The sequence below is a fragment of the Microcaecilia unicolor genome, chromosome 1, assembly GCF_901765095.1.
Source record: "Microcaecilia unicolor chromosome 1, aMicUni1.1, whole genome shotgun sequence".
NCBI lineage: Eukaryota > Metazoa > Chordata > Amphibia > Gymnophiona > Siphonopidae > Microcaecilia > Microcaecilia unicolor.
In genome coordinates, this window is record NC_044031.1 from 605,389,323 (window position 1) to 605,662,044 (window position 272,722).

The 272,722-nt window shown below is 43.7% G+C and overlaps 1 protein-coding gene across 3 annotated transcripts; it reads left to right on the plus strand.

The window, feature by feature from the left end:
* Nucleotides 1-40,543: 40,543 nt before the first annotated feature.
* On the plus strand, nt 40,544-206,784 carry SLC45A4 (solute carrier family 45 member 4). Of its 3 annotated transcripts, XM_030219634.1 has the most exons (9): nt 40,544-40,929; nt 119,339-119,503; nt 128,451-129,090; nt 182,458-182,646; nt 185,516-185,695; nt 188,664-189,736; nt 189,815-189,914; nt 192,304-192,515; nt 200,770-206,784. In XM_030219634.1, the coding sequence occupies exons 3-9, from the start codon at nt 128,859-128,861 to the stop codon at nt 201,130-201,132; spliced, it is 2,349 nt and encodes a 782-aa protein (XP_030075494.1). In that variant the 5' UTR covers nt 40,544-40,929; nt 119,339-119,503; nt 128,451-128,858; the 3' UTR covers nt 201,133-206,784. The 3 variants fall into 3 exon arrangements, with proteins under 3 accessions (XP_030075494.1, XP_030075485.1, XP_030075504.1); XM_030219625.1 differs by lacking the exon at nt 119,339-119,503; XM_030219644.1 differs by lacking the exons at nt 40,544-40,929; nt 119,339-119,503 and adding an exon at nt 42,955-43,049.
* Nucleotides 206,785-272,722: the final 65,938 nt, after the last annotated feature.

The following is a 272,722-nucleotide window of genomic DNA, read 5'->3' on the forward strand; positions in this document are numbered from 1 at the left end:
GAGACATATTTTCCTGCTCCCTCATGCCTAAAAGGAGGGATAAGCAGTGTGTTGGCCCTGTTACACCAGCGATACCTGTGGTGGGACCGATGGACCGCTTTACTGCACTTGGACGTTCCTCGGGACTGGACTCCTTGCTGTTGGAGGGAGCGGTGGGAGGTGACCCGCTCCTCCAACTTGAGGCTGAAACCTCTCGGCCATGATATTCGGAGGCCTCTGTTCGTGCCGGCGGTGGAGCTGCGACGTGACAGGAAACCCCTTGCTTTGACATCCAGGGAGTGCTTCCTGCAGCGGGGTCAGGTCACAGCATCAATCCGTCTGGCATTTCCATTCAGAAAAGCGAGGCACAGGAAAGAGTTGGTGTTCTGGCAGACTCTGAAGCTGCAGAGGAGAGACAGCCTTTGGGTGAAATGTTTCTTTTGATACTTTAAATCTTACACAAATGCTTGAAGATGATGATTTGGGCTCTAAACCCGCAACTTCAATAGTGACTTTTGTAATACAACCTGATCGAGACTGGATACTGAGACAATTTTTTCGGCATAGAGAAGAATTCTTTATGAACTGTAAGATTAGAGTATTTCCAGATATTGCTAGAGTAACTCAAAAGAGACCCCCACCTTTTCTTAAACTCTGCCCCCAGGTCATACAAATGGGTGGTTTGTTTTGGTTGAATTTCCCCTGCAAATATGTATTGAAAGTAAACTCAGTAAAATATGTTTTTTTTATGATCCTATGCATTTAATTTCCTTTTTGGACTCAAAGACTGTTGTATCTCCAACTTTGCAGCCAACAGGAATGTCTTTGTCTACTCTGTAATTAATATAATTGTCCTAGTAGTTCTCTCTCCAAGTTTAACTTTAATTAGTGATATAAATATTTCATTGAATTATACCTTGTTCTCTCTCTTTAGTTGTGGACTAGAGATCAGATAAGAATATATATTGCCTATTATATATTTATTTAGATTTTGTTCACACCTTTTTCAGTAATAGCTCAAGGTGAGTTACATTCAGGTACTCTGGATACTTCTCTGTCCCAGGAGGGCTCACAATCTAAGTTTGTACCTGAGGCAATGGTGAGTTAAGTGACTTGCCCAAGATCACAAAGAGCAGCAGTGGGATGTGAACAGGCCATCTCCGGATTGCAAGACTGGTGCTCTAACCACTAGGCCACTCCTCTACTGTGTAATATGAAGTTTTAATATTACTTATCTTTTCTGTATCAAGAATATTCTTGATTTAATTTGTGAATTGATAAAAAAATAATTAAAAAAAAAGCAGAAATCAGATACTGGGATCAACACCGTTAGAAAAATAAAATGACCAGATGACAAAGGTAGAAAAAAGATTTTTATTTTCTATTTATGGATTAGAATATATCAGTTTTTGGAATGTACATCTGCCAGAATTGGTTTTAGACATGGCTGGGGCCCATGAGAAAAGCCTCACTCATTGGCCTTAGGAGTGAGATTCATTACTGTCATGGTATGCGCAAAACTAAGTGACTCTTGTGGCTAGATAGGCTGAGTGGTAACACTTTTTGAGTTCTCCACCCAGCTTTGCTGATAGACTGTTTCTGAATAATTCCATTTGAATCTCCTGATGACATAGGAAATGCAAAACATGGCCCCGTGTTGAGATTCAATACGAATGGTGGCTTTTATAAACTTCCTCAATCACCATCAGCAACTGCAGCTCATGCTGCTCCAGAACCAGCAGCCCCAAACTCCTCCAGTATCTCACGATCTCCCCTCCATGCACCCTTTGCCCAGGCTGGGCACCTTCTGCATGTCCCCCTGGTGGCTTCTGGCCCATGGCCCATCCCCAGCTCCAGAGGCTATGCCTTATGTCACCGGATAGCTGGTGGAATGGGTAAGGGCTGCTGGGACCCTCTCTGCCTCTTTTCAGGTCTCTGGTGACCACAGGTAGATTTGCCATTCTGTGGCATGCTGGAGACTCTTGTCTATCGTTTTTTATATCGTGAACTGCAGTGCGCCATGGCACCCTCTTAATAACAGAAGCTCGTTCTGGAGGCCACTAGATGGGAGAAGCAGAGATAACCTGAAATTTTGGTCTTGCAGAGCATTAGTACTTCTGGGAACAGTGACTGATAGCTCTCTGTGCAGATAGAATATATGATGAATTTATGATGATTGATATGAGTGCATTCATTGATAGCCAGTGTTGGCTATTACAATGGATTATATTGTAGTGTATAAGTCTTTTTTTGTACTAGATTGATTATGTATGTTTGTTTGTAATCCACTTTGGATAAAGGCAGAATGTAAATTTTAATAAATGAAATGAAATTGGATTTGGATATGTCATTGAAGACTTCACTTTGGATTGATTTATGAGAACACTAATATCACAAGTGGGTGGTTTTCCAGTGATGGACTATGTGAGCCTCAGTTTTCAACAACTTGATGAACTCTGGGACAAGTCAACTGTTATTTTGATCATCTAAGATAAGTAACATCTTTTTTTATATATTGTAACTTCAAAGAACCTGCCACAGATCACGACTGATTAATTTTGAAATTTTAAAGCAGATGATGGTCATGAAACTTTTTCAGCATTATAACCCACAGACAGTGCAATGATTGGATGGTGGAGGCTCGCCCATTATTGACTAAGCTTCACGGTTATGAGCACTGCAATTATTATTGAATAGATATTAATCAATAGTAATTATTTTCAAGCTTCTTATTGTTATTGTTATACACAAAGCTAACCCATTTAGAAACATTGCCCCTAGAAAATATATTAAGAGGTGTCCAGAGTTTGAGATGGAAAGCTGGATACCATGTCTTTCAGAGGAGAGTCACAAGCACAGAGAGAAGTAAACATTCCTGTGAAGTACTGAAGAGTGGTCAGAATGTATGAGCTCTCCTGAAGAAAGGAAAGATCAGCCTGACTTCTTCACCTGATTTAGAAGAGAAGGCAACCCTTCAGGACAAATCCCTGGAGGAAAGACAGAACTGCTGTGTAAGAGAGAGAGAGGAGATAAAAATGCTGTGAAGAAGGTGAAATTTGTCCTAGCATGGGAAAGTTCAGCCCTCAGTAAATTCCATTATAGAGAAGAGGAGATCCATTCCTAGTCTTGGGAGATGACTAGTCTGTGTGACTTTCTTTAAAGCCCTTACGGAGAGGGAAATAGAGAGAAGCTGAGCTGAGCACTTTTCTTATTTTCAGTAATTTCTGCAGACTGTCTTAGAAGGAAACTGCATCAAGAATGACCTTTTATTTGTGAAGAGGAATGACTTTCTTCCTGAAATAATTTCCCTAAACTGTTGAAAACTGTTCTTGAAGTTACCTAAACAGAAGTGTTGTTTTTTTTGTAAATATGCTTCCCTGCCAGTTTCAGCAAGTGAAAGAGACTTTGTTTTTGAAACCACACCTACTCTGTCTGCTGTATCTAGATTTCTGCAAATGAACTGAAGTAGTAAATCCAGTGCCTCCCCCAACAGCAAGAGCCCTGATTATTCATAGGACAAAGAGATGGAGTAGGGCTTCTCAAACCTGTCCTGGGAACCCCACAGCCAATCTGGTATCCAGGAAAATCCACTCTGAGGAACGCTTGCACATATTTATTTTTTATGACGTTTGTATCCTGCATTATCCCAAACAGAGTTCAGCTTCAATGTGGCTTACAATCCAGTTATAAGCAGGTACTATCTCTGTCCCTAGAAAGCACAAAATCTTGGTTTTTGTATCTGAGGCAATGGAGCTGCAGTGGGAACCAAACCCAGGATGCTAGAATCAAAGTCCATTGCATGAACCATTAGGTCACTCCTCCACTCCAATGCATGCCTCCTAGTACTTGTATTTTTTTTGGACAGAGTAAACAAGTGAGTCATGTCTACCAGTTCCACTACACTCAGGATTCCATAGATCTCTATCCTATCCCCCCTCATCATTCCTTCTCCAAGCTGAGGAGCACTAGCCTCTTTAGCCTATCCTCGTTCTCGTCACCCTTCTCAGTACTGAATTTAGGGTCATCAATGTGTGAAGAATTATTCCCTGATGGTTATAGTAGATATCCTATGGGCCAGTGCTCAGAACTCTGATGCTATACTGAACAGTGCAGAAAAATACTACTACTACTATAGATCATTTCTATAGCGCTACCAGTCGTACGCAGCGCTTCACAATTTAACATGTAGAAAATACCGTCCCTGCTCAAGAGAGCTTACAATCTAATAGGACAGACAGACAAGACAAATAAGGGATAAGGGTGGGACTACTACTACTACTACTATTTAGCATTTCTATAGCGCTACAAGGCATACGCAGCACTGCACAAACATAGAAGAAAGACAGTCCCTGCTCAAAGAACTTATAATCTAATAGACAAAAAATAAATAAAGTAAGCAAATCAAATCAATTAATGTGAACGGGAAGGAAGAGAGGAGGGTAGGTGGAGGCGAGTGGTTACAAGTGGTTACGAGTCAAAAGCAATGTTAAAGAGGTGGGCTTTCAGTCTAGATTTAAAGGTGGCCAAGGATGGGACAGACAGATAGGACATATGGGAAGGGACTATTGAAGAGAGGAAGACAAGATAAAGGTTACAAGCAGGTGACAAGTTAGGAATTAAAAGCAGCATCAAACAGGTAGGCCTTTAGCCCGGATTTGAAGGCAGCCAGGGATGGAGCTTGACGTAATTCCAGGCATAAGGTGCGGCCAGATAAAAGGAATGGAGTCTGGAGTTAGCGATGGGGGGAGAAGGGTACAATTAGGAGAGATTTGCCTAGTGAACGGAGATCCTGGGAAGGAGTGTAGGGAGAGATGAGGGTGAAGAGGTAGAGAGGGGCAGCAGAGTGAATGCACTTATAGGTTAATAAGAGGAGCTTGAACTGTATACGGAAACAGATAGGGAGCCAGTGAAGTGACTTCAGAAGAGGGCTGATATGGGCATAGCGACTTTGGCGAAATATTAGCTCCCCAATGCTCAACATTAATTGAATACAAATAATATGTGTGCAGTGAGACTGAAAGTAAGGGAGATGAACGTGTCTGGAAACATGTGCACAAGAGTTTCACGGTAAATGTGGCTCTGTGCATATGTGGCAGGCAAACCTGGAAGTGAAGTATGCATTAGCACCATCCCTCTGTGTCTTTAAATATAAGCCTTTCAATTTTTTTCACTGAAGGCTTATATTGAAAACACAATTGTATGTGTCTGCTGTTTTTCAAATATTTATGACAAATTGAACTAATTTGTAATTGATTATGTGGTGCATGTATGTAGTTGTTCTTGTTGAATAATGTGAATGTTAACTTTTAAACCACCTAGTCATAGGTGGTATAGAATTTTTTTAATAATTAAATTTAAGCGAAGAAAACATATGCCAACGTGTGCTTTCATTTTTGGAATTTGTCCAAACTTTTTTTTAAATCCAGGTATGCTAACTGCTGTTACCACATCCTCCGGCAAGGAGTTCCAGAGCTTAACTATTCTTTGAGTTAAAAATATTTCCTCCTATTTGTCTTAAAAGTATTTCCATGTAATTTCATTGAGTGTCCCTGGTGAAGTTCCTGGAGGAAAAGTCCATAGTCTGCTATTGAAACAGACATGGGGAAGCAACTGCTTGCCCCAGGATTGGCAGCATGGAATCTTGCTACTATTTGGGTTTCTGCCAGGTACTTGTGACCTGGATTGGTCACTGTTGGAAGCAGGAGACTGGGCTAAATTGACCATTGGTTTGACCCAGTATGGCTATTCTCATGCTCTTATCTATGTTTCTATAAATCTTAGAAGGGAGAAAGAAAATAATATGTTGTTTGTAAATGTTTATGCTTGTATCACACATGTGCTCCAAGTGCTTTCATGTACATACCTTTGTACTGAAATGAACATAGCATCATATATAATGGAATGGGCTATTGGAGAAGACACACGATGGTTAAAATGAGAACCTGAAGGGCAGGAAGGAAATAATTACACAGCCACTCCCTAATCTAGGCATTGCATGCTGTTCATATCTTTCAAGGCATTCAGTGCTGAGTAAAGCAGTGAGTGAGTCCAAGAATGTAATTGATCATTGCATAAGGGATAATTGATAGGGAACTGTGAATTAGAATGGTCAGATCACATGGCGTGTTCCACATGGCACGGTGATGAATGGCAAAAATGTGGCACTGGTTCTTCCCATCATCAGTAATTAATGTGACAAAGTGAATTGGTGTTTCTATTGTTTTGTTTTCTCCCCTTATCTCTTTGCTGCCTTTGCTGATTGACTTCCTGCAATTCCTTTATGGATAGCAAGCACAGTCTGAGGTATAATATTTACATGATTGAACTTTTCCCTCTCATCTCCTTCTTCACCACCTCTTTCGCTCTGTGCCCAGCTCAACCATCTTTATAACTTCAGTGGTTTTATGTTGTTTGGCATCTTTCTGTCATTCCAAACTCTTGTCTCAGTCTGCACAGCTTGTACATGCGGCTTGGCTTGGGACTATGTCAACACATTCTTTTAGTCTTCATTTTGCTAAACTCTTCATCTATGGGTTCCACACGCCCAAAATTGCTGTTTTATGTGGAGCTTTGGCTCTTAAAGACATAGGGCCATTTTACTTTAGCGTGCTTACTGCATGCTAAAAGGCAGTACCGCAGGATGCACTCAGGTGTTCCACAGTAGTCCTGGGATCGGCTCGTGTGTATGGGGGCAGAAAATAGGTACACCCTGCACTAATCTGTTAGTATAGGCTGATTAGCACAGGGTTAGTGCGTGAGCACTTACCGCCTACAAAATGGGTGACGATAAGGGCTCATGTGGTAATGGCCACGTGCTAATTGGGAAATTAGCGTATGGCCATTAATGGAAAAAAAATAAATTGCAGCCATTTTACGGCCACGCTAAAAGTGGCCTCAATGTGCAGGAAACCCATGCATTAAAGAAAGAGCAGGCCATGTTTTAGCTCAGCTTTGTAAAACGGCCCCATAGTGATTTATGGTAGGGTCTGGTAGGGTCTGGCAGGGTCTGTTGAGTTTGCAGGGTCGTTTGGATGTTTTGAGTTTGGATGTTTGTTATGTTATTTCTTTCCCTATAATATCACCAAAATTCGTCCTTTTCTTTCTGAGCACAGTACCAAAACCCTTATCCACACTCTTATCACCTCTCACTTAGACTATTGCAACTTGCTTCTCACAGGTCTCCCACTAAGCCATCTCTCTCTCCTTTAATCTGTTCATAAGTACATAAGTATTGCCATACTCTTGACATCTTATGTACATTAATTGTATATTATTCTGTTCTCTCATTCCGTAAATGGTGATTGCCATTGCGGCATAATGTAAGCCACATTGAGCCTGCAAAGAGGTGGGAAAATGTGGGATACAAATGTAGCAAATAAATAAATAAATACTGGGACAGACCAAAGGTCCATCAAGCCCAGCATCCTGTTTCCAACAGTGGCCAATCCAGGTCACAAATACCTGGCAAGATCCCAAAAAAGTTCAATACATTTTATGCTGCTTATCCCAGAAATAAGCAGTGGATTTTCCCCAAGTCATTTTAATAATGGTCTATGGACTTTTCCTTTAGGAAGCTGTCCAAACCTTTTTGAAACCCTGCTAAGTTAACCTCCTTTACCACATTCTCTGGCAACAAATTCCAGAGTTTAATTACACATTGAGTGAAGAAATATTTTCTCCAATTTGTTTTAAATTTACTACTTTGTAGCTTCATTGCATGCCCCCTAGTCCTAGTATTTTTGGAAAGAGTAAACAAACGATTCAGGTCTACCCGTTTCACTCCACTCATTATTCTCCACTCATTATTTTACAGACCTCTATCATATCTCCCCTCAGCCGTCTTTTCTCTAAGATGAAGAACCCTTTACCATTTTGGTTGCCCTTCTCTGTACCTTTTCTAATTCCACTATCCAGCTTATAATCGAACGAGGAAAACGCCCAAGTTCCGACCTAAATCGGGAGATGGACGTTTATCTCACAAAAACGAATAAAGCGGTATAATCGAAAGCCGATTTTTGGGCGTTTTCAACTGCACTCCGTCGCGGATGCGGACAAAGTTTATGGGGGCGTGTCAGAGGTGTGGCGAAGGTGGAACTGGGGCGTGGTTATCTGCAGAACAAAGATGGGCGCATTTCAGCGATAATGGGAAGAAAGTATGCGTTTTTAGCTAGAATTTAGGACACTTTTCCTGGACCCTGTTTTTTCACGAATAAGGCCCCAAAAAGTGCCCTAAATGACCAGATGACCACTGGAGGGAATTGGGGATGACCTCCCCTGACTCCCCCAGTGGTACTTAACCCCCTCCCACCACAATAAAATGATGTTTCACACATTTTTATTTTCACCCTCAAATGTCATTCCCAGCTCCCTGGCAGCAGTATGCAGGTCACTGGAGGAGTTGTTAGGGGGTGCAGTGGACTTCAGGCAGGTGGACCCAGGCCCATCCCCCCCTACCTGTTACAATTGTACTGCTTAATGCTTATTAGTCGTCCAACCCCCCCAAACCCACTGTACCCACATGTAGGTGCCCCCCTTCACCCCTTAGGGCTATAGTAATGGTGTAGACTTGTGGGCAGTGGGTTTTGAGGGGGATTTGGGGGGCTCAACACACAAGGGAAGGGTGCTATGCACCTGGGAGCTCTTTGACCTTTTTTTTTGTTTTTGTAAAAGTGCCCCCTAGGGTGCCCGGTTGATGTCCTGGCATGTGAGGGGGACCAGTGCACTACGAATTCTGGCCCCTCCCACAAATAAATGACTTGGATTTATTCGTTTTTGAGCTGGGCGCTTTCATTTTCTATTATCGCTGAAAAACAAAAACGCCCAGCTCACACATTGTTGAATAAAACATGGGCGTCTATTTTTTTCGAAAATACGGTTCGGTGCGCCCCTTCACTGACCCGTTCTCGGAGATAAACGCCCATGGAGATAGGCGTTTTCGTTCAATTATGCCCCTCTATATCTTTTTTGAGATGCGATGACCAGAATTGAACACAATATTCGAGGTGTGGTCGCTCCATGGACCGATACAAAGGCATTATAACATCTTCATTTTTGTTTTCCATTCCTTTCCTAATAATGCCTAACAATCTATTTGCTTTCTTAGCCGCTGCCACAAACTGAGCAGAGGGTTTCACTGTATCATCAATGACGATGCCTAGATCCCTTGCTTGGTCAGTGACTCCTAATGTGGAACCTTGCATTATGTAGCTATAATTTGGGTTCTTCTTTCCCACTTTGCACTTGCTCACATTAAACGTCATCTGCCATTTAGATGCCCAGTCTCCCAGTCTCATAAAGTCCTCTTGTAATTTTTCACAATCTTCTTGTGATTTAACAACTTTGAATAATTTTGAGTCATCAGCAAATTTAATTACCTTACTAGTTACTCCCATCTCTAGATCATTTATAAATATGTTAAAAAGCAGCAGTCCCAACACAGACCCCTGGGGAACCCCACTATCTACCCTTCTCCACTGAGAATACTGATCATTTAACCCTACCCTCTGTTTTCTTTTAACCAGTTTTTAACCCAGAGTAGGACACTACCTCCTATTCCATGACTCTCCAATTTCCTCTGGAGTCTTTCATGAGGTACTTGGTCAAATGCCTTTTGAAAATCCAGCTACACAGTATCACCTTTATCCACATGTTTGTTCACCCCTTCAAAGAAATGTAATAGATTGGTGAGGTAAGATTTCCCTTTCCCTTCACTAAATCCATGTTGGCTTTGTCTCATTATTCCACCAGTGCTGCTATGCTCATATTAGCCCTCTCCTCAAATCACTTCATGGGCTCCCTATCCATTTTCATCTCTACCACCCTCTCAGTGAAAAAATACTTCCTGACATTATTCCTGAGTCAGGCTCCCCTTCAACCTCAATTCATGTCCTCTAGTTCTGTCACCTTCCCATCTCTGGAAAAAGTTTGTTTGTGAATTAATCTTTCAAATATTTGAACGTCTGTATGATATCACCCTGTTCCTCATTTCCTCCAGATACATGTTCAGGTCATCAAGTCTCTTCTCATATGTCTTGCTATGCAAACCCTATACCATTTTCATTGCTTACTTTGAACCGCTTCAAGTCTTTTACATCCTTATCAAGATATGACCTCCAAAACTGTACACAATATTCCAAGTGGGGCATCACCACCTCCTTTCTTCAGCTGGTTATACCCCTCTCTATCAGGTCAGTGACTCCCAATAGATTTGGATCAATTTCTGTATCTATCTGCCAAATCCCATCAACATATTTAAGAACAGTTATCTGAACTCTAGCCACTGTGTAAAGACAGACACCAGCACTGCAGACTGCTTTAATATAATCACAATTTTTTTCTTCTAGCTATAGACTGTGTAACCAGGTTCCTCTCTTGTGCAGCCAAGGATAGAACAATCTCCTCCAGCCACAGGCTCCTGGCACAATGAAGAAATAGATGTCCACCAGTAACTTCAATCTTAAGGACTTTTATTCCATGCAGGTTTCTAGTACACAGTTCAAACATCAGCATAGCACATACCAGGATTCAATACAGGCTTACAGGCTTCAGTCTGGGCTCTTTATCCAGTGCACAATAAACAGTAATTCAATTCTACTACTTAACATTTCTAAAGCGCTACTAGGGTTACGCAGCACTGTACAATTTAACATAGAAGGACAGTCCCTGCTCAAAGAGCTTACAATCTAAAGGACACGTGAACAGTCAGTCTGATAGGGGCAGTCAAATTGGGGCAGTCTGGATTTCCTGAAAGAGTTAGGTGCCGAACGCAGCATTGAAGAGGTGGGCTTTAAGCAAAGACTTGAAGATGGGCAGGGAGGGGGCTTGGCATAAGGGCTCAGGAAGGTTGTTCCAAGCTTAGGGTGAGGCGAGGCAGAATGAGTGGAGCCTGGAGTTGGCAGTGGTGGAGAAGGGTAATGAGAGGAGGGATTTGTCCTGTGAATGGAGGTTTTGGGCGGGAACGTAAGGGGCGATGAGGGTAGAGAGGTAGTGAGGGGCAGCAGACTGAGTGCATTTGTAGGTAAGAAGGAGAAGCTTGAACTGAATGCGGTATCTGATTGGAAGCCAGTGGAGTGACCTGAGGAGAGGGGTGATATGAGTATATCGGTTCTGGCAGAATATAAGACGTGCAGCAGAGTTCTGAACAGATTGAAGGGGGGATAGGTGGCTAAGTGGGAGGCCGGTGAGGAGTAAGTTGCAGTAGTCAAGGCGAGAGGTAATGAGAGCGTGGACGAGAGTTCGGGTGGTGTGTTCAGAGAGGAAAGGGCGAATTTTACTGATGTTAAAGAGGAAGAAGCGACAGGTCTTGGCTATCTGCTGGATATGCGCAGAGAAGGAGAGGGAGGAGTCAAAGATGACTCCGAGGTTGCGGGCAGATGAGACGGGGAGGATGAGGGTGTTATCAACTAAGATAGAAAGTGGAGGAAGAGGAGAAGTGAGTTTTGGTGGAAAGACGATGAGCTCGGTCTTGGACATGTTCAGTTTCAAGACAAACAGTTCTTTCAGTTCATCATCACAGTTCAGTCACCAAGTAGCATTTTCTACCTTCTATCCTCTTTACCTTCAGGAGAGTTCAATATTTTAGGGACTCCTTCTACCCAAGGGTTTTCCCCTGCATCAGTTTCACAGTGAATTCAATACTTTTGGGACTTCCTCTCACCCAAGGAATCTCAGCCTGCTTCAATACTTTAGGGACCTCCCTGCCCAAGGATTTTCAGCCTGAAAATACTTTAGGGACCTCCCTGCCCAAGGGTTTTCAGCCTGCAACTGCTTCTCTCCTTCTGCTTCTCTCTCCTGAACTGAACTGACCCCCTGGGACTCCTTCCCACCTGCCTAATCAATCCCTGGCTTCAGCTACCACAACCAATCATTCTCCTTCCCTTAGCTTCCTCACACCCCAAACCAGCTGAGTTGAGCATTAACTAATGAGACCAATGATGAGCTCCTGCACACAGGGTTTCCTAACTCTCTTTCCGCCTAGTGGCAGCCACTCTACACAACCTGCCAGCTTACACCCATGTCTTCCCTGATTGCAGCTAGGAGTCCAGTCCGGGTTCTTCATCTCCTTGCCTGCAATGCCTTCTGGGACTTGTATTTCAGACTGAAACTGCCTTAATCCAACTATCCTGGAGGTGACTTTATCACAACTGTCATGCGAAAGACACCAAACAGTCCAAATGTTGGCATCCAGTGGAATGATCAGAACTGGCCGGCTCACTGATTTGGACATTGCTTTTGATATAACATTGCTGGAAGAAACAAGAGAGATCCTAGAGGAACTGACCACCAGCTTGGAGAAGTCTTCTGGGAAAACTGGACTGAGAATCAATGATGAAAAGAACAAGATCATGCAAGCTGGTGATCAAGCCTGTACACAAATAATCAATAACCAACAACTTGCTGAAAACGTGACAACTTACCTGTCTCGGCAGCCTTGTGTCCAGTGATGATAGTGTCCAAAAGGGATGCCAATTTTAGGCTTGGTAAGGCAGCATTGATATTTGAGCAGATACGTCGAATATGGGCAATAGCAACAATAACACTATAATGAAAATTAAGCTCTATAATTAAGCTGTTGTCGTGCCAACTGTGATCTATGCCTGCAAAACTTGGAAAATTAATACTAAATTAGTATAAATTGAATGTATTCCATCAACAGTGGCTGCAAAGAACTCTTGGTGTTACCGATCATGACCACTCCCAGTGAGGAGATCCTGAGAAGGGATTCATGGAGGCTTCAAAATACTGTAGCTGAGTGAATGGTTCTGCTGGTTGGACATCCTCAAAGGCTGAATAATTATCTATACCCAAAATCAGAATGCAATGGCCACCACCAGGTGGAAAGAGAAAGAGAGGAAGGCTAAGAGCTCCTGGCACAGCACATATAAAATCTTCAGGACCTTAGTACAATTGGAAACTGATGGAGCTGATCAAATGCATAAGAGAACATTTGCTGCTCAATGTGTGCAGGTGGGTGTAAGGCTAAGTAAGTAAGATTTCATTTGTTGGCAGTTGAGGATCTTATAGATGCCTGCAATAGCTTACTGGCTGAACTGGTAGAAATGAAAATAATGGCACAATTTATTGGTTGATTTAATAGGATTTCTTTACTACCTTTTTGCAGAAATTTACCGAAAACAGTGCACAGCAAGAATAAGAGAGAGACCAGAACCAAAGGGGACAGAGAAGAGAAGTGGCAGATACTGGACTGGGGGAGGGGGGGGGGGGGGCGGTAGAGAAGAGATGGAAGAAAAAAAGAGAGAGAGAACATAGGGTAATGGGAAGAAAGGCAAAGTAATGCTGGACCTTGGGGGTGGGGGACAGATGAAAGAGTAAAAGAGAGACCTCGATCAAAAGGAACAGAGAAGAGAGGGGGAAGATGCTGGTTGGGTGGAGAACAGATAGAAGAAAGAGAGAAAGGTCTGGATCAAAGGGGAGAGAGAAGAAAGGGGGTCAGTGCTAGATGGGGGAGGGAGGGAAGAGAGAGAAAGAAACTGGACCGGGTAGAGAGGGGTAGAGACGCTGGACCAATGGAGGGAGGTAGACAGAGATGCCACACCATGGAGGGTGGGGTGTGCAGGAGGAAGGGAAGAGAGAGGAGAGAAGCAGGGACACAGAAGAAATGTTTTAAAAATTGATGGATAGCTGGTTTAGTGGCCATATTTGGCCGAGTGAAAACATGTGATCGTTGGCTGTTAAAACATAGCTGGCTAAGTCTGAATTCCAACTTAGCTGGTTATCTTTAAACCGGCCAAAATTAAACTGGATATTCAATGCTGGTCACCAGAAATGGTCCAGCATTAAATATTCAGCCTCAGCACCGACCGCAGGAGTTAGTTGGTCTAACTCCCATGGCCTGAATATCGGATCCATAGACAAATAAGACAGAGTAACAGGAATTAGAAAACAAAGGAATTAATTTAAATAAATTTGTGCATGAAGACAGAAAAGTACATGAATATGATCTCAGCTAGGGTAGGAGTGGATACGGAAGGCTTGCTACAGTATGTACAGTCGGTGTTTGTCCTTCTGTGTGTGTATGACTAGCAAGTTAGTTACTTCTAACATTAAAGGCCTGGTTGAAGAGCCAAGCATTCACCTGATTCCTGAAGTGGAGATAGTCTTGTGTTAAGTGGAGCCTTTCAGGGAGTGCATTCCAGACTGTGGAGACTACTCTGGAGAAAGCTCACTGGTGGATGTCACATCATGTGATGTCCTTTGGAAAGGATGTGGTTAAGGATACTCCTTGGGAAGACCTTAGAGGTGTGTAGAGGGAGCTCCTGTCTTCAAGTACTCTGGCCCATTTCCATTAAGGGCCTTGAAGACTAGGTATATAGTTTTAAATTTAGCTCTATATTGTACTGGTAGCCAGTGATGTTTTTGCAGAAATGGTGTGAAGTGGTCACGTCACTTACAACTTTCTATTGGTCTTGCTACAACATTCTGAATCAATTGGAGCTGGTGCAACCCTTTGTAGTCAGACCACTGTAGAGTGCATTATAGTAATCCAGTCTTGATGTTATTATGGCATAAACCACTGTGACAAGACTTCCCTTCTCAAAGTATGGAGACAGGCAGCTTAGTTGCTGTAAATGATAAATACAGCTCTTATTTAAGCATGCTTGAAACAGATACAGATAACACTGGTAAGAACAGTGGTTGGGGAGAGATAAGATGAGAGATTGGGAGCTGGGTATTGGTTTAGGCATGGAAACACATACGCTTATCTATGTAGAACATTAGAGGGACAAAAATGGATAGAAGACAATGTCAATTTGCACAGGGAGGTGGTATGGCTGCTTTGAGTTCCCAAGGAGAGGTGGTAATAGAGTAGCATGGAGCTGTGATACGATCTTGGAAAGCTTCCAGATATTATTGGCAAAGGTACTATGTTGCATAGCATGAGTAACAGGCACATGACTACATTCCCCATCTATGGATTTAGTTTACACAATTTCAGTAGTATGTCAAGAACATAAGAATATAAGTATTACCATACTGGGACAGACCAAAGGCCCATCAAGCCCAGGTCCATCAAACAAGATACTGGGCTTGATGGACCTGTTGTCTGTCCCAGTATGGCAACAGTAATGTTCTAAAGCCTAGTATCCTGTTTCCAACAGTGACGAATCCAGGTCACAAGTACCTGGCAGGATCCCAAAAAGAGTAAAACAGATTTTATGCTGCTTGTCCTAGAAATAAGCAGTGCATTTTTCCAAGTCCATCTTAATAATGTCTTATGGACTTTTCTTTTAGGAAAGTGCCAAACCTTTTTTAAACCTTGCTGAGCTAACTGCATTTACCACTTTCTCTGGCAATGAATTCTAGAGTTTTATTACATGTTGCATGAAGAAATATTTTCTCTGATTTGTTTTAAATTTATTACTTAGTAAGAGCATAAGAATAGCCATACTTGGTCAGACATATTGTCCCATTTAGCCCAGTATTCATTTCCAACAGTGGTCAATCCAGGACACAAGTACCTGGCAGAAACTCAGTAGCGTCATTGCTTGCTCCCAATTCCTTATATTTTTGGAAGGAATAAACAAGAGATTCACATCTACCCATTCCAATCCATTCAGTATTTTATAGACCTCTATCATATCTCCACTCAGCTATCTCTTCTACAACCTGAAGAGACCTAGCTTCTTTAGCTTTTTCTCATAAGAAAGTTATCCCATCCCCTTTATCATTTTCATTGCCCTTCTCTGTATCTTTTCTAAGATATATTAGATGCAGTGATCAGAATTGCACACGGTATTTAAGCAATGGAAGGGTAGGTGACTTTTCCAAGATTACCAGAAGCATCAGTGGGTTTTGAACCCTGGCTTTCTTGTTTCTCAAGCTACTGTAAGCTACTCCTCCACTGCTGTGAGCAACTTGGATAAGGAACAGTCTCATGTAGACAGCCAAGCTTGTCTAGCAGAAAACTGAGCATAACTGTTGGTGGTAAGGGCAAGATGAGTGACTACTAGAGCAAGGGTGGTACGGGATTCAGGGCCACCGAGAGGTGGGGGGGGAGGGGGCAAGATTGTAGTTCCAGTTTTGGCACAGTATATGTCATCACAAGGACAAAATATAAGAAAACCAGTGGACTGCTTTAGGGGCTTATATCCCATTTAGTTATGTTTAAACAAATGAAAGAAAATATTTATTTTTTATTATTTAGACTTATGAAAACCACTTGTCCCTGAAACATGCTCAAAACAGAATAATCCATTTGCACAAAAGAGATGAGGTGAAGATGTGATTCCATGTGAAAGGAGAGTTTATTTCCAATCTTTATAAAACCAGGCTTCCCAAGGCAGATTACAAAAATAATTAAGATGAACCATCACTGAAATTTGGCCATGTATTACTGTTTGAAGCTGTTTTAGTGATATGTTCTGCACCATATTTCCACACTATGTAGAAACTCAAGCGTATAAAAAACTATCTCCCCCAAAGACGTATTCCACACACTTGTCCAAACCATGGTCCTCGCCCATGTAGACTACTGTAATGGAATTTACACAGGATGCAAGGAACAAACATTAAAGAGACTACAAACAGCACAAAACACAGCAACTAGACTTATATTGGAAGAAAACAATTCGAAAGAGTGAGCCCACTGCTCCAAAACTTACAATGGCTACCTATCAAAGCACACATATTCTTCAAGATATGCACCCTAGTCCACAGAATAATCTTCGGCCTTGCTCCAGAATATATGGCTGGCTTGATAGATCTACCACCATGCAACGCAAACAAAAATGCAAGATCCTATCTAACTCTTCATTATCACAAATGTCAAGGCCTAAGATACAAATCTACACATACAACCAGCTTCTCATATGTCTGCACCACCACTCTCTATGGAAAGACCTAAAAGGAGCGAACAACTACCTTACAATTCAAAAACAACTGAAAGCTCATCTCTTCAGGAAATTCCTATCCAATGAAATCACTTAGCTAAGGAGATCCCGGCCATCACACCACATCACATGATCACAGACTTAACCGAACCAGGCTAGCGATGACCCTCACAACTTGATACTTGTCTACCTAAGTTAATTGTAAGCCACATTGAACTTACCACTAGGTTGGAAAATGTGGGCTACAAATGCAGAAAATAAATGAATAAATATTCAGTTTTTATTTCATGATATTTATATCTACATATGGGAAGCTTTCAAATACATTTAAAAACTGTTGAATAAGTAAAAAAAAATCTTTTGTCCTCCACCTTTTAAGGCACTGCCTATCCAGCTGGAACTGCTTTTGACTTTTTACAGATGAACTACGCAGATAGTTCTGGATGGGGGGACCCATCCACGTTTTTTTTTGCTGTCGGTCTATTTTCAGTGCTCACTTGAAAAAAATATGGCACGCAGCAGGTTGCTCCTTAGAGGGAATACTGGTCCCTGCACACAGGAGCAGGACAGTGACAGACCAAGAGAGGATCAGATGCAGGAAGGTAAGGGGCGGGGGTGCCGGCCTGAGTAGGGGGGGGGGGTGATGGTGGCTGCAGCGGCCCTGCCCCAGACCTGGCACTGTCTCTTGGTGGCCCTGGTGGGAATCAAGGCTATATGGATGGCAGTTGAGAGATCTATATTGCTAGCTAAAACAGTGTGGGGGCAGGGGCAGATTGGGTAAGCCAAATGGTCCTAATCTGCTGACATGTGCTGTATTTCTGTTACCATGTGTTTACTATTGTAATGTGAAATGTGACAGCCAAGTTGTGATGTGGAAATAATGTACCTTGAATAATACAACAGATCTGAAAAATGAAATCAAGTCTGTAAGATAAATATGATTACACTGGAGAACAAATTTCAGGAAAATATAGCTTTCTTCAACAAATTTGGGTTAATCTAAGAGAATTTATTACCCTGAATCAGAGTATAACCCTGCAATATTTCTGTCACATAGGATTTGGCTGAAATGAGTCTGGCCACTGTCCAAGTCATTTAATTCAAATTGAGTTATTAAATGAGGTTTGTTTGATTGTTTTGGCTGATAATCTAGATCATTTTCAGTGTCAAAGTCCAATGTCTCATCTGCTGCTTTGTTATCATCAATGTCTATGGTATACTTGCCTAGTGGCTTCAGGACAGGAAGACTGTCATTATGTGGCACTGGCCTCAAAGGCAATGGCAGATTAGGATATATTAAATTTTGTTTTTGGAAGAAAAGCCCAAAACATTTGTCAAATAAAAATAAGTCTGTAACATGATCTTTCTGCTCTTTCCATATCATTGAGACAGGAAATGGTATAGCTGGCCATGAATCTTTGATCCAAGCACTAAGATTAACTGCATATGGGACTAAATTATATATATGGTGCCTAAAAAATTAGCACAGAAAAAAAAATGCTTAAAGTTAGGTGCGGTTTATAGAACAGTGCTTACGCCCAGAGGTCACACAAAAATTTAGGTGCCGCCATTTGAACCAATGAAAACGTGGTGCAAATGTCTGCACCTAAATTTATGCACAGAGCCCTCATATTCTATAATTACATGCATAACTCAAAACCACACTTTGATCCACCCCCAAATGTCCAAGATCCTCCTATCTCCATACCCCCTGTTTTTTTTGGGCCGTGTTTAAAATTTAGGTACGAATCCCATACCTAAATTTATGTGCATAAGTTCTAATTAAATCTAATTAGTGCCAATGATTGCTAGTTAAAAAGCCAATTATTAGCACTAATTGGCTTGTTATTTTTAATTAAATTGTGCACGCAAATTCGGTGCATGCCCAAATTTGTGCATGCAATTTTTGTAGAATTCGGGAAATGATGTACAACAAATATGAGGAGCCCAGCTTTTGTCTTGATCACCAACTTACATCCAAAATATAGTTCATAGATCACCCTCACCAGTGGAGTCATGCATCTTCAGACAGAACTCCCTGCAAATGTAGCAGAAAATGTCAGCATGTGTAATACATTTCCATGACATTTTCAGTTCAACCATCAGGCCATAGGCATCGAAACAGGGAGAGCCATGGGCACCCCCAAAAATCTGGAGGGAGCAGGAGGCACACCAGGCTGTCCCCACTCCTGCCCAACACCTTGCTGCCATGGCCAACACTGCTGCTGCTGCTGTTTCAACAGTGGTGGCAGCATTACCAGAATCAAGAGTATCCGACATATCTTATGTCAACACATTTTTCTGGTTTATTCGGTTGAGCTGTTTTATTCAATATATATATATACTAGAAGATTCACGACTGCGGTCTTCAGTACATTTGGTTTCATCAAATCTACCATATTTTGACAGCAGAGGATCATTGTGTAGCCCCTGAAGCAGCCCTGCTGGGCGAAACACGGCCTGCCTCGAGCTGTACTGTATATAATTTTAATATCTATTAATAAATTACATTTTTCCATAACGATCTGCTTTGTTGATTTTCCGGCAAGGGGGAGAGAGGGGACAGACTCTGGATGGAACTGGGGAGATGGAAGTGAGGATAGAGAGGAGTCAGATGCTGAATGGAGAGGGGAGAAAATGAGGAGAGACTGGATGGAAGTGAGAAGGGTCAGATGCTGGGTGGAAGAGGGTGTGAGAGAGAGAGGGCAGATTGATAGAAAGGGGAACAGAGAGAGGGGCCAGACTCTGGATGGAACTGGGGAGAGAGATATGGGCCAAATTCTGGATAGAAGTGAGGAGAGAGAGGGGCCAGACTCTGGATGGAACTGGGGAGAGAGATAGGGGCCAAATTCTGGATGGAAGTGAGGAGAGGGACCAGACTCTGGATGGAGGGGGGAGAGAGAGGGGCCAGATGCTAGATGAAAAGGGGGAGAGAGAAGGGGCAGATGCTGAATGGAAATGGAGAGAGAGAGGGGACAGACTCTGGATAGAGTGGGGGGAGAGAAGGGGAGGGGGATAGACGCTGGATGGAAAGGGGGGGGGGGGGGAGAGAGAGAGGGGCCAGACTCTGGATGGAACTGGGGAGATAGAAGTGAGGTTAGAGAATAGAGAAGGGAGAAAATGAGGAGAGACTAGATGGAAGTGAGGAGAGAGAAGGGTCAGATGCTGGGTAGAAGGGGGTGTGAGAGAGGGGGCAGATGGATGGAAAGGGGAAGAGAGAGAGGGGGTAGATGTTGGATGGAAAGGGGAAGAGAGAGAGAGGGGCAAGTGCTGGATAGAAAGGGGGAGAGAGGGGGAAGCTGCTGGATGGAAGTGGGGAGAGAGAGGGTCTAGATGCTGGATGGAGGGGGAGAAAAAGAGGAGAGACTCTGGATGGAAGTGAGAAGGGTCAGATACTGGGTGGAAGGGAAAGAGAATGAGAGAGGGAGCAGATGCTGAATGGAAATGGGGAGAGAGAGAGGGGACAAATTCTGGATGGAAAGGGGGTAGAGAGAGGAGGGAAGATGCTGGATGGAAGTAGGGAGAGAGAGATGGGCTGACGCTGGATGGAAGTGGGGAAAGAGAGGGGTCAGATGCTGGATGGAGGGTGGAGATAAAAAAGAGAGTCTGGATGGAACTGAGGACAGAGAAAGGCCAGACACTGGGTGGAAAGGGGCATGAGAGAGGGGGCAGATGCTGAATGGAAGAGAGAGAGAGAGAGAGAGAGGAAAGATGCTGGATGGAAAAGAGGGAGAGAGAGGGGGTAAATGCTAGATGGGGGAGGAAGAAAGAGGATAGAGGGAGTTTCTCCTTTATATGTTGTGAAGCCCCACCCAGCGCATGCCAGGATGCACTGGGCAGGGCTGGACGTCGTCATTTTCGAGGCGGCACCGATGGAAGAGGAGAGAGGTCACCTCCCTCCTCCAACTGAAGGTAGGGGGTGGGGAAGGGCTGCTAGACCACCAGGTGGGAGGGATTGACCCGTGGCCCACTGGGTCACCAGGGACCTGAGGGAATGCTGGGGGGGGATTAGGGGGGATGGACACCCCCGGATCTCCATCCCCCCGAACTTGTGTCAGGGGGTCGGGGGACCGGAGGTACCGCCGGACCTCCAGCCCCCATTTCACTTGGCTCAGGGCGGGGGTAGTTGGGTCTGGTGGCCCCATTGACCTCCAGCCCCTGTGTTTGACAGGTCTGGGTTTTTGACAGCCCAGATCTGTCAAACAAGTGCGGGAGGATTGTCAAGTGCGGGAGGATCGTGCTTGAGTGCATGCTCAGGCACAATCCTCCCACACTTCTACCCTATGTTCAGAGAGAATAGTGTGCTTAAATTTGCGTGCAATTATCTCATCATAGGGACAGTAAAGCCCTGCACTGTTCCAGTGCTATTTTTATAGCGCTGTTTAGAACAGCGCGGGGCTTTTGATCATCTGCCCAAGAGTTAGTGAGAGACTGGAAAATAAGAGGAAGTGAAATAGGAGAGCCAGAGTGAAAGAAAGAAATGGCAAGCTGTAGGTAGACACAGTGCAAAAATAAAAATGGGGGGAAAATTGAAGACTGTACACTAGGAAGAATTAAATATAGACAGAGGCAGAAAAATAAACTAAAGAAAGCTGAAAGGAAAAGGACAAGAAAGGAGAGAAAAACAGACAGGAAATCTTGGCAAAAAAAGTTAAGAAGACAACGAGGAAAGCAGAAACAAGAGACTGGGACCAACGCAATTTGATAACATAAACGTCCAGAAAACAAAGGTAAAAATAAATAATTTTATTTTTAGTGTAGGATAAAGTAGTGTGGTAGCTGTGTTAATAAATATAGAAAATGGGACTAAGGTCATATCTTTATTGGACTAATTTTAATACATTTTTGACTAATGTTTGGAGACCAAACCCTCCATTCTCTTGTCAGAACAGAATACCATAACAGCAGTATACTGTTCTGACCTGAGGAGAGAGGTTTTGGCCTCTGAAAGCTAATTGAAATATGTATTTAGCTCAATAAAATGGTATCATTGTCATATTTTCCATTTTTTGTTTTATTTGTATTTGTTAACTTATAGTGTAGTGATTTGGAATATGTCCGTTTTGAAATTTAAGTCTGCTATCTTTATATTAGTACAGTACTACTACTACTACAAATCATACTAGGGGACATGCATCACTTTTTATCTGGAGTTACACTTCATGGGGTTCATTTTAATATTTGTCTACACGTTTTTATTTTAAATTTGTGGTTAATTATTTTATATTGCATGAGGGTCTGTCTGTGTTCTGTGTATATAAAACAGGCATGGTTTTCTGATAGCATTAACTGTGCAAGATGGATCTGTACTAATCTGGCTTCTTTAGTTTTCCAATAGGGTTTATTGATGTTCTAGTACCCATTGCAGTGTTTGTGGTGCTGTGTTTTCCTAGGTAGGTGCTTGTTGTATGACTGGTGGAAAATACGCTGCTATTATGATATGGTAGACTTGCTCTTTAAATCCTGAGTGACATTTGTAGTGTTTTGTATTACTTTATAGTATGCCTGATATTGGGATTTTGGATTTTAATTTGTATCACAGCTTTCTCACTAATAGCTCATAGCAAGTTACATTGAGGTACAGTAGGTATTTTCCTGTCCCTGGAAGGTTTGTAATTTAAGGAGTCCATTCATTGAACGGTGGGAAAAAGGGCCCTGCAGTAGCAGTGAGGGCCATTTTTCCCAAGCACAGGGCCCTTTTTCCCAAGCACCAGGGCCCTTTTTACTGCAGCGGGTAAAAAGCCCCTAAAAAATGGCCATGCAGTAAGATAAATCTTAGGGGTCTTTTACTGAAAAATGGCCTGCGCTAGTGTAGGCGCGTGTCTTGGATGTGCGCAGATCCATTTTTCAGCACGCCTGTAACAAAATACCTTTTTTTCATTTTTGCCAAAAATGGACGTGCGTCAAAATGAAAATTGGTGCACATCTATTTTGGGTCTGAGACCTTACCGCCACCCATTGACTTAATGGTAAGGTCTCACCCATTAACCGGGCGGTAATCGTCTACACATGTACAATGCCTTTTACCAACCGGTTAGTGCTGTGTGCCGGAAAATAAAAATAATTTGCCAGCGCGCGTAAAAAAATGAAATTACCACTCGGGCCACACGGTAGCCGGGCAGTAATTCCAAACTGACACATGTTGGGTGCACGTAGGCGCCTACATGGCTTGGTAAAAGGGCCCCTTCCTGCATGGCCATGCGGTGGGGACCATTTACCGCCACCCATTGAGGTGGCGGTAAGGGCTCCCACTATAACCCGGCGGTAACCAGGCAGCGCATGGTGATGCTCGATTACCGCTGGATTAACACTGCACTACAAAAAAAATCATTTTTATGGCATGCTGGAAATGGCAGACACTCGAGCCGGAATTACTGCCGGCAGCCACGTTGGGCCGGCGGTAGTTCTGGGATAGTGGGCGGTAAGCCCGCGTTGGGCTTACCGCTACTTTGTAAAAGGGCCCCTAAGTTTTGTATCTGATTCAATGAAGGGTTAAGTGACTTGTCCAAGATTTCAAGGAGCAGCAGTGGCCTCCCCATTTCTCAGCCTGCAGCTCTATTAGTACAACTAATACAGATAGCACATATTACCTATATTAGCTGTACTTAAAACTTTGATAACCCAACTGCTTACTAAAGGCTAGCTGAGCTGAAGACTGGTGGCCACTTGGCAACCTTCCAAAAACATTGATAGGTGAATTATTCTATGGCTGCCAGTAACCTCAAGATTTCTGTTACAGTGCTGCTGATCATCACGTGGCCAATGGGTGGATGGGTGAGCTAGGGCTAACAGAGAGCCAAGTATTAAAGTACCTATGTATCTTTCCAGACTATTGCAAATACTTTTCTGTTTAATATTTTGCATTGTTTGCCATGCATTATTTTGATTTTTTTGGTACATAATTCCCTGAAGTGCATTACAGTGTGCATAATACCACCAGTAATGGAGGTGGGGGGGGGGGGGGGGTGCAGCAGGTAGACAGTGAAGGGGTCCTTCCCTGCTGTGTTCAAAAGAGCTCCTATTGTCCCTTTATTTTTATTTTTTGTTAAAAGTGGGGCTGGTACAGAGGGAGCAGTGGCCCCTCTAAGCTGCACTCTACATCCACTGAGTAAAATTCAGAGTACCTATAAACATAGTTAAACTATAGGCAAACAAGGAGGGAAAGTATGCAGAGCATGGCACATGGAATTCGTTCCAGCCTCCCTGTGAGTGTTTACATATATGTGTGTTATCTGTAAGAAGTGCTCACAATGTAATGTAACAGAAAATGTTTGCTCTTGTGGAGGAGTAGCCTAGTGGTTAGTGCAGTGGACTTTGATCCTGGGGAACTGAGTTCAATTCCCACTGCAGCTCCTTGTGACTCTGGGCAAGTCACTTAACCCTCCATTGCCCCTGGTACAAAATAAGTACCTGAATATATGTAAACCGCTTTGAATGTAGTTGCAAAAACCTCAGAAAGGCTGTATATCAAGTCCCATTTCCCTTCCTCCTTTCCCTCAGTCCTTAGAGAGAACATTGCTTCTCCTTCTCTCCACCTTCCCTGCCCCCCCCCCCCCCAGCCAATGAGTTTAGTATCTTCCTCCCTTCTCCAGGGTGGCGATACTCGAAGTGGCACAGCTCGAAAAGCATTGAGGCTGGCAGGCCTTGAGCATGAAATAGGAAGTTTGGAAGGGGAGGAATGTACAAATGCTCAAGGTCTCGCACCCACCGGCCTCTTTGCTTTTGGTGCTGTGCTGGTTGGAGTATGGCCACCCCAAGGAAGGGAGGTAAGGCACAAAACATATCGCAGGTGGTGGGGAGGTGGAGAGTAGTGATGGAGACTATGGGGAAGGGGAGGAGAGAAATGCAGAGCACCATGGTGGGGGAGGGGGTTCAAAGGTAGAGAAGGATGTTGGATGCTGTGGGAGGGAGGTGACTATGGGATGGTAGGGAAGGGGAGATGCTGGAACAGGGGGCGGAACATGGGTGGGGTTGGGGCATAGCTTGGCCCCACCAAACAAAAAGGTACTCCACTGCCTCTGCATCAAGCCATGCAATAAGTAGCTATTCATCATTCTCCTAGAAGCAATACATAAAACTAAAGCTAAATGACATCAGAACATATTTAAACTGAACGACACTGATTTACTAGTGAGTCATGTTGACGTCCACATGTTGTAACAAATTTCTGGAAAACCATACTTTATAGAAAAATTTTGATGTCTTTTCTGTGATCAGCTTCCAAAAATCTATAGGAAACATCCATTCTCATTATGGAAACAAAAATCATATTGACCAGTGTTACCACTATTTTTGGCTCCAATGAGCTGCGGTGAAAGATGTCATGGCATTATTGAAATAGCACAAATGTATAATGGTCCCCTGATGAAGCCGATTGTGAAACGGGCTCCTATTGGGATCGTCTTCAGATAAGTGCTGTTTCACCCCATTTGTTCATACTGAGTGCCTGAAATATATTTTTTCATAATCTGATTGCTTTACTAAGTGGAGGTTTTTTTGACCAATGATTATGCCATAGCCCGATTGATAGCAGTGTTGAAAGTTTCTAGCATTGAACACATGAGCCACTGCCCCGGTATGAGGTTTTTCCTCCATTTAGATTATTTATTATTATTGGTCAATGACTGAGCATTAAACGTGATTATTTTTCCACTAGCACGTTGATGTTTGTTACCACTATTATAAATCCATTAATTTACTTGAGGCTGTGCTTTACCTAGTTATTAAAATAGTTCTCAAGCAACTGAATCATTGGCTGTGTCAGTATATCTGAGGCACATTCAAAGACCAGATAGAACAGTAGCTGCCATTCTTTGAAGCTTAACTCTTAATACCACACCCCTTAATCATGGGATTTCTGCACATGGTATAAAGATCAATTAGGGAAGCTGGCCTGGTATTATGTAATGAATCCTGCATCTCATGACTCTAGCCACCTCAGAAGTGTGGTGATTATTTGTTTCATACTTGATAAGCACCAAGTTATTTTTTCTCAGATTTTTCCTATGTTTTGACCAATATCTTTCCATGGGATGGTTGCATAAAAGTATTACTTAGTAGCTGGGAGTTAAAAGAAAACCTCTTGGAGCCCAATATTCAGTCCGCAAGAGCTAGCCCAGCTAACTCCCACAGTCAGCGCTGAGCCCAGATATTAAATGCCAGGCCATTTCTGGTGATCAGCATTGAATGTCAAGGTTATTTTTGGCCATTTCTAGTGACAAGCATTGAATATCTGGTTTATTATTGGCTGATATTCAGCGCTGGCCAATTAAGTTTGAACTAGCCCAGGGGTAGGCAACTCCGGTCCTCAAGAGCCGCAGGCAGGTCAAGTTTTCAGGATATCCACAATGAATATGCAGGAGATAGATTTGCATACCATGGAGGTAGTGTATGCAAATCAAGTTCATGCATATTCATTGTGGATATCCTGAAAACCTGACCTGCCTGCGGCTCTCGAGGACCGGAGTTGCCTACCCCTGAACTAGCCAAAGAAAGGCCTGGTATTGATGTGGCCAAATATGGCTGCCAAACTTACAATGGAAATCTGTAGATAGCCAGTTATATCGTGTGATATAAGTGACTAGCTGCTAGCTGCTTAGCGAGAATTTTCAGTGGGTCATGGCCAGCCATGTCCCGCTGAAAATTCAAGGATAGATGGTTATGGGATATTTAACTGACCAGGTGCCGATCCTGGCCGGTTAAATGCTTTTGAATATTGGGGGAGGGGGGGTTCTAATCCAGTGGTTCTCTATGCAGCCCACAAAATACACCCAGCCAGCTGGGTTTTCAGAATTCCTCCAATATGTACATGACACTGGGCAAGTCACTTAACCCTCCATTGCGCCAAGTTCAAAATAAATACTTGTCTATAGTATGTAAACCGTTTTGATTGTAACCACAGAAAGGCAGTATATCATGTCCCATGAAGTACATTTGCAAGCACTATGTCCAATGGCATGGATTTTCAAATCAATTTTTCCAGGCAGGAGAGGCCCCTGCCTGGTTAAATTACTTTCACTGGCTGTCACTGATATTCAGCAGCAACTTGACCAGACAGTGCTGCTGAATATTAGTTGTGACTGAGGAGGTTTGATTAAGAGGAGACAGCAGCAGCAGGGCCGGTCTTAGCAAGTGTGGGGCCCTGTGCAGACCAATTTAGTGGGGCCCGATCCTAGCCCCCCCCCCCCGTCCTAGCCCGCCCCACCCTAGCTCCACCCCATTGATAAGATTATTCAATTTTTAGAAACTTTTTTATTTATGAAATTTCAAATAAAGACAAATGAAGCTAAACTTGTACAAAAAAACTGATTGAAATAAGCACAAAATTATTCAGTTCAAGTCCACTATAATTAGTAGTTCCAATTCTCATAACAAAGAAGAATAAAGGAAAAATATGAATTAAGAAAAGATCCAGTACTTTCAAATTCCCCTATTACTCTGTAACCCATCAAACCAGAGAGGCAACACTGAGATCCCCAAGTTGCCAAAAAAGATGTAAGTAAGTGCATAGGTTCCCATTAAAGACAAAACCACAACACATTTACAGTAGCAAATTTTTCCATAAATCAGCTATATTGGAGATAGACTGACTGTCCTAAATCTAGTCCTCCTGCCCCTGGGTGTGCTGCTTTGAAATCAGCTCCCCCTGCTGCCGCGAAGCTTCCATGAAGAAGGAAGAATTGACTTTTGTATCTGAATGTAACTCGCCTTGAGCTACTGCTGAGAAAGGCGTGATCTAACATCACATGCCAAAGACTAGTACCACACATAATAAAGTGATATAAAACACAAAAAATGTCCTTAGGACCTAAAGAACAATTCTACAATACCATAATAGCACTAACTTCCAGGAATCACACAGCAAGGGCAGCAGCGTAAACAATGCAATATTAATATTGGAAAACTAAACAAGCCGGATTAGAACAGATCAGCCCTAAATAGACATTCAGTGTTAACAGAATACCTGGTCTTTCACACATACAGAACACGGATAGACCCTTACCAGGTATAGAATAAGTAACCATGAACTAAAAATAGAAATATGTAGACAAAAATGCTTATGGATTAATTTACGGCAATATAACTAGGCATACCTCAGATGTACAGTCATATGTAAAGTATTTAAATTTTCTTGAACCCATATTCTTAAAAATACACTAATATGATTTTAAGAACTTCTGAAATTAAACTAAACCCCAAGAAACTAGACTCTCCAATGAATGCAACACTAACATATATGCCAAAATGTAAAGATAGCAGATGTAAATTTTAAAATATGACATAGTCCAATCACATTACAAATTAACAAATAAAAGTAAAGCAAAAAAAATTGAAATAAGGCATTTCTTCTTTCTCCCTTCCATCTAGCGTATCCTCCTCTCCCCATTCATCCAGTGCCCCCCCACTCTCCCATTCCAACCAATATGTCTCCTCTCTCCCCCTTCCGTGTCTCCCTTTCTCTGTCTCCCCCTCCCCCTTCCATCTAGCATGTCCCCACTTCTCCCCTTTCATCCAGCATGTCCCCTCTCTCTCCTCCATTCAGCTTCTTCCCTTCTCTATCTCTACTTACATCCAGCTTTTCCCACCTCACCCATCTTCCATCCAGCATGCCCCCTCTCTCCCTCTTCCATCCAGCATGTCCTTTTTGTCTCCCCCTTTCAACTAGCATGTCCCCTCTCTCCCCTCTGTCACATGATCTTTCATCCAGTGTTTCTCTCTTTCTTCCCTCCATCCAACATCTCTCACTCCCTCCCCCTTCCATTCAGCATTTTCTCTCTCTCTTTATCCTTCAGTCTCTCCCGTCTCTCTCTCTCCTTATTCATCCTGTCCATCAGTGTCTCAGTGTCCCTGTCTTTACCCTCCCTCTATAGTCAGCATCTCTCCGCCTGCCCTATGCTCCCTTCCATGGTCTGGATTTCTTGTCTATGTTCCTGTTCCTTTCCATGTCCAGCTTTTCTCTCTTCTCTACCCTCTGTACCCCCACCCTTGGTCCAGCCTCTCTCCCTCCCTCACTCATAGTCCAGCATCTCTCCTCCTGATCCAGTCTGTCTCTTCTCTCCACCAATCCACCCAGACCAGCATTTCTCCACATCTTCCACCTCCCCTTTGCTCCAGCAGGTCTCTCTTGTTTCCTTCCCTCTGTTTCCCCTATCTCTCTCTCTTCCTTCTATACATGGTCAAAGTCACTGAGAAATTAGGACTTACCGGCTGCTGCTGCTGCTGCTGCTGCTGCTGCTGCTGCTGCTGCTACTGCTATTTTCCCTTTAGTCCACCAGACCACCAGTGCAGCAGAACCAGGCTGTGGGTGTGCCCAACTACTGGAAGTTGGAAACAGATACCTGTGAATCTGAGATGCATGCAATGGAAGAAGAGTGGTGTTCCTGAAGTGCCCTCCACTAAAACACGGCCTGCCCTTGAGGAAGAAAGTTGTGTCGCAGCGGGCTGTGTGTCGCGGGGGTGGGCAGGCCGCGTGTCATGGGGGTGGGCGGGCCATGCGCCACATCAGCGGTCAGGAGGTCATGGGGTGACAGTGCGTCATGGCGCTGGGAGTGCAGAAGTCAGGCACCAGGAGGCACAGAGCAGTCTCATCTGGCTGGGTCTGGCGGCGGCCAGTGGCGGGACTCGGAGCGCCGCAAAACTGTTGAAGGCAGCACCCGGAGGCCGGAGCAGGATGGAGGAGGCAGAGTCGAGGCACGCTGCGCGGGGCCCCCTTAAGTGTGAGGCCCTATGCGGCCGCCTCGGTTGCCTTGGCCTAAGTCCAGCCCTGAGCAGCAGTGTGCTTGGCCTATTATGTGTCCTGAAGCCGGTAGGCGGAGCTTGTTGTCATATCAATTACATTGTTTTGTGTGTACCAAGATGACGATGGCTGCATTGGGGAGAATGAAAACCTTCTTTGGTGGAGTGGCTTCAGCCTTTTGACATCACGCCATCTTCTGGTTTTTTTTTTTGTTACATTTGTACCCCGCGCTTTCCCACTCATGGCAGGCTCAGTGCGACTTAATTGGGGCAATGGAGGGTTAAGTGACTTGCCCAGAGTCACAAGGAGCTGCCTGTGCCTAAAGTGGGAATCGAACTCAGTTCCTCAGTTCCCCAGGACTGTGACCATGCACACTATCCAGTTACGTCCAGGGGCAAAGTAAGGGTAGATCAAGGGTTTACCTGGTTAACAGCGATTTTCAGTCCACTAACCGGATAAATACCCAGGTAAAGTTAGAAAAGCAAAAAAAAACCCTGTTCTAACTTTACCTGCTTAGCTATCTGGGCACCTATCTGTATACTGGCCAGCACCTGGGTAACTGCTGGACCCGAATGTTCAGCGCTGGTTTCCAGATCAGATCTGACACTGAATATCCAGGTGCAATTGAGCCCATGGTTCTCAGTGACTTTCAAACCACTAACTACATGCAAATCTAACTCATGAATATTCACTGTTGTAAGCACATTTAGCAAACTATTCCAGAAATGAAGAGCCTTTTCCTGAAACATCTCCTCTGAGCTCTTTTTGTATGGATAAAATTCACATCTGTTCCCAAAAGATTAAGAGCATGGTTTAGATGTCAAATTTCATGGAGGGTCATATGTCTGTAGTCTGTTCTATACATATAATGGACCCATATGATAATAGGATCTAAAAGCCAGACAGAGAACTTTAAACTGGATATGGGAAGCTAAGATGCATAAAGAAGAGAGAAGTAGGAAGGAAACAGTGGGAGAGAAGAATAAAAAAGGTAGAATGGTTAAAGATTAAGGAAGGGGGTAGAGTAAGTGATGAGGTCAGAAGAGAATATGGAACACTGAACTGGGCTTGAAAGGAGAAGACTGAGGACTGAAAAGGGAAAACACAAAGAGACAGGAGGAGAATAGATTATGGCAATGCTTATATACTGAAGAAACTGGAAGTATGAAAGAAGGTGATATTTATTTTTATTTTATTTATTGTTCACTTATATCCCACATTTTCCCACTCATGCAGGCACAATGTGGCTTACAAACATTAAATAAAATTACAAAATAGGAAAACTTAGAAGAGTATACAAGGAGTATGCAGGGGGAAAAGCATATAACAGGGTGAACTAGCAGGGTAGGAGCCAGGGAGGGTGCATCAAGCAGCGGTATAAAGTGAGGAGTAGGTCTTGGCAAAGAAGTAGGTCTTCAACAACTTCTTGAAGAGGGCGTGGTCCGCTTGAGTTTTAAGGAAAGTGATGGAAAATAAGACAAGGAACACTACAATGCTTCTGTACTGCTCCATGGTGCAACCTCACCTAGAGTACTGTGCTCAGTTCTGGTTGCCTATCTCTGATATAGCGGAATTAGAAATGGTTCAAAGACGAGCAACCAAAATGATAAAGGGGATGAAACTCCTCACATATGAGGAAAAGCTGAAGAGGTTACGGCTCTTCAACTTGGAAACGAGACGGCTGAGGGAAGATATGATTGAGGCCTACAAAACCCTGAGTGGTGTAGAACGAGTAAAAGTGAATCAATTTTTTACTCTTTCAGAAAGTACAATAGGAATCTAGTGGGTTGAGAGAGTAAGAGAAAGGGAAGGGATTTGGAGAAAAAAGGATGAGATAGAGGAAGAAGATATGAAAAATATGGAGAAAGATGGATAAAAGTGAACAGCTGATAACATAGAGGGGCATAATCAAAAGAGACGCCCAAGTTTTGCTGAGGACGTCCTCGCAAAACTTCCTGATGGAGGGGCGTCCATCTTTTGTTTCGATAATACGGTCGGGGATGCCCAAATCCTGAAATTTAGGTCGTCCTTAGAGATGGTCATCCCTAGACTTGGTCGTTTCTGATTTTTGGCGATAATGGAAACCAAGGACGCCCATCCCAGAAATGACCAAATGCAAGCCCTTTGGTTGTGGGAGTAGCCAGCATTCATAGTGGACTGGTCCCCCTGACATGCCAGGACACCAACCGGGCACCCTAGGGGACACTGCAGTGGACTTCAGAAATTGCTCCCAGGTACATAGCTCCCTTACCTTGTGTGCTAAGCCCCCCAAAACCCACTACTCACCACTGTACACCACTACCATAGCCCTTACAGGTGAAGGGGGCACCTAGAGGTGGGTACAGTGGGTTTGTGGTGGGTTTTGGAGGGCTCACATTTACCACCACAAGTGTGACAGGTAGGGGGGATGGGCCTGGGTCCACCTGCCTGAAGTGCACTGCACCCACTAAAACTGCTCCAGGGACCTGCTTACTGCTGTGATGGACCTGAATATGACATTTGAGGCTGGCATAGAGGCTGGCACAAAATGTTTTTAAAGATTTTTTTGAGGGTGGGAGGGGGTTAGTGACCACTGGGGGAGTAAGGGGAGGTCATCCCCGATTCTCTCTGGTGGTCATCTGGTCAGTTTGGGCACCTTTTTGTGCCTTGGTCATAAGAAAAACAGGACCAGAAAAAGTCGTCCAAGTGCTCATCATGGACACCCTTTTTTTTCCATTATGGGTTGAGGACGTCCATGTGTTAGGCACGCCCAAGTCCCGCCTTCGCTATGCCTCTGACATGCCCCCGGGAACTTTGGCCATCCCTGTGACGGAAAGCAGTTGGGGACGTCCAAAATCGGCTTTCCATTATACCGATTTGGGCAACCCTGTGAGAAAGACGCTCATCTTCCGATTTGTGTCAAAAGATGAGCGTCCTTCTCTTTCGAAAAAAAGTCTTGATAGTAACATTGTAAATTACCCAAGTAAAGTTCAGCATGGTTCATCCTGTCTGGCCAGAAACACAGCCAGGATTGTATCTGCGATTCTGTGCAGATTATCCCCCACCCCCACCCCTTTGTCTTTACAGTTGTAACCAATACCTGATACATTCTACTCCTATGTATGCTTTTTTTTCTCTTAAAGTGTGAAAGTTAAGTTTTACTTCGAGTGGAAATGATCTATATTGTTGTTCCATCTTCATGACATATAGGGAACCTCTGTGTTTATCCCACATCTTTTTAAATTCCGTCACTGTTTCCAACCCCACCATTTCTCGTGGAAGAGCAGTCCAGCCATCAGCCACCCTCTCCATGAAAAAATATTTCCTGATGTTACTTTTAAGTTCTCTTCTTGCAACTTCATTTCATATCTTCTAGTTTGATTGACTGTCCTTTTTTGGAAACAATTATTTTGTTCCTTAATATTCTTTAAGAATTTAAATGTCTGCATCATATCATATCTCCCCTGTCCCTTCTCATTTCCAGGGAGATACAAAACAAGTCTTCTTCTCATATGTCTTCTGGTTCACCACTCCATACCATTTTGGTGGCTTTTCTCTGAACAGTTTTGAATCTTTTTATGTCCCTGAGAATGTGGTAAAGGAGGTTAGCTTAGCGGTGTTTAAAAAAAGGTCTGGACAGCTTCCTAAAGGAAAAGTCCATAGACCATTATTAAATTGACTTGGGGGAAATCCATTGCTATTTCTGGATAAGCAGCATAAAATGTATTGAACTTTTTCGGGATCTTGCCAGGTATTTGTGACTTGGATTGGCCACTGATGGAAACAGGATGCTGGGATTGATGGACCTTTGGTCTGACCCAGTGTGGCAATACTTATGTACTTATATACAGCCTCCAAAACTGAACACAGAATTCTAGGTACAGTCTCACTGACTCACACAAGAACATTATTACCTCCTTTTTTGGGCTGGTTATGCCTCTCTCTATGCAGCCTAGCGTCCTTCTGACCTTTGCCACCACCTTGTCAGATTGGTTCACCATCTTAATATCCTCAGACACTATCACCCCCAGGTCTCTTTCCTGGTCTGAACACATCAAATGATGATGAAGATGGGCAGAGAAGAGAGAGAGAGAGAGAAAATTATGTGAAAGATTGTTTTCAGAGAGATAGTTTATAGTTTATTTAAAGTTACTACACCGCTAGGATTTTAAAAAATTAAGATCACAGCGGTTTACAAAACAATAAAACCAAACAGAAAAGAACTCCGATAGTTAGACAGGATAGATCCAAGCAGACAAAAAGGAAAAGGTAGAGAGGGTATTTGAGTTCTGATAGCAACCAAGCAGCAGGGGGTTAACTCACTACCTGCTTCAATACAACCTGACCCTACTGGGGTGAAGGTGGGATGTACACAGGTGGCTAGTTAGTGGATCTGCATTAGGATATTTCATAAGCACTGCACAGAAAGCAAAGTTTTGTTCACAGGGACACATTCCCTCTCTACAGTGCAATGTAACCCTCTATATAATATGTATGTAATATATTTTCTATTCCTGTTTTTCCTCAACACAGTATCTGTTTCAGAATCTGTTATTGCTACACAGTAAAGGTTACAGGTCTGGGATCACATGAACATCTGACACTCTGCACTTGCAATTGAGGAAACATAATATTAACTCATCAGGGAGGATGTTACCTATGTCCAGTGAAGGATGTGAGCATTGAAACATGCAATGACTTGTTCCAAAAAATATGTACAAGACAGATTGGGACATAGAAAAGATTTTGCATGGGTTTTGTCCCCTTCTTTTCAGGGAGAGAAAACTAACAACTTATAGCAGCAGCTTCAGAGAGCATTTTCCATCTCACAGATAGGCTGCAGAGAATACCTTCTCCTGCTTAGACTTAGCCTGGCCTCAGAATGACATCCTATAGTATATCTCCTATCAAACTGAGCTCTCTTTTTCATCAAGCACTGCCATTTCCTCCCCTCACCCTCCCCACTGACAGTTTGAACTTCGTGGGTGTGGCTTGGATCTCTTTCAGGGAGAGAAAACTAACAACTTATAGCAGCAGCTTCAGAGAGCATTTTCCATCTCACAGATAGGCTGCAGAGAATACCTTCTCCTGCTTCCACCCACCCTACCCCTCTACCCACCCACCCCTAGAGTGACATGTCTTATATAACCTCCCTATCAACCCACTCATTACTTTACCTCACCCATTTCTATTCTTCTATCACCTTCTCCCACTACTCCAACCAGAGTTACACCTAATCACACTGACCACCCTTCAACATCTTCTGTCCTTCTGTGACTGTTCTCTTGTGCTTGACTTGCTTAATATTTTAAATTTAATGCTTTACTTTTTGTCTATTAGATTGTAAGCTCTTTGAGCAGGGACTGTCTTTCTTCTGTGTTTGTACAGCGCTGCGTACACTTTGTAGCGCTCTAGAAATGTTAAATAGTAGTAGTAGTTCTTGTCCCATGTGGTGATGCATGTGAGGGAGAGAGTAACAATAGGAAGAGGGAGAGAAAGTACAGGGGAGGGGCAGGGCCACTGAGAGACAAAGCCTGGTCAGGGGGCAAAGGAAGGGGAAGGATGTCCTGTAAATCTAGCCCTTCTCTAATTGTAGACAGAATCTTGGAAAAGAAGCAAATAAGGACAATAGTCCCAAGTTTCAGATGTCTGAGAATCTTCCTTTTAAATACAGGGGTCTGTATTCAAAGCCAATTTACCCCAGTAACTGTGAGAGTAAACAGGATAAATTGTCCCCTCCAAAAATTTGAGGCCCCCTTGTACCTAGGAGTTTTACTTCCTCAAAAACCTGGATGTTAAGGGGTCCTTTTACCAAGTGGCGGTAAAAGGTGGCCCATGGTGGCGTCAGTGTGTGGGATTGCAATGCACCGAGGCCACCTTTTACTACATTGGGGAAAAGGGCATTTTCCATGTCAGGGCAGTAAATCGCCATGCACTACTTAAAAAATTGTTGTGTGGCCATTTATTGCCGGAGACCAAGGCTTTGGCTGTAATCGGGCAGCGCACGTCGCTGCCCAATTACCACCAGGCACGCCTACTCCTCGCCCACTAGTACTAGAAAATACAAACTATTTTCTACCACAGAAATGGCATGTGGTGAAACCAGAACTACACCTGTCTTCTGGGCAAGCTCAGCGATAGGGCTGATCTATAGCATGCTACCCTGGCAGTAGCCTTGCCACCTGTTGATAAAAGGGCTCCTAAGTGGACCCCCCCCCCCTTTTTTTGTGTGTGTGAAACTGTGGTTTTCTTGATTTTTTTCTTGCATGTTTTCTTTTTCTCTAATATTGTTTTGGTACATTTTCTTCTTGAATTTTCCTGCAAGAATAATCTTTCTGTATCAAATTTGTTTGAGATTGATGTAATTGGTAAAACTAATTAAAAAAAAATTAGGGGCCTCAAACTAATTAACTTATTTCTGGACAACCAGATAAAAGTAAGTAGAATCCTAAAGGCAGATGGATGGAATTGTGTTGGAATTTTATTGTTTGGGGTAGGCGGAGTTATTTTAAATATTAGTTTGTAACTTGCTTCAAACACTTTGATGGGGTATGTAATCAAATGTCATAAATAAATTAAATAAGTGCACCAAGGCAATCGTTTTTCTTTTAACCAGATGGCACTGATATTCAGCATCATCTAGTTAAAAATAACAGATTAAAGGGGGCTAGATACCAAGCTGTTGTAAAATGTCACATTACTACGGGTTAGTTTACCACCAGAGTCATTAACCTGTGGTAACTCAGTACTGCAGGTTAGTAACTCCCATGGTTTATGAATAGCGCAACTTGTGATCAGCCTTGCAAACGGTATTATTCTGCATCATAAAGGGTCAGAACTGTATTAACATCAAGGGAAGATCCCCTTCCATTCCCTCCCAGCAAACACCCCCTGAACAGAGCCCCCAACTCGCTTAAAACCTCTAATTTTAACCCCACTAGAGTGGTGGAGTAGCCTTGTGGTTAGTGCAGCAGACCTTGATCCTGGGGAAGTGGGTTTGATTCCCACTGCAGTTCCTTATGAGTCTGGGCAAGTCACTAAGCCTCCATCACCCCAGGTACAAATAACAGATTTCTCTCTTTCTTCTCCCAGGCTGAAACTGAAGCAACAGCCAGCATCTGCTAGGTAGTTTCAAACTCCAGGCCAATCAGAGCCCAGAACAGCCAAGTTTCAAATAAGAACTGGTTATATCATTATAGGCACTTCCTATTATCTGTGTGCCAACTAGAAGTCAGTCCTCTGTAAAAACTTTAAACATAAATAAGCACCTTCTGCTGGCCAAAATAGAGAAATACTCTTCTGAATAAATTTAGGTAGGAAAACATCCAATACATTTTACAGGCTTAAAACATACTGTTTCTTCACAGTAGCTCATTTTATTCCTATGGGCCCTGCTGCAGATAACTCGAGCTAAGCTTTAGTAAAAGACCCCATAAAACAGCAAGGAAAGGCTGAGAAGGAGGACTTTCCAAAGTCCCAATCAACTGCAAGGTACTTACCAAAAGAGCAGAGTTTGAGATGGGCCCAAAACCTAAGTGATGCAGGAGAATAGGAGAGATAGCATACAGCTAAAGACCAAGGGACATTAATAATGGGACGTTTGATACTTCTTGCCATCACCCTACTTTATTTTTTGTGGACTATATATCTCATTGTGTTTATTCCCCTGCTTTTTGTACATATACGGGTCGATATTCAAAGCAATTTAACTGGCCAGAAACAATTTTTGGCTGGTTAAATCGCCAGTTCAGAGCTAACTGGTCATTTTCAGTGGCTCTTAACTGGTTAGTGTCACTGAAAATGTCTGGTTAGCACCTAACTGGAAACTGGCTATTTTGGGGACATTCTGGGGGTGGAGTTGGCACTTGGCCAGTTAAATGATCCTGTTCCATGGTAGCCCTATTATTAGGTTTCAATTTGCTGTTTTCAAGTTTATCTCATTTATTGTATTTGTGTTTTGCTATTGTTATGCTATTAAGAAAACTGAAAATTTTATGTTAAACTGTACCTGCTGTACACCGCCTTGGGTGAATTTCTTCATAAAGGCGGTTAATAAATAAAAGCAAATAAATGCCAATATTCAGCAATTAAATGACCAAGGTAACTGCATAAACAGGATTGCATAAAAGTCAGCCCTATCTTTATGTGTTGCCCCATAATCGGTTAAGTGCTGAATATCATACTTAGGAGCCCTTTTATGAAAGGGTTGCCATGCGCCAACAGGCTTGCCATGCAGCAACCCAGAGCTACTGCCAGACCAATATGGCCACTGGCGGTAGTTCCGCCTCCAGTGCATGCCATTTCGGCACTGCTGGATTTTTAAAAAATATATACGGCAGGGGGTTACTGCCAGGGCAGCACGGGAGCCCTTACTGCCACCTCAGTGGGTGGCGGGAAGTGCTCTCTGCCACATGGCCATTCGGTAAGTGCAAACTTACCGCATGGCCATATGTTTTTTGGGCTTTTTACCTGCTGCGATAAAAAGGACCCTTATGTGTGGTAAAAACAGCCGCTGCCACTACCATAGGGCCCTTTTTACCACAATTTGGTAAAAGGCCCCCTTAACCAGCTGTGCTTTAGCTGGCTCTGCAAACCCAGAAATTCAGTGCTGAAGCTTGGACATGACCCAGCATTGAATTTCTGGGCCTAACACTGGTGGCAGTCAGCAAAATGCTGAGAGCTGCTTGCTGAATATTAGGTCCTTTATTTGCCTTGGGAGGGTTCAATAAAAGGCTGTTTTTATACAAATCCCTACCTGCCTTCTTTAGTATTTTTCCATGTGTGGATTGTGTGTATTTGTCCAGAGACTACTAAGCTAGCTGCCTAGGTCCCATTACCTTTGTTCTGTGTACATGGGAAGAGATTGGGGAATGACAGTGTAACATTTTGACCTGGGATTGGTAGCATGGAATATTGCTGCTAATTGGGTTTCTGCCAGGCACTTGTGACTTGCCTTGGCCACTGTTTGGAAAACAGGATACTGGGCTAGATGGACCATTGGTCCGACCTAGTATGGCTACTCTTATGTCCTTTATTGTGTGTACCCGTCTGAAGGGTTGCCCTCAGCCCCTCTAACTGGACGGACTAGCAAATGAAGTTCAATGCCGTTTTATCAATTTGAATAATAATGAGGTGCTTTGCATGTTTTACATCTCATTATTAGATAGTCTGCGGTGATTTAAAATAATGCATGATTTTGCCATTTGTTTTTTTGTCTTTCCCTGTGGAAGACGTGTGGACCTCATCTGTTCCTTTTCCATTTGGATTGTTTGCTATTTAATGCACATTAAAAGACAAACGTTGTGCAATATTCACTTAACTACCCCCCATAAATTGAAGCACATGAATAGCAGGTCTAAGTTAACTGCATCAGATAGCTAGTTAGTTTTAACCTGTGGTATTCAGTGATGCCAACTCAGGCAGTTATGTTGTCAAATATCCAGTTAAATTTAACTGCATATCTTGTCTAGTTATCTTTAACTGGATAAGGCACTGCTGACTATTGACCTCACCTCACACTGACCATATAGCTCCTTGTAAATGAAATCTGAATTACACGTATCTTGGGTGCTGAGCACCATCAATATTGAGCCTGGTCCTCCATTGTGTCCAGGGAGGCACCTAGCATTGCCAATTGACTCCAGGTTAGTCCAGCAGCGTAGATCTAGCCCCACTGCAGGCAGGGACTAGTAGTCCTGCTTTGTTTAGGGAATCCAGAATGACAATTCCCTACGGTAATACTCACTAATAATCAATTCTATAGTGCTATACATTATATTGTAGGTGCTTTCTCTCTCTCCATAGTGGGCTCACAATCTAAGTTTTTATGTCTGTGGAAATGGAGGGTTAAATGACAAGTCCAGGGTTAAAGGAGCTGTATTGGGACTTAAACCCAGTTCCCCAGGATCCCTGGCTGTGGCCATAATTATTTTCCTCAATAACCTTTAGGCTACTGCTCCACTAGACTGAATCAACTGTGTGAAGCAAATTATTATTATTATTAACATTTGTATAGCACTACCAGACGCATGCAGCGCTGAACACCTGACACAGAGAGACAGTCCCTGCTCAATAGAGCTTACAATCTAAAAAATACAGGCAGACAAGACAATTAAGGGCGAGGGAAGTACTGGGTGAGAAGGAACAAGGGCAATTGAGTAGTGGCTAGGAGTCAAAAGCAGTGGTGAAAAGGTGGGTTTTCAGCATAGATTTGAAAACAGGTAGAGATGGAGCTAGAACCAGTTGGCAACCCTGTTGTTAACTATGGCTTGGATTTCTCCTGATTAGTTGGGCCACTTGTTTTTTGTTTGCATAAGCTTGCCCCATCATAGCATGAAAATAGTGACTTAGGGGTCCTTTTACTAAGATGTGTCAAAAAATGGGCTGCGCTAGTGTAGGCGTATGTTTTGGGCATGTGCAGATCCATTTTTCAGCGCACCTGTAAAAAAGGCCTTTTTTCATTTTTGCTGAAAATGGACGTGCGACAAAATAAAAATTGGCGTGTGTCCATTTTGGGTTTGAGACCTTAGTGCCAGCCATTGACTTAGCGATAAGGTCTCACGTGTTAACCGGGCGGTAATTGTCTACGTGTGTAGAATGATGATGATTACCGCGTTATTTTCTGGCGCATGTAGCGGACGCGCGTCAAGAATGAAATGACTGCAAGGGCCACGTGGTACCGGGCAGTAACTCCAAATTGACGCACGTTGGGCGTGTGTAGGTGCCTACGCGGCTTAGTAATAGGGCCCTTATATGAGCAGTGCACGGACACCGAAGCTTAAAGTAAGGGAGAGTGAGACTGCATTGAATCACTGTGAAACACAGCTAATGAGAGAGAGACTGGCCTCGGACTCTAGCAACCTCCGAGGAGCAGTTTTTAAGAGCTTTTGCCATTCACAAGATGGCGGCTGCGGCGGACGCCCGCGGACCCCAGTCCTTGAAAAACCTGCTGCCAAGGTGATTCCGCCTCGCGCCTCCCCGGACGCCCAATCCTCTGCCCCGCAGTCGGGCAAGCTCCGCCTCCGTGGCTGTTGTATATTAATGAAGCGTACCGCCGGAAGCGTTGCTAGGAGCTCGTTCGCTCTGTCTGTCTTCGTGTCCGGCCGCGGGACACTCGGATTTCGGTTTTTTTTTTTTTCTGTAGCTTGCGTATTAGACGTTGGTGAGAGGCCGCCGGTCAAGGAGCGGGAGACTGCGAAGAGGAACCGCAGGAAGGAGCAGCGCAGACAGCTTGCGAGGCTCGCAGGGGGCGGGGGTGGGTAGCCGCGGCCGGGCATGGTGCTGGCCGCAGGGCTGTAGGAGAGAAGCGCCGGGCTGAGGAGGAGCAGTAGCGGCAGCCGTCCACGCTTTCCGCTTGGGCACTTTCCGCAGAAGGAGAGGATCCAGGTAAAGGTGGGATAGGATTGGGGAGGGGGGTGGAATGCTTCCCTTTTCTCCCGGGGCTCCTGCTCCTTATCCCCACCCCCCCTTTCTCCCTCAGCTCCTCCACTTCCTTCTTCTCGTCTCTGATCATCATTGCACCTGTCTCGGGCGCAGCGCGCCCGGGGACGGACTTGTATACTTTTCGTTTGTTTTAAACTTTTCGTTCTAGGAGGAATAACGGTAAATAATGAGGGGAGGGGGGAGGCGATAGGTTGAGAGCGTCCCGGAGCAGGTGGATCATGGGCGCCGCTGGGGAGAGAGAGAGAGAGCAGCAGACCCAGACTTGATTTCGCGGTAGCGCCGCTGAGATCTCTAGCTTCTCCTGTTCGGGTCCTCGCCACTAGGTGCTCTCTTCCCCCCACCCCTCCTCCTCCTCCTCACTGCAGCTCCCTGGTTAGGAAGGAGCCGGGGCCTCCTCTCTGAAGAAGTCGATAGCCCTGGCATAACACTCCCGTAGATCGGCCCTGGGGGTAAACCTGCAGACCGTAAATCTGGTCACTTTTTGGGGGGTCTAATAGTCGCCTATCAGCGGAGGTGATTTCGTTTGGACTCCTTTGCAGAGCCCCCAACCCCAACCCCCCTACCTTCAGCTCAAGTCGGCGCTGAGGAGTTTGTTTACGTGACTTGGGAAACTTGATGCCCTGTGTTTTTGTCCTGCTTGACAAGGGGAAAGTGGCTTACAGTGCATTGGCCGAGAGCTGGTTATGTATTTGTATTATTCCTCTGTATTCTTTATCTGTTAACAGCCGTGCCTGAACAGTTTGCATTCCTGATGTGTTTTAGCTCTTTGCGTTAGGGGTGTGCATAAGCGCATACGTATTTGGATTGTTAATGCATCTTAACTGTATGCAAAATCGATTTCATAAGCTTTAAAATAAAACATTAAAATTCATTAAAGCAATTGAAACAAACGGAATAAATACAAAAATCTTTGTTTGAAAATCAGCACAAATTCTTTATTTTTTTTTTTTTTTACTCGTTCCTACTTTGTGTGCATATAGCAAATCTCAAATATTTTCTCCCAATCAGCATTTTTTTTTTGCAGCTGTGCTAATGTTTGCAGTAAAAATTAAATGTCAGTAGGCATCCTGTAGTCTGTGATCCTGGATAAACATGGGGCCCTTTTTTTTTTTTTAAGACGCTGAGTGTAGCTCTTTCTCCCCAGCCATCAAAATCTATTTATGTGTAAATTCAAGAATATGAACAACCACCAAAATCAATGTGGGAATTCAAGAATATGAATGAAAACAATGTTAAAATACTACCCCCCCCCCCCCATTAGAAGGAGATGATTCCTCTTTAGTCTGGAGAGGTACCATTGTGGCATTTAGTAATTATATTTTATATTAAAATATATGGAAAATGAGTTAATTAAAATGTGTTGTTAAATGAGTTAATTAAGCAAGCATGAATCTTCATGCATATAGTGATTCGTATATAAATATAGTAACATCTCCAGCTGCAAGAAGAAAAAAAACCTGTGTTGTGTGTGTGTGTATATAACATTGTGTTTATTCTCGGTTTTGATATACCGTATTTCACTAAGTGGTTTACAAACTAATACATATGATTTGTGTATTAGTTTATGTTCTGTGACCTCACAGGGGGGAGGGATAGTGGTAGCTTTGCTGCTGTTGGCACATAGACTAATGCAGTGGGGAGGGAGAGAGAGAGGAAATAGTGTCTATCTTCTGCACTCCCCACCCCTTATAAATACTCAGGGAAATAAAGTGATTATATAATCTGTAACATGTAGAGTAAGCTGCAGAAGAAATTGGAAAGGAGCAAAAGCTTTTTCCACAGCTGAGAAATGAGCTCTGCGGTGTTCTGAGCTATCTGCATAGTGCTTTGGCTCCTCCCCCTCTGCAAAAGACAAGGTCCCCTTGTTCAGCAGGGTATTTAGGGTTCTCTTGCGATCCACATCGCACATCGTTTGTAACTTTTCTATCCTGGTAACCTAGGGATGTTTTTCTTTAAAGAAGAAACCAGATCTGCTGTAGCATGTAGTCCAAGGAAATGATGATATCTTGAAATTTTGTTTAATGTGATGAAGATCGACCCAGGGAAGTAGTGTGTTCTCCTTTGTAAGTATCACCTTAAGTGTTTTGCTCTAAATTTAGCTGTCTTCAGTCGTTTTCCAGAATCAATATATCCAGTTGGGACAAGGGAAGAGGCCAAAAGCTCTTGCTCTGAAAGAGGCAGAAGGGAAACAAGAAGGCTTTTTTCCAGGCTTTCTTCCTGTGCAGGTGTTCAGCATAGAGTTACATGCTTCTTATAAAGCTTGCTGTTTGCTATTTTTTGTTATGCAATCACATTGAGTTGGATGAGGAGAGATCACATCTAGTAATTTAACAGAGCTAGTCATATCACAGACTGTGTGGACTGTGTTTGAGGTGAAATGGAATTCTTTGAGCTAATTGCATGTACCTTGGAAAGGTTTATGTTACATGAGATGTTTTGCGGTATGTGTAATGTGACTTAACACTTGCAAAGCTGCTTGAGCAGCAAACATGACTTGGATTTCAGTACTTAGCCATTTAGTAGCTTCTGGGCACATGCATATTTTTTTTTGTCTCTGTTCATTTAGAAGAAGTAGGGAATTCTGCTTGCACTCTTGTCTCAGGATTGTACTTGATTACCTCAGGGGCATGCATCCAGGCTTCTCACTGCACCAGTCTGTTGCTGGTGGGGTCAGGTATGTCATATGGGTAATGAAGCTCCAGGTTTGAACAGTGAATGCATGCATATCTGGTGCCTCCTGCTGGTCAGCTGTAGAACAGTACTGATGGGTTTACCCTTGAAATTGATCTCCCTTTGGTCCTTCTGTTGGCAGAAGCAGCCTCAAGTTCCAGCCTGTTCTAAATATATAAAAGGGGGGGAGCATGAAATTGGTGGAGTGTGTGGCATCTTCTTGATTAGGTGGCACAGAAGCGTGGAAGGGGTGACAGACTGAGAATTCTCATGCTTTTTTAAGTGATCTACTTCTGCCATTCAGTATTCCATATTTACGTGTTAACTTGATTTTGCATAAGTGCTACAATTCTTGGCAAGGAACGAAAAAGTTCTTTAAAGTGTCTAACTGAAATCCCCTATTGTTATTCAGTGTGGTTGGCATGGGTGGTGGGCTCTGAATGGTTAAGGTATTTGGCTGGTGTGGATTCTGCTTTAAATTGCAGTCATTTTAAAAAGTGGGGAAAGCCTGTGGCATGTGGCTCATGGAATTCTTTCCAACCCCTCTGCATGTAAATGTGTGTTTGGGGTGGGGGTTGGGTATGTGCATATGTGTCCACTCTTGTGTCTTGTAATTAGGAGAGGAGATGGGAGGGGAAGTCATAATGTTGATAGATCTGTTATATAGTTAAGCAGCGAGTTGTTTCTCCCATAGAAATGTATTGAGGTTTTTTTTTTTTTGGAAGGGGGTTCATTTCTGTTCCATTTCCCACCACATGCAGAAACTTCTCCAGATCTACTACCTCTGCTTTCCCATGGGCTGGGTCCTACCTACAGGGCAGGCTCATGCACATGGGGGTGGGGTGGGGGGGGGGGACTACAGATAAAGGTTTTAAAACTAAAAAAAAAAAAAGGTCTGGGCATGTTACTTGTTGCTCTACTTTCTGGGCGTTTAATGTAAAATTTTGCTTATGATTCTCAACTGTCTGGCTTCAGAAGTCAAGCTATGATTATATCTTGGAGGGCACAGTGGGCTTCCCCCCCACCCCCAAAAAAAAAAAACATACTTAGCAGTACACATTACAGAATATAGGAACCCTAAGTATAATTTTGGACTGTTTTTGGATTAGTCTCTCTAGTGGGGTTTTTTCTTATGCAAAGCTTTTTTTTTTTTTTTTAAATTCTGTTACATTTTTAAATTTTTGCCTGTAGATGGAAAGAATTATACAAAAGGGTATGAAAATGTGTCCAACATCCAGTGGGTTGGAAAGAATAAAAATATACAACTCCTCTCATACCCACAGTTGTCTAAAGCGGTTTACATATTAAACCACTAAATACAATTAGAATATTTGCTGTGGTATGTTTTATTAAAACTATTCAGTCACAAATGACAGCAATATCCCTACTACTGTTTCTGTAGTGTTATTAGATATATGCAGCATTGTACACAAACATATCCCTGCTTGACAGAACTTAGAATCTATTAAAGACAAATAAGGGATTAGGGGTTTATTTATTATGGGAATGATTAAAACAAACATGGGTACTGAACAGGTGAATACTACTACTACTACTTATCACTTCTATAGCGCTACAAGGCATACGCAGCGCTGTACACCATACACGAAAAGACAGTCCCTGCTCAAAGAGCTTACAATCTAAATGAGGGGTTAAGAGTTAAAAGCAGCCTCAAAGATGGGCTTTTAGCCTAGATTTGAATACGTCCAAAGATGGATAGGATGTACTGATTCAGGAAGTCTATTTCAGGTGTTCAATGCAGCAAGATGAAGGAACAGAGTTTGGAGGAAGAAAGATACAGATAAATGACTTGAACAGAATTCCTGGGGAGGGGTATAGGGAGAAATAAAAGGAGAGATACTGAGGGGCTGTGGAAGGAGCTGAATAATTTAGTAAGTCAGTAAGAGGAGTTTGAACTGTAGATAGAAACAGGGAACCAGTGAAGTGACTTGAGGAGAGGGTTGTATGAGCATAGCAACACTGGCAGAAGTCATGAGCAGTATTTTGAATAGATTGAAGGAGAGTGAGATCGTTTAATGGGAGTCCTGTGAGAAGCAAACGCTCTGTGAGTCTTGTTTCTAGGGTTGGGTGTCAGGGCCCCCTCTAGTGGCTCATTTGGACGTGGTGAGGTTTTTGAAAGGTTCGCTATATTAGTCCCCTGGTTCGGCGTCTGTTCCTGTCTTGGAAGTTGAACGTGGTGCTGAGTTTGCTGCAGGATGCACCATTCGATCTGCTGGCTTCTGATAAAGATCTTACGCTGAAGGTAGTCTTTTAGTTGGCTATTTTTTCTGTGCGCCATGTCTCTGAGATCCAGGTGTTGTCATGTTGGGAACCATTTCTTTATAAGTGCATAAATATTGCCATACTGGGGCAGATCGAAGGTCCATGAAGCCCAGCATCCTGTTTCCAACAGTGGCCAATCCAGGTCACAAGTACCTGGCAAGATCTCAAAACAGTACAATACATGTTATGCTGCTTATTCTAGAAATGAGCAGTGGATTTTCCCCAAGTCCATTTTAATAATGGTCTATGGACTTTTCCTTTTAGGAAGCCATCCAAACCTTTTTTAAACCCCGCTAAACTAACATCTTTTACAACATTCTCTGGCAACGAATTCCAGAGTTTAATTACACGTTGAGTGAAGAAATATTTTCTCCGATTTTGTTTTAAATCAACTACTTTGTAGCTTCATTGTGTGCCCCCTAGTCCTAGTAGTTTTGGAAAGAGTAAACAAGCGATTCACGTCTACCCATTCCATTCATTTTATAGACCTGTATCATATGTTCCCTCAGCCATCTTTTCTCCAAGCTGAAGAGCCTTAGCCGCTTTAGCCTTTCCTCATAGGGAAGTCATTACATCCCCTTTATCATTTTTGTCGCCCTTCTCTTTACCTTTTCTAATTCCACTGTATCTTTTTTTTGAGATGTGGTGACTAGAATTGAATACAATATTCGAGGTGCGGTCGCACCACGTGGCGATAGGTTTCAACGTATCATCAACGATGACACCTAGATCCCTTTCCTATTCGGTAATTCCTAATGCGGAACCTTCCATTACATAAGTATAATTTGGGTTCCTCTTTCCCACATTCAACGCTTTACATTTGCTCACATTAAATTCATCTGCCATTTAGATACCCAGTCTCGTAAGGTCCTCTTGTAATTTTTCACAATCCTCTTGCGATTTAACAACTTTGAATAACTTTGTCATCAGCAAATTTAATTACCTCACTAGTTACTCCCATCTCTAGATCATTTACTTATTTTTTATAATATCTTTATTAGGTCAAAGGTAGATGGAACAATTACAAAAGCACAACGTCCACTGTTCATATGAAAAGAAATGGTAAACACCACCACCAACAGGTAATGTGCTTCCTTAAAGCAACTGGAAAGCCACCGCTGTCCACTGTTTTTCTACAAAAGTAATTGTTAAAATCATTAGCGAATAACACATGGTCCACACTCTCCCCTTGACATTTTCTCCCCTTTTTCCCCTCCCGCAAAACCCACCTCCCCGCTCACCCATCCCCTGGGTCTTCACCCGTTAAGCGCCTAATACTCTACCTCACCTGCCTTCATATACAGGCTGCAATACCTCTTCTAAACCTCTTGATAAAACCTATGTCTGCTAGACATTGAACTAGAATTTTGCAGCCAGACTCAATGCGCCATCTCCGTCAGTGAATGCCATTGAGACACCGATGGGGTAGTAGGATCTGCCCACTGCTGTAAAATAAATTTTTTCACCAACAGGATAGCTGTTAAAATAAACTGACATTGCATTTCAATAAGTCCCTCTTCCTCCAGCTGCCCATCATCACACAATAATATAGCGCTGTATGACCTCTCAAGCGCCCATTCTAATGGGTTCCCTCAGTGACCGCCAGAGACCCCTGCCACAACTGCGAAAGCAACGGGCACTCCAAAAACGAATGAATGAAGTTGCCCATAGCTGAGTGGCACTTGATACACAAATCATCATCCCATAAACCCAACCTTTTCCCCCTCTGTCTAGTTATATACACTCTATGCAAAATTTTATATTGTATGAGCTGAAGTGCCACATTCGCCGTAATCTTAGGTATCATCCCGAATACCCTCCCCAGAAATTCCCAAGATATTGTCTCACCCAGGTCTGAGCTCTAGCACGCGGCCATACCCTCCAAATAAGCTGCAGATCTATTCCTCAACAGCTGTCCCCATTGAGAAAGACTATTAGACGAAGCAGGCAAGCCTAAAAACAGGCTATCAAGTTTAGTGAATGTCACCTGAGATCCCACTGCACGCACTACAGAAGTGTAATAATCTCTAACCTGCAAAAATGGAGAAACTTGAGTTAGGCTCCACGCTCGCTTGATCTGATCAAATGAAGGCAAACTCAAGCCCCACAATTCCATCAAGTGCTCTAAATATCGACAGCCTCCCCTTTCCCACCGTTGAAAATGACCCTGCACCATCCCCGCCGGGAAATCTGAGTTGTTTAACAGAGAAAGGAACGGATAGCCCTTCCCTATGCCCCCCACTGTAATCCTCCACCATTGCCATGCCTTACTTAAAGCTAGAATAAACTGATTCCTACCTGCTATCCCTCTCTTCCGTCTCCCCCTGCTCTGGAATACATAGAATCATCCACAGGAGCACACCAACTTTGTCAAAAACCCGGCAAGGCATACCTAGCAGTCAACGTGTGTATCTCATGTATCCACCTTATTAACGACATCACATTATATAGCCTAAGGTCTGGAAGGCGTATCCCCCCCCCCCCCTCTTAGACCTGTCTAGAGTTAATTTAGCAAACACAGTACGTGGCCGTTTGGAGTGCCATATAAATGAGCTGATAATACTTCGGTAAAGTTTTTCCTCTTTCTGCCGGACCCATATGGGTACCATTTGCAGGGGATATAGCAATTTCGGGAGAAGAACCATCTTTACAAGAGCTATCTGTCCCATGAAGTTCACCGGAAGGTCATTCCACGGCGCACACAAGCAACGTACATGCTCCAACCTCTCTATGATCTTCCTATAAATCCATTCATAATCAGCACTCAAATAAACCCCCAGGTATTTTATCCCCATTCGGGCCCACACCAGAGGGAAATTAGAGCAGAATTACTACAAGGGTTACTAATAGGCAAAGCCTCTGATTTCCCGAAGTTTATTCTTAAACCCGCAAATTCTCCAAAAACTCTTATAATCCCCATAACCACAGGCAACGTAACCGTGGCATTATTTAGGAGTAGCAGCATGTCGCACCCTCTAATGCTCCTTCCTGTCGAATATTCGCTGCCAGAGATTCCAAAGAGAGCACAAACAAGAGGTGAAAGTGGGCATCCCTGCCTAGTGCCCCGGCCCAAAGAAATCTGTTCAGTAAGAACGTGATTTATGAGAAGTTGAGCAGTGGGATTACTATATAACCCCCGTACCCAGTCCAGAAAAGCTCCTGAGATCCCAAACCGGTTCAAGACCCAGAACAGATATTCCTATACTATCTTATCAAACACCTTTTCCACATCTGAACTTGCCAATATCATATCCCCTTGACGCCCTGCCCCACCCCTCGGTACTCGACAAACTTTTAAAATATTAGCGGATGCATACCGACCCGGTACAAAACCCACTTGATCAAGATGTATAAGTTGAGGAAGTAAACCCCCTAGCCTCTCCGCCAGCACCCCTGCCAGAATCTTTAAATCTTGGTTGATTAGTGAGAGAGGGTGATAGGAACTCACCAGTTCAAGGTCCTTCCCCGGCTTTGGCAACACAGTAATGTAGACATGATTAAGAGATGGGCCCATCACCTGAGAGTCTCTAATATCCTCACACATATCAATAAAAGGGGGAATAAGTAAATCCTGGAAGATTTTGTAAAACTCCATACCTAGCCCATCCGGACCAGGGGCCTTCGCTAATTTAAGCCTTTTAATAACCCTTTTGACCTCTTCCCCAGTTAATGGCGCGTTAAGTACCCCCATTTGCTCCTCTGTGAGACTTGGCAACTGCAGGTTACAAAAAAAAATCCTCTTTCACCGGGGCCCGAAGAAGAACCTTTGTTGTAAAGAGATGTATAAAAATGGGAGAATTCCCTCTATATCAAGCTGGCTGTGATGGTATTTCCCTCCAGAATCTTTTATCTTAGCAATATAACTCTTAGCTGAACGTGGCTTCACAAGGAGGCCAATAGCTTCCCTGTTCTATTGCCCCACCTATGCAATCTGTATTTATACAGCTTAATATTATACAGGGCCCGTTCATTCAGGAGGTTCTTTAACTCCTTCTTGTGCTCCATATATGCCAGCCAGCGTTGTTCTGTGTGTTGCTAGAGTAGTAGATGACACGCTCCCTTCAATGTATCTGCCCTCTCCAGTATTGCCTGCTCCCTTTTCTTATAAAGTGCTGTGGTATAAGCAATAATCCTACCCCTGAGCACAGCTTTGGCCGCTTCCCAGAAAACCCGGGGGCCCACATCCTGCACCCTATTCTTAACTAAATACTCCAACCAAGCCTTCTCAAGGTATTTTCTTAAATTCAACACTTTGGTATAGGGCTGGATTCATGTGCCATCGTGGGGACCAGGAGCCTCCCCCCCCCAAGATCCATCCACACCGGGCCATGATCGGACACTTCCGCCTGTCCAATAAGTACCTGCTCTACTAGATGCAACAAAACTCGCGATGTCCGAATATAATCCAAGTGAACGTGGACCCCATGAGGATGTGAAAAAAAGTAAAATCCTGTTCTTCTGCATGGAACAATTGCCAAACATCTAATACCGCAAGCTCTTCAATCACGTAATTAACTCCTTTCTGGGTGTGATCCCCAAGGGGTTGCCTTGGTGGCTTGCAGTCTATGGATGGATCACTAGTAATATTAGTCTCCCCCTACAATAAGAGGATAATCATCCAACTTAGCTATCCGAACCCACACCTGGGTGAAAAAGCTGTGAGTGTATATGTTAGGAGCATATAAACTACATAAAACTACCCGAGACCCTTATAACATCCCAGCTACCGCCGCATATCTGCCATTCGGGTCTTGATCAAGACTATGCAACGTTAATTCCACAGATTTTTTTTAATTAACATAGCCACTCCCCTCTGACGGCCATTGAAGGAAGCATAATAAATTTCCCCAACCCAGTCTCTACTCAATTTAGCATGTTCTATATTACTCAAATGCGTTTCCTGTAATAAGGCAACATCAGCATGCATCCGCTTTAGATACTGTAAAATCCGTGTCCTTTTAATCAGAGAATGTACCCCATCTACATTCAGGGATAGAACCCTCAGTCTATCCGAAGACACATTTATAATTATCAAACTCAACGCCAAGGGCTATGATGTTCGATAACACCCAGGGAGTCTCCCAGCTAGAGCTCCCCAAGACCCATCCTCTCCCTTCATGCCCACCCAACAGGACAAACACCTGCAGCACAGATACTGTAGAGTGGAGACCCAGGTTAAAGGCGGCCCCCCTCCCTGTCTACCAACCTCCCATCCTTCCTCTGAGTCCACTCCCCCTTTATAACCAACACACACCCATACCACAGAAACCACCAACCTTCCTCCCCTCCTCCTTCCCATTCAAAACAACCTTCCTCCCTCACTCCTATCTTTAGATAAACACATCCCCCTCCCCCCTCCCAACCTTTCTAACAGCCTTAATTGAAATAACTACAAATCAGTTGACCAAGCATATGAGAACAAATAAAACTGTCATAACTCATGCTCGAAACACAAGAGAGCACCGCAACAGAGAGTCAGGATGGTACGCCTTGCCCCCCCCTTTAGGGCTCCCAAGTACAGCACCCTCATTCTCAGCACAAAACTCCACTCGCTGTACAGTGTAGACCAAGTGCCCCCCCGACACCAAGGGCGTCACCTCGTCCAACACCAAGGACAATCAAGTAATGTAAAAAAAAAAAACCTCTTCTGCAATCATCCATCAACCATATTATTTCCGATTACAGTTTGTCTATATATGACTTAAGGTCCGATGGATCAGTGAAAAAGAAAGTGTTGTTGTTGTGAGTCACTCGGACCTTCGCTGGGTATAACAGAGCGAAATGGATACACCTGGTGAACAATGTTTTGCACAGCTGCCCCATCCGTCGCCGCTGCTCAGACACACGGGCAGAATAATCCTGAAACAAAAGAATTCAATTCCTTTTGTAATCCACAGATCGCTTTGCCCTGAATGCCTGCATCAATCGCTCTTTAACAGAGTAATTAAGAATTCAGGCGAGCACAGGCCTCGGACACTGCTCTCCATCTCGTGTAACACCCACTTGGTGTATGCGTTCCACCTGCACCGGCCCATGCAGCAGGGCAACATGCTGGTGAGCCGGAAGCCAACTCTCCAAAAATTCCCGAAGCTCCTTATCCTGTACTGCCTCCGGTAAGCCGATACTCCTGATGTTTTGCAGACTTCTATTTTCCAGATCATCTGTTAGTTGTATAAGCTGCTTAGCCTGTGCCTCCGCTGCTGCCAACTGGCCTTCTATCACATCTGCCCGATCCTCCTGCCTGCTAATGTGCTCCTCCACTGCCTGAAGCCTCGACGCCTGCCGTTCAAAATTTTCTTTTATTTCGTTGACTGAAGTTTGTAACTTTAAAAGACGGTCATCCAACACCGCGGAGAGCTGTTTTGTGAGTTCCCGTACTGCCTTCTCTTGCAGAGTGAACACCGAGGCACTACTTTGCTACGTTGCCATTTTGGGGCTTCCTGCAGTCACACGATCTCTACCAGGCCTGGGGGTTTTCACTGGCATACCCCGGCGAACAGCTCACAGTGGCTATAAAAACCTGCTCAACCAAACACAAGCGCTCTAAACAGTTCAACCCAGTCTCAACTTCCGAGGGGATCTGGGGGATCGGCAATGTGCAGATTAAAGCGCAGGTGAAGAGGAGCAGAGCTGATGAGCATCCAGTCAGCCCAACGGCATCACGTGCCCCCCCCCCCCCCACAGATAATTTATAAATATGTTTAAAAAGCAGCGGTCCCAGCACAGACCCCTGGGGAACCCCACTACCCTTCTCCATTGAGAATACTAATTATTTAACTCTACTCTCTGCTTTCTATCTAACCAGTTTTTAATCCACAATAGGACGCTACTTCCTATCCCATGACTTTCCAATTTCCTCTGGAGACTTTCATGATGTACATTGTCATATACCTTTTGAAAATCACCTTTATCCACATGTTTGTTCACAGCTTTCAAGAAATGTAAGAGAGTGGTGAGGCAAGATTTCCCTCCATTAAATCCATGTTGGCTTTGTCTCATTAATCCATGCTTATTAATATGCTCTTGAATTTTGTTCTTTATAATATTCTTTACCATTTTGCCTGGCATCGGCGTCAGGCTCCCCGGTCTATAATTTCCTGAATTACGTCTGGAACATTTTTTAACATTGGCGTTACATTGGCCACCCTCCAAGCTTCTGGAACCATGCTTGATTTTAAAGATAAATTACATATTACTAGCAATAGTTACGCAAATTTACTCTGGGATGAATACCATCCGGCCCAGGAGATTTGCTACTCTTTATCAAATTGTGCCATTACATTCTCCAGGTTTATAGAGATTTTGGTCACTTTCTCTGACTCACCAGCTTAGAGACTCACCAGCTTAGAATACCATTTCTGGCACTGGTATGTCTCCCAAATTTTCCTCGGTGAATACCTAAGCATAATCTCTCTGCTATGGCTTTGTCTTCCCTGATTGTCCTGTTAGCAGTCCAACCAATTCTTTTGCTGGCTTCTTGCTTTTAATATACCTAAAAAAAAAAGTTTCAAAATTTTTTTTTTTTTTGCCTCCAACGCAAACTTTCTTTTTTTTCCCCCAAAGTCTTTCTTTGCCTTCCTTACCAGCGCTTTGCATTTGACTTGCCGTTCCTTATGCTGTATCTTATTGTTTTCAGTTGATTCCTTCCATTTTCTGAAGGATTTTATTTTAGCTCTAATGGCTTCCTTTATGTCTCTCTTTAACCATGCTGGCTGTCGTTTTGGTCTTCCTTTATCCTTTTTTAATATATGGAATATATTTGGTCTAGGCTTCCAGAATTGTATTTTTGAACAGCATCCAAGCCTGTTGTAAATTTTGACCTTTGCAGCTGCTGCTCTATTTTTTTTTTCACCGTTCTTCTCATTTTATCATAGTCTCCTTTTTGAAAGTTAAATGCTAACGTATTGGATTTCCTCTGTGTACTTCAAAGACGATATCAAATCTGATCGTATTATGATCACTGTTACCAAGCGGCTTCAGCACCATTACCTCATGCGCTCCACTAAGGACTAGGTCTAGAATATTTCCTCTTCTTGTTGGATCTTATACCAGCTGTTCCATAAAGCAGTCCTTGATTTTGTCAAGGAATTTTACCTCTCTAGCATACTTTGATGTTACATTTATCCAATCAATATTGCGGTAATTGAAATCACCTATTATTATTGTATTCCCCAGTTTGTTAGCCTCCCTAATTTGTGATAACATTTCTAATTCATCTGTTCATCCTGGCCAGGTGGACGGTAGTACACTTGTATTACTGTCTTTTTCCCCTTTTACACATGGAATTTCAATCCATAGGCATTCCAAGATGTATTTTGTTTCCTGCAGAATTTTCAATCTGTTTGTACCTATTTACATCTTGCTCGCTGCTCTATCTCCTTTTTAAACGCCGATGCCAGCAGCCCGGTCCCAACCTGATTAAGGTGGAGCCCGTCCTTCAGGAATAGGCTCTGCCTTCTCCAGAATGTTGCCTTGTTCCTTACAAATCTAAAACCCTTCTCCCTGCACCATCGCCTCATCCAACGAATTGAGACTCCGGAGCTCTGCCTGTCTCTTGAGCCCTGCGCATGTAATGGTAGCATTTTGGAAAATGCTACCCTAGAGGCTCTGGATTTGAGCTTTCTACCTAAGAGCCTAAATTTGGCTTCCAGAACCTCTCTCCCACACTTTCCTATGTCATTGGTACCCACATGTACCAAGACAGCCGGCTCCTCCCAAGCACTATCTAAAATCCTATCTAGGTGACGCGTGATGTCTGCCACCTTTGCACCAGGCAGGCAAATGACCAGGTGATTCCTCATGTCCTCCAGCCACCCAGCTATCTACATGCCTAATAATTGAATCACCATCTACAACAGCTGTCCAAACCCTTCCCTCCTGGGCAATAGTTCCTGGAGACACATCCTCGGTGCGAGAGGTTATTGCATCCTCTGGTGTGCTGGTCTTGGCTACAGGATTACTTCCGACTGTACCAGGGTGATGCTCTTCGTTTAGAAAACCTCCCTTCTTCAAGGCAGCGCAGGGGCTGCCAGATTGGAGGTGGGACTTCTCTACAATGTCCCTATAGGCCTCCTTTATTTACCTCTCTGTCTCCCTCAGCTCCTCCAAGCCTGCTACTCTAGCCTCAAGAGAACGGACTCATTCTCGGAGAGCTAGGAGCTCTTTACATCGAGTACACACATATGACTTCTCACCAACTGGAAGATAATCATACATGTGACACTCAATGCAAAAGACTGGATAGCACCCCTCTCGCTACTGGACTGCTGTCTGCATCTTGGTATTTATAGGATTGTTTAATTAAAACTTTTTAAGGTACTAGGTATACCAGATGTATATAAACAGTCTAGATTGGTGTAATTTATTTAGTGTTTGCTTCTCTGAAACTAATTTAATTTAAACAATTAAAACGCTAAATAAAACTCCCCTCTTGTCCTAATTAATGGAGGGTGGGTGGGGTTGTGGTGACCTTGTGGACAGTACCGTCTTTTTTGGCGAAGTCGTTTGTCTTTCATTTGAGGAGGCCCTGAAAATAGAGTTCTGAGCACAGACGGAGGAACAGAACCAGAGACGGGGAATAAGATGATTAGAAAAATAAAATCACTGGACTACAAAAGTAAGAAAAATTATTTTATTTTCAGGTTAGTAACTGAAATACAAGATATCAGTTTTGAGAATTGACATCTGCAGTTTATATTTTGCACTATACTGCACTATACAGGTGAAAATGTCAGTGGGATACTTTATGCGATTAATCATTTGATTAAAAATTTTGATTGCACTATCCAAAATTAATAAAAAAACTTCATAAAATGTATAAATGGTTAGATCTTTCCTGTGTAAGAGAAAAAAAATCTGTATAATAATGATGCATCTCACCTTCTGTTGCTCTGATTCTACATTTACATTTAACAATTCTCCTTCTGATCATCACAAACCTAAAGAGTTCAATCCATCTTTGTAGTGCAAAATCTCCTTTGACATAGGACTCGTCCCCCTAGCTCTAGCTCTGTCTGAGGTGCTGACACTCCACACTGGAGCATCTTAAGATGCAGCTATCCATCCACACTGGAAGCATCCAAGATGCAGCTCATCACTGCTCCAGGCTTAAGGTTGTTTCCAAGTTGAGAGGCAGGTAAGGAAGTTTTCACCTGCCGTATCTCCCAAAGAATCTGCCTTTGGAGAAAACATTAACTGCATAGCTGTTGTGTGTGACATGCAATATCCATCATTGGAGCTACTACTTAACGTTTCTAGAGCGCTACTAGGGTTACGCAGTTCTGTACAAGTTAACAAAGAAGGACGGTCCCTGCTCAAAGGAGCTGGGGGAGGCCTAGTTCTTCACCTTTCTTTATCCCGATAGGTTCCCTCCCACCCAAAAAAAAGCCATGTACCTTCATCTTAGCTTGTCCCCTGTTTTAATTTATTTGTTTTTAAATCACCATTATAGGCTGTATTTGTATCCTATTTGTAGTCTCTTCCTTATACAGTCTCTTTGTATCAGGTGTTCAGCGCTGCGCGTGTCTGGTAGCGCTATACAAATGCTAATAATAATAATAATACAGGCCTCTGTGTAGCACTTTACACGTCAACAGTCAGTTTAACTTGCACTCTTATTTACAGGGAGCCAATGTAATCGTACTAAAGATGGGTGAAAACTCTCCTGTTTTGTGTTTGGTTGTTTTTTTTTTTTGGCACTACTCGGGCTTCTTGCTGCTGGATTCTGGATTGTTTGCAGTTTCCTTGTTGCTGGATAGTCCACTCAACCAATTAAATGAGCTTATGTAGGAGATGGATGTGCATGCAGTCTCCAATGTATACAGCTCTAGCTCATACAGTCACTGGACAGCCTGAAATGGATTTACATTTTTGTTTTGCTCCTTTTCTTTTGGATGTATATACACTGTACATCAGAGCAGGTGAAATAGTTGCTGTTTGTATTCTTGATCACTGAAAAGCTGTAATACCTGAAGTTGGATACTTTCCATATTTACCTCCATACTGTACTTCATGGTATTCTTGTACAGCAGTTATCTGCAGATGAGCAGGCTGTCTGTTTCTTGTATCCCTATAGCTGCGCTTCTGAAACCTGTCCTGGTACCCCCCACGGCCATTCTGTTCCTGGATATCTACTAGAACATGTAGTATAGGAGAAACTTCCATACCCATTGTGATGATCCAGAACATACTATGGGGTTCAAGAAGCCCTGTCCCAAAGGGTTGAAACATTGGTGCAGTGTGTAACCTGCTTAAGAGTCCTGGAAAGGAAGGCAGGTAATATCTACATTCATCTGTTTCAGAATTTTTCTTCCTTTAGCCAAAAAGACAGACCTGTTAGGCTGAAGGTACGTGTACAAAAGACATGCTGATGACATTTTGGCAGGGTCAGGGAACCTGGTTTGCAGTGTCTGTTCTGTGAGCACTTTTCTTAACATGCACACTTTTTGTCTTTGGGCAGCAGGATTAATTGTGCCTGTACTAAAAGAAACCATTCCATCTGATTTGGCTGATTTTCAGGCTTGATTGGTCATTATGAAGCCAGGCGCTGGCACAGACCTGCTGTTTCTTGGAAATGATGAAATGCTCACTTCCATTAGAAGTACACTGGAGAAGTGTATTTATCTTCTTGTGGCACCTCTCATTACCAGTGGATGTGAAAGGGGACATGAAGCCTTTAGAATATTTTGTTTCTTTACCTTTATTCTGGTCTTAGAATTACTGCATAGACATAAAGCAAGCATTCTGATTTTCAGCCATTAATGAGGGTATATGGTGGGTGTTTTATTTTTATTTCTGGGTTGTGTGTTTTATAACTGCAGTGCTTCCAACTGCCCCACCCTGTTCTATGCAACCCTTATTCTCCCTCCTGTTTTCCCCAGCACATAGTATGGAAGGAAGTAGGATGACGAGGCAATGGAGTAGGGAGAAGGGTTAGAGGACTACAAGGAAGGGAGGAAAGGGGCTGGTAAGTTCATGAATTGGGTAATTGTCCTGCATCTACTCAGTGCTGGGCCTCCTTTTGTCTGAATAGTAATGGTGAGCTTTGAAAAGCCATATGACTACTAGCTTGCTTTCATCATCATTCATCAGAGCATTTCAGAACTCATGGGTTATGCCTCTCTTTAGCAGATGGAGATGCATAAACACTTGTGAGCCCTGCTTTATGTAGGTCACTGTTGGCCACCTGCTGCTCAATATTCTGTCTCCAGCAGATGGTAGATGGACTTACTGGACAGTTCCTCTGAAGTCTGGTGGATGCAACTCCTGGGCCCAGTTGGGTAATTAGTCACCTAGTTGAGTCCAGGCAGGCATGTGGTTCTCGAGTCTGAGTGGCCCTGGAGGAATCCAGGTCCCTTCCTTCCTTCTGTTTCTATGAATTTCCTCCTTTGTCTTCTCCACCCTTGTCTTTCATGGTATTAATAGTGAAGAAAGCCTTTTGGCCATTTCACCTTTAAAATTCAAGATTACTTAAAGCAAGGAAGGTCTACCATAGTGTTGGATTTAGACAGCTGTGCCAGAACTTGGAGAGGAGTGAGACTGTGAGGCATTCCTGCTTGGTGGCAGCAGTGTAGTTTGTGTAGCGCTTGGATGGGAACAGGGTTTTCGGAGGTGCAGCTGTACGGGTGGCTATAGAATGGAAAACCAAACACTGCTCTTGCTGAGGGAGTACGGAACTTTCTAAACATGATCAGCTGTCATTGGGAGCCTGAGCCAACTCTGGAAGCAGCTTGACATGGCCAGCATTGAGAGGTACTATTCTTTCTCTTCACGGAGTTTCAGCCGCATGTGGCAATATGGGATTCCATAGCATCCCACAGATCAATCCAGAGACGAGTGGGTTTATGCCTCTCAACCAGCAGGTGGAGATAGAGAGAACTTCAGAGGTTTACTATATGTGGACATGTGCAACCATCTTAACTTCAGTATTCTCTCTATCTCAGCAGGTTAATGGACATCTGTGCAGCTCTGGTGTGGTGTCTGCTCTCTAACCTGTTCCCTCAGGCTTAGTTGAGCTGGGGGCTAGGCATGGCTGTGCTGGTCAGTTGGGGTACACCTGGTGGTGCCAGGTCCCTCCCCCCCTCACGTTCCCACCTCTGGTACCCCAGACAAAAACCAGAGCTGACCAGCAAGAGAAGGCAACCTCCTCTTTTGAGGAGAAAAACCCAGTACCCTGGAAGAGAACAGGGCCCTGTCCTCCAGCGTAGGAGCCCCCCAAAGTCTGGGTTCCGCACTCTGCTCGATACAATCACTCAGGGACCAGCAGGAGAGCCACCCCATGGGAAAAGGAGTCCTGAACAGCATCCCAGCTACCTTCCTGAAGCCACCGCCACAGTGCCAATCGGACGAAAAACCACAGCAAGAAGAAAGCCCGGCTGAGCTGGCAAGACGGAACTCGCCGCAGGAGCATAGCTCACAACCAACCCTGCTTGCCCCCCGGGTATTCCAGCTGAGAAAAGGCAGACAGGCGTAGGCAAAGCAGAAGGCTCACACTGGGACAAATTCCTGGCCAGAAAGCCAACAAAGCAAGGATGCCAGAAAACTGGCCCCCACCCCAAAGAAAACTAGGTGACTCCAGCAGAGACACCCCCAGGGGGAGGGTGAACCCCTACAGGCACCATCGGAGAGAAAGAGAAAATCCCCCATAGGGTATGGTGCTCCCAGGAAGCACCGTAGGAGGAAAAAGGGAACTCTTGAGGAGATCCTATGGAATCAAGCGCTCCAGAAGCCCTTGCGGCTGACTATAAAAACAACCAAAGCACACAGGTCTAATCTGGCCTAGACAGAGTGCCACAAGAACACTCCCAGCCTACACACCCTGCTAACTCCCCCAGGATCTACAGGGACCCATAGGAGCCAGAGCCGGGGACAATCACAAAATGGAAGGCCAAAAAGGGCTGGTGAGGAGGAAAAAACCCCAGCCGAAGAAACACCTGCAGAGTCAGCCATACTCCAGGCACACTGCATACAACGTGCCCTGGACTGGACCCCAGAGCCTGGCGCTGCCACCCTGAGAGGCCACTAGCAAGAAGGAAGTCCTGGACTTGGCATATAAACTAAGGTAGAATTGGGGAAGTCACTGTTTATCTCTAGGGGGAGATAGCATGGAATCTTGCTACTATTTAGGGTTCTCTGCCAGGTACTTGTGACCTGCATTGACCACTTGTGGTTTCTGGACTGGAGGGGAGCCTGGCTGAGGTGGGGGCCTTGGGGGGGGGGGGAAGCCCCATCGGAGATCCTGTTTTCCCTCAAACTTGTGCTTTGATGCACATGGCCTTTTTTTAATGAAGAGGCCAAAGTCTGCTCCACCCCACCAGTGGAAACCCCTGGGGGGGGGGGGGTGTCCTGTGGCCCTAGAGCCCCAGAGGGTGCGCTTGGACCCTCCCAGGGAGGTGAACCAGGTCTCTTGGTTTCGGGCCTTGTGTCAGGGGACCACATGTTGGTGGTCTCATGGTGCTGAATGGGGGGGATGACCCCATGGTGGCCTGGATTTCCGGAAAGAGGAGTTGACCTCCCTCATTACTAAGGCAGTGGAGGTTCTTAAGATCTCTGCGTTGGATCAGCCTGTATCGGAGGCAACAGTGCATCCAATGATGGCAGGGGTCAGAAACTTGGAGGACCTTTCATATTCATCTGGCCATGTGGGACATCTGGAGGCAGGGCTGCGGGTGGCTGTGACTAGGGTTATGGCCAAATGTACCCCTTGCCAGCGGCGGAGTTGGAGTCTCCTTGACTGCCTAAGGTGGCTTCCTTTATCACGGTGGTCACCAAGAAGACCACCTTGCCAGTGGAAGGCAGCACAGCTGTCAAAGATGTGCAGGACAGATGATTGGAGTCCTCCCTGAAGTTCTCCTTTGGGGTGGCTGCTTTGTTTACAGGCCACAGACTGCAGCTTCTACATGGCTCAAGCTTTCTTCAGCTGGGTGCAGGTAGTCTAGTCTCCACAGGGAGGGGGGGGGGGGTTTGGTCACTTTCTGCCTTTGTTGGAGGTGGGGCTCGCCTATCTGGCAGGCCTTCTTTTATGATCTCCTGCAGGCGTCGGCTAAAGATGTCTTTGGCTGTGATTGCAAGGAGATGGTTATGGCTCTGCCACTGGGCTGCATATCTGGCATCTAAGGCATGTTTGGTGAAACTTCCCTTCAGGGGACAGCTCCTGTTTAGGGATGATTGGCCAAAATTAAGGTGGCTTATCTTATATCTATGCAGCAATGAATATAATACTTTAGGTTCTATTAGGCCAATTAGTTGCATCAGCTTCCTTATTACTGAGAGTGTGTGTTTCTAGCAGCTACCGTATTTTTGGACTATAAGACGCACTTTTTTCCCAAAAAATTTGGGAGTAAAATGTGGGTGCGTCTTATAGTCCAAATGTAGCGCACCAGCTCGCTGGGGGGGGGGGGGGGGGCAGGGCTGGTCTTAGGCTGAGGCGAGTGTTGCGACCGCATAGGGCCTCGTGCGGCGTGCCTCAACTCCGCCCAGTGCTTTTTTTTTTTTTGTGAGGTCCAGCTCCCTTCCGATCATGCATCCGTGCTCCTGTTTTGAATCTTTAACTTACATACCCGAAGTCACGGCGAACCAGCAGTAAGTAAAAGCAGCAGGCAGGCTTGCCTTCTTGTCGCTTCCCTTCCCTCTCAGCGCGTCCTGCCTTCCTCTGATGTAACTTCCTTTCCGCGAGGGTGGGATGCGCTGAGAGGGAAGGGAAGCGACGAGAAGGTGAGCCTGCCTGCCTGCTGTTTTTACTTGCTGCTGGTTCGCCGCGACCTTCGGTATGTAAATTAAAGATTTCAAGGCAGGGAGCACGGTTGCACGAACGGAAAGTCGGGGAGCTGCGGGCGGGGGGTTGAACAAATCGCTGGACATGGGGAGGGGAGGAGAATTGCTGGACATGGAGGGGAGGGCAGGGGAGAGAGGAGAATCTTTGGACATGGATGGCAGGGGAGGCCAAATTCCACTGCAGAGCCACACAGGTTGTGCAAAACTGCTGTCCCCATACAAGAGTGTTGCACAACCTAAGCATGAAAAAGGATCTGAGGAAGCTAGAAGAATGGTCTAAGGTTTGGCAATTAAAATTCAATTAAAAGTGATGCATTTAGGGAATAGAAACCCACGAGAGACTTGTGTTAGGCGGTGAGAGTCTGATAAGTACTAAGGGGGAGAGGGATCTTGGGGTGATAGTATCCGAGGATCTGAAGGCGACGAAACAGTGTGACAAGGCGGTGGCTGTAGCGAGAAGGTTGCTAGACTGTATAGAGAGAGGTGTGATCAGCAGAAGAAAGGAAGTGTTGATGCCCCTGTACAAGTCGTTGGTGAGGCCCCACCTGGAGTATTGTGTTCAGTTTTGGAGGCCGTACCTTGCGAAGGATGTTAAAAAGAAAAGCTACGAGAATGGTATGGGATTTGCGTTCCAAGACGTATTAGCAGAGACTTGCTGACCTGAACATGTATACCCTGGAGGAAAGGAGGAACAGGGGTGATATGATACAGACGTTCAAATACTTGAAAGGTATTAATCCGCAAACAAATCTTTTCCGGAGATGGGAAGGCGGTAGAACGAGAGGATGTGAAATGAGATTGAAGGAGGGCAGACTCAAAAAAGATGTCGGGAAGTATTTTTTCATGGAGAGGGTGGTGGATGCTTGGAATGCCCTCCCGCGGGAGGTGGTGGAGATAACGGTAACGGAATTCAAACATGCGTGGGATATGCATAAAGGAATCCTGTGCAGTAGGAATTGATCCTCAGAAGCTTAGCCAAAATTGGGTGGCGGAGCAGGTGGGGGAAGAGTGGGTGGTTGGGAGGCGAGGATAGTGGAGGGCAGACTTGTACGGTCTGTGCCAGAGCCAGTGATGGGAGGCGGGAAATACTGCTGGGTAGACTTGTACGGTCTGTGCCCTGAAAAAGGCAGGTACAAATCAAGGTAAGGTATACACATACGAGTTTATCTTGTTGGGCAGACTGGATGGATCATGCAGGTCTTTTTCTGCCGTCATCTACTATGTTACTATGAGGCATATTTTCAAAGCACTTTGGGAGGCTAAGTTCCATAGGTTTCTATGGAACTTTGGGAGGCTAAGTGCTTTGAAAATATGCCTCTATGTAACCTGTGGTCCTCCAGCAGATCTCCGCCACACTTTTTTTGCTTCAGCATTTTTTTTCCTATTTTCCTCCTCTAAAACCTAGGTGCGTCTTATGGTCCGGTGCGTCTTATAGTCCAAATAATACGGTATATTAGTCCTGGAGAAAATGGTGCCCTAAGAAAACAAAACCTTGGCTGATCTACAGTGGCCATCTTAAAAGATTAAGAAAACGTGGCTGTAAAGCCACATGAACACATTTTTCATATACTTCCCAGGATAAACATTGGTTAATAGTGTTGTAAACCCAAACTATGTTGAGAATGAAGTCTGAAATATATAAATGTTAAGATAATTCTTTAAGTAGCAGGGCTGTGGAGTTGGTAAACCAAATCTTCGACCGACTCCTCTTATATTATTTTGACCTATAACTTTGCTAGCATTCAGTGGCTACTGCTCTATTCATGAGGTCAACCAAACAATGAGGGCAGAGCAAAAAATGGTCTTTGCCTGCACATACAAGTAAAACTATGGATTCCTTGTAGGGTACATACCCATTGCAATCTGAACTTGATAGCCTTTGGATTTAGATGTTTTGTGTTGGCAGATGAGTAGTTTGGATCTTTAAGCCACGTCTTTGCTCATGTGAGTCTTTTGAGCTGTTTTGTGTGCCTCAAAGGGTAGAATGAAAATTCAGAAGGGTGAGAGGTGTTGTCAGCCAAACATATTTTGCATGGCACTGTGTAAGGTTGATTAACTGGAATATCATGTCACCTGTTGGAATGTTTTAGTGAGAGCAACAGAATGTCTGAGATATGAATATACTTGAGAAAAATACAAGTTTACCTTATGTGTTCATGGTAGAAAGCCTTTAAATCTGATTGTCTGGTGATTCTTGCAGTAAGTTTGGGAACAACTGGCTTAATAGAATAGACTAGGCTTGTATCACCTTTGGGTCACAAGTTTATATCCTACTTAGGCTGATAGAAATTGACTCACTACATGCAGTGAGTTTGTGGTCTCAAGCCAGTGAGCAAGTTGCCGAAACATATTGTCAGTTTGGCATTGGCATCTTGTTGGCAACCTTGGTAGAAAGGCTAGTGATCGTACAGGGTTTTCAGTCAATCTCCCCTTTGTGGGATCTTTACAGGCTTCAGTCATGTTGGCAGAACCTGTGGGAAACCTTCAATACCATGTTATACTTTCTAATGTACATATTTTACCTGCATAAAATTGTAAAATATGCCATTTAATGAACATAAGAATTGCCATTCTGTATCAGACTGAAGGTCCACCTAGTCCAGTATCCCACTTTTGGCAGTGGCCAGACCAGGTCACAAGTACCTGGCATAAACCCAAAGTAGTAAGATAACCATGCTACCAACTCCAGGGATAAGTAGTGACTTTCCTTGAGTCTACCAGTTTATGGACTTTTCCTCCCGGGATCTTCCCGGGAGGTGGTGGAAATGAAAACGGTAACGGAATTCAAACATGCGTGGGATAAGCATAAAGGAATCCTGTGCCGAAGGAATGGATCCTCAGGAGCTTAGTCAAGATCGGGAGGCGGGGCTGGTGGTTGGGAGGCGGGGATAGGGCTGGGCAGACTTATACGGTCTGTTCCAGAGCCGGTGGTGGGAAGCGGGACTGGTGGTTGGGAGGCGGGGATAGTGCTGGACAGACTTGTACGGTCTGTGCCAGAGCCGGTGGTGGGGAGGTGAGGATAGTGCTGGGCAGACTTATACGGTCTGTGCCAGAGCCTGTGGTTGGGAGGTGGGGCTGGTGGTTGGGAGGCGGGGATAGTGCGGGGCAGACTTATATGGTCTGTGCCCTGAAGAGCACAGGTACAAATCAAAGTAGGGTATACACAAAAAGCAGCAAATATGAGGTATCTTGTTGGGCAGACTGGATGGACTGTGCAGGTCTTTTTCTGCCGTCATCTACTATGTTACTATGTTACAACCCATTTTTTTAAACACAGATACTTTAACTGCTTTTACCACATTCTCTGGCAATGAGTTCCACAGCTTAACTATTGAGTTAAATTAATATTTTCTTTTTTTGTTTTAAAAGTATTACTGTGTAACTTCATGGAGTGTTCTCTAATCATTGTACTTTGTAATAGCTTTGTACTGGTTGGATACTGGAACTGAGTACCTTTTACTGTATTCTAACGATGTTAGGTTTTGGGCACTATATTAAGATCATTAAGATCTTGCTGTATATCTTGAGGTTTGGGCTTCAGTGTTGGGTATTGTGCCCTCAGGGAAAAAAATAGGATTGACAAATATATTCTCTACAGATTGTCCAGAACTCCATGGCACGTCTCCTGTGTCTCTTGGTTTAAATGTATTGCTCCCTCTTTATAAAGTTACATTGGTTGCCTTGCTTTCAGAGTTAAATTTAAGATGTTAGTACATCAAGTAATGCGAAGAGGAATGGTACAATACCTGAAGACAGTGCTTCAGGTTTATCATTTGCACTCCGAAAATGCTTGTTTGCTTACATTCCTGTCCTGGAATCTTTCATTTGAAGACACTAGGCGTAGCATTTTTTTTTTGATTGTTGTGCCACTTTGGTAAAGAACTGTTGTTTTTACTTGGACTGTCTGAGTACTAGGCTCTCTCTATATATATCTTAGTTTGTATGTTTTGTTGTACCCCACCTTGGGTAAAGACTGGATATAAATAATAGACTACCCACTAGTATTGATACTGTGGTGTTTTGAAGTCTGCAGCATCAATTTACTAATTCTTCTGACTCCTCTTAACTTTTGCTTCCTCTATTGTATTAAATGTGAAAAACATTAAGAGTAGGACAGTAGATAAGGAGCACCAAGTCAAATATGATTGACCCCAGTTCCTTCTGTTAGAGCTAGGGATCCTCTGTTTAGCCCAGGCTTTCTTGAAGTCTTGTCTTTACCTTCACCACCTCCCCTGGATCATACTTCCATGCATTTATATTTCTTTATCTGAAGAAATATTTCTTCAGAGACTGCCTCTTATCATACAGTTTTTATGAAAAATTGTGTTCCATCATTGACTGCCTACCTTTTGCAAATCAGAACATGAGGAGTAGCCTAGTGGTTCATGTAGTAGGCTTTTGATCCTGGTGAACTGGGTTTGTTCCCACTGCAGCTCCTTCTGACTCTAGGCAATTCACCTAATCCTCCATTGTCCCAACTTCAAAATAAGTACCTTGTATATAATATGTAACCACAGAAAGGTGGTATATCGAGTCCCATCCCCTTTCCCCTTTGTTAAATACTATTTTCTGCCTCCAAAGGGTTTATTTCTCCTCCTCCCCCCCCCCTCCCAATATCTTAAGCAATAGTGGGCCAAGTGGCTTGTTCAAAATCACAAGGATGGTCAGAAAAGTGGGATTTGGGTCCTGAATTTCTCTAGTTCTGGCACACTACTGTAGCCACAAGGCTATCCTTCCATGTCAGCCAAGCCCGGTTGTATTACCAGATATGCTTTGATCTAAGAGAGCGTGAGCACCCAAGCCTCAACTAAATATTTCCTATAATCCTTACAACCCTAAATCTGTCTCTGGGAAGATCACATGTCTTCACTGAAAAACAAGGACAGCTTAATTGCAGTGCTAAGAAAGGAAAACCATAGAGCAATATACCCTGTTTCCTTGTCATGAAGCAGATGCAGCCATTACAGATGGGTTGTGTCCATCAACCAGCAGAGGGAGATAGAGAGCACACTTTTTTTCAGTGCCTCATACCAGCTTGCTCCACTGCCTCTCCTTCAGTATTCTCTATCTCCCCTAGCAGAGTGGCTGCAGCTTCTTCGAGCTCCATCTAAAATCTGCCTAGAGGTTGCTCCTGTGCTTTTGCCAGTTGTTAGCAGGGGTGTTGGAGGCTATAGCAGCTTCACTTTAAAGGCACATAGGTTCGCCCTTTCCCTGCCATACCCATACCTCCTTGGATGTGGACACATTGCTTAGCTTTCCCTGTCCTTCCCCACCAACAGTGGATGCAGGCACATAGGTTCGCCCTTTCCCTGCCTTTCCCACTCACCTGAGCCTCCGGAGTTCTATTTACCTCTGCTTTCCTCCAGCATTAAAAAAAAAAAAAACAGAGGTTTTTCCTTGCCTTTTTCTGTGGGACCGGAGCTGTGATACTCGGTCCAGTGAGGAAAGAGTGTTTTCTGACAGGCAGTGGAACAGCCCGGTGTTGGAGCTGAGCCCTTTTCAGATGTGGCTCCGCGGATGGAGTTGGCCTTGTCCTTTCTTGCTGACGCCATTTATGATATTGTCAGAGCTTCGGCTAAACACATGGCAGTAGCAGTGGCGGCTCGCCGTCTTCTTTGGCTACGGCATTGGGCGGCGGACATGGCCTCTAAGCAAAGGTTGGTGAAGTTGCCCTTTCAAGGCCTTCTCCTGTTTGGTGAGGAGTTGGAGAAAATTGTGAAGGGCCTGGGTGAGGCTAAACCCCCGCGCTTGCCCGAAGATAGGCCTCGGCCTTCCTCTAAGGGTGCGGCGGTCCACTCCTCTTACAGACCTCGCTTCCCTGAAGCTCGAAGGTACCGCCCGGGGCGTTCTGCTGGGTTCACTTCTCGTGCCCGTTTTCAGCAGAGGAACTCTTCGCTCGGACAAATGTTTCACAGCCACTGGCTCAAGGCCTGGAGTTCAGGGGCGACCCTCTCAATGATGGTGCACCGGCCCTCTCCTCGAGTCCTGTCATCGGAGGACGTCTTTCCCTCTTTGCCGAGGAGTGGGCCAACATTTCCTCAGATCAGTGGGTCTTGGACCTGATCAGAGACGGTTACAGAATAGAATTCGACGCCCCTGTAAGAGACGTGTTTGTGGAGTCCCGATGCGGATCTGCCACCAAACGGGCGGCGGTAGAGGAGACTTTACAAGGTCTGATTCAGATAGGGGCTGTGTCCCCGGTACCTCCCGCCGAACACGGCTGCGGCCGCTACTCCATCTACTTTGTGGTGCCGCGAAAAGGAGGGTCTTTTCGCCCTATTCTGGACTTAAAAGAATTAAACAAGTCCCTGAGAGTGCGGCATTTTCACATGGAAACCCTGCGCTCCGTCATTGCTGCGGTACAGCCAGGAGAGTTTCTCACGTCTCTGGACCTGAAAGAAGCTTACTTGCACATTCCAATTTGGCCCCCCGCACCAGAAGTTTCTGAGGTTTGCGGTGATGGGAAAGCATTTCCAGTTCCGGGCCTTGCCTTTTGGTTTCGCCACAGGTCCCCACACCTTTTCGAAGGTTATGGTGGTAGCAGCTGCCTTTCTAAGGCGAGAGGGTATTCGGGTTCACCCGTACCTGGACGACTGGCTCATTCGAGCAAACTCTGCTGCAGAGAGTCAGCATGTCACAGCCAGAGTGGTCTCAGTACTTCAATCTCTGGGCTGGGTCGTCAATTTGGCCAAAAGTCACCTGACCCCCTTGCAGTCTCTAGAATATTTGGGGGCCAGGTTTGACACAGCCTCGGGGTATGTGTACCTACCCGAGCAAAGGCGGTGCAAGCTTCAGAATCAGGTCCGTCTGCTCCTGAGGATGCCCCGCCCGCGAGCTTGGGACATTGTCCAGCTGCTTGAATCGATGACGGCCACCATGGAACTGGTGCCCTGGGCGAGAGCGCACCTGAGACCTCTACAGTATGCTCTACTCCAAAGATGGTCTCCAGTATCTCAGGATTACCAATGCAGACTCTCTTGGCTCCCTGCGGCCTGACTCAGCATGGAGTGGTGGCTCTCAGACAGCATGCTGCGGTGAGGAATGCCGCTGGCGCTCCCCGATTGGTGCCTAGTGGTGACAGATGCCAGTCTGAAAGGCTGGAGCGCACATTGCAAGGGGAAGCATGCCCAGGGTCTATGGACACCCGAGCAGTCGGAGTGGTCCATCAACCGCCTAGAGTTGAAAGCGGTGTTTCAGGCGCTTCTGGCCTTTCAAGTGACCCTGGAAGGATTGGCTGTCAGAGTGATGTCTGACAACATGACAGCAGTGGCCTACATAAATCGATAAGGCGGCACTCAGTGCAGAGCTCTAGCCGCGCAGGCCGAACAAATTTGCCACTGGGCCGAGCTGCATCTACAGTTTCTGTCGGCAGCTCACATTGCAGGTCAGAGCAACGTGCAAGCTGATTATCTAAGCAGGCATCAGATCGATCCAGCAGAGTGGGAACTTGCAGACAAAGTGTTCCTGCAGATATGTGCCAAGTGGGGCAAGCCTGTGATGGATCTAATGGCTCCAATGCCAAAGTCCCGTGCTTCTTCAGCAGACGGAGAGATCCTCGCGTGCCGGGGTTGGATGCCTTGGCTCAACCCTGGCCTCCGGGCCTACTATATGTGTTCCCTCCGTGGCCCTTGATAGGGCGAGTGCTCCTGCGTATTCGGCTGCATCCAGGAGAAGTGGTTCTCGTCGCCCCCGGATTGGCCCAGGAGGCCTTGGTATGCGGACCTCCGACAGATGCTCGTAGAGGATCCCCTTCAGTTACCTCTGGTTCCCAACCTGTTGTCACAGGGTCCGGTGACCATGGAGGACGCCAGCCGATTTGGTCTTATGGCCTGGCGATTGAGAGGCAGAGGCTATTCTAATAAAGTAATTACCACTCTCCTGCAAGCCCACAAGCGTTCCACTTCCGTGGCTTATGCCAGGATTTGGCGCCAGTTTGAAGTCTGGTGTGCTTCTAAAGAGATCACACCCCTGCGGGCTCCTGTCTCGCCGATTCTGGACTTTTTGCAGGATGGTGTACAAAAAGACTTTGCTTATAATTCTCTGCGGGTGCAAGTGGCAGCACTGGCCTCCCTGCGTGGCAAGGTTGAAGGCATGTCTTTAGCTGCTCATCCAGATGTGGCACGGTTTCTTGGGTGCTTCGGCTCCGTTCTCCCGTGCGTGCACCTTGTCCAGCGTGGAACCTGGGGCTAGTGCTGAAAGCCCTTCAGGGTGCTCCCTTTGAACCGCTTTGGCGTGCTTCAGAGAAAGATTTAACACTGAAGGCCGTCTTGTTAGTGGCTATTACTTCGGTGAGACGGGTGTCAGAGCTCCAGGCGCTGTCCTGTAGAGACCCTTTTCTGCAGTTTTCAGAGTCTGGGGTCACGGTTCGGACCGTGCCTTCCTTCTTGCCTAAGGTGGTTTCAGCGTTTCTCCTAAACCAACCTATTTTCTTGCCCTCCTTTGTCGAGGAGGAGTTTCCAGAATCTTTTGGGCAATTGCACCTGTTGGACGTGCGCAGGACTCTGCTGCAGTATCTGCGAGTTACTAACTCTTTCAGGACCTCTGATCATCTGTTTGTTTTACTATCAGTCCTCGCAGAAGGTCTCCAGCGTCTAAAGCCACTATTGCCCACTGGCTTAAAGAATCTACTGTATCTTTTCAGCTTATTTGCTTGCCGGCCGGCCTTCGCCTGATGCCTTTAAGGCGCATTCCACTAGAGGAGTTTCCTCTTCTTGGGCTGAAACTGGAGCACTCTCTCTTTTCAAGAGATTTGCAGTGCTGCAACATGGGCTTCTAAGCTCTCTTTCGCCCGACATTACAGGCTGGATGTGGGTGCCAGGAGGGATGCGCATTTTGGAGCACAGGTGCTAGCGCGTGGTGTGGCTTGTTCCCACCCTATTTAGGGATTGCTTTGTTACATCCCATACGTAATGGCTTCATCTGCTTGATGACAAGGAAGGGAAAATTAGGTTCTTACCGTGATAATTTCTTTCCTTTAGTCATAGCAGATGCAGCCATGATCCCTCCCTGTCTGATGCTATCTGCTGTAAATCTATTTCAGGTTCTGTTCGTGTTTCCTGGAGATTCTGTCCTTGGGAGAAAGTCTGAAAACAGTCTTCAGGATTCTTGTTCAATTAAAGGAGGATGACTTAATTCCCTCCAGTTTCATGTTTTGGAGGATGAGTTTATTCCTTCCGGGAGGATGAGTTTATTCCCTTCAGTTATGTCTCGGTGGAGGATGAGTTTATGCCCTCCGGGAGGATGTTTCATTCCCTCCATTTTGAGTTAATGTCCTTTGTTGTAGGGCCATCGTTCGCTGTGAGGAAAGCTTATGTTATTCCCATTGCGGTTTGCCATACTGCTTTGGAAGCTTCAAATACTGAAGAGAGGCAGTGGAGCAAGCTGGTATGAGGCACTGAAAAAAGTGTACTCTCTATCTCCCTCTGCTGGTTGATGGACACAACCCATCTGTAATGGCTGCATCTGCTATGACTAAAGGAAAGAAAATTATCACGGTAAGAACCTAATTTTCCCTTGCTGATCCACAAACTTTTGTCATCTTCTGATAGCCCCTCAACTCCTGCCCTGCACACACATAGAATGCTTTTTTTTTTTTTTTCCCTAGTAATGTGATTTGTTTGCTTCATTCTGGTCTGACCCCTGAGTAAGGGAGTCTGGCTCCTAAAAACTTGTCAAGAAATGTGACTTTGAGTGCTTTGGTTTCCTTGACCATGGGATGCTTTTCTAAGACCTAGTGAGCAGGGATGGTGTCCATCTATCAAGGAAGGGATGAAATGTGTTTTGTAACAGCCTGGCTAATGTACTAAAGGGGGCTTTAAAGGGGTATTAACTCTAAGAATCTAAGACATGTAATAATTTTTATAGAAATAGGGATAAAAGAGCAAATATCTGAAGAGCTTTGTATACTGGTGCCTGTAGTATGAGAAACATTTTTAGATCTAGAGGCGGTAATTGTAGAAGCCGACTTGGATTTAGTGGCAGTCACAGAGACATGTCTTACAGAGAACATGACTGGAATATAGTTATAGTTATATCTGGCTATAATCTAGTTGGTAAAGACAGAGTAGGATAAAAAGGTGGAGGAGTGGCATATGTTAGGAATAATATTGAAAGTGACAGTTGCAGGACATATGGGGTAAGAAAGAAATGCTGTGGGTTAATCTTGAAAGAGGAAATGGAATGGAAAAAAATAATTACATTGGTGTGCTACAGGCCTCCCTCTCAACTGGAAATGGACAGAGATTTAACATTCACAAGATAGCTATGAAAGGGGAAGTACTACTGATAGTGATTTTAATCCACTATGTTGGACAACAGTTTTTAGATATGTAAGTGATGGGAGGAAGTTTTGGCATTAGTGAGGCTCAAGAGTGAAGGGGAGGAATTTGTAGAAGCTGAGGATAAAGCTGAATTGCTTAACTATGTCTGTTCTGTGTTCTCAGATGAAAGGCTGGAGGGTTGGACCGCAAAAAACATATGCTAATGAAAATGGATGTTCAGTTTACCAGGACAGATTCTCAGAAGACAGTTTATGAGGAGCTAGCTAAACTAAAAATAGACAATAGTGGTTTCACTAGAGGCAGGTCTTGTCAGACAATCTGAATTTTTTTGACTGGGTGACCAAACAGTTGGATATGGGAGTGGCGCTAGATGTGGTGTACTTGGATTTTAGCAAAGCCTTCAACACAATTCTGCACAGGTGACTGATAAAGTGAGTGCTCTCGGTACGGGCGCTAAAGTGGGTTAAAAACTGGTTAAGTGGAAGGAGACGGAGGGTAGTGGTTAAATGGAGTTGCTCCAAGGAAAAGGATGTTATCAGTGGTGTACTGCAGGGATCGGTCCTTGGGCCAGCTCTTTTTAACATCTTTGTGAGTGATATTGCGGAAGGACTGTCTGATAAGGTTTGTCTCTTGTGGATGATACCAAACTTTGTAATAGGGTAGACACCCCAGAGGGTGTGGATAGCATGCGGAGGAATCTGGTGAAGCTTGAAGAATGGTCCAGCAATTGGAAACTTGGATGTAATATTAAAAAATGCAGGGTCATATACTTAGGTTGCAAAAATCCAAGGGAAAGGTATAGTACAGGGGCGAAGTACTTGTGTCTGCGAAAGAAGAGCAAGACTTGGGGGTGATTGTGTCTGATCTCAAGTTGGCCAAACAGGTAGAAAGGTGACTGTCAAAGCTAGAAGGATGCACTGGTGCATAGGGAGAGGAATGGTCAGTAGGAAAAAAGAGGTGATAGTGCCCTTATATAAGTCTCTGGTGAGGCCCCATTTAAAATACTGTGTGCAATTCTGGAGACCACACTTATGAAAGGATATAAACAGGATGGAGTCGGTCCAGAGGGCAGCTACAAAATTGGTCAGTGTCTTTCATAAAGCTTATGGGGATAGACTTAAGGTTCTCAAAATGTATACATTGGAAGAAAGGCAGGTTATGATGGAGACATTTAAATACCTCTGTGGTGGTTGTTATGTACAGGAGGTGAGCCTCTTTCAAATGAAGGCAAACTCTGGAATGAGAGGGTATAAGATGAAGTTAAGAGGTTATATGCTCAGGAGTAGGAAATGCTTTTTTAACAGAAAGGGTGGTGGGCATGTGGAATCGCCTCCTGATGGAAGTGGTGGAGACGAGGACGATCTGAATTCAAGAAAGCGTGGGACAGGCACATGCAGTCTCTTGAGGAAAGGAGGAGATGGGGGGAGGGAGGGTTGCTGTGGATGGGCAGACTGGATGGGCCTTTTGGCTCTTAACTGCTGTAATGTTTCTGTGTTTCTAAATGTAATTATATGTTTTGTCACTTATTTCCAGGCATTCAACTGGACTAGTATGGTAATCATACCACTTTATCAAAATGTCAGGTTACTTGTAACAGGCTTCTGCCAGAATACTAGTACTCCTAAACACTATACAAATCTAGTGACAGCAGAAGCAGTGAGTGGGTTTGATGATGCAAGATTAGTGAATGGTTTGGATAGCTGGGCGGGAGGTCATATATCTCCACTAACAAGTTGTCATTACCAGATTTTGGAGGGTTGTCTAATGTGGTGGGGGTGGCCTGGTAGCTTTAAGAGTCCTATCATGAAGTCATGCTGAAACATCCATCCCTCCCTTTTCTTCCAGTACAGGCATTTTAAAGAAAAACCAGGAGGGATTTTCATAATCAAGCTATAATAATAAAACCCTGTGGGACAATTAAATGTGCTAGACAAATCTCACAATGAGAACAAACTGGAACAATTCTTAAATCTCTCTACCAGTTATAAGCGCATTCTAGGATCCAGGTACTCGATGTAGTATTTCATTATACTTCTTTTAATTTGCATGTTTTGAAGGCTTCATGCTTCTAAGAACATAGTGGCCATGACAGACATATTTTTTTTTTCTGTAGAATAAGAAAATCTGGCAAAGGTTGGTCAAAGAGCATGTGATCTTCATAAGTCCTCTCACAAAGCAGTTCATCTGCAAAGCTATGGAATGTCTGACCTTTAAATGATGGGAGACTAAACATTATTTTTCATTCTTAATTTTTAATCGTAAAATCCACTTTTGTAAAAGGCAGCAGGAACCAGATTATCCAACCCCATGGAGAAAAGCCTCGCATGAAGTGTTGCTTTAAACATTCTGCTATGGTGCATGGACTAGAAATGAACTATTAGAACTGGCTTATTCCTGGCCTCTTCTGGGCAGAAAAAACAGGTTTAGCGGTATTTGATGCGGTGCCTTTTTAATCAGCTTTGTAGAATGTCCAACAAATATTTGGAAAAATGTATTAATATTTTTTGAATAGATGTGTTTATAAAAGCAAGGGTTTGTTAGGTGTAATTAGATAAACTTGACATAAGCTTCCTTGAGTTTTTTTTTTTTTTTGCCTGTAATCAGGGCTAAAACTCATTGCATATGTGTGCTGTTCATTTCTCCATCAGTAGGTGCAGTTTGTCAAGATGATTTTCCAGCTAGGCCGATCATTTAGAAGACGCCTGTTCAAATTCAAGAATAAAACAGCCATGCTACATACAGACAGGAGAAAGAGACCACTAGGCACATGTAGTCTGCTCACTGCAATGTAGTAGGCTTTTTTCCCCTTTGACTTAAGTTCACATTCCCTTGACAAGGTATATATAGTGTATACCTTTTGTTTTACATGCCTCCTTGATGCTTGATGTATTCCTTTTACTGAGAGCATATTCATTGTGTTCACATTCTTTTTTGCAGAATAAATGCTTTGCTTAGCATCTCTCCAGACTGGCCCAGAAAGACTGGTGGGTTGTGCATGCCCTCCAGCAGGTGGAGACTGAATATAAATCTTGAGAAGCGGGGAAGGGGAATGGGACTTCTTGATATACCGCCTTTCTGTGGTTTTTGCAACTACATTCAAAGCGGTTTACATAGTATATACAAATGTTTGAACAATTTTTGAAAGAGCACATACCAAGCAGAAATGCTTGTTACATATATATATTTTTTTAACTCTGGGAGTGGCTGTAATAAGTCACAAGTTGCCCCATGTTTGCTGCTTCTGAAAAAGCTTGCTCTTGGGGACATGGCTTAAACCTTTAGTGGATCCTTGTAAATCATAGATTCTGCTCACTGCAGAATGGTGCCAAAATGCATCTTTCCTTTGTAGTCTGACATTTCTGGGAACTGCCATTACTGTTGGCATGTTTTTCTTTCAGCACAGGCATGCATAAGCTGCTTGCTGCCTTCTAGAAATTGACTGGGTGTAATGTTGGACAGCAAGACATTACTACAAAATACTGCATTTCCAGGCTATTATGTGGGTTTCTCTGTGTGGATAATGTGAGGAGGGAATATTGAGTTATGCTGTTAACAGGGCTTCAGGTTACAGCTTGTCCTACTAGTTTGGCAACTGCTGTAAAATATGGTCAACTGCATCAGTCAACTGTAAAGGGCAGCGAGGGCTTGAAGATAGGCAGCCCAAGTTTGCATTGCTGTCTTTAGGGAGATCAGAGTGGTTGAAATCACAGCTTGAGATGCAAACTTTTCCCAGGTTGAAATAATGTTGCTGAATTCTATTTATAGTTAATGAAGAGCAGTGGAACTGGTCAGTTTTTGAACATAATTTAAATACAATTCAGCTTTTTTCCCCTTTAATCGCTATTTTTAATTGACTTTTTTTCCCTGCTGTTTCTTCATTCTTTACTATTTTTTTTTCACTTCTTGTCTCCATTTGTATGTTCTCGTCCATCTGTCTCTTGGTCATCTTTTCTCTCTCTTGATTTTTCTGTGCGCATCATCTTTTAAACCACACTTAAACTTTTTTTTTCTCTCCAGTTTACCAGCTAATCACCTTTTTTTCTAGAACCATCTACCACTCAACCCTCCCTTCCCTACTTTTGCACTTGGTCTCACACTTGATGGTGTATGATACATTTTCTATAGTTCTACAAGGACCTTCATTTGTCTCTGTCTGTGTAAGGGATACACAAAATAGAGGTGGTCCCTGCTAGTTAACTTTGCTTTTCCTTTTTGTCCCACTGCTAACCTTGCCTTTCCCTATATAGTCTCTTTTCAGAGTATAGCAGCAGCGGGACATGTAGCATGCTAGCAGGCCCTATTGTGGTCTGTGATACGGGAGGATGGCAATATTTATTTATTTTATTTGCTGCATTTGTACCCCACATTTTCTCACCTATTTGCTGGCTCAATGTGGCTTACATAGTACCGTAACGGCGTTTGCAGGTTCCGGTTTGAACAGATACAAGGTGATATGGTAGAGTAAGGTTCATGTATGGTAGATTCATGGGGGAACTTAGAAGAGGGGGAGTTAGGATATGTCCATTACGGTCTTTAGTTTTATGTCGCAGGTACCCAGGTTTTTTATGTTGGATCGGTGGGGTAGGCTTTTTTAAACAGGTTTGTTTTTAGTACTCTCCTGAAATTTAGGTGGTCGAGCATAGTTTTTATTACTTTTGGCAGTGCGCTCCATAGTTGGGCGCTTAGATAGGAAAAGCTGGATGTGTAAGTTGATTTGTATTTGAGTCCTTTGCTGCTTGGGTAGTGTAGATTTAGGTATGATCGTGCTGATCTTGTGGTGTTTGTTTGGCAGGTCTGTGAGGTCTATCATATATCCCAGGACTTTGCCGTAAATAATTTTATGAACTATTGTGCAGATTTTGAAAGTAATACGTTCTTTGATTTGGGAGCCAGTGCAGTTTTTCTCGGAGGGGTTTGGCACTTTCAGACCGTGTTTTTCCAAATATAAGCCTGGCTGCTGTATTTTGGGCGGTCTGAAGTTTATTTATGATTTGTTCTTTGGGACACAGCCCTGCTGGTTATGTGGGCAGGAAGGGCAAGAGACAAGTGCTCAAACTAAACCAAGAGACCTGGACTGTGCATATGAAGTGGGCACTAAGGGAATTCTTACACTTCAGCCTATGGCTACACTGAGAACTCTATGGACTAGTCACAAATGTTCACTTGTTTGGGAGATTCTGTGGCTCTTTGTAGGACGATAGCACATGTAGATTTAAAATGAGCTATTGGATCAGATGGTAACATTGTTTCCATGGCAGCACTGACTTAGTTCTTATAATGATTTACACTAATTAGACACTATTACAAGCCGTACTGAGCAGGGCCCTCTTGTTTGAGTGTGTATCTTCAAGTCCATGAGACCATTCCTCCTTTGAAAGAGTGCCAGCTGTATTTTGATACTGGAAAGGCAAGAAAAACACAACCTGAATTTTTACTGAAAAATTAAAATCTGATGGAATCTGGAAGATAGTCTATGATCAATATGAAAAGCAAGTAGAAGATGGGCAGAAAATTAAATTTGAAACAATACAGAAGACTACAGGAACTTTATGGCCAATAAGAAAAGGCAAAATATCTAGAGCTGCATGTACGCAGAGGTGATGTGAATATTTGTTTTAAAAATGGACCCTTAGAGCTAAATATGATGGAGCCTGGTGTTTGACACAGGAATAAATGCTCTCATTTGAGGGCTGCTGTAATAGTGCAGGTGGCGTACCTGTGCTCAGTGAATCTGCCTTGAGAGGCAGTTCTTTGAGCAGCGTCTGTGGCAGCCCCCTTATATGCCCCAAAATCTTTACTCTTCAGGGGTGTACAACCCAGTCCTCAGGACAGACCTAGCCAGTCAGGTTTTCAGGATACCCACAGTGAATATGCTTGAGATAGATTTGCATTTGCAGTTAGGATTTTATTTTGCAATGGTAGCACCAACAGTCTATCTGTTGGAGCATGATTTCTACCAGATATTTACATTTGGGTTCCGAGATGGCTCCATATGCCAATGAGAGTTTGGCCTCTGTTATGAACAGTGCCTTCTGACTGACTGTCCTTTTACAGTGTAGGTAAGGTGGAGTATTCAGCAGGCACACAGTTCTCAGATTTCAAATACAACTATTCAACATTTTAAAGCCTTCCAAAATACTTAAGATTAGCTAAGAGTAAAACGTGGAAATACTTATACAAATTCAAACTATAGTACAGAGGAAAGAAAGATCTATACATATTCGCACATCATGACGTAACATTTCTGAAACAGAGTTTGATACAGAATAAAGGCCATTACCTGTTTTACGGGGCACTATTTAAGTTAACACCTTCTAGCTCAATGATTGCCAAACCTGTACAGGGGGAACCCCAGCCAGCAATATGCTGTAGAATTAAACAATGTTCAGAGCATGTAAATTCCCCTGATGAAGCTTTCAAGTGACACTGGAACCCTGTAGGGATTTGAAAAGATAAGTAATGCTTTTTGATATCAACTATTGCATTGAAAATCAATTATTTATGAAGTTTTTTTTTTTTTTTTTTTTTAAGGTTTTGAAAAATGTTATAACTATCACAAAATTGTGGTTATGGAACTCTGCATATTGAATTTTGCACAAAGTTGCTGGAGTTTTTAGACTGATCGAAAGTGGGTCTGATGCAACAGTATTAAAAGATTGGTTTATGTCCACAGATGTTTTATTAGGTCTTTTTCTTCTATTTTTGCACTCTTGTTCTTCCACATTTACTGGTTGGTGTGTTGATCGCTATAATTCCTTGTCATCAACAGCAGATGAATCCATTAACTGATGGGTTATATCCGCCTATCAGCAGGTGGAGATAGAGAACACTGAAAAACCACAGTGACCTTGGACGGCTAGTCCCTTCTGCCTTCAGTATATCTCTATCTCCCAGCAGGTGTGGACGTCGCTTTAGCTGCTCCTGGATTTCTGCCTGGGGAGGCTCCTGTGCTTTGCCAGTAGAGCAGGGGTGTTGTGGCTGGTGGTGCCCACTTTGAAGGCATACTTGGTTTTGTTCCCTGTCCCTGCCTTACCCCATACCCCCATCCTCCCGGAGTCCCTCTGTTGCTGCCTGCCTCCAACTTTCCTCACAGTGTTAAAAAAAAAAAAAAAAAAGAGTTCGCTTTTACAGCGCAGCTGTTTCTGAGGCTTTATCCAGAGATTCTGGAAAGCACCTGAAGCTCAGAAACGCGACTAGCCGATGTCATGGCCACCAAAATGACTGTCTTGAGAGCCTTCAACACCAGCCCCAGGTTCCAGAATGGACACTGTGACCACACGGGAGGATGGAGCCGCAGCGCCTCTCTGAAAAATCGGACAATGTCCGGATGCGCAGCAAGGGACAAGCCAGAGACTTTCCCTCGAAAGCATGCCAATGCTGCCACTTGAACTCGCAGGGAATTGTAAGCCGTCCTGCAAAAAGTCCAGTACCGACGAGACTGTAGCCCTTGTGGGTGTGATCGCCTTTGAAACACACACCATGCCTCAAACTTGCGACAGATCCGAGCATAAGCTGTGGAGGTAGACCGCTTGCGGTCCTGCAAGAGAGTAGAGATGACCTTGTTAGAGTAGCCCTTGAGGCACATTTTCAAAGCACTTAGCCTTCCAAAGTTCCATGGAAACCTATGGAACTTTGGAAGGCTAAGTGCTTTGAAAATATGCCTCCTTGTCTCTCAACTGCGCCCTCTCAAGAGCCAGGCCTAAGAGCAAACCAGCAGGGGTCCTCCATCGTCACCCAACCCTGAACCAATAGGTTCGGCACCAGAGGCAAAGGGAGTGCAGCCTCCACCGGCATCCGACGGAGATCCGCATACCACGGACGCCTTGGCCAATCTGGAGTAACATAGTAACATAGTAGATGACGGCAGAAAAAGACCTGCACGGTCCATCCAATCTGCCCAAGAAACGTGCCACTTTTTTGTGTATACCTTACCTTGATTTGTACCTGTCTTTTTCAGGACACAGACCGTACAAGTCTGCCCAGCACTATCCCCGCCTCCCACCATCGGCTCTGGCACAGCAGACTGAGACTTGGAACATTCATTGAATGGTGATTACCACCCCCAAAAATCACGAGAGGCTGTTAGAATTGGGAGGAAACAGAGACCTGTGAGCAAGTAATAGCATCAACCCCTGCGGGTATGGGAGTTGATGGAATGGATCTTAGCAGTTGCGGGTGAAATTTCTGACCCCTTGCAACTCTTTACTGCAGACCTGAGTTGGGAAATGCAGTAAGGATGTGTTTGGAAAGTGTATCTACTGAATTTTGCTTGGGGGGGGGGGGGATTTTTCTTTAAATTTCTGTGCAGTTTTAACCAGGGTTAGTGTCTTATTTCTCAGTGTTTCTGTCCTCTGTAGAACCTTCCTGAAAAAATGAATCTCGCTATACACTCTTCTACATCTTAGTTGTGTGAACTAATCGGGCAGTGTTTGGCACAGTTCCTGTCCAGATCAGATAATTTCCACAAGCATAGCATGGAGAAATCCTTCTGGAATACAGCTTTGTATCTTTTTGCAGTCTAAGCAACAGTCTGCTCTCCATGATGCAGCAGTTTCCTACATACTTTGTTTTTCTGAGAAATGGAAAACACTGCTAGTTCCCTTCCTTCTACAGCCAAGCAATGCTGTTTTTCTGGAGGCTTCATTTAAAAGACCATCTGAACATTTATTTCCCAGTAATCAAACCTGTTTTTATATCCTTTTTTTTTTTTTTTTTAACCTGAAAACAAAGGGGCCAATATTATATTCAGCTGTCGACTGGTGAGCGATTTGCTTGCTGCATACAGCATTATTCCCTGATATTCAAAGCCGGGACCTGTGTGGGCTTCAGCTTTGAATATATAGTTATTTTTAAGTGGTTAAAACATAGCTGCTTAAGTCTATATTCATCACTTAAGCAGCCAAGGTGTTAACACATAAAAATAGGATGGATTTTTTTTATGCAGTCCCATTTATGTGGTAAACCTGGCTACTTCAGGGCTGAAAATCAGCGGCCAAGTGTTGACTTTGCTCCCAGAATGCCCCCAACTTAGTTGACTTTGAGTTTGGCGCAAACCGCAATATTCAACAGCACTTAGCAGGTTAAGTGCTGCTGAATATTAGTGGCTAGCCCTGACCAAGCAATTTTAAGCAGTCATCATTGTCGTCGATAATACACTGAAACCTTCTGCTCAGTGTGCTGCTGCGGGCTCGGTAAGCAAATAGAATGTTGGGTATTATTAGGAAAGGTATGGAAAACAGGTGTGAGGATGTTATAATGCCGTTATATCGCTCCATGGTGCGACTGCACCTTGAGTATTGTGTTCAGTTTTGGTCGCCGCATCTCAAGAAAGATATAGTGGAATTGGAAAAAGTGCAGCGAAGGGCGACTAAAATGATAGCGGGGATGGGACGACTTCCCTATGAGGAAAGGCTAAGGAGGCTAGGGCTTTTCAGCTTGGAGAAGAGACGGCTGAGGGGAGACATGATAGAGGTATATAAAATAATGAGTGGAGTGGAACAGGTGGATGTGAAGCGTCTGTTCACGCTTTCCAAAAATACTAGGACTAGGGGGCATGCGATGAAACTACAGTATATTAAATTTAAAACAAATCGGAGAAAATGTTTCTTCACCCAACGTGTAATTAAGCTCTGGAATTCATTGCCAGAGAACGTGGTGAAGGCGGTTAGCTTGGCGGAGTTTAAAAAGGGGTTAGACGATTTCCTAAATGACAAGTCCATAAACCGCTACTAAATGGACTTGGAAAGAATCCACAATTCCAGGAATAACATGTGTAGAGTGTTTGTACGTTTGGGAAGCTTGCCAGGTGCCCTTGGCCTGGATAGGCCGCTGTCGTGGGCAGGATGCTGTGCTCGATGGACCCTTGGTCTTTTCCCAGTGTGGCATTACTTATGTACCTAAATTGCTTTGAATATTGGGCCCAAAAATTACAACCAGCATTATGAAGTGTGTCCACCTCTTCTCTTCCCCCCCCCCCCCCCCCCCCCAACCTGACTGGAAGGGATCACAGCACACTTCTTAAAGTTCCCAAAACCTCCTAGGTTTATACTAGAGCTTAATTAAAGAACTGTCACTTTGTGTTCTAAGATAACAAATTGGCTCAAATGTTTCCTAGCTGAGAGGAAATGAAGATAAACCCAAAGATGTGGCTTGTTGTACTGGCAACCAACAAGAGGAAAATCCCAACTGCAAGACAAAAGCACGAACAGAGCAGAGGCAACTTGAATAGCATGTGCCAAGATGGTACAATTTGTTGAACATGCACATAAAACAAGAACAAATGGAATGTCTTATGTAAACAAACAAAAAACTTAACTGGACTTTGAATAAAATTGTTCATTGCAAAGGCAGACATGTTGCAGCACTAATTCCTGCATCAGAGGCACCTAAATTAATCTCACCATCAGTTGCAGATGCTGCTGAAGAGGAAGAACCTTGGGAGTAAACAAAACCGAAAACTTAAAAGAACCAAGAAGAAAGAATGAGAAGATACCCACATTTTAGTTCATGTAGTGAGAATTACCTTTAGGTTTGATTGATTTGATTCCTATGCCTTGTATACTTGGTATGAAAGGTCTAATTTAGAATACTGTAGTGGTGGTGTGTGAGCTCTGTGTGCTTTATTTGTTATAATGTGGAGTTGTTTTCTTATTTAATAAGTTTTTTTTTTTTTTTTTTAAATGATATATGAAATCAAGTGATAAAATGTGTGGTCAAAGCATGAAAACTCCTCAAAAAAACTAAAATATTACTTAAAAATGCTTTTCTGTGAACAAGGACTTTTTCAGTGGAGGCACAGAGAGGGATAAGGATAAAGAGGGTGTAAAGAAAAATCCTAAGTGCTCATATGAAATTTGGAACATATTTCTGAAACTGACAGAATACCTCTCCCATTATATATATATATATATATATATATATATATATACAGAGAGGGATAAGGATAAAGAGGGTGTAAAGAAAAATCCTAAGTATCCTTTTATCTTAGTCCGGAAAAAAAACCTAATTTTACAGGGTGTTTTTTTTTTTTTTTAATATGTAGCAGTCCTAATCTGGTATGTAAAAAAAAAAAAAAAAAAAAAAAAAAAAAAGTAATGCCATAAGTAAATGTGGAGAACCTTTCTCAATCATTTCCTTGGTTATGGCTGAAAGGGAATCATTTATTAGGGATGTGCAGAAAACAAAAACTTTTCATTTGACTTCTCTTCTCTGACTTTATTTTTTAGGTTTGCTTCAGGCATTCTTTTTAAGAAAAATGTTTTAAATCTGTTAACATGCACTAATAATAAGTTAAGTTCTGTGGTGGTAGGTGTTTAAATTGGTTCCTTTTCTTAGCACCGGCTCCACTGTTCTGAACCAATGGAATTATTTTGTTAGTGTATATAATGTGGCTCGTTTAGTCTGTCTGCCTTTCTCTTAAAAAGGGTGCTGTTAGCTGTGATTGCACCCAGAAATGCGATATATCAAATCCTCCCTTCCCCCCACCTTCCCTGGACCGTACTCTTCTCACTGGTACATTGTAACATATGAATCATCTTTGCCGCATAACTTTGAGCATCACCTTGAATTGTTGAAAAAGGAAGTCTTTAAATTTTATCCTGTTTTTTTGTATTGGTAACAAGTATAACGTCGTCAATCCATGGGCAATACTTTGTGTACTGTGGCAGCAAAGAAAGCAAATAGAATGTTAAATATTAGGAAAGGAATGGAAAATAAAAACGAGGATGTTATAATGCCTTTGTATCGCTCCATGGTGCGACCGCACCTTGAATATTGTGTTCAATTCTGTTCGCCGCATCTCAAAAAAGATATAATGGAATTTGAAAAAGTACAGAGAAGGGTGATGAAAATGATAAAGGTGATGGGACGACTTCCCTATAAGGAAAGGCTGAAACAGCTTGGACTCTTGAGCTTGGAGAAAAGATGGCTGAGGAGAGATATGATAAAGGTATATAAAATACTGAGTGGAATGAATAGAAGTGAATCGCTCATTAACTCTTTCCAAAAAGACTAGGAGGCACGCAATGAAGCTACAAAGTAGTAAATTTAAAATGAATCTGAGAAAATATTTCTTCACTCAGCCTGTAATTAAACTCTGGATTTCGTTAACAGAGTATGTGGTACAAGCAGTTAGCTTAGTCTGGTTTAAAAAAGGCTTGGATAGCTTCCTAAAAGAAAAGTCCATAAGCCATTATTAAAATGGAATTGGGAAAATCCACTGCTTATTTCTAGGATAAGCTGCATAAAATATATTGTACTGTTTTGGAATCTTGCCAGGTACTTGTGACCTGGATTGGCCACTATTGCAAACAGGATATTGGGCTTGATGGACCTTCAGTTTGTCCCAGTATGGCAACACTTATGACCTTGTGTAATTGATGGCCTATTAATCTAATCTTGGTAAGATACAAGGTTGGGCAAGACACTGATATACAAAGTAAAGGACTTGTTTTTAAATGCAGGTGGCATGCTCATATTGAGAGGTACACACTTGTTCCAAAAGAGAAAAAGTATATACTTTGACTGAAACAACCCTTGTCCATAAATTAGAATAAGCTTGGTATCAAGCTTACAAATTTTACATTGTACATAAGAATTGCCATACTGGGAAAGACCAAAGGTCCATCAAGCCCAGCATACTGTTTCCAACAGTGGCCAATCCAGGTCACAAATACCTGGCAAGATCCCCAAAAAGTACAAAACATTTTATACTACTTACCCCAGAAATAATGGATTTTCCCCAAGTCCATTTAATAACGGTTTATGGACTTTTCTTTTAGGAAGCCATCCAAACTTTTTTTTTTTTTTTTTACTCTGCTAAGCTAACAACCTTTACCACATTCTCTGGCAACAAATTCCAGAGTTTAATTACACGTTGAGTGAAGAAATATTTTCTCCAATTCGTTTTAAATTTACTACATTGTAGCTTCATCGCATGCCCCCTAGTCCTAGTAGTTTTGGAAAGCGTAAACAGATGCTTCACATCTACCCGTTCAACTCCACTCATTTTATACACCTCTATCATATCTCCCCTCAGCTGCCTTTTCTCCAAGCTGAAGAGACCTAGCCGCTTTAGCCTTTCCTCATTGTGTTTGTAGTGCATTCTGTTGGATACAATATTGATTGCTTTTAGGTTTTCACACATTTGGGCATGAAAGTGAGAGGCTCAATTTTTCCATCTAGCTCATTGCATTGAAGATTAAGGCCATCTTTGTCTTGCTACATCTTTGTCCTTGATCTTTCCCTTTCCATATGTAGAGTGGAGTTCATATGGCTTTCTGAAATCTCTTATGGTGGTGTCCATGCGACCAGTTTCTTAATTATCTAATTGTTGACCTGGAGACACTAGTACCTGATTTAATTTTGTCCTTACTCCAAAATGTGTGTGACTATGGAACCAGCCAAGCTATACTTGTTGGTCTGCCTTCCTATAGTCCAACTTTGAGGCAGGTGAAATTTCTGTGGATTTGTTAATAATAGTAGTAATAGTATATGTTCATGGAATGAATGGGAAGACTGGGACTTGAAAATTTTGAGCTAAAGGAGTTCGCAAATAAAAGGCTAAAGCATCCTTTTACTAAGGTGTACTAACGGATTTAGTGTGTGCTAATCATTAGCGCATCTTAGTAAAAGGACCACTAAGAGTGTAATTCACAATAAGGCAGGCTAGACTCAAATACAGAATAGATGCAGCTAAAATATATCTGTTACTTTTTAGGCTTCTTGGGAAGGTTTGCATACAGGGAGTCCTTTTTGGCTTGCTGATATGTTTACTGACATTCTTTCGCTGGAGACGTGAGCTAGTTTCAAGAGCTTTCAATGTGGTTTGTAACTGGTAAATTATCTTCTCACCACTAGCTTGGCACTTTGTTTATGCAAGCAGTGAGCCTAGTGTTTTACTTGGAATTAAAATTTTATAGGTTAAGCCTGTTCTGGTACAAAGCTTAATTAAAGCTTTTTACCACAGGCTAATATTGAATTTTGTAAGAAAATCATAACTCTCCAGTTTTCAAACTTCAACTGATTTACGATAGAAGTGTTTGAAAGTAAAAACAGCCAACTAAAGTATCTGGGTCTGGCAAGTTTTCAAATATCTGGCTCTAAAAGACAGTTAGCAAGCAAACACTTCAAGAAGAAAAAAAAAGCTTAAAACGAAACAAACTTCTTTAATACAGAGCTGCTTCAATAAAGGCCCACAGATGAGTCCCCTAACTTGCATGTATGCACAAAACTCTGGCACTATACAGAACAGAGTCAGGACAGCCCAACAGTAAAACTCCCTAATCCTCAACACTATTGGCATGCAAATATAGACATGCTGTTAGTGCTGAGCATTAGAGGGTTTTTTTTTTGGGGGGGGGGTTATTGTGTTCGGCAACCTGCATGTACCTGGACTGAGGAGGAGACAGATTCTTGTTGGTGAATGGGGCAAACTCTGAAGTGAAATCTTCACAATAAAACACCTGTAGTGCACAGAGGGGGAAATTCAAAGCAAAAAAAAAAAAAAAAGGTTTTGGGAAGGAAGTTTTTGGTGATAAATAGAAATGTGGGACTTTCCTATCTTCGGGGCTTTCACTAGCTTTATACACAGCAGCTGTTGGTCAGATCATGGGGAAAGCCTCATGGAGAAAGTTTTGATTTGGGGATAGAGATGGAACTGGGAAGTAGAATGCATGCCAGTCTCTCTTCTTTGAGACATGTGCTCTCACAGTCCTGAGCTTTGGGTCCCAGTGAGAAATCGCTTTTCAGCCACCCTAATGCCTGCTCCAAGCTGGCATTAGGTTTTTTTTGGCGGTAAGGGCATGCTTGTTGACTGTGCTGTTTGAGCATTTGGGGGTGAGGGTGGAATAAAGAAGTCCTTTGCCTACATTTGGATGCTATTTGTATTGTCTGGTGAGCTTGTTTCCCACAGTAGGGCCTTTGAGCATTGTGTTCTGTGCTAGTCCGGCACTAATGGCTTCTAGCACCTGCATTTACTTCTGAGCATAGGCATCTGAGAATTTTCAGAAACTGCTGAACAAGCTGAGAAGAGATCCCAGATGCCCGGCAGCTACCACTGTTTTAGCTTTTGTATTTGTGTTTATTTTATACCACCATTCCTTATCGTTCTGACTGCATCATCCTGACTGAGGGGTGTTATCCCTTCTTGCCAGCAGAGGGAGATAGAGAAACTGATCTCATCTAGTGACATCACAATATAAGTTGCTGGTGCTCATATTTTCAGAATTTCGGTACCTTCAGCAGAGGGTAGGTTGTTCAGGCTGGTCAGTGCAGGCTTTTAGACTCAACAGAGCTGTGTTACAAGTAGCCAGTTCCCAGGTTTTCAGATCATGGACTGGACCTGGTAGAGTGCAGAACTCGCCATCGCTGCTCCAAGTCATCTCCTGTGTGCAAGCACTGGGCAGGGCTTATGGCTCAGCCCCACAGGTTCCCGACATAGGGGGTGCAGGTCCCCAGGTCTCCTGCTGCTCTTGTGCTAATTGGGTGCTTGTCCTGGGCTCCCCTTGTAGCTCCAGGCAAACCCAGCCAATTTGTTTGCCTGGGAAAGGGAAATGGGACTTGATATACCACCTTTCTGAGGTTTTCACAACTACATTCAAAGCGGTTTACATATATTCAGGTACTTATTTTGTACCAAGGGCAATGGAGGGTTAAGTGACTTGCCCAGAGTCACAAGGAGCTGCAGTGGAAATTGAACTCAGTTCCCCAGGATCAAAGTCCACTGCACTAACCATTAGGCTACTCCTCCACTCTTGCTTTTCCCCTGCATAAGGGAGTTAAGCTGTTTAAAAAGAAAATCACAGAAGTTGCTTTTGCAGCCTCGGAGACAGTGCATGTGGCAAGCAGGGGATGACAGGAATGCCCGAGTCCTGGGTTATGGTTGGTCTGTGGAACAAGCAGGTCTCAACACACTGGCCATGTGGCTGAGCATGCAAGCTGGCCAATGCTATACAACCTGTGAGAGTCAGCAGCTCAGTACAGCTGCTGGTTCCCTGTGACAGACTCCCTCCTCAGATAATGGGACCTTCAAGTCTTGCTGCCTTTGGTGGTAAGGGTGGTTGTTTTAAGTGTAGGTGGTGGTTCTCCTGCTGCAGAGCCCCATTAGGGCTCGGAGGGTCAGGACTGATGTTTGCCACCTGTTTTCTGGGTCTGTCCTCCGGGGGGGGATAGGACAGGCCGAAGAACTTGGAGAGAGACCACACAAAGGTGGAGCAAAGAAGGGAGTAGTGAAGGTAAGCTCTTTCCAATCAGTGAGGGAGACATTTGAATGGTAAAACAGTTTATTGGGTAACATCAAAAAATGACTCTACACAGCTGTGTTTCGGTGCCAAAGTGCCTTCCTCAGGAGTCTAGTATTTTCATTTTTATATTTAATCTTGTAAACCAAACACACATATATAAAATCAATAAACTGTTTTACCATTCATACGTCTCCCTCACTGATTGGAAAGAGCCTACCTTCCCTACTTCCTCTTTGCTCCACAGGCCAAAGAACTCCATTTGACTCCATTTGACTCCATTTTTTTCTGCTTGTTAAGGAGGCTTTGCTGCAGAGGCTGGGTCCCCTCTGCTTAGGGGGGCTTCCCAGACCTCAGAGGGCTCCTCTGGGGGACACTGCCTGGGAGCCATATGACACCAGGGAGACCAGGAGGTTCCAGTGGGGCAGATGAGAGGATCCTCAGGGTTCTCTTTCCGAGTCGGATTCTCCCTCCTAACAGAGCATGCCAGAAATGGTATTCAATGCTTATGAGTCAGAGAAACTGAATCAAATCTCTGTAAACCTGGAAGATGTAGTGGGGCAATTTGACAAACTTGAAGAGTAGCAAATCACTTGGACTGGATGGTATATATCCCAGAATATTGATAGAATTGAAAAATGAAATGAACTTGCAGAGCTATTGTTAGTAATATGTAATTTATCTTTAGAATCAAGCAAGGTACCAGAAGATTGGAGGGTGGCCAAAACGCCAATTTTTTTTTTTTTTAAAGGGTTCCAGAGGTGATCTGGGAAATTATGGACTGCTGGTGAGCCTGATGTCGGTGCCAGGCAAAATGGTAGAGGCTGTTATAAAGAACACAATTACAGAGCATATACATAAGCATGGATTAATAAGACAAAGCCAACATGGATTTAGTGAAGGGAAGTCTTTCTCAGCAATCTACTACATTTCTTTGAAGGGGTGAACAAACGTGGATAAAGATGAGCCGGTCTATTATTGTGTATCTGGATTTTCAAAAGGCATTTAACAAAGTACCTCATGAAAGATTCCAGTGGAAATTGGAGAGTCATGGGATAGGAGGTGTAATGTTCTATTGTGGATTAAAAACTGGTTAAAACATAGGAGAGTACAGTTAAATGGTCAGTATTCTCAATGGCGATGGGGTTCCACAGGGGTCTGTACTGGGGCTGCTGCTTTTAACATATTTATAAATGATCTAGATGGGAATAATTAGTGAAGTAATTCAACTTGTTGACGACACAGTTACTTAAAGTTGTTAGTTTGCAAGAGGATTGTGAAAGATTACAAGATGACCTTATGAGACTGGGAGACTGGGCATCCAAATGGCAGATGACATTTAATGTGATCACCTCTAATGCAAGTCTCCTCTACTAAGGATCTCACTATTTGGGTCAAGTGACACGAGAGTGTTGGTCCCTACTGGGGCTTCTTGGTCCGTCAACTGTCTGGAGATCTCTTGCAGTATTTCCAGACCAGGCCAAACTGAGCCAAGGCTCATTTTACCAGATCCTGAACTGTTAGGCCTGCTCCTCGGCCAGTTGGTAACTGAACTCGGCTGACTAGGAGGGGTGCCTTGGATAAGTGTGGGCTTCTAGCCACTGAGGGTAGACCCAGTGTTTTGAGTCCCCCATGTGAATCTTATTCTCTGCAAAAAAAAAAAAAAAAAAAAAAAAGCTTCGCAAGGGACTTCTCTGCAATGGGGGGCATTAATCTGCAGGCAGCTGGAGGCGAGCCTCCCATTTCTGTTTCCTTGGGTCTCCTGGGTGTCATTGGTATCCCAGCCAGTCAAGTTCCTTAACAACCTCTGATCCTTCCCTGCCTGGAGGTTCCTGTGTAGGCCATTTGCTTTGCTAGCTCTGGCAGTACTGGATGAAGGCGGTAAAGCGCTGCTTGTGTTGTGGGACATGATTTGCCACATTGGGCCACATGTGTGCTGTCTATGGCTGATGAGGGAGGTTTCCGTTCTCATGGCTAGGAGGCAGAGGAGCTTTATTTGACCTTGGGCACCAGTCTTGGTCCAATGGAAGATAGCTCTCCTTGTTTTGAGGGGACCTGCAGCTCATGCTCGAAAATGGCAGCAACAGTGGCTGTTTCATTTTCCCATATTCCCCTGGGGCTGGGCAGCAGGCTGACTTTCAGGACCATGGGGGGGGGGGGAGGGGGAAGAGGATTTGAGTACAGTGCTGTTCAAATCTTGTTCTACTGGATTCTGCTTTGTGACGTCTCAACTAACATATATAAATTGTTTAGTGACTGCTATTTTGAAACTGGGTCAGAGCTGTGGCTGTTCCATGTTCGGTTGTTTGCAAGTCTTGCGGAAATCTAATCCTGAATGTTAGAAGCTTTAACCCTGTGCACCTTTCACATGGCTCCTACTACTGTATACCAGAACAATAGCAACTCTGCCTTTCCTTTATTTAAAGGGCAAACTCTTGTTGACGTTCTGAGCACCTTTTTGTTTTTTTCTAACAGTAGAACTAGATACTCTTGAGGTGAAATTTATTCAGTTAGGCAAGACATGCTAACACTGTGTTGGTTCTGTCAAGTCTTTTCATTCTTGAAATCTTTGCATTTTAAGTGGCTCCCTCACTATATACAGGCAAACTGGGTCTACCACTATCACCATGGGAGTCCAGTGCTGGCATCACATGGGAATATTGCCTATAGAGACAAAGGGTCAAAATGAAATCGCAGAGGAAGTGGTTCAAGAGTGCAGCTATAACAAACACAGATCTTGGATTCCAAGACAAATTTAGATGTGGAGAAAATATTTGACAGCAGAAAAGTGACTTCTGGAATATGGACAGGTGTGGAAGGGGTGGAGATAAAATAAATTGAACTATTAGAGAAGGCTCTTCCATGTACACATGCCAGATTGGACCTGTTAAACTTGTGGTGTCTGTCGTATTACAAGTTAAAAAAAAATTCAGGATATCAAGAAGGTTTGATATGTGCAGAGCCATATAGAGTATGCCTTTTATTAACGGGGAATACAGTCCAGGTATGCTGTGGTCTATCCTATTACCTGGGTATGAGTCATCATTCCGTGCATAAGCCATTGGTTACAGATAACATAATGCATGCAATGTAGTTTTAAGTATCCTGCATTAGGTACAGTACTTTACCTTCAGTTCACTATAGTACATGAGTGCAGGAGGCCACATGCCTTTTAAGGACCGTGCAAACAAATGCTCAAGAAATGCATAGCCTTTAGTAAGTTTAATTCTTATATGGTGGTGAATTGCCATGTCACACAGAGGTTAATCATATGTTATCTAAGTACCCAAGCTATCCCTATCTCTGAATAATCTGTGGACAGGTGCTTGGTAATGATTCATTTAGTTAACTATCAGCAGGAATTTTAAGTTTGTTTTTCTGTGTTGTAGCAAAGAGGAAGCTGCATACTTTGGCAGCTGTTGCTTTTAAGACAATCGGGACAATAGAGGAAGTTGTTGGAATTTGTAGGCAATTGTACATTGTTTGCTAGCTTCAGCCAGTATCAAGAATTGGTTCACTTGAAGATTAGGCTGGAAAGAATGTTACTGGAAGTAAGGTAGCATCTGATGATGGACATACTGATTATCTGTTAAATATCCATTTATGTGTGGTGTGTATGTGTGCACGCGTTTTTTTTTTTTTATGTGTTAAAGGGGAGAATTTGGGGGAAACGTGCCTTAATAAATTGACATTGTTTCCTTATAAGCAGAGGAATCCAGACTTGTGGGTTATGACCATCCTCAGAGAGCAAGAGCAGTGAACTGATATCATTTATCGTTGATTACATTTGATACTGTTTCTCTGGTCAAACCAAAATGATTTACAATGGAATTATTAAAAACAGAGATTAATGATAGTAAAGCTCAGATGCTCAAGACCAAACACTCAACACAAACATTCTCCAGTATGCGCCTTGGCCAGTCAGTATTCTCTATCTCCAGCAGGCAGATGGATGGTCTCTCACCAGCTCTTGGCTTGGTCTTCTGCTTAACTCCTGTCTTGGGTCTCTTAATTCAGTTGAGCTTGGGGGTATAGGCTAACTCGGTACCTATTTCTGGGTTACACCTGGTGGTGCCAGGTCCCTATCATTCCCCATCCCCCCATCCCTTCTGCCACTGACAGAAAAAAGAGGATCTTCTCCAAGGTCATGGTGGGGGCAGCATTCCTGTGCAAAGAAGTCATAAGGGCGCATCCTTTTGTGGATGATTAGTTGATCATAGTGTCCTCAGCAGAGGAATGCCATCACATCACTTCCAGGGTGATATCTCTTCTCCAGTTCCTGGGCTGGGTAGTCAGTCTGCCCAAGAATCACTTGGTTCCCTCTCAGGTTTTGAAGTCTTTGGGATTGTGGTTCAGTACAGCTCTGGGGGAAAGTATATCTACCATAGATCTGGAAAGACCAGTTTCAGGCACAGAGTTGCAGCTTGTGGGATCTGAAGCCACACATGTGGGATTATGCCCATGTACTTGGGTCAGTGTCAGTGGCACTCAATGGTGCTCCGGGCCAGGGTGCATATGTGATCTCTTCAGCACTCCATATTGTCTCGTTGCTCTCTGGTATCCCAGGAGTACAATATGTGCCTTCTTTTGACACCCGCGACCAGGAGCAGCATGTTTTGGTGACTCCGTTTTGACCAGCCTTCTTTAGGGGATGCTGGTGGCTTCGCCACTGTGGACGGTGGTGGTTATGGACACCAAACTGATGGGCTGGGGAGCTCATTCTCTCCATCTCTACCAGTTTTCTTTTCTATGTATGTTTTGCCTCCAAGGCAATCTTTCAAAGTCTCTTTGCCTTCCTTAGCATGTTGCATTCGACTTGCCATTTCTTATGCTGTTTTCTATTATCTTTAGACGGATTCTTCTATTTTCTGAAGGATGTTCTATTTAGCTCTAATAGCCTCCTTTCAGCTCACTTTTTAACCATGTTAGTTGTCATTTGGCCTCCCTTCCTCCTTTTTTAATATGTGGAATATATCTGGTCTGGGCTTCCAGGATGGTATTTTTGAACAGCTTCCATGCTTGATATAAATTTTTGATTTTGATAAACTTAGAAGCAGCTTCATTCTCTTCATTTTATCATGATCTTGTTTTGAAAAATAAATGCCGACACGTGCTCACACTATGCAGAAACAAGGTACTCGTCATTTATATTTGGCAGGTATACAGCTACGAAATGCCCTCAAAGGTCACTTCATTTATGTAATGTTTCAATTTAAGAAGCAGCTTAAAACACAGCTTTTTTGCGACAGCATTCTATTGAGTAGATACTGTTTATCTGATTTTAATCTAATGGATAATTGGATTGTTTTGTATTTTTTGTGTCTTGTTCTTATGTATGCAATTTTGGAAACCACCTAGGTTTTAAGGTGGTATATAAATTTTTTAAAATATTAGATTTCCTGTATGTACTATGATTGAAAATGTAATTATGGTCTTGTATGATAGTTTATGTAGTAAATAGTGCTCAAAATGCTTTTGATACAAAATTTTAGCAAGAATTTAAGTTTGTAAATTTTGGGATAACTCCACAGAGAGGCCAATTTCTAAGGAGCTTATGTCAGCTGTTACTCTGTAAAGTTGACCAACGTAAAAGCATCATGACAGTTGCAGTTTCCATTTAGCTGCAATCCAGGTGTGTGGAGGCTATTTTGCTTGGAAATAAAATATGGTCTTTTTAAATCCTATTCTGGCTTGGATACTGTGGGTGTAGCACAGGGATGCAGACTTTAAGCTCAGACCATCCTCAGCGGTCTTCACTGGTTCATAGTCACAGCCAAACTTGAGGTTTTGGTTTCAGCTGGAGGTTTTTTTCAGACTGTTTCAATGGCAGTTTGTTAGCTTTTAGGGTGGAGCAAGGTTTGTGTTTTATATTTAAAAAAAAAAAAAAAAAAAAAAAAAAAAAAAGCTTGTTTTGTAGCATAACCTACGGCTGAGGGTTGGATTCAAATATGATGATTTGTTTTAATGGTAATTTTCTTGGACTTGCAGCTGAATCTGGTGGGCCAGGAAAAGTTTGTGGGTTTAGTTTCCAGTGAGAATTGGTGTATGGCAAGGAGTGAAAAAAGTTAGTGCTTTTATTTATTTTTTAATTTAGTTAAGAAGTCTGGTAACTCTGCAAAATCTCAGGCTGTCTATCAATGTGCAGGGTTGTCACTGGGACAGTGTTGGGGAGTGGAATAAATTTTATTTATTGTTTGGCGTGGCGTGTTTGGAGGGGTAGGGGGGCATTTCCCCCCATATGATCTGGAAAGGGAAGGAGATTAATTGTCCTAGTGTGTTTGTTTTACACTTTTTGGGTTATGTGTGGGAATTGCCCTCCCTGGTGTGGTGGGGATTGGTTCAGTGGTAATTGTCCAGGTGGGAACTGACCTAGAACCAGTGTGGCTTACGTAATATGTGTAGGGCAAACCCTAGATCTTGACAAACAGCTATAGTATCATGAAGATTTGCACGTATTTCAGTAGGATACAATTTTCTGGTAAAGCCAAGGTTTTAAAAGTGCCTGAAAAATTGAATAGTTTCATGACACACTTGAGATGGCAACATGTTCCACCATTTAGCTGCTTGATAAACAAAGTGGAGAATTCTAACTTAAAATAATGTTCTGAGGTTTGAAGAGAAAGATAGTGTCTAGCCTCTTCAGCTTAGTTCTTAGTATAATTAAAGATGATATAGACTGAGGAGCCAGACCGTATAATAAAGCAGCACAGTTTAAAAATTGAGTGGGCTTTGGTGGGTAACCAGTGAAACTTGGTGACAAAGTGTGCTCGAATTTACAAGATTTAAAGATAGGTTGAACTGTACATTTTATTTTGCTCATTGCTCTTAGGACCTTTTCAAATCTCAGGCGGATTATCAATGTGCAGGGTTGCCACTGGGACAGTGTTGGGGAGTGGAATTTCACCAAGTCCAATTTAATAATGGTCTGTGGACTTTTCCTTTAAGAAGCTGTCCAAACCTTTTTAAAACTCTGTTAAGCTAACCGCCTTTACTACATTCTCTGGCAACGAATGCCAGAGTTTAATTACATGTTGAGTGAAGAAAGAGATTTTCTCTGATTCGTTTTAAATTTACTACTTTGTAGCTTCATCGCATGCCCCCTAGTCCTAGTATTTTTGGAAAGCATAAACAAACGCTTCACATCAACTCCACTCATTTTATAGACCTGTATCATATCTCCCCTCAGCCGCCTTTTCTCCAAGCTGAAGAGCCCTAGCCGCTTTAGTCTTTCCTCATAGGGAAGTCATCCCATCCCCTTTATCATTTTCAAAGCCCTTCTCTGCAGCTTTTCTAATTCCACTATATCTTTTTTGAGATACGGCGACCAGAATTTAACACACTATTCGAGGTGCGGTCTCAACATGGAGCGATAAAAAGGCATTATAACATCCTCATTTTTGTTTTCCTTTCCTTTCCTAATAATACCTAACATTCCTTAGCGTCCCTCCGGACCGGACCAGGATTGGACTGATGGGTTGTGCTCGCCTACCAGCAGGTGGAGACTGAGAAAAAACTCTGACTCTAGAGAGCCAATAGGAGCCCTGGCCATGTGACCTTAGCCTCAGTATTTTCTCAGTCTCCCAGCAGGTAGGAAGTGAGCCCATTAGTCTCTCTCCTTTTCTCTTTAGATATTACAGATATTTGTGATAATTCTTCTGTGCCTGGAATCTTATTTAGAGGTTTGACAGGGTTTCCTTTCTCTTCTTTCTTTGACAGCCTCGGGGGTGTTAAACTCGGATGTCTCGAGTCCACCCCCCCTTCCTCCCCATCTCCCTGGCTTAGCAGGGAAGGGCCGTCCCTTTCTCTGGAAAGGTGTACCGTCTTTGGGAGAGGCAGCCACTTTTAACAGGCAGCTGCTTTAAAAGAATTAAATCAAATAAAAGGAAATTCAAAGAAGCAGCCTTTCTTTCCACAGACTTCTAACGAGCAGGCAGCTCCAGTGTTTTATTATGATTGAGGGGTTATAAAAAACAAAACAAAAAAAAAAAACAGAAGAAAATAATTCAGTGTCTGTGACTTTAAACAGCGATTTTTCTCGTCAGATTTCATTTCCTCCATTTTCTTGCGTTTTGGCGGCGGCAGTTTAAACAAATGAAAAAAAAAAAAAAAAAGAAAGGTGCGAGCCGCGTAAGCGCGGCCACCTGTTTTTTCCGATATGGCTTAAAAGTTCAAACAGCTGCTGTCGGTCAGCGTCGCGCAGTTCATGCAGCCGGAACGTGTAAATTTTGCTCTCCCTTCAAGGTTTCTTCGGGTCCGGTGCTGCCTCCATTTTTTTTTTCGGGGCCTTTTTCGCCGGCTGTTGTTTCTTCGCCGTTCCACTGGGCTCCGCTTGTTCGGAGGTGTCGGTCGCGCTGTCGACGATCGCCACGGGGCCAGTGGCGCGAACGGCGGCCATTTTGTTTCTCCCTCCGTCTTATCAGTCGGGGATCTCTTTGCTGAAGGTAAGGCTGCAGTTCATAGAGCAGTTCGGCTCCAAGATGTGTACACTTTTGTATGTGCTGAACGGCGTATTCTAAAATGCTCTTCACATCAGCAGGCAATATTTGGTTGAAAGGGGGCTCCTTTCATATATGGATATATAACAAGCTTTTCCTGTTTTAAATTTCTATGTATCACGGGGCTGTTAACACTAGTTTTTTTCTGGTGCTCAGTCATTTTTCATTGCCTGGTGGAAAATCTACATCTTTATCATATCATAATATCATAATTCATTTCAAGCATTTTCCTCAATAGCTGTAGTATTATACAGTGTTTTAAGAACTTTAGAAACTTTCTCTGTAGGCATAGAGTAAATTTCTGTCTTTCTCATTCCCTGGTGAATAGGACTACATTGTCTAAGAGTCAATTGATTGGTACTTTGCAATTCTGACCATAATATCTTAGTTCCTTTCAAGCATTTTACTCCATGCCTATGATGTTATATAGTGTTTTAAGAACTTATCAGACAATCACTCTCAATGGCTGTAGTGTTATACAGTGTTTTCTTTTTCAGACTTTAAGAAGCCTTCTCTAGAGGCATACAGTAGATTGTTCAGATGCCATGGGGATATATCAGCTCTTTCATATTCTCTGAGGGACAGTCCTGTCTACCAAGCTCCCAATCACTCAGCTGCCTTAGCAGGCATGCTTTATTCATGTCTTCCCTTCTTTTCCAACTGCCTTGAAGCCTCTCATATTTCATTTTAGCTTTCTTCTGGGTTTTACAGGACATATGGTCACTTAGAGAATAAAGTCATCCTTTCATTTTGCATATTTCCCACTTAAAGATAGTGGAAGGTCCTCAAACCATCTACTCGTGTTTGTCTCTACTCTATCAGTTCAGCATTGGCAGATTATAAACATCCTGGTTTGGTCCAGTATGCCTATACATACCATCTGCTATCTCTTCCTCTTCCTTAGAGACCTGATGTTATATCAAGCTTTCTTGAATTCAGATACAGTCTTGTCTACACTGCCTTTACCAAGTGGCTGTGGCACAACTTCACTTTTTTGGTTACAGGTATTTTCCAAGTTTGTCCTTTTTCATTTTCATTCTATGCGCCTTCACTACAGAGTGTTCTTTCAATTGGAAGGGGATTCACTCACTTCCTGTGTATTTATGCCATAGGTACATAAGTATGGTTATGCTGGGTAAGGCCTAAAGTCCATCAAGTCCATCAATCATATCTAATGGGCATAGGTACATAAGTTTTGCCATTCTGGGAAAGCTCAAATGTCCACCTTTCTACAACCAGAACAGCATTAAAAAAAAAAAACCACAAACAAACAAAAAAAAAACCTCTCACGAGAGTATCGAACAGAAATCTCTGCTCCAAAAGCAAGGCTTTGCAGTAATTCTGCAAACTAATGTATACAATATTTGCCATGGCTGTTCACCACTAGGAACACCGGGGACCCTGGGCCTAGGTTCGGTGTTTTAACCTGAAACAAGCTCAACATTCATATCTATTGGGTGTGAGTCTGGTACTACTACTACTACTACTACTTAACATTTCTAGAGCGCTACTAGGGTTACGCAGCGCTGTACAAATTAACAAAGAAGGACGTTCCCTGCTCAAAGGAGCTTACAATCTACATCTCAGTGAGGGAGGACGCATGACCGTGGTACGTGGATTAGTGGTATGTGGATTAGGGAGATCCAAGAAATTACAGGCCGGTGAATCAGACGTTCATACTGGGACAATTTTTTTCTGTCCGGAGCGTAGTACCATAGCTGGTGGACTCCTATATTCAGAACTTTCTATATTCAGAACTTACCCAAATATGGAACGCCATAGAGATAGGGTTACAGTTTGTAGCCCTATTTAACTGGTGTCCTTGGTCACCCTTCCTCTTCTCCTCAGGATCCAGAGAATGGCTAGTTTTTTGCTTATGCATTAACCGGTCATTTTCAGCAGTACTCTCTCTTCCGTTCTTTTATAGATCTAAGAGGATGTTCATTGCGCTCTTAGGGTCATTTCATTCTTACCTAGACGACTGCCTAATTGGAGAAAGTCTTATCAGCAGAGTTCTCAGGTCACGCACCGGGTGTTGCATTTCTTACAGTCTCTAGGTTGGGTGGTGATTGTAGCCAGGCCTCTCATTTGATCTCTCATTTGATCTCTCATCAGATATCTCTGATTTTCTCTTTGTTTAGTCAGGTTGGTGCACAGTCTTTTGTCTCCTCTGCAAACATCCCAGTTTATATTTTTCTTGGTGACCTTGGGCCTTCGGCCATTTCCTCGCTTTATTCTGCAGAATGCAATTTTACTTTCTAATGCCCAAGAAGGAATTTTCCTTCATCCTGTTGGGAATCTCAGGGTCATCAATCGCGCTATTTAAGTGTCATCTAGTTATCTCAGGAACCTTAGTTCCGTCATAGGGGTGCTTCGTGCAGTACACTTTTTGGCAGAAGCTTGTTTGTATATATTTTTTTCTGGGGGACCACAGCAATTCGTTTACCTTCGGGTGAATTTTGTTTTCCCTACTGACAAACAAGGCGGAGAGAGCTATGTTGGTCCTTGCCATGGCAATGGGTTATGTCATCCGCCAAGGAGGAGTTAAGAGTATACTCTTGAGTTTGTAGTCATTCTTTCTTAGTTGTCTCACCCTGCATTTAGGTGAATGGACTCTAATTTTTTCAGCCTTACTTCCTCACTGCGACACTTCAGGGCTATCTCTTTTTGCCTTCAGGCTCACGAACATTTCTTGCTTCTTCCGTTCAGCAACAGTCTTGACGGAGACAGGGACAGATGCCAACGTCCAGCAGGGGTTTTTCAACCTTCTAAATGCGTTTCTTCCGTCATCTCACTAGGTGTTCACGCAGAACCAAGGCACCTTTCTACATCCGGACCCCCAGTCACTCAAACTTATGGCGTGGTTACTGGGTCCGCAACGTCTTTGATATTTTCGCAGGAAGTACTTCAAGTTTTAATTGCTTCCAGACAGAAATCTACATTAAAGTCCTATGAATCAAAGGGGCGACGGTTCACTCTGTGGTGCTCCTCTCGCCACTTCATTCCACAAACAGTATCCATTTCGCATGTTTTGGAATATCTTCTGCATCTTGCGAAATCTGGTCTGTCTTCCTCATCCATTAGAGTTCATTTGGCAGCTCTATCAGTGATGCATGATACTGTTGACAACCGCACGCTTATGCAGCATCCACTGTCAAAGCGGTTTTCTTAAAGGAGTCCTGCACCTGTACCCCCCGCTTCGTCCACCAGCTAGGTGAACTACATGAACAGACTCTTAAAGTTCTGTTTTCTAGTAGCCATAACTTTTTCTATAAAGTTTTCCTCTTCAAGCAGTGTTTCCTAGTAGCCATTGCAGCAAGTAGATCTATGTGTGGAATACTTCTACGGTTGGTAACTTCTTTTCTGTCTGCTGTAGTTTAAAGTTTTCACCTTTCCCAATCGGTTTTTTCTCATTGGTTTTGTCCTTCTAGCCAGTAGGCGTAAAAGTTTTTCATTGTTTCTAACCCGCTATATCTCGAAGGATCAAGGAAATGGGAATGTCTATTTCTCTTCTCGCTGAGAGGGCAGTTCCACAGCGTATTACAACATATTCCACAACTTCAGAAGCGGGCTCTATTCTTACTACAGTGATTTTTGGTGCTCTCGGTGCACATTGGTAAGTTGGCAACTTACTCCTAGTTTCATTTTATTTTGCTCATTGGGACACACTACATGTTAGTTGTCGCCAGGTGGCCTATGCAACATGAACATTTCTCTGCAGTTTTCATAGGGTCCCTCCCTTCAGATTACTGCTTTGGTACTTCCCATCAGTCCAATCCTGGTCCGGTCTGGAGGGACGCTAAGGAAGGAGAAATTAGATCTTACCTGCTAATTTGCTTTCCTTTAGTCCCTCCGGACCGGACCAGGCCCCTCCCATGTTCTCTCTACTCTTTAGCTTCTTTTATTAAGTAGGAAGTGTATTCATTCCTTTACGATTTGTGGAACAATACTATATATATACAGAACTTTACTTGGTCTATACCACTTCTCTGGTGGTTGCTGGTGAGCTCAATTGCTGGAATCTATCTATAAAACCTTAAATACGCCATACCACTTCTCTGGTGAGAGTTGTGGCTGAGCTCAGTTGCTGGAATATCTATAAAACCTTAAATATGATTTACCACTTTTCTGGTGAGAGTTGCTGGTAAGCTCAGTTGATGGAATATATATAAAATCTTAAGTGGGCCATACAACTTCTCTGGTGAGAGTTGCTGGTGAGCTATAAGACAAGTGAGCCATACCACTTCTCTGGTGAGAGTTGCTGGTGAGCTATATTATACGTGAGCCATACCACTTCTCTGGGGAGAGTTGCTGGTGAGCTATATTACATGTGAGCCATATCGCTTCTCTGGTGAGAGTTGCTGGTGAGCTATAGTACAAGTGAGCCATACCACTTCTCTGGGGAGAGTTGCTGGTGAGCTGTAATACATATCGGGCCATACCACTTCTCTGGTGAGAGTTGCTGGTGAGCTCTGATACTTGGCATTGCCGAGTGCTTTGTGGCTGCTAGGATTCCATACGGCACAGAAGGTCTTTCTTTCTTTCCTGCTTTGTTATTCAAATACTGAGGCTAAGGTCACATGGCCAGGGCTCCTATTGGCTCTCTAGAGTCAGAGTTTTTTCTCAGTCTCCACCTGCTGGTAGGCGAGCACAACCCATCAGTCCAATCCTGGTCCGGTCCGGAGGGACTAAAGGAAAGCAAATTAGCAGGTAAGATCTAATTTCTCCTTCCGTTTGCTTTCTTAGCCGCAGCAGCATACTGAGCAGAAGGTTTCAACGTATCATCGATGACACCTAGATCCCTTTCTTGGTCCGTGACTCCTGGGTTCCTCTTTCCCACAAGCATCACTTTGCACTTGCTCACATTAAACGTCATCTGCCATTTAGACGCCCAGTCTAGTAAGGAGTGGTCTAGTGGTTAGGGTGGTAGACTTTGGTCCTGGGGAACTGAGTTCGATTCCCACTTCAGGCACAGGCAGCTCCTTGTGACTCTGGGCAAGTCACTTAACCCTCCATTGCCCCATGTAAGCCGCATTGAGCCTGCCATGAGTGGGAAAGCGTGGGGTACAAATGTAACAAAATAAAAACAAAAAATTAAAAAATCCTCCTGTGATTTAACGACTTTGAATAAGTTTGTGTCATCAGCAAATTTAATTACCTCACTAGTTACTCCCATCTCTAGGTCATTTATAAAGTATAGTCGCTGTGGAACGTTTTGTGGTTAGCTTTTAACTAGCTGGGCCTTTGAAAATGAGTTGGAGGACTTGGCCTGCCATGAAACTGTGTTAAATTGCATTCATTTGAGCTAATAAAGTGGTGATAAGGTGCACTGCAGTTTTGATATATAATGGTTGTGCCACAGGCTATGAAGCAATCATACATCAGAATGCACACCAGGTCGTTCAACTTTGATTGACATGTAGCATGTTGCACAAACAAAAAAATTGTAGCAGGTGGTTAGTTAAATATTCCCATGTTTGGTGGTGGAGCATGTCTCCTTATTTAAGTGCAAGTCTGTTAGTTCAGTGCTTAAACACTGCATATTTTTGCCTGACTTGGATGAAGTACAATAATTAAAAATACAATAGACCACTTTGAAATCCAAATAAGTGGCTTTTGTTCGAGAGGATATATTCTACAAAATGTGATATTTCATATTAGTGTGCCCATGCCAATATAAAAATACCTGGTCACATGCGACACAATGTAACCAAAGACCGTAACGGACATTATCTGACTCTTCTTCCTCCTTTCCCTCTCTAACTTCCCCCCAACGCACCTACCATACATGTAACTACCTTACATGTACCTCATTCTACTACAATATCACTTTGTATTCATTCAAACCATGTATTTGTTCAGACCGTAATCAGCTAACGCCGTTAACGGTTATATGTAAGCCACATTGAGCCTGCAAAAGGTGGGAAAATGTGGGATACAAATGTAACAAATAATAATAAAAGTATGCTAATGTGTTTTTTTTTTCTTTTGCAGTACATTTTAGTTTACCTAACTTCTATGGCATATAAAACCAAATTTTTGCATGTTCATTGCTGGCTCTCCAATTCCTCCTACAAGCAGGAGGCAAGCAGTTCTTAACCTGCATCTGCCTCATTCTGATGCCTGAATATATAAGGCCATGGATCCTTTGAGATTACAGGGGCCTCATTTCAAATGTCAGATTGAAGCTGGAAGAAGAGTACTTGGAGGTGAGAAGCACTGCTTTTGCCTTGCCAGTAGGAAGAAGGGAAGGCAAGTTTACCAGCCCTCTGATAGGTAATGGTGACACTTGGGAGGGGAAATTCTCATAGAAAATTGTAGCAGTCTGGTCAAAATAAATCTAAAAGCACATTTAGAACCCAGGTGTCTGAGATCATCTAAGCAGAAAGTTAAAATAGCCCCAAAATATGTACCTACTTGATTTAAATATACATAGGTGCCTGTGAAGCATTATAAAAATAGCCTCACAAAAACTGCTCGAACTGGTATAAATTTATATATGAATGACTATAACCTGCACCAGAGTAGCTGGTGTGGCTCTGGCTTTCCTTGTTGGGCAGACCTAATGGCCCTTGCGGGTTTATCAGGTATCTTCCTTGTCATCAAGCAGATGAATCCGTTACGAGTGGGTTGTGTCCATCAACCAGCAGGGGGAGATAGAGAGCACTGAAAAACCATAGTGCCTCATGGCCAGCAAGCTCCATCTGCTTCTTCAGTATTCTCTATCTCCCCAGCAGGGTGGTTGTAGCTTCAGAAAATCTGCCTGGGGTGGGCTCCTGTGCTTTTGCCAGTTGTAACAGGGGTGTTGTGGTGGATGGTGCCCACTTTAAAGGCAAATAGGTTAGCCCTTTCCCTGCCTTACCCGGCCCCTGATGTGGAAGTAGACAAATAGGCAAGCCCTGTCCCTGCGATCCCAGAAAAGAGGTTTTCTTCTGATTATGCAGTGTGACCTGAGCTCGGAGACTTGGTCTGGTGAGGTATGAGCATTTTGTAGCTCCTCTGGGGAGGGCCCGCGTTGGGACGTTTTTGGCGTGAGTCCGCCATTTTGAATTTCCGCCGCTTTCGGCGATGGCTGCTGAGAATGTTAAGCGCTGTTCCATTTGTGGCAAGTGCAAATCTGCAGCGTGGCTCTGTAAGGTGTGCTTTTCAGACGGTAGAGTCGGCCCGAGCATGGCGAACGATGTTCCTTCCCGCTTTGTGGAGCTGGCAGCGGGCGCCATTTTGGAAAAGCTTGGCGCGACCCCCGCTGAGGGAGGAATTGCCCTGAAGGACATGCAGGACCGTCGCCTGGAGGCAGCTATGAAACAGTCCTTTGAAATTTCAAGCCTATCCTTACGGGTGTCTGCATGCAGCTGCTACGCTGCCCGAGCCTACCTCGCTTGGTTACAACAGGCAGTGGAACAGCCCGGAGATGGAGCTGAGCCCCTTTCGGAGGTGGCACCGTGGATGGAGTCGGCCTTGTCATTTTTGGCTGACGCTCTTTATGATGTGGTCAGAGCTTCAGCTAAACAGATGGCTGTAACGGTGGCGGCTCGCCATCTTCTGTGACTACGGCATTGGGCAGCTGACATGGCCTCTAAGCAAAGGTTGGTGAAGTTGCCCTTTCAAGGCCTTCTGTTTGGTGAGGAGTTGGAGAAAATTGTGAAAGGCCTGGGGGATACCAAACCGCAGCGCTTACCCGAGGATAGGCCGCGGCCTTCTTCCAAGGGTCAGGCGGTTCACTCATATTACAGACCTCACTTCCGTGAAGCTAGAAGGTACCGCCCAGGGCATTCTACTGGGTTCACTTTGCGTGCCCGTTTTCAGCAGAGGAACTCCTTTCACTCGGACAAACATTCCGCAGCAGCAGGCTCAAGACCTGGAGTTCATGGGCGACCCTCTCAATGATGGTGTGCCGACCCCCTCCTCGATTCCTGTGGTAGGAGGACGACTTTCCCTCTTTCTCGAGGAGTGGGCCAAGATTACCTCAGATCAGTGGGTCTTGGACCTGATCAGAAAAGGCTACAGAATAGAATTCAATGCCCCGATAAGAGACGTGTTTGTGGAGTCCCGATGCGGTTCTGCCGCCAAACGGGCGGCGGTAGAGGAGACCTTGCAAGGCTTGATTCATATAGGGGCGGTTTCCCCCGTGCCTCCCGCCGAATGCGGCTCTGGCCGTTACTCCATTTACTTTGTGGTGCTGCGAAAAGTAGGGTCTTTTCGGCCTATCCTAGACTTAAAAGAAGTCGTCAAGTCTCTGAACGTGCGGCATTTTCACATGGAAACCCTGTGCTCAGTCATAGCAGCGGTATAACCAGGAGAGTTTCTCACGTCTCTGGACCTGAAAGCTTACTTGCACATACCAATTTGGTCCTCGCATCAGAGGTTTCTGCGTTTTGCTGTGATGGGAAAACATTTCCAGTTTCGGGCCTTGCCTTTTGGCCTCGCCACAGCTCCCTGAACCTTTTCCAAGGTAATGGTGGTAGTAGCTGCTTTTCTCAGGCGAGAGGGTATCCGGGTTCACCCGTACCTAGAAGACTGGCTCATCAGAGCAGACTCTGTAGAAGAGAGTCCTCAGGTTACAGCCAGAGGGGTCTCAGTACTGCAGTCTCTGGGCTGGGTCGTCAATATAGCCAAAAGTCACCTGACCCTCTCTGAATCTCTAGAATATTTGGGGGTCCGGTTCGACACAGCCTCGGGGATGGTCTTCCTACCCGAACAAAGGCGGTGCAAGCTTCAGAACCAGGTCCGTCTGCTCCTGAGAATGCCTCGCCCACGAGCTTGGGACATAGTCCAGCTGTTGGGGTCGATAACGGCCACTTTGGAAGTGGTGTCTTGGGCGAGAGCGCACCTGAGACCTCTGCAGTGTTCCCTGCTTCAACGGTGGTCTCCAGTATCTCAGGATTATCAATGCAGACTCGCGTGGCTCCCTGCGGCCCGGCTCAGTATGGAGTGGTGGCTCTCAGACAGCATGCTTTTGTGAGGAATGCCGCTAGCGTTCCCTGATTGGTGCCTAGTGGTAACAGATGCCAGCCTGAAGGGCTGGGGTGCACATTGCCGAGGAAGGCATGCCCAGGGTCTTTGGACACCCGAGGAGTCGGAGTGGTCCATCAACCGCCTGGAGTTGAAAGCGGTGTTTCAGGCGCTTCTGGCCTTTCAAGTGACCCTGGAAGGATTGGCTGTCAGAGTGATGTCGGACAACACGACAGCAGTGGCCTACATAAATCGCCAAGGAGGCACTCAGTGCAGAGCACTAGCAGCGCAGGCCGCGCAGATTTGCCACTGGGCCTAGCTTCGTTAGCAGCTCATATTGCAGGTCAGAGCAACGTGCAAGCCGATTATCTGAGCAGGAATCAGATTGACGCAGCGGAGTGGGAACTTGCAGACGAATTATTCCTGCAGATATGTGCCAAATGGGGAAAGCCCGTAATGGATCTTATGGCGTCAAGCACAAAAGTCCCGTGCTTCTACAGCAGATGGAGAGATCCTCGCTCGGCAGGGTTGGATGCCTTGGCTCAACCCTGGCCTCTCCTGTATGTGTTTCCTCCGTGGCCCTTGATAGGGCGAGTACTCCTGTGGATTCGGCTCCACCAAGGAGAGATGGTTCTCATTGCCCCGGATTGGCCCAGGAGGCCGTGGTATGCGGACCTCCGGCGGATGCTGGTAGAGGATCCCCTGCCGTTACCTCTGGTATGGAACCTATTGTCACAGGGCCCGGTGACCATGGAGGACGCCTGCCGCTTTGGTCTTACGGCATGGCTATTGAGAGGGCGCAATTGAGAGACAAGGGATATTCCAGTAAAGTCATTTCCACTCTCCTACAGGTCCTCAAGCGTTCCACTTCCGTGGCTTATGCCAGGATTTGGCGCCAATTTGAGGCTTGGTGCGCTTCTAAAGTGACTATACCCATGCGGGCTTCTGTCTCGACCATACTTGACTTTTTGCAGGATGGTTTCCAAAAAGGCTTGGCCTATAATTCCCTGCGTGTTCAAGTGGCAGCCTTAGCATGTTTTCGAGGGAAGGTTGCTGGCCTCTCTGGCTGCTTGCCCGGATGTGACACGGTTTCTTAGAGGGGTGCTTCGGCTCCGTCCTCCCGTGCAAGTCCCGTGTCCGGCCTGGAACCTGGGGTTAGTTTTAAAGGCCCTTCAGTGTTCACCCTTCGAGCCTCTTAGGCGAGCTTCGGAGAAGGATGTGACCTTAAAGACGGTCTTTTTGGTGGCCGTGACATTGGCGAGACGGGTATCTGAGCTCCAGGCGCTGTCCTGTCGAGACCCATGTCTGCAATTCTCAAGAGTCGAGTAAAGGTACGTACGGTGCCTTTCTTCATGCCTAAGGTGGTTTCAGCGTTTCACCTAAACCAGCCTGTTTTCCTGCCCTCCTTTTCTAGAGAGGAGTTTTCGGAATCTTTTGGGCAATTGCACCTTCTAGATGTGCAAGGGCTCTGTTGCAATATCTGCGCATGTCAAATGCTTTCAGGACCTCTGATCACCTTTTTATTTTGTTGTCAGGTCCTTGCAGAGGGTCTCCAGCGTCTAAAGCCACTATGGCCCGCTGGCTCAAAGAAGCTATTTTTTCAGCATATCTGCTGTCTGGCTGGCCTCTGCCTGAAGCCTTTAAGGCACATTCCACAAGAACGATTTCCTCTTCTTGGGCTGAAACTGGAGCACTCTCTCTTCAAGAGATATGCAGTGCAGCGACATGGGCTTCTAAACTTTCTTTTGCCCGACATTACAGGTTGGATGTGGCTGCCAGGAGGGATGCGCATTTTGGAGCACAAGTGCTGGCGCGTGGTGTGGCCTGTTTCCACCCTATCTAGGGATTGCTTTGATACATCCCATTCGTAATGGATTCATCTGCTTGATGACAAGGAAGGGAAAATTAGGTTCTTACCTTGGTAATTTTCTTTTTCTTTAGTCATAGCAGATAAATCCATGAGCCCGCCCTGATTGATTGATTGATTTGATTGATGCTGTTTTGGGTTCAGTTTTTCCTGTAGATATGTTCTCTCATTGGGAGAAGTTGGAAAACAGTCTTCAGGATTTCTGTTCTACCAAAAGAGGTTAAGTTCGTCCCTCCTTTGTGGTGTTGCTCCTGTTCTGGGGCGTTCGTTCGCTGTGAGGAAAGTTCATGTTGTTCTACTTTGCGGTGTAACACTGCTTTGGAAGCTTCAAATACTGAGAGGCAGATGGAGCTAGCTGGCCAAGAGGCACTATGGTTTTCAGTGCTCTCTATATCCCCCTGCTGGTAGATGGAGACAACCCATTCGTAATGGATTCATCTGCTATGACTAAAGGAAAGAAAATTACCAAGGTAAGAACCTAATTTTCCCATAGCCCATTCAGACTTTGGTAGAGCTGTCATTCTTAGGGCCTTGTCCTCCCCTAGACCTGCTTTGGTACATCCCATTTCTCAGCGTGGGACCAGCCCAGCTGAATTGATGGGTTGTGCATGCCTTCGAGCAGGTGGAGACTGAGAATGTTTCTTGCAAGAGCAAATAAGAGCTCAACTCATCCCTATCAAGTCCCAATATTTTCAGTCTTCAGCAGGTAGAAGATGTGGTGAGTCCTTCAGTCTCATTTCTATTATATATTCTAGTTAGTCATGCTATATTTCTCTTTTATTCTTCCTCTCTGTGTGCTGCTGGGGGATAAGTACTGGCAGAGGCCGAGACCAGAGGGGGGTTTCTTTTGCCTCAGGTGTGCATACTCGGGTACCCAGATCCCGCCTCCCTACTTTCACCCCGAACCTTCCTTCAATGCTTGCTCTTGCAAAGTTGGTAATTTGGTCTATACCCCTTCGAGGGAAGGGTACTGCAGTATCGCAGGGAGCAGCCATGTTGGTTTGAGGAGTATGTTTAAAAAGAAAAACCCTGCTTACAGGGAGTTTTATTTTAGAGCACTGCGGCGATTCTTTTAAATAAAAAACATAAAAAAAAATTCTAAAGGGCAAATCCTTGACTAGTCATTTGGATGTTCTTTGCTTTCTAAGAGGTTATACTGTGCCTGCCCCGGCATCATCTTTCTTCTTGGGATCTTAATCTGGTACTCTTGGAAATGGTTCGATCTCCATTTGAGTCATTGGTCTCTCTTTCTCTCAAGGATCTTACCTTGAAGGCAATATTTCTTGTGGCAGTATCGTCGGAATTACAGGCGTTGTCCTGTAGGACACCCTTTTTAGAATTTCTGGCGATCGTGTAGTTTTGAGGCAGTTTCCTTCATCTCTGCCGAAGTATTGACGGCCTTTCATGCCAGTCTGGTTCTACCAACCCTGGGAACTTCCAGAGGGTCGGAGGAGCAGAGATCTATGTAAACTTGATGTCCATGTGTTGAAGGAATATGTACAGCAGATAGAGGACATTTCGCTGGTTGGATTGCTTGTTCTGCTTGGCGGTGGTTGTAGAGGTTTTCTGTTTACATTCTGAAGAACAGACCTATTCAGGATGCAATTAGTGCTCATTCTATGAGGATACAGGCGCCATCTTGGGCAGAGTGGATATTTGCAGGGCGGCCACATGGTTCCCTGCATTCATTTGTCAAACATTAGAGTAGATGTTCAAGCATGTTGGAATGTGATTTTTGGACAGTGAGTGTTGATGGCAGGGCTGTTAGGGTCCCTCCCTTAATGGACTGCTTTGGTACTTCCCATCAGTTCAGCTGGGCCAGTCCGGATGGACGCTAAGGAAGGAGAAATTAGGTCCTACCTTCTAATTTGCTTTCCTCTAGTCCCTTTGGACTGGCCCAGCTCCCATCCTGGATAGCTGAAACTTGGTTTGTCGGTGTTGCTTTTGCTCTTTGGGGAACAGTAGGTCTTTCTCTTACAATTTTTTTTTTTTTTTTTGAGAAAGACCTACTATTCCCCAAAGAGCAAAAGCAGCACCGGCAAACCAAGTTCAAGCTATCCATGGTGGGAGTTGGGCCGGTCTGGAGGGATTAAAGGAAAGCAAATTAACAGGTAGGACCTAATTTCTTCTTTGTGCAGAATGGTGAGCTGACACTAAGAAAGGAGAAATTCTGCCTTACTTAATTCCTTTTCTTTTGGAAGACCTTGACTCGGGGATCTGGGTTTTGCTCTGTTTCCTTTCTGTTCGTTTAAACACTACAAGACCAGTTTGGATTGTGATATGGCTTTTCCCTGGTACGTGCGGGGTAGTGACTGCCACTCTGGTGTGTGTGTTTGCTTATTGCAGCTGAAGTGGTTGATGGGGCTGGGTGTGTTGAAAAAGGGACCACCTGCTTGGGCAAATGCATACTGGATCTTTCCAGGTAGCACCATCGATCTTATACTGGTGAGGTCACTGGTAAAACTTTTGTTTTCTCTGTCCATCTGCTGGTTGAAGGGAATGATAACCTATTTGTGCAGGACAGTTTCGCTGAAAATTATCAGGTAAATCATACTTTCTCCCTCTTCCCCTAGGAAGTCAGACTCAAAGGTGCAGTATTCTGGGGTGTGCTCATGTACACTGCTAGTCAAGTAACTGAAATCTTAGCCACTGTCTAATTCGTTTTGTAATTTGAACATTGATTTAGAAAGTGCTGCCCAAGGAGGTGCCACTGATTACTCAGTGAAGGAGTTACAAGCTTTCCACACAAGGATACTTACTATTGAATCTTTGTGCTGAAGAAAACAATATTTTTTATCTTTATTCAGTGGGTGATATACCTTCTTGTCTGGATTTAGGTTAGAAGGCAATCATGTTTTGAGTATAAATTTGTGCTGCTATACTACTACTACTTGGGTTTCTACCAAGTACTTGTGACATGGATTGGCCACTGTTGGAAACAGGATACTGGGCTAGATGGACCATTGGTCTGACCCACTGTGGCTGTTATGACCACCCAAGAAGATTAACAAACTGTTCCCCCCCCCCCCCCTTCAATATTGTGTGTAGATATTTCTAGGAATCTGGTTTGTTTTACTGTCCATTGGCCTTTTTTTTTTTAGGGTCAATGGACAGTAAAACAAATCAGCTCTCCACTTGCCAAAAAATATCTTATGTTCTGGAAAGAAAGAAAGGCAGTGGAATCTATTGGGCTAGGAAAACTTCGATATTAAATCAAAATTGAAAGTGCCAAACAAAGTGGATACATAGTTCCTTGTCATCAAGCAGATGAAGCCATTACGTATGGGTTGTGTCCATCAACCAACAGGGGGAGATAGAGAGCACTCAACTTTTCACAGTGCCTCATGGCCAGCTAGCTCCACTGCCTCTTCAGTATTCTCTATCTCCCCAAGCAGGGTGGCTGCAGCTTCTTCGAGCTCCATCAAAAATCTGCCTGGGGGTGGCTCCTGGCTTGCCAGTTGTTAGCTGGGGTGTTAGAGGCTATAGCAGCTTCACTTTGAAGGCACATAGGTCAGCCCTTTCCCTGCCTTACCCATGCCCCCGTGGATGTGGACATATTAGCTTGCTTTTCCCTGTCCTTTCCCACTCAGTGGATGCAAGCACATTGGTTCGCCTTTCCCTGCCTTTCCCACTTATCTGAGCCTCCAGAGTATTTTTATTTACCTCTTTTACTTCTGCTTTCCTCACAGCGTTAAAAAAAAAAAAAAAAAAAAAAGTCGCGTCGCGCTTTAGCGCAGCGGTCTTGGAAAAGAGGTTTTTTTCTTGAGATTCTTCTGCAGGGCCGGAGCTGTGATACTCGGTCTAGTGAGGTAAGAGTGTTTTCTGACTCCTCCGGGGTGGGCCCGCGATCGGGACATTTTTGGCGCGAACCGCCATTTTTAAATTTTACTGCCGTTTTCGGCGATGGCTGCGGAGACTGTAAAGCGCTGTTCTAAATGTGGCAAGCGCAAATCAGGAGCAGGGCTCTGTAATTCGTGCTGTACAGACGGTAGAGCCGGCCCGAGCATGGCGAGCGACGATCTTTGGTGCTCTGAGCTGGCAGCGGACGCCATTTTGGATATTCCACTTGGCGCGGCCTCCGTTACGACGGAGAGCCCTGAATCCGGGGAGGGGGGGGGGGGGTCCTCTGAGTGAGGCTAATAATAGAGCTGATAGCCCTGGGCAGGATCCGGGCGGTCAGGGAGCGGTTTTCTCCCCTGATTTTGTTTTAATGCTGCATAGGGCGTACATGCTTAAAAGAGCTCTTCCGCAGGGATCTTTGGACCCTCTGCCGGCCCCCCCCCGGTGGATCCTGGCCTTTTGGAGTAGGCTTTGCCTGTTTCTTATCCTCCTGATAAACGCAGAAGGGCTAATTCCCCTTCTGAGTGTGGTGCACCCCCCTTTCTCCCCCCCCCCCCCCCCCCCCCCCCTGTGGTCAGGCTATGAGGATTCTGAGGGGTCTGGCAGAACTTCTTGGGCTGAGGAGCCAGTCGGGTGCAGAATTGCCACAGGAGCTTGATGATCCGTCTGCAGTGAGGAGCTGCCAGCGCTTATTTCAGATGCCTTACAAGCCTTCTCGATTGAAGATCCTGGGAGTGGCACAGCCTCCTCTGTTAATCCAAGGATGGCTAGTACCAGAAAGTCTGCTTGAGCCTTTCCTTTGCATGACTTCATCCAAGAGCTTATTTTGGCTCAATGGGCTGACCCCGAGGGACCTTTGAAGGTTGTCAGGGCTATGGGGCAATTATACCCTCTGAGTGAGGAACATTTGGCTTGCTTTGCAATGCCTAAAGTAGATGCCCTGGTCATGGCTGTGACAAAGAGAACTACCCTCCCTGTTGAAGGAGGTGTTGCCCTGAAGGATATTCAAGACTGCAGGCTTGATTCAGCTCTGAAGCGGTCCTTTGATTTGGCAGGTCTCACTGTTCGGGCGTCTGCATGCAGTTGTTATGCTGCTAGAGCCTGCCTGGCTTGGTTACAGCAGGCAATGGAACAGCCCGGTGATGGAGTGGAGGCCTTATCTGAAGTGGCTCCGCGGATGGAGTCGGCCTTGTCCTTTTTGGCTGACGCCCTTTATGATACGGTCAGAGCTTCGGCTAAACAAATGGCTGTAGCAGTGGCGGCTCGCCGCACTCTTTGGCTACGACATTGGGCGGCGGACATGGTCTCTAAGCAAAGGTTGGTGAAGTTGCCCTTTCAAGGCCTTCTCCTGTTTGGTGAGGAGCTGGAAAACATTGTTAAAGGCCTGGGGGATTCCAAACTTCAGCGCTTGCCCGAAGATAGGCCGAAGCCTTCCTCTAAGGGTCAGGCGGTCTGCTCCTCTTACAGACCTCGCTTCCATGAAGCTAGAATATACCGCCCGGGGCGTGCTGCTGGGTTCACTTTGTGTGCCCGCTTTCAGCAGAGAAACTCCTTTCGCTCGGACAAACGTTCCGCAGCTGCCGGTTCAAGACCTGGAGTTCATGGGCGACCCTCTCAATGATGGTGTGCCGACCCCCTCCTCGTTTCCTGTCATCGGAGGAAGACTTTCCCTCTTTTTCAAGGAGTGGGCCAAAATCTCCGCAGATCAGTGGGTCTTGGACCTGATCAGAGACGGATACCGAGAAGAGGTGCCACGAAAAGGCGGGTCTTTTTGCCCGATCCTGGACTTAAAAGAGCTAAACAAGTCCTTAAGAGTGCAACATTTCCACATGGAAACCCTGCGCGCCGTCATTGCGGCGGTACAGCCAGGAGAGTTTCTCACGTCTCTGGACCTGAAAGAAGCTTCCTTGCACATACCAATTTGGCCCCCGCACCAGAAGTTTCTGCGGTTTGCGATGTTGGGAAAACATTTCCAGTTTCGGGCCTTGCCTTTTGGCCTCGCCACAGCTCCCCAAACCTTCTCCAAGGTAATGGTGCTAGTAGCTGCCTTTCTCAGGCAAGAGGGTATCCGGGTTCACCCGTACCTAGACGACTGGCTCATCAGAGCAGACTCAGAAAAAGAGAGTCATCTAGCTACAGCCAGAGTGGTTTTAGTCCTTCAATCTCTGTGCTGGGTTGTCAATATGGCCAAACGTTACCTGACCCCCTCGCAATCTCTAGAATATTTGGGGGCCAGGTTCGACACTGCCTCGGGCTATGTGTTTCTTCCCGAGCAAAGGCGGTGCAAACTTCAGAATCAGGTCCGTCTGCCCCTGAGGATGCCCCGCCCGCGAGCTTGGGACATTGTCCAGCTGTTGGGATCGATGACGGCCATCTTGGAAGTGTTGCCCTGGGCGAGAGCGCACCTGAGACCTCTACAGTATTCTCTATTTCAACGATGGTCTCCAGTATCTCAGGATTATCAGTGCAGACTTTCTTGGCTCCCTGTGGCCCGCCGCAATATGGAGTGGTGGCTCTCGGACAGCATGCTGCGGCGGGGAATGCCGCTGGCGCTCCCTGATTGGTGCCTGGTGGTGACAGATGCCAGCCTGAAGGGCTGGGGCGCACATTGCCAGGGGAAGCATGCCCAGGGTCTGTGGACGCCCGACGAGTCGGAGTGGTCTATCAACCGCCTGGAGTTGAAAGGTTTGTTTCTGGCTCTTCTGGCCTTTCAAGTGACCCTGGAAGGATTGGCTGTCCGAGTGATGTCGGACAACACGACAGTAGTGGCCTACATAAATCGACAAGGCAGAACTCAGTGCAGAGCTCTAGCCGCGCAGGCCGAACAAATTTGCCACTGGGCCGAGCTGCATCTACAGTCCCTGTCAGCAGCTCACATTGCAGGTCAGAGCAACGTGCAAGCCGACTATCTAAGCAGGCATCACATCGATCCAGCGGAGTGGGAACTAGCAGACGATGTATTCCTGCAGATATGTGCCAAATGGGGCAAGCCAGTGATGGATCTTATGGCGACTAGTTCCAATGCCAAAGTCCAGTGCTTCTTCAGCAGACGGAGGGATCCTCGCTCTGCCGGGTTGGATGCATTGGCCCAGGAGGCCTTGATATGCGGACCTTCGACAGATGCTGTTGGAGGCTCCCTTTCCGTTACCTCTGGTTCAGCACCTGTTGTCATAGGGTCCGGTGGCCATGGAGGATGCCTGCTGCTTTGGTCTTATGGCATGGCGATTGAGAGGGCGCAATTGAGAGATAAAGGCTACTCAAATAAGGTAATTTCCACTCTCCTGCAGGCCCGTAAGCGCTCCACTTCCGTGGTTTATGCCAGGATTTGGCGCCAGTTTGAAGTCTGGTGTGTTTCAAGAGCGCTTTCTCCATTGCGGGCTCCTGTCTCGCCGATTCTGGACTTTTTGCAGGATGGTGTACACAAAGGCTTGGCCTATAATTCCCTGCGAGTGCAAGTGGCAGCATTGGCCTCCCTGCGTGGCAAGGTTGAAGGCGTGTCCTTAGCTGCTCATCCAAATGTGGCACGGTTTCTTAGAGGGGTGTTTCAGCTCCGTCCTCCCGTGCGGGCACCTTGTCCAGCTTGGAACCTGGGGTTAGTATTGAAGGCCATTCAGGGGGCTCCCTTTGAACCGCTTCGGCGTGCTTCAGAGAAAGATTTGACACTGAAGGCCGTCTTTTTAGTGGCCATTACCTCGGCGAGACGGGTGTCAGAGCTCCAGGCGCTGTCCTGTAGAGACCCTTTTCTGCAATTCTCAGTCAGGGGTCACGGTTTGGACCGTGCCTTTCTTCATGCCTAAGGTGATTTCAGTGTTTCACCTAAACCAGCCTGTTTTTCTTCCCTCCTTTGTTGAGGAGGAGTTTCCAGATTCATTTGGGCAGTTGCACCTTTTGGATGTGCGCAGGACTCTGTTGCAGTATCTGCGAATTACAAATGCTTTCAGGACCTCTGATCATCTTTTTGTGCTGTTTGCAGGTCTTCGCAGAGGGTCTTCAGCGTCTAAAGCCACTATTGCCCGTTGGCTCAAAGAAGCTATCTTTTCAGCATATCTGCTGTCTGGCCTGGCTCTGCCTGAAGCCTTTAAGGCACATTCCACAAGAGCGATTTCCTCTTCCTGGGCGGAAACTGGAGCACTATCTCTTCATGAGATTTGCAGTGCTGCAACATGGACTTCTAAGCTCTCTTTCGGCCGACATTACAGGCTGGATGTGGCTGCCTGGAGGGATGCGCGTTTTGGAGCACAGGTGCTAGCGCGTGGTGTGGCTTGTTCCCACCCTATTTAGGGATTGCTTTGTTATATCCTATATGTAATGGCTTCATCTGCTTGATGGCAAGGAAGGGAAAATTTGGTTCTTACCATGATGGTTTTCTTTCCTTTAGTCATAGCAGGTGAAGCCATGAGCCCTCCCTGTATGATTGTCTGTATTGCAGTGATTCTGATTTTACGTGCTGTTGTTTCCTGACGTTATATTCCTTCCTTAGGGAGTCGGAAAACAGTCTTCAGGATTCTTATTACAGTTATAGGAGGATGAGTTCATTCCCTCCAGTTCATGTTTTGGGAGGATGAGTTCATTCCCTCCTTTTTTGAGTTTATGCCCTTGTTAAGGGGCCATCATTCGCTGTGAGGAATGTTCATGTTGTTCCCATTGCGGTTTGCCATACTGCTTTGAAGCTTCAAATACTGAAGAGGCAGTGGAGCTAGCTGGCCATGAGGCACTGTGAAAAGTTGAGTGCTCTCTATCTCCCCCTGCTGGTTGATGGACACAGCCCATACGTAATGGCGTCATCTGCTATGACTAAAGGAAAGAAAATTATCATGGTAAGAACCTACTGCTACTACTACTACTTGACATTTCTAAAGCGCTACTAGGGTTACGCATCGCTGTATTTTCCCATCTTGGTTTCAGAATTTTTTCAGTTGATGTCGTTTTGACTTTTGTCTGAATGGAAACTGAATCCTCTGCTCACCTGGAAAAAGTCATATCTGTTATCTGATTGGTCCTGTGTTTGTGATGACGCTTTTGACATCACTGTGGGTTATAGATCTGTTGGGAATTGTGTACAGGCTCTAAGGATTGCCAGTATGCCTGGGAACTGAAGGTGACCTACTTTTTAAAAGGAGAAAAGTGTAGAGATTTTAACCTGGGGTAGGAGGGTTGCTGCTTACTAGATGAAATTTTAAAGCACTGCTCTGTGTGTTCCATAAAGTAGGCTATATTTTGAGCAGATCTGTTCTATTTTAATATTATTGAGATGCCTAAAGGATAGGGCTCACAGCTAAAGAAGGTATTTAATTGTATTATTAATTTGTTTAGTTGCTGTTATTTAATGATTTTTAAAACTCTAGTGATTATACTTCACAATCAAACAAAAAATAGATTATATTGGTGCATTTTGGTTAACATGTGCATGTTTAAGTTTTCAGAGTTGCAGGTAGAGCTGCCACTTGAATGTGCTTCTTAACCTGTGTACTCCTGGAGAATGACTTTTTTTTTTTTTTACTGGTCTGTTTACTCCTTTGTTAACCTGAATATTAAGGACTTCAAAATAATGGTTACAATTAATATCTTGCTAACATTCATGTGGATTAAAAACTGGTTAAAAGATAGAAAACAGAGAGTAGGGTTAAATGGTCAGTATTCTCAATGGAGAACAGTAGTTAGTGGGGTTCCCCAGGGGTCTGTGCTCGGACCGCTGCTTTTTAAAATATTTATAAATGACCTAGAGATGGGAGTAACTAATGAAGTAATTAAATTTGCAGATGAGACAAAGTTATTCAAAGTTGTTAAATCACGGGAGGATTGTGAAAAATTACAAGAGGACCTTACGAGACTGGGTGTCTAAATGGCAGATGACGTTTAATGTGAGCAAGTGCAAAGTGATGCATGTGGGAAAGAGGAACCCGAATTATAGCTACGTCATGCAAGGTTCCACGTTAGGAGTCAAGGACCAAGAAAGGGATCTAGGTGTCGTCGTTGTTGATACGTTGAAACCTTCTGCTCAGTGTGCTGCTGCTACTAAGAAAGCCAATAGAATGTTAGGTATTATTAGGAAAGGAATGGAAAACAAAAATGAGGATGTTATAATGCCTTTGTATCGCTCCATGGTGCAGCTGCAACTCGAATATTGTGTTCAATTCTGGTCGCCGTATCTCAAAAAAGATATAGTGGAATTAGAAAAGGTGCAGTGAAGGGTGATGAAAATGATAAAGGGGATGGGATGACTTCCCTATGAGGAAAGGCTAAAGCGGCTAGGGCTCTTCAGCTTGGAGAAAAGGCGGCTGAGGGGAGCTATGATAGAGGCCTATAAAATAATGAGTGGAGTTGATGTGAAGCGTCTGTTTATGCTTTCCAAAAATACTAGGACTAGGGGGCATGCGATGAAGCTACAATGTAGTAAATTTAAAACGAATTGGAGAAAATGTTTCTTCACTCAATGTGTAATTAAACTCTGGAATTCGTTGCCAGAGAATGTGGTAAAGGCGGTTAGCTTGGCAGAGTTTTTAAAAAAAGGTTTGGACGGCTTCCTAAAGGAAAAGTCCATAGACCATTATTAAATGGACTTGGGGAAAATCCACTATTTCTGGGATAAACAGTATATATTTTGTACTTTTTTGGTATCTTGCCAGGTATTTGTGACCTGAATTGGCCACTGTTGGAAACAGAATGCTGGGCTTTATGGACCTTTGGTCTTTCCCAGTATGGCAACACTTATGTACTTAAAGCATGCTGATGATTGCAGTAAAAAGTACTGAAGCTTTGGGTAGCTAGTTTTGCTGCTATTGCTGCAAGTTTACCAGGATTTTGTTGCTTTGGTAGCTTCCTTTTTTCCAGAACGTACATAAGACAAAATTAGCGTTCACAGCAATTTAGTACCAGTGTGCTTGGACATAAATTTTGTTTTGAAGAAAATGGCAAAGCATTATAATAATTTGTGTTAAAGGACAGACTGGAAACTTTGAGAATTTATTTCTGCCGTAACTAATTGGGCTTATACAATAATCGGTTTTGAGAAACTCTTTTTTTTGTTTTATGATTGCACTTTCGCAATGTTAGTCAGTAATTGTCAGCTTTGATTTGGAAACCTTTGTACCATGTAAGGTGCTTATTACTAAAGTTTATTGCCATATAATGAACTTGAGGCAAACTAGGCGGGGCATGGAGGATAAATTAATAAATACCTGTCGATGTTTTGTAATCCTCCTTTATAGCATTTCTCAAGAAATTCAGCCAAACAAATAGAAGCACTGTTGGCACCTCACACTCTTTAAAAAGTTTGGGTGGCATTCATAACATGTTTAGCAAATTTTGTTTTGGCACTGATATCCAGGGATGTTTACTGTAAGTAGTATTTACCGTAAGTAACAAGAGGCTCTTGAGCCTTAAACTGAATAACCTTGCTGACTTAATGTGAAAATGCCATTTGAAGTTGAGACAGTGGATGTTTGTTTTTTTTTCCCTAATGAAATGAAAAAAGAAAAAAAAAATCAAGAAATTTTTAAAATTCTAACAGTCATGAAACCCTAGCTTTAGACCCGAGTTATGTAGGGGCAAAAACTAAAACATTTGATTTTGTGTAGAAACACAGAATATGAAAACTGCTAAAGACCAAAGGGCCATTTAATCTGTCTAGTTTATTTCTTAATACAGTGATATAGATCTGGGTGACTTTGGCTATACATTTTGGCCGTTTTACAAATTAAAACAGAAGCTTCCCTAGAGATCTGTGTGTGTTAAAGTGAATGCTGTTCATGTTATGTATTCAGTTTCTGGAGAAAATCAGGCTAGTTTACAAGTAGTCAGCAACACGTTTGCTGGGAGATTTTTCCTATGGCCTTGCAGGGTTTTAAGCTTAATATATTGTAACCATCTATGCAGTTTACAAAGAAGTTAATAGTTGTTCATTTAGAAAGGAACGCCATTTATGATAGGACAAAAAGGTTTGGTTTGTGGTTTCAGGTGCTCCAGACAGGCGACGCTACAGGACGCTGAATATTTTATGATTTTGGTTGCTTAAAGTCGTCTTAGTCCTGCTTTAAATTGTTGATGGAAAGATTCATGTTGAAGATCTGGTAGGGTGTTCCAATGTGGGGCCAGGAACGCTGAACATAGAGCCAAGCATGGGTAAGTCTTACATAGTGCAAAACGATGGAACTACTAGGCAGTTCTGTTGGCTGGAGCATAGTGTGTGACCTGTTGTATATGGCATGAGCAGTCTGGATAGGAATCATGGGAACCGTGTATGGCAGATATGATTTTGTGTGGGGTTCTGGCAGTTGAAGGTAAAAGTTCTGACTTTATGTAGTGGTGTTACACCTGTAAGCAATTTGACTGCAGTATTCTGAGTAAAGTTGGTAATCTGTAGAGGTCAGTTTGTTGAAGACCCTGAAAAACCATCGCAGTAGTCTGATAATCCAAGCAACAATAGAGTCTGTCACCATAAGTAGTTGGATGCTAAGGCAACAGTCTTACTAGTTTTGGTGGTTAGATTATGAAAAAGATGGGTGGTAAGCTACTTCGGTATGGCTGGGTCTAGGTGTTTGGTATGGTAATTTTGCATGTTCATCTATCTAGGTGGTAGTCACCTTGGGCAGTTCTAAAAAGTCTCCCTCCCTCTCTCCCTCCCTCTCTCTCTCTCTCTCTCCTCACTTTACAAGGAGGAATATACATTTGAAAACTTCCCTATTGGCATTTGCAGCTCATCTGAATCATGTATCAGTATAAGCTAACTGTTCCTTTGGACCTGGGGTTTTAACAAGGGACAAGCGTACATCTCTTGTCTTAAGCCATCTCAAATGCCAGAAATTAGTGCAATCGTAATTGGCTTCTCTTGTAAGTGTAGTTTTACAATATCCAGAACTTTCATGTCTATTGCCTGACTTTATTGCCTGACTTTGTGTTCTAAACATCTGTCCTTAATGTGCCACCATGTATACATGTAACAATGACGCTGAGGTTTTTTTTCTTTTGTTAAAATGGTTGTTTGGTTGTTACTGCCCTAGTTTTAGCTGGTGTCCAAAAAGTGGGAATTAAGGGAAGGCTAAAAATCCCAAAGGTTCAACAAATGAAATTTATTACATAAAAACAAATATCAAGATTCGACATGGCACCATGTTTCGGCATTCAAGATGCCTGCCTCAGGAGTCTGATGCGTTCTAAAAGTGATGATGCCACTAGATGGGAATGGTGAGATGGTCTTTTTAAAGACCTTGCATATATGGCTAATGCTAATGCACTGTAGAAAAACATCTGGCAGTTCACTCCTAGTGCTGCGGTACATAAGGAATGCGGGTTCATTTCCCACTTTTTGGACGCGTGCTGTTTTTCATGGGTCTCTGTGTTCAGTTACTTGTTTTGGTTCCTAGTTTTAGCTGGTACATTTTGCTGAGATACCTTCCTGCCTTTTTAAAGGGCTACAGAGGATTCCTCTGCAAAATCCTCCAACCTCTGGCTGGCCTTTGATATGGAAAGCTGGGCCAAGAATCAAACTTGGTCTTCTGCATGGCAGTGCTGCTCCTACTACTGACTTGTTGGTTCTGTCCAGTTCCATTTAATGCTTTAGATCTGTTACCTAGCCCTCTTCTAGTAAAGGTAATTGCATTCACATTTTCAACAAGCACAAACCTTTCTTTTATTTTCCCATTGGTTTGATTTTGTTTTGTGACATTGGTATCTAGTCTGCTCAGTTTCAGTCTTGGTGTAGTGTCCTAGATTTTCAGCTTATCTTAAGTACTTGAACTTCTTGGCAGGTGGGGAGCAGTTTGGATAGTGTTTCTAAAGATAGGTGTTATGCAGTCCTCCATTTCAAATGCATCATTAGTATCATTTGCTGTTCCTCTCTACTTCTGTTTAATGTATTCTAACTCTCTCTCAACTTTACCAATTGATGTTCCATCATTTTTTTTCTAGGAAGCATGTGCAAACTCTGCTTTTAAACTTGGTTGTGGGAGTCTGTGAAAATATATTGAGCCATTTGCTTTGTGTTTTGAAGGTAGTAGTTAAGCTACTGGGCTACTACAGCTTATTTCTGTAGTGCTACTAGATGTATGCAGCTCAGTACACGTACAATCTAGTCAAGAGACGAAAGAATTGGGTTTTATGGATATGCACAGGAGATTAAAGGGTTAAGATTTAATAGCTGCCTCAAAGTTGAGATTTTAGGCTGGATATAAAGCAAGCCAGAGAAGGAGCATGACTTTCAGAATCTGAGTCTGTCCAGGCATATGGCAGTGTGAAATGGAAAGAATGGAGTCTAGTAATGGAGAAGAAGGGCACAAATAAGTGACTTCCATTGCTAAGGATGTAAAATAAATGGAAGCGGTGCAAAAAAAAAGCTACAAAAATGGTATGGGATTTGCGTTACAAAATATAGGAGGAGAGACTTGCTGACCTGAACATGTATACCCTGGAGGAAAGGAGAAACAGGGTTGATATACGATACAGACGTTCAAATATTTGAAAGGTATTATTCCTTGTCATCAAGCAGATATAGCCATTACGTATGGGTTGTGTCCATCAACCAGCAGGGGGAGATAGAGAGCACTCAACTTTTCACAGTGCCTCATGGCCAGCTAGCTCCACTGCCTCTTCAGTATTCTCTATCTCCCCAAGCAGGGTGGCTGCAGCTTCTTCGAGCTTCATCAAAAATCTGCCTGGGGGTGGCTCCTGGCTTGCCAGTTGTTAGCTGGGGTGTTAGAGGCTATAGCAGCTTCACTTTGAAGGCACATAGGTCAGCCCTTTCCCTGCCTTACCCATGCCCCCGTGGATGTGGACATATTAGCTTGCTTTTCCCTGTTCTTTCCCACTCAGTGGATGCAGGCACATTGGTTCGCCTTTCCCTGCCTTTCCCACTCATCTGAGCCTCCAGAGTTCTTATTACCTCTGCTTTCCTCACAGTGTTAAAAAAAAAAAAAAAAAAAAAAAAAAATGGAACAGAGGTTTTCCTTTGATTCTTCTATGGGACTGGAGCTGTGATACTCGGTCTGGTGAGGTAAGAGTGTTTTCTAACTCCTCCAGGGTGGGCCCGCGATCGGGGGCGTTTTTGGCGCGAAACCGCCATTTTGAATTTTCCCGCCGTTTTCGGCGATGGCTGCAGAGAATGTAAAGCGCTGTTCTAAATGTGGCAAGCGCAAATCAGCAGCGGGGCTCTGTAAATCGTGCTGTACAGGTGTAAGAGCCGGCCCGAGCATGGCGAGCGATGATTCTTCCCGCTCAGAGCTGGCAGCGGACGCCATTTTGAATTCTCCGCAAGGCACGGCCTCCGTAGAGACGGAGAGTCCTGAGCCCGGGGGGGGGGGGGGGGGGGGGGGGGGGGACCTTGAATTGAGGCTATTCAGGGAGCAGCTAGCCCCGGATGGGATCTGGGTGCCCAGGGTGAGTTTTTCGCCCCTGATTTTGTTGTTGTTGCATAAAGCATACATGCTGAAAAGAGCTCTCCTTCAAGGGTCGTCTGAGGCCCCTTCTATTGTCTCCCCCCCCCCCCCCCCCCCTGTGGTCGGGCTGTGAGGATTCGGAGAGTTCTGGCAGGCCTTCGTGGTCTGAGGAGCCAGAGTCAGGTGCAGAATTACCACAGGATCTGGATGATCCCTCCGCAGTGAGGATTTTCCACCGTGATGAGCTGCCAGCGCTTATTTCAGATGCCCTACAGGTCCTTTCTGTTGAAGAGCCTGACAGTGGCACGGCCTCCTCTGTGAATCCTAGGATGGCTAGTACCAAAAAGCCTGCTCGAGCCTTTCCTTTGCATGACTCCATCCAAGAGCTTATTTCTGATCAGTGGGCTGACCCCGAGGGACCTTTGAAAGTTTCCAGGGCTATGGGGCAATTATACCCTCTGCGTGAGGAGCCTTTGGCTCGCTTTGCAATGCCTAAAGTAGATGCCCTAGTCACTGCAGTGACAGAGAGCTACCCTCCCTGTGGAAGGAGGAGTTGCCCTGAAGGATATACAAGACCGTAGGCTGGAAGCAGCACTTAAACGGTCCTTTGAAATTGCAGGTCTTACTGTTCGGGCGTCTGCATGCAGTTGTTATGCTGCTAGAGCCTGCCTGGCGTGGTTGCAACAGGCAGTGGAACAGCCCGGAGATGGAGCAGAGCCCTTCTCGGATGTGGCTCCGCGGCTGGAGTTGGCCTTGTCCTTTTTGGCTGATGCCCTTTATGATATTGTCAGAGCTTCGGCTAAACAAATGGCAGTAGCAGTGGCGGCTCGCCGTCTTATTTGGCTACGACATTGGGTAGCAGACATGGCCTCTAAGCAAAGGTTGGTGAAGTTGCCCTTTCAAGGCCTTCTTCTATTTGGTAAGGAGTTGAAGAAAAAATTGTTAAAGGCCTGGGAGATCCTAAACCCCAGCGCTTGCCCGAAGATAGGCCGAGGCCTTCCTCCAAGGGCCAGGCGGTCCACTCCTCTCATAGACCTCGCTTCTGTGAAGGGGCGTTCTGCTGGGTTCACGTCTCGTACCTGTTTTTCAGCAGAGGAACTCCTTTCACTCGGACAAGCATTCCGCAGCCAACGGCTCTAGGCCTGGAGTTCAGGGGCGACCCACTCAATGATGGTGCGCTGGCCCCCTCCTCGCTTCCTGTCATCGGAGGACGTCTTTCCCTCTTTGCCGAGGAGTGGGCCAATATTTCCTCAGATCAGTGGGTTCTGGACCTGATCAGAGATGGCTACAGAATAGAATTCAATGCCCTGGTAAGAGACGTGTTTGTGGAGTCCCGATGCGGTTCTGCCACCAAACGGCCGGCGGTAGAGGAGACTTTGCAAGGTCTGATTCAGTTAGGGGCCGTGTCCCCGGTACCTCCCGCCGAACACGGCTACGGCCAATACTCCATCTACTTTGTGGTGCCGCGAAAAGGTGGGTCTTTTCGCCCTATTCTGGACTTAAAAGAATTAAACAAGTCCCTGAAAGTGCGTCATTTCCACATGGAAACCCTGCGCTCCGTCATTGCTGCAGTACAGCCAGGAGAGTTTCTCACGTCTCTAGACCTGAAAGAAGCTTACTTGCACATACCAATTTGGTCCCCGCACCAGAAGTTTCTGAGGTTTGCGGTGTTGGGAAAACATTTCCAGTTCCGGGCCTTGCTTTTGGCCTCGCCACAGCTCCCCGAACCTTTTCGAAGGTAATGGTGGTGGTAGTAGCTGCTTTGCTCAGGCGAGAAGGTATCAGGGTTCACCCGTACCTAGACGACTGGCTCATCAGAGCAGACTCTGCAACAGAGAGCTATCAAGCTACAGCCAGAGTGGTCTCAGTACTTCAATCTCTAGGCTGGGTCGTCAATATGGCCAAAGGTCACCTGACCCCCTCGCAATCTCTAGAATATTTGGGGGCCAGGTTCGACACATTCGGGCTATGTATACCTACCCGAGCTAAGGCGGTGCAAGCTTCAGAATCAGGTCCGTCTGCTCCTGAGGATGCCCCGCCCACGAGCTTGGGACATTGTCCAGCTGCTGGGATCGATGACAGCCACATTGGAAGTGGTGCCCTGGGCGAGAGCGCACCTGAGACCTCTACAGTATTCCCTACTTCAAAGATGGTCTCCAGTTTCTCAGGATTATCAATGCAGACTTTCTTGGCTCCCTGCGGCCCGATTCAGCATGGAGTGGTGGCTCTCGGACAGCATGCTGCGGCGAGGAATGCCGCTGGCGCTCCCTGATTGGTGTCTAGTAGTGACAGATGCCAGCCTGAAGGGATGGGGCGCACATTGCAAGGGGGGAAGCAAGCCCAGGGTCTATGGACACCCGAGGAATCGGAGTGGTCCATCAACCGCCTGGAGTTGAAAGCGGTGTTTCAGGCGCTTCTGGCCTTTCAAGTGACCCTGGAAGGATTGGCTGTCAGAGTGATGTCGGACAACACGACAGCAGTGGCCTACATAAATCGACAAGGCGGCACTCAGTGCAGAGCACTGGCCACGCAGGCCGAACAGATTTGCCACTGGACCGAGCTGCATCTTCAGTTTCTGTCGGCAGCTCACATGGCAGGTCAGAGCAACGTGCAAGCCGATTATCTAAGCAGGCATCAGATCGATCCAGCAAAATGGGAACTAGCAGACGAATTATTCCTGCAGATATGTGCCAAATGGGGCAAGCCCGTGATGGATCTTATGGCGACAAGTTCAAATGCCAAAATGCCGTGCTTCTTCAGCAGACGGAGAGATCCTCGTTCGGCAGGGTTGGATGCCTTGACTCAGCCCTGGCCTCCGGGCCTACTATATGTGTTCCCTCCGTGGCCCTTGATAGGGCGCGTGCTCCTGCGGATTCGGCTGCACCCAGGAGAAGTGGTCCTCATCGCCCTGGATTGGCCCAGAAGGCCTAGGTATGCGGACCTCCGACAGATGCTAGTGGAGGCTCCCCTTCCTTTACCTCTGGTACCGAACCTGTTGTCACAGGGCCCGGTAGACATGGAGGACGCCTGCCGCTTTGGTCTTATGGCATGGCGATTGAGAGGGCGCAATTGAGGGATAAAGGCTATTCAAACACAGTCATTTCCACTCTCCTGCAGGCCCGCAAGCGTTCTACTTCCGTGGCTTATGCCAGGATTTGGCGCTAGTTTGAGTCTTGGTGCGCTTCAAAAGCGATCACACCCATGCGGGCTCCTGACTCGCCGATGCTGGACTTTTTGCAGGATGGTGTATTCTACCAGAGCGATTTCTTCCTCTTGGGCTGAAACTGGAGCACTCTCTCGTCAAGAGATATGCAGTGCAGCAACATGGGCTTCTAAGCTCTCTCTTGCCTGACATTACAGGCTGGATGTGGCTGCTAGGAGGTATGCGCGTTTTGGAGCACAAGTGCTAGCGCGTGGTGTGACCGGTTCCCACCCTATATAGGGATTGCTTTGTTACATCCCATACGTAATGGCTTCATCTGCTTGATGACAAGGAAGGGAAAATTAGGTTCTTACCTTGGTAATTTTCTTTCCTTTAGTCATAGCAGATGAAGCCTTGAGCCCTCCCTGTATGATTGTCTGTATGCTGTGAATCTGTTTCAGGTTCTGTTCTTGTTTCCTGAAGTTCCTTCCTTGGGAGAAAGTTGGAAAACAGTCTTCAGGATTCATGTTTCCTTATAGGAGGATGAGTCCATTCCTTCCAGTTTGTTTTGGAGGATGAGTTTTTTCCCTCCAGTTATACAATAAGGAGGACGTGTTCATTCCCTCCTTTTGAGTTCATGCCCTTGTTAAGGGGCCATCGTTCGCTGTGTGGAAAGTTCATGTTATTCCCATTGCGGTTTGCCATACTGCTTTGGAAGCTTCAAATACTGAAGAGGCAGTGGAGCTGGCCATGAGGCACTGTGAAAAGTTGAGTGCTCTCTATCTCCCCCTGCTGGTTGATGGACACAACCCATACGTAATGGCTTCATCTGCTATGACTAAAGGAAAGAAAATTACCAAGGTAAGAACCTAATTTTCCCTTAGGAGCATGATATACTTTTAAGAAGTGTGAGAAACTTATCAATGGATACAATTCAAAAACAGATGTGAATAAAACCAAAGAAGCAGTAGAGCAAAAAAAAAAAAAAAAAAGTGAGTTTTTGTAGAGTTTGTAATGAGGAAGATTGCTGATATCAATACTGCCAGATTAAGGTGGCAGTTTTAGAAGCCCTATTCGCATTTTAGATATGCAGAAACCAGTATTCAGAAGTCCTGATTTTAGAAAACCACAATATACGTATCCAGAATGCAAATAATGTGCATATGACAAGGGGGTGTAGTTTGGGCTTGTTTTGAATGGAACTAGAGCAGGATGAAATGTATGCATCCCCCATTTCACAGGGGGGATGCACATTATGTCTGCTGACATCAGCCTTTGGGATTTACATCTGCTTCCAAGGACATTTAGGTTAGAGAAAGATGCTTGTTTTTGTACAGTATTCTTCTGGGGTGGGCGGGGATTAAAGGTGTTTTGCCTCTTAATCCCCCATGTGTTGCCCCCCCCCCCCCAAAAAAAAAAAAAAAAAAGAAATGACACTGGCAAAGGATATTGGGCTCTGACAGCTTAAAAAAAGACATGTATGTCTCTACAGTGACTGCAATACATGTGCATGTGTTGACACACACAAGTTTGCTGCTGTGCTCAGCATATTGAGTTTGATGTTCATGCTTGTAAAATGGATGCTCCTGTTGCACATGATGGTGCATTCATGTCCATTCCTGGACATATTTTAGATGCTCTTCTAAAATACTAGTAGAACTGGACTTAGCCCAGCTGGGACGTCTCAGTTGTGATTTGTGTGTCGTCAAGTCATGTTTCTCTGTTCCTGTTAAGATTATGTGAAAAAAACGATGTGAATTTAAAGTAATCATGCATAATGTTATGGGACATGGCCAATTCCCTTCTATCTAATGAGCTGTCTCACTAGCTCAGGGCAGCACCATGAAGGTGATTTGAGTTTAATCCCTAACGCCAGCTTTTCTCCTTTTTATACAGAATGGGGATGTTGCAGAGGCAGTGTTCGGTCCCAAGGGCTGAAACAGACTTGGTGTGCGCATATACTAGACTCTACACCAGGGGTGCCCATCCTTGGCCTTCGCCCAGTTGGGTTTTCAGGATTTCCACAATGAATATGCATGAGATTAGTTGCATACAATGGAGCCAGTGCCTGCAACTAGATCTCATTGGGGAAAACTTGAAAAACTGATTGGATTGCAACCCTCAGATTGGACCCACCTGCTCTATATATAGGAGCCAACTCTGGGGGGGGGGGGGGGTTATTGGGCAAGTTCCTTCATTGTTCTGTGGGGATGGAGGGGGCCATTTCTATGATCTGGCATTTTGCCAATCATTTTAAGATGTTGGCACTTATGGTTAAAGAAGGATCTGTGGTCTGATCCAGTGTTGAACTAGATGAGGGTTTGGGATGGAGGACACGTATGGGGATCTAGATGATGGTTTGGGATGGAGGACATGCATGGGAACCTATCAAATAGTGAAAGGAGGTTTGTATTGTAGCCTAATGGAGGAGGAAACTTGTGCCACAAAACACATCCACATACAAAAACAGGCTGGTGGACAATAGAAGGTGATCAAAAATACTGTATACATTTTTACTGTAAACATTTTAACTTTTTCCTTTTTTTTTTTTCTCTAGATTAATCAGCCACTCGATGGGGATTAACAGTGGATTAGTTGTCTTTGTTGCCTTTCCACTTCTTTGTTGCAAAATAAATAACTTCACCACCTCTTCAATGGAAATAATGAAACTGGTATTAACTGAATGGCAATTATGGATTTTTAACTCTAATTCACAGTAAATTATCAAGCCATATGTTTGTTTTCTACCAAATATCTTTCTGGTTTGCTGCTCATCCCATAGCTACATGAAAAATTGTGAAGAATCTCCTTCGGCAAACAGGAATATAAGTATTATTTGCACCAGGAACATAACAGAAGCTGGAAGACAAGACGGCATCGTCATTTATCTTTGAATATCTGATAGTATTTATATATATATATATATATATATATATAGCTCATAAGAATATATATTTTTGTGATAATGAAAATGGCTCCCCAGAATGCTGAGTCGGAATCTATGCAAGTTCAGGGACTACCTGTGGCACCACTAAAAGAAGAAAAGGAACATGAGACCCCAGATGAGACTATCAGTGAGAGCTCTATCGACCGAATCCCTATTCGCTTGTGGGTGATGCATGGTGCAGTAATGTTTGGCAGAGAGTTTTGCTATGCCATGGAGACAGCCTTGGTAACACCAGTATTGTTGCAGATTGGTGAGTGGCTTTGTAAATGGTCAGCGCAACTCTTGGTGCTGGATTTCAGAAAGTCTTTTTCTTTAGATGCATTTTAATTTTGTTGTAAACATGTTGCTTTATTGGATATGCTATGGATGCATCTAGAGCAAAGGTTCTCAACCCAGTCCACAGGACACAAGATACCCACCAGTGAGCATGCAAGAGAGACTTCCATGTGGTGAAGGCAATGCATGCAAGTTGGTCATGCATATTCATTGTGGGTAGCCGGAAAACCTGACTGGCTGGGTGTATCCTGAGGACCAACTTGCAAACCCATGCTCCAGATGTATGGCTGTTAAGATACAGGGACCTGCTGTAGGTTTGAAGATAACAACCAAGCTGAAGGCATTTTCCAGGCTACGTACATTCCCTTGCTTCCTTGAATGGCATATAATGTAATATTCCACTTCCCAATATAATGTACAAAATAGTGTGTTTTTAGATTTTCTAAATGTATTCTCTTAAGTATTTACTAGAACTGGAGACCAACATTCTAGCAGCCATATTTGGTCTCTAAGAAAATGGAATTCTGTAGGTTGTGCAGCGTTTATTGGCTAATGTAAAAGCTTTTGAGAACGTATACATTTTTTTTTTTCTTGATATATGAAAGAGTCCTAATGTCTCAAAAGCCCATGTTTACCCAATGAAAAACATCACAGTCTATAGAGATTCTAGCTGTAAACTCTATGGAAAGTTTTAAAAAATTTAAATATAAAGTTACAGTTCAATTGAAACCACTTATTTTATAAGGAGAGTGCATGCTTAGTATTTGTCAAAATTAGGTTTATAAAGCACCCTTGAGAATGAATTTTACCCCTACCTAACCTTTTTATGATAGTTTTTCTGTAGATATGATGTAGACAGATTTTGGTCTTTGAAAGCGAGACCATCCTACGGTATTTAAGATGTCCACAGTGAACAGTCAACAGTTCAATTTGTATATTGTAGGGTAGCAACAAAGATATATGTTAGACCTATTAGACTCTTGAGGACGAATTATCTACCAAACTCTGGTGCACATATAAAGTATCACATACCATGTAAATGAGTTTATCTTGTTGGGCAGACTGGATGGACCGTACAGGTCTATCTGCCATCATTTACTATGTTACAATATGAAATACTTCCTGTGACAATTTTTAGATCAGGGGTGTCCAACTTCAGCATTTGCCAGGTCAGGTTTTCAGGATTTCTTCAATGAATACGTATGAGATCTAATTGCATACAGTGGAGGTAGTACATGCAAATAGATCTTGTACATATTCATTGGGGAGATCCTGAAAACAGTACTGGATTGCAGCCCTTGAGAACCAAGGTTGGACAACCCTGATTTAGATGAATTCCTCTAAAGAACATTTTTTTGTGTGTGTGTGTGGGGGGGGGGGGGGGGGGGGGGGGTCCTTCAGCTTAATCTCTTTACTGTCCAGGGTGGTTGAATGCTGACAAAATGAATGTGTTTTATAGAATACAGTACAATAAAATATTTGTATTCCACTGCAAACCAAGAGGCTCTTCGCAGATACCAATACAAAGAAATATGCTAGCTAATCCCCTTTTTATTTCAAGTCTTCTATACTTTAAATAGCAAGTGTCTGATCTAATAAAAGAGGGGAGGGCATTCCAACACTTTCCTGCTTAGAATGTAAATGTCATTCCATTACGTTTCTTCCTATTATTCCAATACTTATGGCTCTTGGTCCAGTTGATCAACTGGTCCCCAGTTGAGCCTGTCATATGGCTGATGTGGAGGAGACATACCTGGTGGTGCTGGTGGGTCACTGTCTCTCAGGAAACTCCAGGCAGGAACCATTCTCCACTCCCCCCCCCTCCTTTGCCTGTCACCTTTAACTAGAGTCTGTTCAGCAACAAGCAAGTAAAAGCTTTCTTTACCTTTTCGTGAACCAGAGGTCAGTTTGTCTTCATGTGTTCAGGCTAGTGCAGCTGTCCTTCCTGGTTTTGCGTTGGCCCTCCGGAGCAGCCAGGATGGAGAAGGGCAGGTGCTTCGAGGTGTTTCCCGGCCTCAGATTTGCTTCAGTAGCTGGGTGCTTACAGCTGCAGGGAGACCTCTGCAGGTGTGCTTCTCCGGCTGTTTTTAAAAAAACAAATTCTCTTCAAGACCACATGGTGGCAATGGTTGCTCCTGCCAAGGGAGTGAAGCGCTACTCCATGTGTGGAGGCCGTCATTTGTCCTCAGGCTGTTGCACAGTGTGCAGAACGGCAGCCCCAAGCATTGGGGAGGAACCGGATGCAGGTGCTGTGGCGTGTGAGTGGTTAGCTGCAGCTCCGTTCAACAGCCTTGTGCTCCCCAACTTGGCGGCAGTGCTATTCACCTCTTCAAAGGCAGGAACAGCAGCCATGTTGGTTGGTTCGGAGCTGGATGTTTCTGCGCAGGAGGGACTAGTGATTGGGGGGGGGGGCTTTGGGAGGGAGCTCTGGTTCAGTGTCCTGTTTTTGCCTGAGTTAGTGTTGGTGCTCCACCAGCCCTTTTTGCTGAAGCAGAGGGCTTCTGTGCCAGCTTCCTCCCCAGTTTCTGCAGCTGTGGGTGTTTTGGCAGCTCCCTCTACCCCCAAGAGGTTGGATATATATGAGGGCTGTGATGATTCCTGGATCCAGGATTCTCCGTGTTCGGAAGTGGCCTCTATGCTCAGAGGGCCCTTTCTGCGGGAACCTTTAGAGGAGGGTGAGCTCTCTCCAGGAGAGAGTGATGACCCTAGGGTCCTTAGGCTGCTGCACAAGGAGGAGTGGAGCTTCCTGATTTGAGGCCCTGGCAGCACTCTTGAGGAGCCCTTGGTGGCACAGGCCGGTAGCCAGTCCTGTAGAACACCAAGGGCCTGAGGGGTCCGTCCAAGGTATTTCCTATGCATCCGGTCATTCAGGACCTGATTTTGGCAGAATGGAACAGTCTGCACACGGCCTTGAGGTGGGGAAGGCCATGGCACACCTTTACCCTTTGAGGAAAAGGGTAATCTGAGCCTGCCTAAAATGGATTTGTTGGTGATGGTAGTGAATAAGACTGCCTTGCCAGTTGAGGGTGGCATTGTCCTGAAAGACCTGCAGGACTGGAAGCTGGAACAGGCTTTGAAGCAGGCCTGTGAGGTGGCTGCCCTGGGCTTCAGGCATCCACCTGCAGTGCTGCGTACGTCTAGTAGCGCTGTAGAAATTAGTAGTAGTAGTAGTTCATTTGTGGCATGGGCCTGTTTGTAGTGGTATCAGCAGGCTAGCTCATGGAAGGCTGCCCATGCCACTCAGCTGGAGTTGGGTTTAGCCTATTTGGCGGAGGCTGTGTATGACCTTTTTAAGGCAGTCACCGTGTGGTGTCACCAAAAAGGTAAAGGAAGCCTTTACTTGCTTGTTACTGAACAGTCTCTGGTCAAAGGCAGCAGGCAATGGGGGAGGGGTGAGGAAACCCCAGGCAGGAATCAGAGACAGGGACCCATCACCACCAGGTATGTCTCCTGGACAACGGCCACAGGACAGGCTCAAATGGGGACCAGTTGATCAACTGGAGCAGGAGCCACAAGTTCTGGAATATATATGTACTGAACCAGTGCAATCTTAAATTTGTACTTTTGTATTTAGGATTCAACAGGGTCAAGCAAGTATCTGATATAGCAAATTGAGCTTCCTCAAACAATATATTCTTTGTGCTCTCAGGATACCAGCTCTTATATTCTTCTATGAGATCTCTAAAATTATATTAAAAAAAAATATATATATCTCTTATATAATAGGAAAAAATGCCCGTTTCTGAGCGCAATGAAACGGGCGCTAGCAAGGGGCCCCCTCCCTCCGTCCCTCCGAGCTACTTGCCTTGTTGGGGGTTGGTGTTCGCCTCGCGTTTTGGCCCTCCAAGTGTTATAGCTCCGCCCTCGACGTCATGACGTTTTGACGCGAGGGCGGTGCAGACCCTCCCTCCGTCCCATTTGCGTTGTTCAGGGTTCGCCTCGCGTTTCGGCCCTCCGAGTGTTATAGCTTCGCCCTCGATGTCATGACGTTTTGACGCGAGGGCGGTGCAGACACTCGAGGGCACACCGGATATCTCGGGTGCCTCAACTTCTGTGGAGGCTTCAGAACGTTGGGGTTGCCTTTTATATAGAGAGATTCTCACCTCCAACGTTCTGACTTGCCTGGGACTGTGGCTCATTCCGAGTTGGTCTGCTAGGCTCCGTAGATCAGGCTGACATCACCATAGCCAGGGGGAAAAAAGCATGCCTCACAGCTGATCCATGTCCAGAGGAGGGTCGCTGGACATGGGTGGCTGCAGGGGGAGAGGAGGGTCGCTGGACATGGGTGGCTGCAGGGGAGCCGAGGAAAACCTTGCTAGCGCCCGTTTCATTTGTGTCAGAAATGGGCTTTTTTTTACTAGTGTGTATGTGTGTGTGTGTGTGTGTGTGTGCACAAAGAATATATTGTTTGAGGAAGCTCAATTTGCTATATCAGATATCTGCTTGACCCTGTAGAATCCTAAATAAAAAAAACTACAAATTTAAGATTTCTCTGGTTCAGTACAATCTTGTCAGCAAAGGAGTATTATCAAATTTAGAAGCTCCAAAGATCATCCTTGTGCCACGTTTTGGACCAGTCACATTAGTTTCATTGAAGTACCTGTACAGCCTAAGTAAAGTACATTTACAATAATCTAGCTGTGATAGCCAGACAAAATGTTCTTGAGAAAGATACCGTCTGTGTTGGAGCTGGTGCAATTTAGCAAACCCTTTTAATCTGTGAATGACATTCAGGTGAGGATCCATTCCAGAACCCTCAAATAGGATTCCAGAGTGAATTCTTGCTTGAATCAAAAACGTATCACAGTGTAAAACACATCAGTTGATGATCTTAGCCATTACAACTTGGTTTTTTCTGCATTTGATATCAGATAATATTGCTTAGCCCAACACTCCATTTTCAAGAAGTAGGAGTGAATTGTTGGTAAGATAGCAGGCAGTAAACAAGAAAAGGAAACAAGTAGTGTTATGTCAGATGTATTTCAGTACTATCAATCAAGCCATTTAAAGTAGACATCAATGACCTGTGTCTCAAAAAGCCTTCAAACCCATGTCTCACTTCCCCATAATTCCTAACTCTTCTAATAGATTTAACAAAATTTCATATCAAGAAAATCAAAAACTAGTGACTGGCTCACTTCTGGCCAATGCTAGATCTATAGTAGCAAAAACACCAGCAGTTTGATCTAACAGACGTTGCTAAAACCCCTCCTAAAACCAGCATTGGGTCTCCAAAGTGCCTCGTGTATCTCCATGTACTCTCCTAGTTTTGCTACAACCCTTTCCATGATTAGTAAAAATGGGAATGTTAGCAATTTTTGTGTACCAGCGCAAATTTGCCTTTCCCTACCCATACATTCTTGCATGAACTGTTCTCTGAGGACAAGCAGACCTTCATATTCTCTCACATCTGGGTGACGTCATCTGGCAGAGCCTGGTGTGGACGCTGACTAGCGAGTAATGTAGAAACATTTAGCAGTGTTCCACCGTGCATTCGCTGGTGCTTTCCCACCTGATGTGTGAGCGTGGGTTCCCCAGTCTTAGTTTTTCTATTGAGCTGAGAGGAAGCATTTGGTTTCTCTCTCCTTATACAGCATGTGAGACTATTTAGTTGTGCTTTCCTGTGCAGGATTTAAGTAAGATTTTTTTTTTCTTTTTTACTTTTTCCAAAAAAACCCCTTTCATCTTAGTTTTTCAGCTTTTTCTTTTTCGGGTGTTGCTATGTGGTTAGACTGCAGCCCCGGCCTCAATTTGAATTCTGCCCTTTTTTTCTCTTGCTCAAGATAGTTTAATTTAGCCGTAATTCTTTTTTTTTTGATGTCTCAAAGACCTCCCCGGTGGCTTCAAGAAGTGTGCCCAGTGTAACTGGGTGATTTCTATTGCAGACCCACACTCTTGGTGCATCAGGTACCTTGGACCTGACCATGATCTCTCTGCTTATTCTCTGTTTGCAATGCAAGTGAGAACTCAGCAGGCGAGGAAGGTTCAATGGGAGCAACATTTTGGCTCCTTGAAGGCTGATACATCAACTTTAGCACTGATAGCATTGAGCTCCATGGTTGCTCACACTTCATCATCCACTGGGAGTGCACCGGCAGTGAGGAGGTCTCCACCTGTCTCGACATTGGGCATTGATAGCAGGCCCTGGGACTGGTCAGCACGGGTTTGACATCGTCCTTTTGGCACAGAAGGATCAGGAGGACTCTATGCATCGGAGGAAGCTCAAGAAGTATAAGCATCAGTTCTCAACACAGTGCCAGGAGTACAGGGGCATCGGACCCTCTGATACCAAGGAATGCTTGCAGAGCAAGGAGCACTCCCCCCTCTTCAGAAGAGGTGCTGGTGCACAAGTCACCATGTGGCCAGGTCCCAGCTACTGGCTTTGACACACCTTCTCAGGCTGCCTGTCTCCTAGCTCCCATGCCTTTGCCGATGCCCGCCTTTGAGTGTTTCCAGAACATGATCAGAGAGGAGCTGGCACAGTTTGCAGTGGCCTTCCACTCGGGCATTGAGGGCGCTTGTGTCGCCAGCACAACAGCCCTAGCTCCTCCGGGGGCTTCGTCAGTGCCGGCAGAGATCCTAGACGCAGTCACCTCAACAGGTGTCAATTTTGCATATAGTACCACCTTTGATAATGGGGGAGGAAGCTTCCCCGGAGTCTGAGAGTAGGGCTGTACCTTGAGTTTCTTCAGGGCGCGGACATCGCTCCACTAGGCAGAGGCCAGAGTAGTCACCATCAGCAAGATCTGATTATGCTGAAGAATGATTGGAACTTCTCCTGGGAGTTGGAGGCGACCTATTGAATGCTCTCCGATCCCTCCCCTTCTCAAGAGACAACAGTTCCCAACGAAGGGGCTCTTTCACAGGTTTTGTTAAGGAGATAGCGGCTGCCAACCCATTTAAGTTGTAGACGTCTGAGGAGCCCATGGCAGAGATGTTGCCTGTTCTGGGTTACAAGTCTTCTAAGGGAAGTTTACATGTTTCCTCTCTCAGTGCAAGTCACACCCAAGAAGGTGGATACAAGGTACTATATCCAAAAGGCTCCTGGATTCGAGTAGGCACAGTTGCTGCACCACTCTGGTCAAATCCACTCTCAAATTGGCTAAGAGTTCCAGGTCTTGTGCCTTTGCACCCCAGGTAGGGAGGCTAGGACCTTTGACTCATTTGGGAGAAAGACATTTCAGGCCTTGATGCTCATTGCCTACATCCAGTCCTACCAGCAGGCCACAGAGCTTTGCCATTTGGCCAGAGAGCAGATGGAGTGCAGAACATATATGGCAGTTGCCCATTAAGTCTAGTTTAATGTTTAGCAGTAGTAGAATAAAATGTAAAAAGGAATGGAGGTCAGTTTATTCTGACTTCATTTCACGCACTTTCAGGAAACACATTACAGAAAAATTCTTTGTGTAGCATTCAGACAGTACATGTGTTTTGATTGTGATGTCCCTGAAAAGGTTAAACTGTAAGTAGCTGTTAATAACCTTACTAACTGTAAGACAGTCCTGAGGTAGAAAATATTTCAACAAAGTGTCACACAACTGGTTCTGAATTGTAGAAAGATTACAGTAGTACAGCACTTATAAAGAGAGCTTTCTGGTCCCTGTTGGCAACATTCCATTAAGGCAATATTACCTATAAAACAATTTGCTGCCCCCCCCCCCCCCCCTCCAATGTTAAGTACTCTGAATGTCACTAATGGACCTAGAACTAACTCTAAGGTGTCTAGAAGTGTGTGCTTCCTGTCCTTCTCTTATCAAATAAGCAGTAAAACAAAGTAAAAGTGCCTCCTTTCTCAATAGAAAGGAGTAGGTGGGGGGGGGGGGGGGGGGAGTGGAATTTAAAAACTTAAGTGAGAAGTTTTTAACGAAGACTGTTATGAAGTATAGTGAGCTTCAGTACATTTGCTGCTGCAAGAGACCATGATTTATGTAAGCCAATCTGTGTTCTGGTGTAACGGACATGAGACCTTGCATTAAATATTCCTGTTTTGTGATTTATTTAGCCTAAAATATATCCAAGGAGGGGATAGAAATGGAGGCAGTTTTATTTTATGTAAATTGGTATATTACTATTTATGGAAAACATTTCAGTTTACAAAATTACAATAGGTAAGGCTAACAAATTGGAGAGAAGAGAACACAGACATAAGTACATAAGTAATGCCACATTGGGAAAAGACATCGAGCCCAGCATCCTGTCCACGACAGCGGCCAAACCAGGCCAAGGGCACCTGGCGAGCTTCCCAAACGTACAAACATTCTATACATGTTATTCCTGGAATTGTGGATTTTCCCAAGTCCATTTAGTAGTGGTTTATGGGATACAGACAAGAGGAAAGGTGTGAAGTAGTAGCATAACATTCAGTCCTTCCTTGTGCATTTTTCCTACCTTTTAACTATTTGGATTGAATTATTCCTGAATCCTGCTGCCAAAACAGTAGAGGGCAGCAGTCAATTAACCATAGCTTTTCTGAAGTAGCCAAATTCTAAGCTCCACTTTAAGGGTATTGTGTAGCCTGGAATGCTCTGTAGTCTCCTAGTGGATGGATGGTGAAGCTCCTGGCCAGTTTCATCCAAGTGGCAGTTGAGTAGGGGGTTTAGTTGATACCTGTATAAAAGCATGGCGTGCTAAGGTAATCTTCCAATGTTACCAAATCAGAGGGGTGATATGGTGGTGGTGGGTTTTTTTTTTTTAGCTTTTGTTTAGGAGTTTAACAGCTGTGTGTTGTATGAGTTGGCCATTTATGTTAACATGGATTCCTTGTTATCAATTCCATACTAATAGATTGTCCATTCATCAGCGGAAGACATAGAAAATAAACAGTTCCTTTACCTTTTAAGGGCCTCGTGTAGCCTGGAATGCTCTGTAGTCTAGTGGATGGATGGTGCAGCTCCTGTCTGGTGCCTGATTGGTAGCTCCTGGCTTCTTTCATCCAGGTGGCAGTTGAGTAGGGGGTTCTGATACCTTTGTGCTTCTTGGAGGTTAAGGATGATACCTGATAGTGCCAAGTCCCTCAGCTGGGGTGACAGCTGGTGGTGTCTTCAGGGTTTTTTGATCAAAATACACTTGCAATGAATGAGTTCTCCTCAAAGCGACAAATGTCAATGTGTGGGGAAATATTGAGATCAAAGGAAAGTTACACCTTAAGTGTAATGAGTTCTCCCTGATTAGGAGCTGAAAGGAAAGGAGACTATGGTGCACACGCTCCCTAGGTAGCATATGTAACTCTACAGTTAAACACCTTTAGCACACTTGAAGATTCTTGGGTTCCAACAAGCTTGAAAAATACCAATGTTTCACCAGCTGTAGCATGTTGAATGAATGCTACCACAATCCTTTCTAGGCTCCCAATGTGGTTGAATTGAGCTCTTGGCCCTTCAAGATGTCATCTTTGTCATCTTGTTTTTGTTCTTGTTCGTCGTCTTCTGGAGGAATGAGTGGTTATTGGGGATAAGGTTGCTGATCCTACTGCAGTGAGGATTTTTCACAGAGGAGCGAGCTGCCAGCGTTTATTACCAAGCCACTGAAGGTGCTGTATTTCCTCTGCCCCTCAGTTCTTCTTGTCTGCTAATACTATGATGGCTAGCACTAAAAAGCTCCCCTCCTTCTAATCTTTTCCTGTATATGAAATTATGCAGGAATTGATTTCGGCACAGTGATATACTCCAGATGCCAGTCTGAGTGGCTAGGCTATGGCTTGGTTATATTCCCTGGCACCTAAAGAATTAGAGAAACTGAAGTTACCCAAGATGGATACTTTGGTAGTGGCAGTAACCAAGAAGACAACCCTACCTGTTGAGGGTGGAATAGCACTTAAGGATGTGCAAGATAAGAACATAAGAATAGCCATACTGGGTCAGACCAATGGTCTATCTATCCTGTTTTCAGCAATGGCCAATTCGTATCACAAGTACCTGACAGAAACCCAATTAGTAACAACATTCCATGCTACCAATCCCAGGGCAAGCAGTGATTTCCCCATGTTTGTCTCAGTAGCGGACTATGGACTTTTCCTTCAAGAACTTGTCCAAACCTTTTTTTAAACCCAGATACGAAACAGAGCTTAACTATTCATTGAGTGAAAAAATATTCCCTCCTATTTGTGTTAAAAGTATTTCCATGTCCCCTAGTCATCTTTTTGAAAGTTAAAAAATCGATTCACTTCTACTCGTTCTACACTACTTGGGATTTTGTAGACCTCGATCCTTATCGCTGCAAGCTTCAGTGTGCAGTTCACATGCAGCTAGAGAGTGTCTTCCCTGGGTTCAGTGTATGGCTGATACTCTGACTTGAATTAGGACTTTCAAACTTCCTGGAATTTCCAGATAAATGAGACTTGCATGCATTGGAGATCTATGATATGCAAAGTGATCTCCTGCATAATCATGACGATCTTGAAAACCTGACAGGCTTTGGGTGTGGGAAGCCATGTCTTTTAAGCTGTTTGCACAATTGACCTTTTCTGGCATTCAGTTTTAAGTGAAATAATTGGTAGAATTTAGATAGCATTATCTCTTTTCCTTAGTTTTTCGGTTGAGGATCTCCCCATGTTGGGCTTCCAACTCAGTCTGAATCTGCCTCTGTTGACTAACTCAGTTACCCTATTGACTTTCCAGAGGAATTTTATGAGCACCAGTCAAAATCCTTAGGAGGGGAAAAATTCTATGTAGCTTCCTTCTAACTCATATTTGTTTCATAGCCATCTTTGTGGCTGTGACCCATGATAATGGTCAAATAAAATTGTGACTCCAAGAGATGCAGAATAACAATTTATCTATGAAAGGCTCACCAAGGTTGTGACTCCAAATGGAGGTTCCAGCCCCAATTAGAAAAGCGCTCGGGTGTATACTGTAGGTGGAGCAGAAACACATTTTATACTTGTGTATACACACACATTTACGCCAACTTCAGAGCAGGTGTAAATGTGTGCATCAGCATTAGTCTGCTATGGGAAGTAGCTGTAAGAACCTCTTTATAAATGCAGTAGGTGCCTACGTCATCTTTAGAAAATAGGCACCTTTTCGGATTTCACTTATCAAAACGATTGGGAGCATCTCGAAAGAGCAAAATAAGTAAAATAGGATAAGCACAGACCTATACACATGGTAGGTGCATACTTTCCATACACCTATGTTTAATTGTATATGTGCATAAATTTTATAAAAGCCCTTTTTTCTGTGTGCAAAAAGCGTTATAAAATTCATGTTCCTTGTCATCAAGCAGATGAATCCATTACAAATGGGTTGCGTCCACCTACCAGCAGGGGGAGATAGAGAGAACTGAAAACCATAGTGCCTCTTGGCCAGCTAGCTCCATCTGCTCCTAGTATTCTCTATCTCCCCAGCAGGGTTGGATGCAGCTTATTCAGCTCCTTCAGAAATCTGCTTGGGGAGGCTCCTGTGCTTTTGCCAGTTGTAGCAGGGGTGTTGTGGCTGGTGGTGCCCACTTGGCACATAGGTTTGCCCTTTCCCTGCCTTACCCCGGCCCCCGATGAGGATGCAGGCATATAGGTTTGCCCTATCCCTGCCTTTCCCACTCTCCTGAACCTCCGGAGTGCCTCTGTAGCTGTTGCCTCTTTCCTCACAGCGTTAAAAAATAAATAAATAAATAAATAAAAAACCCGACACACTTTTTAGCGCTGTGATTCTGAGGCTTTCTTCTGTCTGTGCAGCATGACCGGAGCTCTGGGACTCGGTCTGGTGAGGTAAGAGAATCTTGTAGCTCCTCTGGGGAGGGCCTGCGATCGGGGCGTTTTTGGTGCGGATCCACCATTTTGAATTTTCGCTGTCTTTGGCGATGGCTGCGGAAGTTGTTAAGCGCTGTTCACGTTGTGGCAAGCGCAGATCCGCAGCGGGGCTCTGTAAACCGTGCTCTTCAGACGTCAGGGCCGGCCCGAGCATGGCGAGTGATGTTTCTTCCCGCTCTGTGGAGCTGGCAGCGGGCGCCATATAGGATGCACCGCCCGTGGTCGGGCTGTGGGGATTCTGAGGGGTCTGGCAGGCCTTTGTGGTCAGAAGAGCCAGAGGAAGGTGTAGGATTGCCACTGGATCCAGATCATCCCACTGCAGTTAGGATTTTCCACCGCGAGGAGCTGCCAGCGCTTATTTCTGATGCCCTTCAGGCCCTCTCTATTGAAGATCCTGTGATGGGCGAAGCCTCTTCTGGTAATCCGAGGATGGCAAGTACTAAGAAGCCTGCTCGAGCCTTTCCTTTGCATGACTCCATCCAAGAGCATATTTCGGCTCAATGGGCTGACCCTGAGGGGCCTTTGAAAGTTGCCAGGGCAATGGGGCACTTATACCCTCTTAGTGAGGAGCACTTGGCACGCTTGGCTGTGCCTAAAGTGGATGCCCTAGTCACGGCTGTGACAAAGAAGACTACCCTCCCAGTTGAGGACATGCAGGACCGGCGTCTGGAATCAGCAATGAAGCCGTCCTTTGAGATTTCAGGCCTAGCTTTACAGGCATCTGTGTGCAATTGTTATGCTGCTTGAGCCTGCCTTGCTTGGTTGCAACAGGCAGTGGAACAGGCCGGAGGTGGAGCGGAGCCCCTCGCGGAGGTGGCACCGTGGATGGAGTCGGCCTTTTCATTTTTGGCTGACGCCCTCTATGATCTGGTCAGAGCTTCGGCTAAACAGATGGCTGTGGCAGTGGCCGCTCGCCGCCTTCTGTGGCTACGGCATTGGGCAGCTGACATGGCCTCTAAGCAAAGGTTGGTGAAGTTGCCCTTCCAGGGCCTTCTCCTATTTGGTGAGGAGTTGGAGGAAATTGTCATGGGCCGAGGGGATGCTAAACCCCAGCGCTTACCCGGGGATAGGCCGCGGCCTTCTTCCAAGGGTCAGGCGGTTCCCTCCTCTTCCAGACCTCGCTTCCGTGAAGCTCGAAGGTACCGCCCGGGGCGTTCTGGGTTTACTTCACGTGCCCGCTTTCAGCAGAGGAACTCCTTTTGCTTGGACAAACGTCCCGCAGCGGCCGGCTCAAAGCCTGGAGTTCATGGGCGACCCTCTCAATGATGGTACGCCGGCCCACTCCTCGATTCCTGCAGTTGGAGGACGTCTTTCCCTCTTTTTTGAGGAATGGGTCAAGATTACCTCAGATCAGTGGGTTTTGAACCTGATCAGAGATGGCTACAGATTAGAATTCAATGCCCCGGTGAGAGACGTGTTTGTGGAGTCTCGATGCGGTTCTGCCATCAAATGGGCAGCGGTAGAGGAGACCTTGCAAAGCTTGTTGCACCTCGGGGCGGTGGTCCTGTGCCTCCCGCCGAGCTCGGCTACGGCCGTTACTCCATTTACTTTGAGGTGCCGCAAAAAGGAGGGTGTTTTCGGCCCATACTCGACTTAAAGGAAGTCAACAAGTCACTGAGAGTGCGGCATTTTCACATGGAAACTCTGCGCTCCGTCATTGCGGCGGTACAGCCAGGAGAGTTTCTCACGTCTCTAGACCTGAAAGAAGCTTACTTGTACATTCGTATTTGGCCCCCGCACCAATGGTTTCTCCAGTTTACGGTGTTGGGAAAACGTTTCCAGTTTCGGGCCTCGCCACAGCTCCCTGAACTTTTTCCAAGGTAATGGTGGCAGTAGCTGCCTTTCTCAGGCGAGAGGGTATCCGAGTTCACCCATACCTCGACGACTGGCTCATCAGAGCGGACTCTGCAGAAGAGTCATGTAACAGCCAGAGTGGTCTCAGTACTTCAATCTCTGGGCTGGGTCGTCAATATATCCAAAAGTCACCTGACCCCCTCTCAGTCTCTAAAATATTTGGGGGTCCGGTTCGACACAGCCTCGGGGTTTGTCTTTCTACCCGAGCAAAGGCGGTGCAAGCTTGAGAACCAGGTCTGTCTGCTTCTGAGGATGCTTCGCCTGCGAGCTTGGGACATAGTCCAGCTATTGGGGTCGATGACGGCCACCTTCGAAGTGGTGCCATGGGCGAGAGCGCACCTGAGACCTCTGTAGTGTTCCCTGCTTCGATGGTCTCCAATTTCTCAGGATTACCAGTGCAGACTCGCGTGGATCGCTGCGGCCCGACTCAGTATGGAGTGGTGGCTCTCAGACAGCATGCTGCGGCGAGGAATGCCGCTAGCACTCCCCGATTTGTGCCTGGTGGTAACAGATGCCAGCCTGAAGGGCTGGGGAGCACATTGCCAGGGAAGGCATGCCCAGGGTCTCTGGACACCCGAGGAGTCGGAGTGGTCCATAAATCGCTTGGAGTTAAAAGCGATATTTCAGGCGCTTCTGGCCTTTCACACGACCCTGTAAGGGGACTGGCTGTCAGAGTTCTGTCGGACAACACGACAGCAGTGGCCTACATAAATCAACAAGGCGGCACTCGGTCAACCACTGGCCACAGAGGCCGCTCAGATATGCCACTGGGCCGAGCTACATCTGCAGTTTCTGTCAGCAGCTCACATTGCAGGTCAGAGCAACGTGCAAGCTGATTATCTAAGCAGGCATCAAATCGACCCAGCGGAGTGGGAACTGACAAAGTGTTCCTTCAGATCTGTACCAAATGGGGGACGCCCGTAGCGGATCTTATGGCGTCAAGCACAATTGCCAAAGTCCTGTGCTTTTACAGCAGACTGAGAGATCCTCGCTCGGCGGGGTTGGATGCCTTGGCTCAACCCTGGCCTCAGGGCCTCCTGTATGTGTTCCCTCTGGCCCTTTATAGGGCGAGTACTCCTGCGGATTCGGCTTCATCAAGGAGAGGTGGTTCTCATTGTCCTGGATTGGTCCAGGCGGCCATGGTATGCGGACCTCCGGCGGATGCTGGTAGAGGCTCCCCTTCTGTTGCCTCTGGTACCGAACCTGTTGTCACAGGGGCCGGTAACCATGGAGGACGCCTGCCGCTTTGGTCTTACAGCATGGCTATTGAGAGGGTGCAATTGAGAGACAAGGGATATTCCAAAAAGGTCATCTCCTCTCTCCTTCAGGCCCGCAAGCGTTCCACTTCCGTTGCCTATGCTCGGATTTGGCGTAAGTTTGAGGCTTGGTGCTGCTAAAGCGATTACACCCATGCGGGCTTCTGTCTTGCTGATACTTGACTTTTTGCAGGATGGTTTACAAAAAGGCTTGGCCTTTAATTCCCTGCGTGTTCAAGTGGCAGCCTTAGCATGTTTTCGGGGGAAGGTGGCTGGCCTCTCCCTGGCTGCTTATCCGGATGTGGCACAGTTTCTTAGAGGGGTGCTTCAGCTCTGTCCTCCCGTGCGGTCTCAGTGTCCGGCCTGGAACCTGGGGTTAGTTTTAAAGGTCCTTCAGTGTTCGCCCTTTGAGCCGCTTAGGCGAGCTTCGGAGAAGGATGTGACCCTAAAGACGGTCTTTTTGGTGTCCATTACATCGGCGAGACGGGTGTCTGAGCTCCAGGCGCTGTCCTGTCGAGACCCATTTCTGCAATTCTCAGAGTCCGGAGTTATGGTACGTACGGTGCCTTCTTTTCTGCCTAAGGTGGTTTCAGTGTTTCACCTAAACCAGCCTATTTTCCTGCCGTCCTTTTCTAGAGAGGAGTTTCCGGAATCTTTTGGGCAATTGCACCGTCTGGATGTGCAAAGGGCTCTGTTGCAATATCTGCACATGTCAAATGCTTTCAGGACCTGATCACCTTTTTGTTTTGTTGTCAGGTCCTCGCAGAGGGTCTCCCGTCTCTAAAGCCACTATGGCCCGCTGGCTCAAAGAAGCTATTTTTTCAGCATATCTGCTGTCCGGCCGGCCTCCGCCTTAAGCCTTTAAGGCACATTCCACAAGAGCGATTTCCTCTTCTTGGGCTGAAACTGGAGCACACTCTCTTCAAGAAATATGCAGTGCAGCGACATGGGCATCTAAGCTCTCATTTGCCCGACATGTGCCTGCCAGGAGGGATGCGCATTTTGGAGCACAAATGCTGGCGCGTGGTGTGGCCTGTTCCCACCCTATCTAGGGATTGCTTTGATGAATCCATTACGAATGGGATGTATCTGCTTGATGATAAGGAAGGGAAAATTAGGTTCTTACCTTGGTAATTTTCTTTCCTTTAGTCATAGCAGATGAATCCATGAGCCCTCCCTGATTGATTTTGATTTGATTGATGCTGTTTTGGGTTCAGTTTTTCCTGTAGATATGTTCCCTCATTAGGAGAAGTTGGAAAACAGTCTTCAGGATTTCTGTTCTGTTACAGGAGGTTTAGTTCGTCCCTCCTTTGTGGTGTTGCTCCTGTTCTGGGGCGTTCGTTCGCTGTGAGGAAAGTTCATGTTGTTCTACTTTGCGGTGTAACACTGCTTTGGAAGCCTCAAATACTGAGAGGCCGATGGAGCTAGCTGGCCAAGAGGCACTATGGTTTTCAGTGCTCTCTATCTCCCCCTGCTGGTAGGTGGACACAACCCATTCGTAATGGATTCATCTACTATGACTAAAGGAAAGAAAATTACCAAGGTAAGAACCTAATTTTCCCTTCTTTCCTGACTGGTTATGCACGCCTACCAGCAGGTGGAGACTGAGAGCTGATTTTGATCCAGCCAGTAAGAGCCCTGTTCAGCCCCCTGGCTGTTTTCAGCAGGGCGGTGAAATGGTGTTAGCCTGCTGTCGTGACTGTTTCCCTGCAGAGTCTTGGGCTCCGGATGGTGTTTGGGGACTCAACCTTTGGCAAGCAGTGGTCCCGATGCTTGATCTCTGAGCGGTGTGCTTTCTGCCACTTTTGATTAGTGTGATGTTGGGTTCGCTCAGAGCAGCGAGTTTAAAAAAAAAAAAAAAAAAAAAAAGCAAACTCTGGAAATACCCTTCTGAAGCTTCTGCTTATTGCAGCAGTATTAAATTTGGCTCAGGAGCAAGCGGCTGTTGAGTGGGCTGTTTTAGGCGGGAACTCTGCCATCTTGATTGTGCCGGTTGCAGCGCTGAAGCTGGCCTGGCTGCTTTTGTTGCAGACTGCTGCTTTGCCTCCAGACTCTTTTGTAGTGTGGTGATTCCCAAGGGGGTGATTTCGTCTGCAGTTTGGTCTCTTGGTGGGGGGGGACCTTTGTTCCAATCTGCCAACACCGGTAGGAGGTGCAACCAGGACCTTTCCTTTGGGGGGGGGGGGGGGGGGTCTGCCTAGGTTTCTTACCTGACCTGGACAATGTGCATGGAGGTGCACAGGGACCACTTTGGCAATTTTGAAGGATCAGCTCTTGGAAGACTAGCATTTTGAGTATGCTGGGGCACATTAGTCTTCTCTCAACCTTGTTTCCCTCTGAGGCACCCTCAGTGGTGAGGGTGATTCAGAGTGGAGGCCTAATATTACTGTTTTTGGTAAGGTGCGGGTAGCTCCTATACTGTGTGTGGGAGTCCCCTGCATAAGAAGAATGGCATCTGTCAGGTCCTTCCCTAACATAGGACCATCATGGTTCTTGTGCACGTCCAGGGGGACATTGCAGTTGGTTCTGACAATTGCAGTTGGCTCTGAACCGAACCCTTCTCTTGGTTCGGTTCAGAACCAGCAGTTCCTTAAGCCTTTGGTGCGGTTCACTGGGGTTTTGTTTTTTTTTTCCTCTCTATTATTGCAAAGGGAAATATCTGGTAAGCAATACTTCCAGCCTGGGTCATTTTAGATACCAGAATCTGAATGTTACAATAGCCAATCCCTAATTTAGCAGAGTGGTTAATGTGTCCCTTTGTATAATTTGCTGGAATTAGTCTTTTCTGCTGGCTCCAAGGGTCTTAGTTACATTTGGTGTCTGGCTTAACTGGTTTTGGCTGGGCTTTTTATTCTCTCTAGTTTTCAACAGGAATTGGTTGTTTACCAGACCAGAAAGATCTAAGGGGGGTGTTGTTGGTAGCCCTTCGTTTCTCTCTTTACTCCTGATTTCTATTCATTTGCATATGACTTTTGCACCTGAATTTTCACATTTGGGTCCAGTGGCGGGGCTTGTGTGACTTAACCGTCCAGCTCCTGATTCCAGCTCTCCTGAAAGAGTTTTTCTTCCTATGTCCTGAAACATTTTGGATAACTTCAGGATTTTAAGGTAGTTTTTCTGTTTTGCTAGAGAATGGGCATAGCTTGTCTTTATTCACTATTTAGGAGTTCTTCTCTTCATTCTTTAGTAATCCGTTTAATGTCGGACTGTAGAGGGGAGGGGAGTCTAGAGCCGGTTCTCTTTTATGTATGCCATCTTTTTCAGACTTATCTGGAGGAGGAAGCATATATCAACAGGAGTCTGCAAGGGCAGCTCACTTTCTCTTGTTTCTGTATCTGTAAGTCTGTCTTTTCCTTGTGTTCAAGAGAACCATAGTTCACATCATTCATTGTTAACGAGTTTGTAATCCCAGATACATGGGATAAATCAGTTTCTTCTGTCATCACTACTTTGGAGCATTTTTGTGTTTACCTTAGTCTGCTGTTCTATGTATTCTGCATTTGAAGGTTCAATTCATAAATTGTCTTGAGAGAACTGTACTTTTTAATTCTGTTTATCCCCATGATTGTTTTCTCCTTTGGCACTTCCTTTCTATTTCCAAGAGGGGAGTCATAAATATATCTGTTTGCAGATGGTGGCCAGTTGCCTCCGTCCTTGCCTGTTTGTCATCTTTCAGGATCTAGTACTCCAGTTGAGACCACACTTCATTCAGATTGTGGGGGAACGGCTGCTGCCTTCTGGTGGTTCTTCCTCTTCTGAATCCACTAGGTCACAATTATCCAAAAGGTTGGGCAGTGTCCCCTGCACAGTGCTATGGTGAATCCCCTAAGTCTCAGGAGGCAGTTAAAGTTCCTTTTATGCTTTTCCTTCATCGGTAGTACTCTTAATGCCTTCCCCTTAGCTTTCTAGACCCATTCTAGATGCAAGCCTATAGACCTAGGAGGGTTTAGCTGAAGGAGCCCATGGATCTTTTGGGCGCCAAGTTTTCCTGCCATTTTGAACATTTTTTTTTCTGCAGGGGCAGGGTACAAGTTTCCTTGTGAGTTCATGAATGCTTGCAACCTTTCCAGGATGTAGTGCTTGAGATTTCGGTGGGTTTTCCACAGGTTGGAATCAGATGTTGGTTTCTTATTTTCTTATTGCCCTTCTGACATGTTGACTTCCTCAGCTAATTCCCCATCATTTTTCACAAGGGTTAAGGCCTAAAAGTTGCGTTCTGCCAACGTGAACTCAGCTTGTTTTTTTTGTTTCTACAGGCCTGTCGCTGCCTGTTGTTGTTCCCCCCCCCCCCCCCCCCCCCTTACAGGTCTGCTACTTGGATGTTATCTTGTCTCCGGGGTTCCTGCTAACCCATGACACCTTTCCTTTCAGAGTGGTCACCACAGTTGTGTTCCTTCAAACATTAGGCAGGCTGGTTTCTACTGATCAGCACCTGGGACAGACATCTGTCTGATGCAGGACCCACTCTCGGAGTCAGCTGGGGCACGTTCTCAGGTTCCTTAAGTGCAGTGATTCTGCTGTTTGCACTACAAGTTTTAAGCTTCTCTTTAGCATAACGGTGCTGCCAGGTTAGTTGGTTATGGAAACTACGGTGTTATTCTGGATTACTGCTCTGGTACTTCCATCAGTCATTCTGGGCTGGTCTGGAGGGATGCTAAGGAAGGAGAAATTGGGTCCTACCTGCTAATTTGCTTTCCATTAGTCCCTCCGGACCACAGTCCAGATCCCTCCGTATATATTATTTGATTTGTTTCAGCAGTTACTTTGTTCTGTTCCATTCGGTTGTTATGGTGGTTCCATTCACTCTTGTCTCTGTGGGGAGCTATTTGAGGGGGAGGGGAAACAATTACACAACTGGTACTATGCGGTTGCACAATAAGTACCTTACTGATATTGATCTCTGAATTTGGTGTAGTTGAACTATTCGACAGTTGCTTCCCATCAGTCACATTCTGGGCCGGTCCGGAGGGACACTAAGGAAGGGTAAATTAGACCTTACCTGCTAATTTGCTTTCCTTTAGTTCCTCCGGACTGGCCCAGATCCCTCCCTTCAGATTGCTCTCTGTTTTGTTGTCATGCGTTTTTTTTCTTGGTTACTGGATCTTTCTCTAGCTGGCAAGAGCTCTTATTGGCTAGCTAGTCAGTTTTTTTTTCTCAGTCTCCACCTACTGGAAGGCGTGCCCAACCCATCAGTCACATTCTGGGCCTGTCCGGAGGGACTAAAGGAAACCAAATTAGCAGGTAAGGTCTAATTTACCCTTCTCTCCCTGCCCCAGCCCGATCTGTGGATCTTTCTCGTTTGCGCATGCCCAGGCACAGTCCCCCCCCCCCCCCCCTTTGATTTCCTAATGTTCAACGCTAACAGTGCACCTATATTTGCATACCATTAGCGTTGAGCATTAGGAAGATGTTCTACTGCACTGTTCTAGCACTATATTTTGGCGCTGTTTCATCCAGTGCTGCAGTTTTGAGCATCAGGACCTTAATGATTAGATTTCTACTTGACATAGGCATCTATTAAGAACAAGACTAAGATTAACTTTGACGTGTCACCAAATGGCTTTCACAAGGTAATGACTGACATTTGCTACTGACCTGAGCTGGACTTTGAAGGGCACTGTAGGTTTGTAGTCATAAGCCGAACAATTTGAAAGGTGTTAGAAGGCCAATTCACACTTCTCAAATAGCTGTTGTGTTTTGGCAGCTTGGAAATAGCAGTAGCAGACATATTTTTAGCATATATGTTGAGTCATGCTTGCAGTAGAGCTGAGTTCAGCACACATGCACGTACTGGAGGTGTTGAAATAATAGCAACAAGTGGAATTTTCCAGCTGAGCAGTTTCGTTTCTTTTAGCTACAGAAAGAATTGCTGCAAAAATTACTGTGTTGCTATCTAGCGGCAGGGGACTGGAAGGTTAGATTTCTGTCATAAAAGTAAACTCTTGTTTATCAGTGTTGATTTGTCATTTCTCCTTTATTCAATTTGGTGTCTATACCAGATTTTAGACAAAATGATCATAAATGATTCATAAATGTATAAATAACTCAGTAATGTAAGTATTAATGGGACTTTAACAGATTAGCAGATTATTGTACACTAGGTTTCTCATTTAAAAGTCAAATTTAAATGTGTGTGTTTTTTTTTTTTGTCTGACCAGAAGGGTGGGGCTAGCTGCACTCTCCAGGACAGATGCCAATTATCTGTCAAACAGCTAATGAAAGTGGTGTGGCGTTGCCCTGGAACTGAAGAGCTGTACGTTAGATAGGAACTGGTATGCTACCAGGAACAGAAATGTGGGGTTATCACAAGGTATATGCTCAGGTTATTGGGCACACAGTACAGAAAGGGGTTCACTGCAGAAGTTATGCACAGTATATTAAAACGAATGGTAATGAAGTCATTAAGCATTCCTCTGCAATGCACAGAAGTAAATGGGAGATTTTAAAACGCAACAAGAGAAATTCAGGCAGCATAGAAGGGTTAGTCAGACCCATATGTGTTTTTTTCCTATTAAGACAATCAAGTCCAGTTTGAAGCCCATTACGTTATTTTTAGCTTCCTCCTGAAGACGCCATCATGGTGAAATACAGTCCTGTGTAGAGAGAGCTTTCAGGAAGTTTTAGATGTTTCTGTATTCACTATTGTTGGACACAAGTTATTTTTGTGTACTGGCTACGTCTCCTACGCCCAGTCAACTTGTCTATTTGTAGATGAGTACCTTTGCCGAGTAATATGCTATACTTGTTTGTGTATTGTTTTGAATGAACAGCAAGGACTTTGGCGGATGGATAAGTGGTGCAGTGATGGTATTTTTAGTTGCCTAGTTTACTGAACACACTTTATAAAAAATTAATTCTCTGGCTGTACCATTCTGAACAAGTTCCCAACGCCTTTTTGGTATCTTCCTGTGACTCGGAGCTAAAGTCCACACAAAGGAATAGTCAGACCAACAAGGCACCTCCAAAAACAGGAAGACGGAAATACAGTAGAAAAACTTTATTTTATAATGCCCAACACGGCATCATGCTAGCGCTTCAGCCTTGCAATGTGGTGTGGCAGGAAAGATGACATGCACCTAAGAAAACAGCTGCCCTGTGCCCACCAAAACGAGCCAGGAAGGAGCACAATGCTCCATGGAGTTGGGCATAACAGTGGAGCTCCAGCAGAGGAAAACAGCAGCAGCCCAGCGGCTCCTACACTTCCGCAGGTAGGGTAATGACTACTCACCTCCTCTGGATTCGCTGTCACATTCCAAGTCGGTCCTCGCACCCCTCCGCCGGTACAGCAAACCAGCATAAGCTTGTTGCGCTGGACGACTCAGTGTGAGGAGGAGGAGGAGCTTTTTTTTTTTTTTTTTTTTTAAGGCAGGAGTGGACACCGGAGCAAAAGAAACCTCAGACTTTTTTTTTTTTTTTCCCCCACTTTAAATATTTTTATTAATGAAGCAACTTACAACATTCAAGACAGTACAGATAATGCCAAGTTGACCTAAAATATTGGACATCCATATAATATAACAGAAAAGAACAAAACAACAACCCAGTCACCCTTATGGTGAAAATTGAACTATCAACTCCCAATCACTATAAACAAGGGTCTACACCCTCAGCTCTGTCCTACCCCCTTAAATTTGTTCAAGCATATAATTGCCTCACTTCCTCCTCTAGCCCTCCTCTTCCGTTCCTACCTTCCCTACCGCCCCCCCTCCCTCCCCTCCTTCCCCCTCCCCAACTATCACCCGTTCCTATCAAAGTTTGATTGTCCCCACCCATTCTTGCAGTTGAGACCATCCTCTCTTGCGCCGTAGCTCCCCATCTCTATGGTATGTGTTAAGCGTTCCATAGCTATGAGTTGTTCTAATTTTGCTTTCCAATCCCCCAAGGAAGGAGGGCCAGTAACTCGCCACTTCCGAGCTATCAGGCATTTTGCTCCGTTCCCATGAGTCACTGTCATTATACATCCCCAGCAAGCACACCTGTGGACTGCACACCATGGAATCTCCAAACATTCTTACCAATGCTTTCATCACCGCCTCCCAAAACGGTATCAACCGGGGGCAGGACCACCAAATGTGCAGAAATGAGCCCTTGTCTTTACCACATCTCCAGCACCAGTCAGAAGCATTAGGGTACATACCCCTAATTCTCTCAGGAGTGTAATACCACCTCGATAGCACCTTGTATGCATTCTCTTGCACTAGAGCGCACGTGGAGGCCTTTTGAACCTCCCCACATATCCTCTCCCATTCCTGATCATTGAAGCAGCAATTGAAGTCTGATTCCCATGCTCCCTTGAAGCGAAAGGTGGGCAGGGTCACTGCCTCTCATAAATTTGTATAGCACCGAGATGGATCTAGGCACCCTCCGTAATATACCCCATAAATTCTCCAAGCTCTCCTTATCCTGAGGGCTGCCCCCCCTCCATCCCATCGCTCCCATAAAATACTTAATCTGTAAGTAAGAAAAACGATCTCCTTCAGGGAGTCCATATTGTAACCTCAGTTCCTCAAAGCTCTTAATCTGGGCCCCTTGGAGCACATCTCGAAAACTTGAAAGGCCCAAGTGATCCCATCGCACAAAAACCCGATTATCCTTCCTGGCCCCGAACTTCGGCTCCCATCTTATCCCCGCCCTAGTGGAGACCCCCTCTCTCTGTCCCCACTTCCTCCAAAATTCCTCCCATACAGTCAAAATGTGCCTAAGATATGGGTTATTCACGCCCGCCAATACCCCCCCCCCCCCCCAAATCCCTCAGTGGTCCATAATAACGATTTTAAACCCCTATGTGGGAAGTACGATTGTTCCACTTGACCTGTTGGCTTAAGCCTGCCCCCTTCCCACTCCAGCACCATCTTGACCTGAGCAGCCTGATAATACCACTCAAGCCGAGGCATTGCTCTACCCCCTCTTTCAATCTCTCCCCATATCACCCTTCCCGCTAACCGGGGATGTTTGCCATCCCATACAAATTGCAATATCTGGCGTTGTAATTGCTGCATCTCCCGCTTGGGGACCACCACCGGCAAACACTGAAACAGAAACAACAGCCTAGGCAAGACGTTCATCCTTATTACCGCCATCCTCCCCCACCACGACAGCCACAACCCTTTCCACCGTGATAATTCAATTCTAATGCACTCCACTATTTTGCCATAATTAAGTCCATAGACTCTATTCAGATCTCTAGGAATACAACCCCCCAGATACCTAATATGACTTCCGGCCCACTTAAAAGCAAACCTCTGCTTCAAACAGTTTTCTTCTTCCTGGGAGACTGAAATGCCTAATATTTCGCCTTTCTCCATATTAATCTGCAACCCCGCATACTGTTCAAATTCCCCCAGGACATCCACCTCCAACGTTTTTCCTGGATCTGTCACATAAAGCAACAGATCATCCGCATACAGTGCCATGCGATGTTCCCTCTTCCCCACTGTGAAACCGCGAAACGCCGGATGGCTACGTAACCTCTCTGCCAAGGGCTCTATATATATATATATATATATATAGCAAACAATAAGGGCGACAGGGGGCATCTTATCGGTTCTCCCAATCGTACTCTCTCAGCTTCACTAAGACACGGGAGCTGTAGCTGATCTAAAAATTGCCCTACTTCCCCCCTGCTCATATCCTCCCCCTTCTTATACAATTCTTCATAGTATGTCCCAAAGCTTCTAGATATATCCACATCTGCATAATGCCAACCCCCCTTATCATCTCTCAGCCTTTGAATAAGTGTCTTCACTCGCCTTGCCCGCAACCGACGTGGCATAAAAGCGCTTGATTTATTAGCAAACTCAAAGGTCTGCTGTTTCAGCTTGGTTTGCATATATTCAATCTCTTTCATTTGCAATTGTGCCAGTGCTCCCCTTACTGCTGTAAGCTCGTCCCCCAACTTTTTTGTGGGTTGCCTCTTATGTTGTTTTTCCAGTTGCACTAGGTGAGCTCGTAACTCCAAGGATTTCTGACCTCTTTCTCTCTTTCTCCGTGCACCCCATTTAATAAAAACTCCTCTAACCACTGCTTTCATAGCGTCCCATAAGGATCCATCATTAACCTCACCATTATCATTAAGTTGATAAAATTCCTGTATCGCCCTCCTGATGTCCTCCCTCACTGTTTCATCTCCCAATAGAGTCTCATTGAGCCTCCATAGGCCCCCCCCTGCCTACCCCCGAGCCCCTTAAACCTAATCCATATAGGAGCGTGAACAGAGACCTGACAAGTCTCTCTTTCTGCTGCTTCTATCATATGCCAACTGTTGTGGTGTACCCACAAACTGTCTAACCATTGTGCTGCATGTGAATAATGGGTGTAATTTCTCTGTGTTCCATGTAATAATCTCCAGCAATCCACTACCTCACATTCCTTCAAAAAGTTCAACAACGCCTTATGACCGGCGCTTCCAACCCCCCTCCTTCCCACCGAATGATCCAAATCCGCGTCTGGGGCAGTATTGAAATCCCCCCCCTATGATCACTTCGCCTTTAATAAAACCTTGGATTTCCTCCTTCAGAGAATCAAAAAATTGGTGCATAAATATTAATAAATGTGATCTCCTTACCTTGTAGAAGTCCCCTAATCCCCAAACATCGGCCACTCGAGTCCCGAAATTCTTCTTGTATGCTTAGCCCACAGGTGTGCCACACCATTATAGCTACTCCCCAACCCTTCTGGCCTCCCGTCCATGATGTACCAGTACTTCTCTAAAGGGCCGGCGCCGCAATAAATGCGTGTCTCTCGGTCTCAGATGTCTCTTGCATCATCGTCACATCCCATTTTAACCTATTCAATTCCTTAAACACTCGGCCCCGTTTCCCCTGATGGTGAAGCCCATTCACGTTCCAGGACCCTACTGTTAGTGTTTCCCCAGATCCCTCCCGCCTCCCCCCGCCTTCCCTCATCTTCACCCCTCCCCTTTTCCCTGGTCCAGAAGATCAGCCATAGTAGGAAAAGTAACGTATGTTTCCAGAGGCTTTGATCATATATATCATTAGACAAACCCCCCTCCCCACACCTCTTATCCTTAAACACAGGCTATCCCCCCTACCCCTGTCTGTTCCTTACCCAACTCTAACCCTCTATTTCCTCCCCCCCCCCCCCAAAAAAAAAAACCTCTCATGTCTAACATCAAACTGCGCCAGCACAAGTCCTATGTGTGCGTTCTGAGCCACTCATACAGTTCGGATGTCTTCCTCTCCCAGAAACATCCCATCGTTCTGGCAAACCAGATCTTCCACTCTCTTCCTCTCCAGCCTCAGCAGTTCAATTTGAAGTCAACACCACTGTTAGGCATAACAGCCGCTCGTGACGCACTCCAATTTGGGTAGCACAGTTCCACCTGTTAAAGCGATTACTCTCAAAGCAACCAAGTGACTTGCCCCAAACTCCACATCAAGCATGCTAACCAGCTGTCCTTTCGAGTCCAGGTTTGCTCTATTGTCCAGTGTAGCAAAGCGGTAATAACCCATGTGTCCGTAATGTCTCAGCAGCCCCCACTTTAGGAAGCCTGCTTGTCCCTCTTCTTTCCTCGCTCCACCACCACTTGCCACGCTGAATCTCTCCTAGGAGCCGCTTGAGTTCGCTATTCCTGATTCTGCACCGGTACATCTTGACATCCCATGGCCCGCAACGCTGACCACGCTTCCTCCTGCATTGTAACCTTGCGGGATTTCCCGTCTACTGTAATCCAAACTGCAAAGGGGAACAACCATCTGTATCTGATCCCCTTAGTACGCATAAATCCAGTAACTTCTCTGAATGATCCATGCTTCATCAGCGTTGTGCGTGCCAAATCCTGAAAGACCCCTATTTTGTAATTCTTCCAGGTAATTTCTTTGCTCAACCGGGCCTGTTTCAGGATTAGTTCTTTTATGGGGAAGTCTAGAAAGCAGACAACCATATCCCTCGGGTTTGAATCTCTGCGGGGTCCCTGTGCTCGATGCGCACATTGAATGCGTATCTCCGGGGGGGTGGGTGTCCAACCTAGCTCAGGGATGCCTTTAAATCTTAAATTGTTCCGCCGAGACCTGTTCTCTAGGTCTTCAATTTGCTCCCTGAGCCGGGCCAACTCCTCCTGTTCCTCAGTTGCCTTCCTCCGCATAGAGTCCACCTCCGATTGAAGGGTCACCATCCCCCCTTTGACTTCGCCCACTCGGGACCCCAATTCATGCATCTCCGCTCTGATGTCTTTGAGGGCGTTTTGAACATCTAATCGGATCCCCGCGAAGTCAGATTTTAAGGCTTGAAGCAGCCCTGCTACGTCTGATTGCAACATACTTGCAGCCTCTGCGGGTTCCTTGCTCCTTACCATGTGTTCCTGTGGGGCGTATGCAGTCGCCATCTTGGATCCTCGCAGCTCCGGCCCCACTCTCCCTTCGTTCACTTTTTCGCGACGCTCCGGTGTATATCGGAATCGCTCAAGGGTTTTTTTTGGTGGCATAGCCTGGAGGCGTACTCTGTTGTTCTCGATCCGTCTCTCACTGTATGAGCAAGTTTGTAGTGCCAACAACTATCAGCCCCAGCGGAGCTCCTCGTTCAGACCGCCACCTTGGATAGTGACGTCATTTCCTCCCAGCAATCCGTTTTTTAATCCAAACAAAATTATCCTGCAGATACCGGGTCAGGAGTTAGCTCCCAGCGTCACATGTCACCCCTCCCGCAACTCACTTTCTTCCTTAAAGATGTATCATATGCTGCAGGCTAGCAGTTAATTATCACAGCTTGAGCTCAATCCCAGTACATAAACTGCTTTTATTCTCCAAGTCTGCCTGTTACAGCCCGGTGCAAAAGACCCTGTCAGTCAACCCTCCTCCACACAGTCACTTCATAGCAAAGAAGGGAGACATAGTTCACAATGTAGGAAGCTCACAGATCACAGGGCTCCTGAGATAGTGAGGAATGCAGCCCTTCACATAAGAGACTCCTGGGCAAACACTGTACTGGGCTCCGGACAGGCAGCTGCAGCTCTCTGTGTCCTCCACGATATTCTCCAAATTTGCTGAAATCTTCACACGAGCCCCCTGTCTCTCAGCAGCCCAGGAATCCCTCGTAACACGGATGTCCTGGCTCAGTGTTAGTTCACGCTGCTTCCCGCCTTCTCCTCAAGCAGAGCCTGTCCGACCCCCACCAGGTAGGAGAGAAGGAAATTTCATCTGCTGCTCTCTCTGTCCCTTCTTCACAGCTCATTTATCCTCAGCTGCACAATCTAGCACCTTCTCACCCTTCAATCCATACCTAATAGCCTGTCAGTGCCTGGGGAATCGCTGGATACCACACAGCCCCAAAGGAGCCTCTTGTTTAAGCCTCCATTTTAGATGGTAACATCATTTCCTCCATTCCTCAGACTCTTTTTAAAGTCAGGAGAGTGAGAACCACAAACCCCGGTCAGGCAAAAAGGAGGGGGCAATGGGGGAGGAAGGGAGGGACCTGGCACCACCAGGTGTGCACCTAAGTTCCAGGACCGGGACACCTCAGACCACAGAAGCTCGACTAGACCCAGGGAACCAGGCCAGGAGCCAATCAATCCAAAGCTGCACAGTTGTGACCATCCACCTGCTAGATAGAGAGAATACTGGTGGCTGCACATGACCACATATAGTAAACCTCTGAAGTTCTCTCTATCTCCACCTGCTGGTAGAGGGACATAACCCACAAGTCTCTGGATTGATCTGTTGGGACTAACAGAAAGAAAATTATCAGGTAAGGACTAATTTTACCTTATAATGCCCGACACGGCATCGTGTTTTGGCAAAGTGCCTGCCTCAGGGGTCTTGATATTAAAGTCCTAAACATTGGCTGTCTTTAGAAAGACGCTCAATGTGTGAAAGATAACCAAAACAAGGGAGCGCAATATAGGTGATTGCTATGAAGCAGTATGCACTGTTTGGGCATTATAAAATAGTTTTTCTACTGTATTTGTCTTCCTGTTGTTTTTGGAGGTTCCTTGATGGTCTCACTACTACTTTGCGTGGACTCTCATACATAGTGGACCACAGTCTCCTGCTCCCGTGGTTCTCCTTCTCTCTCGAAGCTAAAGTGCCAGGCTGTCACTTTTTATTCTGCAGAATCTTCTCAAGCTGAGGGTGGTGAAACCAGTCCCTGAAATGGAAAAAGGGGCTAGGGTGATTTTCCATTTTATTTTTTGGTCCCAAGGAAGACTCCTTTTGGATGTTTGTCTCTGCATCCAGCACTTTCGTATGGAAACCTTTCAGTCACTGACAGCTCGGTTTGTCTGGGCGAATTCCTGATTTTCTTGGACCTCACAGATGCCTGCCTGCACTTTCCATTGTGGAGCATCACAAGCAGTTTTTATGCTTTTGCGTGCTTGGCCATCTCTTTCAGTTCTGGGCCCTCCCCTTCAGGTTGGCCACAGGACCACAAACTTTTTTTTTTTTTTCCAAGGTGATGGTGGCGGTCCATTTGAGGTGCCAGGGCATCTTGGTACATCTTTACCTGGACAGCTGGCTGATTGGGGCCAACTCAGAGGCAGAGGCTAAGGGTGCCCTCCTGGAGGCCCTCGGCTGGATGATGAATCATTTAGTCAACTGCTCCCTACCCAGGTCCTGAATATCTGGGAGTTCATTTTGACACAGTTCAGGGGGTGGTTCTTCACATGGAGGATCGGGCAGCAAACCTACAGGCCCAGAAATGCAGGCTGTGAGCTGCAGACTCCCAAGTTTTGCTACTACCTACAACTTGGACTCCATGGTGACTTGAGGTGGTGCCTTGGCCGCAAGCGCATATGTGATCTCTACAGTTAGTTCTCTAGTCCAGATAGGCTCCAGTTTTACAGAACTGCAATCACCTTTTACCCCTTTCTGCCAAAGTGATAGCCAGTCTAGACTGATGGTCCGGTTCTGTCTTCCCGGGGGGAGGGGGAGCGGTTGCTGGACTTTCCACAGTTGGGTGGTGGTTACCTCCAATGCAAGTCTCCTCAGCTCCTGAGTCCATTGCTTGGGCAGAGTAGCCCAGTGTTCCCTGTTGGAGGCGTCAGTCGATCTATCACCTGGAGACCAGGTGGTACGTATGGCCTTGGTGGAATTTCGTCTTCATGGGAAAGCTGACCAGGTGAAGATTGACACCGCCATAACAGTGGCCTACATAAACAAGGTGGCATCAGGGGCCATGTAGTGGTGCTGGAAGCAGTGAGTCTCTGCCGTTGGGCAGAGGCATCTACAGGCTGTGTCAGTGGTACATATAGCATGCAAGGACAGTGAACAGGTGGACTTTCTCAGCCACTCTGTTGGATCCTGGGGAGTGGGAGCTAGGGCCAGAGGCCTTTCAGCTGGAACAGGACTGGTGGGGTCTGCTGGTGTTCAACCTGATGGCTATGCGTGCCAATGTAAAGATGGAGTGCTGCCTGAGCCACTGGAGGGAGTCAGCCTCTCAGGGATAGATGCCTTGATCCAACTGTGGCCAGCAGAGGAGCACCTCCGTCTTCCCTTTGTGGCCTCTGATAGGCCAACTCATGCACAAGATAGCACTCCTGTCCTGGTGCCTCTGTATTGGCCCCGTCGGCCGTGGTATGCAGACCTAGTGCAGCTGTTGATAACCAAGCTACTTCCCATACCCAGGGCCACCTTCATCAGGTTCCAATGGAGAATTCAGATACCTTCTGGCTTGGCCCTTGAAAGGAGGTGGGTTTTTTTTTTTTAAATGCTTTATTTATATTTTCAATATATCATTAACAAGGATAGCCTTGCAAACATAAAACAGGCAAGTAATAAGTAATATTAATATTCTCATCCTGCATTATTCAAGACTCAAGAAAGAGAATAAAAAAAAAAGAACAGAAGAAATGTTTTATACAGGAAAAGAAAATTAGAGTTAACTAATCAATTAAGAAACACAATTAACCTTTCTTAGACCTCAGAACACGAGGGGGGAGTGATAGAGTTAGAGAAGTAATCAGAACAAATATTTACAGAAGTAAAAGCTGCCATTTCTCCAAATTATTTTCTACATTTACTTGAGTTGTTTCATTTCTAGAAACGATTTCAGTTGTTCCGGTGAAAAGAAATTATATTTAGTTTGACCTAATTTAACTACACATTTAGCCGGATATGCCAAAAAGAAAGATCCCCCAATATCCAATGTCTTTTGTTTCAAACCAAGAAACGCCTTTCTTTTCTGTTGTTTGTTTTGTCACGTCTGGATACATCCAGACTTTAGATCCACAAAATTGAGCTTTGGAATTCCGAAAGTAAAGTCTTAAGATATTATTATAATCTTGCTCAGAAACCAAAGAAACTATTAACGTAGCTCTATCCAATACTATTTCCATAGATTGTTCCAATATTTCAGAGATATTTTGTAAGTCAGGCATATTCTGTTCAATACCTTGTAATTCCCCCTTTGGTTTAGGAATAAAATAAATCTTATTTATTGGAGGAATAGAGTCTAGGGGAATTTTTAGTATCTGTCAGATATCTTCGTAGTGTATCAATCGGGGTTACCCCTGTTAACTTGGGAAAATTCAAAAGACGGAGATTAAGCCTTCTGTTATAGTTCTCTAACTGTTCATTTTTCCTCCTCATTTCCATATTATCTTTAAGAGCCACATCTTTATAATCCTTAAGTGAATCCACTTCTTTCCTCAAAGTTGTCACTTGCTTTGTTAAATCTTCTTTTACAGAATCAACGGTTAATTTTAAACCCTCAAACTTGGCATTTAGATTTATAACGTCACCTGAAGTTTTCTGCAGTGTAGTATTCATCCGGTCCAACATCACCCAAAGCGTTTCCAGTGTCACCTCCGGGCTTTTTACTGAGGGAAACAGAGTTCCATCAGCTTTCAGAGCCGTTTGTTGCGGTCCTGGGTCCTCGCTGGTTGCCCCTTCCGATACACTTCCGGAATCAGCGGGGTTTCCCTCCAGGGCCGCAGTCGACGCTGGACACGGAGGGATCATCGAAGTAGGTGGTGGCGAAAGGGAGGCTTCCTCTCCCGGCGGGGGACTCGGTTCTCCGAGAACCCCGCTATGGGATCTTCTTCCCTCTGAGATTTGGAGAAACCGGGGAAGTATCGTTCCAGAGACGCTTGGGCCGGGGAAGGCGTCAAGGTAGGCTGAGGAACATTCCTTAACGCTCCCTTCCTTTTAGAGTGAGGCATTATCACACAAAGGTAAAGTTAAATTTCCCCAAAACGCTCGGAGCTCTCTACCAACCCATCGGTTTGGCAGCCTTCTTGACACGCCCCCCGCCGGAATGCCCGTGTTCCGAAAGGAGGTGTTTAGTGAAGCATGGGTTTTTGCTCACAGTTGTCTCTAACTTTCATAAATCCTGAAAGTCTTCCACATTGCTGGCTTGTGAGGGTCTGGAAGGTTTTCAAGAATTTGTGTACCGAGCAGACACTGTGTCCCTAGAAGGCACAGATTCCCAATGTCTTAGGGTTTTAGCAGTAAAGGCTGAATCAGTGCCAGGCACTGAACATGGGGAGGTGGCCCAGTTTCTTAAGGGGGTTGTTCATTTGTGATCTCCAGTGTGCCAAGCTTTTTCTTTCTGGGACTTGAGTTTCTCTGGCGCGCATCGATCAAGGACCTTTATGCTCAAGGTGGTTGACCTTGTAGTGAATACTTTGGCTCAATCTTTTTAGGACCTGTACCTCATCCCTTTTGGGGATTCGGTTTCCATCCACACCTCCTTCTGGCCAAGGTGGTTTTGCCGTTCTAGGTCTGTGTGGCACCTCTGTTCCTTACCTCACTGTGACTGCACCTCTCACCCCCCCCCCCTTCCCTAGTCTGTGTGTTGCCTGCATGCCTTACCTCACTGTGACTGCACTTCTTCCCCCCCCCCCCCCCCAAAAAAACTGGGTGCTGTCTAAGTGCCTTATCTGTGATTCACAGATGAGGCAGGCAGGCAGCACACAGTCTGGGGATGTTAGGACCCTTGGGGGGGGGGGGGGGGGACTTCAGGGATAGAAGGGGGAAGAGGGGACCAAGGAGTAGTTGGTTCCTGCCTTTTGCTATACAAGTAAGTTAACTAACGTGAACGCACCCAGGCAGGCAGTTGCAGCAGCAGAGTGAACAAATGGCTTCAGGCTGGCTGCAGGAAGGCAGCTGTGGCAAAAGAGGGTTAGTGTGCAAGGGGCACGCGCTGATATCCAGCATGTGCCCCAATAGCAGTTCTGCTTATTTGGAAAGCAACCAATCAGAGGCTTCGCTATATGAGAGAGAGTGTCTGTAGGGATAGTGAAGTACAAAAAATAGCGCCATGTCAGAAGCAGTTGGAGCAAAAAAAAAAGAGGCAAGTTGGAAACAGGAGGTTAATTTCATTGACCATGGTTAATGTTTATTATGATTAATAAAAATTTGCATTTGTTGTGATTTAACATGCAGCCTTGCTTAAACACATAGTTAAGCTCTGGAACTTTTGCTGGAAAATATAGTAAAAGCAGTTAGTATAGCTGGGTTTAACAAAGGGCTGCTAAATTCGTGGAAGAAAAGTCCATAAACTGTTAAGGTGAACCTGGGGAAAGCCATTGCATATCCCTGGGGAGCAAGTTACATGAATCTTGCTACTTTTGGGGGGGATCCTGCCATGGACATCCCCTAGTGACATGGATTGTCAGTTTGAGATTGGATGCTTGGGCTAGATGAACATTTTGGTCTGACTGAGTATGCAATTATTTTCTCTGTGCCTTCTGTGATCCCTGTGGTTCCTGTCAGTGCGTTTTCTCCTTTGCTATATGATCTGTCACAGTGAGGTCTCTCATGGTTGGTGCACAACAGCTTTTGAAATTGTGCCTGCTTTCTCCTTTTCAGTTTTTCTGTCTATTTCTATAATGCTACTAGACATATACAGCACTTAACACAAAATGGCAAGCTCTGGTCAGGCAAAGACTGATTCTTATATGCTCATTCAAGACAGACAAACTGGACAAATAAGGGATTAGGTAATTACACTTCTTGTGGGTTTTGAGCAGGTGAATAAGGACATGTTCTCTCTTGCTTTTTGCATATAACAATCTCTCGTTACATCATCACTCAGATATTGAACAGAACTAAAGGAGCTAGTTTGACAAAGGGTTGGTGGGGAGGGCTATAGACTGATTAAGTGCTGTATTCTGCTTTTTCTTTCCTGATTTGGAGATGGTTTTTTATATTGACTAACCAAGCCAAAATGTTTTGGCAAGGACACGGGAGTATTCATAACTGAAACACCTACTCCAGTCTGCGTGGTCCTTGAGATAGGGTTTGCTTGATGATTGCTTTCAAGTGAATGATTGCAATACATAGCAAGCAAATAGTTGTGTGACTGGATTTTCTAAAACTGTTTGAATGCCAAAGGTCATTATATTGTCATTCATACCTTGATATCTGTATCTGATCCTGGGTGTTCATACTTGGCCAGCTTTATGTAAAACAGGAGAAATCCTAGCCAGTAGAGCTGATATTAAGCAGTAGAATGTGTTTAGCCAAGGAATGTAGGCTTTTAGAATATGTTCTGCACATTTTTCTGCCCTTTTTATGTTACTGGCAAATGCATACTGTCATTGTTATGACCTATCCTTTACAGAATTTCCTCGTCTAGTTATGCAGTAGTACAGGAATGGTAGATATATAGTGGCATTTCACTTAGGATTATTCTTGTTTTTCAGTTTTGATCATGTTGCTTCAGCCATCTGGCTAATAGAGCAAATGCAAGCCCAGTTGCTTATGGTCAGTTACCGAAGGGTTTCCTAATATTACATCTGGCCTTTGGTTATCCTCAAGATTTTTCACTAAATTAAAATAGCAGTGCAAGAAACTTTTCAATTTGATGTTTGATATTCCTGAGGAGATACTAGTATATGTGTGTGTTGTAAACTTCTGGTCTGTTTCTATGTTTTAAAGATGTTAAATTTGCCAGGGACAAGCTGCCTTAGCTTCCAGAATTGGCGCCAGCTGCTACCCCACTCAGGAGGTGCTGCTGCTGTTGGTCCGTATCTAGGGTAAAGCTCCTGATGCTGTTCTCTCATGGCTACTGGCCCAGGGTGGGAGGGGGTTGTCAGCACTCTTAATAATGATAGATTGGGAAAGCTGATGGGGATAGAGGAGAAGGGGTATGGGGATCATTTTTAACCATCATTCTCCTGCCATGTAGGAGAACATTTTTAAAAAAGGGTGCTGTGATGGCCTTTCATGCTTCTTTCCATGCCAAGGTGAAGGCATGGCAGGACATGGCATGGGTTCAATATGAAAATCCTTAGGGGCTTGGGGAAGTGTTCACCATTTTCTTTCAGTATGAACAGAAATGAAATGTGGGACAAAGCCAAACACGAAAGAGATTGGACACTTCATGCGAAAAGAGATTGTTAGGCATATGCTTGGTGAGGTTTACACACAGCACAAAGGTGGAGGATTGGCAATGTGATGGATCAGTGCAATAACTATGGACGTCTGTCAACAGTTAGCTACCTGACTGAAGACAGAACACAGCTCGAGGCATCTATCCATAAGGGTGCCAACATCAACTCAATGACATGTAACAACACAAGAGCCAAGAAACAATTCTTGTGGAAGAATCTCTAGATAGTCTTGTCTGGGGAAACATTCCTAAAAGGGCTAGTTTTGCACATACCATGTCAGGAAAGAGCAGAGGAATAGGTGACGTGCTAAAGCAAGCAGGAGAATGCAAGTAACAAAGTTGATTTAAAAAACATCTATAAATGGTGCAGTATGAATGCTTCAGTCGTAATGCCAGTTATGATTTTTATTATGCTTTTTTTTTTTATAGAATGCTCTAACTAACTTTGGGAAGAATGAGATGTTAACAAGAAAAAAATATCTTTTAGATTATTCTTTAGGTCATAGGATCAGGGTCCACCAGAGTATGCAGTTAAGATTCTGCCATTTTTAGCCAATTGAGGCTATTATTATGCCTCTGGGGTAAGCCTAAGTTCTTGCCCTTTCTTATTCCTCCATTTCTACCTAGCTTATTGCTTACATTTACCCATTTCTTTCTAATGCACCATCTTGGCAATAAGAGCCCCTGATGTAGACTTGCTGCTCAACCATGAAATGTTAGATATTTTTAAGATTCTTTACTGAATATTTGTAGATGAGAAGTATTTGGACTGGATTGTTTTAAAGGGCCGTCTTAGATTATAGTTAATAAACTTGTTTCTTGCATACTCCTGCTGGTGTCAATTATTCACCTGTGTCGTTACCCCCCCCCCCCCCCCCCCCCCCCCCTTGCTGTTTGATGTGCACTGGAATTTGCCTTTCTGGTTTCCTTTGCACTTGACATGACAGGAATTTGAAATTTGCTCCTAACAGTATGTATACTATATGATCTCATTAGCAGATTGCTAGTGCCTGTCTTAACACTTCCATTGTTCTGGAGAGAGCTGCCCTCTAGAGTTCATAGGAAACAGAATGCTGCCTTTTTTTTTTTTTTTAAGTTACAGATATGTTGCTTACAAAGATGTTAATAACTTGTGCACATTAGTGCCAGTTATGGTACAAAGAACAGCCCATTAGTAACCCTGAAGAGCCTGGCATTTAGCTCAGAAGATCCTTAATGGTAAGGATAGTCTGCAATTTCAGTAAAGACTGTGGCATTGCAATGCTGGATGCTGGGTTAAAAAATGGCTCTACCTAGTTTAGCTTTATTTCCCTTATTGGGAAATAAAGCTATTTGAGTTATAAATAATAATAATAAAAAATACTGCAATAGCACACCCAGTAGAGAGCAGTGGTATGATGGAGATGCCAGAGCCCTGGGCCAAAGTTGGCCTGAGTGGGGAAGCAGGTCTGCACATGTCTGCCATGTGGCTGGACATTCCTGCTGGCAGATGCAGTAAAGTCTGCAAGAGCTAGCAGCTTAGCACAGCTGCTGGCTCGGTCTGCCCTTCCTGCAATAGGCCGTTTCTGACTTTGGAACGGCCCAGGGGGGACAATCTGAGCCTACTGCCACTTTTTGAACTGTCAAGACCCTTGCCATTTTGAAGTGTCAAGACCCTACCTGTTTCTTCTGCTGTCTTAATGGAGCAGGAGAGCTTGCAGCCCCCATTGGGGTTTGAAGGGGTGGGGTTATATGTGCCCCATCCCAGGTCTACCCAATTGGGCTGCGGGCTCTTTTTGGCTCCAGAGCTTAACACAAATGGTTAAGCAAGCTCTGCAAGCAGAAGCTGGGCCCTTAAGGGCCTGTAAGCTTCTGGCCGGGACCTCATTCCAGGGACCAAGTGCCACAGGAGGTGGGGGGCTTCTGATGCCCTAATGGTTTTATGTAGATCCTAGAGCTAGGAGTGTCCAACCTCAGCCCCCACCAAGTTGGGTTTTCAGGATTGCCCCATTGAATATACAGGAGATCTATTTGCATACAATAGAAGCAGTGCAAGCAAATATATCTCTTGCATATTCATTGGGGAAATCCTGAAAACCTGACTGGATTGTGGCCCTCGCGCATTGAGGTTGGACAACCCTGCACTAGAGGATAGTAGGATGTCTGAAAACCCCAGTCCCCTTCAAATTCTGATTTTTGATGATGAGGATTCTCCAAGGAAGAAGAGCGTTCCCATATGATTTGGTTGTTCCATCAGGAGGAGTGTTCTTGATTTCCTTCTATAGGATTGGGTGGTAAAGCTATAAGCCTAGAAATGCTTTGTGAGTTACTGACTCCAAGTTTTCGGACATGCCTGCAGCTCTTGGGCTCCATAGCTGCGACCTTGGAGGTGGTGCCTTGGGTGCAAGCGCACATGCAATATCTATAGCCAGCCCTGTTGTCCAGGTTTGTAGGATTTCAAGCACAATTTGCCTCTGCCAGGACACAAGCCAGTCTGGACTGGTGGGGTAGTGCAGTCCCCACCCCCTGTGGGGGTAGAGGGGAGGTCTAGCTTGAAGCTTTCACTGGGTGGTGGTGAACATCGATGTATGTCTCCTCTGCTGGGGAGCACATTGCTTGGACCATATGACCCAGGGGACCTGGTCCTAACTGGAGTCATTGTGGTCAATCCCAATCAGGCGGTATGCCTGGCTTTGATGGAGTTTCTTCCTCTGCTTCAGGGAAAGGCAGTCTGAGTGATGAGACAATGCCATGGCGGTGGCTTAAATAAGCAAGGTGGCATCCGGAGCCAGGCAGTAGCATTGGAAACTGCAAGTCTCTGCCTGTGGGCAGAGAGACATCTGCAGACTGTGTCAACAGTGCATCAAGGGAGTATGTCCAAGCAAACTTCCTCAGCCGCTCCCATTGGATCCCAGGGAGTGGGAGCTGGGGCTTTGAGGCCTTTCAGCTCATTCAGAGTTTTATTTTATTTATTTATTCATACATACTTGTATCCCACAGTTATTCAAAGACGAGTTTCAGTTCAATGTGGCTTGCATTTAACAGTTGTTAGAGATTACTACTACTACTACTTAACATTTATAAAGCGCTACTAGGGTTACGCAGCGCTGTACAATTTAACATGGAAGGACAGTCCCTGCTCGAAGAGCTTACAATCTAAAAGACAAATGTACAGTTAATCTGATAGGTCAGACAGATTGGGGCAACCTATATGTTCGAAAGGTTAGGTTCCGAATGCAGCATTGAAGAGGTGAGCTTTAAGCAAGGATTTGAAGATGGGTAGGGAGGGGGCTTGGCGTAGGGATTGGGGAAGGTTGTTCCAGGCATAGGGTGAGGCAAGGCAAAATGAGCGGAGCCTGGAGTTGGCAGTGGTGGAGAAGGGTACTGAGAGGAGGGATTTGTCATGTGAGCGGAGGTTACGGGCAGGAACGTAGGGGGAGATGAGGGTAGAGAGGTAGTGAGGGGCAGCAGATTGAGTGCATTTGTAAGTAAGGAGGAGAAGCTTGAATTGTATGCGGTATCTGATCGGAAGCCAGTGAAGTGACTTGAGGAGAGGGGTGATATGAGTATATCGGTTCTGGCGGAATATAAGACGTGCGGCAGAGTTCTGAATGGATTGAAGGGGGACTAGATGGCTGAGTGGGAGGCCAGTGAGGAGTAAGTTGCAGTAGTCGAGGCGAGAGGTAATGAGAGCGTGGACGAGAGATCGGGTGGTGTGCTCAGTGAGGAAAGGGCAAATTTTATTGATGTTGAAAAGGAAGAAGCGACAGGTTTTGGCAGTCTGCTGGATATGCGCAGAGAAGGAGAGGGAGGAGTCAAAGATGATTTCGAGGTTGCGGGAGGATGAGGGTGTTATCAACTGAGAGAGAGTGGAGGAAGAGGAGAAGTGGGTTTAGGTGGAAAGACGAGGAGCTCGGTCTTGGACATGTTCAGCTTCAGGTGGCGGTTGGACATCCAGGCAGCAATGTCGGATAGGCAGGCCGATACCTTGGCCTGGGTCTCTGCGGTGATGTCTGGTGTGGAGAGATAGAGCTGGGTGTCATCAGCATAGAGATGATACTGGAAGCCATGAGATGAGATCAGTGAGCCTAGGGAAGAGATGTAGATAGAGAAGAGAAGGGGTCCAAGGACAGATCCCTGGGGAACTCCAACAGATAGCGGGATGGGAGTGGAGGAAGATCCATGAGAGTGTACCCTGAATGTGCGGTGGGAGAGATAGGAGGAGAACCAGGAGAGGACAGAGCCCTGGAACCCAAATGAGGCCAGTGTGGCGAGAAGTAAATCGTGATTGACAGTGTCAAAAGCGGCAGAAAGATCGAGGAGGATGAGGATGGAGTAGTGGCCTTTGGATTTGGCCAGGAGCAGGTCATTGCAGACTTTAGAGAGTGCTGTTTCTGTTGAGTGGAGAGGGCGGAAACCGGACTGGAGTGGGTTGAGGATGGCATGAGGAGAGAAAATCAAGACAGCGGCTGTGAACGGCGCGCTCAAGTATTTTGGAGAGGAAGGGTAGGAGAGAGATGGGGCGATAGTTGGTTGGGCAGGTAGGGTCAAGTGATGGTTTTTTGGGGAGAGGTGTGACTACGGCGTGCTTGAAGGTGTCAGGGACAGTTGCAGTGGAGAGAGAGAGGTTAAGGATGCAACAGGTTGACAGTATGGGCGATGGTGTTAAGTAGGTTGGTGGGGATGGGATCAGAGGAGCAGGTGGTGCATTTTGAGGAGGAAAGAAGGCGGAAGGTTTCATCCTCGGTGATCTCAGGAAAGGAGGAGAAGGAGGCCTGGGTTGGTTGGTTGAGGGAGAGGGTTAATGGGTGAAGAGGGGGGGATGGGGGGTGATGGCTTGGTGGTGAACTCAAGGTTGATCTTTTGCACCTTGTACGATGCTGTGTTTTACAGTGGTTGTCAAATGTGTATGGAACAGTCATTTATGTTAGCTACTGGTGTTTTTGACCTGATGGCCATGTGCTCCAGTGCCAAGTCGAAACATTTTTTCAGCTGCCAGAGGGAGGCAGTTTTGCAGGGTATAGATGCCTTGGTTCAACTATGGACGGTGGAGAGGCCCCTGTATGCCTTCCCTCCGATAGGCCATCTCTTGCACATGATAGTGCATCATCCTCATCTTGTCCTTCTGGTGGCTCAGGTTTGGCCACATTGACCAAGATGCTTCCTCTTCCTAGACGATGTGGTCATCTTTGTAAAGGTCCAGTGGAGATGGAGGATATGGATCCCTTCTGGTTTATGGGTTGGCCCTTGAAACGAGGCACTTAACGAGGCATGGTTTTTCGCTTATGGTTGTTTCCATCTTGCTGAAGTCTTCCATGTCTCTTGCTTATGGAAGGTTTTCAAAGATGGATGCTTTCTCTGTGGGAGGCACAGGTTCCCAATATTTTGTGGGTTTTGCAGCAGATTCTGGATCAGGGCCTGGTGCTGAGATGCACTTTAATCATGGCCCTTATGGTCAAGGCGGTTTCCTTGTAGTGATCCCTTCAGCTCAAACTTGGAGTTGCAGGTGGTGTCTTGTTGGAATTTGTATCTTTTTTTTTTTTTTGGAGGTCTCGGTGTCCATTAGCATGGTTTCCTCCTTTCTGCCCAAGGTGGTTTCTCTGTTTCATGCAAAACAGGAAGTCTGCTTGTCCTCCGTTCAGAAGGAGGGTTCCGATCCTTCGGATCAGAAGCTAGACAAGCTGGATGTCTGGAGGATGTTGCTCCTCTACTTGAAGTAGACCAGTGAATTTTGTCTGTTCTGTCATCTCTTCATTCTGTTCATGGTCCATGTAAAAGCCGGCAGCCTCAAAGGCCAGTATTGTGAGGTGGATCAAGGCAGCCATAGTTAGCCTATGTTTGTAGAAATTGACCAGTTCCTCAGTTTGAAAGCCCACTCTAGGGCTCAGCGACTTCATGGGGAAGAGGTCCAGAAGGTCACCCCAGAGGAGATTTATAGAGCAGTGATGTGGTCATCACTGCATTCTTTTGTGAAGCATTAAAGGGAGCTTCATTTTCCCTAGCCCTGTATTTCTGCTTGGGCATATCTCACTTGTTCAGAACAGTGCAGCTAGACACTGCACTGTGAAATTTCTTACTTTTAGTTGGCTTCAGCGTTCTGAAGTTTGTCCTCGGAAGACTAAGCTGCACTGTTCTGAAGTTTGCATTCAGCAGACTAAAGCCTAGGGCTTTGTGGTGCTCTGTTCTTTACAGTTAAAAATAAATTAAAATAAAATCAGATGAATCAACTAAGCAAACCTTGAATATGCAGGGTAGCAAGTGCCATTCTGATGTTATGCTCGCTTGGTGATCATTTCAGCTGCAGTAGTTGATGAGGCATGGGTGTGCATTACAAAGGGACCTTCTGCTTTGGCAGATACATACTGGCAATTTCCTTGAGCACCAGCAGGTTAAACCGGTGAGTATACTGGAAAGGACTAGTTTTTTGTTTTTGTTTTTTTTTTCCCTGTCCATATATTAGTTGTCATTTTGTTCTTTTTGTTTTCTCCTCTCCATGTATTGGTAGGAGGAAATAACACCCTCTTTTTCAGAAATGTGTAGCCAACTAAAGAAAATTATCAGGTAAGATGTAGTTTTGACACCAAGGTTATTCTCTCATTTTAATAACTATAGTCTCATGACTGCCTGTACTCTATCGTGGGTCCAGATTGGCAGACACCCCCCCCCCCCCCCCCCCCCCCCCATATACCAGATGAAGTCTAAGGAAAAAGCTCCTTTTCCCTACTGGATAGACCACGTTTCTGTGCACCCTTAAGTTACACAGGCCCATTCAGAGTCTGTGGGAGCATGGTGAGTCTCTTAAGCAAATTGCCAGCCTTATTTCTTTCCCCCCCCCCCCCCCCCCCCATCCATGATTTTGATAATTAAAAGCAATTGACAACACATAAATACCCTATAAATGCATTTTTAAATTGTGCTGATTATTCCTTGTTTATGTGGTTATCAGAACCTTCTTTGACTAAAGCTGCTGTCCTAGGTGACTGCCTAGTCTTTAGGTGATTCCCACTTCCCTGTGGCATATTGTTCCGTTTGATATCTACACCCATACTCTTTGCTCTGCACTGTTGACTGAGTGGCCCTAGAAAGTCACACTCTCCCTGTACTTAAGTTTTGTTATAAAACTGGATAGGTCTTTAATCTTGATGAGTCTTTATGCATTTCAGATAGAAAAAATAAAAAGCATAGCTCCCCAAATGTGGTTATATGTACTGTACGTTGCTGAAATATTAAGCAGTAAAATTGCTTTGGGAAGTTACATAGCTAAAACATGCACTATAACTCTATCCACTGCAGTCCACTGGGCAACACAATAATAATGAGTGATTTCAATTACCCCGATATTGACTGGGTAAATGTAACATCGGGGCACGCTAGGGAGGTAAAATTCCTTGATGAAATCAAGGATTGCTTTATGGAGCAGATGGTACGGGAGCAGATGAGAGAAGGAAAAATTCTAGACCTAGTCCTTAGTGGAGCGCATGATCTGGTGCAGAAGGTAATGGTGCTGGGGCCGCTTGATAACAGTGATCATAATATGATTGGATTTGATATTAGCTTTGAAGTAAGTATACATAGGAAATCAAATACATTAGCGTTTAACTTTAAAAAAGGAGACTATGATAATATGAGGAAAACAGTGAAAATAAAACTTAGAGGAGTGGCTGCGAGGGTCAAAAATTTACATCAGGCGTGGATGCTGTTCAGAAACACTATCCTGGAAGCCCAGGCCAAATATATTCCGTGTATTAAAGGAGGATGGAAGACCAAACAGCCGGCGTGGTTAAAAAGTGAGTTGAAGGAAGCTATTAGAGGTAAAAGAAAATCCTTTAGAAAATGGAAGAACTGAAAATAATAAGAAACAGCATAAGGAATGTCAAGTCAAATGCAAGCACTGATAAGGAAGGCTAAGAGGGACTTCAAAAAAAGGATTGCGTTGGAGGCAAAAACACACAGTAAAATTTTTAAGGTATATTAAAAGCAGGAAGCCGTCAAAATAATCGGTTGGACCGCTAGATGACCAAGGAGTAAAAGGGGCGATTAGGGAAGACGAAGCATTAGTGGAGAGATTAAATGAATTCTTTGCTTCGATCTTCACCGAGGAAGATCTGGGTGGGATACTGGTGCCAGAAATGTTTATTGAAGCTGACGAGTCGGAGAAACTTAATGAATTCTCTGTAAACCTGAAGGATGTAATGTGGCAGTTCTACAAACTGAAGAGTAGCAAATCTGGACCAGATGGTATTCATTCCAGAGTACTGATAGAACTGAAAAATGAGCTTGCCGGAGGTATTGTTAGAAATATGTAATTTATCCTTAAAATTGAGCATGGTACAGGAAGATTGGAGGGTGGCCAATGTAACGCCGATTTTTAAAAAAGGTTCCAGAGGAGATCTGGGAAATTATAGATCGGTGAGTCTGATGTCGGTGCCGGGCAAAATGGTAGAGACTATTATTAAGAACAGAATTACAGAGCATATTCAAAAGCATGGATTAATGAGACAAAGTCAACATGGATTTAGTGAAGGGAAATGTTGCCTCACCAATCTACTACATTTCTTTGAAGGGGTGAAAAAACATGTGGATAAAGGTGAGCTGGTTGATATTGTGTATCTGGATTTTCAGAAGATGTTTGACAAAGTACCTCATGAAAGACTCCAGAGGAAATTGGAGAGTCATGGGATAGGAGGTAGTGTTCTATTGTGGATTAAAAACTGATTAAAAGATAGAAAACAGAGAGTAGGGTTAAATGTTCAGTATTCTCAATGGAGAAGAGTAGTTAGTGGGGTTCCCCAAGGGTCTGTGCTGGGGCCGCTGGTTTTTAACATATTTATAAATGACCTAGAGATGTGAGTAACTAGTGAGGTAATTAAATTTGCTGATGACACAAAGTTATTCAGTCGTTAAATCGCAGGAGGATTGTGAAAAATTATAAGAGGACCTTACGAGACTGGGGGACTAAATGGCAGATGACGTTTAATGTGAGCAAGTGCAAAGTGATGCATGTTGGAACCCGAATTATAGCTACGTCATGCAAGGTTCCACGTTAGGAGTCATGGACAAAGAAAGGGATCTAGGTGTCGATATGTTGAAACCTTCTGCTCAGTGTGCTGCTGCGGCTAAGAAAGCAAATAGAATGTTAGGTATTATTAGGAAATGAATGGAAAACAAAAATGAAGATTATAATGCCTTTGTATCGCTCCATGGTGCAACCACACCTTGAATATTGTGCTCAATCCTGGTCGCCGCATCTCAAAAAAAGATATAGTGGAATTAGAAAAGGTGCAGAGAAGGGTGACGAAAATGATAAAGGGGATGGGACGACTTCCCTATGAGGAAAGGCTAAAGCGGGTAGGGCTCTTCAGCTTGGAAAAAAGGCGGCTGAGGGGAGATATGATAGAGGTCTATAAAATGAGTGGAGTGGAATGGATAGATGTGAAGCATCTGTTTACGCTTTCCAAAAATACTAGGACTAGGAGGCATGCGATGAAGCTGCAATCTAGTAAACTTAAAACGAATCGGAGAAAATCTTTCTTCACTCAATGTGTAATTATACTCTGGAATTCGTTGCCAGAGAATGTGGTAAAGGCGGTTAGCTTAGCGGAGTTTTAAAAAATTTTGAACGGCTTTCTAAAGAAAAAGTCCATAGACCATTATTAAATGGACTTGGGGAAAATCCACTATTTCTGGGATAAGCAGTATAAAATGTTTTTGTACTTTTTTGGGATCTTTCCACTATTTGTGACCTGGATTGGCCGCTGTTGGAAACAGGATGCTGGGCTTGATGGACCTTTGATCTTACCCAGTATGGCAATACTTATGTACTGTAAACCTTATAGAATGGACGAGGGGCCATGGGTCATGCTGCTTTCACAACCAATAAGAATCTGTGGTAATCTTAATTTCAGTGTCCTGTCATCCAGAATACCTTGACACCCTTCATTATATTTCAAGAAAAGGAAAAAGACCTCTGGAACAGACAACACATGTAGAATATAAAAAGGTATGGGGTGCATTAGTCAAATTAGTCAATTGGCCAGTGCCTTCACTGGAGCGAAAATATTTTTAAGTCAAGAAGAGATCTTAAACTGAACAGTCACTTTTTTTTATATGCAAAATTGTAACTAATCATAGAAATTGCATATCACTTTTCTCTGTTTGCTTTAGCAGTAGCCACATACCCTCCCTCTTTGGGCAAGAGAATCCACTTGAGTATTTATTTGTAGTCATCCAACTTAAAAGTATCAATACTGAGTTCATTTAGCAAAACAGAGCATGGAGAATGGTTTCTGCATTTTACAGATACAATCTCTTAGAAAAACACTGTTATTTAATGTGGGGAAGAAATTGCTGGAAACTAAGTGAGAAGAAAAATAAATTCTCTAACATTTAAAGAAAACAAGAGAATTTGCCAAATTGATTCTGTTTACTTGACTGGAAGTCATAAACTTCCGAAGTTCTGCATTCAGTCAATAAGAAAAACCCTCACAGTACTCTTTCGGCTTCTAGCAGGCACCGCCACTGAGAGTTTCTCAGCCTGGCACTTCCCAGCAGGCTATAAACAGAGGACAGTAGCCAGGAGTAAATAACTCCTATTTTCCCTTCAGAGAAAAAATGGTTTAAACAATCGTGAGAGCAGCACAGCTCCTGGTTCACAGGAAGTGCTGACTGTGTGTCACTACTAGTCAGAGGGCTGTGTGAGGTCACAAGTTTTACTATGGTGAAAAAACACAACTCTGTCCTGTCACACACAGGAGGCTGTCACAAAATATTAAAACAAAGCAATTTGATATTAATCTCACAAAGAATATTTGTAGAAAACAAAAAGGCATGTGAATTAGAAACAAAATTAAAAGCAGGATCTTTTTTTTTAACCTTATATGAAAAACAAACGTACTCCCATGAGAATATGCTACTTGTTATGTGATTGAATAATTTTTCAGAAACAAGCAGTATTCAATTTATTTTATTTATTGCATTTGTATCCCACATTATCCCACCTATTGTTATCTCTAGCAAGAGATTTTTGCAGTCCGTGAAGTGGACTACACTTATCTTCCCACCTCCATCACTAGTTGTTCCCCCAGGAATAACATTTAGATTGTATCAAATGCCATTCATGAGAGCCCCAAAGCTACTAGTGAGATCTAGTCATTCTCAGGTATTTTGCCACCCTTACTACCATGATGGCTCCCATGGAGTCTCATAGCTTTTTAAGAATTAAAAAAAAAATTATGGAGGTGGTAATTTAACAAACTACTACTAATGTTTTTGAAATAACACAGCACAACACTGAAGGCAACAGGATTCTGTTTATGAAAGTATACCTTCCTACGTGATGCTTTGTATAAATTTTCTCATTTTTCCTTTTGGGGAAAAATGTGAACACTAGACTTCAAGCATTGAGATGAGATCCACCCAGCGTTTTCCTATGTTGCGATCTTGAATCTGATCTATGAGGACCTTCAGGCAATATCTGGTAGTGCAGCAAAACAATTAAGCCACAGAGCAGCCAAACTGCAATCCCCCTGATTCTGCCACTTCCATCACTATAGGAAAGCTGCTCCTGAAGTAATATTGAGGTCAGGTGCCCACTATCGCAATACTCTGCAGTATTATCTTTTAATTATACCAAATGCAAGTAACTGGCACAGAGTAACGGTACTCGTTCATGTTTCAAAACTCTAAAAATCCTATTCCCTTTTTTTTCACAAAAAGGAAGGACTTTCCAACCAGTCAACTTTTTATAGAAGTAAACCTTTTTATTAATTGTGGCAGGGGAGAGAAGCTGTGAAGTCAGGCGACCCTCAGGTAGAGGAATGCTGGCTTCGGCCTAACCCCTGGTAAGCCTTTCCTTTTCTTGGCTGAGAGGGGCCCAGCCCTACCACCGGCTGCCTTCCAGGTGCTGTGGAGGACTTGCAGCTGCTCATCTGCATATCCTTACATCCTTCTCTGGGGTGACTCCCAGGTCCACTCCGATCCACTCAGGGCCTCCGCTTCTAGGTGCCGCACTCTGGGGCATTCTGTCTTTACAATTACTTTCTCCCAGTTACTATTTATGGCTCCAGTACACATTTTCTTCTTGGTACTGTCCCTTCCTAATGTGTTTCTCCTTCTGAAACCACTGTACACTGCAGGAACATGTTGTCCATCCTCTGTATTCATCATCTCACCATCTCTTTTTTCCTCTTCCTTTTTCTCAGCTCTCAACATTTCCTTCCTTCCATTCATCCATCTCTTTTCTATCTGTACATCTCGCCTTCGTCACTGTCGTCATACCTCTCCTACTCTTCTCCGTACGCTCTTGCTCCTTCTGCTCTCCGCTGGGGACATTAATCCCAATCCTGGTCCTCCACATCAGCTCTCATCCTTTTTGTGCAGGTCACATCGTGATGTCTCCAATCTAATTTCTGTTCCTCTCCTCTCCCCTTCTTCTCTGCCTTTATCTTGCGCTCTGTGGAATGCCCGCTCTGTCTGTAACAAACTTTCCTACATCCATGACCTCTTTATCTCTCATACTCTCCATCTGCTTGCCCTAACTGAAACTTGGCTTTTACCCTGAAGACTCTGCTTCAGTCGCGGCCCTATGCCATGGAGGTTCTTTTCTCTCATACTCCTCGCCCGGTTGGCCGCGGAGGTGGTGTCAGGCTACTACTTTCACCCTCTTGTAGATTTCGACCTCTTCTTCCACCTCAGTCTCACAGTTTTTCTTCCTTCATTTTGTCCATTTTTGCCTTTTCATCTTTTGCAGGGACTTTTCATTTTCTTTGAGTATAATCTTTGTTGCCCCATAAGTCTTCTAGTTCTTCATTGTTAGTACACAATGTGACAAAACAATTTTTGAGGCTGTGTAAATTCTTGTGGCATATTTTTAAGATCATATCTTGCCTCGCTCATGATAAACTTGCTCTTTTTCAGCTTTAGTTTGAGTTTGCATACTGGTAGTTGATCTAAATCAGTTAAGTAGCCTAATAGCACAGATTCTACACACTAAAGCAGACCCACCAATAGCACTTTCAGGATACTGCTTTTTAATCTAATCTAATACTTATAGACCGCTTTCTCTCCCCAAGTGTCCAAAGCAGTTTACAATGAAATACTAAACTACAATTACATACATGAAAATAATATAAAAATTGACCCCAATTCAAAAACTGTTGGAAAAGAAAAAATAAGTTAAGATTTCTATGAAAAGCATAAGAGGTCGGTTTCTTCACTGGTAAAGGAAGCTCATTCCAGATCGCAACATCTGTATATGAAAAAGACATTGCCAATATCTTTACGCTGAACACTCGTAGATGGAAATACTAACAGATAGGAATTTTCTGACCTGGAAGCTTTTCTGACTGAAGGAAATACCGAGTCAAACCTTTTGGAACCAAACTGTGTAAAATTTTAAACACAACGCAGGCCAATTTAAACAAGATTCAGACTTTAATAGGAAGCCAGTGAACAGAAACCAACAATGGAGAAATATGATCAGACCTTTTCTCTCCAAAAGTAAATGTAACAGCCATATTTTGTAAAAGTTGTCATCTTTTCCTGAGATTATCTGAAATCCCAGAATATAAGAGTACTCCAACTAAGATATAACCAAAGCCTGGACCAACATTGCAAATTGGCTTTCAAGGAAGGAAGGATGAATAGTCTTTTTTGTTTTTTCTTTTTTGTTTTTAAAGTAAACTTCATATATAATTTGTTGATTTTACTACTACTACCCATCATTTCTAAAGCACTACTAGACGTATGCAGCGCTGTACACCTGAACATGAAGAGACAGTCCCTGCTCAACAGAGCTTACAATCTAATTAGGACAGACAAACAGGACAAATGAGACAAGGGAATATTAAAGTGAAGATGGTGATAAAATAAGGGTTCTGAACAAATGAATAAGGGTTAGGAGTTTAAAAGCAGCATCAAAAAGGTGGGTTTTTAGCTTAGATTTGAAGACTGCCAGAGATGGAGCTTGATGTACTGGCTCAGGAAGTCTATTCCAGGCATAGGGTGCAACAAGATAAAAGGAATGGAGTCTGGAGTTAGCGGTGGAGGAGAAGGGTGCAGGTAAGAGAGATTTACCCAGTGAACAGAGTTCCCAGGGAGGAGTGGAGAGGTACTGAGGAGCTGCAGAGTGAATGCACTTGTAAGTCAATAAGAGGAGTTTGAACTGTATGCGGAAACTGATAGGAAGCCAGTGAAGTGACTTGAGGAGAGGGCTAATATGAGCATAACGACACTGGCGGAATATAAGTCGTGCGGTAGAATTTTGAACAGATTGAAGAGGATAGAGATGGCTAAGTGGGAGACCTGTGAGAAGCAAGTTGCAATAGTCTAAGCGAGAGGTGATAAGAATGTGGATAAGGGTTCTGGTAGTGTGCTCAGAAAGGAAAGGGCGAATTTTGCTGATATTATAGAGAAAGAAACGACAGGTTTTAGCAGTCTGCTGAATATGTGCAGAGAAGGAGAGGGAGGAGTCGAAGATGACCCCAAGGTTACGAGCTGATGAGACAGGAAGGATGAGAGTGTTATCCACAGAAATAGAGAATGGGGGAGGAGGAGAGGTTGGTTTAGGGGGAAAGATAAGAAGCTCTGTCTTGGTCATATTTAGTTTCAGATGGCGCTGAGACATCCAGGCAGCAATGTCAGACAGGCTGATACTGGCTGAGATTTCTGGTGTGGAGAGGTAGATCTGGGGGGAGTCAGCATAAAGATGATACTGAAAACCATGGGATGAGATCAGAGTACCAAGGGAAGAAGTATAGATGGAGAAAAGAAGAGGTCCCAGGACAGATCCCTGAGGTACACCAAATGTTCTTGCTCTACATGGTTTCCTGCTTTCGGAGTGCTTCAGGGCTCATCTTTGTCCCCAGTTTTATTCAGTAGGTTTTTTTGTTTGTTTTTTTTTGTTCTCTTGGTGAATTACTTATATCACTGAATTTAACTTATTTGCACTGATGATATTCAAATTATTTTCCCTTTGATCACTGCAGTACATGGTTTATTTGATTGTTACTGTTTTTCGAGGATATCCAGTTGGATGTCTAGACATATTCTTAAATTAAATGCTGACAAGACAAATTTGCTCTTACCTCCCAGAATCTAAATGGCAGATCAATTAAGCTTCTACTGGCGGTTTGAAGTTTAGAAGGCTGGCTTGACTCAGGGTTGAAAGGAGATTGTCAAATCAAACAAGTAACTTGTTTGTGTTCTGTAAGCTGAGGCTTATATGTCAGTTGCGGTCTTATTTTTCTTTGGGCGATATTAAAAATCGTTCATGCTTTTATTTTCTAAAATAGACTATTGTAATTAATTGTATGTTTTTTGTTTTTAGAAAGACCATCTAGGATTCAGTTATTACAAAATACTACATGAGTGTCTCTCTATAAATCCAGATTTTTATTTTTATTTTTATTTTTTTTTTTACATTTGTACCCTGCGCTTTCCCACTCATGGCAGGCTCAATGCAGCAGGCAATGGAGGGTTAAGTGACGCCCAGAGTCACAAGGAGCTGCCTGTGCCGGGAATTGAACTCAGTTCCTCAGTTCCCCAAGACCAAAGTCCACCACCCTAACCACTAGGCCACTCCTCCACAGAATTACACCATCCTTGCAATTTCTGCATTGGCTTCCAGTATCCACTAGGGTAGAGTTTAAAATCTTTTGTCTGGCCTTTAAAATTTTATATGGATGCTGCCCTCGATGGTTTCTTTGCAGATGAGTTGTCAATCTAGCAGATAAATAAGCTTTCTTTGAGACTTTCTTCCTCAGAAAATAAAAATCCTCTTTAATTTTTCAGTAGTTTCATTACGAAACTCATTGCGAATAAAACTCTATAAACTATATAGTCCTGGTTATTTAGATGTATAGGGGCTCATTTTCAAAGCACTTAGATTTACAACATTCCACAGGTTACTATATAACTTTGTAAGTCTATGGGTCCTGTTTACTAAGCCGCGCTAGAGGTGCGTTATTATTTTTAGTGTGCACTGTGTAGATGTCCATAATATTCCGATGGGCATCTACATGGTTAGCACATGCTAAAAATGCTATTGCACCTTAGTAAACAGAACCCTAAGTGCTTTAAAAATATGCCTCTTTGTCTTCTAGGTAGTTTACTTTGTGGTGTATTTTCAAAGCGCTTAGACTTACAATGTTCCATAGGTTTCTATGTAAATTTGTGTGCTTTGAAAATGAGCCTCTTTTTGTCTAATCTAAATAAAGTCAAGCTGTCATGTCTTGCAACTATTTTAACTGCTTTATAATCCCCTGGCAGCCCCAGATACAGTGAATTGTTGTAGTCTATCCAGTTAGTTGAGTGAATAATCAGAGCCAAATTAGCTTGCCTAAGTGAGGTTGCAGCTGACAATGTTATGTTACTGCTTTAAAAATAAGAATGGGTTACTGTTTAGATTCCTAGTTTATACCTAAATTTATAACAAAACTTTTTACCTACTTGCATTTGTAAAAGGATGTTCAGTAGATTATTTTTCCTGACTTCAAAGGTTGTAGTTTTGTCAGAATGGAAAAATAGCTGTCCTTTTCACTCAGTGCTTTTCAACCCAGTCCTCAGGGCATACCCAACCAATCAGGTTTTTAGGATATCCACAATGAATATGCATGCAATAAACTTTCTTATTCAAGAAATATGTACTTCAGTTAGATTTCTGCTTGTCACCAAAATAACTATTATAATTCTCCAGAGGAATGTTCTGATTTCTGTATCCCTTAGGATACTTGTAAACCGCTTAGAACTGAAGAGGCATTAGTGGGATATAATCCCCCAATGTAATGTAATAATTTGCATGCGCTGCCTCTTTGGCATGCGAATCTAACTGGCTTGGGTGTACCTTCAAGGCTGCTCTGAGCCAGTGAAACCAGTGCTTCTCAACCCAAAGACTTTAATTTAGTTATGAGTGTTGCCTGACACATCCATAAATTTGTGAGGTGCCGTGTATAGATTGAATAATACAGGGGGATAGTATAGACTGCTGCAGTACTTGTACTATAGATTTCAATTCTTGTCTGGCCTAGGCGCTAAAGGAATAATTCTCTGCAGGTCACCTAAAGTTAGGTGCTAGGATGTGTACAAAGCACATGTTCTATATCAGCAATTGTGTGTATAATTGCCATTATAAAATGCTAGCACAAGTCTGCAATACACAACTAACATTAGGCACAAGCAGGTAAGCTAGCTCAGTGGCTGGTGTAACTGATAATTCTTTTCTGCTCTACTGCCAAAAGCAGCAGTAGAGAGAAGAGAAGCAGCATCAAGTGTGTGTGTGTGTGTGTGGGGGGGGGGGGGGGGGGGTGGGGGGGGGGGGGGTTGACAAGGAGATGCCACCACTAATGCTTTTTTTCTGTTTTTCACTACTGGTGGTGTGTTTTTTTTTTGGGGGGGGGGGGTCTCTCCACCCTCCAGAACATACTAATGTCTCCCTCCTCTTGACCTTCATGCTTTTTCTCTAATCTTTAACCATGCTCTGGTGTATATTTCTACCCCCCCCCCCCCCCTTATGTGATATCCCCCCTTCCCTCAAGCATTTACCTTGGGAGCACAGAGGTGGCTGCATAACTTTCTCTCTCCTCCTGCCCTCAAATAAAAGGCAGTACTAGAAGAAGGAAATTACAGGTGGAGAGGGACTAGACTAGAGTGCGATTTGGGACACTGGCTAGAAGAGTATGATCTTATGGGCCCGTGTCATGGAATCACAGGCATTATGCCTCAGTTCTACTGAAAAATAAAGGGTTCCCTCCCCCTTGTCTCTGACCAGTGATCCCTTTTTTTCTATTGACCAGTGGTCCAATCTCATTTAACAAAAAACAGTTCTGTATTTCCCGCTCCAGCCCCTCCCCTCCCAGGCAGAGTGGAGAGTTGAGCAGAGACACAAATTTCACAGGTCCCTACCAGAATCTTAACCCATACCCACCTGCACCCATAAGTAATTCCTTCAGTACCCCACCAAGACTTTTCCTTCAGATTCTAGAGTGTATAAACACAAAAAAAAAAAACCAAACCAAAAACCTCTTAATTGAAAGTAATTAAGTCTATGCAGATTGAAAGGATAGAGAAAAATATATTATTCTTAATCCAGTCCCTTATTTTCTGTCTTTGCCAAGGCTTATAAAAGGGAACAAAGATGTTGGTATGGGAATTATTCGATTTATTTCTTATACTGTGTTTTTAAAAAGTGATACATTAACCATTTTTCTCCCCCTTCTTGTTTTAGGTCTTCCTGAGCAGTACTACAGTCTCACTTGGTTTCTTAGCCCTATCCTGGGCCTGATCTCCACCCCACTGATCGGTTCTGCAAGCGACCGCTGTACACTGAGCTGGGGGCGACGGCGACCTTTCATTCTTGCTCTCTGTGTTGGGGTTCTGTTTGGAGTTGCACTTTTCCTTAATGGCTCAGTTATAGGTAAATGAGGGGTCTTTTTTTTTTTTTTTTTTTTTTTTTTTCTTCCCTCCACCTCTTTCTTTGTGCACCAAGGCTTGTTTTATTATCTTAATGTCATTGTTGCTAATACAGTGGGTGAATTGGCACTAATTTAAATGTTGAGATCAGAGTCTTCTGTCTGAAGTGGCCATGCCTACCATGGGGAAAGGGACATAATGATAGTTTCAGATGTCTGATATCAATGTTTTAGGTTAGAGAAATGCCTATTAAACTGAACTGTGACACAGCAAACCACCTCTGGTCAGTCAGATAAAACTTGTGGCTGGCATAATTGCACTGTGATCATTATAGGCAGAAACAAACAGCAGAGGTGGCTCAGAGAAACCAATCATAGGTTCGCCATATACAGTTTTATTGTGCAATGACCCTACTCGGCCAAGTTTCGGCACTACGCCTTCATCAGGGGTCAGCAAATTCTTCAATGTGGGAAAGAGCAAATGACACACTATAAACAAAACTCCCAGTCAAACCATTAGTGCTCCTATGCGTAGGTAGCAAAGCACTGTTATGCAAAGAAATGGTTCTTTGCTACCTGCATACAGGAGCATTTGTGGTTTGACTGGGAGTTTTGTAATGTGCCATTTGGCCTTTCCCACATTGAAGGCTGCTGACCCCTGACGAAGACGTTCTGAAACCTGGCCGAAGTTGGGTCATTGCACAATGAAATTGCATGTGGTGAACCTATGATTGTCTTCTCTTTCTCTGGACTACTTCTGCTGTTTTTTTGCTGCTTGTGTTGATATTGTAGAGTGGTGATCACCTGTTTCATTGGTGTGATCATTATTGGCCAACGGTGGGAGTTCAAAGCAACAAGATTGAGTGAGTAAAATTTACAGTCTTCAAATAAAAGTCAGTGCAGTTCATGTAGCATAGTTAAATAGAGGGTTGATGCTCACTGTTTGCCTGTGATAAATCTTCAGAGATGTAGCTGGTTAGCCTGTAGTAGCAAAACCACTGAAAGGTGATGATGCCTTATAAATTAACAGATTTATTGAGGTTCAGGCTTGGAAGAACAGAGAGTCCACTTTGTCAGATGTGTGACTAAGACTCTGCTCCTCAAACTTATGCCTTTATGGGGTGGTGTGTGTCTCCCAGGTGGGTTAGATTTGAGTGGAATGAACCTTATTTGTAAGCCAGGGTATGCTGAAGATGGGAGGAGATTCCCCAATTAACTGCTTTCACCACCTGAGGGTTTTGGAAACATTTCTGCTTATCTGTAGGTGGGAATTAAATCCTAATGTGACTGGCAGTCATTGAAGGCCCTTACCTAAGCTGGTATGTGTGTGTGGTGTGTATTTTTTTTATTATTTGTTTTTAAAGTGGGAGTATTTGGTAGACGGTTCAGTACCCATGTTTTATCATTCCCACCTTAGTAATTCCCTTATCCCTTATTTGTCCTGTTTGGTTGTCCTAGTTAGATTGTAAGCTCTGTCGAGCAGGGACTGTCTCTTCATGTTCAAGTGTACAGCGCTGCGTACGTCTGGTAGCGCTATAGAAATGATGATTAGTAGTTGTAGAAGTGTGTTTCAAGACTTAAAATTATTTAATACTACATGGAGTCTTTTGTTATCATTAGCAGCCAGCTTGGTTACCTGCACTTTTTTTTTTAATGTGAACTTACCCCTTCCAAAACATGAGTCTACTATCACATTTATACCAGACTTTTATAGCTGCTGCTATTTAAGTGCAAGTACAGTGGTGCCTAGAGGACTGTTAGTGAGCTTTGAGGTATACTCAGCATATGCTCGACATGGGAAAACTGTAGGAACCTGTTCACAGGGAAATGTTTCCTGTTGTGATCCATTTTCTTTTTAATGCATATCTGACAATGCATCCTGTTTCCAGCATTATTCCCAAAATTATCTTTCATACTTTTTTTTTTTTTTTCATGGGCCTTTTCTGAGAACTGTTTTTTGAAAAAGACCAGAACCTTTTCTGTGTTTGATTTTAAAATAAAGGTGGGAAAGCTAACTTTCTTTTGTCTCCAGAAACATTGTTGGCAAAGTGTTACTGAACAATTTATTATTGCTGTTTAGTTAAGATCTGGATTCCTGATGCAGGATGATTCAAGCAGCAGGGATAGAGTGTTCTTTTCATAAGTGGTGGGAATGCTTTCTTAGCCACTTTACTCATGTAATACACATGTTTTCTCTTCTGGTAGCCTCCTTTTAGGTGACATGTCTTGTCATGCGTGGGGCAGTAGCAAATTGCTCCAGCTAACATGAACTTGTACATTATTTGGCTTTTGGCTTTAATTACTCCCTTTTCTAATCCTTGAGGTAAGTTTTTTTTTTTTTTATTTTTTTTATTTTTTTTTATAGATGCAGTCAGTTTATTTAGATTGTAAGCTCTCTTGAGCAGGGACTGTCTCTTTGTGTCAGGTGTTCAGCGCTGCGTGCGTCTGGTAGCGCTATACAAATGCTAATAATAATAATTTGATTAACTCCTCCTTAGAAATCAAAGTAGTTTATAAAATGATGTACAGTAGATAATGTGAGGCGTAACAATGTAACATGTTGAAAGTCAAAAAGCCTCTGTTTTATCCTTCTGTTAGACAACATAGGCGCCTCCAGTTTTTAAAATAAACACCCAGAACCAGCCCTAATAATGCATGGACTTAAACCCTGCTCTGAAGCAGATGTCTGCACATGCGCTCTATTGAGTCAATGATTCCAGTTGTGGTTGGTCCTTATTACACATCTTTATTTAAAAATAAATTTTTTTTTTGGTTGAACATTTTTTTTTAAACTAAATTCTGCCCCCCCCCCCCCCCCCCCTCCTTAAGTGGAGAGACTAAAATATTTTCTTTGTATTCAAAATATGTTCCCAGGTCTGTCTATTGGCGATGTTCCAGAAAAGCAACCTATTGGCATAGTTCTGACTGTGCTTGGCGTGGTGGTGTTGGACTTTTGTGCTGATGCAACTGAGGGACCAATCCGGGCCTATTTATTGGATGTGGCAGACAATGAAGAGCAAGACATGGCCCTCAACATCCATGCCTTTTCAGCTGGTAAGCAAAAGAATCATTTTATAACAGTCTGATTAAAATGGACTAGAGGCCCTTGGACTGAGCCTTAATAATGCATTTGATATACTGCCTTTTTTGTAGTACAACCAAAGAGGTTTACATGTTATATACAGGTACTTTGTTCCTAGTAGGCTCTCAATCTTGTTTTATACATGGGGCAATGAAAAGTTAAGTGACTTGCCCAGGATCACAAGGAGAACCGCAGTGGGAATTGAACCAAGCTCCCCTGGCTCTCATCCCACTACTCTTATTATTAGGCTACTTCTCCTGTGTAAGTCTTGTCACAAAATATAGTTTGCAACTACAAAAATTAAATTGCAAAAGACAAGGTGACAGTTTCTTAAGTTGTTTAGTCAGTTAGCTCGCAGTTTATAGGATTAAAGCTGTGATGGTCTGAACACTAACTTTTGTGAAGACGTTCATGGTTTGGGTGGATCCCTTTTGATTTTATGGTGTATAACAGACTGAAAAAGTTTGGGGTCCACATCCTTGAAGTGGTAGAAATAAGATGTTTGCGAAGAATTTTCTGAATATTTTGGGTGACCTTCAGTTAAAGACAAAATAAAAATAGTGCCTTGTTAAAATATGCACTGTCTGGGACAGGCAGGGATTCAAGGGCATTTTCATATTTACACAGTTTTGGGCCCAGCTGTATTTTCACTAGAGTAGCAGATACGTTTGCCGTTACTACTGAATACTAATAGGTGGGGCCACTGTCAAGTCTCTCTTCTATTTATTATGTGCAATTAAAATGTATCAGATGCAACTTTCAGCCCTTCAATATACTGAAAGTGACTTTTTGGAAGTGTAGCTGGTCACCTCACTTAATTTCCTGATGAGTTAGTGGTATATTTCTCAGAAGAAGTTTCACAGAGGAGTCATGCAGCCATGTGTGGCACTAAGCAAATCGCATACTAGAGTCACCTAGAATTATTTTTGCAAAGCACATGTCCGTGTTCAAGCCCTACAGCTGCTTGATTTGCAAGGTTGAAACATTGCACCAATCTATCTATTGATGTCTGAACATAATTTTCTTTGGGGATAATAGGTTTGCACTCTGCCCACCTTTAAGCTTTTCATAGGGTAGAGCCTCACTTTTCTAGGGCTCATTTTATAATTTGGGGTTGTCTTCCTACGTAGTCTTCACTTTACAACACTATATACCTGGAAGAGCTGTTCTGAATTGATTCTTCAAGCTCTTTATCTGGGCATAATCTAAGTTCCAGTAAAATCCACATTTTAATGATCTTAATTTCCTAGTTTAACTTCTAAATTCCATATTCTGCATCCTTTAGTTTTTCAAAAGTCCAGGGCAGTCCTCCCCAATAGCCTTAATGTTGACCATGTTTTCAATTATATATTTCCTGATATTTTAACTTTTCATTGTTAATTGTAAATTCCATGCTAGGGACAGTCTCTTTGTACAGTGTTAATAGGTCTGCTAGCTTTCCAGAAATTTAAAGGTGGTAGTATTCAATGTAAGAACAATGGAAAAAGTGGGTTCTCCCCCCCCCCCCCCCCCCCCCCCCAAAAAAAAAAAAAAAAAATTTTTTTTGAAGATAAACTTATCCCATTAGTGATTATCCTGAATCCTCCTTTATAAATGAAGTTGGCCCTTAACCTAGGGAGTTGAGTTTAGAACCTGCAGTGGGAAAGGTTATTCACCTGTACTGGATCTTCTTTGAAGATAGCAGTTCATTAGTCATAAGAATGAGCTCAACCATTTCCCCTTTGAAGTTCTGTCCTTTCTATAAACTTAGAGAGATATGAACTGAACAGCTGAGGAACATAACAGCAGAAACATTCATGCATGAGCAATAGATTTATTTATGATGATAGACACAGAGAATGGTGGCAGATAAGGATACTAATGCTTATCTGGTTTGCCCAGTTTACAGTAGAAAGTTTGTTCCACTTGGTGCCACATGTGCTCATGTGACCTCCCCTCGTGTGAGTACCAAACTGTGAACAGAGAATAGATAAGCAACTTTGCTTTACTAGCTTTAAGAACTCGCAAATCTTAGAAGCCATTCATTATTGAAGTTAGCCATTAAATGTATGTAGCTGATAGACTGAGCTGTTAAACAGGATAAGAGATGAAATAATGGGAATCAAATAGTAACCCTTTAATGTGTATGATGTGAAGTGTAAAATTAAGTTGATTTTTATATATGAACTTCAGTTAGCTTTCCAGCACAGTTTTTGGGTAAACTGATCTGATCATTTTAGATTAGATTGGATTTATTTATAATCCGCTCTAGTCCAGAGCAGAGAACAATAAAACATACAAAATATACACATGACATGAATAAAACAGCAAAATATAATCCACTATATTTAGCAGTCAAACCAGCAGAGGTCAGTAGTCCAAAGGCAACCAGGCAAGTCAAAAAAGCGTCCTCATTTATAAGATACATAAACCAGATACAATAAATGGTCTTTTAACTGCTTCTTAAATGCGACCTATTGGGACTCTTAATCTTAAAAGCAGTTTGTTCCATTCAAGTAATCCAGAGATTGAAAAAGTCCCCTTCTTTGTCAGTTCCAAGTGTAACTGTTGTAGAAGGGGCACAACAAGATCACGTCCCGTTGTAGACCACAATGGGCGCAACGGCTCATACCATTTAACAGCATTTTTCAAATAAAAAGAACAATCTTGGTAAAGTGCACAACGAACTAACAATTTAAACTTTACATGATAAATAGGCAGCCACTGTAAATGCTTCAAATACATTGTAATATGCTCAGACCATGGTAGGCCAAATAGTAGCCACATCGCCGAATTCTGAACAGTTTGAAGCAATTGAAGATAAGAAGCTGACAATCCTAGATAAATGATGTTACAATAGTCCAACCCAGTTAATACCATTGCCTGCAAAATTCTGTCTGACCTAGATGATAAAAATCTGAGCTATCTAATAGCAAAACGTGTTTGTTTTTTGTCTTTTAGGCCTGGGAGGAGCAGTTGGCTATATGCTTGGTGGACTGGATTGGACTCAGACATTCCTGGGAAGTCTATTTAAATCACAAGAGCAAGTCCTTTTCTTCTTTGCAGCCATCATTTTCTCAGTGTCTGTTGGTCTTCATCTTTTTAGCATTGATGAGGAGCAATATAACCCTCAACAAGATAAAATAGATGATGAAGCTGATACTCTTTCTAGTGTCAAGTGCAGTGGAAGCTTGCCACCAGTTTCACGACTAAATGTTATTAATGAAGAGGAACCTTATTCAAGCTTTCCAGATGAGGTGCAGTCTGAGAATGACCTTAGTATGGACTTTCTTGAGGTGGACATTGTGAGGAGCAAAAGCGATTCTGTGTTGCACATGCCCGATGCTACTCTAGATTTTGAATCAGAGCTGCTTTTTCTAAATGAAATTGAACCGTCAATTTTCCAGGACTCATTGTACCCAAATATCCCTCGTAGTACCAGCCAGGAACTTATCAAATCCAAATTTATCCGACTATCTACCTTCCTCAGGGAAAATGAAAGAGAAGAGGAGATGTTGCTTGATAATCACATGAATGAAGCCAAAATTCCAAATGGCAATGGTTTATTACCAAAAGATCATATTAATGGACACGCTAGAATTGGCATGAAGCAGTCTAGTACTTCAAACTCCATGCGCAGGAGAAGACACATGTTCTATCGTCAACCATCTTACACCTTCTCATACTATGGCAAAATAGACTCCCACTGTTACCGTTACAGACGGGCTAATGCTCTTCTTCTGATAAAGTCCTCTCGTAGTATGAATGACATCTATGACATGCAAAAGATGCAGCAGCGCCAGAAGCAAAGGCACAGGAACCAGAGTGGTAACACTAATTCGAGTGGAGACACGGAGAGCGAGGAAGGAGAAACTGAAACCACTGTCAAACTACTTTGGCTTTCCATGTTGAAGATGCCGAAGGAGCTGTTGAGGCTTTGCATATGCCATCTCTTAACTTGGTTTTCAATCATTGCTGAAGCTGTGTTCTATACAGACTTTATGGGGCAGGTCATCTTTGAAGGAGATCCCAAGGTAAGCTAATAACTTTGAAATGGCTATGCCATTTAGCTAAATGCTTTACCAAGCTCAAACATTTGCTTTTCTTCACAGGCCCCTTCCAATTCCACTGAGCTGTATAACTACAATGCTGGAGTCCAGATGGGGTGCTGGGGATTAGTCATTTATGCTGCTACAGCTGCCGTTTGTTCAGGTAGGATGTTTTTCCATGTAGTTGACTGTCTTGTGGCTCATTCTCATTTTCTGCCTAACCATATTCAACACCAGAGCTATGGATTTAAGATCGGATGTAAGAATAAAAAAAGTAGAATAAAATCAAATCTGTAGGAAACCTCTAAGCTTGCAAAATGTTAGAATCTGTGCTCAAGGACTTAATTCCAGAGAGGAAAAAATTTCTCCTCTTGAAGTTTCTGCAATATATAAATAGTAATTCGATGATATATCCAAGGTACTCTCTCGATGCTGCTTCAGGAGCTTGAAAAATACGGGACAGAATCAGGGTTCAAAGTGAACTATTCTACAATGGAGGTTTGAAATACTCTCCTGACAGCGAGAAGCTTTAGAGGGAGCATTCCCTTGCAAATGGCTGAGACAGAGTATTCAATATTTGGTGGTACAGTTACAATTTATGAATTGTCCCAGGTACAATATAGAACTTTTTGAGCCTGTTAGGAACAGTGTAAAGCAAAGTACCTGTAATAGAAATTGTAAACCACATGGAGGGGCGTAATCGAACGGGGGCACCCATCTCTAGGGACTGCCCCGTAAAGAAGTGTACACGACCGTATTATCGAAACAAGATGGGCGGCCATCTTTCGTTTCAATAATACAGTAGGGGACGGCCAAATCTCAATATTTGGGCCGCCCTTAGAGATGGCCGACATTGGTTTTCACCTATAATGGAAACTAATGGCGGCCATCTCAAAACCGGCCAAATCCAAGCCATTTGCTCATGGGAGGAGCCAGCATTTGTAGTGCACTGGTCCCCCTCACATGGCAGGACATCAACCGGGCACCCTAGGGGGCACTGCAGTGGACTTCACAAATTGCTCCCAGGTGCATAGCTCCCTTACCTTGGGTGCTGAGCTGAGCCCCCCCCCCCCCCCCCAACCCACTACCCACACCTGTACAACACTACCATAGCCCTTAAAGGGTAAAGGGGAGCACCTAGATGTGTGGGTACAGTGGTTTTCTGGTGGGTTTTGGAGGGCTCCCATTTACCACTACAAGTGTAATAGGTGGGGGGGGGGGGGGCCTGGGTCCTCCTGCCTGAAGTACACTGCAGTACCCACTAAAAACTGCTCCAGGGACCTGCATAGTGCTGTCATGGAGCTGGGTATGACATTTGAGGCTGACATAGAGGCTGGCAAAAAAAATGTATTTAAATCTCTCTTTTTTTTTTTTTTTTGGGAGGGGGTTAGTGACCACTGGGGCAGTAAGGGGAGGTGATCCCCGATTCCCTCCGGTGGTCATCTGGTCAGTTTGGGCACCTTGTCAAGGCTTGGTCGTGAACAAAAAGGGACCAAGTAAAGTCTGCCAAATGCTCGTCAGGGCCGCCCGCCCTTTTTTCCATTATCGGCTGAGGATGACCATCTCTTAACCACGCCCCCATCCCGCCTTCGGTACACTACCGACACGCCCCCTTGAACTTTGGCCGTCCCTGCGACGGAAAGCAGTTGAGGCCAGCCAAAATCTGCTTTTGATTATGCCGATTTGGCCGGCCCTGAGAGAAGGCCGCCCATCTCCCGATTTGTGTCGGAAGATGGCCGCTCTCTTTTGAAAATAAGCTGGTTAGTCACCTCGAGGATCAATTGCAGTATATCAAATGTTATAAATAAATAAATAGTTCCTTGAATGAAAATAATCATGCCATACTGACGCCTGTAGTAAGGGGTTTGGACACTTTGGGAGAGGTTGGCATTTTCATGGGCTGGCAGGATTCACACTGTGAGAGAGTACATCTCCAGGCTCATGCTTGTTAAGCACCCTGCTGATTAATTCCAGGAAGACTTTGTATGTAGTGGAGTTTGGGTGGGGGGGGAGCCTAGGGGTGCCCAATGTTGAGTAGTTCTTTATAACCTTTGCCCTTTTTCTCCTCCCTCAATCTGACAAGTAATTAAGATTTCTAGGTTGTGTGATTGTTATGGATCTCACAAGCAAAGCCATCCCAACATGTTTAAAACTTGATTGTCAGATAATCAGAAAGTAAAATGTCCTCCTACATCAGAGCTCCATCATCTCTGTAGTTAAGTTATAATCTAGCCGAATGTGGTAGTAATCTGGTGGTATGAAAGTAGTCAGATACAGGTAGAAGTTTTTTATAAGGTTATAATGCAACTTCTGATGCCTGTTACTTTTTGTCTCACTTGTGTAAACCATGTTCTGCTGGTTCAAAATCATCTTTGGAGTAATCACCTTTTGTTTTCATTGAAGTTCTAATGTATTACTCATTGTTTTTGAAAGACTAGACAGTTTTTTAGTTGACTGTTAACTTAGAACCCTGTGTGTAGTTAGTTTTTGTGTCTGAAGTGGTGATGATAAATGTAGATGCTTTGATTAAATCTTCTGTGCAATTCTTACAGCCTTGTTACAGAAATACTTGGACAACTATGACCTTAGTATAAAGGTGATCTATATTTTGGGAACGCTGGGTTTTTCCATCGGCACTGCAGTCATGTCCATCTTTCCAAATGTTTACGTCTCAATGATCATGATCAGTACTATGGGAGTCGTCTCGATGAGTATATCGTACTGTCCATATGCACTTCTAGGACAGTACCATGAAATGAAACAGGTAAATGTCAAATTTAGAGACATGCTATAAATTATGTATAGAGAAAGAAATGAAAAGTCTGTTTTTGGATCTTTTATCAATACCAGCTACTAGGTTTAAGCAAGTGTAAATGTTTGAAATAAATCAATGCCAGTGAGCTAAATTTCAGTAGAACTGCATCAGTGGTAGGAGAGCAAAACAAAAGTCAAAAGTATTTTGAAAAATCAACTAGAAAATTATTGGACCTTATATATAGCACAAAAATGACTTTGAAGTTGTCACCCCATTAAGTTACACCAAGGTTAGCAATTCTTAGGTTTGGAAGCCTATGCATTAAAACAGAACCATAATATTGTGGAATGTTGGATCATGGAAGCACGTACTGTTGTGGATGTTGATACCCAGAGTATGAGATCACCAAAGATCTTGATTACAAGGGTGTTTAGAATGACAAGGAGTGTAGTATCACATCATCAGTAGTTCTTGATGTATTGTTTTTAACCTGTTGTAATCTCATATGCCCAAGGAAGGGCTAGTTCACAGCTTTTAGGAGTTCCTCCAAGTCATCTTAGCACTGTTTTTCAGATATTCTCTTCCCTTTTGTAGGCTAGAGTGGTCAAACCTTGTTTGTTTTGGGGAGGAGGGAATTTCTGTGTTCTTCAAAAGATAGGAAGATTTTGTCTCATTCTAGACCTAAAGGCTTTAAAACAGATTTGTGAAGAAGAAAAAGGTCACATGGTTAACCTAGGGACTGTAATTCCCTATGGTCTCTCTGTAGATGGCATGCTGTTAGTCAGCCAGTCATGGGAAGCCTCTCGTGGTAGGGAAGCAGCACCTCAGTACCCTGTACTGTGTTTTTTGCTCTAGTGTCATCACCATGGGTATTCACAAAATGCTTCAAATTTGGCATTTCTGCACAGGAGGGGGGATCTTCATGGTTTTTTTTTTTCCTACTTGGACAGTTGAGTGCTCAAGAATTTATCTTCTGCAAGAATGGACATATCCATGTAGAGTGCTACTTGGGTGCCACAGTCATTAAGATAGTTATCACTCCAGGTCCAATCTGAGCTTTTCAGTTGACGTTTATAGGGAATGACCTAATCCATGGCTTATCACCAGCTGGTCCAATCTAGAGACCACTGAGCAATTTAGATGCAGCAGACTGTCCACAACTCATTCATAACTCATGTAACTCCATACTACATCTCAGTTTAAGACAAGTCCAGTGGACTCTAAAATCCCAATGGCTTCAATCCACTCAATGCCTTAAGGCAGCACTTTAATAGAACATTTCAGAGTCTTTTGGTGCCTCTCCTGTGTTGCTTTCAGTTTATTCTTTTGACTTCCTTCACACTATATTGTTTATGACAGAGGCTTCCAGTCTAGACTAGGGAGCGTCTATAAAGGCATCTTACCCAGGGCTCCTGGGCTGTCCAGGAGAATAGTTTACAAATCTGTCAACTGGATCTATGGGCATTTTTAAATGCTGTAACGGTTCAACTGTGCCATTTCTCAGAGGACAAGCAGACTTACATTCTCACAAGTGGGTAGACGATCCATGTCACCCAGGAATCAGCATGCTAGCCAGCAAAGAAAAAATTCCAGAGCCTTTTGGGGTGTGTGCCGCACCCCACCACGAATGCCCGCAGTGTCTCAGTTTATTCTTTTCCTTGGGAGGAAGCAGCTGTGTTGCTCTTCACACGCCCGGGAAGAGCCTTTACTGTGCTTTTGCACTGTTTTTTGCCCTCCTTTTCTTTATTTAATTTAAGAATGAAAAAAAAAACGTTTCCCTTATTTCCTAGTCATTTTTCCCCCGCGTTTGTTCCCTTCCTCTTTCGTCGTGGGCCGCCCTTTAGGTCTGCTCGGACGGGTATTTTATTTATTTTTGTTTAATATGAAGTCTTTATTGAATAGTTATACATTCTGCTCAAAGTTCAAACCATCAGTGCACTTTTACATATATGGCCATGCAAAGAAAAGCTACGAGAATGGTAAGGGATTTGTGTTACAAGACGTATGAGGAGAGACTTGATGACCTGAACACGTATACTCTGGACGAAAGGAGAAACAGGGGTGATATGATACAGACGTTCAGATATTTGAAAAATATTAATCCGCAAACGAACCTTTTCTGGAGATGCGAAGGAGGTAGAATGAGAGGACATGAAATGAGATTGAAGGGGGGCAGACTCAAGAAAAATGTCAGGAAGTATTTTTTCACGGAGAGAGTAGTGGATGTTTGGAATGCCCTCCCACGGGAGGTGGTGGAAATGAAAACGGTAACAGAATTCAAGCACGCGTGGGATAAACATAAAGGAATCGTGTTCAGAAGGAAAGGATCCTAAGGAGCTTAGCCGAGATTGGGTGGCAGAGCCGGTGGCGGGAGGCGAGGATAGTGCTGGGCAGACTTATACGGTCTGTGCCAGAATCGGTGGTGGGAAGCGGGGCTGGTGGTTGGCAGGCGGGGATAGTGCTGGGCAGACTTACATGGTCTGTGCCCTGAAAAGGACAGGTACAAATCAAGGTAAGGTATACACAAAAAGTAGCACATATGAGTTTATCTTGTTGGGCAGACTGGATGGACCATGCAGGTCTTTTTCTGCCGTCATCTACTATGTTACTATGTAACAGACATTCCAACAAGATGCTTTCTATATTAGAACAACATTAAATTAGCCTCTTTGACTTCTTTAATTTTTAAGTTTTTACAATAATACCCATCACTTCCCATCCCCCTCACCACGTTATAAGGAAATACACTATATTTGACCTTCTGTACACTTACACATTCACAACTCTAGGCTTTGTTCACATCATTGAGAGAGAATTTCCATGTCGAGTGCCATTTGCTGTTTTGATTTGGACGCGTATTATTTTTTTGCCTTTCCCCTTTTTTAATTAGGCACAATCACGACTTTTGATTTTGCTGTAGCCATCTTCCCTTCCATGTAATCGAAGACTCCCAGTGGCTTCAAACGTTGCTCCCGGTGCAACCGGACCATCTCTGGTACCAATACCCATTCTTAGTGTATTCAGTGCCTACGGCCTGACCATAGCCCGGCAAATTGTGTTGACATTCCTCGTGGGGGCGTGTCAAGATGGCTGCTTGAGCGTGTTGGCTGATCGACCGAAACTTTCTGCTGGTGTTTCTTTTAAGAAATTTCCTCTTTTCTAAAATGCTGCATTCCAAAAGAAAGGGGATAGTGAAGGGCCAAATGCCATTGGCCAGAACCTCCTCCCCGTCCCAACAGATGATCAATCGATACACAACAACGATCCCTGCAGCTGGAGCGGTTGAGCCCGAGCAGAGGACCGAAGGAGGAGCGACGGCCCTCTTGGGATTAGAAACATCTTTATCACCTCCAGAACATAATCGACCTCCGTGTCCAGCGTTTCTAGGGCAGAGAGAGGAGGCCCAGGTCGTATCGGAAGTCGAAAACGACCAGACCTCGAATGGCATCAAACTCACCCAGAATGTTGGAGAAACAAACTTGGAGGATTTCTCCCCCACAGAGATTACTCTCGAGGCACTATGGAAGGCGTTACAAGGATTAAACAAGGTAGTCCTTAAATCAGCTTAAGATACCTCTCAACTTGTAAGTAAAATTGACTCCTTAACAATTTCACTAGAAAAAACTAAGCAGGAAACTGCAGTACAAACTGACCAAATTCATCAAGAATTGAAAAGTTTAAAAGCTACCACTGAGACTTTGATATCAGATAATTGTATTATACATAAGAAAATAGAACAAATAGAGAATTTTAACAGACGTTTTAATCTGAGAATATTGAACTTTCCCTTGGTATATGGAATGAGATCTACAGGAAACACTATTATATCTAGCCTCAGCCATACCTCCATTGAATAAAACTTATTATTTACCGATACCTACACAGGCTGAGACTGGACTTAGTGGTGAAAAACTAACACATTCAAGGAACTTATCTTCAAATCAACAAAATATACAAGGACCTCTGGATATCTCATTAATATTAGAAGAATCGATATCTGAAGTAGTACAACGTCGAACTCTATTTGTTTCATTTGCCTTCGAGCAAGATCTAAACTCAGTGATGAAATGCTTTAAAAATTCTTTAAAGACTTTTTGAGGTCAAAGAATTTGGATATATCCTGATGTTAGTAAAACTACAAAAGATAAAAGGAAAAATCTTTTGACTTTCAGAGAAGAAACTAGAGTTATAGGGGCAACATATTTACTGGCATATCCTTGTAAATGTTTGGTTAAGTTTATGGGTAATAAATATGTTTTCTTTGAGCAGGAACATCTTAAAACATTTCTATAAACGAAAAAGCTGTCTGTTAAACCTAAAGAGTAAATGAAAGACAACTGATTGATTATTAAGAGATATAAGGGGAAACTACTACTACTATTTAACATTTCTAAAGCGCTACTAGGGTTACGCAGCGCTGTACAATTTAACATGGAAGGACAGTCCCTGCTCAAAGAGAAACAGGCCAGGCCATTTGCTTCAGTTAGTTTTATTAATTATTTTTGATCTCCTATTATCTAAATCACCCCCCTCCCCCCATTCCACTTTGTGGTCTAAAGAATTGAAGAATTTGATCTAAGATGTGTTTTCTTTAAAATAGTTACTTTACTAATTTGTATTCAATATTTTTCAATGTATTTCCAATACATGTTTATCGTGTAAAGAGTGTAAAATTTATAAATAATTTTTAAAAAATGAAGAAAAGGACACAGATTTCATGAGAAGCTCAATGTGAAAAACGTTTTTGAGCTCAGTCCGATTCTTCGGCATCAACATTGAGGTTGGCTGCGTCGACATCGAAGGAGGTATGGGCTTCAACCCGGGAAGACCGCTCACTCTTATATTTAAGAGGTGCCAATGTGTCTTTCTCCCAGCAGCTGAGATCTTGCTCCCGCACCCCAGGCTGTTCAGCCCACACCTGCCACTCAGCCTTTATCGATGGCAGATCTCGACGAGTGTATCCGGGCCTTGCTCCCTGAGCTCTTGGAGGGATTGATGCAGCGATGTGCATCAGGGGTGCCTGCCATGCCTTCCACTGAGGCCTGGCCCGCAGCCCGCGGTTTGGCCTCCAGTGTTGACTGCCACCCAGGCCAGTTCTCTTTCGACGTCTGTGGAGGAAGCTTCGCCGGAGTCAAGGCAGGAGCCAGCTCCTTGACACCGTACTCGAAGGTGTGAGTCCTCGATGTCGAGGTGGGCCCGGTCTCAGACATCCCTGAGGGATGTGCTGTCCGATACCAAGGAGGAGCGCTCGTGGGAATCGGAAGAGGATCTCTGGTTCTTTTCCTCCGATGAGTCCTATGAGGATCCCTTCTGAGCATTCCCCTCCACCGGAGAGGAGACTGTCTCCACCGGAGAGTCTCTCTTTCCTCTTTTGTATGGGAAATGGCAGAGACCATTCCGTCCCTGTAGGCGAGGAGGATGAGCCCAGGGCCAACATGCTCAAGGTCCTGGACTACACCTCTCCACTTGAGGCAGTGACGGCACCTCTCCATGAGGTACTCAAGGCAGTCCTCGTAAGGAACTTGGCGTCTCCTCTGTCCCTGTGGTCCCCAAGAAAATTGGTACCCAATATCAGATCCACAGGAAACATGGGTTGGTGAGGTCTCAGTTACCCCCTGACTCCATGGTGGTAGATGCTGCTCTCAAAAAGGCCAGGAGTTCTAGGAACTATGCCTCTGCTCCCCCAGGTAGAGAAACTAGAACCCTGGACTCTTTTGGGGGGAAAAGATGTCAGACTGCAATGCTCATCCCCTGTATTCAGTCTCACCACAGCTCTTCACAAGCGTCTACTTGTGGAACTTGGTGAGGCAGCTATCAGACTTGGTCGATGCGCTCCCTCTGGGGCAGTCCGAGCCTTTTCACCAGTTGGCCAAGCAGCAGAATGTGTGTCGCAAGTTCTTGGCCAGGGGCACTTACGACACTTTTGACATGGCATCCAGAATCTCTGCCCAGGGTATAGCATTGCGCAGACTCTCATGGCTGCGTGTTTCTGACCTGGACCATAGATTGTAAGCTCCTTTGAGCAGGGACCGTCCTTCTTTGTTAATTTGTACAGCACTGCGTAACCCTAGTAGCGCTCTAGAAATGTTTAGTAGTAGTAGCCCAGCAGAGAATGGCGGATTCCCCTTGCCGAGGGGATAACCTTTTCGGAGAGAAGGTTGAAGAGGCCGCTGACCAGATTTAAAAAAAAATCACTGAGGCTGGGTCTTCTCTCTCCCACTGGTCATCTTCTGCAGCCACCTCCTCATCCAAGAGGCATTTTGGTAGGTCGCGGAGTGTTCCCTATACCTATTCTAGGTGTAGGTATGCTTCTGAGGCTCGCCAGCCTGCACAGGCTCAGCCCCAGCATGCTCATTCTCGTAAACGGCGTGCGCCCAAGGCCCCTGCTGCTTCCCAGCAAAAACAAGGGATAAGCTTTTGACTGGCTCCAGTAGAGCATAGCTGCTATCAGTCTTTGTACAGGTTTATGTGAGTCATCCTTAATACATTTATGTATAAAGTCTTTCACAGTCCACATGGCGCTTGTTTAGCTGGTGAAAGCCTTTTCAGGTTTTTTTACTTTCGTGAGCTCAAGGAACTGACCTGAAAGGTTGGTTTTTTGGGTTTTTTTTTTTTTTTTTTTTTGTCATTTCAGCCTGTAGCGAGCTTCAGACCCTAGCAACATATTCACCTTATACAGCCTTGAAGATCAGTTTAGAAAGGGTTAGATGGCATTCTAAATGTTCAAATGGGCATACATGTATAAGCAATGGATTGTGCAGGCCAAAATTTTTCATTTTGTTTAGTTTCCTTTCTCATTTGTAAGCCTTTTCATGTGGTCTAATTTTCATTTTGGGATGGGGGGACAATGTTAACATGTGCACACTTCACTGAAGAGTATACACTCTGAAAAATAGCGCGTACCTGCACTGTTGTGAAAATGCACTATTTTAAAAGAATACGTTCACAGGCATGTCTATCAAAATGTGTACTCTGTGTAACACGAGAAAAAATGTGGGGTGTTCTGTTTTGGGCTAAAAACAAAATGAAACTTGCACATCACTAGTAAGTGGTGATGTAGAAAAGCTGCTAGTTACTGTACGTGTGTAAATCTGCAACAGAAGTCTCAAAAGGGGCATGGTGTGTACTTCCCATTTTATAAGTAGAGTACGCATGTATTTCAAAATTTCCCTGTTGGTATTTTAACCTCATTTGATTTTCAAGTGTGAACAACTCGTTTTGGCCCTGCTTTTTTGATAAATGAAGTGACAGGGCAATTGTGCTTTATCCCTTTGGCTCTAAAGTTTAGAACTCTGCTCTTTTAATTGGTTTCTGTTATATGTGCAGTTTTTACAAAGTTTGCACTTTAAACTTGTGCACTTATTGGCACTTTAAATACGGAAGTTGTAAACTTGGTACTTAGCATGCTTGCATACGTAACTCACAACGAGTAATGGTGCTCCATTTTGCATATGTTTCATAAAATGGCTGTTTCCGTTGCACAGCGTTTTGTGTGTTTTATAAAAGGCTGCACATTGAGCGAGACTTTTGTAAAATACCCTGCACATTTTGAACACTCCAGTTGGGGCTTCATGTAACATTTAGAATGTTGCTCTGCATGCATATTGAGCTTTCTTTAAAGTAATGTTGAGCTTTCTCCTTAACCACTCAATCGTCCTAACTATGTTTTCCCCTATCATATGTATTAAATGTGCAAAGACCTTTTTCGTTTGTATTTTAGCCCACTTCATTTCTTATTTCGCAAAAGAGCCTTATACTTGGAGCATGCTTAGTTCCTAAAGAATATATACAGGCAATGAGCCATGCTCCATCAGGCCTGTCCAAGTTCAGTCCTCAGGGGGTTGCAAATTATCCAGGTTTTCAGGATATCTGTAATATGCATGAGAGAGACTTGGATGCTCATTACCTCTATTGTATGCAAATCACACATGTATATTCATTAGGGATATCCTGAAAACCTGGCCAGTTTGCAGCCCCTGAGGGCCAAAACACATGCTCTTCTTGCAGCAATGGGATGCTTTTTCAAAGTGGTGAAAAACAGAAAGGAAAGATTTATTTTCTTGCAGTGAGTGTGGGAGATGGGGGGAGGAGGGGGGGAGAAAATGAGACCAAAGAGAGAGCCCTGGAAGAATAGTTAAAACCAAAACCAAGTCTTTCATAGAGATCCATTGGTAATGTGGTGAAGAAATATGGATAATACAAACTGCTTTAGATTCCTGCTTGACTTTTCTCTATTTTCAGTGCAATGTTTCTTGTTTTTCAGTATATTCACCACAGTCCTGGGAATTCAAAACGAGGCTTTGGCATAGACTGTGCGATCCTTTCCTGCCAGGTTTACATCTCTCAAATCCTGGTGGCGTCTGCGCTTGGTGGAGTGGTCGATGCAGTTGGCACAGTTCGAGTCATTCCATTGGTGGCATCTGTGGGATCATTCCTGGGATTTTTGACCGCAGTGTTCCTGGTAATTTATCCTGACTCAGCAGAGGAACCAAAAGAGCATGCAAAAGGCCAGAAATCCACAGAGGCCTCTGGGAGTGATGGCGCGAATGCTGAGAAACCAACCATCTTGAAGCTTTCTCGGAAAGGGCAGGCCTTAACAGAAGGAGAAAAAGAGTCTGTCCTTTGAAGTGGTCATCTTCACACATTCCAAACTGTTCCAATGCATGAACTGGGGTGGGGGTGGGAGGGAAAGCTGTTTCAAAACACTGAAATGCACTATGGGTTGCATTGCAGCAAACATGATGGTTTCATCCATATTTCACCATTAGGATGAGGTTCGATCCTAGTGGGTGGTTTGAAGAGGCCCCAAGAAATATAATTGCTTTCCGTACAAAGATTTTAAACTGTTTCCTTTTTAAGCAGGTCTGTGAAAAATGAATTAAAATAATCCCACTGCAACTTCAATCATTCAGCAGGTGCTTTAGTCTACTTGTCTTTCATAACGTAAATGATTTACAATAAATGAAACTGTTCAGAAAAATGAATATTTTGGAAATTTTAAAGTTTTTTTTTTAAAGCTATCAGGATGATGATCTTTCAGTAATTTTTGTCTGTTTCATATCCTGAGGGTTTTATTAGGCAAACCTAACGCATCAGGTTTTTTTCCCAGATATGTATCTGCTCCCTACAGCTATCTTACTCCAATCCCCAACCCATTTAGGATTTATTTCATTTTGCTTTGAGTAGAAATACTTGATCTCATTGAACTTTTGACAAATCACTTCAGAATGTTTTGAAGAATGAATGTGTTCCTGAAGTAGGTGAGACTGTGGGGAGTTGGTTTGTATTAGAGCTGTGGGCCTGAAGTTAAGACTGGTAATTTTCTGAAATCCAAAAGCATTAGTTCTTACAGGTCACCTTGCTTGATTTGGTCAACCTACTTTGCTGCCTCAGGACTTGCCTGGGGCATCTTGCAGAACCTGAGCTAGCCATCTGGACTGGATGAAATGCATTTTTTTTCTATAGGCATAATGAGATGTGTGTCTTCGTGAATAGGACTTTACATTCTCAAAACTGTGTTCCCTGGTGGCAGCTATTGCAGCCTTGCCTACTGTAAGTTTCAAAATGAGAGCAGAGGGGAGGGTGGAGGTTGTGTTCAAGATGTGTTTTTGGCAGTAGAAGCAAAATTTATAACTGGCATCCATGGGAACACTTTGTGACCATTTGAGGCAGAAGCATGTAAGCTAGTGAAATCTGTGTGTTGCTCTCTTGGCACCAAGTTTGATCCTTTCCTTTGAGGCTAGACATGAAGATGATTCCTCTGTCAGTTTTGTGAAGACAGTGACCACAAGGGTTCACATTATTTAACTTCTTTTTGCAGAGAAGGCGTGATATATATATTGCACTTTTAATAATTCTTGAATATTTGGTTTAACTGAGAAATCATGATGGTTCAGTGTTAATACAAAAGACATACTAGGAATCAATCCATTTCAAACCTGAGGCCTACCTCTAGTATTTTTGGAAGATAACCACAAATATTTCTTACATGTAGAGAATCTACTAACTTTATAAATTCAGGCATTTGCTTTTCAAAGGACTTACTGTATAGATTACTGACTAAGGATGAGAGCCTTCGTTACGAGGGTTTACTTATCTGCTCCCTGTATTCCATATGTGAGATACCAGGAATGCTTTCATAGGTGTTACGTACATTAGTTTTGTTTGCACTTGTGGCTGGTTGAGTCATTGATTTTAACTTGGTAGTTATGAATAACTTATTAAATAAGATTGCACAGATGGGTTTCTTAAATAACTGAATGGGTGCTTCTTGAGGTCTAAAACTCTTTGAGGCTTTAACTCTATAGAAGGAGGAGCTATGCAGAGCATCATTCTGGAAGTTCTTGGAGGTGTGTTGTACCAGTCTCAGAGCTCTGAATCAGGCCATTACTGTACATTCATATCTTGTATCTGTCAAGTAGATAGGAAAGAGAGAATGGGGAGGGGGAGGAAGGGAGGCTGGACTAGCAATTTCCTCTTGCCTCCTTTGGGCTTCCAGCTCAGGTGCAACCAACTTCAGTAGGGCTTGTAGCTCCATGAGCCTTCCTCATTGCTTTCATTGTGTTCCTTCCCATCTGAATCCAGCCTCTGCAGCAAGAGGCTTATTAAAAGCGGACCTGTTATGCAGTGCAGACACTTCTTCCCCCGGTCTGCAAACACTTTTTTTTTTTCTGCAGGCTCCCCAGCTAGTCCAGGAACTGATTCCTGAGTCCTCGGCATTGCAGCTTTACAGTACTGTCCCTAAAATGCAAGGCCAGTCTTGATTTAAGATGCTTGATTTGGTACCTTGGCAGTGCTGGTGTTTCAGCTGCTTTCACACTCAGGCTCCAAAAGTGCTTGGCATCAGCAAGATAAAGTAGCCTTTTAAATAGAGTCTTGAACATCAAAGCCAAAGGTTCCATCTAAAATGTATGAACTCCTTCACAATGTGTTATGAATTCTGTGTTCACTGAAGTACTACAGGAATGCAGGAACATGAGAGGAAGAGGAAGGGGCACTACCTCCCCGATTCTTCTGACTAAGCGAAACAAGTGTTGCAATAATCGTGCTGCCTCAGCTGTAGCTTAGAGCAATACTGCATGGGTGAATTGTTCTGCCATACAATCGTTCAGCAGAAAGATAAAGCCAAGCAGTTTTCTATGAATTTACTTGAAATTCAGCATATTTAGAATAAAAATGTACACTCAGTATAACTTAAACTCACATGTTGTTGTGACAGCACTTCTGACCAGCTACAGAGGGCATCCTTTGTTCTGTCTCAGTGCATTAAGCATCAGTGGGAGTGAATGCAGGCTACCTGAAATCCATAGCACTCTATAACTGAACCGCCCAGAATCTGGGCAACAGAAGACATCTCACAAGTTTGCTACTTTTTCTCAGATGTTAATATTTTGTGTTGGGGCACTTCTTTTGAGTTGTGTTCTGATAGGGAAAATAATAACTACTGGAACCGTTTAAAACCTTTTTGACGCTATCTGAGCTTTTAGATGTGCTAAATCGCATTATCTGTTAAAAGTTGACCACCTCATGTAATAGAGATGTAGCATTGTTACACTCCTAAAACATCCTGCATGCTAGAGAGTTATTAAACCTAACTAAAAATTGTAAAGGCTTTAAAATAGAGGTTTTATAGAAATATATTTTTTATTTCTTATTATATAAAATTCTGAGGACTGCCATTGCTAGGAAATGAACATTTAATTGTCCATAGAATTGTGCCGTTAAGTAACAAGCATTTAATCTGATTAAATTTCATTATTGGCTTTTTAGCCTTAGAGTGCATGGGAGCATGAAGCTTTACTGCATGCAGTGAAGTAATGCCATCTATTTGCCAGAAGAAAATTGATGCATGTTTTAGTAACCAGTAAAGACCTATTAAACTAGTAAACATTGCTAAAAAGCTTGCAACCAAAGTGTGTAGATTAACTGCATCATTGATTCTAGAAACGTGCATCTTGACTGTTTAGTTTGTAGTCTTCATACAAGAAACTTGTTTGATTCAGAGATTCCTTTTTTATCCTCTTGTCTTTAAATGATTACTAAAGATTGAAGTAAGCCCAATTTTTTAAAATACTTAGTTCACCCTAAAAGTAACTCTTTAAAAGGGTGACTGTATATGTAGGGCTAAGAATGTACCTCTTTGGAGCCTATTTTCTAAAGAAAAATTGGTGCCTATTTTTCTTTATAGATCGCTGGTATAACAGGTCAAATATATGCTTGTATTTATGCTCAAGCATTTATCAGCCAGAGAGCTGGTGTGTATGCTTGCTCCTAGATTGCAAAAGTACATACATAGATCATACTACTGATGTAACTTAGTGACTTCGTATATTTCACAGAACAGTAAAAGGGCTGGTAGGAATCTCAAGAGATCATTTTATTCATCCTCTTATACCAGGGAGGATCCCCTTTACATAAACCCATCTATCTGCTTCCAAAACCCTTCCATGTGGGCGTTCCCTACATTAACTCTTTCACCATTTTGCATTCATGGAGGTCTGGAAGGGTATCTGGATCTGAAAAATAGTGTTAGGTCTATTTTTGATGTACAAATTGAATGATTGTCAGACTAAAAGAAGGCAAATGATATTATCAAAATAAGATTGCATGGAGCATCATTGAACTATATTATTGATTTTAATGGGTGAAAAATCCCCAGCACTCTTATGTGCAGAGACATTTTACTGTTTTGTATATCATGAAGATAATTTTCTAACAGGCTGCCTATTTTGAGGCTATTATATAAAGACACAAAGATGCCTATGTGCCTTTATAAAATACTAGGGGCAAAACAACAGAAATTGCACCTAGATTGAAACCACAGGCATAAATGTTTGCACATAACATGCGTACTGTATAAACATGCACAAATTGCAACTTTACCCCAAATACATCTGCAGATGGATCACATGAAAGTATGTCTCTTTGTTGGTACTTTTATGCATGAAAAGGCTGGGGTAATTTTTATAAAATTATTTTTACACATTTAAAAAGGCTTTTTACATGCCAAAAAATCCTTTAATATTACCACCACTACCCGCCACCCCTTCCCCCAGTGAACTCTCACATAATGTAAAACCTTAACATATTTTCATTCAGTTCTAGGCAGCAGTTGTCAAGGACATTTTTGCCATCAAATGTCAATGTTTCAGTCAGGCTTGCTTGGGTGGCTGGTGTAGCAAAAATTTCAGAAAATGTGCAGTATTTTGTTGTATTTCCTGGCACAGGTGTTTTCTTTAGTTCAAATAAATAGTAAATGTTCCCTCTAACAGAATTTGTGGATGGGGGAGATAATCCTCAAAAGGTTAAAAAAAAGAGCACCAATATTGTTATCGAAGTCAAGAGTAAATATTTTCCTGGAATTTTATATTTTGAGTACTGAGCCATGGCTGTAGCTGCCTCTCAGTTGATTCCGAAGAAGGCACAAACTTTGTGGCAATGTAACATTTTTGGTTTTTTTCTTTGGTCTGTTGCCTCTAAAAGAGTAAAGATATAGTAGTTTTCAGGTTTTTGGTCTTGTCTAGATGTTATAATGCTGGAGGAAATCTGATTTTTGTAGAATTCTGCTATGTGACACACTCCATTTATTAGTGGTGTTTTGAGTTTACACAAGAAAACAAGAGGCAGAAGCTCAAATTTAGACCCTCAGATAAAAGTAAAACCAACAAAATGGAATAAAGTTACAGTTTAATGATCATTATTCTAGGGGAATCAATTTTAAGAGCACTTTTCTTCTTGGGAGTAATTGATGTATACACCTTGTTTTACCAGATTGTTCCCCAGAGAGTTTTAATCAGTATTGTTCCCTTATATCGGTCATTTCTGGCTGACTAGGGATCTGTTTGTACGTTTGATAAAAGCCACTTCAAAGTTGAAGGAGGAGTGGTATATTTGGAAGTTGCATGAAACAGCATGCACACCCTGCCATGTCTAACAGTGTCTCTACTCTGTAGTCTACATTGCCTGTGAGAAGGACTTTGGGAAGTAGCCAAAACCCTTCAGTCTCTTGCCCATCACCCATCACTTATTGGCCACAATGTGTTCATTTTCTCTCTTTACATGTATGATGAGGTATGTAGGGCCATGTGTGGAGAATCATTGCAGGTCCTCATTTACATAAGTCAATAAGGGCTAAGAAACAGAGAGAGGAGGGCCATGTGCAAAACAGTGGCTCAGTAATAGGGTCAGCCTTGGTGGCCATATGGTTGGGGGGGATTCAACCAATCATACTCCTAAGTTTTTGGAACACCAACTGGTGCCCCCCCCCCCCCCCCCCAAAAAAAAATACTTCGGTGAGACAGCAATAATTCCATTGTATCAAGTAGAAGAGGTGTTTCCTCCATGTACCTTTTTCCTTCTATTTTTGTCCATGTACTGTTATTTTAACAGCTTTCTATTAGTGTTACTGTAGTGCTAAATCAAGAGACCGCTCAATTTCTGAATTTGAAGACATGAGTATTTTTGGAGAACAGCTTTGAGAACATTTCATTGTCAGCTGTATAAGTGAACTATACCATTTAATGGTGCATAGTTTGTGGTCTAAATTTCCTTTTAGTGCACCTTTACTCGAGTGGATTTAGCGATTTCTTTATAGTTTGAAGAGTTGCTGAGATGGCTGGCCGGTGCCTTCTTAGATAAGACAGGAGACCTTTGGACTGACATTTATAAAAATATAGAAATTCCAGTGCTGCTTTGACTTTATACAAAGGATGAGGATACATCCAATCTGTGCAAACACCATATAGAAGTGCTCAGCACATTATGGTTTCTTACTTGCAAAGGATGGCAAGGGCAGAATAATACTAGCTGCCCATCAACCGTTGTTTCAATATGTTGTGATCTGAAGTTTGAGTGGGCACATCGGGTCAACATTTGTGCCCCTTTTCTGTGCTTCCTTTGTAACTATTCATTGAGTACTGCTTTTGTCTGGAAGGGGATGAGATGGATTATTTTTTTGTTTTGTCTTTACTATATTAACCCAGGCTCGGCTAAGAAGCAAACATTGTACTGTCATTTGTAAAAGTAAAGACATTTTGTTTTGAAATGCAATTCCTGATTGGTTAGATCTATAGCAAACCTGTTTTGCATTTTTGCTCACATTTAAGGCAAAATAAGTGTGACAAGCTGCACCAAATTTGCACAATGGCATATATGCCTAATAGATGTCAATTTGTCTTTAGTCACACTATTGTAGGACTTGTCTTGCATTCCTAGAACTACCAAAACAGGTCTAAAGTGCTTTTGAAAGGACTTTTTTTTTTTTTAAGCAGAAGCTACCGCGATCTCTGCTTACCATTTCTAAGCTGATCTTGCATGTCTTCTACAGCCTGTAAGATCTTTACTCCCTCCCCAATTAGACACAAACTAAAGTTCTCTAAAGTTTTGAACCAGATGGAATATTCCTGACAACTGATTACTGCAAGGTGTTATGTGCTGATATACGGGAGCTGCACTTATTTCTCAAATTATGAAATAGAGTGGTTGTGGTTACTAAACAGACTGAAGATTAATGAGCACCTTTTTAGTAAGGACCAAACTTTGTAAAGAAACTCTTTTTAATGCTTCTTCCTGTCTTAACTCTGAATTCTGTTTCTTTATTGGGATGCACTCAGTACTTATTACTGCAGTAGAGACTGTGTCCCTGCTGCATCTACAGCTTTTTCCCAAACCTACCCTATTACTATACAGCACATGAGTTTTGAACATACCTACAGTGAGTGTGTAAAATAAACTATTGTATTTTTTATATCCCATTATATGCAGATGTACCCCGTGATGATTTTTCCTGATTGGTTATGGGATCAATTGTGGCTCCTAAATCTGTCTTGATCTAGGGTTGCCACCTCACTGAAATCGACTTGCAGAGGTTAATCCATTCCTGGCTTTGTCCCATTGCATGCATAGAATGTATCCTATTTGTTTTTAGAAAACCAGCAGGACAAAACAAAAATGGGGCTAGTACTGTAGCAAATAGCAAGTCAAAGGTCAACAGCAATTGACTGGGGGGGGGGGGGGGGGGGAGAGGAAAATGTGACCGTTTCACCTGTTTCTACCACAGCATATGGTTGTGATTTTGTATGTTTGAGAGAGTTCTCTGACTAATGAAATGAGCATGATACATCCCATGTTTTTGAATCTGTTGATGATGTGGTGCAGTCAGGTTTTATCATTTGGCTTTTTAAGTTATGATAAATCACTTTGACATTAACAGAAACAAGGGGGACTCAATCTCTGTGCATACAGTGGGACATAAGCAGGACATAGGTCAGCCCAAGAAGTTGACCCTAAGAGAGGTGGCACTCTTAATTAGATCCTTTCGTATATGCTATACTGCCCAGTGGTGAAATCCAGTTGTGCCAGTGAGGCCATTATCTTAATGCTGGCAGTGAACCAGATGTAGTGTTCCCCTTTTTGTATCTGTGGGGAAAAATACTTACTAATTTGGCACTGTAGGTAGTCATGGTGTGCTAATATGATGCAGTTGGAGTGAGACAACATTGACAGGTAAATGCTAAAGAACAGTGATGAAGGAATGTCCAAAATTCACAAAGGTCTACTAAGATCAATGTCATAAGTACCTAACGTTTGAGAGCTGGCTCCCATGGTTGAAATATTACTGGACTCCTTTCCCAAATTTAAAATCAGTAGGCAACCACGCTCATTAATCAGCATGATCATTTTTAGAGGAAAACTGAATCTAATTGCTAAGTTGAATTAATGAGAAGAATCTCGAGTCTGTATGAAGACATAACAATTTTAGACTTGTCTTTAGTCTGTCTCCTCACTGATATAACATTAACATTGGACTCTAGCTAAACAGCTTGCTTGCTTGTTAAAATGCCTTCTATCGATGGACGCTTGCATTAGGCATCTCATAAAGAAAATATTTAGTTCCATTGTGAACTGGCCATAAGATAACTTTTTTTTTTTTTATCAACTTATTAAGTTGGGGCACTATAGTAGCTCTTGCTGAGTTTAGCAATGCTATAAATGTGTGTTAAACACATAAGTTTTATGAGAAAAGGATTAAAAGTAACGTGACATGGATGATTTTGTGCACGTACATGAAATAACGTGGTGTTTCTACACTGAGCTTGTTTTCTTTTTGTAGGTTAAACAATTTTGCATGAAAAGGTTTTTTTCCTTTATTGCTGCACTTTGTGTCCTGATTTTAGTTCTAAATTGAAAATATTGATTGAGATATATATTTTACTCCACTTGGTTTGTTCTGATATGTTTGACAGTTCAATCTTAATAAAATTTCAACAAGTCTATATATTTTGTTCTTGTGCCTGATTTATCTTTCATAAAACACATTGGGGACCAATTCTATAATTGGGAGCCAAGAAATAGGTGCCACAGTGGGGCATATATAGTGGGGGATTCTATTTTTCCGAGGACAAGCAAGCACTCATGTTCTCATGTGTGGGTCGACACCGATCCAGGTTGTCCTGTCCAGCATTAATGCCCAAGTAAAAACAAAAAAAAAACCAGCTTTGTGATGTGCGATCCACACTCCACTGCATATGTGCAAGTGCCTTCCTGCCAACCGTGAGAATGCAGACCTCTGTTTCATTTTTTCTGCGTAAAGAGAAGCTGCACTTATTTGGTTTCCTCTCGTCTGGGTTAGAGCTTTCTAAGAAGTGCCTTCTGCCCTTATTTCTTCTTTCGGTTTGTTTCTTTAAAAGTAGAGAGGTGTGGTAGCCTTGTTTAAAAGAAAACAAAAAAAAACTTATTTTCTTAATCTGTTCTGCCAGTTTTTAAATTTCCTTTTATTTTCGACATGGGCTGCTTTTAGGCTTTGACTCCAGTCAGGAGCACCTTTTTTTCCGTGCCTTTGCCTCTTTTATAGACACCATCGAGCCATTTGATCAAGTCTCCCAGCATTGTACCTGGTAACCAGACCATCTTGGGAAAAGACGCCCATTCTTGGTGTCTGCAATGTCTTGGGCCCGACCATAACCTTGCTAACTGTGTTACCCGTCTTCATACGAAGAAGAGAACCCAGGTCAAGTTGCAGAAGGCATGTCGGAAGGTCTTGACCAGGGGCATTTAAAACACTTTTGATGTGGCATCCAGGATCTCTGCTGAAAGTACAGTAATGCGCAGACTCTCATAGCTGCGTGTTTCTGACTTGGAACATTCTCAACAGAGGTTGGTGGATGCCACTTGCTGGGGGATAATCTTTTCAGAAAGAAGGTTGAGGAGGTCGCAGACCAAATCAAGAAGCACATTGATACTATCTCTTCTTTCCCGCTGGATGCCTTCTGCATCCAACTCCTCATCTAGGAGGTTTTTTGGCAAGTCAAGGAGTACTCCCTACTACTACTGTAGGCATAGGTACACTCCTTTGGCTCGTCAGCGTGCTCGGGCTCAGTCCCAGCATGCTTGTTCTCATCAACAGCATGCACCTAAGGCCCCTGTTGCTCCCCCGTCAAAGCAAGGGACAAGTTTTTGACTGGCTGTAGCAGAGCAAGCCACAGTAAGTGTCCATTCCTGACCACTTGCTGGTCGGGGGGGGGGGGGGGTTAAATTCTTTCACCAAAGGTGGCCTCTTACAATCTCCAACTGGTGAGTTCTTCAAATAGTCTGTCTCGGGTACACCCTCAATTGGCTTTCCAAACCCCCCAAATTGCCACTGAGAGCTCATTCATTCATCTCTCAGCACAGGCACATACTTGCAGAGGAACTCTCCACCCTGCTGAAGGCTTATGTGGTTGAGCCAGTTCCACCAGGGGAAGAAGGGCAGGGATTCTGTTCCAGGTACTTGTGCAGAAGAAGACAGGGGAGATGTGTCCCATCTTACACCTAAGGGCCCTGACCTAATTTCTAGTCTGAGAGACGCTCAGGATGGTTTCCCTAGGCACCCTTCAGGAAAACGATTGGTTATGCTCCCTGGACTTAAAGAATGCATATACTCCTATCCTGATACTTTCTGCCCACTGGAAGTATCTTTGATTTTGGCTGGGAACACATCACTTTCAGTACTGCATGTTGCCCTCACGTCAGCTCCCAGGGTTTTCACCAAGTGTTTAGCGGTAGTCACAGCATTGCTACGCAGACTGGGAGTCCATGTGTTCCCATATCTCGACGATTGCCTGGTGAAGAGCACCTCAGAGGACAGTGCTCGGGAGTCCATTCGGATGACTATTTGGGTGCTGGAACTACTAAGGTTTGTTTTAAACAACCCCAAGTACCATCTACATCCTTTCCAGCAATTGGAGTTCATAGGAGCCCTGCTCAACACACAAAAGGTTCAAGCGTTCCTCTCGGAAGCCAGAGCAGATAATCTTGTCTTTCTGGCGTCCAAGGTTTGAGCCTCTCAACAGGTCACAGCTTGGCAGATGTTGCGATTGCTGGTCCTCATGGCTTCCAGAGTGTATGTTGCACCCATGACATGTCTTAACGAGACCAGCTCAATGGACCCTGGGTTCTCAGTGGTATCAAGCCACATGGAATCTAGAGGATGTCATCCAAGTGTCCCAAGAGCTTGCTTGCTGTCTTCAGTGGTGGACAATTCGGTCCAATTTGACTCTAGGACTTCATTCTTAATTTCTCAGCCACAAAAGGTGATGACAGGTGCCTCTCTCCTGTGATGGGGAGCTCATGTAGATGGGCTTCACACTCGAGGAACGGAGTCCCTCCAGGAAACATTTCTTCAGATCCAACCTCCTGGAGCTTCGAGCGGTCTGGAATGCTCTAAAGCCTTCCAGAGGTCGGCTATCCCATCAAATTATTCTCATTCAAATGGACAGTCAGGTTGCAATGTATTACATGAACAAGCAGGGGGCCACTGGATTAAGCCCTCTGTGGCAGGAGGCTGTCCGGTTGTGGCATTGGGCTTGCCTGCATGGCATGTTCCTTCGAGCCACATATCTGGCTAGTGCAAACACCCTGGCTTACAGACTGAGCAGGATGATGCAACCACAGCAGTGGTCTCTTCACATGGGCATGGCCCACAAGATCTTCCGAACATGGGGCACCCCCTCTGTGGATCTTCTTGCCACTCAGTTCAACCACAAAGTCCCTCAGTTCTGTTCCAGGCTTCAGGCCTGAGGCAGACTAGCGTCAGATGCCTTCCTCCTCAGTTGGGGGGGAGGGTCTTCTGTATGCGTATCCTCCCATACCTATAGTGGGGAAAAATGTTTTTGAAATTCAAGCAAGACCGTGGAACTATGATTCTGATTGCGCCATATTGGCCTTGGTAGATTTGGTTCCCTCTTTTTCTGGAGTTATCCTCTGAAGAACCGTGGAGATTGGAGTGTTTTCTGACACTCCAAACGAGGGGTTGCTTCTACATCTCAACCTCCAGTCTTGGCTCTCACACCTTGGATGTTGAGAGCCTAGAATTTTCTTCCATGGGTCTTTTGAAGGGTGTTTCCCATGTCTTGCTGGCTTCCAGGAAAGATTCCACTAGGAGGTGGTATTCTTTTAAATGGAGGAGGCTTGCCATCTGGGTTGAAAACAGGGCCCTAGATCCTATTACTTGTCCTACACAGACCCTGCTTGAGTACCTTCTACATTTGTCAGTCGGGTCTCAAAACCAACTCGGTAAGGGTTCACCTTAGTGCAATTAGTGCTTCAATGTGTAGAAGGTAAGCGTATGGTCAGTGAGCTTTCAGACCTTAGTAGTGGATGCACCTTGTGCTAAGTTTCATCATAACAGAGTAGTCCTCTGCACGCACCCTAAGTTCCTGCTGAAGGTGGTGTCTGATTTCCATCTGAACCATTGGTTTGTCGTGCCAAGATTCTTTCCTGACCTCATATCCATCTTGGTGAAAGCAGCTTGCACACCTTGGGCTGCAAGGGAGCATTGTCCTTCTACATGGAGTGGACAAGGCCCCACAGTCCACCCAGCTTTTTTTTTTTTTTTTTAATCCCGACAGGATGGAGATCACCATCGGGAAATGCACCATCTCAATTGGGCTGGCAGATTGCATTTCCTTCACTTATGCCCAGGCTGGGCTGTCCTTGAAGGGTCATGTCATGGCTCATATCAGAGCCATGGCTGCATCGGTAGCCCACTTGAGGTTAGCCTCCTTTGAAGAAATTTGCAAGGCTGTAACATGGTCTTCAGTCCACACACTACTGCCTCGAGCACGATACCAGATGCGACAGTTGGTTTGGGCAGTCTGTGTTGCAGAATCTGTTTGGAGTCTAGAATCCAACTCCACCCTCGGCCCATTTTATTCTGTTCCAGGCTGCACTCTCATTTAGATGGATATAGTTTCAGGTTAATCTGTTTAATGTCCTCGCCTTTGTGAGGCCCAATTGACCAATGTTTGTTGTTTTGGGTGAGCCTGGATGCTAGGGATTCCCCATTTGTGAGAATGTGCAAGCCTGCTTGTCCTTGGAGAAAGCGAAGATACTTACCTGTAGCAGGTTTTCTCCAAGGACAGCAGGCTTCATATTCTCACAATCCCACCCACCTCCCCTTGAAGTTATCTCTTTCCTTATTTTTATTCTTTTGCTTTTGAAATTAAACTGAGAGGACTGTGTTTTTGCGGCTGGTGGGAAGGCAATAGCGCTTCACAATGCCAGACTGGGGTGACGCAGATTGGCATCTACCCCTGTGTGAGAATATGAAGCCTGCTGTCCTCTGAGAATACCTGCTACAGGTAAGTAACTTCACTATTTGTGACCTGTTTGAAGCAAGATACTGGGCTAGATGCACCATTGGTTTGACCCAGTATGGTTATTGTGTTCTTGTGGCTGTTGTAGGTGGGCACGCCAAAATGTGCCATGTTACTTATAATCTATAGGGTGTGCATATCGCTTGGCACATGGCCTACCCAGTGTACACTCCCCCTCACAGGTACACACAAAGGGCTAGATTCTTTATAACATGCCTAAAACAATTGGCACGGAAAAGAAATAAAGCCTAGGTCTATTCTATAAACCATGTCTAAATTTTGCATGGTTTACAGAATACGCCTAGTAGCCAACCGCACAACTGAATTTAGTTGTGCACAGTTTATTTTTTATTTTTTTTTACGGATTTAATTGCATTCCACAAAGAAAATTCTTGAACAGAAAAGAACAGTGTCACAAATCCATAAAGGAAAATTATTATCATTAACAATGTCTTATAAGTGACAGTTACATCTGAAGTCCACAAATTGAGAGGCAAGACACAATTCAAGGAATCCTATCCAAAAAGAAGAAAAAATGGAGGAAGAGCCACCCAGGCTTTATACTATTACGGAGTAGATATTACAGGAGCAGATAACAGATGGTGAGACCGGTGTCTGAGTCCAGAAAAGACACAAAATGATCACTTTAAAAGAAAACATATTTAACTGACTGTACTTTAATTTCAAAAAGGACTGATGCCTTTTTTGAGTTTGTCTAGATACATCAGGAAAAACTTTAATTTTATAATTCAAAAATAATTCTTGTCTATGGTGAAAGAAAGTCTTTAAGTTCCAATCACGATCTGGTTGTAGGACAAAATCTACTATTATGATAGCAGTTTGTACTTCAATAGATTCATCTTCTATAGTCTGAGACAGATTTAACTCATCAAGTGGTATTTCAGAGCTCGTTAATGATTTCTGATATCTCAAAGATAATTAAAGGAGCAACAGCTGGTAATTTAGGAAAGTTTATAAATTGCAAAGTTTTCATTCTTTGCTGATTTTCCAAACTTTCTATTTTCCTTTGTAATAATAAGTTCTCTTTAATTAAGGCACCTTGTCCATCTTTAAGTTTATCAATATCAGACTTAGTTAATTGTTCAAAAGACTTTGTTGTATTTTAGTTTCTAGTTCCACAATTTTTTCAGGAAGTACCTGAGTAGCCATCAACATTGTAGAAACCTTATTAGAAAAAATGTTCTCCAAACTCACTGGAGAGTCCCAAATCGTCTCCAGGGTAATCATTTCTGGCTTTTTCAGCGTTAAAGAGCTTAATTGTTATTGTATCCTTATCTGGGCTCCTTCACTGCCCAGGACCAGGTCAATCGCCTCCTCTATCCCTGCTTGTGAAACCTCGACAGAAAGTTGAGCAACACTGTCCTGTGTTGCTATACTTGGCGCTCCATTGCTTTGGGCTGCCTCTGCTCCCAGAACAGGTGACCCCTCTATGGGTCTTGTCTATGCAGGATGCCCATTCAGCAAGGCAGCCGGCATTGGGAAACTCTGCATATCTGGGCTAAGAGAGGTGTTGTCTTCAAGCAGGGAAAGCATCTGCCCAGTAAAATTGCCTGGAGTTGTAAAGCGATCCATCGGTCCTACCACAGGACTAGCAGAGGGAGCAGGGGAAATGTATTTATTTATTTTTATTGCATTTGAGTCCCACATTTTCCCACCTATTTGCAGGCTCAATGTGGCTTACATAGTTTAACATTGTCATTACAAGATATCAGGTATAATTAGTAATGTGTAGCAATGAAGGAAGGGAGTGATTAGGGTAGTTATAGAAGGTGGGCATTCATAATTGAGTGGGTTGGTGAGGTGGTTCAGTGAGGCTATAGATTCTCATTGTAGGCCTTGTTGAAGAAAAATGTCTTCAGAGATTTTCGAAAGATAGCTGTTTCGTTGATTGCTTTTAAGTCTATAGGTAATGCATTCCATAACTGTGTTCTCATGTAAGAGAAGGTAGTGGCATGCATCAGCTTGTATTTAAATCCTTTGCAGCTGGGGTAATGCAGGTTGAGAAATTTGCGGGATGATCTTGTGGCGTTTCTGGGAGGTAGGTCCACAAGGTTTAGCATGTAAATAGAGGCGTCTGCGTAAATGATTTTGTGAACAATCGTGCAGATCTTGAACGCAATGCGTTCCTTTTGTGGGAGCCAGTGAAGTTTCTCTCAGGGGTTTTGCACTTTCATATTTAGTTTTTCCAAATAGGAGTCTGGCGGCCGTATTCTGGGCAGTTTGAAGTTTTTTGATTGTCTGTTCTTTGCAACCGGCGTACAGTGCATTGTAGTAGTCTAGATGGCTTATTACCATTGACTGTACCAGGGTACGGAAGATGTGTCTCGGGAAGAAAGGTTTTACTCTTTTGAGTTTCCACATGGCGTAGAACATCTTTTTCGTTGTGTTTTTCACGTGGGTATTGTATAATTATACTACAGCAAGAGGCCCTCACTGGATGCCCACCGGAAGGGTGGAAGGCCAGATTTTAGGACTCAGGCTGTAAAAATACCAGCTAGGTTTAAAAATCAATGACTGGCTGAGCAAGGACTTGCTTTTCCTGCAAGTTAATATGTGTTCTAGCTAAAGACCTATCCACTGGAATAGTGGTGGGCCAAGCTACATAGCTTTAAACAGCTGAAAAGCACTGAGTAGGCCTGATAACAAGATGATGGCCTTATAGCAGAGAGCTTGGACTCTTGGTGAGTCCTAATGAAACCTGGTGCAACTTCCAAATAGAGTGTAACGCACATAATGAAGAAATTAAAGACACAAGATGATATATCCAATTTTAGATATCTTCATAAAAAAAAGTTGTTTTGTTCTTGTTTGGATGTTTGGATACCCGTATCTAAGGAAATGTTTACAAAGAAGGAAATGTCTCAATCTCTCAAAATAGCTAGAACAGGAAAGGAGATGGTACAGATGGTACAGCAAAGTATGACTCATAGATTGAGCAAGATTAGAAAAAAGTCCCTCTCAATAGACTTGTATGGGGACCAGATGGTATATAAGGACTGGTCTCCCAAGCATATTTCGGAGGTTCTCCCCAACGCATCTAGGACGCAGAGCTCCGGTCGGTTGAATCCAGAAATTGTCTGATGAATGTATCTGATTAAAGTCTGATTTGGTAAGAATAAAAAGACTATTTCTTTAACTACACTGTTTCTGTCCTTGCTTCAATTTATTCTCTATCTTCTATCTACTTTGCAAACTAAAACACACACACACAAGTAAGATTTCTCACTGAACATAAATAGCCAAAGATTTATTTAGATCCGAAGAGACAGAGAGCTGTGGTCATGGGAATAGGATGTGAACTGAGCCTTCTGATGCCTCCCCAGCACCAATACCCATGGGAAGGGGTGTCATTGGAATTCTGTACACCTCCGTGTGGAAGGATCCCACGGGGGTCTGTAGAGGGGTAGGTTAAACAGTATCAAGAGTGAGGTTTCGATCAATGATGACTCCAAGAATTTTCAAGTTTTGTGAGACAGGAAGGGAACAGTATGGTGTGATTATGGTGGAGAAGTTTTTTGTGTTATGTTTTGAGACGAGTACAAGACATTGTGTTTTTAGTGCGTTAAGTTTTAGTTGGAATACATCTGCCCAAGTGTGCATTATTTGGAGGCTTTCGTTGATCTCGTTGGTGATTTCTTTTCTTAGCATCTTTCGGCAGCGGAGTGAGTAGGATGTTTCCTTTATCTGTGGGAAAGAGTCCATTTTGAAGCCTGTGATTTACGTGGTTCGTGAGGTCTATTTTGAATTGTTTGAGTGCGGATCTTATTAGACTGTTAGGGCAGATGTCTAATTTGCATTGCGATTTGGCGTTTTTTCCGAGCCAATGTGAGATTTTATTTGATGAGAGCGTGTCAAAGTCGGTCCATGATCGATCTGCTGGGCATTCTCCGGGTTCCCCTTTTAGGCATAGGGGAACAAAGAAATATTGAAGAAAACTTAAATGAAGTTAAGGTGGGTTAGTGGAGCAGCTTACAACTGCTTCCTACTCTGACACCATCTTGCCTCCCTAGTTGTGCACAGTTAAAGTAAAATGGTGTAAATGCCGATGCATAAATTAGGTGCTGGCTGGGTCTAGTCTATAACTAAGTGCATAGTTTTTAGAAACATCCGTGACCTGCTTATTCCATTGCCGTGCCTTGTTTTCAGCTATGCGCATTACAGAATATACTTATGCATCTATATTCTAATTAATGCTGGTTAGTGTCAATTGCAAGTTGGCAATTATTGACACTGATTGGCTTGTTAGCCAATTAAGTTGTATGTGCAAATCCAGAATATGACCGGATTTGTGTGTGCAGCGTAAGTCACGCTATATAGAAGCCAGGGATAAGCAACTTTGATGGGTACTATTCTATGAAGTATGCATCACTTAAGTGCATAAATGCCAATTATTGGCAGCTCTGGTGCATTTAAGTGCTACTATTCTATAAACCACCGATTCTCATGGTGCCTGATAGTAGGCTTCAACTTAAGATGACTATTCCCCTCATTCTGTAACTCTTCAGTTTAATTAGAAATCAATAGAATAGGATAATTTAGCAATCATTTTTATTTGAGGGCGCTGACAATAAATGTTGGCCTTTGCTAAAATTGCAGTGGATTATCTTGGACAGTGATGAAGCAAGCTTTATGTGACTTGTAAGAGCTGTCTGTTCTGTATTTGTATTCCCCAGCATTGGTACAGGGAAGAGAGAACATGTAGATAAATGAGTCTGACATCAGTACCAGCCATTAGCTTTTCACTGTTTTTGCAGTTGTTTAAATAACATTCTGTGGTTCCCAAACCTGGTCCTGGAGGCACCCCAGCCAGTCAGGTTTTCAGCATGGCCATGATGAATATTCATGATGGAGATTTGCATGCACTGCCTCCACTGCATGCAAATTTCTCATGAATGTTCACTGAACTAACCAGACTAATGCTGTCCTACAATGATTTAGTATTTTTATATTGTGATATTCAATCATTGAATTACATTATATAAAAGCTAAACACTTTTATTGCTATTTTAGAGGTAAAAGTGCAGTTAACCTTCTTGCGTAGTCAACTGTTCAGCTAGATTTTAATGTATGATTTTTCTAAAATAGTAATAAAGGTGTTTAGCTTTTGTATGATGTAATTCAATGATTTAGTATTTTTATATTATGAAAATTCATTGTGGATATCTTAAAAACCTGATTATCTGGGGTACGTTCAGGCTAAGGTTTAGGAACCACTGAACTATGTGGCTAGATCTGGCTTAATGCAGAAAAGCTTTCCACTCTTAAGCACCCATCCATGTTTTATGCTTTCAAAAAGTGTTAAGTGGATCTGGATTGTTTTGTATTATGAAAAAGTCCCTCATGAGACCCTTTGGGTAAGGATGGTGTTTGGACATGCCTGGTGCATAGGGTAGAAGGATTCCTTCTCCTGTTACAGCTATGTATTTCATTCAAGTAATGTAAGCCTAGCCTGTATGACACTCCTGGCCCAGCATGCATTCTTCATCCTGTATTTTAGCTCATAATGAATGAGGGGTCCAAATGTGTTGGGGTCCAGTTGGTGAATAAATCAAGCAGGGGCAGTGGAACACCTTTTTGGTTGGGGAAGGGCATGCAAAACGAACAAACGGTACCCCTTGCTCCTTTCACTAGTTTAGATTTACACTTAACTATGATTTGTATGAAAAATGTATGCAAGGAAAAAGAGCTAACACATCATTCATTCATATGGTACATTTCCAAACCCACTAATTAAGGGACTGGTGCTAGAAAACCAGATGCAATAATACAGGGGAAAACTTCAAGCAGCATATCTAATAGAAGTATTAGTACCAAGTGCCAATTCTGTACTTGATATGGAGACAGCAGATCATGAAGTGCTAAGACATTCAATTGGTCATCAAGAATGTATGGCAAGAGATGCAGAAATAGTCCCAGTTGTATTGGGTGCCAACTTCATCTGTTGCCCTTATGTATTGCAGCCTACAGAGTAGGGAAGAAACCTGAATGACCTAGTATACAGTGGTGGAAATAAGTATTTGATCCCTTGCTGATTTTGTAAGTTTGCCCACTGACAAAGACATGAGCAGCCCATAATTGAAGGGTAGGTTATTGGTAACAGTGAGAGATAGCACATCACAAATTAAATCCGGAAAATCACATTGTGGAAAGTATATGAATTTATTTGCATTCTGCAGAGGGAAATAAGTATTTGATCCCCCACCAACCAGTAAGAGATCTGGCCCCTACAGACCAGGTAGATGCTCCAAATCAACTCGTTACCTGCATGACAGACAGCTGTCGGCAATGGTCACCTGTATGAAAGACACCTGTCCACAGACTCAGTGAATCAGTCAGACTAACCTCTACAAAATGGCCAAGAGCAAGGAGCTGTCTAAGGATGTCAGGGACAAGATCATACACCTGCACAAGGCTGGAATGGGCTACAAAACCATCAGTAAGACGCTGGGCGAGAAGGAGACAACTGTTGGTGCCATAGTAAGAAAATGGAAGAAGTACAAAATGACTGTCAATCGACAAAGATCTGGGGCTCCACGCAAAATCTCACCTCGTGGGGTATCCTTGATCATGAGGAAGGTTAGAAATCAGCCTACAACTACAAGGGGGGAACTTGTCAATGATCTCAAGGCAGCTGGGACCACTGTCACCACGAAAACCATTGGTAACACATTACGACATAACGGATTGCAATCCTGCAGTGCCCGCAAGGTCCCCCTGCTCCGGAAGGCACATGTGACGGCCCGTCTGAAGTTTGCCAGTGAACACCTGGATGATGCCGAGAGTGATTGGGAGAAGGTGCTGTGGTCAGATGAGACAAAAATTGAGCTCTTTGGCATGAACTCAACTCGCCGTGTTTGGAGGAAGAGAAATGCTGCCTATGACCCAAAGAACACCGTCCCCACTGTCAAGCATGGAGGTGGAAATGTTATGTTTTGGGGGTGTTTCTCTGCTAAGGGCACAGGACTACTTCACCGCATCAATGGGAGAATGGATGGGGCCATGTACCGTACAATTCTGAGTGACAACCTCCTTCCCTCCGCCAGGGCCTTAAAAATGGGTCGTGGCTGGGTCTTCCAGCACGACAATGACCCAAAACATACAGCCAAGGCAACAAAGGAGTGGCTCAGGAAGAAGCACATTAGGGTCATGGAGTGGCCTAGCCAGTCACCAGACCTTAATCCCATTGAAAACTTATGGAGGGAGCTGAAGCTGCGAGTTGCCAAGCGACAGCCCAGAACTCTTAATGATTTAGAGATGATCTGCAAAGAGGAGTGGACCAAAATTCCTCCTGACGTGTGCAAACCTCATCATCAACTACAGAAGACGTCTGACCGCTGTGCTTGCCAACAAGGGTTTTGCCACCAAGTATTAGGTCTTGTTTGCCAGAGGGATTAAATACTTATTTCCCTCTGCAGAATGCAAATAAATTCATATACTTTCCACAATGTGATTTTCCGGATTTAATTTGTGATGTGCTATCTCTCACTGTTACCAATAACCTACCCTTCAATTATGGGCTGCTCATGTCTTTGTCAGTGGGCAAACTTACAAAATCAGCAAGGGATCAAATACTTATTTCCACCACTGTAAGTATTAAGGGGGTCTTTTACAAAGGGCATGCCAGCATTTTTAGTGCACACTAATTAGGGCACACTAAATACTAGAGGTGCCCATAGGCCTATATGGGTGTATCTAGCATTTAACATATGCTAAAGGGGCCCTAAGAGTGTTAGCAGGCGTTAGTGATGTTGGGGAGAAGCGAAGGCCAAAGAGAGAACATTGTGAGGGAGATAAGATAGGAGATGGAGAGAATTGGCCTCTAGAACAGAAGAGGGAAAGGAAGGGAGGCAACAGGGCCTATGTTAGACATTCACAGGCCCAGGGCAGAAACTGGATAGGGGGCCCAAAAGCTGGCCTTCAGCCTATACCTCCTTTAGCTTGATAAATCAAATAGATAGGACAAAATCTTAATGTGCAGGGATCTTAAAGCATAACTGTTCCCAGCATCATACACAACTAGTATGTCTTAAACTACTTTGTTACACATGTCATTTTAGTAGTATGGATCTTCAGAAATAACCACAAATGCTGCAGAATCAACTTTCTCTTAGGCAGCAGCATGTAAATTTTCATTCAAAAAGATTTTTCAATACTTATTTTGTTTGAATAGCATTGCAGTAAAATAAACTTCAACAATGGTCAGAAGCTCTGCCAACCTCTTAGTGACAAAAGTTTGGAGCAGTACTAGCAGCCTTTTTGAAGTTTGACTGCTCTTCATTTAGAAGCCATTGTTAATATGTGTTACAATTTTAACAGGATATATTTGGTTTTGTAGATATGCACCATCAAGCATATTGGCTTCCTTGAGAAAGCCTGAAAGAAATTGGTGAAAGAGGAGAAACAGGATTGGACTTGAAGCAGTTAATGTTTTATATAACATATATATTATAAAGTTATAAAAATTGGTTACAAATCAAGAAAAATGAAGTTGAAGTGGAAGAAGGTTTTGTGAGTCAATGATGAACAGAACGTCTGCGGGGAATTGTAATATGCAGTGTTGCCACGATTTGGGTTTCTTCCAGGTATTTGTGACCTGTCTTGAACACTGTTGGGAAAACAGGATACTGGGCTAGATGGACCATTGGTCTGACCCAGTATGTTGTTATGGTGACTATATTTTACTAAAGAAGGAAGTACTGCAGACATACATAGGCTTTTTTCTCCATTTGTATTTTTCTTCTTCCTTATTGAAGTGTTGGTTTAGATGTAACACAAGGCATTTAAACCACATTTGATGTTAGTTGAAAAGTGGTTTTCATAAGTTGTGATGAAATTCTTTGGGTATATCTAATAATACTTAATATGAATACTTCAGCCTCAAATTGAAACTATTCAAAACATATTTATTAATAAACACACATCCTTCCAACCACACCCATCTACCAAATTGTTGAACAGAATGCTGCAAAAAAAAAAAAAATAAATAAATAATATATATATATATATATATATACATATTATTGTCCAAAATAAAGCTTGAATAAGGAACAAAAGGTTATTGTTTCCAGTATCAGTCCAGTTGTTTAACTCCAAGAGCAACAGTAAATAACATCTTCCACGAAGCTATATCTTTAGACAGTCAAATAGATGGCAATGCTCATGCAGCATAACCTGAGCGTGTCGTCTTCCAAGGTGGACAATGAATCATAAATCTTAAGTCTTCAGAGCAGTTCACTTTTCCTCATAGTCCACCAAGCAGACTCCTCACAGAGTTTCAGCAAGATGAGCGTTAAACAGCTACTAGGTCAGCAATAGAAAATAGAAATCAGTAGCTCCTCTGCTCCCCAATGTGAGGCCACATTTCATGTATCTTCTTCAGGAGAAGCAACAAGCCAAACAAAAGATAAACCAACCTACAACAAATAATAAAGCATAAACCAAATCCAAAATCTCAAACAATAATATAAAGAAAATGTATGGCTGTTTACGGGAGGGCTAACATCATGTAGACAACACCCTAGTGCCTGGGCGGACGTTCCCGTACAATCTACATCCGGGTTTAAATAGAAACCCGGCACCCTGACACAACAAATCACAAGTTCACATTCACCAATCAATTTCCAGGTTGAGTTCCCCTGAGATGACAGTATTCCAATAAAAAAAAATAAATCTCTGTTCTAAAGTCAGCAATGCAATGCTGACGTTACCACCTCTCTTTAAGAACACCTCTGACAGCGCCACAAAGCACAGATCATCGATTGTATGACCACTGGATGCCCAATGAGCAACTAATGTTGCCTCCAATTTCATATTTTTGATATTGATATATTGAATATGTTGTTTTAACCTCCTTTTAGTCCGATGTAGTATAAACAGCATGGACGTACTATACAATACGCTACTTGTGAGCTGTCATAGGAGGTCCTACATCTAAGATAAAATCTTTTAGAGGTTCCAGGAAAAGGTAAATAGTTGGTGGTTAAAGAAAACTTACAGTAAACCCATTTACTGTATGGGAAATGTCCACCAGGATAGCAATCAACCTGAGAAACCTTCAGCATTTCACCCATATTAGCTCATTGTCTATATGCTATTTTTGGATGTTCACTGAGACAAGGGTGTACTGCAAGTACTTTCCAATATTTGCGAATAATGCCAGAGATGAATATGGAAGAACACATACCGGAGGATTTATGGTTTCAGTCTATTTAGGCAAAAAAAGCCACATATGATCAGCATATAAAGCCCACTTATAGGCTTTCTTAACCACACCCTTAGGATAACCCCAGGCATGAATCTGTCAAACATATCAGAAGCTTGAGATTTGAATTCATGAATAGAAGAAAACAGATGTCTCAATCTAAGAAATTGACCGACAGGAACACCCCTTTATAATTAGGATGATGACTAGAATAATGTAATATGGTGTTCCTGTTGGTCTATTTTCTATAGATAGTAGTAGTATTAAATCTATGTCCGGAAGTTTTTGATATTTTAATGTCCAGAAAATCAATCTCAGATTCACAAATTTTAGTGGTAAAAGAAATGTGGGGGTCCACACTGTTGATGTAACCAATGAAAGCCTGTAGGCTATCCAGAGAGCCACTCCAAAGCATGATAACAGCATCTATATAGCATTTCCGTAAAACAATATAAACTTTAAAACAAGAGTCAAATCGATTTTCAAATCTTGTCATGCATAAACATGCTATGGAGAGTGCTATAGTAGCACCAATGGCAACTCTTTTAGTTTGGACACAAAACTGCTGTTGGAATTCAAAGTAATTATGACAAATAACATGTCAATAATTGACGTAGAGACAAACAAAGCAGATCAATCAGTGATATGGTTCAAAACTTTATTTTCAGAGATTCGCCCGACACAGACTGTGTTTCGCCCACAAGGGCTGCGTCAGGGGCTCTACAAAAGCAAATAAAATCAAATACAATTAAAAACGTATATATTTGTATAATACTATATCATAAAACGTTAATAATGAAAAAGAAACCATATCAGATATATAAAATCAATCAAACACTTGGAAGGAGAAATCAAATATCGTCGAGGAAATAAACATAAATACTTGCATAAACCTATGTTTACAAACATACAAATTTGAGTAACACAAATAAGACATAACCATAAATTCTCTGTTATGCATATGATAATAATCTGAAATAGAGATAACTGATTTAGATAGCATAAAAACAATAGTCCAAACAATAATTAGCATAATGAAATATCATTTATACTTACATATATAAAGAATCATAACAAAATACCTCATACAATTTTATCACTCAATAAAACTCACAAAAAAATATATATATATATGGCGATATATATTTATAATATATTTAAAATGTCAATTATAATTATATATATACAAAAAAGGTAAAACAAAATATTAAAAGGACCAAAATAAATCATATGATTCAACAAGACAACGGCCACACAGAAACAATTCTATGGCAGTACTTATTTAAAATGTCATTTGTTATCAGTTATCTCTTTCAGAAAGGAATGGCATATTACTATCTCTGGATTTATTCCATGTTTTCAGTTCAGTTTCACTTTGCTTTCTATAGTGGACTGTTGAGAGTTAGTTCTTTGTAGCAAGTAATGGTTCCTTAAGGCAAGTGTAGAGATTGAGAGCTTTATGTATATAGCCTGTTTGTGTTATGCTAGCACTCTGTTTATTTATTAAATAAGATAACAGCTATGGTGATTTATTATCATTATTAAAGGAAGATTTAACTTTTAATATATAAAAATTTAAGTCTCCAAGTAGCATATGGAAAGTTTTTCTTTCTTTCTTTTTTTTTCTCTCACTTTTCGCAATTTGTTTACAGTGTCCTCATCTTGATTGAGGAAAGCACCCTGCTGGTTATTTACGTTTCAATCTCATGTCCTGCTTGGACTATTGTGAGTTATCTGTGTTTTTATTATTTTGATTATGTATGTTTTCAAGTAACATTATAGTAATAGACTTCTCATATTAAGGTATTCATCCAACATATATGCCATTCCTTTCTGAAAGAGATAACTGATAACAAATGACATTTTAAATAAGTACTGCCATAGAATTGTTTCTGTGTGGCCGTTGTCTTGTTGAATCATATGATTTATTTTGGTCCTTTTAATATTTTGTTTTACCTTTTTTGTATATATATAATTATAATTGACATTTTAAATATATTATAAATATATATCGCCATATATATATATTTTTTTTTGTGAGTTTTATTGAGTGATAAAATTGTATGAGGTATTTTGTTATGATTCTTTATATATGTAAGTATAAATGATATTTCATTATGCTAATTATTGTTTGGACTATTGTTTTTATGCTATCTAAATCAGTTATCTCTATTTCAGATTATTATCATATGCATAACAGAGAATTTATGGTTATGTCTTATTTGTGTTACTCAAATTTGTATGTTTGTAAACATAGGTTTATGCAAGTATTTATGTTTATTTCCTCGACGATATTTGATTTCTCCTTCCAAGTGTTTGATTGATTTTATATATCTGATATGGTTTTTTTTTCATTATTAACGTTTTATGATATAGTATTATACAAATATATATGTTTTTAATTGTATTTGATTTTATTTGCTTTTGTAGAGCCCCTGACGCAGCCCTTGTGGGCGAAACACAGTCTGTGTCGGGCGAATCTCTGAAAATAAAGTTTTGAACCATATCACTGATTGATCTGCTTTGTTTGTCTCCACGTTGGATTTTGCGGATCGCTTGCCATCTTGTTTCTTAGGACCAATAATTGACGTAGTACAGTTACTTTGGAGTCTGACAAAGCAGTTACATGAAAATAATGACATGACATATCTACTGCCTCTGCTTATGGTATGTTCGTGTAAAGCACCACAACATTGTGTGACCAGAAATACATTGTCATGCTCAGCAAGGTCCACAGTGTCCAGAATTTGGATAGAATGGATAGAATCCCTAATAAAGGAACAGGCCTGAATTACAAAAAGACGAAGAATCCTATCCATATGTAATAATAACCAGACAAATACATCAGTTAAAAGACCCATTTATTCCAACCATTTGACATGTTAATAATGCACATAATGGACCAGATTCTATATATGGTGACAAAAAAATCAACACTGAACCCCCCCCCTCCCCCCCCCCCCCACACACACACACACTTAGCAGTATTCTGTAAACCTTGCCCAAAGTTAGATGCAGTTTCTAGAATACATGTAGCAGGCCATCCTGTGACTAAAATTTAGGCACAGCCATTTATGTGAACTAAACACCTAGTGTAAATGTTCACATCTTATTTAGGGAAAGGGAAGGGAAATGGGACTTGATATACCACCTTTCTGTGGTTTTTGCAACTACATTCAAAGCGGTTTACATGGAGGGGCATAATCGAACACAAACGCCCATATCCATCTTCGTTCATTTTCTAAAAGGGTCCAATGTCTGTTTGCCCCACCCACTGAAATCTGTTGTAACACAAGACACTGAAGGGTATTAAATTGATGTTTGAACTCATTGCAGTGGAGAGCTAAAGGCGAAGTAGTCTTTATAGTTTTAATGGCACTTTTATGTTCAATCAGCCTCACGTAAAGACTCCAGGAGGTTTGCCCTACATAAATTTTTTGCAAGGGCAAATAATGCAATAAATAAAAAAACTTGATTTGCAAGTTGTTTTAATCTTTAGCACATGGCCATTAATAGAGAAAATAGAAAATGCTGCCGTTTTACCTCTGCGATAAAAATGGCCTTAGAGCGTGGGAATGTAACATAGTAACATAGTAGATGACGGCAGAAAAAGACCTGCACGGTCCATCCAGTCTGCCCACGATAAACTCATATGTGTATACCTTACCTTGAGTTGTACCTGTCTTTTTCAGGGCACAGACCGTATAAGTCTGTCCAGCAGTATTTCCCGCCTCCCAACCACCAGTCCCGCCTCCCATCACCGGCTCTGGCACAGACCCCGTATAAGTCTGCCCTCCCCTATCCTAGCCTCTCAACCACCAACCCCTCTCTTCCCCCCGCCACCCAATTTCAGCTAAGCTTCTGTGGATCCATTCCTTCTGCACAGGATTCCTTTATGCCTATCCCACGCATGTTTGAATAGGCATAAAGGAATGCTGTGCAGAAGGAATGGATGCACTAAGGCCACTTTTTACTGTAGTTAAGTAAAAGGGCCCTGAAGTGACTTGCTCAAGGTCTCAAGGAGTGTGTGGGAGAAGTGGGCTTTGAACTCTGGCTTTCCTAGTTTCCAGGAGTGGCCTAATGGTTGGTGCAGCAGGTTGTAGACCTGGAGATTTGAGTTCAGTTTTCATGCTGCCTGTTGGTCGACAGTGAGTTAAGATCCTGGGGAACCAGCTTCCATTCTCTCTGCAGCTCCAGGTGACCCTGGGCAAGTCACTTAGCCCTCCATTGCCCCAGGTACAATATATAACTTAGACTGTGAGCCCATTAAGGACAGTGCAAAGTACCTGTCATAGAAATTGTAAACCTCAGGGACCACTTGCAGTATATCAAGTACTGAAAATAAATAAACACTGCTCTAACCACTAAACTAGCCCTTATCTTCTATTCTACTCCAGAAGTGTATGTGTGTGTTTTTTAAAATATTGGTGTTAAAATTGGGGATTAAATATCAAAAATTCATACATTCTTTATGGACAATTTGTAACAAAAATGGTTTACAAGAAAAAAAAATCCACAACCGGGTCATTTAATATTAGTTTGAATGAATCCTATCAGCTATTATTGCTTCCTTTGTTAAAGTACTTCCTTCCTGTATCTATTTCAAGCTCCTAGTCCCAATGTGCTGTAACACTTAAATGCTAACCTGCCACCAGTGGAAATTCTGATGTGGTCTTGTGAAATCTGGCATTTGCAAGGTGTTTTCAACCTCTTAGGAGACCTCTAGATGAGTGTTGAGGCTCAGATTTTGATTGGACTATATATGTTTTTCAAAATATATTATACCGATAAACCACATTTATCCATAACACAAATTCAACTCTACAAAATAGGAACTGCCTCTATCTTGTTCGTCTTTTACACTGTTGCATAATCTGGTAGTGCTTTGGAATTTAGTAGTAGATAGTGAAATCACTGATACCTGCCACCCAGACGAATGGTTACAAACTCAAATATGAAACCATCAGATGTGTACTACAGAATATGTGGTATGTTATATTGCAGTTCTGTCTTATATAATGCAAAAGTCTTCACAGTACAATGTGGATTATAAGAAAGAGCCAGAACAAAATTTGCCCAGGACCGTGGTTTCCAAACCTGGTCCTGGAGGCACCCCAGTCAGTCAGATTTCCAGGATATCCACTATGAATATTCATGAGAGATTTGCATGCACTGCCATTGCTGCATGCAAATCTCTCTCATGAATATTCATTGTGGATATCCTGAAAACCTGACTGGCCGGGGTGTTACCAAGACTAGGTTTGGGAAACCACTGGTCCATCCAGGATAACAATACATCATTCATTACATTAAACAGTATTAACCTACATGTTTCTTAAACAGAAAAGTTTTGAGTTGCTTACGAAAACTTAGATATTCCTTCTAAGAATGCACTAAAATAGGAAGAGAATTCCATTACTGACATGGCTTGACAAGACAGAGATGAAGCCAGTTGTCTAAAAAATCTAATCAAACTTACTGACAGAAATCTTAATAAAACCTGACCCCACAATAGTTATTTCTCCAGAAGGGGAAAGAAAAACTACCAAATAAGAGGGTGCTTTTTCATATACAGACCAAAAAACCAAAGTACATAATTTAAAATAAACCCTTGCCATCACTAGTAACCAATGAATTTTATAGAAATATGGTTTCTCTTATTCATCCAGTTTGAGTGAAAATATCACCTTTATTGCCAGGTTTTGAACTCATGTACACTATATTACAATAATCAATCTTTGAAAGCAGGGGTGTATCTGCGTGGGGCCACAGGGGCCTGGGCCCCCGCAGATTTCGCCCTGGCCCCCCTCCCGCCACCAACCCTCCCCCGCTGATGTTGTTTACCTTTGCTGGCGGGGGACCTTAACCCCCGCCAGCCGCCGAGGTCTTCAAAGTTCTTGTTCGTTGTCGTCCTCCGTCCGTGGTCATGCTGTACGCTGTTGATTCGGAGTCTGACGTCGCACCACGTTGTACGCCCCTGTTTGAAAGTGCTAATGATTGCACCAGAAGCTTAAAAGATGATACCGAATAGGAGCGGAGAGACCTTGGGGTGTTGATGTCTGAGGATCTAAAGATGAAACAATGTGACAAGGCGACGGCCATGGCCAGAAGGATGCTAGGCTGCATAGAGTGGGGCATAACCAGCAGATTTCTTTACATTTTAGTTTATGCTATTACTTATATCACAGTCAGAACATGAGAATGGATTTGTGATCATAATGCCAGTCTAATTTCATTTTGTGTTTTGTTATTTTTAGAATAGCGTTCCCCTGAAGACGAAACATGCCCGCATGTAGGGAACCAAACATAAAGACAGGGAGCATTCTTTAAAGCACTTCCATTTTACTGCATGTCACAAAATAGACTGGGGCCCCAGCTGGACCAAGCTACATCAACTACCATCTCTTCATGCACCAGGATAAGTAGTCCACCTAACGCTGAGGTTTATTCTGAAGCTTTTTTGAAACTCTAGTTTCTTTTGAAGTTTTTAGGAAACTTTAGTCATTGTATGAGTATCTTCTTCAGGATATTGAAGGATTAGAGGTAGGGAGGAGGCACTGGTGCTATGATGTCTGGTTGGGTATGAAGAAATTTAAGACTGCCAGCCAGTCCAGCGGGGCATATCCAGTCACTGAGCACTACAAGCACATTTTAAAAAAAGATACAAAATTACATATCACTGTAGTTATTGTTTATGGTTTTTTGCTGTAACATTTATTTAATATAAGAAAATCCGGACGTATATTGTATACCCCAGGAGAGATTAGCATTAAATTTTAACTGCCAGATCCTTTCTTCTAAGGTTCGGAGATCCCTTCTCATTGTTTCTACTCCCTCCAGGGTATCCACTATATTGGCTATTTTCATGTCATCCACAAAAAGGCACACCTTTCCTTCTAACCCTTCAGCAATATCTCCCATAAATATATTAAACAGAATAGGCCCCAGCACTGACCCCTGAGGAACCCACCACTCTCTGCCACCTGTCAGTCAACCAGTTTCTTATCCAGTTCACCACTATCGGTCCTAAATTCAACTCTTTCAGCTTATTCACAAGTCTTCTGTGGGGGACCGTATCAAAGGCTTTGCTGAAGTCCAAGTAGATTACATCTAGTGCACATCCTTCATCCAGTTCTTAGGTCACCCAGTCAAAGAAGTCAGTAAGATTCATTTGGCAGGATTTTCCTTTAGTAAAGCCATGTTGTCTCTGGTCCTGCAACCCGTCGGCTTCTAGAAAGTTAACTATTCTTTCTTTCAGCAGTGACTCCATTATTTTTCCTACCACTGACGTGAGATTTACCAGTCTGTAGTTTCCTACTTCTTCCCTGTCTCCACTTTTGTGAAGAGGGACCACATCCGCTCGTCTCCAGTCCCGCAGAACCTCTCCCGTCTCTAAAGATCTATTAAATAAATCTTTAAGAGGTCCCGCAAGGACCTCCCTGAGCTCTCTCAGTATCCTGGGATGTATCCCATCCGGCCCCATAGCTTTGTCCACCTTCAGATTCTCAAGCTGTTTATAAACTCTTTCTTCCGTAAACGGCGCAGTATCCGCTCCATTCCCAGACGTTCCCTCGGCAGCCGACCACGGTCCTTTTCCAGGATTTTCCTCTGTGAACACCGAAGAGAAATAATTGTTTAGCACGTTCGCTTTATCTTCATCACTCTCCACATAGTCATTCTCATTATGTTTCAGTTTAGCAATTCCATTCCTATCTCTTGTCCTTTCTCCAATATTTCTGAAAAAGGTCTTGTCACCTCTCTTTACATCTTTAGCCATTTTTTCTTTCGCTAGCCGTATTTCCCTGTTCGTTTCTTTGAGTTTAATCCGATAATCTTTTCCGTGATCCTCTCGCGTTCTTTTGTATTTCTTGAACAAAGCATCTTTTGTTCTTATTTTTTCAGCTACTTGTTTGGAGAACCATACAGGCTTCCTGCTTCTCTTGTTTTTGTTTACTTTCCTTGCATAAAGATCAGTTGCCATGTTTATAGCAGCCTTTAGCTTGGACCACTGTTTTTCCACATCTCCTGTGCCTTCCCACGCCAACAGCTCCTTCTTCAGGTATTCCCCCATTTTATCAAAATCAGTATGTCTGAAATCCAGTACTTTGAGTTTTGTGCATCCACACTCCGCCTCCGCCATTATTTCAAACCATACATTGTGATGATCACTATTACATAGGTAGGCACCCACCCAGATATTGGAAACACTACCCCCATTCATGAGCACTAGATCCAGCATCGACCCTTCCCTCATGGGTTCCGTCACCATTTGTCTGAGCAAGGTACTTTGACAGGCATACACTTGATAATTCAAGAAATTTTCAAATAACCCTGAATTTTCTTAATAAAAGAAAATAACTTTTTACTATATTATTTATCTGATTGGCCATAGTAAGTATGTGATTATATGTTCCTGCCCACTGCTCTATGTAGGACAGACAACATGTCAGTTTAAACTAAGGATTTGAAAACAGGATTTGCCTAAGATGGAACAGAGTAGAAGAACCTTTGGTCTGTGCCCTGATCATGGCTGGAGTGGGGCTTCAATGACAGCGTCAGTAGTTGGAGAACCAGGCCAGTGCCGGCCAGACTTCTACAGTCTGTGCATGATTGTGGCTGGACAGATTTGGATGGGTTGGAGTGGGGCTACAATGACAGCTTCACTAGTTGTAGAACAAGGCCAGTGCCAATCAGACTTTGACAGTCTGTGCCCTGAAAATGGCAAGGACAAATCAAGATCAAGTATGTATATGTAATATTTCATCCTACCTTATGCTATGACTTTATGTTGTTGGGCATACTGGATGGACTGTATAGGTCTTTAGTTGTTGTCACCAACTATGTTACTATGGTCCAGCTTTGTATTGACAGTTCTCGCGCATATGAAGATTTAAAATGTTGTGTAATTGACTATCTTCCTGTTGAGACGTGGAGGTGACTGGAAGATCCACCTACTCCAAAGTGAGAAGCAATGGATTTTTGATTTGAACACTGGAAAACCTTGGTTAACTCTGAAATGAGAAAGGCATTAGTTTTATTGAGAAATTTTGAATTGTAAGGGTTTCGATACATAGAAGTGACGTGGAGGGGCATAATCGAATTGAGCGCCCAAGTTTTCATGAGGGCGTCCTCGCAGGATGGCCCTGCAAAGGGGTGGGGAAACCCATATTATCGAAACAAGATGGGCGTCCATCTTTCGTTTTGATAATATGGTTGGGGACGCCCAAATCTCAACATTTAGGTTGACCTTAGAGATGGTCGTCCCCGGTTTTCGGCCATAATGGAAACCGAGGACTCCCATCTCAAAAACGACCAAATCCAAGCCCTTTGGTCATGTGAGGAGCCAGAATTCGTAGTGCACTGGTCCCCCTGACATGCCAGGACACCAACCGGGCACCCTAGGGGGCACTGCAGTGGACTTCACAAATTGCTCCCAGGTGCATAGCTCCCTTACCTTGGGTGCTGAGCCCCCCAACCCCCCCCCCCCAAAACCCACTCCCCACAACTGTACACCACTACCATAGCCCTAAGGAGTGAAGGGGGGCACCTACATGTGGGTACAGTGAGTGTCGGGTGGGTTTGGAGAGCTCACATTTATCACCACAAGTGTAACAGGTAGGGGGGGGATGGGCCTGAGTCCGCCTGGCTGACATGCACTGCACCCACTAAAACTGCTCCAGGGACCTGCATACTGCTGTCAGGGAGCTGGGTATGACATTTGAGGCTGGCAAAAAATTTTTCAACGTTTTATTTTAGGGTGGGAGGGGGTTGGTGACCACTGGGGGAGTAAGGGGAGGTCATCCCTGATTCCCTTCAGTGGTCATCTGATCAGTTCGGGCACCTTTTTGAGGCTTGGTCACAAGAAAAAATGGACCAAGTAAAGTCAGCTAAGTGCTCGTCTTGACGCCCTTCTTTTTTCCATTATCAGCTGAGGATGCCCATCTCTTAATCACGCCCCAGTCCCACCTTCGCTACGGTGCCAACACGCCCCCGTGAACTTTGGTCATCCCTGCGATGGAAAGCAGTTGAGGATGCCCAAAATCGTCTTTTGATTATGCCAATCTGGGCGACCCTGAGAAAAGGACGCCCGTCTCCCAATTTGTGTCGGAAGATGGGCGCCCTTCTCATTCGAAAATAATCCTGATAGTGATAATATCACTCACCAACTTAATTCAGAGGCATTCCACCCACCATCATGTTTTTGGGAACCAGTGAGCATTGACCCCCGGATTCTATATATGGCAACTAAAGTTGCATGAGCAAATCGGCACACATTGCTGATTTGCGTGTGCAACTTTATTGATTAATGAGCCAAGAAGCCCTAATAATTGGCTGTTAACGGGCCTTAATTGGGATTTACATGTGGATCATATTTGATAACAATCCACATGTAAATCCCAGGCTGCGTATTTTTTTTGGGGGGGTGGGGTGTTTAGGGAGCACTTTGGGGGTATTCCTATGAATTATGCGCATTCTTATAGAATACGCTCCATCCATGCCTAATTTAGGTGTTAACATTTACATCTGCTTTCAGCAGGCATAAATGCAGGTGACTTAATTTAGGAGTGGCTTAAGCACTATTCTATAAAGTGCTGATGCCCTTTATAGAATACTGCTCAATGCATAATTTTTTCCATGCTGACTTGTTGGCACAGTTTACTAAATCTAGTCCTAAGTGTGTAATACTGCCAATGAGAGTACATTTGAACAATGTAAGTTTTTAAGACCAATATGTTGAAATTTGTTTATTTATATTCTGCATAAGATTTGAGGAGGATCACAAATCAATATATACAAAAATAAACAATGATATCTCATATCTATACCAGTGTTTCCCAAGTTCGGTCCTGGAGTACTCTTACCAGTCAGGTTTTCAGGATATCCACAATGAATATGCATAAAAGGGATTTGCATATAATGGAGGCACTGTTTGCAAATCAAGTTTATGCATATTCATTGTGGATATCCTGAAAACCTGACTGGCAAGGGGTACTCCAGGACTGGACTTGAGAAACACTGATGTACACAACACAAAAGCAAAGCAATGGCAAACACAATTAAAAAAAACGTTCAAACATCGTCTACTCTGAATAAAAAGTCATATCTTCAACCTCTTCTAAAAACTACTGTAGTCTAGCTCTGATTATTATTCCTAGCATTCTCACACAGAACCTGTGATAAAAGCTGCTTAAAAAAAATGTGGCAGCTCCCATAAAAGCAAACAGAATTTTAGGAATTCTTAGGAAAGGAATAGTGAATAAAAAAAAAGGATATATTGTCTCTGAATTGCTCCCTGGTGAGACGTTTCAAAAAAGTTACACTAGAATTAGAAACCAAAATGACCAAGGGGGATGGAGGCACTCTCATATGAGAAAAGGCTAAAGGGATTAGGGCACCTCAGTTTGGAGAACAGATGGCTGAGTGGAGATATGATAGAGGCCTATAAAATCCTGCATGGAGTAGAATGGGCTAAAAGCAAAACTCATGAAGTCATATAGTAGCGCATTTAAACCAAAATATGAGAAAATATTATTTTCACTTAATCCATAGGTAGGCATTGGAATTCATTGCCACAGGATGTGGTATAAGCAGTTAGTACTGCTGGGTTTGAAAAAGGTTTGGACACGTTGATATTAAGGTAGACCTGGGAAAGGCACTGTTTGCCTCTGTGGGTAAGTAGTATGGAAGCTTGTAAGTTTTGGGGATTCTGTCAGGTACTTGTGTCCTAGATTGACCATTATTGGAAGCAGGATACTGGGCTTGAGGGACCTTTGGTTTGCCCTGAACTATTAAGTACTAACTTATCTCAACAAAATTTTCTAATTTTCTCTCTGCACCCCCCCCCCCCCCAAAAAAAAGGACAAGACTAGTCAGGGAAGAAAAGTGATGAACCAAAGTAGAATACAACCCTTTTACCCTAAGGGGCCCTTTTACTAAGCTATGTTAGGCTAGGTTTGCCATACATCCGGATTTCCCCATATATGTCCTCCTTTTCAGGGGACTGTCAGGGTTCCAGATGTTTTTTTCCAGCCAGTTCATTTGTCCGGGTTTCTGAGCTTGCTGGCTGGCGGATTGATGGATGGATGGGATGCCTCCCCCCCCCCCCCCCCCCCCCCGGTGAGCCTACCATAACACACCCTGGTGATCAGGGCCGCAGAGGGGGGGCAGGGGGGACAAAATTCCCTGGGCCAGGGCCTCCAAGGGGGGCCCGGCACCGGTGTCAGGCCGCCGGCGCTGCAGTTCCCGGTCTCACCTGCCTGCCTCCTCGGCTCTGGGTCCCCTGCATTCGAAGCGGCAGTCACAGATCGCCTCCCTTCGGGCCTTCCCTCCCTGTGTCCCACCCTTGTGGAAACTGGAAGTTACATCAGACGAGGGCGGGACACAGGGAGGGAAGGCCCGAAGAGAGGCGATCTGCAACTGCCGCCTTGAATGCAGGGGGCCCGGAGCCGTGGAGGCAGGCAGGTGAGACCGCGGACTGCAGCGGTGGGGGGAGCGATGGGGGGGGCGGCAGCAGCAGGGGGAGCGACAGGAGGTGGCAGCGACGGGGGGGCGGAGGCAGTGGCCTTGCACCGGGCCCAGCTGGTGATCTAGTGGCCTTTGGGGCAGGAAAGAACTCCACTCTTTCCTGTCTGCTGCGACTGACCTCCCTGCTGCTGCCGCTTATTGAAAATGGCTGCTGAGTCTTCAAACTGCGGCCTCGTGAGGCTTCGTGGAAGCCTTGGGAAGCCACTGCTTGAAGTCTCGGCAGTCATTTTTAAGAAGCGGCGGCAGAAAACTCTGAAAGAAAGACTTTGTTGGTATCTTATGTGTTTGAACAGGATTTGGAAGCAGTTAAACATTTATTTTTCAAATAGATAAGGATGTACCCGGATGTTACAAGACAAACTCAGGAAAGAAGAAGAGAATTTCTTGCCCTAAGGAAGGAAGCCCTAGAGATAGGAGCTTCTTTCTATTTAAATTATCCTTGCAAATGTGTGATTAAATATTTAGGGCTTAAATATATTTTCTTTTTACCAGAACTACTAAATGCCTTTGTTAATCCAAAAAAGTTGGTTTTAGCTTGATAGTACATCTTATGGATTGATTTAAATGTGTAATGAATCAGGTGTATTGTGTGTTAAACTATATACAATTTAACATTATTCCTTAAATTGTCTCCTGAAAATGTATCTCCTTCCCTCACAGTTGTGGTCTAAAGAAGGCTTATATTTTTCCTGTACTAAATTTTCTTATTTTTTTATTGACTCATTTATCAGTCAATTAATACGCCTGTATTACCTTTCAAGTATTGAACTTGTTAAACATTTGTAACAAATTAATAAATTAAAAAAAAATCAACATAGGTAACCAATGTAGTTGCTTGATCACAGGTGTAATGTGCTTATAGCGACTACATCCACTTAACGCCCTCGTCACAGTGTTCTGGGTAACTTGCAGTGCAGTGGAGGCAGTGCATGCAAATCTCTCTCATGAATATTCATTGTGGATATCCTGAACACCTGACTGGATGGGGAGCCTCCAGGACCAGGTTTGGGAACCCCTGCTGTAGAGGATTTGTTGCTAACTTGTGTTAAATTTTGCCATTAATGGCAAAACCTTACTGTGCTTTAGTAATCAGGCCCTGTAGTGCTTGTAAAAAGATTCTTTCGAGTACCATGCCTCTGTATAATTAGAGCTTTTTTTGTCACCTTAGATTCTTTTCTGGGTGGTAATTTCATATTTATCTAAGTGCAGGAGTACCTAATATGGAAGGTTTAGTACAGCCATAAGAACATAAGCCATTAGCTTAGCGGGGTTTAAAAAAGGTTTGGCTAATTTCCTAAAAGAAAAGTTCATAAGCCATTATTAAGATGGACTTGGGGAAAATGTATCTAGCCCAGTATCTTGTTTTCCAAACAGTGACCAAGCCGGGTCACAAGTACCTGGTAGAAACCCTAATGAGCAGTATTTACAGAAGAAATAAAACACGTTCAACTTGTTAAAAGAAAATTGAATTTCATAGTAAAACACTATCGGTGACTTTGTTCAATGGATCCTAAACAGGTATAAAGGCCTTGAATAGTCTCTTTTCTTTTACAGAGATAGTCTAGAGCTGACTAAAATAATTTTACAGATGTTATCACCTATGATATTCTTCAAGTATTGGCAATTTCAGGCCTAAATCCCCCCCCCCCCCCCCCCGAAGGTTTGGGTCTATGGTAGCTGAATCTCACATTTTGACAAAAAAAGGATGTATTGAGCTGCTATTGGCTCTATAGTCTGAAATGCTCAAAAGTTTTATTTGGAACAGCTCAAGACCTTAAAGGACAGTTAAAAAAAAAACTCAAAACCCTAAAGCAAAACAAAAGACTCTGAAGCTTGGATGAGTCAATTGTTATGTTTCATCATTGCTTCTAGCAAACCTTTCTGACCTTCTTTCATAGTATCTGACCCACTCACATCTTCTAGCAATCTGGATTTGACACGTTACCAAGGCAAAGCATGATTCATTCTTGCTCATTCCCTGTGGTGGCGAGTATTTACATCTTCTGTTATGTGAAATATAACCCTATACATCCAAGAAAGGGACAACGGCACTATCAAAATAACTCCTTGTGAACTGGGGCCTGCTGCTTACCAAAAAGAGTATAGTTTTCTATAGAGCAGGGGTTCTCAATCTAATCCTTGAGCCATAATTAGCCAGCCAGGCTTTCAAGATTCCCACAATGAATATGCACTGCCTTCATCATATGCAGATCTATCTCATGCATATTCATCGTGGGAATCTTGAAGGCCAGACTGCTTGTGTCCAAAGGACTGGGTTGAGAATCCCTGCCCTAGAGCTAATCAAACTCCTTGTATATCCTATCTGTTTGCCATACCTCCCTTCAGAAGTTTCTTAATAGACCAGGGATGGAGTAAGAGATTGGAAGGCATTCATGTACAGAGTATAAGGAACAAAGTTATATTTCCTCCTTAGAACACTATGTAGCATTCTATTCTACTGAATAGTTTAATTTAGCTGATGTTAAGTCAACTAAAGCTGGAGTAGCCCAGTGACTCAGGTGCTATTGCTATCCATTGCAAGGTGAAAGGTCACTGGTTCAATCCTGGGGTCAACCTTCTGCTTCCTGAGCCAGTTGGTGATAAGAACATAAGTTTTGCCATACTGGGACAGACTGAAGGTCCATCAAAGCCCAGAATCCTGTTTCCAACAGTGGCCAACCTGGCAAGATCCCAGAACAGTGAAGTAGATTTTATGCTGTTTATCCTAGAAATAAGCAATGGATTTTCCCAAGTCCATCTTAATAATGGCTTATGGATTTTTCTTTTAGGAAATTATCCAAACCTTTTTAAAACCCCACTAAGCTAACTGCTTGTACCATATTCTCAGGCAACGAATTCCAGAGTTTAATTACACATTGAATGAAGAAATATTCTCTGGTTTGTTTTAAATTTACTACTTAGTAGCTTCATTGTGTGCCCCTAGTCCTAGTATTTTTTGGAAAGAGAAAACAAGCGATTCATATCACTCTACTCAGTATTTTATAGACCTTTATCATATCTCCCCTCAGCTATCAGTTCAAATAGTGCAAAAACTCAAAACATTATTGCAAGCACAGCACTTATCTCAAAGGACTTCTAGTGAGCCAACTTCTGAATAACAAATGAGATCCCCAGGACCAACAATGGCCAGCGTTTCGCACTGCTGCTTCTGGGTCCACAATGCTGGGGTTCTCTTATCAGCACTTCTAACTCTGCTGCTGTCGAATGACTCTCATCAGCTTACAAAATGCCTATCTCTTTTCAAATCTGATGGAGATATAGACTGTTTGTAGGCTTAGGAACCCCCTCTTAAATTTCTGCCCCTGGGCACCAGTCTGTTTAATATTTCAGCCCTGATTGTCCTACTCATGGTTGCCAGCTATGTTGAATGACCTTCCCTGTGCCAGCAAGTGGAACTAGCACTCAAACAGCTATGCAGAGAAGAAGGAATCTTGCTTTTTCCCTGATCTTTCACCTGAAAGTGCATCAGAATGAACAGTCTGCCCTCTCGACCTTAGGAATACAAAACACTCCCTTCGTGTAAAAATGGAATCAGAACAATTGATTAACTATAGCAGCATGCATTTCTGCTATATTAAATGTTTTCTGTCATGAGTCCCATAACAGTGGGAAGAAGGGATGCAGAGGGAGACATCTGTGAAGTTTTTGTTGAATGCTATTAGATGTAACTCTGTTGTACGCCACCTAGAGCCTAACCTAAGTTAACACAGTAACATAGTAAATGATGGCGGATAAAGACCTGTATGGTCCATCCAGTCTGCCCAACAAGATAATCTAATTTTACATGGTATGCAATACTTTATATGTATACCTGAGTGGAGGAAGCAAAGTCATATGTAAAGGATACTGCTCATTTGCTAAAGATTTTAGGAGATGTTAACATTCCATCGGATAGACCCATATTGCTTGCCACCTTAGATGTTGTGGCTCTTTATTCCAACATCCCTCAGGATGAGGGGTTGAGGATCATTGCCGAGTATCTCTCCCCTTTATGTATTTCAGGAGAGAAAATACAATTATTAAATCATTTGATTGAGTTGGTCATCAAGAATAATTACTTTACATTTGAGGGCCGGTATTTTCATCAGATAAAAGGAGTAGCGATGGGGGCCACAGTTGCCCCCTCTGTGGCATGTTTGTACATGACCATGTTTGAGAACAAATTTATCTACCCTGCCCCGCAGATGAGTAAAGTTCTTATGTGGAAGAGATACATCGATGATATCCTCCTCATCTGGGATGGGACGGCTGAAGATCTACAACAGTTTGTGGCCTATATTAACAGTGTCGATGTTCATATGAGCTTTACAGCATTGTGGAATCGAAATATTATCAATTTTTTAGATGTTTCGATCAAGTTGGAAGGGGATAGATTATGTACTTCCATCTATAGGAAAGATACAGACAGTAATATGGTGCTCCATTACTCTAGCTATCATCCCAGGCATTTAAGAAACAACATCCCATCGGGGCAGTTCCTGCGATTAAAACGGGTATGTTCTGCGAAAGAGGACTTTAAAAGACATGCGGCTGACATGTGCCAGCGGTTTAACCATCGTGGCTACCCTAAGGAGGTCGTCCGGAATGCTTATAAAAGAGCTTCCAATGCGGACCGTCATTGGCTTCTTCAACCTCGGGTTCCAGAGGAGCCGAAGTCACTTGTGTGTGTGTTGCCTTTCTCCAAAATGTCTAGTTGTATTAAACAACTGATATATAAACATTGGTATATTTTGCAGGTTCATGCACCCCTAAATGACCCTCCCTGTTTTGCATATAGAAGGGCATGTAATTTGGGGAAAATTTTCTCCAGATCCAGGGAAGAGGTTCATGATAATCCAGGACACTATAAATGTGGGGTGTGCATGTACTGCAAATATGTATATGAGGGAGATAGGATTCAGCTCCCCCATAAAAGGTATGATTCCTTCATGCGGAAAAGAACTAATTGCAATTCACAGGGGGTCATTTATTGTATTTGGTGCCCATGTAAGCTCTTCTACATAGGGCACACTACAAGGAAAGTTAAGACCCGTATTGGGGAGCATGTTAGCAACATCCGTACATGTAAGGCTGAGGCACCCCTGTCTGTGCATTGGCAGGAGTTTCATCACGATATCCAGGACTTACGATATACAGTTCTTCTTCATATTGAACTAGAGAGAGGGGGTAATCTGAGTGCAATACTTACCCAGAAAGAACGTTTTATATTTTCCTGGATCACTGTGCATCCGTGGGGACTGAATAGAGAGGTAGAATGGCTATGATGGATGGAGTCGGCTGTTCTCTGGGTTGTTTTTTTAAAAAAAACATTTTTGTGTACCTGTTCTTTTTAATCAGCAGGGCTTGTGCCTCTGGGAGGCATTAATGAGATCTGGCTCTTTTAAATGGGGGATGGGTCTTAGCTGCAAAGAATGGTTTAATTTGTACTCTGTGTACATACTGGGATTTAAAGAGGGGGATTCCGGATGGGTTCCTGCCTGGGAGCTTTGATGTCCATTATGGGTTTAGAAGTTTGTATCTGAAGGTATTTGTTTCAATTTAGTAACTTTGGCTGTTTTGCTGCTCATTTACATTTGAGCTAGAGTGTGTGTTTTGTTTGTTAATGAGTTTGGTTTTGGTTTTTAGTTTCCCTTTCTGATGAAGATCTGTGAAACGCGGCCAGAATTAAAGGGAACAGCTGATATAGCAAGAATGAAGTGGATGAATGATATATGACTGGATTTTATTGAAGCACAAACACGAGTACAATATCCTCAAGGAAAGTGATTATATTTTTACTTTGCTAGATAAGCGATTATATTGCATGTAGTCAGGGTAAAGCAGTACATGTGGGTAGTTTATTTGGTTGTCACTTATCATTGCATACCTCCTTAATATTTTATTCAACACTGCGAGTTTATTTAGAAATGTATAATACTGCAAAGTAGTTCTGTGTATTTAGCTATATCTAGATGGAGCACATGTAGCTCTATATTTACTAGTGCAATATACATGCAATTTACTATACAGGATTTGGTTATATATACATGTGTGGTGAATATTCTCAAGTTGACTTTGGTGTATGTACATACATATTTTTTTTTTGGGGGGGGGGACATCAAATGAGCGATGATGGTTCCATCTGTGACACTACCATTTATTCCCCTTGGGGATATAATGGTTTGAATGGGTATGGTCTGAGCACATTTCATAACACATTAATATATTTGAATAAATGCATAAGTAAAAAAGATAAAGTGAGTATCCAAGTTTATAGTAAGCTTTTGATTTGTCCTTGCCATTTTCAGGGCACCGACCGTAGAAGTCTGCTCACTGTTCTTGTACTAAAAGCTCTGAAGCTAATATCGAAGTCCCTTAAAATTTACACTCCAGCCCATCCACAGTCCACATTTGTGAATTTGAAGCAGCGTGGGTGAAGACGTGAGTTTGTTGCACTACCTGGGACTGTACTTGAATGGTTCTGCTGTATCATTTTCTTCTTTTGCTAGCTTAGCATGTTGAAGTAAAATATTGGGGAACCATTTTTCCAGGAAGATTTATGCTTTGGCTGCAATAAAATTTGAGCTAAAGCATGTCCCCCACTGACAAGCCTAAAGCTCACACTATGAAAACCTTGGATTCAGCATTGAGTTTAAAATTTGTATAAATCTAAAGCCATTGGAACCCTACCACAAAACCCCAGGGCTTCCTCAGCAATTAGAAATTGAGATTTTAAATAAATCATGGCAGCACCCCCCCCCCCCCCCCCCGCATAATACATTTACATTATTCTAATTATCTTTATAGAGATTATTTTTATCTTAGATGCATTCTATAGCACTTTACTATGACAGCACTCTAACAAATTTGTTCAGCAAGAATAAATGTAGCCAAAACAGCTAGGCAGGGCCAGAGTTCATGACCACAGAAGACAGATGACCAGTTAGGGGGTAGTTATTAACATGCATTATGGCCCCTTAAAGGACAATAATATGCATTATATTGCTGTAACTCACATTAAAATAAGTTACTGCATCTCATTACTGTGTATAAAGCAAGGCATGCAAAACATGTCATTACTAAGTAACTCGAATAACACATTTTGTGGTGATCATGCAAGCTGCATTATTCCTTGAAAAATAGTGTCAGCAAAAAGTTTGTGGTATTTTTTGTTCTCTGGAGCATCGGGATGTAAAGCCAAGGCCTAATGCTCCCAGCAGCATCTTAAAAGAGCTGGTGCTCTAAAGAAAAAGCTGCCCCATCCTGCCAGTCACCAAAAACACTTCTCACCCTTCTCTCCCTCCCCTTCCCGGCCTACCTTCAGTAATCCCTGGTGCATGTGGTTAAGGCAGGAGCAATCCTCAGCTGATTCTACCCTTTGCCAGCACTAGGTTCAAAATAGTGCTGGTGGGCAGCTTCCTAAAGGAAAAGTCCATAGACCATTATTAAATGGACTTGGGAAAAATCCACTATTTCAGGGATAAGCAGTATAAAATGTTTTGTACATTTTTGGGAACTTGCCAGGTATTTGTGACCTGGATTGGCCACTGTTGGAAACAGGATGCCGGGCTCGATGGACCTTTGGTCTTTCCCAGTATGGCAATACTTATGTACTTATGACTGCTAGGGATTAAGTTGTTATATAAGGGCCTTTTACCCTTGTACGGCAGCTTGACACCTAGGGGTAGTGTACCATGATACTACTGCATCTCAATGTCTAGCATGGCAAATTGTGTGATTGCCTATGTGTTTTCAAGAAAGCTTAGGACGAATACATAGGATCTCTAAGAGAGGGGAAGGGATTGTAGATGACATGGATGGGCAGACTGGATAGGCCATAAGGTCTTCATCAGCCTTCATTTCTCTATGTTTCTATGTTTTATGTGGAATCTATATAGTCAGTTCTACAACTTGAGGCTTCCAAGGTTGCATGATGGGACCCTATATTTTAATGGTGGCTGGACACCCAGGTACAATTATAAAATACTAGTGTGACCCAGTATCAATATGCCTATAATTTAAGCAGCCGCAGATATACCAGCCATAGATGTAGTGTAAGTTCAGGGGCCTAAATGTAGCAGGGACACTCACAGGACAACAACAGTATTCTGTGAGTCGTGTGTGTGTAAGTGGGAGCCCACGCTCTGTCTATGAGTACACCCTATTGCAAATACACGCTAAGTGTGGTATGTGGGTATTTTCACCCTGTTGGTGGTATATGTACACATACATGGGAAAGAGCTAATGTTCGAGACATTTATGTTCTCAAGGGGTGCAAAAATTCAGGTATCTAGATTATAGAAATTTCTTTCAACTCTCTTCACCCTAGGTATCTGCCACTTATTCCTCCTTCAGAGCATGGCTATTGCTTGTGTCTCTATTCCAGCGCTTATATCCTGCTTATGTCTACTCGAGAATCAAAGCGGGTAATATAAAACAGATACCAAGGCAGTTAATTTGCTGTAAGAAGAGAACATAGATTGAAATTAAAATTCACTAATTAAAATCATAGAATTTACTAAAAAGAAAGGTCTTTAAATCCTTGTGAAATTGAAAATAATTAGGTAAAGATCTAATTTGCAAAGGTACCATATTCCAAATCTTACTGGACAGATAACAAAACGAGCTTACATGAAATCTTTTCAGTTTAATATTCTTAACTGATGGAAATCCCAGTTTAAGTATAGAACTAAAACGGGAACTTAGTCTCATAGAGGGGAAAGTTAATAACTCAGTAAGAGATAATGGACAATTTCCTGAAATAATTATATACCCTTTGGGCTGAAACACGGCCGTGTCGGGTCATTTTTTATGTGGCAGGCCTTTGGGCCGAAACACGGCCGTGTCGGGTCATTTTTTATGTGAATAAAACCTTTTTTGGTATCCTCATTCATTCTCCTCACTTTTTTGTTTCATTTCTCACGGTTTTGTGAGGGTTTTTACCTCCTTTTTGTTTTTCCTATAATTATATACCCAGCATGTAACCTTGAACACCCTAGCTTCAACAGGCAACCAATGTAGTTTACACAATAAAGGAGATGCCCGATTAAACCTTTTACACCTATAAATTAATTTTGCTGCTGTGTTCTCAAGAAGTTGAAATTTATATAAAAATCTATGATGTAATCCAGCGTAATGAGCACTCTTCTTCAGTTTGGTAAGAAAACCTTTAATCCACTCCAAAACCTGCCCTGCAAAACCAAGCTCACTCAATCTCTCTATAAACAAAGCATGATCCATTATATTGAATGCTCCAGAAACATCAAATTGCAATAGAACAGAAGGAATTTTCTGACAATAAAAATTTAACTTTGGAAGCCAAAGTAAGAAGTAGTAATTCAGTACTATGCATAGATCTAAACCCATGCTGAGAATTATGTAAGCTTTGAAAAGAATCCAAAAATTGCATTGTTTGAAAAGCAACTAAGGATTCCAACATCTTGGCTAACCATGAAATACTTGCAAATGGATGAAAATGTAAAGGTAGAGATAAGTCTAATCCTTCTGATGTGGGAATAGTCATCGAAATAATTTTTCCCAAAGCAGAAGGAAAATTTCAAAATACTTAATTATCAAATTTAAATAATCTTAAATTCTAATACTCATCTTAAAGATGAATTCACAATTGGCCAGGGGCTTCAGTCCGACATAGACTATGTTTTGCTGTAGCTGTTTCAAGGGGGAAATTTTGACTCCCCAACAATATGGCAAAAGCAAGCTGACACAAGGGGAAGGAATGTATGGTTTTTGCGGACATTGCCAGTGGTGCCAATATACCATTGTTGCAACTGTTTGGCCCTTTCCAGGACAAGACTGTAAATTACGATCTAGGGCTCACACTACTTGTGACAGTAGAAATGTATATGCAATAATATGTCCATGTGATTTAATATATGTGGGATGCAGTTCCTATTCAATTAAAGTTAGATTAAATGAACACAAGTCCCAGACTCATTCCCAGTCTCTGCAGGCTCCCTTAGCTCAACACTGGATGGAAAAGAATCATTCACTACAAGATCTTAGATGGAGAGTGATAGATCAGTTGATAGTTGGGTGGGAGGGTGGTAATGTAAAGAGGATATTGAATTGTGGTGAGCATTATTGGATTTTTATACTAAACGCTGTTAGTCCTGCAGGCTTGAATTTAGAAATAGAATGGATAACATTGATATAGCAGATCACTCGGGGACTGATTTCTCCCTTGGTCACAAGATAGGAAGAAGAAGTTTAAATATTCTTGACAACATGCCACCACCATTTTGAAGCTGGGTGAGCATATGGGCTGGTTAGAAAGGTATATTATTTTTCAGATTAGATTAGATAGCATGTTTATAGGTCAGTTTATGGGAGAGATAATAGTATATGCTCTGAGGGATAACATATGCTTTCATCTTTTAGGGGGTGTTCCTTGATACGGCTACAGCAAAACATATATATGTCAGCCTGAAGTCCCTGGCTAATTGTGAATTCATCTTTAAAAGGAGTAGCCTAGTGGTTAGTGCAGTGGACTTTGAGTCTAGGGAACTGAGTTCAATTTCCACTACAGCTGCTTGTGACTCTGGATAAGTCACTTAACCCTCCATTGCCCCTGGTACAAAATAAGTACCTGAATATATGTAAAACCACTTTGAATGTAGTTGCAAAAACCTCAGAAAGGCTGTATATCAAGTCCCATTTCCCTTTCCCCTTAAAATAGTTAAGTATATAGAAATTTGGATAAATGGGTAAATGAGATTATAAAATTTATTAAGAAATTAGTTTTCAACCCCCCCCCCCCCAAAAAAAATCCCCACATTGCTTGACCAGTGATCAGGTCGGTGCGTAAGTATTGCAGGTATGACATTTTATCCAGCAAGGAACACCGCTGAGGTCAGCAGCAAAATTTCTTAATTCTGGAGGTGATTCTTGGAAGATTGTGATTGATATTACCTCCCAGAAGTGGTTTTGCTTGGTGGAAGATTATTAGTCTTATAAAATTGTGGCATGCATGGCAGTGTGAATGTGCATACTTTTACTGTGGACACTGAGGAAGTACGGGGGAGACATGAAGTATGTGCGTTGATTTTACAACACAACAACTTATGGACATACTCACATTCTCTTGCGTGCTGACACACCTGCTTCCACAACATTTTAATTTTCTCATCAGTCTTTAAGGAGGGACTTTGTCAAACACATTCTGAAAATCTAGATATATTATTAAATCAACTGGTTTACCTTTAACTACATGTTTATTCATGCCTTCCATTGGCTAAATCCATCTTGGCTTTGTCCAGGCTCCCTCCATCAATGTGGCCTCTCTTGATGAGTTAAGTTTACTAATTTCTGACTTAAGTTTATTTCCCTATACCTTAATAATTCAAGGGGATGTCAACATTCATTTAGACAATCTGACTTCTTCAGCAGAACATGATTTCTTGACCTTGTTAGATTCCTTGGAAGTTTCTCTGTATTTTTCCCAGACCATGCTTACTGGTGGCCATTGCTATCTGTTTTTATACCAGAGTCATCGGTAATAATACCATCATCCCACTGCCCCGGACTGATCACTTTCTGATGAATTAACAGAGTTTATACGAACCTGTTGAGTACCATCAGCACCTGTTTATAAGAAGAACATTTCAGGAATTATTAGAGTAGATTATACCCACACCTGTCTATTCTCTTTACATTTACAGGAGAATAAACAATAAACAGTAAGGTGGATACCTGGTTCCAACATATCCTATATAATAATTCTCACCTCCAACATTCTAATGTGCCTGGTACCGTGGCTCCCTCGGAGGTGATCTGCTAGGCAGTTTAGAATGCACTGACGTCAGTGATGTCACTGACAGCTGATTCCAAGGCAAGGGGAGGAGTAGGGAAACACGCGGAGCATGTTTCCCTACTCCACCCCTGCCTGGGAAACAGCTGTCAGTGCCCCCCCTCGGCGCAACACCCAAGCCCCTGCCCTGCAAAACCGCGAGCCAGGCAGGGGGAGGAGTAGGGAAACACATGGAGCATGTTTCCCTACTCCTCCCCCTGCCTACCAATCAGCTCTCAGTGCCCCCCCCTCAGCGCAACACCCAAGCTCCTCCCCCCCGGCACAGCACCCAAGCCCCTACCCCCCCTCGATGCATCACCCAAAACCCTCCCCCCGGCGCATCACCAAAGCCCCTACCCCCCCTCTCAGGCACATCAACTCCCTCGCCACCCGCAGCTGCCAATACTAACGCTGTCCTGCCGCTGCTGCTTCTCCTGTGGAGCAGCAGCGGCCGGTACAGTGGGGAGGGGGTCCTGAGACCAGATGGGTGGCTGCAGGGGAGGGCAGGGGAGACAGAAGGGATGCTGCATGGGGGGCAGGGGGAGAGGGGGGTCACTGGACATGGGTGGCAGGGGAGAGAGGTGGGTCACTGGACATGGGTGGCTACAGGGGGGCAAGGGGAAAGGAGAGGATGGTCGCTGGACATGGGTAGCTGCAGGGGGAGAGGAGGGTTGCTGGACATGGGTGGCTGCAGGGGGGGCAGGGGGAGAGGAGAGTCGCTGGACATGGGTGTCTGCAGGGGGAGCAGGGGAGAGAGGAGGGCTGCTGCACATGCATGGCTGCAGGGGCAGAGGAGGGTTGGTGGGGAGGGGGTCCTGAGACCAGATGGGTGGCTGCAGGGGGGCAGGGGAGACAGGAAGGACGCTGCAGGGGGGGATTACCTTGCTAGCGCCCGTTTCATTGCCTACCGAAACGGGTCTTTTATACTAGTTGCTTTATAATCTTGATAAGTATCATGCAAACGAAAACCAACTGTGACTAAATCGTGGCTTTTACAAAGGATCTGCAGATTTGAAGGACTCAACTACCTTGGTTAGAGTGTAATTGGTGAAAATTGCCTGCTCTGCCAAACTGATCCTTTTATAAAGACACCTAACAAAATATGGAATTATGATAAGAAATGCTAAAAAGGCTTTTGTATCTAAATTAATTTGTGAGGAAAATAATTTTTTGCATCAGCTATATCATATTGTCTATTCTCTTTTCACTGAAGGGAAACATTTGAAATCCCCTAATCAGGTCTACCCAGATGGTTTTGTTAATTTTTTTTGCTTAGAAAGCCTCTTTCTCTGCACAGCTGCTCATCTGCGGTTCCTCATGTGATTCCCCCATTTCCTCTTGTTGAGCTGCAGAAGGTTGATCAGTACAAACAGGGGTGAAAGTGAGGAGAATTCCAAATGACCAAGGCAAACAAGGAGTAAGAGCGTCCAAGGGTTTATTTACCAACTTATACTGACACAAAGACCCTACATGGGCCGTGCTTCAGCACAGAGCCTTCCTCAGAGGTCGTAGCAGTTCAAATAAAGTCAGCTTTGCAGAGTCTTTAAAAGGGAAAGAGCCCTAACAGCACTGAAACAATATGCGCTGTAAGGAATGGCAACCAGACGTCTCTGCGAAAATTGCTTAGAAAGCTTCTTTCTCTGCACAGCTGCTCATCTGTGGTTCCTCGTGTGTCGTGTGTTTCTCCCACTTCCTCATGGTGAGCTGCAGAAGGTTGATACCATCAAAAGAATACCTACAAATTCCATGGTACATTTCACTCCACTCACTGAATTTTCATCAGGAAAATTATTGACAGCGGTTCACTGTACTCTGTCATTAACTGATGAAATCCCACCACAATTAATCAAGGACTGTTAGATTTCTTTCTCTTTTAATTTTTTTTTTTTTAGATATTCTTAACTCTAGTTTAAAGGAGGGACTTTTTCCTGACCAGTGGAAGTGCTCCATGATTCTCCTTCTTTTAAAGAAGCGTTCTTTGGATAAATTAGACCCAGCAAGTTACAGACCTGTTTCTAATTTATCATTTGCTTCAAAACTGTTAGAAAAAGTGGTAGCCTCTCAACTAATCCATTATTGGGAAACCACAAATGTTTTCCATCCTTTTCAGTCAGGTTTTCAAGAAGGTCATAGTACAGAGACAGGTGCTGGATAAAATTGTAGTCCACAGAGATAATCCTAGGAATATAATGATAATCCTCTACTTCAGGAAGCAGATGAAAGCCTTGCTCTTCTCCCAAGTATTTAATACATAGGGTGACTGACTATACACTCATTCCGCACCTGGACTAACTTGCTACACACACTGTAAATTAGATCAGTTCCTTATATCTTGTTTAATTGTACAAAGAATTTGCTTTGAGTTTAGCCACTCTTCTATTTATCCCAACTGTACCACACATCTTAACCCCATCTATACATATCTGCACTTGGCCCCTCAGCTATACGGTAAGCTGTATTGTAGAAAAGCATCAGTATCATAGCAGTGTTATTTGAATGTTCTAATTGTGTGCTTATTAGATACTAGTAAAAAAGGCCCGTTTCTGATACAAATGAAACGGGTGCTAGCAAGGTTTTCCTCGGCTCCCCTGCACCCACCCATGTCCAGCGACCCTCCTCTCCCCCTGCAGCCACCCATGTCCAGCGACCCTCCTCTTTCCCCTGCCCCCCCCTCCAGCCACCCATGTCCAGCGACCCTCCTCTTTCCCCTGCCCCCCTCCAGCCACCCATGTCCAGCGACCCTCCTCTGGACATGGATCAGCTGTGAGGCATGTTTTCTTTCCCTCCCGGGTTCTGAAGTTGATATCATAATGGCTGTGGTGATGTCAGCCTGATCTACACAGCCTACCAGACCACCTCAGAAAGTGGCATGGTCCCAGGCACAGAACGTTGGAGGTGAGAATTATTATATAGGATTCCATCACTATTATGCTCACATTGTAGTATATCTCTGTTATTTGAATTTCAGTGCAGTTAAATATGTATATTTTTGATACTGTGTCATGGTAGTTCTATTATTAGGTTTAGGTTTCAATTTGTTGTTTTCAAGTTTATATCATTTATTGTATTTATGTTTATACTTGTTCATTTTACTATTTTTATGCTGTTAACAAAACTGCAAGTTTTATGTTAAACTGTACTTGCTGTATACCGCCTTGGGTGAATCTTTTCATAAAGGCAGTTAATAAATCCCAATAAATTTAATTAGATCTTACTTTTGATGTTTTTGACAACTCTCTTCTACTGACAAGATGAACAGACTGGTATTTCTGGTTGAGTTATGAACTGGTTCCAGTCATCTCTCTCATGATGATCTCTCTCACGCTGAGCACTATGCCCACGCTCCTCACTGAACTGCCCATGACCATCCCATTGCCACGACCCCTTTTCCAGGATGCACTTAAAATTTAGGCACAGATCATGTGTCTAAATGTATGCGTGTACATCTTAAATGTTGGATTATAATTAGCTCAAATAATTGCTTGTTAAAAAGCCAATTATTGGTTCCCAACTGGCTCATTATTCAATTAAGATGCAAGTGAAATTTGAACCTGTGCTCAAATTTGCACACACATCTCGAGATGCGTTTTACAGAACTACGTATATCTCCTTGTGGCCTTTCCTGTTATTACAAACACATAAGGACAATTTGGACTATGCAGTATGTTTAATTATTCCTGCTTATACCATCTCAATTGTTTCATAGGTTCAAGATGAGCGTGTAGATAGCCCTCTGAGCCCTAAGTACCTCTAATTTTCTTTTTTATATAGAGGTAATGAGAAAAACACAGGCCAGGCAATAGAAAAGCCCTTGTCTAATGTCTGAAAGCAATGTGCTATAGTGCAAGACAGTACTTCTTAGCCCTCTCCTGGAGGCACCCCCAGTTAGTCAGGAGTTCAAGATTACCACAATGAATATGCATGAGGGATACTTGCAAACAATGGGCCTCCAACCAATCAGTAGCGTAGCCGACCCAGTATTTTGGATGGGCCCAGAGCTAACTTAGATGGGCCCTTCCACAGCATGGTATGGCATGGCAATCCACAGACTCCCCCCCCCCCCCCCCGGAGATATTTTCATCTACCCCACATCAACATTTCTCTTGCTCTGCAGTATCCCAGCATCTGTCCACCCGTTGCTGAACCCTGTCCCTCCCTGGTGTACCTTACAGGCATTCCCGGCATTTGCAGTGATTCAATTAATGCTGCTTGTGCCAGCCTGCAGGCTTCCATTGGCTGGGTCCCACCAGACAGGAAATGATGAAAGTGAGGGCAGGACCCAGCCAATGGAAGCCTGCAGGGCTGGCACAAGCAGCATTAATTGAATCACTGCAGACACTGGGGACACTTGTAATTTTAGCTATAAGCTATACAGTTTTAGTGCAGGTATACTGCACTATTTCCCATCCCCCATCTCTCTTTTCCTATCAGCCACATGAAGGAATTTCTGGCTGGTCACATGCTCTGATGGGGTCTCATGTTGCTAAGGCAACTCAGATACCTGGTATATCCTGTTATGAAAATAAGTTACTGAGAAGAGGAATGGCAAGGACCAATTGCAAGCTTCCAGCGCATATGAAAGTCCCAATTACAAGTCTCCAGCCCATGGGCGTAGCCAGACACCCAATTTTGGGTGGGCCTGGGCCCAAGATAGGTGGGCAGAAGAACCCCGCCCCATCCCACAGGTGATTTGGTCTCTCATCTCACCTGCATGCCATATGGTCTCTCAAACATCCCCCCTCTCCCGCATACCTTTTAAATAGCAGATTTTCACCAGCAGCAAGCAGCAACTAATACACACTGCTCATGTTGGCATCACAGCCTTTCCACTGATGCAACTTCCTGTTTCTGCATAGGTGGGAATAGGTCAGAGGGAAGGCTGTGGGGCTGGTGCAAGTAATTTGTATTAGTCGCTGCTTGCACAGGCGAAGATCTGCTATTTACAAGGTATGCAGGAGGGACAGTTGTTGAGAGTTTTCAGCTGGTGGGGCTTGGGAATCCCTGTCAGCCACATCATAGGTATGCTGCTACTGGGTGGGCCTGAGCCCAAAGTGGGTGGGCCTGGGCCCACCCAGGCCCACCCTTGGCTACGCCACTGCTCCAGCCCATATGCAGCACCTATGATTGGTCCAGGATAGAGGAGAGGTGGATGCTCACCACAGCCTATAAAACCATGCTGCAGACAACGGAACTCTGAAAAATTAGGCTTGTAGAGAGAGTTTCAGATCCGTCCAATGGCCTATGCTTTTCCCGAAGGGGTCTGCTTCCCCCCCTTCGTACATGGTAGAATCTAATTCTCTATAGCTATGAATCTTTCTTTCATATATTCTTTCTTTCTCTGCTTTCTTTCTGCTTTCTCTCTGTTCTGTGACCTTTGTATGAGGAACAAACTTTCTTCCTTCTTTTTCTTCTTTATCTAATTAGTCTTACTTATAATTACCTTGGATGGCAGAGACTAGGGAGACTAGGGAAACGCGAGCGTGCTTGAGGCCAGGCTGAACGGAGTTGCAGAAGGCTCGCCCAGTGCAACATCGTGGCTGGACGACCACTGCAGCGACAGTGGCGTGGACAAAAAAGCCGACGCAGCGGTGAGTTCAGGGTGCCATCTGTCCGAGATCCGGACCACGGAGGCGCAGATCCAGATTGCTACCCCTTCCCAAGCTCCTGCCTCCAAACACTGAAACAATACCGGAGCTTAATGTGCTAACAGACATGCCGGACCCTTCTGACCTGGAGCGCAAACAAACCCAAATACTCCTATTGTGCTCTGTGCCCACGACATCACAACCAAATATCTGACTGCAGTTGGAAGATTTGTCTGGTGCCTGCTCCCTGCTTGGATAAAAAGAAGCAAATGCTAAGGTCCTTGAGCTCCACTGGTCAAAACTTTGAGCCACAGACAACTCAGAGGAAGAGCTCCACTCGGCAACATGACTTCATACTACAGAAACTTTCACTCACACACACACACACACACGCTCTCTCTCTCTCAAACATACACACTCCAAGGGAAAACTTGCTACCGCCCGTTTCATTGGCATCAGAAACATGCCTATTTTACACACTGTGCAATGGAGAAACAGCATCTCTCTCTCTCACTCACACCCACACACTCCCCTCCCACCCCCCTTAATATACAAACTAAAAAAAATACAAAAACAAAATCTCACTCTCTCTCACTAACACACACACACACATTCCTACCAAACAACACCACAACATCACACACAAACTCTGCCATGGTGAATCAATATCTCTATCTACTACTCACACCCACAAACTCCCCCCCCCCCATCAATACACAAGCTCCAACATGCAGAATCAGCATCTCTCAATCACTCAAACACACACACACAAAAAAAACAGATTACACATAATACAACGTCAATTATTCATTATCATCACAACACATTTCTCCTAAAAATCCCTTTCAAAACAATAATTGCAGGAAGCCAATACCTTGCTAGCGCCCATTTCATTGGTATCAGAAACGGGCCTTTTTTACTAGTGTTCTATAACTCGGCATGTAAATATGGATGCTGGGTTATAGAATGAAGGGGTTAATCTTCACGATCTCCCACTCTTATCTCGGTGCTTGCACTCAGATCTCTCTATGCCATTATCGGCCTTTGGATACTGAGATGCAAAACTGATGCCTGATGATGGCATGATTTATGTATGCTCAAACCATCTTCGATGTGTACTCAACTTTACATTTCTATAAAAAGCATGGAGTACAGGCTTTTCAGGGCTTAGGGAATAGGATAAAGGATTTCTGTTGGTGTGCAGAAGTCTTACTGCGTGCTGCTAAAGTCAATGCAATGTGTCAAAAGTTGGTCGGTTCCCTTTTGTTTGGCCATATGGTTCTCAAGATAAAGTTGTGCATAAGGAGGAGGGGTTGGAGTGGATGTGTCTTTGCAGGCTTGAATTGGATTCTGGTATGCTGGGAGCTGAAGCACAGCAGAGATGAAAATACTTTCTAGGCTGAAGTTGTTTTAATAACCAGGTTGTTCACTGCAGTGGCTGAAGATGCTCTGTTGATGAATTCCATGACAAAAAAAAAAAAAAAAAAAGATTCTCTTTATGTGACTGCCACCTGGTGAGTAATAAGGAGAATGCAATTAGGAAAATTGGAATTGCATCTTATTCTAGAGCTTCCCAAAATTGTCCTGTGCATTCCACAGCCAGTTTGTTTATCAGGATATCCACAATGAATACATGTGAGATAAATCTGAATATACTAGTTCTCTAATGCATGCAAATTATCTTAGTTGTTGGTACTTTAAGGATGCTGCTGCTGACTGCAGAGCTTGGTAGAAGACTTCTGGCCGCCTTTGAAGGAGATCCTCAGCTGGCAGTGCTTGGAGATCCTCACCACCTACAGCGAGGGTTAGGGCTGATGTTAGACATACTGGGGCCAGGTCAGAAAAGAAAGGAGGGCCTCTCTCGATCCCCTCTCTTCCAATCACTCCACCTGCTAGTACTATCAGACCAAAAGACCCTCACTAGATACAGAACAAGGGGTCACAAATTAGAAATAAAAATATGTAGTCAAAAATTGGGAACTCTAAGACTCAGAAAGAAAAAGGGGAAATGCATTTCCTTTTCTAGTGAACATAAAAAGACATCTGCTATGTACATTTCCCAAAGTTAACATATTTCAGTTAATAAATTCAAAATAAAATGCTTTTTTCTACCTTTTTTGTTTGGACATTTTATTTTTCCATCATGTTTATTCTAGTTTCTCTTTTTTTTGCTTTCTCTTCTGTCTTCTGCTAATTGTCCTTCAAGGGGCTGTTGTCCATTTGTCTTTTCTTCTTTTTCCTGTCTATCCTCTACTATACCTGTCTCTGACATATTGATCTTTCCTTTTTGGCTCTTTCCTCTCTCTCTTTTTTTAATTGTACACCTCTCTGTCCACTCAAATATTATCCTCTTTCTTACTCTTCTTTTTATTTTTCAGCTACCTATCAAATTTCCATCTCCTTCTCTTACCCACTAGCTTTCCCATTTCCCATCTCGCTCCTTCCCCAGCCTTCCATTCCATTTAATCTTTTATCTACGCTACATTACCATATTTCTACTCAATGGATTTACTATTCTCCTCCCCCACCATTCCTAGCTTCTTTCTCCCTCCATCTTTTTAGCTCAGCATCTACTCCCCCTTTCTTCCCTTCCCACCCTCAAAGCCTGATATCTCCCTGTCCGTTCCACTCCATAACTCCAGCTTCTTCCTGCCCTTCTCTCTTCTCTCCTGCCTCACCTCCCTCCACTGTTGTCCAGTATTTCTCCCTCTCTTCCATCCCTCCCTCCCTCCCATTGTTCTGCATATCTCCCTCAATCTCTTCTGCCCATGGATCCAACATCTTCCTCTTTATCATCTCCCCCATGTTTGTCTCTCCCTCTCTCTCATTTCCACCATCTCTCTCTCTCTCCCTTGTACCCTGAGTCCAACATTTCTTTCTCCCCCTCTAAGCAGCATCTCTCCATCCCACCTCTTCCCTCCTCCATCATGTCCAACATTTCTCCTTCTCCCTCCTTGCAGCATCTCTCCCTCCCATGACAATGTCCAACATTTTCCCTCTATTGCCTCCACATACAGCACCTCTCCCACCTGAACCCCCTTGTTCATTTCTCCCTCTTTTTCCCCCATCCGCTGTGCAGCATCTCTCTTTCCCTCGTCTAACAATTCTCCCTCTCTCTTTCTTTCTTTCCTTCCTCCCTCCTGTTGTCCACTCTTTCTCTAGCATATCCTCAATCTGGGGGAAGCAAGCTGGGCTTGGCTAGGGAAGGTCCTGTAGTCCTGCATCTCCCTCTCTCTCTTCCTTAGCAGTGGCAGCGATTCCTACACCTTGCATGCACCTGTCTCCAAAGCCTTCTTTCCAGTGGCCTAGTTACGAGTGTGCATTGGTGGTCACAGGCCCACCCCTTCTTGGCTTAGGTCCACCCAAGACAATTCAACAGTGGCCACCATGCTCTCCTCCTCTTCCATAGTCAGATCCAGCATTTGCCCCCACCAGTCCATGACCCAGCAACTTCCTTCTCTCTCTAAATCTCTCCCATCTCAGTGTACATCACCTTTGCAGGTAAGGGCAGTGATGTGCATCTACTGCTTGCGCCCCTCAGGCTTCCCTCTGTTGCATCCTTCCCTTGCTGACCTCACTTCCAGTTTCCTGTCTGGAGGGACATGGCAGAGGGAAGTCTGCAGGACTAGCACAGGCAGCGGATGCGTGTCACTGCCACTGCCACTGCCTGTGAAGAAACTGAGGGGGGGGGGGGGGTGAGTTGCTGGACAGCAGAAGGGGTGGTGACAAATACAGGAAAGAGGGAACATGATGTAGGATAAGGGGGGGTGTAGTTTTGGGAGGCCCATCCAACTTAACTGTGGGCCTACCCAAAACAAGAGGTTTGGCTATGCTACTGCTTCTTTTTGCTGCATTCTGCTCAGTCTGAAATAGGAAGTTGCATCGGGGGGGGGGGGGGGGGGGGGGGGGGGGGTTGTGACAGACAGAAGGTTTACAGGTCAGCTACAGGCAGTCTGTAGGAATTGCTGTCGCTAATGACTACCAACTACCCTTTGATGCGAGACACTCATTAAAGGAGGGAGCTGCAGGACTATGAGAGCCTTCATAGCGGAGCCCAGCTTGCTTCTCCCATGCCGATGCTGTCAAGTCTGCATTGCAGCTTGGTGGGTCTCAGGCCAAATTGGGTGGACCCAGGCTCACTCAGGTCCACCCGTGGCTATGTCCCTGCTACAGAGTGGCAGGTGTGGATCTGGCTGCCTTATTGGGCAGAGTAGATGGACCATGCAGGTCTTTATCTGTCATTATATACTGTTACTGAGGGGCTCATTTTTGAAAGAGAAAAATGTCCAAAAAGTGTCATAAAGCACCATTTGGATGGATTTCTTCTCAAAATGTCCAAATTGCCATTTTTGAAGCCTGTTTTGTAGTCCTCTATCTATGCATTTCATTTGCAGTGCATCCAAATCACAAGGGGGCATGTCAAAGGCATTTTAAAGGCGGGATTAGGGCATGCCTAACACTTGGACATTTTACAGCCATAATGGAACAACATGAAAACGTCTAAGGTGAAAACGTCAACGTTTTAGTCTAGACCTGTTTTTCTCATGAATAAGGCACAAAAAGGTGCCTTGAATGACCAGATAACCACTGGAGGGACTTAGGGATGACCAGCCCCTGACTCCCTCAGTGGTCACTGACCCCCTCTCACCTTGAAAAAATGTGAATAAAGTAGCACTCACCAGCCTCTATGACAGCCTCTGATGTTATAGCCAGGTCCATTAGAGCAGCATGCAGGTCTCTGGAGTAGTCTAGTGGTGGGTGCAGTGCACTGTAGATAGGTGGACCCAGGCCCATACCTTCCCCTACCTTTTACACTTGTGGTGGAAACTGTGAGCCCTCCAAACCTCACCAGAAACCCACTGTACCCACATAGAGGTGCTCCCTTCACCCATAAGGGCTATTGTAGTAGTGTACAGTTGGGGGTAAATGCCAATGCCTAAATTATGTGTGGATCAAGTGTATTCTATAACAATGCGCATAGATTTTAGAAACACCCATTTTAGAAACATATCCCCTTTCCAACAATGCGACTTTAAAAAAACCCCAGAAGACGTCACAAACTACAGGCTGAATACATCCATTCTCTTAACAACCAAGATGATGGAAGGCGTAGTGGCTAAACACCTAACAGAATACCTTTTCAAATTCACCATACTGCATGAATCTCAATCTGGCTTCAGACCCCACCATAGCACCGAAACAGTACTAGTCATACTCCTGTCCAGATTCAAGCAGAAAATATATATGGGAAAAAACATCCTCCTACTCCAATTTGACTTATCGAGTGCATTTGACCTGGTCGACCACTACACACTGTTGAAAATCCTCGACAAGATAGGAATCACTGGAAAAGGACTTACCAGGATCCAGGGATTCCTAACCTCCAGGACATACCACGTTGTATCAAACTCAGTTATCTTCCCACCATGGAAAGCGGAATGCAGAGTACCACAGGGTTCACCACAACGGAGGAGTGGCCTAGTGGTTAGGGTGGTGGGCTTTGGTCCTGGGGAACTGAGTTCAATTCCCAGCACAGGCAGCTCCTTGTGACTATGGGCAAGTCACTTAACCCTCCATTGCCCCATGTAAGCCGCCTTGAGCCTGCCATGAGTGGGAAAGCGCGGGGTATAAATGTAACAAAAAAAAAAAAAAAGCAAAGAAAATGTTCCACAAAATGTGGAAACTCAAATGCATAAAATTTTATTTCCATAGGGACATATTCTGCAACATGATCCAAACAATGGTGCTAGCCCACGTGGACTACTGCAATGGAATCTACGCCCTTGCAGTAATCCAAATTATAAGAAAATTACAGACAGCACAAAACACAGCAGCCAGACATATCTATGGAAAATTATGCTTTGAAAGCGCAAAACCCCTCCTACAAAATCTACACTGGCTACCAATCAATGCACGAATAACCTTCAAGATTTGCTCAATCGTACATAGAATTATCTACGGCCTTGCACAGGCCTACATGACAGAACTAATTGATCTACCAATAAGAAACCTAACAGAAACAACAAGATCATACCTGATCCTCCACTACCCCAAATGCATCGGCCTGAAATACAAATCATCATACGCCTCCAGCTTCTCCTTCATAGGCACCCAACTCTGGAATACACTACCAAAAGACCTGAAAGTCACAAACAACTACCTCAACTTCTGGAAAAACCTAAAAACACAGCTTTCATAACTTGTTAACCACCAAAAATTCCCAAAACAACCTCGGAAATAAAAAATGATGCAGAGGTACTAAGGAGGTTTTTGTCGATGATGAAGAAGTCTTGCTCCTGCTTGATTTTGAATCAGCACTAGGAGCTTCTCTAGGCTTTTCCTCCATTAAATGATCAACTGTGCCTGTGCTGTTTGTAATAACAGTACCCTCTACTACATATTGGATAACATTAGTGTGTGGCCATTAGTGCTGGAAACTGGGAATTGGCCATTTTCTGGCTGTGGGAAGAAATGGTCTTAGTACATGGGAAAGACCTGCATAAGGGTGTGCTAAGGCCACTTTTTTCCTGTACCTTTATAAATGGACCCCCGTGAGTACTCTGCTAACATGTGCTCACATTAGCGTAAATTCACCCATGTAAGCGTTCATATTCTATACATTTTAGCGCCTATATAGAGCTTAAACAAAGGTGCCCTGATATAGAACAAGGGGGAAAGCACCCCCATTAGATGGGTTTTGAGCACTTCCTCAGGGGAAAAATTAAGAGGCTTTAGTAATTTGATAAATCCCAAATGTTGCCTTGTTGCATGATTGTCCAGTCTCTCTCACAATCACTGTCTCTTTTGCATATTATCAAATCTGTCAGTTAAGTACGTAAGTACATAAGTATTGTCATACTGGGGCAGACCAAAGGTCCATCAAGCCCAGCGTCCTGTTTCCAACAGTGGCCAATCCAGGTCACAAATACCTGGCAAGATCCCAAAAAAGTACAAAACATTTTATGCTGCTTATCCCAGAAATAGTGGATTTCCCTCAAGTCCAATTTAATAATGGTCTATGTACTTTTCCTTTAGGAAGCTGTCCAAACCTTTTTTAAGCTCTGCTAAGTTACCCGCCTTTACCACATTTTCTGGCAACGAATTCCAGAGTTGAGTTGAAAGATTTTCTCCAATTCTTTTTAAATGTACTACTTTGTAGCTTCATCGCATGCCCCCTAGTCCTAGTATTTTTGGAAAGAGTAAACAAACAATGATTCACTGTCTTCTCTCAGTCTTGTACCCAGACACAGGTGTTTAGCCCATGCAAAGCAGCATCAATACTAGAGAAACATATTGAAACTACATTATCTAAGCATTCTGTAGCCTCCTTATTACCTCCAAAGTTATGACTCCTGTTCTTTATGGGATTGCTTCAACAATCCTGGCAACTTGACACATAATATGGAGTTAGCAAATACCATCACCAAGGAGAGAATATTCCCCAAACCCTTTTCTGTTCCATCTTGTGTCTGCACCAGCAGATAACTATTCACCCTGAAAATAACAATGTCTGGCTCCCTAGCCTTGCTCCTTAGGTCTCCTCTGGCAACACTATTTCTCCCATTAAGCAATTCTGCCTTCCTTTCTCATAGGCTCCCCAATGGCATGGAGTAGCCTAGAGGTTAGTGCAGTGGACTTTGATCCTGGGGAACTGGGTTCAGTTCCCACTGCAGCTCCTTGTGACTCTGGGCAAGTCACTTAACCCTTCATTGCCCCAGATAGAAATAAGTACCTGTATATACTGTGAAAACCACTTTGAATGTAGTTGCAAAAACCACAGAAAGGCAGTATATCAAGTGCCATTTCCCCTCTTATAGTATTGGAAGAGTTGGTGCACCCCAGCAGTTCTGAATCAGTAGGAGGTAATTGATCTTTGGGACTCAAAATAAAATGTCCATAAGCCATTATTAAGATGGAATTGGGAAAAATCCATTGCTTATTTCTTGGTTAAGCAGCATAAAATCTGTTTTACTCTTTGGGGATCTCGCTAGGCTCTTGTGACCTAGATTGGCCACTGTTGGAAACAGGATACTGGACTTGATACACACACAGAAACACAGTAGACAATGGCAGATGAAAACCTGCACAGTCCATCCAGTCTGCTCAACAAGGTGGCCAAAGCTATGCCCGCCACTCTGTGAGGGCCCTAGTCACCCAAGCTTAAGCGCTGGTTGTCAAGCCTCCACCATACCAACCATATAGGCAGCCAAACATGATGGAGTCTTAGTTATAACCACTTTATCATCCCCAAGTATTGCTGACAGTATTCAACTTACCAGTCAAGATGTCTTCCTCTCCTCCCTAAACTGCACAGCACCCTCACATGTAGCATGTGACAATAAAGTGAACTACAACACTGAAGTTGCCAAAGCTTCACCTGTCTTTTGCCAGTTGTGGGACACAGACCATAGAAGTCTGTCCAGCATCGGCCTCAGTTCCCTCTACTCTTGCCTAAGATAACGCCTCAATGTTGTGTTTCCATTCTCTTTCTTTTTAGGCATCCCCGTGTCTATCTCCCACATCTTTGAATTTGCTCATTTTTGACTCTATCACCTGTCCTGGAAGGGTGTTCCAGGTGACTACTACCTTCTCTGTGAAGAAGTATTTCCTGATGTTACTCCTAAGTCTACCTGCCTGCGACCTCTATTCATGCCCTCCAGTTCTACCACCCCTACAACTCAGGAAGAGGTTTGTTTGTATCAGGCGCATAGCCAGACCTCAGATTTGGGGGGGGGGGGGGGGGGGGGGAGGGGGGTACTGAACCCAAGGTGGGGCACAAAGTTTGCCCCACACATATCCACATACTTGAGTTGGCGGAGGTCCCCAAGCCCTGTCAGCAGAAGTTCTCCTCCTTGTGAAGCCAGACAGTTGGTGACACGTTTCCTAGGCCACTACTGCCACAGCAGTTGAGACACCCCCCTCCACCGTGCACATTCTTGTTATTTCCGAAACTGAGAATGCATGAGGGAAGCCCTCCACCTGTGCATGTGCATAAACTGAGCATGCGCAGGGGGCAGGCTTCCTTCGTGCATGCACAGTTTCACAGAAACCATTCACGTGTGGTGAGGGTTGTGTGTTGGGGGTCGACTGATGCAGCAGCAGTCCAGGAAAAGTGTTGCTTACTGCCTGACTTTATGAGGAAGAGGGCTTCCACTGGCGGGGTTTGAGGACCTCCACAGCCAAATCAGCAGACTTAGAGGGGCATAATCGAACTGGGTGCCCATCTTTAAGGGCAACCCGTATTATCGAAACAAGATGGGCGTCCATCTTTCGTTTCGATAATACTGTTGGGGACGCCCAAATCTCAACATTTAGGTCGACCATCTTGACATTTAGGTCGACCTTAGAGATGGCAACCTCAGTTTTCGCCGATAATGGAAATCGAGGACGGCCATCGCAAAAACGAACAAATCCAAGCCATTTGGTCATGGGAGGAGCCAGCATTTGTAGTGCACTGGTCCCCTTTCACATGCCAGGACACCAACTGGGCACCCTAGGGGGCACTGCAGTGGACTTCACAAATTGATCCCAGGTGCATAGCTCCCTTACCTTGGGTGCTGAGCCCCGCCACCCCCCCCCAAAACCCACTACCCAAAACTGTACAACACTACCATAGCCCTTAAAGGGTAACGGGGGACACCTAGATGTGAGTACAGTGGGTTTCGGGTAGGTTTGGAGGGCTCCCATTTACCACCACAAGTGTAACAGGTGGGCCTGGGTCCGCCTGCCTGAAGTGCACTGCAGTACCCACTAAAAACTACTCCAGGGACCTGCATACTGCTGTTTTAATGAGCTGGGTATGAAATTTGAGGCTGGCATAGAGGCTGGAAAAGAAATGTTTTTTAATTTGTTTTTTTGGGTGGGAGAGGGTTGGTGACCACTGGGGGAGTAAGGGGAGGTGATCCCCGATTTCTTCTGGTGGTCATCTGGTCAGTTCAGGCACCTTTTCGAGGCTTGGTCGTGAACAAAAAGGGACCAAGTAAAGTCGGCCAAATGCTCATCAGGGACGCCCTTCTTTTTTCCATTATTGGCCGAGGACGCCCATCTCTTAACCACGCCCCCGTCCCACCTTTGGTACACTGCTGACATGCCCCCTTGAACTTTGGTCGTCCCTGCGACGGAAAGCAGTTGAGGATGCCCAAAATTGGCTTTCCATTATGCCAATTTGGGCACCCTTAGGAGAAGGATGCCCATCTTCCGATTTGTGTCGGAAGATGGGCACCCTTCTCCTTCGAAAATAAGCTGGTTAGCCTCAATTTTGGGGAGATGGGGGCCCAGACCCTCCCATGTCTATGCCACTGGTTTGTATATTAATACCTTTGAAGTACTTAAATGTCTGTCCCAGTATGACAATGCTTATGTACTTATGTTAGGCAAAGCCGGCACCAGCTTCCCCTGAAGAAGGTAGTTTAGCCCCTGAACAACAAAGTTATATTTGCTGGGGAGGTAGGGTTTCTATCTACATAACTTTAAACAAATATTCAGTTAGTTATGTGGCAGGCCTGCACTGAATATTTACCTCTTCATGCCTAAACTTGCTCTAATTTAGATGGAAAAAATCAGTTTTAACTTGAGCTAAGTGTTCTACGCCTTGGGCTCTTTCTGAAAATATTTTAATTGAACAGTAAAACTAAAGTACTGTAAACTGAGGCAGCCTAAATGGAAATCTGACAGCTTGTTACTATTTTTATTGGGCTGCAATTCTGAATGTCTCAGCCATTCAGATAACGAATTGTGAATATTCTTTTCTATTGTATGTCCTAGAAGAGGGCTTTCTAAAGTTGGCCAAGGACCCTACACCCAGTCAGGAGTTCAGATATCCACAATATGCATGAGAGAGATCAGCATGCAGTACCTCATTTGTATGCACATTTCTCATGCATTTTCACTGTGCATAACAACGCGCAATAGAGAGGCTATAGAGATCTGTACGAAATCGACGCAAAAGAAAACAGATTCCAGATGAAGAGTTCCTACAACAGTTCTTTATTAAAAGGCTACTGGCAACGAGAGTATTTCATTTTCATGCTGCTGTCAGATTTGACAAATCTATCTTGGATTGCAGATCTGTTACATCTGAGCACGCTTCCTCACCAGTCTCAAGAAACCTCCATATTTTTCTTTTGTTATTTTTTTACTGTTTACTTTTCATTATATTTTTCTTATTTTTACTTGGATCTTCCTCAGTAGCGTGACCTTTAATTCAATCATGTGCTTCAATACAAACGTGCCCATCCAAATAAACGTGCCTTTCTTAGCGCTCTCTGCCGGTCCACTCATCAGTCTTCATTCTTTCAGATAAGTGTCCTACTGTCATGATGTGGTTTTATTTATTTATTTATTTATTTGTTGCATTTGTATCCCACATTTTCCCACCTATTTGTAGGCTCAATGTGGCTTACATTGTTCCGCCATAGCTAACGCCATACCAGAGTAAAAGATACAATTAGTAATTACATAAGAATATGGGTAACATAATGGAATAAAGCATCAGGTATAAAGAGATCACAATCGAAATAACAGTTAAAGCAGTTATGCACTAAAGTTCAAATGATGGATCGTTGTGGTAAAATGACAAATAAGAAATTAAGAAAAATATAATGAAAATTAAACAGTAAAAAAAAATAATAAAAGAAAAATATGTAGGTTTTTTGAGACTGGTGAGGAAGTGTGCTCAGCTGAAAGTCCGATATGATTAATTGGGTAGATTACTGAGCTTCTGAAGTCTTTTTCCTCCGAGATGAATATACTTGGACTTAGTAATAAAGTTTATAACCTGTATTGTTAAATATTGGATTGTTTCTTTGAACAAGATACCTGCCTATGAGTTCTATTTAATTTGAGATCTGTTACATCTGTAATTGTGTTGTATACCCCTGAAGCTGCCCTTGTCAGGTGAACCGTGGACTCCGTCGGTTATAGCTTTTAATAAAGAACTGTTTTGGGGACTCTTCATCTGGGATCTCTCTTCTTTTGCAATGTATTCATTGTGAATATCCTGAAAACCTATAAAATAATAAATAAATAAATAAGGATAGGGATGACCAGCAGGAACAAAGAGGTGATAGTTCCCTTGTATAATTCTCTGGTGAGGCCCCATTTAGAGTACTGTGTGCAATTCTGGAGACCACACTTATGGAAAGATATAAACAGGATGGAGTTGGTCCAGAGGGTGGCTACAAAACTGCTAAGTGGTCTTGGACATAAAACATACAGGGACAGACTTATGAACCTTGACATGTATATGCTGGAAGAAAGAAGAGGGAGAGAGGTGATATGATAGAGACGTTTAAATATCTCAGGGGCATTAATGTACAGGAAGTGAGCCTTTTTCAAATGAATGAAAACTCTGGGATGAGGAGGCATACGATAACATTAAGAGGAAACAGGCTTAGGAGGAATCTAAGAAAGTATGCGTTCACGGAAAGGGTGGTGGAAGCGTGGAATGGCCTCCCGATGGAGGATGTAGAGACAAGGACTGTGTCAGAATTTAAGAAAGCGGGGATAAGCATGTAGAATTCCTTAGGAAAAGGAAGAGTTAGTGATTATGGAAGATGGGCAGACTGGATGGGCTATTTGGCCTTTATCTGCCGTCATGTTTCTATGTAGGAGTGGGTGGGAGATAGATGTGACAAGGGTAGATGGAGGCATGGCCAGCTGTGACAGCTAGCTCTTCAAGAGGAGATGGTAAGTGCAGTTGTGTTACCGGCAGTCCGGTAGCACAGCATGCTGTCACTGGCCATGTGGCACCAAAACTCCAAACCCCTGATCATCTCCCAACCCCCCTGAACAGATTTCAAAACCCCAAATTTAAGAGGCAACCCTCCTAATAGATCCTGAAGCCCTCATTTTATATCCCATCCTCTCCTGAACAGATCCTGAACCTCTCCAATCTATCTCCCAACCCCCCCCCCCCCCCCAATTTAACAATCCTGCTCCTGAATAGAAGCTCTGCTTCCTATTGCTCGCCCCAATCCCCACCACCCTGTCCCTCTCAGTCAGCATTGGTGGGACAGTGAGTCCCTGGTAGCGATCCACCTTTGCTGTTGCCTGCTCTGTCACCTGAATCCAAAATGGTGCTGATGACCTCTAGTGGTAGTCTTGTAGTACTACTCCTGTAGACCATCTTTCCATATATGGAAGGATGACCCCCCTAGTAGTAGGACTACGAGACTACCACTAGGGGTCAGCAGTGCCATGCTGGGTTCAGATGCTCACCTGGGTTGGGAGATGGTTTGGGAGGAGAGGGGTGTGGAGATGGATCAGGGAGTTTGGGGTTTGTTCGGAGGGGTTGTTTCTTGTATTGTGGGTATTCAGGTACTATTTGATGGGGTTGTGGAGAGCCTCTGCTATCAACCCAAGCATGTAACATGGTGGCTATGCGTTAACTGTTTGCCCCTTGCGCTAAATGCATGGTAGATTTAGGGCACGCTGCTTGCACATATCGCACTTCAATTTTTTTGTTAAACAAAACTTACCGCATCTTAATAAAATGGTCCCTAAGGCACCTTAAATTTTTAGTGCACAAAGGGGCCCTTTTACTAAGCTGCATAAGCGCCTACATGCGCCTAACTCGCATCAATTTTGAGTTACCGCCTGGCTACCACGTGGCCCTTGTTGTAATGTCATTTTTTACGTGCGTCTGCTACATGCATCGGAAAATATTTTGAATTTCTGGCACACAGGCAGTAATCGGGCGGTAATCAGTATTTTACGCGCGTAGACCATTACCGCCTGGTTACTGCATGAGACCTTACCACTAAGTCAATGGCTGGTGATAAGGTCTCAGACCCAAAATGGCACGTGCATTTTCGGCAAAAATAAAAAAAGGCATTTTTTCACATGTGCACTGAAAAATGATTCTGCGCACCCCCAAAACACGTGTCTACACTGCTGCAGGCCATTTTTCAGCATGCCTATGTAAAAGGGCCCCAAAATTTGGTTTAATGTGCATTAACCTATGAATTAACACACATAAAATTGATTTCCACAGAAGAAATGTAATTGTGGAGGAGCAAGATGGCGTCCTAGCTGAGCTCACGGAAGCTGCCGAATTGTTTGTTGGCAATTTTTATCTTTTCCTCGATTTCTATCATGCCCCATACTAAAAGAAAGGGGACGACAAAAGTGCAACCGCCAACTGCACTAACGTCGTCCCCTAACCAGCAGACATTAGACCGCTTCGTGAGAAGCTTACCTTTCGGTTCCGGTTTGGCGAGCCCCGCGTTGGCCGACAACGAAGGAGCGACGTCGGCTAGGGGCCTCGATACCACCCTGTCGCCGCCGACGCTGAATCCGCCTCCTTGTCCCGCAGGAGCCAGAGTTGAGTTGGAGGATCGAGCGGACTCCGTGGAGAGTAACGACTTATCCTTATTTGGCGGTTTCTCCCCTGGAACTGCGGTTGAGAGTGTGCTGGAGCTGGAAAAGCCCCAGGAGGTTACAATGGAGGCTATTTGGACTGCGCTCCAGAGATTGACTACTGAAGTTGCCAAATCTACGAGAGAAATTTCTACAGTTGCTAGTAAGTTGACTTTAATGTCAGAATCTTACGAAGAAATTAAAAGAGAATCTGCTATTCAATTTGCCACAGTAAAAGAAGAAATTAAAGCTGTTAAGACAATAGTAGATACTCTGGTTAATGATAAACTTTTCACTGCTCGCAAATTAGAGCAGATAGAAAATTACAATCGACGCCTCACGCTTAGGATGTTGAATTTTCCTATTTCACCTGCTTTAACTCCTCGAGATTTTCTGAAAAAATATTTACAGGAGATTCTGAAATTTTCCCCTGCTGATATTCCACCTTGTAATAAAGTTTATTATTTACCTAATGTGAAAAAACAAGGAGAAGACAGTCAATCTCCAGTAATAGATATTCAGAATTTAACAGCACTACTAGAAGATTCTATGATAGAAATAACTTCAAGAGGAACTCTTATAATATCCATGGTATTTGAACAGGACTTGAATATGATTATGAAAAAATACTTTAAATATTCGTCAGCCCTGTTTTGTGGACAGAAAATATGGGTCTACCCCGATGTTACCAAGATAACGCAGCAGAGACGAAAACAATTTCTTACACTCAGAGAAGAAGTTAAAGCGTTGGGAGCAATATTTACCTTAGCATATCCATGTAAATGCATAATTCGAATGTCTGGCATTAAATATGTTTTTTTTGAGCCTTCTCAATTGAAAATATTTCTGGATGCCAAAAATCCAACTAGCTGAGTAAGAAGAACATTTGTTATCAGCAAATATAAGTTAACGGATAATAAGATCAGGACTATGCCAATTTTTGTCAAGTTTTTTTTTTTTTTCCTCTCTCTTTTTAGAGTGACAAATCTCCTTAAGTCTGTTTGACTCCTCCCCCTTCTTTTTATGGTGGTCTAAGGAAGAGAAACAAGTTAAATATTTTTAACATATATGTTAGAATGGAATGTATTATATATATTTTGATTTTCCTTAAATAGTTCTCTGTATTGCCTTACAAACTGGATTTGTTTGTATTATTATTTAAAACTAATAAATATTAATTAAAAAAAAAAAATTGATTTCCACACATTAAAATTCTAATGCAGGATAAAAACATTTTATTAACACAAATCTCTGAAATGAACTAAAAAAATTAACAAAACGGAGAAAAAAGTCAACTACCATTTCCTCTCTCTGATGTTTGTTTTTGTATATGTAATTTTCATGTACTTTCATCATTAAATTACAGGATTATGCTGTCCGTTTCAGTGTAGTGGTTTATATATGATTTTCCTTTGAGTGCTTCCTATTTGATGACCTGCTGTTTTGTCTTGTCAGTGTCTTACCTTGCACAGCTATTGGTACAATTGCATCTCAAAACAAATTGGACTTTGCTTCCAGTTTCACCTCCCTAATTCTTCTTAGTTCTATACTAACCTTGGAAAAGAAATCTGCAATGTAAGTGGCAGGCTGAGAAATGTTGCAGAATTTTATCAGAGGTCAAACAAGCTACCTTTGTGCCAAATCCTTCAACCTTTGTGATTGCCATTCAAGATTACTCTTCTGAGATATTAACCCAGTGGCGTAGCTACGTGGGGCCATGGGGGTCTGGGCTCCCATAGATTTGGCCCTGGACCCCCCTGCCGACGACCCTCTCGACCCCCCCTCCCACCGTCAACCCGCTGTTGCCTACCTTTGCTGGCGGGAGACCCCACCCCCCGCCAGTCGAGGTCCTCTTCTTCCTTCGTTTTGTTTCTGAGTCTGACGTCCTGCACGTCAGACTCACGTTGTGCAGGACGTCAGACTCAGAAACAGAACGAAGGAAGAAGAGGACCTCGGTTGGCGGGGGTGGGGTCCCTCATCAGCAAAGGTAGGCGATGGTGGGGGAGGGTTGGCGGTGGGAGGGGGGTCGAGAGGGTCGGCGGCAGGGGGGGGGTCAAAGTTGGTGGTGGTGGCGGCGGCGGCGGGGGGGGGTCGTTGTCGGCAGAGGGGCATAGCCAGCTCTTTGGGGACCCTGACACTTGTAGCCAACCCCCCCAAATATTACTTCATGCGATCATGAGACTGCGCTGCACAGGTGGGTGTGGCTAGCAGGATGGAAATGCCATTGAAAATACCTAAATTTGCGACTCGTTTCTGGTGGTAACACAGCTTTAGGCAGTAGGCAGAGTTGTTTGCTGATTATAAAAATTAGGGATGTGCAGCCAAAAAATGTTATATACTTTATGATTTATTGGAGTTTTCATTTTGTTCAGCTCTAAAAAAAATGTCTTTTCTTTTGGGGCAATATCAATAATACATACTATTGCATAACATAAGAACATAAGAATAGCCATACAGGGTCAGACTGATGGTACATCCAGCCCAGTATCCTGCTTCCAACAGTGGTCAATCCAGGTCACACATAGCTGGCAGAATTCCAATAAGTAACAATTCCATGCATATCTTGATAGCTGTTTATGGACTTTTCCTCCAAGAACTTGTCCAAATCTTTTTAAAACCCAGATACATGAACTGTTGTTACCATATGCTGGTCATGAGTTCCAGAGCTTAATTATTTGTTGAGTGAAAAAATCTTTCCTGCTATTCTTTTTAAAAGTATTTACCATGCAGCTTCATGGCGTGTTCCCTAGTCTTAGTACTTTTTGGAAGTGTAAACGATCAATTCACGCTTACCCATTCTACTTCACTCAGGATTTTGTGGACCTCTATCATATCCCTTCTCAGCCTTCCCTTTTCCAAGTTGAAGAGCCCTCTTCATCATTTTGGTCACCCTCTATGAACTTTTTCTAATTCCACTATATCTTTTTTGAGGTGTGGTGACCAAAATTGCACACAATACTTAAGCTGAGGTCGCACCATGGAGCGATACAGTGGTATTATATTATTATTTGTCTTATTTTCTATCCCTTTCCTAATAATTCCTGTTTGCTTTGTTGGCCATCGCCTGTATAATAATACTTAATCGTGTGCACCATTGTGCAGTAGCAAACACTATTCTTCAGAAGTGCATCTGTTAATAAATAGTGTGCATTACTGAGCAATAGCATGCACTACTGATGATAGAACAACCCCCCCCCCAAAAAAAAAAAAAAAAATCAGGATTTTTTTTCCTGTTGTGGGTTAAAAATGACATAAAATGGCACAGGAAATGTTTCAAACTAAGGGGTCCTTTTATTAAGGTGCACTGAAAAACGGCCTGCGGTAGTGTAGGCGTGGGTTTTGGGTACGCGCCAATCCATTTTTGAGTGTGCCTGTAAAAAAGGCCTTTATAAAATTTTTACCAAAAATGGACATGCGGCAAAATCAAAATTGCCACGCATCCATTTTGGGTCTGCGACCTTACCGCCAGCCATTGACCTAGTGGTAAAGTCTCATGTGGTAACTGGGCAGTAGTGACCTGCGCTTGCCAAATGCCACTTGGCGTGCGTCCGATACACGCATCTGAAAATAATTTTTCAGCTGTGCATATCGGTCGCCTGGCAAAAATGAAATTACCGCAAAAGTCACGCGGTAGCTGTGTGGTAACTCAATTTTGGCACATGTAGGCACACGTTTTGGACGTGCACAGATCCATTTTTCAGTGCACCTGCAAAAAAGGCCTTTTTTTTTTTTTTTTTTTGCAAAAAATGGTCGTACGGCAAAATGAAAATTGGCATGTGTCCATTTTGGATCTGAAACCTTACCGCCACCCATTGACTTAGTGGTAAGGTCTCATGCGTTAACCGTGTGGTAATGGTCAACACGTATACAACGCCGATTACCGACCGGTTTGCGTCACACACCAGAAAATAAAAAAACATTTTCTGTTCTGGGGCAGGTACTTCCTATTCTGGGGCAGAGGGAGCAGGGAGCCAGCAGAGCCAAGAGCCGCGTGGCTGCTCACAGCAGCTAAAAATGCACTTGGGGGGGGGGGGGGGGGCCATTGTGCCGGGGGGGAGGGTCGTGCTGCACCTGCGGGTGGAGTGTGC

What these genes read in the sequence shown, in the direction of transcription:
- SLC45A4 (XM_030219634.1), top strand. Translation starts at nt 128,859, where the DNA reads ATGAAAATGGCTCCCCAGAATGCTGAGTCGGAATCTATGCAAGTTCAG. An exon ending in TACAGCTGCCGTTTGTTCAG is followed by an intron (nt 189,915 to 192,303) that starts GTAGGATGTTTT and finishes CAATTCTTACAG; the next exon opens with CCTTGTTACAGAAATACTTG. An exon ending in AGTACCATGAAATGAAACAG is followed by an intron (nt 192,516 to 200,769) that starts GTAAATGTCAAA and finishes CTTGTTTTTCAG; the next exon opens with TATATTCACCACAGTCCTGG.